The sequence below is a fragment of the Hippoglossus hippoglossus genome, chromosome 7, assembly GCF_009819705.1.
Source record: "Hippoglossus hippoglossus isolate fHipHip1 chromosome 7, fHipHip1.pri, whole genome shotgun sequence".
NCBI lineage: Eukaryota > Metazoa > Chordata > Actinopteri > Pleuronectiformes > Pleuronectidae > Hippoglossus > Hippoglossus hippoglossus.
The window spans coordinates 17,528,484-17,816,841 of record NC_047157.1 but is presented as its reverse complement, the minus strand read 5'-3'; the positions used below and the strand labels follow the sequence as shown (position 1 = coordinate 17,816,841).

At 42.6% G+C, this 288,358-nt stretch overlaps 13 protein-coding genes across 30 annotated transcripts; 5 read left to right on the top strand and 8 right to left on the bottom strand.

Annotated features, from left to right (window-relative positions):
- Positions 1-13,173: 13,173 nt before the first annotated feature.
- LOC117765334 (deoxynucleoside triphosphate triphosphohydrolase SAMHD1-like) lies at positions 13,174-24,983 on the bottom strand. Its single transcript, XM_034591810.1, has 17 exons — positions 24,962-24,983; positions 24,599-24,871; positions 24,434-24,500; positions 24,216-24,288; positions 22,264-22,424; positions 21,744-21,859; positions 21,515-21,585; positions 20,336-20,494; positions 19,679-19,779; positions 19,461-19,569; positions 19,267-19,358; positions 19,065-19,180; positions 17,909-18,048; positions 17,245-17,346; positions 17,011-17,115; positions 16,719-16,856; positions 13,174-14,166 (listed from the first exon to the last, which is right to left on the bottom strand). The coding sequence occupies exons 2-17, from the start codon at positions 24,777-24,779 to the stop codon at positions 14,032-14,034; spliced, it is 1,866 nt and encodes a 621-aa protein (XP_034447701.1). The 5' UTR covers positions 24,780-24,871; positions 24,962-24,983; the 3' UTR covers positions 13,174-14,031.
- Positions 24,984-30,184: 5,201 nt separating this feature from the next.
- Positions 30,185-44,012, bottom strand: LOC117765335 (deoxynucleoside triphosphate triphosphohydrolase SAMHD1-like). 2 transcript variants are annotated; one of them, XM_034591811.1, is made up of 16 exons: positions 43,572-44,012; positions 43,407-43,473; positions 43,182-43,254; positions 40,217-40,377; positions 39,440-39,555; positions 39,221-39,291; positions 38,043-38,201; positions 37,089-37,189; positions 36,871-36,979; positions 36,680-36,771; positions 36,478-36,593; positions 35,326-35,465; positions 34,644-34,763; positions 34,411-34,515; positions 34,119-34,256; positions 30,185-31,176 (listed from the first exon to the last, which is right to left on the bottom strand). In XM_034591811.1, exons 1-16 carry the CDS (start codon positions 43,750-43,752, stop codon positions 31,042-31,044), a joined length of 1,884 nt encoding a protein of 627 aa, XP_034447702.1. In that variant the 5' UTR covers positions 43,753-44,012; the 3' UTR covers positions 30,185-31,041. The 2 variants fall into 2 exon arrangements, with proteins under 2 accessions (XP_034447702.1, XP_034447703.1); XM_034591812.1 differs by lacking the exon at positions 43,407-43,473 and having other exon boundaries at positions 43,182-43,207; positions 43,743-44,012.
- Positions 44,013-50,008: 5,996 nt separating this feature from the next.
- LOC117764784 (NUAK family SNF1-like kinase 1) lies at positions 50,009-64,895 on the bottom strand. Its single transcript, XM_034590857.1, is given in 8 exon segments — positions 50,009-50,812; positions 50,815-51,954; positions 52,105-52,237; positions 52,504-52,623; positions 54,912-54,977; positions 56,459-56,610; positions 57,827-57,947; positions 63,931-64,895. Coding segments are annotated over 8 exon segments (2,133 nt in total). The 5' UTR covers positions 64,261-64,895; the 3' UTR covers positions 50,009-50,741.
- Positions 64,896-66,242: 1,347 nt separating this feature from the next.
- On the bottom strand, positions 66,243-71,655 carry LOC117765344 (kelch repeat and BTB domain-containing protein 12-like). Of its 3 annotated transcripts, none has more exons than XM_034591838.1 (10): positions 71,189-71,655; positions 70,044-70,256; positions 69,759-69,940; positions 69,452-69,584; positions 68,806-69,039; positions 68,331-68,689; positions 67,973-68,246; positions 67,156-67,303; positions 66,880-67,077; positions 66,243-66,555 (listed from the first exon to the last, which is right to left on the bottom strand). In XM_034591838.1, exons 2-10 carry the CDS (start codon positions 70,206-70,208, stop codon positions 66,407-66,409), a joined length of 1,842 nt encoding a protein of 613 aa, XP_034447729.1. In that variant the 5' UTR covers positions 70,209-70,256; positions 71,189-71,655; the 3' UTR covers positions 66,243-66,406. The 3 variants fall into 3 exon arrangements, with proteins under 3 accessions (XP_034447729.1, XP_034447728.1, XP_034447730.1); XM_034591837.1 differs by having other exon boundaries at positions 70,044-70,241; positions 71,189-71,654; XM_034591839.1 differs by lacking the exons at positions 69,452-69,584; positions 69,759-69,940 and having other exon boundaries at positions 70,044-70,241; positions 71,189-71,650.
- Positions 71,656-77,224: 5,569 nt separating this feature from the next.
- LOC117765342 (solute carrier family 26 member 6-like) lies at positions 77,225-88,999 on the top strand. 3 transcript variants are annotated; one of them, XM_034591831.1, is made up of 19 exons: positions 77,225-77,575; positions 79,180-79,319; positions 80,321-80,431; positions 80,557-80,684; positions 80,818-80,982; positions 81,666-81,818; positions 81,988-82,070; positions 82,613-82,760; positions 83,891-84,004; positions 84,114-84,191; positions 84,391-84,486; positions 84,578-84,684; positions 84,812-84,881; positions 86,183-86,275; positions 86,451-86,555; positions 86,670-87,011; positions 87,126-87,180; positions 87,405-87,535; positions 87,667-88,999. In XM_034591831.1, the coding sequence occupies exons 1-19, from the start codon at positions 77,436-77,438 to the stop codon at positions 87,691-87,693; spliced, it is 2,286 nt and encodes a 761-aa protein (XP_034447722.1). In that variant the 5' UTR covers positions 77,225-77,435; the 3' UTR covers positions 87,694-88,999. The 3 variants fall into 3 exon arrangements, with proteins under 3 accessions (XP_034447722.1, XP_034447721.1, XP_034447723.1); XM_034591830.1 differs by having other exon boundaries at positions 80,557-80,723; XM_034591832.1 differs by lacking the exons at positions 77,225-77,575; positions 79,180-79,319 and adding an exon at positions 79,533-79,606 and having other exon boundaries at positions 80,218-80,431; positions 80,557-80,723.
- Positions 89,000-89,004: 5 nt separating this feature from the next.
- On the bottom strand, positions 89,005-103,364 carry si:ch211-117c9.5 (sodium- and chloride-dependent creatine transporter 1). Of its 2 annotated transcripts, XM_034591835.1 has the most exons (14): positions 102,690-103,364; positions 101,264-101,563; positions 98,282-98,413; positions 97,828-98,152; positions 97,335-97,467; positions 95,916-96,050; positions 95,696-95,799; positions 93,792-93,916; positions 92,874-92,986; positions 91,938-92,078; positions 90,626-90,728; positions 90,435-90,535; positions 90,187-90,357; positions 89,005-90,049 (listed from the first exon to the last, which is right to left on the bottom strand). In XM_034591835.1, exons 1-14 carry the CDS (start codon positions 102,718-102,720, stop codon positions 89,921-89,923), a joined length of 2,043 nt encoding a protein of 680 aa, XP_034447726.1. In that variant the 5' UTR covers positions 102,721-103,364; the 3' UTR covers positions 89,005-89,920. The 2 variants fall into 2 exon arrangements, with proteins under 2 accessions (XP_034447726.1, XP_034447727.1); XM_034591836.1 differs by lacking the exons at positions 89,005-90,049; positions 90,187-90,357; positions 90,435-90,535 and having other exon boundaries at positions 90,726-91,549; positions 102,690-103,345.
- A 3,727-nt stretch (positions 103,365-107,091) lies between these two features.
- LOC117765345 (transmembrane prolyl 4-hydroxylase-like) lies at positions 107,092-117,769 on the bottom strand. The gene is made up of 9 exons (XM_034591840.1): positions 116,971-117,769; positions 116,245-116,326; positions 111,292-111,488; positions 111,062-111,152; positions 109,934-110,096; positions 109,647-109,832; positions 109,198-109,288; positions 108,886-109,009; positions 107,092-108,225 (listed from the first exon to the last, which is right to left on the bottom strand). Exons 1-9 carry the CDS (start codon positions 117,352-117,354, stop codon positions 108,011-108,013), a joined length of 1,533 nt encoding a protein of 510 aa, XP_034447731.1. The 5' UTR covers positions 117,355-117,769; the 3' UTR covers positions 107,092-108,010.
- On the top strand, positions 113,845-116,195 carry LOC117765346 (secreted frizzled-related protein 5). Its single transcript, XM_034591841.1, has 4 exons — positions 113,845-114,569; positions 115,059-115,234; positions 115,317-115,403; positions 115,506-116,195. Exons 1-4 carry the CDS (start codon positions 114,007-114,009, stop codon positions 115,823-115,825), a joined length of 1,146 nt encoding a protein of 381 aa, XP_034447732.1. The 5' UTR covers positions 113,845-114,006; the 3' UTR covers positions 115,826-116,195.
- Positions 117,770-119,939: 2,170 nt separating the features above from the next.
- On the top strand, positions 119,940-158,852 carry LOC117765368 (cyclin-dependent kinase 17-like). 8 transcript variants are annotated; one of them, XR_004614563.1, is made up of 19 exons: positions 119,940-120,351; positions 125,345-125,504; positions 128,763-128,927; positions 140,410-140,543; positions 143,589-143,714; positions 149,146-149,202; positions 149,323-149,437; positions 149,557-149,651; positions 149,768-149,830; positions 150,136-150,259; positions 150,982-151,102; positions 151,680-151,777; positions 151,908-152,013; positions 152,251-152,293; positions 152,389-152,479; positions 152,562-152,639; positions 154,391-154,512; positions 154,942-154,989; positions 156,001-158,522. XR_004614563.1 is itself a non-coding variant. In XM_034591902.1 (18 exons), the coding sequence occupies exons 2-17, from the start codon at positions 125,375-125,377 to the stop codon at positions 154,971-154,973; spliced, it is 1,578 nt and encodes a 525-aa protein (XP_034447793.1). In that variant the 5' UTR covers positions 119,940-120,351; positions 125,345-125,374; the 3' UTR covers positions 154,974-154,989; positions 156,001-158,522. The 8 variants fall into 8 exon arrangements, 7 of the variants coding, with proteins under 7 accessions (XP_034447793.1, XP_034447790.1, XP_034447791.1 ...); XM_034591902.1 differs by lacking the exon at positions 154,391-154,512; XM_034591899.1 differs by lacking the exon at positions 154,942-154,989.
- Positions 158,853-161,061: 2,209 nt separating this feature from the next.
- LOC117765369 (parapinopsin-like) lies at positions 161,062-163,548 on the bottom strand. Of its 2 annotated transcripts, none has more exons than XM_034591907.1 (5): positions 163,019-163,548; positions 162,132-162,222; positions 161,795-162,032; positions 161,473-161,715; positions 161,062-161,351 (listed from the first exon to the last, which is right to left on the bottom strand). In XM_034591907.1, the coding sequence occupies exons 1-5, from the start codon at positions 163,347-163,349 to the stop codon at positions 161,211-161,213; spliced, it is 1,044 nt and encodes a 347-aa protein (XP_034447798.1). In that variant the 5' UTR covers positions 163,350-163,548; the 3' UTR covers positions 161,062-161,210. The 2 variants fall into 2 exon arrangements, with proteins under 2 accessions (XP_034447798.1, XP_034447799.1); XM_034591908.1 differs by having other exon boundaries at positions 162,132-162,216.
- Positions 163,549-164,725: 1,177 nt separating this feature from the next.
- Positions 164,726-171,399, top strand: ddx20 (DEAD (Asp-Glu-Ala-Asp) box polypeptide 20). The gene is made up of 11 exons (XM_034591893.1): positions 164,726-164,956; positions 165,941-166,035; positions 166,591-166,759; positions 166,863-166,977; positions 167,090-167,232; positions 167,431-167,569; positions 167,771-167,829; positions 168,449-168,531; positions 168,651-168,756; positions 169,459-169,560; positions 169,706-171,399. The coding sequence occupies exons 1-11, from the start codon at positions 164,761-164,763 to the stop codon at positions 170,908-170,910; spliced, it is 2,412 nt and encodes an 803-aa protein (XP_034447784.1). The 5' UTR covers positions 164,726-164,760; the 3' UTR covers positions 170,911-171,399.
- Positions 171,400-172,065: 666 nt separating this feature from the next.
- LOC117764986 (neuropeptide FF receptor 1-like) lies at positions 172,066-174,075 on the top strand. The gene is made up of 3 exons (XM_034591173.1): positions 172,066-173,112; positions 173,661-173,871; positions 173,904-174,075. The coding sequence occupies exons 1-2, from the start codon at positions 172,066-172,068 to the stop codon at positions 173,814-173,816; spliced, it is 1,203 nt and encodes a 400-aa protein (XP_034447064.1). The 3' UTR covers positions 173,817-173,871; positions 173,904-174,075.
- A 2,654-nt stretch (positions 174,076-176,729) lies between these two features.
- Positions 176,730-274,040, bottom strand: kcnd3 (potassium voltage-gated channel, Shal-related subfamily, member 3). Of its 4 annotated transcripts, XM_034591896.1 has the most exons (9): positions 273,881-274,040; positions 273,631-273,749; positions 271,595-272,771; positions 194,424-194,592; positions 183,240-183,341; positions 180,651-180,683; positions 180,421-180,510; positions 178,712-178,965; positions 176,730-177,194 (listed from the first exon to the last, which is right to left on the bottom strand). In XM_034591896.1, the coding sequence occupies exons 3-9, from the start codon at positions 272,692-272,694 to the stop codon at positions 177,020-177,022; spliced, it is 1,923 nt and encodes a 640-aa protein (XP_034447787.1). In that variant the 5' UTR covers positions 272,695-272,771; positions 273,631-273,749; positions 273,881-274,040; the 3' UTR covers positions 176,730-177,019. The 4 variants fall into 4 exon arrangements, with proteins under 4 accessions (XP_034447787.1, XP_034447786.1, XP_034447785.1 ...); XM_034591895.1 differs by having other exon boundaries at positions 271,595-272,822; positions 273,631-274,007; XM_034591894.1 differs by having other exon boundaries at positions 273,631-274,006.
- Positions 274,041-288,358: the final 14,318 nt, after the last annotated feature.

Here is a 288,358-nt window from a genome sequence, read left to right as displayed (position 1 = left end):
TTAAACTCTGCATTTTGCAAGGATACAACTGCGTAGGAGATGAGCTATGATCCGTTTGTAGCCTGGCTCTTTCTGCAACCAACAACCCAAAAGCTTCCCGTGTACACCTGCATGCGCAAGCCCAGTGTACAGTATGCAAGCGTTTTCAGGCGTGTTAGTATCGAGGGGGGGGTTAAGACTAATACGGAGCCAAAACGCTGGTGTGGACAGAGATTGTAATACATGTGAACTGGGGATGAGAAGATGACAGTGGGAGGAGAAGCAGCGAGGGAGAAGAGATTGAGGAGAAGAGATTGGGCTTTGAGGGTGGGCTGGTAAGTGTCTGGTGGAGAACGAGAGTCTCTATTTGTTTATCAAATCACTGAAGAACAGAGTTTGCAGAGGAATGCTATATGTTGCAAGTTAGACTTGATCAATGACATGTGCTGTGAGGGCTGAGAGATACTCTCCACTGAGGATTTTCTACAGTTCACACACACAAACACACACACACACACACACACACACACACACACACACACACACACACACACACACACACACACACACACACACTAAGAGCTCAGGTCTCTGCACAAATAAAGAAGTTTTCACCAAGGACAGGATATGGCCTGTAGGAGGGGGTACACACCGTTTCCTGCCCACCTCCGCACTCCTGCTGTCCCCTTCTGTATGTGTGTGTGTGTGTGTGTGTGTGTGTGTGTGTGTGTGTGTGTGTGTGTGTGTGTGTGTGTGTGTGTGTGTGTGTGTGTGTTATGTGGCTGGCACTGTGTTTCCTCCTAAACACAGACCCTCTCTGTCCCACAGGGTCAGAGGGTAGAGGATGAGCCATAAAGGGACAGGAGAGTAAACAGATGAGAAACACTGTGTGTAACAGAGGTTTCCAACCTTGTGCCATCCAGAGCAGCGTGCATGCAGCTTTTCAACAAGCCTAAAGAGTTGAGTGTCAGTTGAATGGCACAGTTTGACTCTATTCACTGTAATATACATGCAGAGGCCAAGAGAAACTAGTACAATATTGATGACGTTTTCTATTGTGTCGTGATATAAATTGATGATTTTAAAGAAATTAAGTTTGAAATATACCTTAACTAGAATGAAAACTAGTGGCCAAACCTTAAAAATGTCAACAAAAAAAGCTCTATCCTATTAAACAAAGTAATAAGAAATTCTGGATCAGCACTAAAATGTAATGACTTTTTCCCTGACCCAAACCACATCCTTCCATTAAGTTTTGTGGGGATCCGTGCAGTATTTTTTTTTGTAATCTCGCTAACAGAGAAGCAAACAAACAAACAAACCAACCAACAAACGGACAGAGGGGAAAACACAACCTTCATGGTGATAAAATCAGCAGGTGGGAAAGTCTCTTTTTGGTTAATCCTGTTTGACAAACACTTTGAATTGCATTGACTCACATTGATTCAAAAGTTGTGCAACTTATTTTTTTCCCATGAAGCAAAGTGCCTGCAGGTTTATCCTTATTTGAGACCCAGTGAGACAAAGAAGCAGATCCAGCTTGTAACAGTAACACAGGTCCTTTTATTTCTTTTACTCTTCGGGGTGGATTTGTTTTATTTTTCATATGCGTCAATGCTACTGCTCTCTTATTTTGAAAATCTAGGTTCATGAATTAGGAGGGGAATTCACTTATCCAGCGCTGGAAAGTAACAAAGTACATTTTGTTTTTAAATTTAGTTAAGGTGCTCACAGTTTACTTGACTGTAGTTTAACCTATAACGTCACATTTCTACAACATTTACCTGGCAGCTTCTTTGACAACAACCTTTTTACATACAAAACTTACGATGCATATTTTGAAGTTTGAATAATAATAATAATAATAATAAATAATAATAAAACATTTATACAGCACACAAACAGAGTTTACAAAGTGCTTTAACAGCAAAGCGAGACAAGTAAATATAAGAGAAATAACAATCAGCAGGATGCAATGTGACAAGGAGGCCAGACAACCACCTTAAGGGGGTCGCAAAGAAGGTAGTGTTCAAATTAAATGAATAAATATAGAGCTATGTCCCATGAAAACATATAAAAGCAGGAATATGACCCCAAAAAATGAATAAGTAAAATAAAAGGTGAAAAGAAAACGATAAAAACACAGTAAATACACAACACCACATGAAGGCAAGTCTATAAAAATGGGAATTAACTTAAGTATACACAAGGCTGGGCAATAGAGGGACTACATGTCACAGTGACCTCAGGGTTGATTGTCACACGTGTCCGAGTCCGCTCTTGCCGTCTCTCACCATCTGGTACGATTACACTTTGTCTGAGTAATGTTAGGTAATCTAAATGAAAAGGGAGACACCGTGGTGGGACAGCGAGGGTGACGGTTCACATATGCTCCACAAAGTTGTTGTATTAACATAGGTTAAACATTGTTTTTAACAGGTATAACAGGAAAATACAAACATTCTCCATCTTCGCCCTTTACTCGAGAACATAAGCACCGATGGAATATGTGCAAAGTTGAAGCATCTTTTATTAGAAGTTTTCCAGTGTTTTTGCTCCAGTTGCACGACCTCACAGCCTCACTACGCCCACATGTGTTGCACAGAGCAAAGTGACTGTGGTTGCATCAGAGGTAATGTGACCGTGGCTTAACACACTTCATTTGACTGATTACCACACCTTCACTCAGAGGCAGGGGTTTGTGAATACAGGGGCTGCATGGAAAGAAACATGTCGAGCTTTGATTTACTGAGGCTGGTGGTTGATAAGAAATGAGGGTAATCAGCGTTATCCTGCAAATTCACTTGTTGAACCATCTTTCGCGGCCTCAAAGTTTAAAATGAGTCAAGTATAAGTTCACTGAATTCAGATGAAAGTGTCGCCACCAGAACTACTAAGAAGTATGTGCTAATGGGGATATTGACAATACAAATATTTGAAATATAAAGGGATTGAAAAATTGACTATTGAGGCCAAATATAAATACAGATTTAAAGATAAATAACTGAAGCAATACAAAGTTGTGCATCACACTAACATAGCCTGTAAAATGATGGTACAGCAGATGTAAGTGTATTTTAGAAAAAGTGAAAACAGTGTGAGAAAAAAAGAGAAACTACAAGACTCCATGGTTAATGCGTTCGTCACTCTCATTTCGCCAATACATTGCAGCAACGAGCCAACCAGGGTTTAATGTGATGTTGTTGGGATTAAATGTGCAGAGTGAGCTCAGCCAGCATGTCATTACATGAGCGAATAAGAGAGCGGGCTCACAGGGAGCAGCGGAGAGAACATACTGGGGGGGGGGGGGGGGGGGGGGGGGGGGGTTACCAAGAAAGAAGGTGTAAGACGTGAAAGAATGAGTGACATGCTGAATTACAATAATAAGAGGGGAGAGGGGAACAAACTGAGGAGACCGCGGTGGTGTTTTCCTTGGACCGCTGGACACGTCTGTGTTTCACTTGGCACCTGAAAGCAGAAAATCGCCTGTGCTGACTTATTTCTCTTCTTTTCTTTCATCCCTTGTCTTCTCCCTCACCTCAGGTTGTGTCATTCTGTCTCTCCCTCTTATTTAACACAGGTATTCAGGTATTTGCCCCCAGGGTGCTGCTGGTGGTGCTGAGAGGTGCAAGGTGCACTTTTGTCCTCCTGTCAGGGCCTGTGTGGGCCTGGGGGGCCGCCAGCCGAAGGACCAGGACAGTTCTATTGTCCCGTTGCATTCCAGTCAATGAAGGATATGGAGGGGGACGAGGGAGGAGTGTTGAGTAGGTGGGTGAGGAGGGGGGACCTTTGAATTTGGGGAACTAGAGGTTGTGTGAGTGTGTGTGTGTGGTGTGACTGAAGAAAGCACAGATTGCCTCCCCTCTCCTCCTCCTCCTCCTCCTCCCTCCTTGTCCCGTTCTGTCCTGTCCCTTGAGGAGCCGCGGGGCAGGCAAAAGCACCTGCCTGAAATCCACACCCCAGGGCCAGACGCCCATCTCCCCCATCTCCACGGTTTTATAGAAACACTGCATGTGCCACACACACACTGGTGTCCACTTACACACTTTTAAATGGGGAGTACAGACGGACATCCAGTCATGTCGTACTCTGCGTATTAGAAATTTGAATTTAAAATCAGCAGGAGTTCATGAATCCTCAGTGTCCCTGTGGAGCAGCTTGAATCCCCAAACCTTTTTTATTGAGCTTAAAGAGGAACATCGCCAATTTCACTGGTGAACTTTGGAAAGCTCTGTTCTGATGTCAGCTACAAGTGGATCTGGGTCCAACTCTTTTTGTAACTTTTTGTAAAAGTGTGACTTCACACTCCTGAGCGGAGGTGAGAAGTGAGACAAGGATTGAACTTCTCCCTCTTTAACTTCAAAATATTGGTGGCAATTTTATGTGCGTCTCCTTTTGAAGGAGGAGGAAGAACACTAACATTTGACTAAAAGTACCACATTAACATTTCTACTTGAGTAAAAGTAAGTAAGTACTTGCTTTTAAAGATACTTAAAGTATTAGAAGCAGAATTAATTGCAGAGTTCACCTAATGTAACGGTAGCGTTTTTCTTCAGTGATGCTGATGCTGCAGGAGGCGGGATTTAATGTAACCTTCCCGCTCTGATTGGATCAGTGGACCAATTCCGCTCTGGTTATTGATTACTTTTAATATATATAAAAAATCACGGCAAAAGTGTAATTCAATGCTTTGTAAAAATATAGTGGAGTTGAAAGTATAGATGTCTGCTGATATTTGTTGTGCAGTAAAAGTGAAAACACAAAATTAAATCTACTTATGTAAAGTACAAATGAAAATGCATGTATTTCAGTAACAAAATAAAAGTACTTTTTTTGTCACCTCACCACTGGTCTGGGTTAGGATTAGAGTTAGGACGACATGTCTCCCTAAACTAGAGTTAAACCTTGAACATTTTCGTCTAGACACTTGTCATCCAGTATTTTCAATTGACTTTTCAATAGAACAATGATCCTCAGAAAACATGGAGGCACTTTCTAAGCTACCGTGTGTGGAAAACAATAGTTTATCTCATCCAGAAACACTCTCTGCTCGCTTCCCCTTTCTCCTATCCCCTCATCCAGAGCCTCGTGCTGCATGTTTACAGCCCTGTGTCCTCCTCGTCTCACACATCGTGATCCCGTCACTGTGCGACAGTTCAGTTCGCCATGTTTTGTTTGGCAAAGCAGGAATCGGCCCTGGTTTTATCACGGTGGGCAGATTCACATTGCACGAGAGGATAGCTGGTTCTAATGCTGCATGTCAGAGCACATGTTCAAGCTGATGTGCATGCTTGTGTGTGTGTGTGTAACTAGACCCTCTTTTGCAAGTAGGGACAGGTGTGTCACCACCTGACCCCACCCCCAGGCCACACGGCACCTCCTGTCCTCAACACCTGTCCCCATCGTCTGTGCAGAGACCTGTATACCCCTCCACTCTGTCTCACACACACACACACACACACACACACACACACACACACACACACACACACACACACACACACACACACACACACACACAGTGGCTGAGGCCTGCAGGAAGGCAGGTTGCTGGACTGTGACGGAGCGAGCAGGATCAAATCAGGCGGTGCGGCGGCCAGTTTGTCTTGAGTATCCACACAGCTGTCCCCGTGAAACTAGAACTCCATCGAAGCGTCTGGCTCAAACTCCCTGTCTGTGTGGCAGCACGGTGTCATCTCTGCACACACGGTGACATCGCTGCAAGCTGTTGGAGAGCTGCTCTAGACCTTCACGTCCCTGCGGCAACAGATGGGAACGTACCACTACATATCTCTTCTCCTTGCATGTCCACCTACAACAAAAACATTTCTTTTTGTCTTATTTTCTAAACTGGATTTTACTCCTCAGTTTCATGAAGATGAGAGGGGTCGGTGAGATGACTGCAGTCCAGCAGGGCGAGCAACACCAAGGTTCCGATTTTACAAAATGAATCCATGTGACAATGTGACTGAGAGATTTAAAACAGCTGCAGCTACTATATCAAAGTACGCAGGTAAACATCAACGATATTGTTGCTCCCGATTAGTAAATGACCCTGCAACTGCGAAAAACTTTGTTTTAACGTGGCTCTAATGCTATGTGCTCAGGTAAAGAAGTTTCAAGAGTTTATGTTTGGATAATCTCATAAATTTTGTATCTCCAACAAAGAGGTTATGTTCTTGTCTGTGTCTGTTTCTTGGTGTATTTGTGTTTGTTTATTTGTTAACAGGATTATGCAAAAAAATAATTCCACCGAACTTGGTGGAGGGCAGGTTGCTTGGCCCAGGAAGAACTACATTTGATGACTAATAATACTTCAATAGTATTTCATTTTTTCTTCTGTATTTCTACTATAAGATGAAAACAATCCTGGGTAGGATTTTTCGGCCATGGTGGTTTTAGTTTCCAGTTTTAAAAGAGTAGTTACCAGTTAAAGAAATTATCTGAAACACATGGATCATGCAACTGATTCACATGGAAAGTTGCTTCAATGAAAAGTCACAATATTTGTTGTTAATTTCACTCGTTCAGTTCATAATCTTCAATCTGTGTTCACATCTTATATGAGGGATGATAAAGACGACAGAGTCCTGTGTTTATGACTTTAAAGAGTTCAAGTAAAACAATATAATTGTGTAATAACAGAGTTGATTGTTGGAGTATTTAAATACTGCGCATTGACAATACAAGTGAAAACATAAAAAGTCAATTTACTTTTAATGACAGTGACAGTTTTTGTGCTCGTATTAATTGGATTTTCAGGGACTTTTGTATACATGAAGTTCCCATGTTGGACACATTGGAGCTTTCAGAAAAATCTACAGTCATGAATAAAACTTAAACCAGAATTTAAAACAGTGAAAGTCAAAATCATGATAACATAGATGTAACATGTAAGTAATATCATTCAAGCTGTGATTACTGAATATTGTGTATTTCTTTTGTCTATAACAATAAATTAAATAATTAAACATATGTTCAGATCACACCTGTTGTGAATAATCCTCAGTGGAATCACACTTACTGTATCACAAGAGAAAACACCTGAAAATATTATTACTGTCTATATTACTTTTATTTTGACTATACGTTATAGCTGCTAATTATAACGTTTGATTAATTTCCAAGTAAACTATTAGTTTGTTTACAAATTGTGTGATCATACGACAGACTGAGTTGCTCGGCCTCCTGGACTCTGTTCTAATGATGTCACCATGTCCGCAGATCTGAACTGAAGCGGGTGACTAACATGTTAATATAACAGATAAGAGTGAGGACCCGAACTATGAAATAAGACCCTGCTTATGAAGAAAATCATTTTCCTTTAGGTGTTTCTGTGTGTGTGTGAGAGAAAGAGATAGAGAGAGTGGCAGAGAGAAAGGGAGGGAGAGGTCAAAGCAGCCTGAAGGCCATTGTAAATTCCTCGCTGGCCCAACCAAAGACATTCTTGTCTGTTGTTTTTCTTTCTAATCTCTATGCTCAGATTACCAGCTAGAGGGCCTGACCAGATGAGAGGAGGACAGGGTGGCATGCATGCACGCACATGTGCCCAAACACGCACAAACACACACACACACACACACACACACACACAGACACACACACAGACATACACCAGGTTTGCAGAAATGCACGCTATGTGCACTTCGTCAACGTGTGCTACAGCGGATTAATGGAAGGTATCAGTCCGACCTGCTGAGTCTGCATCGACTGAAGCTGAATTTAGTGTCACACAAATGAAACAAAAACACAGAAACACACTGAAGTCATTACCTGTGAGCTTGTTTTTTTTTCAAAACCTAGAGAAAACAACCCCCCCTGTGGAGAATACTGAGAGGATTCCCACATGACTACACACACACACACACACACACACACACACACACACACACACACACACACACACAAAAACACAACACAGTATTTGAAGCTAAAATCTTACCAGTAAGTCTTTCCAGATGTTCCTAAATCAGCAAAATTTAGGTTTTAATGTGCTAAAAACTGAATATTTTTGGCTCTATCACAACTGTTTTTCCAGATAATTCAAATGCAATTGGGGGAAGAATATTTCCATTCAATAAAGGAACATGTCATCAGTTGCCTGATTCAGAATTCCTGCGATACGTGGATTTCAATGTGCGATGATACCCTTCTGTTGGGCCAGTTAAAGAATAAACTTTCCCTAGAAACACACACAGACTCCAAACAGCTGGGTAAATCTTGATCCCTGTCCCGGTGACAACAGACAGGGGGCTGAGGGCCCAGTGAGGCGCTCCACCAGGGGGCAGAGACCAAACCACCACCCCCGGAGTGATTGGTCTAACCAGAATTGAATCACCGCCAGTCTCTGTTGCCACTTTGAATTTATCCACAGTGATATAAAACACAGTTGTTCCAGGCTGGGCTCCATTTATCTTTTAATCATCTGCACTATTTGTCTTACGAAAAACTAATTAGTAGGTTATTTGCACTCTAAATAAACCTGGCTCTCCGTCCCTTCCCCCTGTGGCCCAACCTGCAGTGATAAAAGACACAACTAATCATCCTAGAGGTGACACCTGATATTGAAAGTGGGGGTGTGGGTGGGGGGGTCAAAGCAGATGAAACATGCTTAAAGTATTTACCCACACCTCACCTCAGACCCCCACCGTCTTGGCATGTAGCTGAGGCTTGGCCGTCTGAACCAGCATGAGTCCTCACACTTCAACAGGTGTGGGGAGAAGAGAGAGGGAAAGGGAGTGAATGATGAAAAGAGAAGGAGGAGAAAAAAAAAATAAAGCAGCCGGAGCACCTGTTTTGAACTCCCAATGCCTTCCTCTGGCGGGCCAGGGCTTGCACTGCGCTACACATTCATGCCTCGCTGCCTGATCAGCTATGTGAAGCGGCGCTGGGGTCAATTTTCAAGGGTTGGAGATGAACTGAAATGGGGGAAAAAGGTCAAGAGGGAGCGGTAATTATGTTTCAGTAATTACTGATGGTTATATGGTGGTGATTTCATAGCGCATGCGTACGTGGGTGAGTGATGCAAACAGGGAGCAGGAAACCTTGACTGCCACAGAGATGTTATTCTGGCTTCAGATAAGGATTTGACAGCTCTGAAGATATTTGACGATCAGCGGTTTGACATTTCAAAGTTACTGTAAAGACTGAAAGATGCCAAATCCTTTGTTTCCATACTTTAATGTTCATTGTCACCATTTTATTTCCCCCTTAAAAGCCAATTTTCCATGTGACTGGATGTTGTGCAAAGTTTGTGGATATTTACCGTATGAAACATTTTTGTGTTAGAAAAAATAAATACTGCATTTTTATTTACTGAAGAAAAACAACAAACTTTACGTTTTTTAATGTCAACTCAATAACATTTTTAATTCACTCAATACTATGCATGCATTGTTTGTCTGCCATATATCCACTGTACACTAATATTACAACACAAATTCAAAGTAAATATCATGATAGATATGAAGAGAATTGACGGTGATATTTACAATCTCAACTATTTTAAACCAATATTTAAAAACTTGTCCGGGTCTAAAAATGTATACAGCGATGCAGAAATCTGATCAAATCTACCTAACTATGTTGATTAAGGAACCAGGTCTGACAAGCAGTTTTACAAAGGGATGATTTTTTAAATCACCCTTGAAAATTAGGCAGGTTTTAAAAAATCCATCATATCAGTCAGGCTACTTTAAGTCCTAAAGCGTGTGTAGGATTTTGTGGCATCTGGCTGTGGAGTTGCATATTGCAACGAGCTAAATAGTCAATGCCTCATTGCTCCCTTTCTAAGCATGAAGAAGAACCTACAGTGGCTGTCAGGTAATAATAACATGAAATTACCTTTTTTCAAAGCTCGGTTTTGGTTTGTCCATTCTGGGCTACTATAGAAACATGGCGGTGCAAAATGATGGACTACATGGAAGAGGACCCGCTGCAGATAAGTACAAACACAATGATTTTCAGTTCCGCGAAGGGAAACATAATTCTGAATATTATATTTAATTTCTGCCAATGTGAATCCTACACGCTGGGCCTTTAAAGGGGAAATCTTTTTCTTATTTAAAGTGCAGGAATGGGAGAAGCCACAGATGCCGCTTTAATTATTTCAGAGTTATTCCAACATTATTCTCCACACCCACAACAAACAGAGCCTGGTCATCTGATCTGACCAGGCTCAGAATATCAGACGTCTGGAGGATCCCTCTGCCTCTTCTCAGCACCCCCACTTCACAAACACACACACACACACACACACACACACACACACACACACACACACACACACACACACACACACACACACCAGTAACAGCATGCCCACAGAGCTCACTGAGGCTCATTAACCTCCTGGTGGTGGGGGTGGGGGTCAGGGGCATCAAAGTGGCAGGATCACTGCAGACTCACCCAGCAATCCTACCATGGGGGTCTGGAGCCGCAGTGTCTTACCCCCTAATGAGAGGCCATGACATGCACACATCCACACACAGTTTGACCCCTCAGGACCAGCTGGAAAAGAGAGTCGGACATGCCTGTAGCAACTCTCCTCCCCCTCCTCCCTCCTCCCTCTCCCAAAACCCCACACATTCCAGCCTGTAAGCAGCGGCTCGCAGTCACCACCGACTCGCTCATGTCTCACCCAGCAAAATTACCTCAATGCAACGGGGAGAACCTGAGGGAGGGAGAGAGAGAGAGATGGAGGGTCAAGAGAGAGTCAGGAGCACAACAAACGATTTTGTGTAGAGCTGGAAATAACAAGTATATTCACTAGCAATCTATCTGCCAATTCTTTTCTCAATCAACTGAAACTGCCTGGTCTAAAATATGAGAGACTAATGAAAAAATGGCCTCCTGCCTTTGACTTCAACTTGCTTGTTTGCTCATCCGACCAACAACCAAAGCAAGAATTCTAAATTTGCCGTCACGTAAGAATAAGAGAAGCTGCAAATCCTCAAAGCTGAGAATCTGGAAGGAGGAAGCGTCTGTTATTTTTGCCTGAAAATGTCCTAAATATTTAAAGGTGCAACCTGTAAGTCCTGATATCGCTACATGGTCAACGTTAATGTTCACGAGCAGAAGCAAAGAGGGTCCAGAACCAAATTTCATTCCTTAAATTTCTCTTTTGCTCCTATTTCCATCACATCTTTTTGTCAACTGAGGCTAGGATGCTAACCATCCAGTCTCGACCCAGATGGGCTCGCTCGCCGCTTTTTGTCGCTGTATTGTCCGGTGTGGCTCGACAAAGTATCGCTGCTCAGAAAGCCATGCAACAATGGCTGAAGCTCAGAGTAACCATCACCATCCTGACAGGCAGTGCATATGATAAAATGGAATCGTTACAGAGAAGATTAGCAAACACTCAACAGGCATGTGGGAGGGGGTGAGTCAGGAGAGAGAGAACGAAGGGAGGGAGGGAGGGAGGGAGCTTTGGAATAGCTTTCTGCCAGGAAGGCAAGTGCAGCAGCGGCCGGGGGGTGAGGGAGGGGTGCAGGGTCGAGGGAAGAGGCACCTTGCAACAGCTGGTCTCAATTATCCGTGGAGGGGCTGCTGAGCGTACAGAAGCCTGCATGCATGTGTGTGTGTGTGTGTGTGTGTCAGGTTGAGGCATCGCAGGGGGAGGGCTGAGACCACTGGCGCCAGGAGGGGAGCAACAGGTCAGGGAGGATGAAGATTATAAAAATACTAGCAGGCAGTTGGCCTTGGTTCTGCTCTTTGTGAGTGTGTGTAGTGGATACTCCTCTCCTGCCACACTGCCACAGGATGTGGATGTGGAAGTGAGTGTGTGTGTGTGTGTGTGTGTGTGTGTGTGTGTGTGTGTGTGTGTGTGTGTGTGTGTGTGTGTGTGTGTGTGTGTGTGCCCACAGTGCATCAGGGCAGTGTGTTTCTGTGAACATCCTGTTGGACAAACCTTCCTGGTTGAATAAGAACGAGGACCCACATTATTAAATATCAAACTTGTCTCATGGGTTCAGATTATTTCCATGTAATATCTTAGTTAAATCCTTATTTTAAACAATAACTAGTGATGAATTAGAGGTTTGACAGTAAAATAATGACACTAATGCAGAAATGTTTATTATCATGTAAAGTAGAAAGTTCATGTTATAACAAACGTATTCTGTATCCTCATTGTAAGGGACATAAGGAGATATTGCCATAAACTGATCAATTCTTATGATTTGTTATATTGGGCTATATCATAGACACATTAGTGCAGTAACATATTACTTTGAAATTAGATTTCAACATGTTAACAGGACAGGGAGCGTCACATACCCGTCACATGAATTAAATCTGCTGATTTTCACAAATCAATGAAACATTTTGAAAATCCCATTTACTCCAATATTCTTCTTAACACATTAAAGATATAGCCTAAAAATAAATCATAAGGCCCAGGGCCCCCGTTGGCTTAAGAGCCCCGGTGCAGTAGTTCATCATTAGGCTTTACCAATAAAATCTGACTTGGTGATGTGACTTGATTGTGAAGACAGCTCAGCAGCTGCCTCAGGACCTGGACCACAGCAACAATGGAACATATGAAGTAGCATATTGGGACAAATGAGTGCACAGCGCCCCCTAGCGCTCAAATGGTCTTGTTACATGAGCACACATCTGTTCTTTCATCCCATTATCAGGCTTTAAATGAAATGTTAAAATTGTAATCAACGGGAGGATGGATGGATAAATTACTTTCCACGACTGACTTTTAAGAGAGAAGCTTTAATTTTGTCCATAACCACTGAGAGTGACACTGCATCATGAAGAGATCTTTTAAAGGCCATTGTGATTCCAGCAAGAAAACTCTGCTTCAGTGTTCATCTTTCATACATTTAAGCCCTTTTTGGACTTCTGTACTTGTAGCTTTAATCTATTTATTTTAATATGATTTGTTATATTCCAATGTATGTTTGTTTGGATTTTTAAGCTATAAGATTTCACAAACATGGAGGGAGGATCCATCATGTACATTCAGACGTTTGGAAGTTTCCTATTCATGTTTTCATATAGTAATAAAGCCCTGAACCTAATGTGCAATATAGATGTTAGAAAACAACTACAACCACCACCTGGTGGTTGTATATGGTCACTAATGTGCAGAAAAGTGTTTTTGCAGAACATAATGATGCATCAGTGAAGTTCATCTTGGTCCTTTGACTACCGGCAAAACAAACAACGTTACACAAGTGAAAGAAAGTGAAAACAGAGTTTTATTTTCAAACTTTTCTTCAACTCTCACAGGATCACCACAAACCGTTTAAAACGTTTTCCCTCACACTCTTTCAAAATATAGGTTTTCAAACAATCCAGCACAAATCCCATTTTAAATGTTGCACATGTTAGTGAGGTGGAGACAACAAGCTGTGCAACTTACTGTAAGAACAATACATAAAAGGATTGCACCACATGCTCGACCCCCCCCCCCCAAAGTATAAATATATTGAAAGTAAGATCAAATCAAATCAGCAAACAATCCCTCAAGTAAAAACAAACACTCAGTGTAAAGCTCAGAAACAGTTTTTCTTTGTATATTGTGACTTTTGAAGCTTGACATTAAAAAAACAAGCGTATGTGAAAGTTGAATAACATAATTCCCCTTAACACACTGGCTGTATATGCTGTAAAAACACACTGACACGAAACACACTGTGTTGTTCATCTCCTGTTTAAGAGTAAAACATTTCCACTGCCCATGATTAATTGCCCATGATTCAAAGACATGATAGGCTGCTGCTTAGCACAGGGTATAAATACAAATCAACTTAAAAACTCGACACTTGTAGCCCGAAGTTAGTCCAAAATAAATCCCTGAATCCGACGAGAAAACAAAAGCTAACTTGTGCATATAATATTGAGGAAGAGTCCATTTAAAAAAAAGAACCCTGAGGATAGTCCCTGAGCTTTTTTTTTCTCCATTTCTTTTGCTTGTAAAAAACTGCTTGGTTTCCAGCTTCAATCAACACACTCACCTCGTAGAGAAATATAATGTTCACTCAACACTGTCTCATCTACTGAAAGTGTAAGAGGGGTATTCGCTCTCCACCTCTTATTTTAAAGTCTTCTTCTGGCTTTTCTCTGCTCACTCTCTCTAACAGCGATATCACTGGAGCCTCCATTGTCATAGCCATTGTTGTTCGACCTGACGGGTCTCATAGGGGTCAGCTCCGGCGCTATGATGTCTGCGTCCTGTGTGTAAATAAAATATCAGACATTGATATTAACATGGACAGTTTAGTGTTTACACTGTCCTGACTGACACAGGGGTCTGTGACAGAACTCTTCTTTACCAGCCAGATAATGTAGGTAGACTAGAGGAAGGTGATCTCTGGACACCGATTTACCAACTACAGCCACAAAAGAGTGTTAGCAGCTCAATGGAGCCATGTTACTGCATTTGTTGTTATGTTTTTTTTTTTTTTTCTTTTTTTAAAATGGAACATAGGATAAACACATTTCTTGCCTTAGTTTTTCTTCTCTCAGTTCCTCCACCAATCATTCCGTTCATTTCAGTTTTCCTATTGGTTGTGTAGAGCCACACTGCCTCATTAGGACATATTTCGGGTCCCCGCTGTCATTTGGTATAAATGCTGTAAAACGGCAGCATTCTTTTTTTAGTGAGATACTTTTGTGTTAAAACTAATTCCGCTCTGTAATCTGAGGAGTGATAATCATGTGGTGATAATCCATACTGATGTTATTTCGATGTAAAATATCTACATAGAACTCGTTATTACCGAACACCAATTGGAATTTAAAAGGTGTCCTGTCTGTGTACAAAGCAGATTTCCATACCTGAGTTGTTTGGCCACTAGGGGGCAGTGGGAACAAGCTGTGAACCCGACACAGACTCATCATCTCTGTTACTTCACCTTCAGGTCTGAGCCCAACTCTGCCCACTGCTGATGTGACGTCCTCAGGCCTCGACAAGAGAGAGACAGAATCGCAGGGCACCTACTGTATGCTACCTCATGAAGAGGAGAACTTTTCCTCTGCAGTGGGCATTACTGTGTATCACTTCGAGTCTTTGGGGCATCACTGGGGCAGGAGGCGGTTAATTTGAAGGCCAATGTTAGCAAACGTTCAAAGAAGTTGTACATTTATGTAAATAGCTTTAATATCTTACGTAAAATAAACTTCAAATCAAAAACGACACACTGCCAGCCCCACTAATAACGTCCTGTCTGTCTTAATAGTTGGTTTGGGCGCTGCAGTTGCGAATGTGCTGGAATGAGACCAGGTCACAGTTTGGCTATAAACACCATTTCTCCCACAATCGGCAGTCGGTAACCTTGGTTTATATACAAGGAGAAGAGGGGGTTGTTGGTGAGGTAAGCTGCTTCCAGATATATCACCTGCCTCCACACCAGCCAACAGCAAAATTCAATTGCAATAGCCAGATTTCAACCAGTAGGGGGCAGTCACTATGCATTTTTACTACACAAAATGTGGAACTCAAATACGAAGCACTAAAATGTCAAGATGTGTACCTGAATCAATCAACAGCACTGCCACAACCCGTCACGCCCTCCAGCCTCTGCCCTCTGCCCGAGTTTCCGTTCCTACCTTCTCACCTACATTCCTTTCCCACATTACTATTTCTGTGCATGTTGCACTCGTTTGTCTAGGGCTTTCTGGGTAATTTTCAGGTATTGTGTTTGTGTCTTTCTAGCAACCGTTCCCCGCTCCTGCCCCGTATCAACTGGCGTGTGATCTGATTAACTGGTTTGACATCTTGCCCATCATCTCCAAGTTACTAACTGCTGCCTGAAGTTGTTGGTGTTTGTTGTCGTGCTTGTGGGTTAAAGCATGTCTCCACACCTTTGTATCCACCTGGCATACAGCTCTAACTTGTGTGAGAGGTGATGAGAATAACACATGTTCTCATCAGAGTGGCATCTGTCATGGGGTGGGTCATGCTGGGCAAGCACGACGATCTGAGCTACTTTGACGAGGCTAGGATCGTGATGGTGAACCAGTGATGGGTACTCAAGGCTGGCCCATGAGGTCCAACCCCATGAATTGCTGAAACAGTTCATGCTGACTATGACAGAAAGCTGTCAGAACACAAACGGGGGTGTGTGGCTGCAGACCAGTGAGAGTTCCCGTGTTCGACCTCTGTCCTGCTGCTTTAACTGCCGACAATGAGCTGGACCATCGAGCAATAGAGGAAGGTGGCCTCAATTTTTGAGTGACATGTTACACTAACAATACAGGGTCCTGCTCACTACACTGCTCCACAGAGCCATTTGTGCTCAACATGTATTACCCCCACCAAGGAGGTTATGTTTTGTCTGCGTTTGTTTGTTATTCAGCGGGATAATGCAAAAGGTGCACAACTCCAGGCTATTTTGTGGAGGGGTGGGGCATCACCCAGGGAAGAGTCTACTAAATTTGAGTGTGGATTCAGATTAAGGGGCGGCTCCAGGAAAAAAGATCCGGCATATTTAAGCGACTGATATTTATGATTGTGTGTAATTTGGTGCAGAACCAAATAGAAATCTGGATCTTGTGAATGTATGTGTTTATTTATGCGGTTTCATTAGAGGACTGTTGGTGCTTGACAGAAGTATCTGCACTTTACTTAGTGCCATTCAAGTTCCCTTTGTTTTCCATTCTCAAAAGTCTCTCCAGTTTGAGGCAAAGGCACTTCAGGGCGTGTACCCATCCAATGTTTACCAACCAACATTGACACTGCAAATAATTACACAATTCTTTACACTGGAGAAGATAAATCTTACCGTAGGCGTTGAGGATTTTTTGTTTATGCACCACTGAACAAAATGCTTCTTGGCGGCCTCCACAATCTTTCCATCCCTCTTCTTGCAGTAAACTCGGATCAGCTGCTCATCAAACTGCGCTGGAAGCAGATTTGACACCTGACAAGAATGACAAGAGTTTATTTTGAGCTGTAAATTAAAAATAGAGGAAGTGAAATAATCAATCTTTGTGTTTATAAATATGTGACATGAGAAACATTCAGCTATGTAAATGCGAAGGCAACTCATGCAAACAAAGATAAAGATGTGTGACCTGGTCCCTGCGTATCTGGAAGGCTTTAGTTGGGTCATCTTTGCAATAGAATCGCACATCGTTGATGGGGTTCTTATCCTTCATCCCATAGTCCAGAAAAATGACCTAAAAGGAGAGGTTTTGTGCAGTAGGCCACGAATCAACAAAACTAAAATTCACAATTAAAAAATTTAATTCTTTCTTTTGGAGCAAATGAAATGTATGAGATAAAAAGTAGTTGGACTGAAAACTCACGCTAACTATAAAGTCGTCTGGCTGCAGGTTGACATCCTGGACATCCTGGACACTCTGAGGGGTGGACTCAGCCAATTCTTTTTCCCAGCCTTTAATCGCATCCTTACAGATGTGAAGTGGATCAAGTAATAATAAGAAAAGAGAACTTACATACAACACTGTAACGCAGAATGCTATACAAGGATACATGAACCGCATATGGTTAGACTTCTTAGTTGAAATCACGAACTACTTTCCAACATGCAATACAAAATGTATTGATTAATAATATCTTAGGAACAAACTGGTTTCATTTAATTTATAAGGAAGCTAATTGGCTACATCAAAGCAGCAGCTTTTTTTGACAATTGCTAAATCGTCCAATATTTGCTAATTAAAGCTCCTCATACACAAGGTTTTGATGTTTTTCTTTGATTTGCACTGTTTAATGTCTTTGGGTTTAGTTTTGTTGATCAACAAATCAAATCATAATTGGATATAAAGATGGATGACATGACTGTTCCCCAAAAGTGAAGCCAAAGTGTCTGGATATCATATCACTGCAGAAGCAGCCAGTTGAACCCTACTTGAACAACATGGATAAAGTTATCAATATTACTTCTAATTTGTAAAAACTCAAATTCAACAGCCAAAATAGTTCCACAAGAAGAACACAAACACACACCGGGGTGACCTCCAGATGTTCTCTTGGCTTGGTTCGGCCCAGACACTTGTAGAGGCGTCGACAGACGATGTTGTGTAGAATCTGCCTCGGTTCAGCCAGCTCCTCGGAGGACGAGTAGAGTATTTGTTCAAACACATGATCTAAGGGACAGAACGGAAATCCGTGAATTTGAATCATTCATGTACACTAATCTGATTGCGTTTAAAACAAGGGTTGAAGTATATTAAGTATGAGTATTTCAAGACTGATACAAACCACTGTCAGGAGAATACATGAAAATAATAATATGTGTTAACCGGTGCTGTTATACTCTATGTTAATGCAGTTTGTGCAGACTGTGAGCATTTGTCTCTTTAATAGTGAACAACACTATGATCTGTCATTGTGCTGTTTGTGCAGCCTGACTGATTTGGATTTTTGGGGTTGGATGGTGAAACTGGGAGTAATAAACCTTCCAATACCGATGTATCAGCCGATATATATACTAGAAAGAAAAGGTGGCAATATTTCCCAAAATATATGTTATCAAACCCTTATGACAAATGAATGTAATTGAGACTTGATATTTTACAGATTAAACATAAACTTTATGACTTTAAATAAAAAAGAAAACAAGTACAACGAAATATATAGAACTTGAAGTTAATTTAAAATGTAAACATTTATTTTTTCTGCACTGGTTATTCTATGAAATCAAAGTTCAATTTTTTTTATTTTAATCTGTCATCTTTTCTGCATCGTAAATATATAAACAAAATGTATTGATCATTGTAAATATCAATAATAATGATGATAAGCATTATAATAATAACAATAACAATTTGCTATGGCAAACTACATATCGCCATCATTTTCAAGAACCAATGGTTTTCAGCATAGTTCCTTCTGTAAAATAAAGGTTTTCGTATCTGCAAACATAAACAAGGATACTCATATGTCTGTTAAAGGCTCATATTGGCTGATTGTTATTGGCCAACTGATAAATCGGTCAGCTTCTAGCTGTTTAACTTCCAGCCTGATGAGGGCCCACAACAGTTGCAGAAAACAAACCATGGTTTCAAACCAGCAAACAGTGGGACGGAGAATAATTACGATGAGATACAGTGATAACAGACACAATGTGTTTTAGAGATGGCACACAGAGGTATCCACGGACCTGTCAGTTTGGTGTAGGCCTCCATGTCGTCTATGGCCGTGGAGAGAGTGAACATCTCACCTCCTGAGCCTTTAATCTGGATGTGTGGATCTGCTCTTAAAAAGGCCTCAGTGATCCTAAAGAAACACCCGACACATTATCACCTTTCAGAACGACCACAGGGCAAAGCTAACAAGCTACGTCCGAGCAATGAGCTACTCACATGATCTCTATGATGTTGCCAACACTGTGCTGGTAGGCTCTTCTGTGGAGACAGTTCCTTGTGTGGAACATGTCATACAGATTGCCCACCTCCTGTTAAAAGAAGCACTTGTGTTTTAGTCACAGTTTAAACGTTTAACTAAGACGTTTTTTCTTTAAAAGCTGTTCAGAAGGAAAACGTAAGGGAGTTGTTACCTTGTCTCTGGTACAGATTTGCTTCCGCCCGTCCACCTCACACACCCTGGCGAACAGAAGGCAGCGCTGATAATCAAAGTTGTTCTTGATGCCCAGGTGGTAGCAGTCCCTAAGAGGAGAAACATGTGAACAGATGGGCCATTACCCTCACAAGGATTTATCAACATGTGATTTAGGAAACCCTTATTAAAACAAACTAACAAGTCAATAATACTCACCTCGCAAAGTAGTCCCACTTATCCACATCAATGCCATTTCTTTTGTTGGCCACAATTTCATAGAGAAAGGACATGGCCTCTGGGCGACCTTTGTAACGCCACTAAGTCAGAAATCAGAGACATGAGATAGTATTTTTAAGGATTAAAAATAATTTTAACTGGTTTCCAGAGGCAAGTCATTACACAGTGCCGAGAACTAATGTGGCATTTATAGCATCTACTGCATTCACACTAATAATCTGAAGCTTGCAATGTTAATCAGCCAATGGATTAGTCCATATGCAGGTCAAATTCAAATTCGACTTCAAACTTGTGAGGCTTCTCTCGGGTGGCTCAAGGAAGTGGAGTCGCAAATTTGGTGCAACATGGACGCATGAACTGTTCAAAATGAAAAAAACTTTGAATGAAATAGTGCTCAGTAGCAGCAGAGGCACGGATTCAGGGCTCTAAATCTGAGCCTACCCTTCAGCTGCTGCCTGGACCCATCTTACAGGAACTCAATTTAATCCATAGTTCCTCTAGTCAAAATGCAGTTTTAGTTCCAGAGTTCCTCAAAAGGTTCTTGGTTCCTTTGGTAAAGTTCCTGCAGTAGAACAGTACGACTATAATACTAATACAACTATCAACTGATCTCATATAGGCAAAACTAGAAGTTACCCCCTTAGCTTTAGCTCCATTAGTGCCCAATGGTCCAGCAATCTGCTCCTTGATAAAGTCCAGGTCCTCAGGCAGCACCAGGCCGTGCTGCTCCATCACCGGCTTCAAGTTGTTGTCCTCAACCAGGTAATCAAACATGTCTAAAGAGGCCTGCTCGTGCTGAAACACACACAGAATCATTTATTAATATTATATAATAATAGTAATTTATGGGAATTACAGTCACAACTTGAAAATGAAAGCAAACAGAAAGAGCTTATCTTAAAATATGACTCCTGCAAACACGAATGCTTATCGTTCATGTTTGCCAGACGGCAGGTCTGTGGTCATAACTTAAGTAATGACTGTGTGTTTATAAGCTCTTAGTGACGCTTATCATTGTGAACATTGCAACCACTATCTAAGACCTCAGCTGTCCTGCTGAGAGGCCAGGTGACACTTGACTGCTTTGTATAGCAGCTTTGTTTTTACAGTTATTTTAACCGCTAATAGAAAAGCTCCTTTTCATCCCAATGTTGTTTATTGCTGTAACGTCATCCCATCTGCTACAGCAGGTTTTATACAAATATCAAACTTTATGTGTTAAAGGTTCAGTGTGTAGAATTTAGTGACATCTAGTGGTGAGGTTGCGTGTTGCAGCTGAATACCCCTCACCTCACCCTCCCCTTCCAGACATGACAGAGAACTTGTAGCAGCCCTCAGTTATCATAAAAACCTAAAAAGTATTTAGTTTGTCCAGTTTGGACTAAAAAATGGCGGCCTCCGTAGAGAGGACCCACTTCAGATGTAAATATTAAGTATTTAAATATAAAAGGGACCATTCTAGGGTAAAGAAGCCATTTGTGTTCACAAAGACCAAATGATGTTTACAGCCGGTTCCAACTACACAGATGTGTCTGTTGTCATTAGCTGCTTTCAGACATTCACTGAACTCTGGAGGAGGTGTACGTGTGAACGCAAATGTCAGAGAGAAAGCTTCCAGAGTTTCTGCGCCTGGCTCCTAAGGATTGGTTGTTGGTGTGAACGTGTCTGAGCAGAGACTCTCCCACTGGGTGGTTCATATGTGAAAGGCAAAGTGAAAATGGCTTATGTGACCTTGTATCTCCTTGAACTAATTGTTTTGTTTGACACTCATATGGCCGAGAAAGGATGAGAACAGGATAAGTCACATTTTCTCACCTTCCAGGTAATATCAGGACGTGCTTTGGGGATGAACCTCCGATCAAACATATGGGAAAATGGCCCATGTCCTGACAGGAATAATAAAAACATGAAAAAGATGATTAGGCTGCATGAGATCTTTGCACTAGGATATGTGGGTTCTACTCCCATCTGGATAATAGAGGATAATAAACATACTTTCACTTCCATTCTTACCCGTGCACACATCCACGATGCGCTTACTCACCCAGGTCATGGCAGAGCCCAGCGATCTGCACGCAGAGGATGTCTCTGCGAGAGATGAGGAGTTCTGGCTGTCGGTCATTCAGAGCCTGGACAAGTTGTCCTGCCAAGTGACCAACCCTGTTCCCACACACAACCAAACATTTCATACAAAACAAGACAAGACAGGGAAAATACCACAAACATGACGCATAAAGAATTACTATTTTACTATTTAATAACACTATGTTTCAAACTATGTTTATGAGACATAAACATAGTTGAGACATGTTGGCCGAAGAGGTTGACTTAACTCTGTTTGTTGTTTGTTGTTCGTTGTTTGTTTTGTTAGATTTTCAGCATTATTTCGCAAAAACTATTGATTGGATTTCTACGAAACTGGAAGGACGATACACGGGGACAAAGGGGCGGATACAGGATTATTTTTTAAATCCGTTTAACATTTTTTGGGAATAATTAATGAATCTTAATGAAAAAAATCGGACACATTGATCATCTGACACTGTCTCTAACTGAGGACACACCCGATGCTGTGTTCAAAGCGGTTGTGGGACGCTCCGGGGAAGACAAAGTAGGCCCCTCCGAGCTGCTTGAGGTTTCGCTGTCTCTGGAATTGAGGTGTGTCAATGATTCTGATGAGAAGTGGGTGAAACTCCACATGCCCGTGGATGGGATCATTAAAGACCTGGCAGGAGACAAGACAACAAAAGAAAGACTTACTCCATCACTCCTACTCGCAGCATTAGTGTGCCAAATTGAAACTATCTGTAATAAGGTTAAGGGCTAAACTGTAAAATGTCTAATCTCAATTATAGTTCTCTTTCACAAGGGTTTGATAACCACATCTTTGGGATCATTGCCATTTAAAAAAATATAATGATAGGCATTACAGTGATAATTGGACCACAATCATATCTGTGATAAATATTCAATGTTATCAATAAGTCAAAACTGTATTCTCACTTATTAGAGTGGAAATTTGTAGATATCAATAATTAAAAATGTATTTCAAGATATCTACAACTTTGATTGTAGCCGTAAAAACTAAATTTAAGAGCCTAAAAACCTTTAAAAAGTACAAGTGGCAGTTTTAACATTTAATAGCTCAAGTGGATACTGCAGATATGTGTCATTCACTTCTTACTAATCCATAAAGAACATTTCACACCTACAATCCATTTCTTACAAAGCCAGTTTGGATTCTTTTATTTTCTCATTGGATGTGCTCACTGGACGAGCCCTCAATTTGTGGACAGAGAGAGAAAACGTCGCTCTATTCTTGAGAGAATCAAAACATTTAGTATCTCCAGACGCAAACAATGATCCCGCAACAACGTCTTGTGATAGCGGCCCGTGAGAATCTGTTCCCATGGGGATTGTGCACGGTTACACGTCAAAACACTGAGTCAAAGGTCCCAGTTACATTCACTCTGCGTCAGGTACAATTTAAATATATAATCCTGCATTCTGGAGAGGAGGAATTACAATTATGGACAATATTTATAACAGATGTCCACATTTGTAAAATTGCAGTGGTACATAAAGAAACTGACATTTGACTAAATGCATTACTGGATATCAAAGATGTAATTATGAATTTTGAAAGGTTTCTCATTTTGTAAATCCAATATTCAATTCATGGCAAGTAAGAGTTGGAATACAGATACAGTCCAGTCCAGCGAATAAATGTAAAAACTGTTTGCCATATGTGACACTGGACAACACTCTTCCCCTCATACTGTAGTAGGTTTTTCCTTTTTCTATTTTCAAACTGCTTTACTTCCTCTTTCTGTGTCAGCATTTGTTACAGAGCAAGTTACTCAAATGGATGAATGTGTTTTTTTCTGATTCGGATTCTAAAGTTTCCACCTTGCAGAGGACACGTCTGCGTGAATAAAATAAAATTGTATTCACTCATTATCTCCTCCCACTATGCCGATGAAGGGGTGGGTGAAGTGTTTTGAGTCCACAAAACACTTTAGGAGTTTCAGGGGTTAACAGCGTTGCAGCCAAATCAAATACAATTAAAGTAAATTGTGACCAATTCTTCAAACGTAAAAAAAACAACAGAAAAACAAGTCGAATTTGAATGTCGGGGCTTGGATGAAAACACCGGAGCAGTATGGAAGCATTTTCTGTTTTTTTTCTGTTGTTTTTTTTCCGTTTGAAGAATTGGTCACAGTTAACTTCAATTGTATTGAAACTCCAAAAGTGTTTTGTGGACTCAAACACTTCATCCACCCCTCCATCGGCATAGTGGAGAGTAGATAATGAGTACATTTTGATTTTGATTTTTGGGTGAACTGTCCCTTTCTTATCTGACTTTAACCAGATTTTGAGCTGTGGGCAAAACAAAAAAAGAAGAGGACACAGAGAGAGAGAGAGAGAGAGAGAGAGAGAGAGAGAGAGAGAGAGAGAGAGAGAGAGGATCCTCCCTTGCTGTTTATCTCTGTGGCCTCGACAGTGCAGCTGTTACCTTGCTTTGCTCTGTCGCTATCTGCCACAGCTTCCTGGTACTGTGCAGGATCCGCAGACGGTCACCGAGGAGCCTGGGAAGGGTCAAACAGAGGAGGAGGAGAGGATGAAGAGGTTGTGAGTGAAACACCCGAGTGACCCACTGAGGAGGTGCAGCCCTACATTGACACTTCAGGGGAAACTTGAACATGTATATTTTTAAATCCAACGCACACTTACTTTACTCCAATCCCCTGCAGACGCGCATCATCGAGGTACCTCAGGCCCACACCAGTTATTTTTTGTTCTGGAAGATGAAGCAGACACACGATGAGCTGTCAGGTCACATGTGATAAACAAGCGGCTCAACAACACGCAACACACATCACCGACACCACCACCGACCTCTGAACGTGTTCTCCCACTCCCGCAGACCCTCTCCCCGCAGGTACCGACACGTTTCCTCCACACCCCATCGCGTGTAGTCCGAGTCCGGCGGCGGGTTCCCGGGCGATCTCTTCTCCGGCGTTTTGAAGCTGTCGTCGGGGAACGACGCTGCCTCCAACGGTCGTTTTCGGTTCTCCATGCAGAAGAACCGGCGCTTGTTCGGGTTGATACAGGAGCGGGAAGCCGGACTTTTACAGCCGGTAATGTTGAACCCCACGCCGCCTGACACAGCTGATCGCGCACAGAAGACTCCGAAAAATACCCGGGTTTTGTTATTTGACCGGCTGCCTCAATGTGAACCGAAACACCACCAGCACTTCCCGTCCGGGATTTCAAAATAAAAGTCCACTGAAACCACGTTCCCGAAACCCTGCGACTGAATGAAACCAGAGTCTGCGTCTGTCCATGAGCTGAAAGTTTGAGATAAAATGAATCACCCTCCATTTATACTCACAAACTTTAGAATAAAACATTTATTAAATCTTATCTTTACTTATAACTGCTCTTTAATTAAAGAGATCTACAGCTTAAATTATATCCAAGATGATTGCAGTAAAGAAACACTACAAAGCTCCAACTAATACGATTATATACAGTATATAAATACATATATATTTTCAAAATGTGCTGTATAGAGACTGGCTGTGTTATAATTGTGTAATTTGTCCAATTCCTTGTTATATACAATGTACTACATGTGCAGCAGTTCTTTCTTGAAATATATAATTTAGTGTTAGGCATTGTGGTGTTGTGCAGTCTGATGATTGGTGCACAAAGGAGACCCCAAGCACTGTAAACAACAGTTATTATAACTTTTGTCTAAGTAAAACACAGGAGAACGCACAGTATTTGTTTAATGATATTAATTTCTAAGTTAAAACACTGACTTCCGGTGAGTTATATAAATCTTAGCTTGACGTTGTTCCCCTTTACGTCAGTTCCTAGAGGGCGGGGCTAGATTCAGTTGAGCGAGGGAAACCGAAGCGGTGACATCATGTCCGTGACGCTGGTGTGAGCTTTATAAAGACGGCTTATCTGAAACTGTTCGTTCCTGTCATTCACTAGTAATCTGTCCAGTTGCCCGGATGTTGATCGGACACATCCTCCCTCCATTTTCACATGGCCAGCAACATATCTGAATACAAAAAAAACAAAAACTGAAATCACAGAAACCCAGATGGGCTCTTGTTGACAATATTTTTGGTTTTATTTGTTTTCCAAAACCATAGACTGTAAATAAAGGTGGACGAAGCATCTCCACTTCCTGCCGCTGTACAAAAGTGAAGCCGAATTACCCCAGATTCAGGCGCTGCCATCTTGCTCCGATGACATCATTTTGAGCCAGTGGAACTTACGATATCAAGATCCCATGAGCAATCATGAGCCAGAATCAGCAACTGGTTTGCAGCAGGTTCCTTTGCAGCAGCACAGAAAGAACAGTCATGTTACAATGATTAAAATCATTGACAGCGACTCAGACACTTCAGAGGAGGAGAGTTAGGTGAAGACAGTAGAATGGTGAATGAGTGAGTCCTTCACATAGTGTTAAAAATACATATTGGTAATGTTTGTGTGAACAATGATAAACTTGTGCATAAAAGTATGATGTGAGCATCACATTTACATACTGCAACCTGTTTGGGGAGGAGGATAGCATCAAGCATCTGAGACACTAGAGCATGATGTGCAATAGCTTTGCCTGATGATGTAAGGAATTCTCTGTGTTTCCAAATCGTGCAAAATGATATACTACACCACATGCATATCTACTGTCAGTGTAGATATTTACCCTTCTCCCTTCAGCCAATTTGCATGCTTCAATAAGAGCAGTGAGCTCTGCTGCTTGTGCAGACAGAGAAGCAGGGAGTGGTCGTGCAATCAATGTATCATGTGCTGTTACCTCAGAGAAACCAACTTGATTTGCTCCCGTATCTGAATTGCGAGATGCTGATCCATCCACAAACAAAATCAGAGGAAACTAAATCAGAGCAAGATAATATTTTTGTGTTTGGTGAATAAAGATGAAATGTCGAGCGACTGACAGGGCTCCATCTTTCCACGCTTATGTGGTTTCTCCCTTCAAAAGCATTGATTTTCAAATACTGATTACCACGCTGTGTTTATGTGCTGAGAGAAAACTTCACCAATTCTTATACACAAGGTATTTTGTAATTGGCTGTCGTAGTTACTAACATTATTATTTTGTATATATTTCTCTACGTTTCTCTGTTACTCCACAGTTATCCTCCTCTGACTATTAAAGCCAAGTCTTTGTTTGTTTTCTTGAGCTCCTCAGTGAAGGAGAGCATTAGTGGGATCAAACATCTTACTGGTCAAGACCGAACACACACACACACACACACACACACACACACACACACACACACACACACACACACACACACACACACACACAAAGGTGTATGAGGGAGAATAAATTTAAACTATTGCATCTTGTGGCGATCGCCGATGCCACCGTGGTTTCCCACACACAGCCTGAGACAAACATGTGTCTTTTCAACATTTTATTATGTCGTTCACAGGTGCAAACATAAATTATAAACTAAACTTGCACTTGCCAGCAGTATTAGCTTTTCAGCTCATCTCAGCTCATCTCAGCTCAGCTCATCTCAGCTCAGCTCAGCTCAGCTCAGCTCAGCTCAGCTCTATGGTGTCTCTTTCAGTCTCTGCCCGTGTTCCTCCCATGTGTGTCTCCTGTGTCTCTGGGTCTGTCTCCGGCAGCTCTCCTGCTGCCTTTTGAATCAGCCTTCCGATGTCAGCTGTGCATCACCTCTCCCTGGTTCACCTGGAGGTGCTCACCCAGTCACCCAGTCACCTCCATGCCCACATACCCCCATCACCAAATTCAGGCTGGGTAGCCATCTGGGGCACCGCACAAGCGCCGTGGATGCAGGACCATGGGACGTGGATCCAGGAATAACACTCGCCCTCATCTGTTACAGTATTCTTGGGCACATGTATTTCGTTATTTTTTTATGTTCTTACCCCAGCATGTGCACGTCTGCAGTGTAAATATGAGCTGAACAGATATAAATGGAAGCTGTTATGTAACTGGCCCATGTGTGACTGACAGGAGGTCATGACTGTTTTGAAATGTCACCGTCGGACCTCCGCTCTGGACTTCATCCACCAAATGAACAAAGTGCTCTTAAAATGGTTAAAACCGTACAAATGTGTGGCATAAAGTAATCCCTGTGTTTATGGAAGCCATAACCGACTCCTCCACATCTAAACAAAACCTGCTGGTGAGCGTTGCTTTGTTTCATCTTGACAAAACTTGTGGAAAACGGCTGCGTCTCAGCCAGCAAGGACCACATGGATTCAACTTTTGACAGGATTTCATGAGTCAAAGAGGCTGGAGACTTTTGCCAATTCACTGAGGAAAATATAATCTTTAAATTTGACATTAAGGCCTCAAAAATCTTTACCGCTGATGCAGGGTTCTCTCCAATACACAGAGGAGAGGCCTGCCAAACATTAAGACTGGGTTAGAGAGGTATTCAGTGAAAGCTGATATGGGAAACAAAAGGAAAAAAAAGCGTCTTAGGAAGGCGTCCTTATATCTGCGTACAACTACATTTCAGTGAGTTAAACACTGGTTATTAAATGCGTTAAAATGCATTAAAAGTGGTGTTATTTAGCAGGATTCACGCTCACAATAGAGGTGTCTACATGTCTACATGTCTTGCCACTATTGACAGACCTACACTTTGACTCACATATTCAAGATGGCACTTGGTTACACTTGTCATTGTTTCCAAAAACCTCGGTGCCACAGCATCGACACTCAGATGTTCAAGGCTCATCTGAACCGAAAACTGCAACAAAATCTAAAAAAGACGATTTGTTGTGCAGGCGAGGTTAGAGTTCATCCAACAGAGCGTCTGTCCATTCTGCCACACTCAGGTGCCATGTCTGTAATCCAGCAGGTGCAGGATCTCTTTTCAATGTCTCGTCACTGTCTGTATTGCAGTTAAACTGTCGCTAATAGCTTTCTGCCAGGAAGGCAAGTGCAGCAGCGGCCGGGGGGTGAGGGAGGGGTGCAGGGTCGAGGGAAGAGGCACCTTGCAACAGCTGGTCTCAATTATCCGTGGAGGGGCTGCTGAGCGTACAGAAGCCTGCATGCATGTGTGCATGTGTGTGTGTGTGTGTGTGTGTGTGTGTGTGTGTGTGTGTGTGTGTGCCCACAGTGCATCAGGGCAGTGTGTTTCTGTGAACATCCTGTTGGACAAACCTTCCTGGTTGAATAAGAACGAGGACCCACATTATTAAATATCAAACTTGTCTCATGGGTTCAGATTATTTCCATGTAATATCTTAGTTAAATCCTTATTTTAAACAATAACTAGTGATGAATTAGAGGTTTGACAGTAAAATAATGACACTAATGCAGAAATGTTTATTATCATGTAAAATAGAAAGTTCATGTTATAACAAACGTATTCTGTATCCTCATTGTAAGGGACATAAGGAGATATTGCCATAAACTGATCAATTCTTATGATTTGTTATATTGGGCTATATCATAGACACATTAGTGCAGTAACATATTACTTTGAAATTAGATTTCAACATGTTAACAGGACAGGAAGCGTCACATGATTTAAATCTGCTGATTTACAAAACAGTTTCACAAATCAATGAAACATTTTGAAAATCCCATTTACTCCAATATTCTTCTTAACACATTAAAGATATAGCCTAAAAATAAATCATAAGGCCCAGGGCCCCCCGTTGGCTTAAGAGCCCCGGTGCAGTAGTTCATCATTAGGCTTTACCAATAAAATCTGACTTGATGATGTGACTTGATTGTGAAGACAGCTCAGCAGCTGCCTCAGGACCTGGACCACAGCAACAATGGAACATATGAAGTAGCATATTGGGACAAAATGAGTGCACAGCGCCCCCTAGCGCTCAAACGGTCTTGTTACATGAACACACATCTGTTTCTTTCATCCCATTATGGGGCTTTAAATTAAATGTTAAAATTGTAATCAACGGGAGGATGGATGGATAAATTACTTTCCACGACTGACTTTTAAGAGAGAAGCTTTAATTTTGTCCATAACCACTGAGAGTGACACTGCATCATGAAGAGATCTTTTAAAGGCCATTGTGATTCCAGCAAGAAAACTCTGCTTCAGTGTTCATCTTTCATACATTTAAGCCCTTTTTGGACTTCTGTACTTGTAGATTTAATCTATTTATTTTAATATGATTTGTTATATTCCAATGTATGTTTGTTTGGATTTTTAAGCTATAAGATTTCACAAACATGGAGGGAGGATCCATCATGTACATTCAGACGTTTGGAAGTTTCCTATTCATGTTTTCATATAGTAATAAAGCCCTGAACCCAATGTGCAATATAGATGTTAGAAAACAACTACAACCACCACCTGGTGGTTGTATATGGTCACTAATGTGCAGAAAAGTGTTTTTGCAGAACATAATGATGCATCAGTGAAGTTCATCTTGGTCCTTTGACTACCGGCAAAACAAACAACGTTACACAAGTGAAAGAAAGTGAAAACAGAGTTTTATTTTCAAACTTTTCTTCAACTCTCACAGGATCACCACAAACCGTTTAAAACGTTTTCCCTCACACTCTTTCAAAATATAGGTTTTCAAACAATCCAGCACAAATCGCATTTTAAATGTTGCACATGTTAGTGAGGTGGAGACAACAAGCTGTGCAACTTACTGTAAGAACAATACATAAAAGGATTGCACCACATGCTCGACCCCCCCCCCCCCCAAAGTATAAATATATTGAAAATAAGATCAAATCAAATCAGCAAACAATCCCTCAAGTAAAAACAAACACTCAGTGTAAAGCTCAGAAACAGTTTTTCTTTGTATATTGTGACTTTTGAAGCTTGACATTAAAAAAACAAGCGTATGTGAAAGTTGAATAACACAATTCCCCTTAACACACTGGCTGTATATGCTGTAAAAACACACTGACACGAAACACACTGTGTTGTTCATCTCCTGTTTAAGAGTAAAACATTTCCACTGCCCATGATTAATTGCCCATGATTCAAAGACATGATAGGCTGCTGCTTAGCACAGGGTATGAAAACAAATCAACTTAAAAACTCGACACTTGTAGCCCGAAGTTAGTCCAAAATAAATCCCTGAATCCGACGAGAAAACAAAAGCTAACTTGTGCATATAATATTGAGGAAGGGTCCATTTTTTAAAAAAACCTGAGGATAGTCCCTGAGCTTTTTTTTCTCCATTTCTTTTGCTTGTAAAAAACTGCTTGGTTTCCAGCTTCAATCAACACACTCACCTCGTAGAGAAATATAATGTTCACTCAACACTGTCTCATCTACTGAAAGTGTAAGAGGGGTATTCGCTCTCCTCCTCTTATTTTAAAGTCTTCTTCTGGCTTTTTTCGGCTCACTCTCTCTAACAGCGATGTCACTGGAGCCTCCATTGTCACAGTCATTGTTGTTCGGCCTGACGGGTCTCATAGGGGTCAGCTCCGGCGCTATGATGTCTGCGTCCTGTGTGTAAATAAAATATCAGACATTGATATTAACATGGACAGTTTAGTGTTTACACTGTCCTAACTGACACAGGGGTCTGTGACAGAACTCTTCTTTACCAGCCAGATAATGTAGGTAGACTAGAGGAAGGTGATCTCTGGACACCGATTTACCAACTACAGCCACAAAAGAGTGTTAGCAGCTCAATGGAGCCATGTTACTGCATTTGTTGTTATGTTTTTTCTTTTTTCTTTTTTTAAAATGGAACATAGGATAAACACATTTCTTGCCTTAGTTTTTCTTCTCTCAGTTCCTCCACCACTCATTCCGTTCATTTCAGTTTTCCTATTGGTTGTGTAGAGCCACACTGCCTCATTAGGACATATTTCGGGTCCCCGCTGTCATTTGGTATAAATGCTGTAAAACGGCAGCATTCTTTTTTTAGTGAGATACTTTTGTGTTAAAAATAATTCCGCTCTGTAATCTGAGGAGTGATAATCATGTGGTGATAATCCATACTGATGTTATTTCGATGTAAAATATCTACATAGAACTCGTTATTACCGAACACCAATTGGAATTTAAAATGTGTCCTGTCTGTGTACAAAGCAGATTTCCATACCTGAGTTGTTTGGCCACTAGGGGGCAGTGGGAACAAGCTGTGAACCCGACACAGACTCATCATCTCTGTTACTTCACCCTCAGGTCTGAGCCCAACTCTGCCCACTGCTGATGTGACATCCTCAGGCCTCGACAAGAGAGAGACAGAATCGCAGGGCACCTACTGTATGCTACCTCTGGAAGAGGAGAACTTTTCCTCTGCAGTGGGCATTACTGTGTATCACTTCGAGTCTTTGTGGCATCACTGGGGCAGGAGGCGGTTAATTTGAAGGCCAATGTTAGCAAACGTTCAAAGAAGTTGTACATTTATGTAAATAGCTTTAATATCTTACGTAAAATAAACTTCAAATAAAAAACGACACACTGCCAGCCCCACTAATAACGTCCTGTCTGTCCTAATAGTTGGTTTGGGCGCTGCAGTTGCGAATGAGCTGGAATGAGACCAGGTCACAGTTCGGCTATAAACACCATTTCTCCCACAATCGGCAGAAGAGGGGGTTGTGGGTGAGGTAAGCTGCCTCCAGATATATCACCTGCCTCCACACCAGCCAACAGCAAAATTAAATTGCAATAGCCAGATTTCAACCAGTAGGGGGCAGTCACTATGCATTTTTACTACACAAAATGTGGAACTCAAATACGAAGCACTAAAATGTCAAGATGTGTACCTGAATCAATCAACAGCACTGCCACAACCCGTCACGCCCTCCAGCCTCTGCCCTCCGCCCGAGTTTCCGTTCCTACCTTCTCACCTACATTCCTTTCCCACATTACTATTTCTGTGCATGTTGCACTCGTTTGTCTAGGGCTTTCTGGGTAATTTTCAGGTATTGTGTTTGTGTCTTTCTAGCAACCGTTCCCCGCTCCTGCCCCGTATCAACTGGCGTGTGATCTGATTAACTGGTTTGACATCTTGCCCATCATCTCCAAGTTACTAACTGCTGCCTGAAGTTGTTGGTGTTTGTTGTCGTGCTTGTGGGTTAAAGCCTGTCTCCACACCTTTGTATCCACCTGGCATACAGCTCTAACTTGTGTGAGAGGTGATGAGAATAACACATGATCTCATCAGAGTGGCATCTGTCATGGGGTGGGTCATGCTGGGCAAGCACGACGATCTGAGCTACTTTGACAAGGCTAGGATCGTGATGGTGAACCAGTGATGGGTACTCAAGGCTGGCCCATGAGGTCCAACCCCATGAAATGCTGAAACAGTTCATGCTGACTATGACAGAAAGCTGTCAGAACACAAACGGGGATGTGTGGCTGCAGACCAGTGAGAGTTCCCGTTTTCGACTGTTAGAAGAATTGTATATAAAATGATCATGTGCTGAATGTACTGCTGATACAAAGTGTGACAGTCTGACTCAGAGGTGCAGTCTAGCACCTCTGTACACACTAACCACAGACAGTCTTGTTGTTGTACTGAATTATGTTTCCTGCAATATAAGGAAATGTACCCAAAAACAGGGAAACACGCCTGGAGAGATGTGACAGTCAAGACGTTCTGCAAATGTAACCCCACCTATACTTTGTAACTGAGCTTTTGAATAAATACACTGTACACGGGAAGTACCGTCGAAGTTGGCTGCGACCTACTCAGAGGTGCGGACTTCCCTTGCAAGTGAAAACTAAGTACTTGTCTATGTGTGGTGTTTGATTCAGTGAATTCTTACAGCATTGTTATATGTCTGGGTGAAATTCCCTCGACATCGACCTCTGTCCTGCTGCTTTAACTGCCGACAATGAGCTGGACCATCGAGCAATAGAGGAAGGTGGCCTCAATTTTTGAGTGACATGTTACACTAACAATACAGGGTCCTGCTCACTACACTGCTCCACAGAGCCATTTGTGCTCAACATGTATTACCCCCACCAAGGAGGTTATGTTTTGTCTGCGTTTGTTTGTTATTCAGCGGGATAATGCAAAAGGTGCACAACTCCAGGCTATTTTGTGGAGGGGTGGGGCATCACCCAGGGAAGAGTCTACTAAATTTGAGTGTGGATTCAGATTAAGGGGCGGCTCCAGGAAAAAAGATCCGGCATATTTAAGCAACTGATATTTATGATTGTGTGTAATTTGGTGCAGAACCAAATAGAAATCTGGATCTCGTGAATGTATGTGTTTATTTATGCGGTTTCATTAGAGGACTGTTGGTGCTTGACAGAAGTATCTGCACTTTTCTTAGTGCCATTCAAGTTCCCTTTGTTTTCCATTCTCAAAAGTCTCTCCAGTTTGAGGCAAAGGCACTTCAGGGCGTGTACCCATCCAATGTTTATCAACCAACATTGACACTGCAAATAATTACACAATTCTTTACACTGGAGAAGATAAATCTTACCGTAGGCGTTGAGGATTTTTTATTGTTGCACCACTGAACAAAATGCTTCTTGGCGGCCTCCACAATCTTTCCATCCCTCTTCTTGCAGTAGACTCGGATCAGCTGCTCATCAAACTGCGCTGGAAGCAGATTTGACACCTGACAAGAATGACAAGAGTTTATTTTGAGCTGTAAATTAAAAATAGAGGAAGTGAAATAATCAATCTTTGTGTTTACAAATATGTGACATGAGAAACATTCAGCTATGTAAATGCAAAGGCAACTCATGCAAACAAAGATAAAGATGTGTGACCTGGTCCTTGCGTATCTGGAAGGCTTTAGTTGGGTCATCTTTGCAATAGAATCGCACATCGTTGATGGGGTTCTTATCCTTCATCCCATAGTCCAGAAAAATGACCTAAAGGAGAGGTTTTGTGCAGTAGGCCACGAATCAACAAAACTAAAATTCACAATTAAAAAATGTAATTCTTTCTTTTGGAGCAAATGAAATGTATGAGATGAAAAGTAGTTGGACTGAAAACTCACGCTAACTATAAAGTCGTCTGGCTGCAGGATGACATCCTGGACATCCTGGACATCCTGGACATCCTGGACACTCTGAGGGGTGGACTCAGCCAATTCTTTTTCCCAGCCTTTAATCGCATCCTTACAGATGTGAAGTGGATCAAGTAATAATAAGAAAAGAGAACTTACATACAACACTGTAACGCAGAATGCTATACAAGGATACATGAACCGCATATGGTTAGACTTCTTAGTTGAAATCACGAACTACTTTCCAACATGCAATACAAAATGTATTGATTAATAATATCTTAGGAACAAACTGGTTTCATTTAATTTATAAGGAAGCTAATTGGCTACATCAAAGCAGCAGCTTTTTTTGACAATTGCTAAATCGTCCAATATTTGCTAATTAAAGCTCCTCATACACAAGGTTTTGATGTTTTTCTTTGATTTGCACTGTTTAATGTCTTTGGGTTTAGTTTTGTTGATCAACAAATCAAATCATAATTGGATATAAAGATGGATGACATGACTGTTCCCCAAAAGTGAAGCCAAAGTGTCTGGATATCATATCACTGCAGAAGCAGCCAGTTGAACCCTACTTGAACAACATGGATAAAGTTATCAATATTACTTCTAATTTGTAAAAACTAAAATTCAACAGCCAAAATAGTTCCACAAGAAGAACACAAACACACACCGGGGTGACCTCCAGACATTCTCTTGGCTTGGTTCGGCCCAGACACTTGTAGAGGCGTCGACAGACGATGTTGCGTAGAATCTGCCTCGGTTCAGCCAGCTCCTCGGAGGACGAGTTGAGTATTTGTTCAAACACATGATCTAAGGGACAGAACGGAAATCCGTGAATTTGAATCATTCATGTACACTAATCTGATTGCGTTTAAAACAAGGGTTGAAGTATATTAAGTATGAGTATTTCAAGACTGATACAAACCACTGTCAGGAGAATACATGATAATAATAATATGTGTTAACCGGTGCTGTTATACTCTATGTTAATGCAGTTTGTGCAGACTGTGAGCATTTGTCTCTTTAATCGTGAACAACACTATGATCCGTCATTGTGCTGTTTGTGCAGCCCGACTGAGTTGGATTTTTGGGGTTGGATGGTGAAACTGGGAGTAATAAACCTTCCAATACCAATGTATCAGCCGATATATATACTAGAAAGAAAAGGTGGCAATATTTCCCAAAATATATGTTATCAAACCCTTACGACAAATGAATGTAATTGAGACTTGATATTTTACAGATCAAACAAACTTTATGACTTTAAATAAAAAGAAAATAAGTACAACGAAATATATAGGACTTGAAGTTAATTTAAAATATAAACATTTATTTTTTCTGCATTTATTTTTTCTATCAAAGTTCAAAATTTGTCATTTTAATCTGTCATCTTTTCTGCATTGTAAATATATAAACAAAATGTATTGATCATTGTAAACATCAATAATAATGATGATGATAAGCATTATAATAATAACAATAACAATTTGCTATGGCAAACTACATATCGCCATCATTTTCAAGAACCAATGGTTTTCAGCATAGTTCCTTCTGTAAAATAAAGGTTTTCGTATCTGCAAACATAAACAAGGATACTCATATGTCTGTTAAAGGCTCATATTGGCTGATTGTTATTGGCCAACTGATAAATCGGTCAGCTTCTAGCTGTTTAACTTCCAGCCTGATGAGGGCCCACAACAGTTGCAGAAAACAAACCATGGTTTCAAACCAGCAAACAGTGGGACGGAGAATAATTACCATGAGATACAGTGATAACAGACACAATGTGTTTTAGAGGTGGCACACAGAGGTATCCACGGACCTGTCAGTTTGGTGTAGGCCTCCATGTCGTCTATGGCCGTGGAGAGAGTGAACATCTCACCTCCTGAGCCTTTAATCTGGATGTGTGGATCTGCTTTTAAAAAGGCCTCAGTGATCCTAAAGAAACACCCGACACATTATCACCTTTCAGAACGACCACAGGGCAAAGCTAACAAGCTACGTCCGAGCAATGAGCTACTCACATGATCTCTATGATGTTGCCAACACTGTGCTGGTAGGCTCTTCTGTGGAGACAGTTCCTTGTGTGGAACATGTCATACAGATTGCCCACCTCCTGTTTAAAGAATCACTTGTGTTTTAGTCACAGTTTAAACGTTTAACTAAGACGTTTTTTAAAAAGCTGATCAGAAGGAAAACGTAAGGGAGTTGTTACCTTGTCTCTGGTACAGATTTGCTTCTGCCCGTCCACCTCACACACCCTGGCGAACAGAAGGCAGCGCTGATAATCAAAGTTGTTCTTGATGCCCAGGTGGTAGCAGTCCCTAAGAGGAGAAACATGTGAACAGATGGGCCATTACCCTCACAAGGATTTATCAACATGTGATTTAGGAAACCCTTATTAAAACAAACTAACAAGTCAATAATACTCACCTCGCAAAGTAGTCCCACTTATCCACATCAATGCCATTTCTTTTGTTGGCCACAATTTCATAGAGAAAGGACTTGGCCTCTGGGCGACCTTTGTAACGCCACTAAGTCAGAAAACAGAGACATGAGATTCTGATTCATGAGGCAAGTATTTTTCAGGATTTAAAAGAATTTTAACTGGTTTCCAGAGGCAAGTCATTACACAGTGCCGAGAGCTAATGTGGCATTTATAGCATCTGCTGCATTCACACTAATAATCTGAAGCTTGCAATGTTAATCAGCCAATGGATTAGTCCATATGCAGGTCAAATTCTTACTGTTAACTGCATGTGCAGGGACACAATAGTGCAAGAGTGTGAGGAACGTTAAGTTGCACACCAGTCACTGTTTTTTTTAGCTTTTAGGAAGTGAAAGTTTATTCTGCACATTTCTGCTTACGCCTCCACCACATTGGAACTGAAATTTAGGGCAAATCAGACCCATAGAATGAATTACAACTGAAGAGACTGAAAAATGTCTTATTATAATGTAAGGAATGTCTGTCTGTGCTTCTGTCCGTATGTACGTAATTCACAGATCTCAAAAACAGTTCAGCGCATCGACTTCAAACTTGTGAGGTTTCTCTCGGGTGGCTCAAGGAAGTGGAGTCGCAAATTTGGTGCAACTTGGACGCATGAACTGTTCAAAATGAAAAAAAATTTGAATGAAATAGTGCTCAGTAGCAGCAGAGGCACGGATTCAGGGCTCTAAATCTGAGCCTACCCTTCAGCTGCTGCCTGGACCCATCTTACAGGAACTCAATTTAATCCATAGTTCCTCTAGTCAAAATGCAGTTTTAGTTCCAGAGTTCCTCAAAAGGTTCTTGGTTCCTTTGGTAAAGTTCCTGCAGTAGAACAGTACGACTATAATACTAATACAACTATCAACTGATCTCATATAGGCAAAACTAGAAGTTACCCCCTTAGCTTTAGCTCCATTAGTGCCCAATGGTCCAGCAATCTGCTCCTTGATAAACTCCAGGTCCTCAGGCAGCACCAGGCCGTGCTGCTCCATCACCGGCTTCAAGTTGTTGTCCTCAACCAGGTAATCAAACATGTCTAAAGAGGCCTGCTCGTGCTGAAACACACACAGAATCATTTATTAATATTATATAATAATAGTTATTTATGGGAACTTACACAGTCACAACTTGAAAATGAAAGCAAACAGAAAGAGCTTATCTTAAAATATGACTTCTGCAAACACGAATGCTTATCACGTTTGCCAGACGGCAGGTCTGTGGTCATAACTTAAATAATGACTGTGTGTTTATAAGCTCTTAGTGACGCTTATCATTGTGAACATTGCAACCACTATCTTAGACCTCAGCTGACCTGCTGAGAGGCCAGGCGACACTTGACTGCTTTGTATAGCAGCTTTGTTTTTACAGTTATTTTAACCGCTAATAGAAAAGCTCCTTTTCATCCCGATGTTGTTTATTGCTGTAACGTCATCCCATCTGCTACAGCAGGTTTTATACAAATATCAAACTTTATGTGTTAAAGGTTCAGTGTGTAGAATTTAGTGACATCTAGTGGTGAGTTTGCATGTTGCAGCTGAATACCCCTCACCTCACCCTCCCCTTCCAGACATGACAGAGAACTTGTAGCAGCCCTCAGTTGTCATAAAAACCTAAAAAGTATTTAGTTTGTCCAGTTTGGACTAAAAAATGGCGGCCTCCGTAGAGAGGACCCACTTCAGATGTAAATATTAAGTATTTAAATATAAAAGGGACCATTCTCGGGTAAAGAAGCCATTTGTGTTCACAAAGACCAAATGATGTTTACAGCCGGTTCCAACTACACAGATGTGTCTGTTGTCATTAGCTGCTTTCAGACATTCACTGAACTCTGGAGGAGGTGTACGTGTGAACGCAAATGTCAGAGAGAAAGCTTCCAGAGTTTCTGCGCCTGGCTCCTAAGGATTGGTTGTTGGTGTGAACGTGTCTGAGCAGAGACTCTCCCACTGGGTGGTTCATATGTGAAAGGCAAAGTGAAAATGGCTTATGTGACCTTGTATCTCCTTGAACTAATTGTTTTGTTTGACACTCATATGGCCGAGAAAGGATGAGAACAGGATAAGTCACATTTTCTCACCTTCCAGGTACTACCAGGACGTGCTTTGGGGATGAACCTCCGATCAAACATATGGGAAAATGGCCCATGTCCTGACAGGAATAATAAAAACATGAAAAAGATGATTAGGCTGCATGGGATCTTTGCACTAAGATACGTGGGTTCTACTCCCATCTGGATAATAAACATACTTTCACTTCCATTCTTACTCGTGCACACATCCACGATGCGCTTACTCACCCAGGTCATGGCAGAGCCCAGCGATCTGCACACAGAGGATGTCTCTGCGAGAGATGAGGAGTTCTGGCTGCCTGTCATTCAGAGCCTGGACAAGTTGTCCTGCCAAGTGACCAACCCTGTTCCCACACACAACCAAACATTTCATACAAAACAAGACAAGACAGGGAAAATACCACAAACATGACGCATAAATAATTACTATTTTACTATTTAATAACACTATGTTTCAAATGCAGCTCTTAAGGAATCTTTGCAGTGAATTTATTTTAACAAAATACTAAAGTATAGGAAAGAAAGTATCTGGAATTTGTCTTACAAACGTATATATGAAATACGTGGGATTTATTCAATATTAAAATATTTTTTATCTTCCTAATCCTGCAAGGACATAACATGGTCGTTTGAAATTCCATAGACTTTCACCTACATTCATCTGCTTCATTTTCAGCAACACCAATCCTTGTAGAAAACATTGCCATGTTTCCCATCATTTTAAAATGCATATAATTGCCAGTCAAATAATGACAAGAGTGAAAAAATTACGTTTAGTGTTAATGAGACATTGGCCGAAGAGGTTGACTTAACTCTGTTTGTTTTGTTAGATTTTCAGCATTATTTCGCAAAAACTATTGATTGGATTTCTACAAAACTCGTAGGAAGGACGATACACGGGGACAAAGGGGCGGATACACACGGTTTTTGGGAATAATTAATGAATCTTAATGAAAAAAATCGGACACATTGATCATTTGACACTGTCTCTAACTGAGGACACACCCGATGCTGTGTTCAAAGCGGTTGTGGGACGCTCCGGGGAAGACAAAGTAGGCCCCTCCGAGCTGCTTGAGGTTTCGCAGTCTCTGGAATTGAGGTGTGTCAATGATTCTGATGAGAAGTGGGTGAAACTCCACATGCCCGTGGATGGGATCATTAAAGACCTGGCAGGAGACAAGACAACAAAAGAAAGACTTACTCCATCAGTCCTACTCGCAGCAATGGTGTGCCAAAGACTGAGCACAGGCTCTCTCTGTTAACCATGTGTTGTGAAACTAGAGCACTAACAATTCCTCGGTTGGCTGATGAAAAATGTATATTTTATAGAATGAACAATGCAGAAAAGATGTGCATTTATGTTTAAGTTCTATATATTTAAGTGTATTTGTGTTTTCTTTTTATTTGAAAATATCTGTAATAAAATTCAGGGCTAAACTGTAAAATGTCTAATCTCACTTACAGTTATCTTTCATAAGGGTTTGATAACCACATTTTTGGGATCATTGCCATTTAAAAAAATATAGAAATATAAATCGGCCGATATATTGGTTATCAGAGGGAGAAGGGACTCCTCTGCAGGTCCTTCATTCCCACTGCTGTCAGACTCCATAACCTTAAATAAATACTGGCTGTTTTTTTATCTTATTAAAATCTACTTTTAACTTGCACTATTTTTTTTACTAAAATTTATTTTTGCCTATCATTATCACTGTATGCTTTTACATTCTTGTGCAATCATCCTGTCTCACTGCACTTTACTGAAATAGTTTTTTCTGTAGTGAAAGGAGTAATATTATGTATATATTCAGTATTTGTTATTTTTCTGTTAAATTCTCTTCTCTACCTCATTCTGACTTGTCTGCTGCTGTAACATGGGAATTTGGTTATTTTATCTTATCTTATCTTTTCATATCAGCATCAACCCCAATAAAAAACTAATCAGTCAGGCTCTATTTGAAATCGTTCGACCATAATACAAGAGTGGAAACGTGTGATAAAGATAATAACAATAATTAACATTACAAACAAAACTCACAGCAGTAAGTTGCACGGTAACGTGCAGAATTTAATGAGGTAGGTGAAAAACAGGATGTGCAGGGCAGGGAGCACAGGGAGTGACCACACCCGATTTTGATTGTTTTCACAACCTCACTAACACCGCAATAACATGTGATGTAACTGAATCCATGAAACTCAAGACTGCGCCTCACCGAGCGTTCTTCATGCTCTCCACTGTGGCAAAGCTGTCTTAACGTCTTATCGCACCACAATCATATCTGTGATCAATATTCAATGTTATCAATAAGTCAAAACTGTATTCTCACTTATTAGAGTGGAAATTTGTAGATATCAATAATTAAAAATGTATTTCAAGATATCTACAACTTTGATTGTAAAAACTAAATTTAAGAGCCTAAAAACCTTTAAAAAGTACAACTGGCAGTTTAAATATTTAATAGCTCAAGTGGATACTGCAGATATGTGTCATTCACTTCTTATTAATCCATAAAGAACATTTCACACCTACAATCCATTTCTTACAAAGCCAGTTTGGATTCTTTTATTTTCTCATTGGATGTGCTCACTGGACGAGCCCTCAATTTGTGAATAGAGGGAGAAAACGTCGCTCTATTCTTGAGAGAATCCAAACATTTAGTATCTCCATCCCGACGGACATGATCCCGCAACATTCACTCTGCGTCAGTTACAATTTAAATATATAATCCTTCATTCTGGAGAGGAGGAATTACAATTATGGACAATATTTATAACAGATGTCCACATTTGTAAAATTGCAGTGGTACATAAAGAAACTGACATTTGACTAAATCCATAACTGGATATCAAAATGTAATGATGAATTTTGAAAGGTTTCTCATTTTGGAAATCCAATATCCAATTCATGACAAGTAAGAGTTGGAATACATATTTTCAAACTGCTTTACCTCCTCTTTCTTCATCAAGTGTCAGCATTTGTTACATAGCAAGTTCCTCAAATGGATGAATGTGTTTTTTTCAGATTCAGATTCTAAAGCTTCCACCTTGCAGAGGACACGTCTGACTTCACATGCAAGGATCTGGAAACTAGATTTCTTTCATTTTAGACCACACAATCTTCCTCTCTGAAGGGATAGTTCATCCAAAAAATTTTAAAATGCACTCATTATCTCCTCCCACTATGCCGATGGAGGGGTGGGTGAGGTGTTTTGAGTGCACAAAACACTTTAGGAGTTTCAGGGGTTAACAGCGTTGCAGCCAAATCAAATACAGTTGAAGTAAATTGTGACCAATTCTTCAAACGTAAAAAAAAACCAACAGAAAAAAAAGCATAAAAAGCATCCGTACTGCTCCTGTGGTGTCATCCACGTGTCAGTAAGCCCCGATATTCAAATTCGACTCAAAACAGCGTCATTTACACCATGTTTGTAGCCTAAATGTCCGCTGTTATCCTCCTAGCCTGGAGCCGTATTCACGATTGCACGTAAGAGAAGTTCCGGTAGCATCGCTAGTTCTGGTAGCAACTCTGCAACATTTGTGCAAAAAACATGGTGTAAATTACCTCGTTTCAATTCAAATTTGAATGTCGGGGCTTGGATGAAAACACAGGAGCAGTATGGAAGCATTTAATGTTTTTTTTCTGTTGTTTTTTTTCCGTTTGAAGAATTGGTCACAGTTAACTTCAATTGTATTGAAACTCCAAAAGTGTTTTGTGGACTCAAACACTTCATCCGCCCCTCCATCGGCATAGTGGAGAGTAGATAATGAGTACATTTTCATTTTCATTTTTGGGTGAACTGTCCCTTTCTTATCTGACTTGAACCAGATTTTGAGCTGTGGGCAAAACAAAAAAAGAAGAGGACACAGAGAGAGAGAGAGAGAGAGAGAGAGAGAGAGAGAGAGAGAGAGAGAGAGAGAGATGATCCTCCCTTGCTGTTTATCTCTGTGGCCTCGACAGTGCAGCTGTTACCTTGCTTTGCTCTGTCGCTATCTGCCACAGCTTCCTGGTACTGTGCAGGATCCGCAGACGGTCACCGAGGAGCCTGGGAAGGGTCAAACAGAGGAGGAGGAGAGGATGAAGAGGTTGTGAGTGAAACACCCGAGTGACCCACTGAGGAGGTGCAGCCCTACATTGACACTTCAGGGGAAACTTGAACATGTATCACATATATTTTTAAATCCAACGCACACTTACTTTACTCCAATCCCCTGCAGACGCGCATCATCGAGGTACCTCAGGCCCACACCATCTATTTTTTGTTCTGGAAGATGAAGCAGACACACGATGAGCTGTCAGGTCACATGTGATAAACAAGCGGCTCAACAACACGCAGCACACATCACCGACACCACCACCGACCTCTGAACGTGTTCTCCCACTCCTGCAGACCCTCTCCCCGCAGGTACCGACACGTTTCCTCGACACCCCATCGCGTGTAGTCCGAGTCCGGCGGCGGGTTCCCGGGCGATCTCTTCTCCGGCGTTTTGAAGCTGTCGTCGGGGAACGACGCTGCCTCCAACGGTCGTTTTCGGTTCTCCATGCAGAAGAACCGGCGCTTGTTCGGGTTGATACAGGAGCGGGAAGCCGGACTTTTACAGCCGGTAATGTTGAACCCCACGCCGCCTGACACAGCTGATCGCGCACAGAAGACTCCGAAAAATACCCGGGTTTTGTTATTTGACCGGCTGCGTCAAGGTGAACCGAAACACCACCAGCACTTCCCGTCCGGGATTTCAAAAATAAAAGTCCACTGAATCCTCGTTCCCGAAACCCTGCGACTGAATGAAACCAGAGTCTGCGTCTGTCCATGAGCTGAAAGTTTGAGATACAATTAACTACCCTCCATTTATACTCACAAACTTTAGAATAAAACATTTATTAGATCTTATCTTTACTTAAAACTGCTCTTTAATTAAAGAGATCTACAGCTTAAATTATATACAAGATGATTGCAGTAAAGAAACACTACAGAGCTCCAAATAATACGATTTTATACAGTATATAAATACATATATATTTTCAAAATATGCTATATAGAGACAGGGGTCATGGTTGTGTTATAATTGTGTAATTTGTCCAATTCCTTGTTATATACAATGTACTACATGTGCAGCAGTTCCCCTTGAAATATATATTTTAGTGTTAGACATTGTGGTGTTGTGCAGTCTGATGATTGGTGCACAAAGGAGACCCCAAGCACTGTAAACAACAACAAAAACAGCAATACTACTGCTACTGCTACCGCTTGTAATAATATTAATAGTAAAAATAATGTTATTGTTGTTGTTATTATAACTTTTGTCTAAGTAAAACACAGGAGAACGCACAGTATTTGTTTAATGATATTAATTTCTAAGTTAAAAACACTGACTTCCGGTGAGTTATTTAAATCTGATCGGCAGCTTGACGAGGGAAACCGGAGCGGTGACATCGAAACCCCGGATCATGTCCGTGACGCTGGTGTGAGCTTTATAAAGGTGGCTTATCTGAAAATGTTCGTTCCTGTCATTTAGTTTTTTTGTTTCCAAAACTATAGACTGTAAATAAAGGTGGACGAAGCGTCTCCACTTCCTGCCGCTGTACAAAAGTGAAGCCGAAATACCCCAGATTCGGGCGCTGCCATCTTGCTCCGATGACATCATTTGGAGCCAGTGGAACTTACGATATCAAGATCCCATGAGCAATTATGAGCCAGAATCAGCAACTGGTTTGCAGCAGGTTCCTTTGCAGCAGCACAGAAAGAACAGTCATGTTACAATGATTAAAATCATTGACAGCAACTCAGACACTTCAGAGGAGGAGAGTTAGGTGAAGACAGTAGAATTGTGAATGAGTGTGTCCTTCACATAGTGTTAAAAATACATATTGGTAATGTTTTAAAGATGTCTTGTGTGCACAATGATGAACTTGTGCATAAAAGTAAATTCAAGTTAATACCAGTTCATTAACTTAGATTAAAAAACACAGGAAGTCCTTTCAAACAACTCTCCATGGTAATCAAGCACCTCCTAAAACAACAATTGGACACAATGACTCAAAAGACTTCTGAGTTCTGAGTGATCAGTGAGGTCAGTCAAGTTTTTCTACATTTCAACTTCACAGAAACAAGGTAAAGACACAGTCATAATGATGGTGTGCTAAAAATCATTCACTGACCCTGACGTCTTTCACACTCCCTTGCTTTGTGCTTTACAATCCTGAAGAGCAGGTTTAAATTGTTCCTTTTTGAGCTCTATGATCATGCTCTTATATCTAACTCCATAACCACCATTATCAATCATTTCTTCTATACACACTGTCTGTACTGTGACGAGTGGAACTTTGTATGAAGAATAAGAGCAGGGTCAGGCATTAGAAAAAGAGTGAAGTGGAAATGTCAACAATAAAGTCAAACTAAACTGGAGCAAGATTGTTTTGTGGTTTCTTTGGGGGAATTAAGTCAAGATGTCAAGAATAAAATGTAGATATTGAGAATAAAATCTAAATGTTGAGAATAAAGTCAAACTAAATCAGAAGAAAATATTTTGGTATTTTGTTAATAAAGTCGAAATCTTAAGAATAAAGGCGAAAAATTGAGGATAAGATCAAAAAGTCAAAAATAAAGTTGAGATATTGAGAATGAAGTCAGAATGTTGAGAGTTAAGTAGAACTAAATCAGAGGAAGATTATTTTTTTTTGTATTTCATGAATCAAGTTAAAATGCCAAGAATACATTTGAAATATTGAGAGTAAAATCACAATGTTGAGAAGGAAGTCAAACTAAATCAGAGGAAGATAATATTTTTGTGTTTGGTGAATAAAGATGAAATGTCGAGCGACTGACAGGGCTCCATCTTTCCACGCTTATGTGGTTTCTCCCTTCAAAAGCATTGATTTTCAAATACTGATTACCACGCTGTGTTTATGTGCTGAGAGAAAACTTCACCAATTCTTATACACAAGGTATTTTGTAATTGGCTGTCGTAGTTACTAACATTATTATTTTGTATATATTCTTAAAGGTTTAAAAAACACTAACTCTTAAAGCTACTTCAGCTACTTAGGGGACTTTGGGCCACCTACATCAAATGGCCACAAGGGGACACTATTTCTCAATTCTTTATGGTTTGGTTGCCTCTGCAGTATGTGCTCAAACAAGTACTGATTTATCTTTTCATGCTAAACCAGGAAGAAATGTCCAAATTCCAAGATCAACAAACACAGAACTGTACAATCATATCAAAAATGTTCTAAGTCATCCACCATATTTAGGATTAGTATCTTGAAGAGGTCCATTTTCCCCTGTAATGTTATCACTGGGAGCTGGAAGCTTTTGGGGCGATGGCAACAAGAGCTTGTGATGTGAGTCGTAGCAAATGTTGTCGTAAGGCTTCAGATAAAAGATAAATCTGTCTTCGAGAAGTTACTGTATGTCTGTTCATTCGTGGTAAATAATGGCAGAGAAATGCTTTCGGTTTTAATCAGTAAAATTAAGACTGAACTAATAACATTTAGATCAGATACAATATACTCTAGCCCTTTTCAAAATGAGGGCCTCGATCAAATGTGAGGAAACAGCTCCAAGTTTGTCGTGTCAGAATTTTCTCTTCATGGTTTTGAGGTCACAGATGAGGGGTTTCAGAGGCTTTCTGTGCAGACACACATCCCCCTGTAGCTCTGTAGTCCCTGTAAGCTCAGAGGCCTCTGCAACTCACATAGTAATCGTTATCATGACCAGGCTGGCAGATTTTCTTAGAATGATGGGAATTTATATACAAGATCTTTGACTGAAAGAATATTTTAATCATTTGATAATGTTTTATTTTTTTAATTTTCTAATTTTTAACATTTTTTATTTCTGTACCTGTGCTCTATTGCTGTGAGGTCTTCAAACTGGTTTTCAACTGTTTCCTATTGTTTGCCTTAAAGTTTTTTACTTGCAAACCGCCTTGTAACTCTGTTTTGAAAGTTGCTATATAAGGTATATAATTATTACTTTTAACTTGCAAGAGCTAAACTAGTGAGTCAATGGATTTGTTAGACAAGTATGGAAATGGTTCAGTAGTTAAAGTTGTAAAATAAATTATTTTTTAACAATCTGTTTTGCAAATATTTTTTTTTACATTGTTTTTCTTATTGTATTTGACCACTTTAAATTCAGTGATTCATAGCCACAGCATGTGGGTAATGAAGGATTTCTCCATTTTAATGCTACTGTTCTCTTACGGCCTGAGCCCCAGTAAGCAGGCTGAAAAACGGGTAAAGTCTGGCTGCTTTTGTTCACTCCACGGTACTTTTATCCACATGTGACAGAACAGAAAGAAAAGCCTCTTGGCATTGCATGGGGCGAAGCATGGGGCAAAGCCCCATGCAATGCATTGCGCCAAGTGGCACCACCACTAGGTGGTGCATTGCAGGGCTTCGCCCTGCAATGCACTACCTATGGGTGCCGGCCACTTGGCACCCATAATTATAAACTAAACTTGCACTTGCCAGCAGTATTGGCTTTTCAGCTCATCTCAGCTCAGCTCAGCTCTATGGTGTCTCTTTCAGTCTCTGCTCGTGTTCCTCCCATGTGTGTCTCCTGTGTCTCTGGGTCTGTCTCCGGCAGCTCTCCTGCTGCCTTTTGAATCAGCCTTCCGATGTCAGCTGTGCATCACCTCTCCCTGGTTCACCTGGAGGTGCTCACCCAGTCACCCAGTCACCTCCATGCCCACATACCCCCATCACCAAATTCAGGCTGGGTAGCCATCTGGGGCACCGCACAGGCGCCGTGGATGCAGGACCATGAGGCGTGGATCCAGGAACAACACTCGCCCTCATCTGTTACAGTATTCTTGGGCACATGTATTTAGTTATTTTTTTATGTTCTTACCCCAGCATGTGCACGTCTGCAGTGTAAATATGAGCTGAACAGATATAAATGGAAGCTGTTATTTAACTGGCCCATGTGTGACTGACAGGAGGTCATGACTGTTTTGAAATGTCACCGTCGGACCTCCGCTCTGGACTTCATCACCACCAAATGAACAAAGTGCTTTCCTGCCATCAATCAACCATTAACACAAGAGTCATTAGACTATTGCAACAGGAAGAACTCTTAAAATGGTTAAAACCGTACAAATGTGTGGCATAAAGTAATCCCTGTGTTTATGGAAGCCATAACCGACTCCTCCACATCTAAACAAAACCTGCTGGTGAGCGTTGCTTTGTTTCATCTCGACAAAACTTGTGGAAAACGGCTGCGTCTCAGCCAGCAAGGACCACATGGATTCAACTTTTGACAGGATTTCATGAGTCAAAGAGGTTGGAGACTTTTGCCAATTCACTGAGGAAAATATAATCTTTAAATTTGGCATTAAGGCCTCAAAAATCTTTACCGCTGATGCAGGGTTCTCTCCAATACACAGAGGAGAGGCCTGCCAAACATTAAGACTGGGTTAGAGAGGTATTTAGTGAAAGCTGATATGGGAAACAAAAGGAAAAGCGTCTTAGGAAGGCGTCACAGTCAATGTTCACTTATGTTGTAACACAGTTTTGCACAGTTGATATATTAATCCCTCTCTCAGTACAAAACGTTCATATAAAATCTAAATGTAACCTGAAGTGAAGTGAGTTCATGAAATATTTCCACATTCTGCTTAGTGCTTTGTTTCTTCAAATTAACTTTTAAGTACATGGCCCATAATGAAAACAAGGCTTTATGGTAAACACAGCTCTGTGTTTATGGACACACGGGACTGTGGGAGATAATTAAATGGATAAATGGCTTTTTGTCTTTCGCAAGAAATGTTCCTTGACTTCTCTGTATTGTGTCATGCTCATGGCCAGAAAAGATAAAAGCAAACATATGGAGAGTATTAAGATTCACATAATTTATTTACTTTTCCAAAAGAGAAAAAGAAAGAGCTAAAAGATGTCATCAAACAAAGTGAACAGAGCCTTGTTCTCATAGGATTACATGTTTAAAATTGCACACATTTACTGCATACATCAGCTGTTTAAACGTCCACAGTAAAAACCAATATGATCCACCTGCTATTCAAACTGTGCCTGTTGGTGCAAAGGAGAAAATTGTGCAGTGTAATACTGTGTGGTACAAATATACTCAATAACATGGTGAAACAGGAAACACTGTACTTCAATTGCTCATTTTAAACATCAGGTGTTATTGAGTGCTATTTGTTGAATCTCTGACGTCTGCACGCTTCAGTTCTGGTCTGTTTCGAAGGATATTCGTCTTTGGCATGTTTACATACATAAGACAACTTGATGGACCACACAATCACATGTTGGACTGACATTATGAATCGTTTCACCAGCAAATATATCGTGACAGTCGGCCTAAAATTAGCCAAGCTATTTTAGGTGATACCACGGGCGGAGGTGAACTATGTGGTGAATGAACACAAGCAGTTTGCAATTTGATTTATTTCCTTTTCTTGTGCTGAGCAAACGAGGAAAAGCTGCAGTGCAGACAGAGGTCAAAGTCGTTTAATAGCTGAGCCAATGAAGAAGCAGCTGCGGCAGCTTCAATTTCAAACAGGCTGTAAATGCAGCACAGGTTGTCCCAGTTGAGAGTGAATGAGGAATAAAAGGGTGTTTTACTGCACCTTCATAGAGTCAACGATAGGTAAAAATGATGTTATTGTGGTTGGCCAACTGCTATCTGCAACTTTCAAGATGAAATGTTATAGAGTCTACTATTCCTTTTCGTTTTATTGTCTCTCTTGCAGGTCATACGCTTTCAACCGGAACATGCAAACTGTAAATATTCTATTTCCTCACTTGGAAGAAGAAAACTGCAGTATATATAACATTTGATGACTGGTTTATTAAAACTCTATAATGTACTTGTGCACAGATATAAGTGTTTGTAAACAGCAACTATAACTCCTCTTGTATCCAGTCATCAGTAGAGCCTGGTGTGTAAACAGAGAATTAAATAATGTAAAATACAGGAGAAGTTATAATTGATGACACGTACTATACATTAAGAAATGTTTAAAATGTCCTTATATCTGCGTACAACTACATTTCAGTGAGTTAAACACTGGTTATTAAATGTGTTAAAATGCATTAAAAGTGGTGTTATTTAGCAGGATTCACGCTCACAATAGAGGTGTCTACATGTCTACATGTCTGGCCACTATTGACAGACCTACACTTTGACTCACATATTCAAGATGGCACTTGGTTACACTTGTCATTGTTTCCAAAAACCTCGGTGCCACAGCATCGACACTCAGATGTTCAAGGCTCATCTGAACCGAAAACTGCAGCAAAATCTAAAAAAGACGATTTGTTGTGCAGGCGAGGTTAGAGTTCATCCAACAGAGCGTCTGTCCGTTCTGCCACACTCAGGTGCCATGTCTGTAATCCAGCAGGTACAGGATCTCTTTTCAATGTCTCGTCACTGTCTGTATTGCAGTTAAACTGTCAAAGAATACTGTTGAATTCATCTTTCAATACAGAGAACTGGTGCTTTACATTGACAATGTTCTCGAGGTGCAAACTTCATTTAAGAGTTTTTGGGGCAGACAATGATTATCACAGGAAAGTGAACTGAGGAACAGGTGTCGCATGTCGAGCGCATGTCAGCATTTCCTTCTGTCCTTCTGTCCTTCTCCGACCCTGTCCGCCTCAGCCCTCAGCTGATCCAGGTCCTCCTCGGAGCTGCGCTGGGTCCCCCGGGAGAAAATCCTGCGACGTGACTGGGCGCTGAGATCCAGCAAGTCAAAGGAATCGGAAGAGAAGACGCTATCCTCGCTCACCACGCTGGAGGGGCGGCTACGCCTGCCCTCAGCGCCTCCTGTGGCGCGGAGCAGCTGCTGCAGAACCTCGGGGAACATCGCGGGGGCCACAGATGGAGATGAGTGGTGGTCATCGGGGAGATCCAGACTGCGGGAAAACTTGCCATTACGTTTCAGAATACCCTTCCTTCTTCTTACTGCCTCTGTGCGCATGGTGGGACTGTCCCCTGATGCCGGGAGACAACTGTGCTGTTCGTAAGAGCACAAATCACCTGCTTCATTCTCTTTAACTCCTGCTCCAGAGCCCCTTCTTCCTGAGGAGGAGCCATAACTTGACTCCCCTCCATACAAGTTCTTCAGTATCCCCTTCTTGGGCATTTTAGATGAGGGCTGGCTGAATGTTGACGGGGACGGCAGGCTGGTGGATAGGACGTCAGCATGTGTTCGATAAGGCTGGGGAGAAGCGTTGTATAGCTGGGAGGGAGAGTTTTCTTTAGGGGGGCTGTGAAAGACTGAGTCAAAACTCCGCTGGGGTTTCAGAATACCTTTGGGTTTCTTTCTTTCAACAGTGGAAGTGGAGGAAACCACAGCAGAGGGGGCAGCTGCTGCACAAACACCACCACATGCTCCCTGTGCCGTCTGGGGAATCGCATTCTCCTTGCGTGACTTCCTGAGGCTGGACATCCCCCCACGTGCCCGCCCTCCGCTACGATCGCTCCTCAGAGGTAAGCTCAGGTAAAACGGGTGGTGAGAGCGCTGGGTTGCACAGGCGGAGTCTGAGGACAGGCACCCGGGGTCGACCGCCATGTTGCTGGCGGCAGCGACCCGATTCTGCCAGTCGATGTAGCGAGCCAGCAGAGGGGAGGGACATTCTTGGTGTGGAGATGAAGGGCAGTCACACACACTCTCTTCATAACCCCAGTTCACCCACCAGTGGTTGGCCACGTCCTCTATCGTGGCCCTCTCATCCACGCGCACCGTCAACAACCAGTCGATAAGAGCGCAGGCGTCTGGAGGAACAGAGTCAACAGCTATTTACAGCAGCCGCACTGACCGACACAATGCAATTAACAGGATACTAGTAGGAACAACACACTATCCCAAAATATTGGACAGAAATGGGAATTTATAATGTTGATGAATATAAGGATAAAGTTTACCTGAGGGGGGGTTGGGTCTGTGATAGCGACCTTGGCTTATCTGCTCAGTGAGCATGGAGTGACTCGCACCATAAAACGGCATGCTGCTGTACACCAGGGCATAGAGCAACACCCCGAGCGCCCAGCAGTCCACCTGGCACCCAAAAACACACAGAATGAAGAATGAGCCATGCACATAACTCACAAAATTCCGGCTTCAGTTTATACAACACAATCGGGTAATACACGATTAACTCCGTCAAGGAAGTTGTGTTTTCACCCCTGTCCATAAGTTAGCTTAAAAGTTTTTTTTGTTGGCTTGAGGGAGATGGAGGGGCAGGAGGAGCAGAGTGGAGCTTTAATGACACACCCGGAATATTTTCTCATAAGCAAAAGCAGCGATGGCAGTGTGTGACCCACCTCTGGCCCCTGGTACGGCAGTCCTTTCACTATCTCTGGGGCGGTGTAGAGCGGACTTCCACAGTACGTCTGCAGCAGAGTGCCCCTCTGGAAGTGATTGGAGAGGCCAAAGTCAGCCAGCTACAGAACAAAGAGAAAGAGAGCAAGAGATGGATGAATTCACACATTGTTATTATATTCATATTATGTCCCATGTTGTTCCTGGCCTTTGTATTAATTATATGTTATTATTCATCTTAATTCCTGGAGTAGAACATAGAGAGGATGTCAAGCCACTGAAATAAAACACAAAATGTTCAATACAAAAGCTGTAGCACCTTGAATCTACCTCTGTGTGTATGGAAGGTGCTTTATAAATAAAATTGCCCTGCCTTGCCTTGACGTGCCACGGTAAGCGTGATGTCTCATTTCCTTTTGGTATTGGTATTTTTGGTAGTTTTTCCTTCCTATTGTTGAGGTCAAGGGCAGGGGATGTGTTATTGTGAAGCCCTATGAGACAGATTGTGATTTGGGAATATGGGTTATGCAAATAAAAGCACGTTAAACCTTGAAAATATGTCGTATCATATTTCATTCAAAGATTTCACAGCACAATAGAGCAACAGTGTCAAGTGAACAGGAGGATTAATGTGACAAGGATCACACACCTAACACTGAGTCCGTCACAAATCTAATTCACTCATTCCCTTCGACACTCAGATTCCTTTTCACTGAGTACGCGCCGCAAACTCTGAGCAAAAACACAACAACTCAATAGCAATTCCTTTTAAAAGAGCCCAAAATAGCTTTGCTGAGCGGTTGCCAAAGTAAGTGTGAGCAAGGGGAAGAGAAGAGCGCCAAAAACATCAGGCTGCACGTAACGGAACAATCACTCACTCGAGGATAAGAGAGCTGTGCACACACACGCCGAGGCTCTTCTCTATCTGAAGAGATTATTAACAACGCGCAGCAGCCGCCTATCAGGCCGGCTGGTGTTAAAAATACTTAGCGTGACAGCTTTCTTTCCGTGGAGCAGAGGTACAGGGAAACAGAGACCTCACAGGTGGAAGATGACACGGTGTATATATAAGTCAGCTCACTCTTTATGTTACACTTGTACATACAGTGGCAACAATGATGTGTAGACTGTGCACGTGAGCTGCACTGCTTTACCTTCAACAAGTGTGTGTGTGTGTGTGTGTGTGTGTGTGTGTGTGTGTGTGTGTGTGTGTGTGTGTGTGTGTGTGTGTGTGTGTGTGTGTGTGTGTGTGTGTTTGTGTGTTTGTTTGTGTGCTCCCTGCAGATATACATCATTTCAGTCCTTGGCAAAGACTTTCCTCAGTGTTGAAAGCTTGCAACACTCTTTCTCATAAACATACAAGATGTTCCCTGTGCACACGCCTGGACACTGCATGGACCAATGTATGAAGCAACTGCCTCAACAGACTATTGTTCCTGTTGTCCGTTACCAGTTGAAATATAAAATGAACACATTAAACAAACACCTTCAAAGCTCTGAAGCAGAGAAAAAACAAGTCATACACTCTGCAGACTTCTGCCACTGCTGGAATGAAAACAGTCAAACTAAACCATCGAAGAAAATGTATATTCATAAGCAATAAGCTGTTCACACGTGACCGAGAGCCATAGTTTTACCTTAAATGTCTGGCTGTGCCGGCAATGAACACATGCCATGAAGCTGCTATTGTGCAGGCATAACATGCACACGCATTACTAACAGCCTCTGTCATTTCCTGCAGCCCAGTGTGGTGAACCTGAGGTCTGAGATGGATGAAGAGCTGCTGAGAGGTCTGCACATTGTGCTTTCTTTTGACGGACAGACAGCATACTTACATCAAAACCCTCCGATTGGCACGATTGCCACTAGATTCCCTGCATTCCCCGTTGGCTGTGCACAACTCCCATATAAGGAGAGGAACATCCAAATAAGGCAAAAAATGACCCCTGGCTTCTTTTATAAGACCTGGCACAGTGATTGTGCTGGTTCAGCGTGCGTGATTTAACAACACATTAACATTACTGTGGGCAGAATGTGTTCCAATGTACGTTCTGAATCTGGACTTGGTTTGCATTTTTATTGCATTTTTAGCTGGCAAAATCCTCCGTCAACAGCTGCACGAGGTGGAGCTTCGTTCTAGCGTGCTAAGAACAAGATTGTTTCCTAAAACATATCAGCCAGTGTGTCAGAAAGATGTATGCCTTCATTTTCAAAAACAAAAGTATAATCTGTGGTCTTTGGACGATTCATAATAACTCGTGATGTATTTTACGCTCAGGCCAAAAAAGGACACATCCATTTTTTACGCAGGGATAAATATTTAGATTTTGGAAGGAAACTAAATCTATTTTCTTCTTTTTGTCAAAGTAACCTGCAGACTCGGTTGGTGCATGCTTTTTATAGATCTTACCTTGACGTTGAAATCCTGATCTAAAAGGATGTTCTCCAGTTTGAGGTCCCGATGCACCACACCATTCTGCAAAGAGAGCAGAGACACGTGAGTTCCTGCGCTGCTCCTCCCTCCCGCACACACTCAGATGTTTTCTCTCTGCGTGCAAACTTGAGACTGAAGTGTCTGAAGTTTACAAAACAACCCCAACTGGTATATAGAGCATTTGTCTTTCATTTACTATTTTATTATCCTTAACATTCCTCTCAAGCCTCAAGTAGCAGGGCCATGAGTCTAAAATACCAGAGAGCCTTGAGACAGCTTCTCAGACCGTGAAATCATCAGGCATGAGGAAGTGCTTTGTTTGGGTTAATTAATCTGTTGAGATGGGATTTTATCCCCTGATGGCATTAAGCACCTGGGAGCCAACGTGACGCCACAGGGGGGGAGACAGCTGTGGACCAGAGTGACAAAGAGCAGCAGTGCACTTCAGATCCAGTGAAAGGGAAACATCTGTTTCATTGATATTGAAATATGTAGGAAATCATAAGAAGAGACAATGCTAGAGATAACTGTGACCACCCAGGAAAACTGTGTGACGCAGAGGAACTTTGGTAAATGAGCCAGAGCCTTTCTTTCATTTATTCCATCATCTTCAGAGTATTTACTGTAAGAGGAGAAATGACCCATGACCTTAGATGGTGTTTTGTGCACTGTATGTGTGTGGCTGTGCATGCAAGGCAGAGATAAAGGTGAAAAGAAATCTGTGTGGCTGACCAGATTTTTTCTTCTTGCAATTTTTCACATCAACCTGAACTTATTTTGAAGGATAGCACAAAAACAAACTGACTCTTGAAGCTATAATAATCCCCCCATGTGTCCTGCATACCTCAGAGGCACATTCAATAATTCATTCATGCCGGAACGTTCACATCTATTTTGGGAAAATATTCAAAGGGGCAGAAAAAAAGGAGCACAAAATCCACCTCCCCGCCGACTACAAAGCTGCAGGAGCTGAAGGATAATCTCTACGTTTAATGTCAGGGATTCATGAAGAAGCCAACCTGCTAAAATAAGAATGATAAGAAAACAAACACCTTTCTGTCACATCCAACTCAGCTGACCGAAAGCCACAGATCCTCACTTCTCCTGCACCATAATGCACTTCTGTATTAATAGGATTTGTGGATTTCCTTGATAATTCCTGTCCGATTTTATGTACACAACAATAAAAACAATGACTTGAGGAACTTGTTCTGTCGCCAGGGTTTGGAAGGCGGAAGGAAGCTCATTTAAGTAACGTGTCGGTTAAATGTGTCAGTGTGTGACTGTAAAAAACAATCAAGGCTTAATGCTCTCTTAACCCGGAGAGATCTGAAAACTCGAGTCAAGTTTTTCTACAGCATTAGGATTAGGATTTAGTGGATTTAGCAGGACCGTATTTGCTTGTGCACACTTGAATACTGCAGCAAGCGAATCAGCATGTGCCGACATGTTATCCCTTAATTTATACTGAATTGGCAGGGTTGCATTTTGCACAAAGTGTGTGTGTGTGTGTGAGTATAAACCTTGTGGCAGTAGTGGACAGCAGATGTGATTTGTCTGAAGATGCTTCTGGCTTCTGTCTCTGCCAGTCTCCTTCTCTCCTGGATGTAATCGTACAGCTCTCCTCTGCTGGCATACTCCATCACTATCACGATCTTATCCCGGCTCTCGAACACTGCACAGGACACATCGACAACATGACATTATACATATGAGTCTCAGAGGATGCCTCAGATTTACACCTTACAACATTGAGAGATGCTATTCTGCGTCTGTGGAAAACCAGACACACAGAAGCTTGTTAACTGACAGAGTTAACAGAATATTACAAACTTTTAATGAGCAAAATTCCTCCAGAATAAAATCCAACAATACATAATATTACACTTTCAGGGGGTTAAAATGCTGAAATATTATGTTATTACATGAAAAGATTAAATGACAATGTGTTAGATCGTCTCTTAATACTCTTAAAGACAAAGATCTTTTAGGAAAATGGTTCACAAATATATTTTTTTCACGGTAATTTCAATTTCCTGGAACAGCTGGGCACTGCAGCCTTTTACTCACACAGGAGTATGTAGAGCACTTATCGAGGACTATTTTCAGCTGTTTACATGGGATCAACCCAAGAATAGACTTCAGTGCCAGTGGTAATGAAGGAGTCATGCTACAATGTTGTGGTTCACTGATGTTGTTTTTGAACAGCAATGTGGGTCTGTGGCACTGAGGAAGAAGCTAAATTAGAATTTGGACACTTGCTTGTTCATTGTTGGTTTTAAACTTTATTGACAATTAAAAATGTCAGCATCATCTCTTTTGAACATTATTATCTCCACCATGGAGGTTCATCTGCATTTGTCCGCCTGTTAGTAAGCAGGATTACACAAAAACTACTGGACAGGTTACCACAAAACTAAGAGGGTTACAGTTAGAAGAAGGATGCTGTATATGTCAGGGACGAATTTGGTGCAGAACCAGATCAGGGGATGATCAAGGAATTTGATTTCACTTTCATTAACAATGTGAGAGGGCGTCTTTCAACATTTTCATTAATTTCTCAGAGAATAGTTCATGGATCTTGCTGACAACATCAGGCATGTTTAGGGGACGGACATTTAGAAAATTTGGTGCAGATCCAAATCCAAATCTGGATCTAGTGAATTTGAATGTGGTTTCATAAGGGGACCGTCGGACCTTGACAGAGGTAAGAACTCTACCGAGCACCATTCAAGTTGCACAAGTGCTGCTGTGTCTGTCAGGGGACTACTGTGATTAAAGGAGTATGACACCCACTTTGTTAAAATAATCCATGTGGGGACAAAACTAAGTAATAAAACACGATTCCATTTAGCTCTTGTGTGCAATGTTGTGTGTGTTTGCAGTCTTACCCTCGTGGAAGCGTATGATGTTGGCGTGTCTTAGCGAGGAGGTGATCTCGATCTCCCTCTGGATGTGGATTTTGTCCAGGTCGTCTGTGATGCGCTCCTTGCGGATCGACTTGATCGCCACCTGTGAAAGGAAACACGCCATTGAGTCCGGACATGTCATATGAAGCATAATGTTCGAAACCAACATAATCTGATCACTGCAGCGACACCGTGAGGATAGTTCACAGCTTAGAAAGAAAGAAACAAAAGTCCTTCTGAAGAGAGCCCCGTCTCCCAGGTTATCAGGGGACAGTCGTTACCATGGTGATACTTTGTGCAAAACTTGTGGATGTTGCCAGCAAACACAGATTCCTCTTTGATGAATTCCTCCGCAAACCCAGCAGTTAACTCATTTTCCTCCTCACCTCCCTCGACTCAAGTCTTTCAAGTGATAAACACAGACAAATGCACAGTTAGTGTGTCACTTGAATAGACATGCATGGAAACAAAGACATACATAGTGTTGATACAGTTACACGCACACACACACACACACACGGAAATAAAATCTCTGGGTATTAGAGGTGATTATGTGGGTTTTAAAGGCTGGATGGTGAGAGCAGGTCTCCTGTGATCTGAGCTCACACAGAGGCAGAAGGTTGACAGCTGCACTGTTTACACTCTGCTTCCTTAATCCCAGGCACTCCCTGTACCCCGATGTCACCCCCCGACCACCAGATACACACATGCACACACACACCACAAAAGCAGGCACCCCCGGCATTATCCCCTGAATCTCTTTGGATCGAGCAACTGTCGCCAAAATGGCAAGGACAAGACAAACCAGGGCGTCCTTTTTTTTAGAAATAGCCCAACTGGACGACAAAAGAGAAGGAGATGTGTTATAATGCGATGGTGAGTCTATAGGACTGCGTTGTGAGGTTGACATCCTAAGATAGCGATGATCGTACAGCCGTATAATTCTGTCAACCTCTTCAGAGTCTCTATGGGCGAGCCGGCTTCTCCCTCGGGTCACAGCTCCAGAATTCTCAGCTGCTGGAAAAAAAAACGTCTACGAGACACTGGAAGACACAATTCACACGCTCCATCAACTGCAGCAGTTATGTAACACAACACAAACACACTCCAGTGAACTGCCGGGACTGGCCTTACCTTCTTTACTGATGTGGTGATATTCAATGAAGGAGACTGTTATTTTCTTCTTTGCTATGATTTTATTTTTCATTTCATCTATATTTGATTGACCCAGAAAGGTCCCAATAAGATATAGTGTATCTTCTGCAAGGGAGTCCTGGTCAAGAGGCCAGTAAAGCACAGAAATCATGTGGGATCAATGCATTATGAAAAGTTTAAAACACATGTTAAAAAAGCAGTAACATTGTTCTAAGAATTTTTTTTTTTAACTTTTAAATGCACCAACAGAAGGGAGCGATTCCAAGTTTAAAATATCTTGCAGCTCATTCCAAGCATGTCGTGCATGAAGGCAAAAGGCAGATTTACCCGGCTCTGTTCGCGCTGCTAATCAAGCACTCGGCATTCTGCAGAGGATATTTATTTCTCACATCACCAGACTGATGTGGCTAAAGTCGTTCAGGCAAGAGGGAGTGCAGGGTGCTGGGTCAGAGATTAGGGGCGCTCGTATTCAGAGGCGGTTTGCTGAAAGGCACAAGTCCAAGCTTGGGGAGATATCATCATGTGGGACATTTGCATGATCGGGAATGTTTTCTGACCCAAATACCTGCTGGCTGGGACGGCAGAGTGAGGACGGGAAGGGGTGGACGTGGAAACAAGACGAAACAATCAAACATCTGCTCTTAGACTGTCAGACGTCACAAGATGCTTCGTGACATCTATTGGTTTTAATATTGATGTAAATTGTAAATCTGTTATGACGTATTTATAGAACAACTGCCCAGTTCACACCTGGAATTGTATTGGACACTGATCAGTACAGTCGTCTCAAAGTTATGGAAAACAACATGTGCTGGAGTTTTGCACCAGACCACAGCTCCCAATAACGTGGTCTTCAGGCAAATAATAACAGAATGGAAAAAACAAAGATCATTCGATATGAACCAGAAGACACTGAAACCTTGTGGAGAATTTAACCAAATGTATTCGTTGATCATGAGGAGATGCTACCATGTGTCCTTGCTGTTTCCATGTTACCCCCATTTTTTATACGGATGTAAAAATGTCTTATTTTATTCTTATCTTTTTATTACAAAAACAAGTAATAAAGTCTATTCAAAAAAGCAATAAAGAGGATTTATGAGGCAGCTACCAGAATAGGTGATAGTAATGACTATGTTCAAAGTAAAAAGACTTGTCTATTACTGTCATTCTAAGCCTTGAGTTCCCCCCTCGGGCCCTCTGACTTGGCATTTAAGTCTGATCAGCCGAGTGCAGAGAAGAGAGACACACTCTGGGCATTGTTCAGCCTTCAGGGCATTAAGAGCATATTTTTATAAGGGGCACGTGTGAGGAGGAAATGTGGGTATGTGTGTGTGTTTGTGATTTCACCACTGTGCATGCAAATATGCAGTGTATGCGTCATGTCTGAGTACGACCTCTAAAGTATCCGTCTCACCAACAAGGTCTCATTGTTCATCCAAATAATGTGCTCCGTGTGAGATATTTGCCTAAAACACCAAACTGTAGCGGGACACGCAGGAAACATAAGGAGCTACGAGAATGAGTCATGCGGATGTCATCAGATGTTCTTTAAACGTTATTAGAACGAGGGTGTAGGAGAACTATCTGTACATGTCGTAATGGTACAGCCAATCTGTACAATGTGTACAATATGATAAAACGTAATTAGAACCAGACAGAGTGCAACCTTTTCTGTGCTCTCTTTCTATCTAATGTTCTCTTCCACGTACTGCTGTTGCTCCCTGCCTTTCCCCCACTGACCAATTCCTGACGCTGCTGACGTTTTGTGGGTGTGTCTTTAGTGTGCGTGATGTCACGATGGGGTTTTGGGCGGCGGACGGCCACCGCTGACTTCCTGTCCCTTTACTCCCACAGAGAAATTCATGCACACACATACGTACACATCCTACGAGCTTGAGCATCACTCAAGATCCCTGCTGCATCGGTGGAAGATTTAACAGCAGGATTATAGGCTTCTTGCCAAAGGGACCCTTGACCTCAACATCCAGCTACACACACACACACACACACACACAGACACACACACACACACAGCCCAAATGTCTCCCTTTCCATAACCAGGAACTAGAGAAATGTGATGCTGACGTCCATGCACAGCAGAAAATGATTTAAAAGCTTTTAATGGCTAGTCTTCAAAACAAACTGTCTAGTTAAAGGAACAGTTTGATATTTTGGGGGATGCACTTTGTAAACGCTTTCTTGCCAAAAGTTAAATGTCTGTATCTATAAGGAACCAGCAGCTGTCAGCTTAGCTCCAAAATACAAACCAAAGGACTGACTACCAGCACCTTTAAAGCTCACTAATAAACACATTAATTATACAGATCTTATTCGCTAAATCCGACCTATGACCGCAAGTTGTGGTTTTACAGGGATTTATGATTTTGGCTGGTTGCAATGATTAGCTGGACTCCAGGAAGTTACTGTTTTCGGCCAAGAAACAGTTCACAGCACATTCTGTATACCCCTGAAAAACAATGTAAAAGTGTTTGTATGAAATTTAACAAATGATAAACAACAATCGGTTAATTGAAAACGTGCGTGTGTATTCAAATGACACCTCATCTCCCCTCCTCAATTACCGCCTGCTTTTTTCCTCGTGTGTGACCGTATAAGGTACAAACACTTTTGATTTCTCACCTGGTCAGATCATTTCAACCACTTCTCCAGAATAACTTGGGCATTAGATCTGCTGGTACCAAGCGTGTACGCAAAGCAAGGAAATGTTCGGGGCCATGAGCTGAGAGGGGGGCTCTCGAGAACATTTGTCAACAGCAACAACAATTTTGTGAGAACCTGCTACAATTGTTTGATCAACTATGGTCAAACGAGGCCCCACGCAACAAGGTTTCTGCCTGAGTTATTTTAAAAACCATGATGCGTCAAGGAAAATAAAAGAAACTGCTACGGCTACATGTGGTGCCTGGAAGTATTTTGATCTTGAATAAAAGAAGTGAAGAAAATGTGTTATTGCAATTTTCTTTCTTTCCAAATGGTGCAACACAAGTTCAGAGCTGCAGATATCTGATGAAATCATGTTAATACTTTTTTTAAGACATCAGAAATGTACAAAATAAGATTGCACAAAATAAGATTTTGTGCAATCTTATTTTTTCTTTCTCTCCTGGTTCAGTTGTAGTGACGAGTCAGGCTCTCAGCCAGTGTGAGTGACCCACAGCACAGATTAGTGACCCAGCATACCCAACACCCATTCCTTCCATTACATTCACCTCCTGCACCTAAAACAAGCACTCCTCCTCCTCCTCTTCTTCTCCCTTCTTTCCCTAAAACTGTCTCCTCCTCTGCCTCTTTCCCGTACACAAACAACAGCCCCCTGGTCCTGTTTCCAAAAATAATGTCCGTTTTGTTTCAAAGAATCCTTGGTATGTGCTGGCTACTGGCTCGAGGAATTCAGTACTTTCCCCTTGTCCCACAGACACACAGACACACAGACACACACACACACACACACACACTATATAACAAATTCTCTCTGCACATTCTTCCTACCTGTTGTCTGTCTTTACTCCCACTCTCTGTCCTTTCTTTCTCACCAGATGGAGGAATTGCAGAAACTGTGAAAGTAGCCAGACGAATTGTGCCAATCGCACTTCCACAATCTGATTGCAAAAAAGATTATCCTTATTACTGTGTGTTTGTTTACTAAAAAAAACAGAGGGGGAATTTGAGGCTGACGGGGTCTCTGTCTGTTTATGCTCAACTCAGAGCAGAGTGGGGGATTACAGCCTGACTGTGGACTTTAAACCCACAATTATTCAAACTAATCTGACCCCGCATCATGTTTTTAACCTGGATATGTCAAATTAAAGAGAAACATGTTATTTTGTGTGTGTGAGAGTGTCTGTGTGTTTCAGTGGGTAGGGGGGGTTCAGACACTCCTCTCCTTGTAGGAGACCTATTGCAGTTATTTTATCCTCTTGTTCAAGTGCTGAGTGAGTCAGGCCAAAGGCATCTCAGCCTGGCAGCACTGGAAGAAGAAGCATGAACTGTGTTCAACACACACAAACATATGCACACGCACATGCACACACACGCAGTTCTGTCTCTATGACTAAAGAGGACAATGCATTGGTTTACATTGATTTCCTTGAGACTAACCCTAACTTTAACTATAGTTACTAAAACCCTAACCCTAACCCTTACCCTAACCTTAACCTGAACCTGAACCTAACCTTAACCTAAACATACCCTTAAAGGTTCAGTGTGTAGAATTTAGTGACATCTAGTGGTGAAGTTGCATGTTGCAGCTGAACACCCCTCACCTCACCCTCCCCTTCCAAACATGAAACAGAACCTGATCCCTTTCACCTAAATCTTTCACACTGGACTCAACATAGACCTAACCTAAACCTAACCTTAACCCTACCATTAACCTTAACCTTAACCTAAATCTAACCTTAAAACATGTCTTCAAATTTAATGATTCACGCTATAGGGAGGCTTTTTAACCCCATAAGGACAACAAGTCCTCATAATGTGACTGTGTAGAGTCTACACTGTAGACAGATGTAGGTCCCCACAACATGAGCAATACTTGGACCACTCATTCAAACACACGCACACACTTTTCTCTCTATAGTTGTGAGGACATTCATTGACATGATGCTTTTACTAGCCCCTTACCCTAACCATCACAACTAAATGCCTAAACCTAACCTAAACCTAATTCTAACCCTAAAACAACCCTTTGCATTTGTGAGGACCAGCCAAAATGTCCTCACAACGTCAAAATGTCCTCACATTGATGGTATTGAACCAAAATTGGCCCTCATAAAAAGACAAGCACACACACAAGCACACACACACAGATACTTTTCCCTCTGCTTGTTAATTATAATACACAATCCTTGTATTATAATGTGGAAATCAACCATCTTTAATATCACATTCACCAGCTCCTAACTCACCGTGTTCAGGCTGCTCCTCTCCACCGCCTTCTTCACTTTGCCGTAGGTGCCTTTGCCCAGAGTCTGCATCACCTCGTAGCGGTGCTTCAAGTTGTGTTTGTGCTGGTGCTTCTTCACTTCCATCGGCGCCGAGGCCGTCGCCGCCCGGGCCACCGCCTCCATCTCCGGGTGCCTCTGCGCCTTGTCCGCGCTGCAGGGACGGCGGCTGCCCAGCCTCGGGGACCCCTCGCCGGCTCGGTGGCCTCTGGATGCCGCGTCCTGCAGACAACCGAGCCCGGAGCGGTCGCTGGTGTTCATCGCGCCTCTGCTGTCCGCCTCCCGTCTGCCCATCCTACCCGCGCTCTGTGCGCACCTGTCAGGGGCTGGGAATAAAGGGGCCCCGAATAAAAAACGTTAAACTCCGAATAGAAGTGTTTGTCAGGGACGGAGAAGTTTCCCATAAAGAGTCTCATCAGAGCCGGTCTCTTCTAAAGTCTTGAATGTGACCGATTCCAGTAAACCGACCCGTCTGAGCGGCGGCACTGTTCTCTGCGCCCTCTCCTCCGAAGCACAGCAACAGGGGCGATGGGAACCACATGGTCCGGGGCGGAGGGTGGAGCCTCCTCATTCCAGACCCAGCTCCCACAGCAGCGTCACCCCCACCCGGGATCACTCTGGGTTTTCTCAGCAGCAGGAGAGAGGATATGAAGGCATGTGAGGAATGCAACGCGGGTCAGACACTGACCCTAAATCCACCACTTCTGTCAGACATGTTTGTTGATGCCTTGCCATGAGGTGAGCTGAGAACAAATAAATCCTGGAGAAGACTTTGAAGACATTGGGACTTTTGGAGTCAGAGAGAAGGAGCTAATGGTGGTTGGAAAGTCGGCAGGATTAAATTACCTCAAGAAAAGTCAAATGTTACTCATTTGTGACATACTGGCATCCATATATCCCACACTCACAAAAAGGTTTTGCCTTAATTAGTAAGTGTGCGTTTCAATTACATTAAAATAATAATATAATAAAATATTATAAGTTTAATGTAAAGGGCTATATATGCTCTATATATAGACTCTATATACAGTCTATGGTAAAGGGCCATATTTAATGAAGAGTTTTCTATCATGTTGAGTTGATGTGAATAAATCAATAACCTGAAAGTGATTTGATCAAATAAAGTTACACTTATGCGATACATTTGACATACATTTTATAGAAATTGTATAAGTGTATAAAACTTTAGAACCTCTACATGCTATTTGGTTGATTGTTTCTTGTGGCGTAAATGTCACATGTCAATGTCCTAAAACACTTAATCAATCATAATGCTAAATTAAAACTCCTTATAATAACCCAATTGATTTTTTAAAAACTTATAAATGAGATTTTTAGCTTTCTATAAAGAAATGGGGCCTTTTTAAAAATGTTAGTAAGTCATGAACTAATGGCCACACTAATGCATCCTTCCTTCAGAGGTCAGGGGTTCAAAAAGTAAACAGCATGAGTCATCAGTGCGCCGCAAAGCTAAAGGTCAAAATAAGTTAATTTGGAGGGTTCTCCACCTACAAATTAATACACTTCAACAAGTTATCACTCATATTTTAAGCATCATACAACCATTAACATTAATGAAAACATTAGTAACCATTTAATAAAGCTTTCCAGCTACCTGGAGGACCACCAAAAAGACCATAAAAAGTACATCATTTGTTTAAAGGGACAGTGTGTATGTTTAAGAGACATCTATTGGTGAGGTTGCAGATTGCAACCGACTGAATCCCCCCTCCCCTAATCCATCTGTTTCTATGTAGCAAAACCTACAGGGGTCCTCAGGTTAAGTAAAAACAGGCAAGACCATTTTTAGAGCTGGTTACCTTAGCTTAGCATAACAGGAAACAGCTAGAAAGGGTTGGCCTGGTTATATTTAAAGGTAACAAAGTCGACTGTTAAAAGCCATGTAAACTCTTCAGTTTGTGGGATTATGTGTGGATTGTTGTGGGAACATTGACTCATCTGATGTATTTTTGTCATGTTGATGCCCTGAGACATAATGTCTGAATAAGTGAACAATAAAGGTCCTTTGCAAACCTGTGGACGGAGCCAAACTTGTTGCATCTAACCTATGATCTCCTGGGTGTAGCATCAAAATGAATGGACAGACATGAGCGCAGTGTCATTCTTCTTATCTAATTCTCTACAAAAATAAGCCTATTTCACTTGAAAATAGATTTATAGCTTGGGAAGGGAAATACTCCTTATGGACATTTACACTAAAGTTTAAAAAATAAGCGAAGTTATAGAATGTCTTCCTTTGTTGATCAAAGCAACAACACTAAACCCAGATTTCATGTTTATCAATCTTGTTGTTGAAACATGTGAAATCCCAGAGTGAAGCTGAGTTTGTATAACACTGTGTGAGATTTAGAAGGCAGAAGTCTATTTCTCACATGTCCTGGCCTCAAACATTGTTCCTCAGAATCAGGAAGGTCATGCATTAGGGCGTGAAGAGGTTTCGAGGATTGAGGTTAGCCACCAGACAGACGTCATAGCTGTCGTGCATGGCTGCTCGTCTTTCCACCACCGTCCACACATTGTCCGCAGGATCCAGTTCCAAAATCTCCTTGGTGATGATCTCATGACGGCCTGCAGTCATGAGACAAAGTATGGGAGTTATGGTTGACCAAAATCTAATTTCCATAGAGATACTGCCTCATCAGTAAGCCGGTATTCCCTGGCACTGAAGTAGACCCAACATCTGCCTTGTGTTTGTGGAACAGGACGGATTTCAGAAAGCAAAGGACATTTGACCACACTGTTAAACTGATGGACATGGTTCTTGTTGACCGTGGGTCGGTTGGGTGGCACGAATCAGATTGCCCCTCTGGTGCCGCCCTAAAGTTAGATGGTGATGCTAGATGCTATATAAAGAAGCTGCTGGAAGTAATTAACATGCTTTCAGTCACTGACCTGCCCCCTTGTAGTATCCACAGAGGTAGAGCTTTCCCTCCACTACTCCTATATTGGTGGCGTTGGTTCGGAGGGAGAGCAGGGTAGTGGGCAGGGTTGGTCCTGCCCTCCAAGTGTCTGTATCTGGGTTATAGATCTCCACGGAGCTCAGACAGCAGCGTGATTGTCCGCGGTCTTCTCCATCGCATCCTATACCACCTGAAGACAACACACACACATTATCTGGCTCCTTTTCTTCTCGAAGAAATGCATTTGCTGCCTTGCTTGTGGTCTGACCTATTACGTAGATTTCTCCATTGAGGACAGCTGTGCCGCAGCGGTACCTGGAGTACTTCATCCTGGAACACTCGGTCCACCTGTCCTTTCTCGGGTCAAACTGAAACACGCGGTTACTCAACTTGTCAGGGTCATCGTCCGGCTGATCCTGGGGGAGAAGAAGGCAGCAGATTTCAGGAATATATGGAACAAGGAAGAAAAAGACAAGAAAATCATGTGAGAAATGAGAACCATGATTTAAGACTACTGTGTGTAGGGTAATTCTGTTGGTTTTGTTGTAGATAACTGAGATGTTGCAACCTGTTGTTCAGCTTATTCGTCTCACTATCCCTTGCTCTGATGTTGTGCAACTGTTGGCTTAAAAAAAAATCTATTCTCATTCTTATAAATTAGATCACTAGAGGGCGCCAAAGTCTGTAAGTGTGATCATTGTGGGAGTCACTGTCATATCCTAATCTTTCACTGTTGATCTCATTATCCAACAACTTGCAGAAAAGACTCACAGCTCATAGTAGATTTTACAGGTGACTCAGAGATTAAATGGCAAGATCTTTGTACACAGCTATGTGTGGACCAAAAAATCTACCAACTATCATCTCATATAACAAATACACTACAGCTGATGATGTAAGGTAATGAGAAAGAATCTTCACATCACATTTTGCAGCTGAGCTCCCCCCATTTAAACCCAGTTAGAAAAGGCACAGAAACAGAAATCTCTCGTTTAAAGCACCTATTCCATACTAACAAAATTGTGTAAAAACACTTTCACCCATAGGGCCTGACTGTAATACTATTGACAGGTCTTTCTCTGTACCTGTGGTGTCCAGCCCCCGAGCACATAGAGGTGCTCCTTCAGGCTCACGGCGCAGTGGCAGGCCAACGGTAGAGGCAGAGGGGCGAAGCTGAGCCAGCTGCCTCCTCTCTTCAGCGACCACCTCTCCACGCTGTCTGTGATGATGTAGTGATTGTGCATTTTCATCTGACCACCTATCATGTAAAGTGCCTCGCCTATGAGCCCCAAAGCGTACATGTCCCTGTGTGCTACTGAGCACAACTCCGCCCAGCTGCTCTCCTCGGAATTATCGTACCTGGAAGACAGACAGACGGTTCAGATCTGGTTCTGAATGCAGTGTCACTCAAACATGTGCGTTTCTTAAAGATTACACACACACCTGTAGATGTCCAACTTCTTCCTCCTGTGTTGGTCGAATGTTTCTATGGCCACCACTATGTTATTGTCCCGTGTCACTGCCCCCGCTGTGATCTGTCCCGTACCTCCACAGGCCCTCAGTGGAGAGGGGATGTAGCAAGTTTTTCTAGCATGGGGGGCAAAGCACAGACTGAGGTCAGCAAGTCCTCCGCGTCGGGCAGGCACTCCTTCCTTATTAACCCCACCCAAACAGAGCAGCAGGTCAGTGGCCTCCATGCCGTAACGAAGAGCCGGACGAGGTGGAACTGATGTCTCACAGTGATCTGAGGTCTGGAGAGCAGCATCAATCATCCCAAAGCACTCAGCATCCCGCAGCAATACCTGGAAGATTCATTTATAGGCATTATATTCTGTCAGTTTACTAATCACTTGGAAAATGTGGGTAAAGAGTCTACAATTTTATCACTTGGCCTTTCCCTCCGAATATCCCTTCTCACTGGGTTTCTCCTCCTGGCTTTGCGGAGGAATCCAGGGTCCACAAGTCCCAGACGGACGAGCCTGAGCAACTCCACAGCCTGGGCTTCGCTCTGCGAGTCCCCTCTTCGCCTCTCCACCCAACGCAGCACTAGCTCCAGCACCATCTCCTCCTGTGATATGTTGAGGTCATCTGAACGCAGGAGATCCCCAAGACTTTGGGCGTCCAGGTCCAGCACTTCGTCTTCTTCACAAACCTAAAGAGAGCACAACAAATAAGGGGAGAAACAATTACAATGTCTGAGTTATAGAAATTAACAGAATTGCAGCAGAATTGTGCCGAAGGAAAACTTCCCAAAGCATCTCATCACCTGTGTGTGACTCTGCATAACAGAGCAGAGAGTTTCTGCCATCTAGTGGCAGCAACAAGTAGCTGAACAACTTAAATATGACTGAATGTTAAGCAGCCTAATTTTGGCAAAGAGCATTTTCAAAGAGTTCATCTATTCTGAGCCTTTTAAATAGGCCGATTTCAAGGAACCAATATAAACATATTGTAATATAACAAATTTCATAAATCATTTTCATATCATGCTTTATTGTGGAGTCACAATTTTGTACGGCTGTAATTGAGAGAATATTTGACACGAGTGCTACTGAATGCCTCACCTGTGCAAAGTGCTGGCAGAGGTATCTTAAGGCGCAGTCAGCCAAACCAGTGGCCCCCAGGTCTCTGGCCCAGTGGTATAGACCAACACAGTTGGAGGGGTCCATACTGGTCTCCATGTGGCTCTGACACAACCTGAAACAGTGACAATGAGGGAATAAAATAGGGTCCATAGTTCAAATGGGCCACTGCCCTCTGCACTTGACAGTTACAAGGAGGATAACAAGTCTCCTATCTAATCCCATATCCTGTCTATTCTGTTTATTTGGTAATAATCAACATCCTACATCCCAGCCTCGTTTTTTCCACCTGAAGGCTCCGTCCACATGGAGCAGGAAGGCAGCAGCAGCCACTGCCTGGATGTTGTCATTGGAGAGGGGGAGTTCAGCTCGGTACATGTAGCCCAGTAGCAGATCCAGGCTGTGAGTGGGAGTGTCTCTGAGTGCTACCTCTCCTCCCCGGGTCTCTTTCAGACCACATGTGAACATAGCCTGGACACAGCAGATAATAATAATGATGATACATGAGAAAAAAGACAAAAATTGCAGACAACCACTCACTCAATTCTATCAAATGTGTGCAAGGCCACTTTACCTGGAAGTAAGGGCTGAATGCAGACAGCACAACCTTGTGGCAAGGAAAGGGAATCCCCTCGGCCAGCAGCACCACGTCCGTGAGCTCCTCAGCGGTTCTCATCCTCTCCAGCTGCCTGAGCAGGACTGAGCCGTGCTCTGCAGAGTCCATCACCGTGGAGTCCATGGGCTCTTGTTCAGGGTGGGAGCAGAGAGAAGGCTTGGGGCAGAGCACCACCAAACACACATAACAGGAAAAGTAAGAGAGAAAATCAAGGGGGGACTTCTAAACCTGAATAAATCAAATGTCAGTAGTGTAAAGTATGTTGCTCCCTCATCATTTGACCATATCAAACAAAATGAAACTCCTGGTAAACCAACAGCTAAACTTTATATTTTCATTCACTTTTTTCATGCCAGTGGATGTTATTTGTAGCCTAATTTGAGCTCAAACTACTGTATTTGAATCACAATTTGAATGGACCATCCATCCATTCATCCATCTACCACTCATCCTTTGAGGGCAGCATGTGGTTGGACCTACTTGACATGCTGCATGTACTATGTTACTTTGTTCAGTGAACTTAATCCATGTACACTCACAAGTCCTTCCTCTTCTTTCCAGCTGAGCTGTAATGAATAACTATAGGGTGTTGTGCTTTGTGCTGCTGATCCCTGTGTGATTGCACAATTTTTTGTATTATTATTATTATTATTATTATTACTTTCCGCAAACATTATTATTTCTATTTAGATTATTTTAATTTATACATTTTCTATGCTATGAATAGTGATTAATAATTTTGGAAGCAGATAATCTGCATGTATGAATTTCAATTAGAAAAATATATACTGTATAAAAACATCAGGACCATATAAAATCAAAGCACAGACAACAGGAGGAATATCAAGTGTCTCCAATAATACTTGATGGTTTCACTCTGCTCGTACAGACGACTTTCTTTTCCATGTCGACCAGGGTCTTAAACTGGATCTGGCCACCAACTCACACACTTTTGCAGACGATGTCGACACCGTCAGTGGGCGTGCCAAACCTACACAGGCCTCTGGACTCAATGCAGACATGCACAGGCAGCTCACAGCATGAGCAGTAGCATGTTAGCATGTGCTTATCTAGCGCTAACACAGAGAAAACAGCCATCATACCAGTGTTGTACCGAGCCTGTCCACAGCCAGGATTTGGATGATGACACTTTTGATGTCTTAAACTGCTGCAAGCTGGTGTGTTTTTATTTATTATTGGACTGGCAGGTCTGTCTTGTGTTCTAGTTGCTGCCTGTGAGTGCGGCTGTGTCATGCTCACTGGTGAAAAGGTTTAAAATAGACCAGCGAGTGCCACTGGTGCTTAGTGGTGTTGTTGGTCAGTTCAGGTTTCCAGAAGTCTCTGAGCAGCAGTGACCATTCAGTGTTTCCCTCTCATTCATTCTGCCCTTTAAAAGTCATGCACATATCTCCAGAACGTGATTAAAATACCAAGGTGTGTATTTCTCCTAAAAGACATGATCTATATTGACATAGATTGTTGCACTTGAGGATGTTTTGTAATGTGAGCTGGGAGGAAGAACCAGCATGCAGGTGTTGACTTTTTTTTTAAATCCCAAGACAATCTCATTAAGTTGAACAGGGTCATGAACAGGAAATAAATCCACATTTTGAACAAAACACTTGGAACCAATCACACTTTCCATTTTAAAACACACAGTATAGTTACGGTGTACTTGAAAGCACACGTCACGGCTATGTTGTTGTTTGCCATCGACTGTGACTCAGCAGTTTCACGCACTTTCACTAAACAAAATAAGAAGTCAAACATTCACAACAAACATTCAGCCGGGGAGGTGTGTCCTGTTATCTTAGGCTAATTGGTTTATAACAATGTTTCCATGCACATTTAAGCACACTGCATTACACAACAGCAGCAGCTAAACAATCCGTACAGTCGTGGACTTCAGATTAATCAGTGACACCAGGTCAGGTCAGGTTGTGTGTGTGTGTGTGTGTGTGGACCTTTGGCCAAACGTGTGCTTCAGGATGGTCTCGGTCGACAGAGCATGAATGTGAAAGCAGATACAAATTTTATCTAAATCTAATACAATACAATACAATACAGAATACACATTTGAAGGTATTTTGCCCAAAATTGACTCACTTGATCTTGAACTCTTATTCAGTTTACCATTTGAGGGGGTGGTATTTTTTCTTGATTTGAAAACTTTTATTTTGGGACTAGTGGCAGTAAATAGCTCTAAGAATAGTAGTGTTGGTCAGTTGGTCTTTCTCCTTTATCACCCCTTTCTTCATAGTCATTTGTATATACGATATGAGTCATCTGCCATTTCTACAGTGCATCTGGAAAGTATTCACAGCGCTTCACTTTTTCCACATTTTGTTATGTTACAGCCTTATTCCACAATGGATTAAATTATTGTTTTTCCTCAAAATTCTACATACAATACCCCATAATGACAAAGTGAAAAAAGTTTGTTTAAAATGTTTGCAAATTTATTAAAAATAAAGAACGAAAATATAACATGTACATAAGTATTTACAGCCTTTGCTCAATACTTTGTTGAAGCACCTTTGGCAGCAATTACAGCCTCAAGTCTTTTTGATTATGATGCTACAAGCTTGGCACACCTATTTTTGGGCAGTTTCTCCCATTCATCTTTGCAGGACCTCTCAAGCTCCATCAGGTTGGATGGGGAGAGTCGGTGCAGAGCCATTTTCAGATCTCTCCAGAGATGTTCAATCGGGTTCAAGTCTGGGCTCTGGCTGGGCCACTCAAGGACATTCACAGAGTTGTCCCGAAGCCACTCCTTTGTTATCTTGGCTGTGTGCTTAGGGTTGTTGTCTTGTTGGAAGATGAACCTTCGCCCCAGTCTGAGGTCCAGAGCGCTCTGGAGCAGGTTTTCATCAAGGATCTCTCTGTACATTGCTGCATTCATCTTTCCCTCGATCCTGACTAGTCTCCCAGTTCCTGCCGCTGAAAAACATCACCACAGCATGATGCTGCCACCACCATGCTTCACTGTAGGGATGGTATTGGCCAGGTGATGAGCGCTGCCTGGTTTCCTCCAGACGTGACGCTTGGCATTTAGGCCAAGAGTTCAATCTTTGTTTCATCAGACAAGAGAATTTAGTTTCTCATGGTCTGAGAGTCCTTCAGGTGCCTTTTGGCAAACACCAGGCGGGCTGTCATGTGCCTTTTACTGAGGAGTGGCTTCCGTCTGGCCACTCTACCATACAGGCCTGATTGGTGGAGTACTGCAGAGATGGTTGTCCTCCTGGAAGGTTCTCCTCTCTTCACAGTGCAACGCTGGAGCTCTGTCAGAGTGACCATCGGGTTCTTGGTCACCTCCCTGACTAAGGCCCTTCTCCCCCGATCGCTCAGTTTGGCCGGGCGGCCAGCTCTAGGAAGAGTCCTGGTGGTTCCAAACTTCTTCCATTTACGGATGATAGAGGCCACTGTGCTCATTGGGACCTTCAATGCTGCAGACATTTTTATGTACCCTTCCCCAGATCTGTGCCTTGATACGATCCTGTCTCGGAGGTCTACAGACAATTCCTTGGACTTCATGGCTTGGTTTGTGCTTTGACATGCACTGTCAGCTGTGGGACCTTATATAGACGGTGTGTGCCTTTCCAAATCCTGTCCAATCAACTGAATTGACCACAGGTGGACTCCAAAAAGTTGTAGAAACATCTCAAGGATGACCAGTGGATACAGGATGCACCTGAGCTCAATTTTGAGTGTCATGGCAAAGGCTGTGAATACTTATGTACATGTGGCTTTTTCGTTTTTTATTTTTAATAAATTTGCAAAAAATTCCCAAAAACTTTTTTCACATTATCATTATGGGTTATTATGTGTAGAATTTTGAGGGAAAAAATGAATTTAATCCATTTTGGAATAAGGCTGTAACATAACGTGGAAAAAGTGAACGAGGGTATAAATGAGGGTAGGTCCCAGAAAAAAAAATCTCTCTGGCCACATGGAAATCTTTATCCCTGAACAGGTTATAAAGTACCTCACCTCCGCATCCAGGCGGTTAAATGATTGAACTTGTTATTTACCTATTGATAAGATGTGAGCAGCAGCATCCTATGCTTGAAAGTCTCACACGGAGTTAATGTCACATCAATCCAAAGATAATGAGTTTATTGTGTTTGTCTTTCTTTGCTCTGCCGTGTTGGTTATCATGTGCAGAACCAACATATATACGTTTCTTTCCTAAGACCTTTGAGAGAATCTCTATTTAGAAATTCCCCTAAATGTCTCTTATGAAACATCATTCAACCACATGAAAAATAAACTGCTGGTTTTATTGTCAGACAGTTTCAATATTGATAAAGCTGTGGTGAGATTTGAATGTTCCACTCACCTCTGGGAGGAAAACAAAGATGAGACATCTGCAAACAGTTTCACAGTTTCACACCGTGCTCGCTCTTAGTTTAATCTCTCCCTGTCTTTATCTCACTCTATCGCTGTTAGAAGATTTTGTTTTTTTCTGTCAAAAAACAAGTGCACACAAAACAAAAATATGCACATATTTGATACAACAAAGATGTGGGATCACAAAAAGTTTAAACACATTTCCAAATGGAACATCTTTCTGTCTGATAGTTGCATTTTTTGTATCCTGTCACTTTCAATGTTTTATAACATATGACCGAAGGACTGCAGTTGAAAATCAACACTGGCACATGTGAGAAAGTGTTTATTAATGCCCATATTTATGATGAAAATGAAATAAAAATGTATAATAAAAGTTTTTGAAAGTTATAATTTGAATAAGAATTTGTTTATTTTTAAACAGGAGTGGGTTCACTAGCCTATACTTCTGTAGGTGCCTGGAAATAATGTGCAGTGTAAAATAATTCTATATTAGTATTTAGTATATTAGTAATTCTATAGTGGTATCATATATTTATTTACACATTAACTATTTAACTTATAGCTATTTCCGCCGCACCAACATGAGTCAGCAGTAACAATTTGAAATAGTTAACTAAAAGTAACAGGGTTTGTGGTTGCAACATGTGGCCTTGGCTACTCCCAATAGAACCACTGCAAACGTGACAAAAGATACCAAGTTTAAACATGGACAATGACAGGAAAAGTCATTTATTAAAAAAAAGAGAACTTTGACAATTTAAATAGATAATGTTGAATAATGTCAGGGGTTAATAAAAACAATTGTCAAAAAGGTTTGACTTAAGTTTGTGTAAAGCCATAGTTACTCTGTTGTGGTGGAATTTTTTTAAATTATTAAATGGGTGTTTACTTCATTTTTGTATAATCTTGTTTTGTATAATCTGTAAATGAGCTGAGATGAGGTGGCGTTGTTGAAGATTCTCTCTGGTTATTCTTTCAGCTGCACTTAGTCATCGAAGTGTTTTAGTTTTAGTCGTATACACATTTACATATGGAGCCAGGGTTAATATGCGCAAGAATGTTTCCTGTTGCATCCAACACTCATCTACCACAGTTAGTCATTTCATTCACAAAACAGAAATCCCCTCCTGTCAACCACTTGCTCCTTAACGTACTTTAAATGCGATGGCTTTGCCATTTTTCAATGACACAACAGAATCTGAAACATAAACATCTTGATACGTCGAATCGTGTCTTTATTCACAGAGGGCAAAACGTTCCGGCTCAGAATCAGACACCACAAACATGGTTTAGTCTCAGGTATGAAACTTAATAAGCTGTTTTTATTTAGTAAGGGACAATGTTTTAATTGAACAGGATAAAAACACTTAACTGGCCACACAGATTTAATATACAAACTAATTTATATCAGTCGGCCTCCTCATAGTAATCAAGGAGGAAGATTAATTACCTCCACCAGGGAGGGTGTGTATTTAACCCCTGTCCGTTTGTTTGTTTATCAGCAGGATTACACAATAAAAGAATCCATAAAAACTGGGTCAAGAATCAACTCATTAAACTTTGGAGCCGATCCAGAAAAGAGGTAGTTCCAGGTACTTTTTTGTCACTATTTTTAACATTGCAAGATAGAGATTTTATTTACATTTTCACCAATTTCCCTGAGAATAGTTTATGAATCTTAATCAATGAAATCAGGCTCATTTAGGGGACGTATAGCAGATTTAATCGTGGTTTCATAGGGGACTGTTGGGCCTTGGTGGAGGCATGTGCTCTACTGAGTGTCAGTCCAGTTTTATACTACTGATCATTCTTCTTTTTATTTAAACTGTCATATAAAACTTATTGGGCAATAACAGTGGCATAATGTGTTTGGTGATTTCCTGCTGACGGTGAAAATATTGTGACTGTAACTCCTGACTGAGGAAGATTGGTCTCCAATAAAGATAAACAGGTGCTTACACACAAACCTAACTTACAAACAGCTCCATCAGTGAGAGGTGTGTGTGCTTAAAGGGATGATTCACAGAATTTATAGTCACTCATTATCTACTCTCCACTGTGCCAATGGAGGGGTGGGTGAAGTGTTTGAGTCCAAAAAACACTTTTGGAGTTTCAGGGGTAAACAGTGTTGCAGCCAAATCCAATGCAATTGAAGTAAATGGCGACCACTACTTCAAACGTAATAAAACAACAGAAAGAAACACAACATGCCTCCATACTGCTCGTGTGGTGTCATCCAAGTCCGCAAGCCCTGACATTCAAATTTGACTCGAAATGATGTCATTTACACTGTGGTTTAATCCTAAAAGTCTGCAACTGCAGTGTGTGCGTGTTTCCAGTGTGTGCGTGCAAATGTGAACGCAGCTCCGAGGAGGATATCAGAGGAAATTTAGGCTTAAAACTTGGTGTAAATGATACCATATTGGATTTGGCTGCAACACTGTTTATCCCTGAAACTCCAAAAGTGTTTTGTGGACTCAAACACTCCATCAGCATAATGGTGAGTAGATAATGAGTGAATTGAAATTTTTCGCTGAGCTATCCCTTTAATACAAGAAAAGAAATAATACAACATTTTATCTTTAACTTAGAGTTATGTGAGTATACAACCAGGTGTGTGTTTGTTAGCGTGTCTCTCAATGTCAGAATCAAGTCTTTTATATACGGATTGGAGTGTCTACCACTTTCTGGCCCTCCAGCTGCAGTCTTCAGCAGGATCATCACTATAAGCAACACTTATAGTGTATGTATAGTTTATGGGTATAGTTAGTATAGTTATAGTACCCATAAAAACATATAACCGCAGGTGTGCCAATGCAGACTAGGGACTAGTGTCAGGACAGGGATAGTCACTCCCACAGGCCAACCAAGGAAACCAGTTCTCTCAATAGGTGAACTGTCCAGTCCATTCAAGATGACCCAGGAGCAGAGAGGAGGAGCTGAGACAGACATCAGCTTGCCGAAGCTGTGCTGAATCCGCTCAAACACACCTGGGACATGGAAGAGAAAGGCTGTTCACACGGGGAGTATTTTGTGCAGAGGGAGGTTCTGGATGAGCTGCGTCTGGATGAAGTGGCGCAAAAACGGACGTGGACCGATTCACCGAACCTGGGGGAACGGGTGAAAGAGTCCCTGAGGTAAAAACAAAAAAAAGGACACGTGGGGAGAGTGGTGTAACAGGCAACACATGAGAAAACTGGAAAAGCCTGAGACAATGACACAAACTGACAACACTGATATGTTTGTATTTGGCTTTGTAATGTTTATTTTTTGTGTGTGTGGCTTTGCTTTGCCTCTGGCTGCTCAAAAATGACTTACAATAATTAAATAGTCATGAATAAGTCTGTGTGTGTTCATGGCAATTGTGTTAGTCAACTGTTTTCCCCTCTCAAAGCAAAACAGTGATGATTAAAAAAAGCTTTAATCATGTAATGAATGACAATGAGTGAGCAAAGTCCATTTATTCAGCTGGAAGCACCAGTCACACATTATATGAGACATACTAACCAGTCACAACGTAGCACATATCGGGGTTAGGGTTCTGTCATTAGAAGTGAAAAGCAGCACACTGACTTTAAAAGGCCTGTTGATAAAAACTGAGTTTTTTCACGATAAACTAATCACTCTGCTTCGAGTAATGATTTACTTTTTTGGGTGGCCGAGTTAAAAATCGACTCTTTCACTGAAAATCCAGAATTCAAAATCATACAAATATCCAGTCCATTCTCATGTGTGTATGTGCACCTGAGGTTTCTGCTCTTCCACATCACACTGACTGCAAGTTATTAGTTATTATTAAACGATTTTATTCATTCATCGAATGCATTTAGAAAATCTGCCTGTAGTGTTGTAGCAATAACAGATTTACAATTAGTGGAGGATTTATATCATTTCACAAAATTTTTTCTTATCCTTGCACATGAACATTTAAGCCGGACATTTCAGAATTCAGTGGATAATTCTCCAAGCAATTTTTGGTTTTAGGTAGTTGGTTCATTTGTGTGTTTGTTTTTAAGCAAGATTACACAAAAACATCTGAACGGATTACCACCAAACTTGGTGGACAGACGTGGTATGGGTCAGGGAAGAACCCATAAAATGTTGGTGCGGATCCGGATCAGGGGGCAGATCCAGGATAAGAAGTTTTCAACGTTTTCTCCATTTTCCCAAAGAATGTTTCATGGATCATAGTAAAATATATCAGGCATATTTAGGGAAAGGGAACTGATATCTATGAGTAGGTGAGATGTGGTGCAGCTTGATTGAATTTAAAGGTTCAGTGTGTAGAATTTAGTGACATCTAGTGGTGAAGTTGCATGTTGCAGCTGAATACCCCTCACCTCACCCTCCCCTTCTAAACACGAAAGAGAACCTGTGGTAGCCTTCAGTTGTCATAAAAAGTCTAAAGGTGTTTAGTTTGTCTAGTTTGGACTACAGTAAAAAACATGGCGGCCTCCGTAGAGAGGACCAACTCCTGATGTAAATATAAAGTATTTAAATATAAAGGGCTCTTTCTAGGGTAAAGAAAAAAACAATTCATACAATTTAGATGATTACACACTAATGAAAACATCACAAGGATTATTTTATATTCAATTTCTGCCAATAGATCCCTTTCACCTAAATCTTACAGTACACACTGAAGCTTGAAGGAGCTTGTTGGGACTTGGTGGATGCAGGTTCTAAATGTGAAATTACTTGTGTGTCTCAGTAAAATGAATGTTATTTATTTCTGTTGCAGATGTTCGGTGCCCAGGCTGAAGCACACAGTGGTGAGCTGGGTGCCTGTTCTTGGCTGGCTGCCTCAATACTCCATCAGAGAAAATGCAATTGGAGACCTGATCGCTGGCTGCAGTGTGGGAATCATGCATCTGCCGCAGGGTTTGTATATATGGATGTGCAGAGTGGAGGGAGCTCAGAGTTCGTCCACATTACACCTCACGAACTTTAAAAGTTCAGTTTGACATTTTGGGATCTACGCTCATGCTGTTTCATAAGTGAGGTAAAAAATAATCTGTGCCACTCTCATATCGATCCAAGCGAGGCTGCTTCCAGTCTTTATGCAAAGTTATACTAAACACCTCCTTGCTGTACCTTCATATTTAATGGACATGAGAGTGGTAATGGTATCAAAACTCTGATCTCAGCAATTAAAGCAAAAAAGCTTTTCCAATAATACCAAAGAACTTGTTGAAAAATTACCAAAACTAAAAATGTGCATGCAGATTATGCATATTCTCCCTAGTCTACAGTATTAGTGCTGTAAAAGACCTATTCTATTGTAATTAAAGATAATCTCTCAATATATTTATTTTATATTTTTTATAGATTCTTGTAGCATCGTAACCCCCAGATAGGAGTGGAGGATGCTATTTGGCACTGAAAACTTGCAAAAAGCATTACTGGAAAAGCAGGAGTAGGTGAAGGGAAAATGTGCATTTTAATAACAAGAAGGTACTACAACACAAAAACCAAATGATCCCTGGTAAATGTAACCAAACTAAATCATACTAGAGAAAGAAAAAGAGCACAAAACTAGAAAAATCCACAGCCTCATCGCAAACTGCCAACTCCTGTTTAATGTAGGGGGACAGTGGGGAGAAATCACCCTTTTCACAATTCTTTAGATAATTTTTTTCTTTCTTTTTACTTATTTTATCTTTAGTAGTTTAATTTTAGTTTTTATTGTCACGTGTCAATTAATTTTATTGCCTGCAAATTAACTTTTGTTATGTGTGTAATGTCCATGTGTGACCATGTGGTTTGTACACAACACAAAAACAGCCACAATATAGCCACCTTAGCTAACATCACATTTGTTTTACATAAGGTAGAGGGCTTTTTCTTCATAATTTTTTTAATAATAATTTTTTTTTTACCAGGTATGGCGTATGCTCTTCTGGCTTCCCTACCCCCTGTGATTGGCCTGTATACTTCTCTATTCCCGGTGCTGGTCTACTTCATCTTTGGCACCTCCAGACACCTCTCCATAGGTGAGAAAGAGTGTGTGTCTGTGGCCTCTTGTCATTAAGACTAAAATAAACATAACAAAGTGAGTTCACTATGGATAATCCTGGTTGATGCGTCCGTGTGAATCTACATGCTTTTGAATTTCCAGGTACGTTTGCTGTGATGAGCATCGTGATCGGGGGTGTGACGGAGAGGCTGGCACCCGACAGTAACTTTATCATAAACGGCACCAACCACAGTGTGAATTTTGAAGCTCGGGATGCCATGAGGGTAAAGGTAGCATGTTCCCTCACAGTCTTGACAGGGATCTTTCAGGTGTGTGTTTCTGTCCTTTTCAACCAAACAGCCCTTTTACATCATATTTCACTGCTCTTGATTAACCCTCTCTCTTTTTGTTCCCTGTCCTAAGATCTTGTTTTTTGTGGTGAGGTTTGGTTTCGTGGTCACGTACCTGTCCGAGCCGCTGATCCGTGGCTACACTACAGGGTCAGCGTGTCATGTGTGTGCCTCACAGCTCAAGTACCTGTTTGGAGTCACACCATCTCGATTCACAGGTCCTCTCTCCCTTATCTATGTGAGTATGTCAGGCACGATGAAACTACAATATGGAAACACACAAGAAAGTAATTGATAGTTTGGTAAATCTTACGTTGTTTTATTTTATTTAGACCATTAGGAGTGTTGATTCAACAACACCTAACTTTATATTTAAGCTAAGACTTTTATAGTTTACCCTTTCATTTCCTTTTTTTTCCTTTTTTTCTATGACACAATAATCACTCAACAAATTCCCATGAATTTTTGTGGAGGGTTGGGAAGAACCTTTTACGTTTTGTTGTGGATCTAGAACAGAGGCAGATCCAGGAAATATTTTTCACTTTCTTTAACATTGCGACCAGTCTGCATGTTTGTTCATTTGTCAGCAGAAATTACACAAGGAACTACGGAACACTTTCATAATCACAGTTTGCATTTTATGCTGGATACTGGCCCAGACAGCACACAGATGTGGGCCAGTTCAGTCACCTCTGACCTTCTTGTGACCCGGACAAAATGCTGCCCACTTGTAAAATATCAAATGTGGCCTTTTTTGGCAAACTTTTGTGCATTAACCTGACCTCAGAGTTGTTGTATTGTCTTGTGTGACCAGAGACAGGCCAGAGGGCAGAGCAAGATTTAAACACCAGGTTCATTGAATTGTTTTCAAACCCTCTCCCTCTCCTCCATCCTTCTCTCCTCCACTCTTTTTGCTCATAGACTCTGGTGGATGTTTGCCGACTGCTGCCTCAGACCCGGGTGCCGGAGCTGGTGGTCAGCCTGGTGTCGCTCACTGTTCTCATTGTGGCCAAAGAAATCAATGACTGTTACAAACAGAAGCTGCCGATTCCCATCCCTGTGGAACTGATAGTTGTGAGTCTGTCTGTTCCTCTAGTCTCTCATACAGCAGGTGCATTCGGCTAATCGTCCAGCAGGGGGCACCCTGACCACAGTTGACCTAGCTCTACACGTGCTGCCTGTGCTCAAACTGAGGATTTACTTCACATGTTGAAGCGGCATTGCCTTTGTCTTTTCTCAACAGATCATAGCAGCAACAATCATCACCCACTTCTGTGGACTTGACAAAAAATACGACCTTGATGTTGTTGGGCAGATTCCCAGTGGGTGAGCTCATGTGTGTGTCTGCAATGAGTTTGTGTGGACAAAACAGAAAGAGAAAGTGAAGGCAGGGGTGAGACTGAGGACAGCTGTTTGAACAAGACTGTTTACAAGACAGAGAAGCACCAGATTTTCTTGTTTGATATGTAGAGTTGTTTATAAGACAAACAGGGTCACAGATTGTGGATTCCTGGGGGAATAGTCCATTAGTGAGATTGCTTTGTCATATTCATGGAAATGTACTTTGAAACAAATATTTAAATGTTTCTAAGTGATTGAAAAGGTTAATGAGTTTGCCAGCTTCAGCTTGTGGATGTAACAATAACAGGTAGCTACCACCTGAAGCTAGTGCTAAACCAATAGTCAGCAAAAGGTCACACGTGAATGTTGCTACAGTTTGAAAAGTGTTACAAGAAAACTCTTAGTTAAATCTTTTTGAATGTCAAGATGTTGGAACAGCCTCAGGGAAAATGTCACATACCCCTAGGATCTGATTGGACACTACACTGATACAAACTTCAACCATTCACCTTCTACTCCTGCTCCAGGCTCAAAGCCCCTCAAGTTCCAGATACCTCTTTTTTCTCCGAGATGATAGGCGATGCCTTCACTGTGGCCATCGTGGGCTACGCTATCAACATTTCCCTCGGCAAAACGTTTGGCCTTAAACATGGCTATAAGGTGGACAGCAACCAGGTGAGGCATAAAACACACTGTAGTTCTCACAAGAAGCTGTGAGAGTCTGTGTCCCTGCTCCCGTCTGACTCTCTGCTAACAGGGGAGAGCCAAACCTCAACTTAATCTTAGACTTAACTCTATGCTGTCACTATGCATTATGTTATCCTGGATCAACAGCACACACACAGTTACTTAAAGACATTATTATGTAACAATTCTTCATGAAAATGTAAAAGAAATAACAACTAGACCTATGTTATATATTTAGTTTACTTGTGTACTTATTTATTATTTACAAATGTATGATCAATGATGGGAATTGTCAATTAAATGGTGGTTATAACTAAAATGCATATAACTTTTGCAACTAATAAAAGTAGAAACACAATATACAATTATCACATGCACCAAGGCTTTTAATTTACAAAGTGTGAGTCATCCAGGACTCACACACCTCACAGTGCCATGGATATACAATTGGAGTTACTTGGCATAAATCTGACATATGTAAACACGTTTGTATGAGACACAGAAGTAGAAATTGGATTGTGGACTCTACAGAAATGTGTTTATCATCCACATCAGTCATGATGATGCAAATACTTTCTCTTCTCTCTTCTCTGACCATTTATTCTTTATGCCACAACCTGCTTCCTATTTGCTTGCACAGCAGGCCATGCCTTCACTTCACTGAATGATTAATGTTCCCCTAAAAATACATACACAGAGCAGCCAAACTTTTTTTCCCATCCCTTTAGCTCTTATTATTGTCTGCAACACATGGACTTACAGTACACACACTTGCAGAGGCATGTGACTGGGATCATTGTGCTCCAAAGAGAGGGATGGGTTGGGAGCACTCACAGTCTCTAAGAGCCCGCCTGCTGAATCATTAATGCCCAACAAGCTTTGTGCAATGAAGTGTCTCTTAAATATGCACAGCATTGCTCTCAGGGTGTCGGTCATGTGTTGAGAATTGCCATAAAACAACAGTAGATTAATGTTATTGGCCCACAGGTCACAGACTCCAGACCCTAAAGGTCTTGATGTTAATACCAGCAAATGTCAGGATTAATATAATCAGCTTAATAAACGTGCGTGTTACTACTTCAAACTGTACCTGTCTGTCTGTTTCTTTTTAATTCCAGGAGCTGGTTGCTCTGGGTCTTAGTAACACTATTGGCAGCTTCTTTCAGTGTTACTCTGTGACCTGCTCGCTGTCTCGCAGCCTCATCCAGGAGAGCACAGGGGGCAAGACACAAGTAAACACGTGTACACAAACATGCACAGAAAGCACAATACACCTATGATCAACCGGAGACCAGTGACTGTACAATAAGAGTGTGTGTGTGTGTGTGTGTGTTTTGTCAGGTTGCGGGAGTGATTTCATCCATCATTGTGCTGATCACAGTTTTGAAAATTGGTGCTCTCTTTGAAGATCTCCCCAAGGTAACACTCTCCTCTCTGCACCATTTCTTGCTAACGATCACCATCTCTCCTGGCATTACAATTTAATAACCAATAAGCCTGTGTGTGTGTGTGTGTGTGTGTGTGTGTGTGTGTGTGTGTGTGTGTGTGTGTGTGTGTGTGTGTGTGTGTGTGTGTGTGTGTGTGTGTGTGTGTGTGTGTGTGTGTGTTTGTTCCTCAGGCTATTTTAGCCACAATAGTGTTTGCGAACTTGAAAGGGATGTTTAAGCAGTTCATGGATGTGCCGATGCTGTGGAGGACGAACAAGGTTGATCTGGTACGACTAAATCCAGCCCAGTTAAAAACTGTGAATGTTACTGCGTCACTGTTTGACCCCATTGACTCTCAGTGTTTATACTGCCCTCTAGCTGGTGTGGGTGGTAACATTAATAAGCACCATCCTGCTCAACCTGGACCTGGGTCTGGCTGTCTCCATTGGCTTTTCCATGCTCACTTTCATCTTCAGAACACAACGGTAACTACGCACCACTGATTATTAATTATTGACGTGCATGCAGCCATAGTGAGACAATCCTCATGTGATTTTTCTTCGAGCTTCAGGGGAGTTGTTTCTCTAATTTTGCCACTTCAATACCTTTCAGACCCCGTTACTCCATCTTGGGCCACGTGCCAGGCACTGACTTGTATCTAGACACAGACGCCTACGGGGGGGTAAGAATCTTTCAGTGCTAAGTACCTTTTGCCTCAATAGAGAGTTAAAGGGCCAGGTCACTAAATTTCAACAGTCACATTTTCTGATTAATCTCTTGTGTTCTGTAGCCATGACATGCAGCTTTGGTTTTATTCATTTATTTATTTTAACCTTTCTCGTCCTGTTCCTTAAAATGATGCATGCATTTCTGGCAGTGCCCTCATTAATATTCTACAGAGTTCTCTGGCAGGTTCAGTTCTCCTCAGTAGAAAGTAATTTAATATATTGACCTTGCTCAAACCATTATTCGGAGAAAGTCAGGTTCGGTCCCCCTCTTTGGTCCGGACTGAAAGATCTCAACAACTGCCAAGAAATGTTGTACAGACATCCACATATGCACAAAGGATAAATACTAATGAATTTTCCATAGTTGTAGTCTTAAAATGAAAGGTCTCCAGTACTAATGGACAGACTGTAATGTGATCCCTTAAGATTTCATTTTATAACATCCAAAATTTACATTTGTCCAACCTGCAAAACTACTGTTCTTCCCATTGGGCTCAGCTGTATTCTGTGTTTAGTGCCAACTAGCAAATGTTACCACCATAGACTGTATAAAGCTGGACAACTCATCTCTTCTTCCACCCTCTATTCTGAAATGCCGACATCTTGCACATTTGGAGCCACAGTTTGCCCAGTAGCAATCAGGGGATGAAGTTAGCGAGGTTAGCATCAAATAACCAAACTTATCAGAAACATGAACACTTGAACATACATAAGTCTGGTAAAAACTACCCAAAAATGACAAAAATAAACATATTTGACATACACTTTTAAGAGACTTTTTAGTTTCACCCATGTCCCTTTCATTAGCATGGAAGAAGTGGGGTTTATGACCTTTACTGCAGCCAGCCACTAGGTGGCGCTCGATACATTTTGTAAACATACAGCTGCTAAACATCATCATGTTATTGGGCATGTTAACCTCCTTATGTTAGCATGCTGTGCACATGCAAAGAGCTGCTACCTTGTCTGTAGACTCTCGTAGTCTGGTTCAGATGTAGTTTTCCGGATGCTTACATTTCAGTTATTAGGTAAACAAAAGAAAAAACATCAGAAATACTGGATACTAACTATAAAAATATTTTTCTGAAATTTGGTTGAACCATCCCTTTTAGATGAGCACTGTTGATGCTTAGATCACCAGTGGTAGTAAAGCTTCATTTAGACAAACAACACCTGGGGGAGGTAGAAATTGCCAATGAGAGCAGAACCAGGTGTGATGTTCTGAACTCTTCTACCTCATGATGTCTCCCCGCAGACTGAAGAGATTCCAGGAATAAAAATCTTCCGCTCATCTACGACTATCTGCTACACAAATGCTGAGATGTACTTGGAGGCCCTGCAAGGGAAGGTTTGTGTGTGAGGCTCCATGAATGTTGGTGTATGTTTGTGTGCTGCTGTGCGTTTGATTACAAGATGTAAATCCTTGTCCCATCTACGGCACCTTTAATTGCTTTCATTATCTCACCCACTCATCTCACCCTCTCTTTTCTCTCTTTAATGTGGTGCTCGGGCTTTTTGTGCAGAGTGGAATTGAAATCAGTAAGCTGCTGGCGGCAAAGAAGAAGCGAGATGCGGAGCTGAAGCCTAAACAGGAGAAAGAGGAAGCGAAAACGGAGGAAAAGAAACAAGTACAATACAAATAACATGTTCAGGGACACCTTCATTCATCTGAAATGAAAGCAATAGCTTATAAAATTCAGCTGATGTTTTCCCTAATTGTTGTTCCCTCTTTTTCAACCTAGTGGAAGCAAAAAGCGGTCAGAGACATGTCCATTCCCGCTCTCTCTTTGACAGAGTTGACTGAGGGCAAAGTCTCTGCAGGACTGAGTCAGGGGAACAGTACAGCCGTAACCTCTACAAATGGCCTTAGTAAAGGACAAGTAAACTCGGCTTACGAACCTGACTCAGTCATGCAGGACTCCGATTTAGACACGGGTTGCCACGGTGATGAAAACATCTACCAGGATCCGCACCATGGTGATGAGGAGAAGGAGGGGACCTGTGGATCAGATGTCCACAGCATCATCTTGGACATATCGACAACCGGCTTTGTGGACACAGTCACTACAAATACATTGAAAAATGTGTGTTTTGTGTTGTTGATGGTGATATGATCTGATATTTTGTGTTGAATGGGCGCACACAGGTTCAACTTTAGACAGAGGACAAACAAAGTAATGTCTATCTTTTTCTCCCAGATTTTCAGGGACTTCGGGCAGATTAATATAAACATTTATCTCACGGGATGCCAAGGTGAGTGGCACACCAGACAAAACAGAGACAAAGTTAATGACCCTAATGCAGAGTCAAATCACTGGAGCTCTAGATACTGAATGCGTCAAGGTCTCAGCCTCAGTGGCGCCACATTGTTCCTCGTCTGACATGTCACTCAAACATAAATATTTATCTCTACAATCATAAAAATGCTTTCCCTCTCATGGTCTCTCACTGTCACGCCTGCTTTCCTCTCTGTGTAGCCTGTGTTGTGGAGCAACTGGACACTGCCGGTTTCTTCTCAGAGTCCATCCCGAAGAGCAGGTTGTTTGTCACAGTGCATGATGCCGTGCTTCACATTCTCAAGAAACTGGGGCTGAGAGACTTTGTACTTGTACGTTCATCGCCGTGAATGTTCATTAACACTTCTTAGATCCTTCAGCTTCACTCAATTATCATCGCTGGCTCATATTCTGAAATGCCCCCTCTTCCTAGCCTTCAATCTTCCCCGTCTTTTTTTCCCAGGACGTTCCCTGCAGCACCCCGATGTAACCAACAGGGGTCAGACTGTTCCAACCCTCGCCATCCTCCCCCTCCTCCACTGTGGTCCACTCCTCACTATTGGTCGTCACTGTCTCCTCCCCCTTCAGTGGGGGAGAATGCACCACCTTGACATGGCGGCCGGTTGCCATGGAAATCCAGGGAGCCGTTACTGTGGCAACGGGCTTTTTATGATATCGCCTAATGAGATAGCCAGCAATACGTCATCGTAGCTCTCTCTCTCTCTCTCTCTCTCTCTCTCTCTCTCTCTCTCTCTCTCTCTCTCTCTCTCTCTCTGTGGTGTGTGCATGAGCCACAGAGGAGGGGCGGGGGATGAGTGGGAGAATGTAACAGACGAATAAGAGTCTGTATTTATAGTCGGTGTGAGAGAGTGAGTGAAAGGTTGACTGTGGGGGGGGGAAACTCATATTTGAGAGGTGTTGTTGTGAACAGACGCACCACGATGTGTGTGCATGTGTCAGTCTGTCAGTCCGCTGTGTGGGTTTTCTGGGATCTATGCAGTTGGCCCTCGTGTTCTGTTTGTAAGGGAAACCCACATGTCTTGTAACACAAATCAATAGAATGTAAATATTTGTCATTTATAGGACAAGACTGTGCCCTCTGGGGATGAGGAGGGGGGGCCTTAATCCTGTTATTACCACCCATTCAATTCCAACCGGCTGCAAGAAGGAGCTGAAGTGCAGATATGGTGTAATAGGTGTCAACAGCGTGGGTGTATTTACAGTCAGTAATCACACATCTGATTCTCTACTTTTGGGGATGCAGTCTTGTCTCATCATCTATCATAACTCTCTTGCGTTTGCTGAACAGTGTATCGTAATAGACGGTACACAGTACATGTTACATGTGTATTTCAATAATTTGGGTTGTCCCTTCCAAGTATATCTGCGTCAGGCCTTAAAAAGTTTTGTAATTATTTTGACCTTCGGGAAATGTATTCAAGTGCTTTCGTGTGCAATTCTGTAGATGTGAAAAATGTGCGTCGTTATCATGTTTGCCCAAAGTTGCACAGTTTCTCACCGGCAGAAATAAATTGTCTTCCTGCAGAAGCTACAGTATGTGTGACAGACATCCTACTCCAATGTAAACAAGGGCTAAAACAGAAACACATTTCCTTGTGCCTGTTGCTCAACACTGTGTCCACAGACTGATAACACTTCCAGTGCAACGCTTTATCAATATTTATCCGTCAAATGTCTCTTGGAATTTATTTTTTATACATGTGTAACATATCTAATGTAAATTCTGCACATATCCACGGGTTTGTTTTGTGTAAATAAAGATTCACAAAAACACAGAGCGTCCATCTTAATCTGGTCATTTATTGCTTCTTTCCTTTCACCAAGTCTCTTCCCACTCCCCACATCCCCGTCTCCTGCTCTTTGCACAATTCGATCTGAACTTTCTCTCCGTCTCTTCTGATGGAAATATTGATCGTCATCCCCCTCCGAATATTGTTAACACTGATTCACAGACCCCACAATACACTGGATAAGTTAGTTCATAACACACAGCTGGAAGTGGTGATGCATTTTCCTCTTTTTGATTGTTTTGTTTTGTTTCTTACAAATGGAAGCTGTTCACGAAGAGAGTACACTTGGCAGGAAACAATGATGGGCAAACACAACGCTACATGTATATGAAGACTACACTGCCACAGTCCAACACGCACTCTTTCTTACTCACACTCACACACACACATTCAGACCATGGCATATCAGCAGCGAATGTGAGGTCTTTCATTTCGAAAGTTTCTCGAGAATTTTTTTTAAGTTTCTGCTCACTCACAGTATAATGACATGACATGTTGGGAGGCTGTTGAACTTAAACACAGAGGCGCAGCGAGGGGAAGATATCGCAACTACACTGGACATATCGCACTCACGGAACAAGACGGGACGGAACAGCACAAAGGCAGGGGACAGAGAGAGAGAGGGGAGAATCAGCGAGGTAGAGTCAGAAAGCAGAGCAGACCGAACATCAGCCTGTGATGACTGTATTCTTGCGGTTGGGTTTCAGTTCTTCTCCCATCTAATCTTTGGTCCAATTGTCCAGGGCTTTTCCATACCTTCAAAACTGTGGGCTGCGTGATTAATCTGCACTTTGCTCTGACTGGGCCAGTGTGGTGTGCATGCGTGTGGGGTCGTCTGTATGTTTGTGTCTGTGTGTGCTGATGTCAAGGGCGACCTTGGATCTGTGTTCTGTAGGGCTCAGCTCATCAGATGACACTCTCAAAGAGAAGCTGATTCTTGGTTCCAGCAGGGGGCAGCAGTTTGGCCTCGCTCTCTGGGGCCAGGTACTCCAGGTGATGTCTGCCCCAAACTGGGGTGGTAAGGTGCTGCCACCTCTGCACAGAAAAAGACAAGGACACGATGAGCTCGCTCCTGGACTGATGCTGGAGCTTTGAGTTTTAAGATACGCATCTTAATTCACGCACAAGATAATGTGCATATTCATCCATGTTTTGCACCCTGGCCTACTGACCTCCCGCAAAGATCCTTTGCAGCGCAGCAGTTTGAAGAGAACAGTGACAGGGATACAGAGCATTGAGGACAGAGCCAATAACCAGCCGATTGCTTCACCCCACAAGGGGTATGTATACGACGTGTTGTAGGTCAGGGGCTTGTAGTTCACCACGTGGAACAGGAACACACCCTGTATGCACACAAAACTGTCAGCAGTTTGCAACGGCCACGTAGAACAAACAGAAAATCACACACGACAACTCTTACCACACAGACGACAGGCGTGATGTAGGACCAGCACCACTTCATGTAAGGTAGGGGCTGGTAGCCGATCATACGAGCCACGTCGTCCATGAAACGGTCTGCGCCTGACAGGGATGACATAAGTATGCTGAGATAATGCATTAGGATTGTGCTGTTTGTGTTGTTTGTATTGCAGTTGTGCAGCATTGTCTCACCATAGACCCATGCAATCACCACACACTCCCAGAAGGCCTGCCACAGCAGAGTGATGCCACTGGCAGAGTAGTAGTCAAACAGCTGGAAGACATACATCCCTCCCTGACAGAAACAGAGAGAGCAGTGAGGATCCAGACTTTCCTGCTAATTCTTTATGTATGACCTGATTGCAGCCCCGTCTCCACTGTTCAGGCTTTCATGCCATTTCATTCCTGGCAATGGTTTCCTAAGCCCATGAAATTTTGGTGCAGATCCAGGAATTCTTTTTTTTCCCACTTTCTTTAACATTGCGACATTTTCACCAATTTCCAATGAGACAACACATAGATGATAAAACAGGGATATTTATAGGTCTCATATCTATGAGTGTGTACACTTTAGTGCAGCTAGATTGAATTTAAAGAGACTGTTGGACCTTGGTGAAAGTGTGCAATCTGATGTGAAATTTTTTTTCCCTGTATTTCTATTGTACAAAACAATAAAAAATAGTTGGAGTTTTTCCTGGCAGTTTGTTTAATGATCAACCAGTGGGTACCAGCGAAAACTGATATAATTCATAGGCTAGACAGGTGTGACTGCAATAAAAAGTGTCTACGTGCGGCAAACAGTATCATTACAATCCAACAATAAAGGCCACCCAACAATGTGAAGTTGGACCATAAGACGAGAGGGAGACGATGCCCAGTGATACCGTGATGAGATCCTTGTGCCCATGTGATCCTGTTTATCCGGCGCCATGGACTGACATTCCAACATGACAATGCACGTCCTCATGTGGCACAGATTTGTAGTGCCCTGTCAGACGCTGAGACGTCCCTGTCCTGCCTTGGCCTGCACACTCGCCAGACAGGTCACCCATTGAGCATCTGTGGGATGCTCTGGATCGGCCACAGCCGGAAAACATCCGACAACTCCGCCAGGCCCTTGTGGAGGAGTGGAACAACATTCCACAGGCTAGTATTGACTCTTCTGTGATGAAGGTGTGTAGCACTATACGCAATGAAAACTGGGGGATATACCCAGTACTGAAAAACTTTAACTAGACTTCAGCTGCGTTGCTTATTTTGCAGTTTAACAGTTCAGCTTTGAATTCACTCGACAAATGTATATTGCCATAATAGAAAAGAATTAGAAATCCAATGTGTACGTCAATGAAGGCTGCATTCCTACTAAGTTTATAATAGAATCATAAAAATAATCTTCCGACCCAATAGTTTCTGAATGGCATTGAATTCGGTCTGGAAGTTATTTTGTGCATCCCACTTAAATCCTGACAAACAACAGAATGAGGTCTAAAACTCCACACTGTACCTCTGTGACCATCGACATGTCGATGAGGAAGCAGATGAAGCAGCAGATGGCCGCCACCACCTCTCGGCGCAGAGAGCCCAGGACAGATTTAGGGGGCAGCATGTCCATGATTCCTGTTATCAAACCTTCTACCCCGACAAACTGAAAAAGAAAGTAAGTGGATAAATAGAGAGAAAGAATGAGGAGAGAAGTGAATGACAGACCCGGAGGTTAAGACTTAAGTCTGTATGCTGGGATGTTGTGCACAGCTGTCTGCATTGTAACCTAGGAATGCAATGTACTTGGAAATAGCATATTGCTGACTCAACCCCATGACTACCTGCTTACATTCTTTTTCAACCAACAAATGTACTGTGTGTCAGATGCACATGACATGCAACTGAGAGGTGAGCATGTCCGCTCACACTCTCTTCCTCAGTCTGCAAACGCAAGGATGTTTATGTGTATCTTTGCAGAGACATAGTTCAACCGTGGAGCTATTTTTACATCATTTACTAGAAATGGCAGCACATGCACGGGCAGAGTGGCTGTGGCAGGAAAAGGAGAAACATGAATGCAGAAGAAATGAGAGAGAGAGGGGAAGAAAAGTGAGAGTAACTGAAAGGATTGGAGAGCAGACAGACGCTCTCTGTGTGAATCAGACAGAAGCTCATTGACAAATCCCTGGGCTGTGAAACAATGGATGTAGGCACTGGCTCAAACAGACACACAACAAACAGGCTGCTAAGAAATGCAATGCTAAAACTGGACACGGTGTGGCTGGACTGTTTGTGTGAGAGGAAGTGATAGAGACACAGAAATGTAGACAATGTTACTACATAAGTGCTGCAGAATCAAAACAGCAAAATACAGAAGCAGGTAATACCTTGCATTAGCATACAGCGTCCTCTAAGACAAAGCTAAGGTGGATATAAACAAACTGAGATGTGTCCATACCTGGCTGTCCAAGCCCAGTATGAGCAACATGAAGAAGAAAAGTGCAGCCCAGAGCGGCGCCAGAGGCATCAGAGTCACAGCCTTGGGGTAGGCAATAAAGGCCAGGCCTGGACCTGCACATTAAGAAGCAGAGTCAGAGGCATAAAGTATCCAGAGCAGGGCTTCTCAGAGTCCAGACCTCGGCCCGCCTCCAAACTGGAGCACAAGTCAATCTGCACCCGGCGTTTATCTACAATACATTATGAGGTGTAATGTTACGATTTTGGAATACATTTCTATCAATACAAAAAATGGAATATGCAGTGTAGCTGGAGATTCTTCACATTGATCGTGTCCCCTGCTGAAGATGGTTTTAGTCTGGCTTATTTCCTTATCGTTGACAGTGTTGTCTTAGTGATGCTAACTGCTGGAGAGTGTTGTGAGTAGATACAAAATGCATCTGGACTATAACTGTCTGAGCCGTGTGTCTGCCTCGGTTTTGTGCTGACCACATCACAAGACAAGTGACTTTTGTGATGTAATCACAAATGGAAGTTCAGGGGTCACATGTGGTGAATATCAGAACATATTAGTGTAATCCTGCATTCTACACAGTTAATGTGGCGAAAAGCTCAAATCGCAGCAGCTTGACCAATGAACATTTGGATCAGTGTCTCCATCTGGCAATCTCACCTCTTGTGTCGGTTCAAAGGTATTTTGCAGTTTCTATTGCCATGAATTTGAATGTATGGTGCCTAAATGGTATAAATTAGTTGATCGAATCATATTCTGTAATCAGCAAATAATTCCAGACCTCTATCCTTAAATAAAAATCCGATGTGGACCTTTGAGTAACCCCTGATTTAGCTCTCACTGTCAGCACTCTGCTCATTACAGTGGGTTTAAGGTGGCTACATTGTGGGGATGCTGTATCCTTACCACTCTCTGCTACCTTACTGATGTCCACGCCTTGCTCCTCAGCCATGAAGCCCAGCACAGAGAACACCACAAAGCCTGCAAAGAAACTGGTTCCACTGTTAATGAAGGCCAGGACGAATGCATCCCTGCAAGAAGAAAGAGGAAGAGAAAGAGAGAGGGGGTAAAAACAGAAGAGCAAGAATGTGACTTTGAGCAAAATATGAATTATAATATCTTGTAACATGAGGCTCAAATGGGATGCTGTGTTGGCAAATCAGGGATCAATAGCAATTTCTCTGAAAGCTTCTGTTGTGTTTGTAGTTGGCAGGAGGAGAGGAAATAAACCAATGGTAAGTCTGTTCCAAGGTCTGAGAGGGGGAGAGTTAAATGATACCCGGACTGACTCGCTGTATATACAGCACGAACTGTATCTAACATTATAATAATTCATGCATTTATAAACGAATTATGTTGGAGATTTCATTCCCATTCAAATACAAAGTCAACATTCCAGTTTTATGGTCAGCACAGTGAGTGACCTTCAGTTTACTCTGATAAGTCAAGTCGAGTTAGCGACACCAGCCAAGAATCCTCTCTGTATAAACAACAGTTGCACCACGGTGGATATTATAACAGCGGCTGCCTTCAGCGGCAAACGCCACTCCGTCAGCCGTCAATAAGCTCCATCCGTCTGAGGCAATACTCATAGGAATGCTTATGGATGTGTATAATTACAACAAGTGAGAGTGGGTGGTTGGGTTAAGAAAGCCGGCCGCATCAAGACCACATTATTTAGTAAGACTGCAGGTCTATAGCTGCACTAGTGGCCCTGTGAGGCCGTGATGCGGTGGAGGAGATTTAACTATGACCAAATAAAAGAGTGTTTATCCAAGACAAGGCTCAGCTTTTATTAGTGTGTACTTTGGACTAATGTGTGGTTTAGCTCACCTGTGCTTTGAGCGGAATGCTAACATTATTATACAAAAATTAGCTGAACCCTCAAGAGTCCTGGGCTATTTGGGCCATTTTGATTGTGTTTGATTTTGCCTTTAAATACCACATAAAAAGATTTTACCTTTTTTTTTTTCACATAGTATATCAACATATCAGATACAAAAACACACAGGACACAAAACCCCAAGACTGGCTTCTGAGTCCCAAATACATTGGCATCACAGCGCAGTTTATATATACTTCTTCCAAGATATTCTGGGCTACTTTAAGTGAGTGTGAGAAAACAGAGCTGAGCGGAAATACCTCAGGATCTGTACACATCTTTTAACTTCCAATTAAGGTCACGGCAGAGAAAATACCAGATGGCAGGATATTCGTGAGGCTCCTCCTATTACGGGCATTCCAAATATCTACACAGCGAGTGATAAGATTATCTTGTTTTTCAATTATCCCTACTACTGCTGAGGTGCTAACGATCACAAACGTGTCTCCATATATTAGAACATCTGTTAAGAGTAAATACTTTTAGGCTCATCGACCTGGCAACAGAAACAAAACTAGTGAGGCCACCTGTAGTTTAAACTCGGTGCTACACTCCCGTCTTCACTACAGGCCGTCTTGACCTTCTATTGTACCAGTTCATATGTATAATAAAATAAAATAGAGCTCCTCCTGGAAACCCATTCGCTTCTATTTTTATCACAGAGGAAATTACTTTACATGTGAAATGTGAGTAGTGGGCCAGGAAGTCCGGGGACCTTCAGACATAACTACTCCTCACACTCGTACAGTGTATCCATCAAGTGTGAGTATAGTGAATAAAAGACCAATTCTAATGGAAATACTATCCTTACTGGTTTGTTTTAGACTAACCGCGTCACACGCAGCAGTACACAGAGTCTGGCTGATGTTTGTGTTAACGTTGGCCTCCTTCCAGTGACAGTGTCGTCTGATGTTGTGTATTGACTCACTGGTAACAGTTGTTATGGAAGCGGTTGTAGCTGCCCAGTGCAGTCAGGGCACCCAGTCCGATGGCATAGGAGAAGAAAATCTGAGTGCCGGCATCAATCCACACCTATCACGTAAGGGAACTGTGTGAGTAATATTTCACACTCTTTCTTTTCACTGCCCTGCTGCAGACAAACAGTATGTGTAAGGATATCCACATGCAAGCGAAGGCAAAGGTTATACCTGTGCTTCTCCGAGTTTGGACCAGTCTGGTTTCAGGTAGTAAATGATGCCATCGTAAGCTCCGGGTAAAGTGATTCCGTGGGCCAGGAGAACAACCAGGACCAGGTATGGGAACAGAGCAGTGAAGTACACAACCTGCAGAAAGATGGAAAAAAGGGAGATGTGAAGTACATTTCTAGACATCCTAGCACCAATTTGTAGAATATACTTGGAGGTGGGGAGGTGAGGTTTGAATGCTATGCATTAACTTGTATTAAATAAAAGTAGAAAACTCCACAGTTAACATTTAAACTCCTCATATTACATGAGGTGAGTACATAAAAAATATGTGGTTATATGATGAATTTAACAAGCTAGGTTCAGTGCTTATTAACATGGTCCATCAGCTATGGTCAAATGTTTCAATGCAACTGCTGTTTTTATCACTTGGATTAAGCATTTACCTGCTTTGCAAATACTCAAGTCTTAAGTAGAAGCCCATTAGGTCCTTCCTGTAGTAGATGTGTAATGGGCCCTGTCATGTTACTTTGAAGAAAAGGTAGCCTGTAAATGGAAAGCCAGACAATTTGTAAACCTCCTGCAATAGCAGGGGTTTTTGGCAGACCTTTTCAGAAAGTAGTCTTTGTCAAGTTATGCCCCCATGCTACCTTGAAGAAGCAAGTCCCCGCTAAATCAGTGTGGTAAGAGCAAAGTAATGAGAAAGCACATATTTGCCTTGATCTAGGGCGAACATGGTCAGCTCTAAAACATCTACATCGTGGAAAGTTACTAATCGGCTTACAGCTGGCTGGCTCAATCTCCTTCATTGTTTTCCGCCTCGCTCTACGAGCTGCAGCTACTCTGGAGACACAAGTATGCAAACACAGACAGCTCCATATGCTACAAAATATGGCTGCATTCGTTTTCGTCAAGGTTTCAGTGCACACACATTAAAACAAAATGAGAAGTGGACATCTTTTTTAAAATGGAACAATGCATATGGAGCATTTAACATAATAGGGGTGTTGGGATCAGAGTAAGATTGTAACCTGACTGAAACTTAAGCTGCATATATATGTATACACACACATGAATATAAACAAGAATATACTATATACATCTATATACAAATATATATTAAACTGTACATATATAACTATGCAAATTAGCAGACATTGAGAGAATACACGTGTTTATGTTTTTCAGTCTAGACACTAAAGCTGATTTGGGGTCAAGGGGCAAAATGCTGCAATTATTTAAATCTTTCACACAAAGCCATGCAAATAACACTCTGCACTCCGTGAACCCTGATGGTGACAAGTAACATTTTATGCACAGTGTAGAATACGAAGCCATCAATATTAATCTACACTCACTAAGCCCAGATCACTGGCATGTGACATTAAGCACCATGAATTGCACAGCCAGAAAGTACTTTACCTTGCCGGTAGATTTGACACCTTTCCACATGCAGAAGTAAACGATGATCCAGGTGGCTATGAGACAGAGCACCATCTCATAGCTGATGTCACCGGGCTCGTGCAGCCCATCAGACAGACGCAGCACTTTACGCCTGGGAGGGAGAACACAGAGACGAGCCCATTAGAAAAGCCGACGGTTTTCAAACACACCAATGGGACGTTTGAAGATCTAGTGTATAACTTCATGCAGGAGTCTGCAAGTTGAAATACAACTTGAATATGGGTTAAATAAGACTTTGATAGGGCTTGCACTGTGAATGGCCTAAAAGTTAATTAAATAATCAAATCTGTAACATTAAAAACATCAGAATGATCAGAATAAAGGTCTGCATCACAAAGTGCGGGGGCTGGATACAAAGTGCACAAACACAGGTCAACTTAGCGGTGTATTCAAATCTTTATGGATTTGGCTCTAGTCCTCCATGACAACTCCCAGTCAAATTACGACATACTCCCAGAACTCGATGACAGGGGAGCGCATGCCCTCGGACTCCGCGCAGCTGCCGTTGAAAAGGAGCAGGGCTGAGGACAGGTTCAGTGGGGACGTAGAGGAGACAACGTTGAAGGGGGTGTCAGCAGATGAAAGCAGTGCGCTGCGGTTGTAGCAGGCACGCCGGAAGTCCTGTGTACAGTTGGGTGTGTTCCAGGGATGTCCACAGGTGGCCCAGGGCAGTGGGTTGGTGAAGGAGTGGAAGAGAAAGTAGAGGCCCCACACCAGAATCATGATGTAGTAGGTGTTACAGAAGAACACGATCACCATCGAGGCCAAGCCCAGACCTGACAGAGAGGAGGAGAGGAAAGCACGGGATGCAGGGTTACAATATGCAAATCAGAGGTGATGAACAATAGTAAAATAACTTGTTATCTCTGTGTGTCTGACACATTAACTTGAACAGAGTAAGGTACCTTTGAAGAGGGGTGCAATGTTCCAGGCAGAGACCCCTCCTTGCTTCATGAACTGTCCCAGTGCGATCTCCAGGAAGAAGACCGGGATGCCCCCGATGAACACGATGATCAAGTAGGGGATCAGGAAAACGCCTGCAACACACAACAAACACATTCATCACAAGGCACCTGAATTAACAGGCAGGTAGATACAGTGCATGGTGTCATTATTAGAAACAGCAAAGAATTCAGTACAACTCAGAACAACCCTCTGTAATAAGTAAAAGCACATGGCACGGTTTGGATATTTAGTAGGAAGCATATTACTACAGTGTTTGTGTGGTTTATAGTCCTTAATAACTCAATCAATAATTATAATGGTATTTTCATGATCATAATTGCATCAAATAAACTAAATCCCAATAACATTCAAAATATTACGTAATATTAAAATCGACCTTAGTTGCTCTGAGACTTGGTTGTCATTTACTATAAAAGGAACATTTACCAAACAAGTGTGTTGACAAACAGAGAACATTGGGATTACATGGTCAAACACTGAATTAAACCCCTGAACACACCATTGTAAAGTTTTTCATTTTGAATTGCAAATATAACAATAAATAACATAATGTCAAATTATATATCTTTATATGATTGATCGCAGTTCTTTGGATTAGTCTACAGATTATATGTGTAATGATGTGAATGAAATGCACTGGTATGCCACAGACAGACGGAGTTAAAAGTGTTCAATTATTGTGTCAATTGTCCCTTATTCATAAAATATAAATTCAGTACAAATTAAAGGAGACAGACAGTGAGTGTCAGCGTTTTCTATAAATAATCTCCCTTCAGCTGCTTGTGCCGTGGCAGCAGCTTGCTGTGATCAGGAATAGACAGCGGGGGGGGGGGGGGGTAAAAACGACATTAAAAAGAAGGCATGGCCCTTTTTAATTCACTAAACGATTTGGTTTGATTAATAATATAAAAGGGTGATGCCACCACAGTGCGCAGATGGGAGGGAGTCACATGACCAGGTGTGACGCAGAGCAGAGAGAGGCCGAGAAGAAGGAGGGAAGGATGGATGGATCACAGGAAAGGGACACAAGAGAAACTGGGACAACGCTGTGGTAGAGGAGCTTCAACGAATGCTAAAAAAAAAGGGCCCACCATGCCATCGTCCTGGCTGTTTCTGCAACCATGTTATTGATTGACAGTTTGTGCCTCATTCAGTCCATCATCTTTATGTCATTCTGTGAGTGCAGAGGGCTGTAGCCTTATAAGGGAACATTGGTGAGCGGGAGTCTAACAGAGAAAAGGGGTGGGAGATCAAGAGAGAGACACAGAGAGGAAAGGAGAGAAAGAGAAAGGGAGAGGGATGCAATAGGAGGCGTGAATGGAATGACCAGAGAAAATGCTCGGGCTGACATACCCCAGCATATTGGGCAAATCAGCGAGGAACTGCGTCCGTAATAGGCTTAAGTAAATCCTCTCTAATCATGACTGGACCAGACACATCAGGCCAAGAAGCTAAGTTACAAATAAATAAATAAATGAGATTTGCAGAGCGTTAATTCCACATGTTTACAGTACCATCTTCTATTACAGTCTCAAGTGGAGTGTGTCCTTGATTTAGTAGCAAGACGGCTCGTCTACAAGCCGCAGACCTTATCTGACACAGTTGTTGTTATGTTACAAGGTGTACTCTGGGCTGGTCAAGGACGCAAAACGAAGTATTGTAGTGGATGTGGCTGTGCGGGGGGGGGGAAAGGACGGAAACGGTCACAGGACAGTTATTGTGTGACATACCCATATGCCTCCTTATCAGGAGCAGAGGGGGAGAGAGCACCTTTGTATTCGACGTGAGGTCCGGGCAGGAGCACAGGGGGTGGACTGTGTGAGGCAGGCCATTGTTATACGATACCAGAAGGTGGGTATCAAAGCCATGGGTCACAAGACCCACACACACAAGAGAGGGAGGGCTGGACTATGAAACACACACACACACACAGAGTTGTACCATTCAGTTTCAACTAAACACCTCATAAAAAAAGAGAAAGGTGGGTGTAGGGCAGAGATAAGACTAGTCAAGGCCAGAAGCTGCAGTCCGGGAAGGTTACTGTAAGACAAGCTGGCACAGATATACTGTAGGAGTGGATACAGACCATAAAACAACTTGTATGCCAGTGAGTGATCAGCGGACTGACCGAAGGGCAACTTGTACTAGGTCTGAATGTGAAGCAACGGTCGGCTGTAACAAACAAAGTGTTGTTCCACCAACTGCCAGGAGTATCTGAGAGAAATAGCTAAGTGAATAGTGAAATACCAGGAAGATTCCTCAATTAGCTGAACCACTTTTTCCCACGAAGAATTTCTAGGATTTGTTTCCATTGTATTCTAACAGCAAGTTAATGAACCTTTGGCCTTTAGGGATGATGACATCTCCCAATACGTAGGAAAATGAATCATTAAGTCTGGACTGTTTCTCTACAGCACTTTTCTAGTTTTATCGACCACTCAAAGCACTTTACATTATGAGTTACATTCATACATGTTGCAATACACTGGGCTTTTTTAAACATACACACACACAGCAGTCGCACAGGTCTTTAAGGTCGAGTGTCTTGCCCAAGCACACTTTGCCTGGACTGCAAACCGGAGGAACCGGTGATCGAACTACAAACCTTCTAGTAAGTGGACGACCCGCTTTACCTTCCTACGTTTAGAGACAGTATCAGTGGCTGGATTTTAAACAATGGTGATGGATGACACTGGGAGGACCATGCACAGTGGTGCATTATATTATAAGATAAACTGTTTATTACTGAAAACCCTTCGCTTTCACACTCATGTTTTATACTCATTAGTATAAGAAACTATAAGCTTTGGATGTCAATCTGAACTATTTTAATGAAATGAATCCTAACACATTTTGAAATGAAACTTCTCATATAGTAACACATAGATTTATTCTAACCACACTTAGGACCTGAAGCTCACCTCCTCCGTTCTTGTAGCAGAGATAAGGGAACCTCCACACGTTGCCCAAGCCAACAGCAAAACCCACGCAGGACATGATGAAGTCCATCTGTCGGGTCCAAGTTTCTCTCTCCACCACCGGCACTGCCACCCCGTTCCCGGTCCCGGCTGCGGCCACGTCCTGGGCCTGCGGTGTGCCAGCCCCTCCGCCCTCACCACACCCTGGCCCCGCTCCAGGCACGGGCACCAGGGGGCGAGCTGACCCCCCACCTTCCTCCTCAGACAGGGTCCCTGCCTCGAGCTGGGGGAGACTGATTTCACCTGGAACGGGGGAAAAGAGGGAGGGTCAGATGAGGAAGAAGAAGAGAGAGGGGCAGATAAGACACAAGGGATAAGTCTGTTTAAATACAGAGGAGGAGACAGTAGTTTAACACTGATGTAAACATACACTCTCATGTAAACATACACATAACTTCACACCACAAGTCAAAACTGGAGACGGATGAACTACAGTCTCCTCGCCCAATGAATGGAAGAGGGAATCTGAAGGTTTTCCATTTATTGCATGAAGCATCAGAGCAACTACAGCTGAAATTCAATTCACTGTGCACATTCAGAGGGTTTGTGTGTAATCTGCCTTTTCACAATCAGTGCTTGAGCTGAAATCCCGTTGCTGTTGTGCTGGCATCACTGAGCCCTCCCCCCCGATGCTCATTCCCTCTGTCTGTCTCACAGACAGGGGGTGATTAGTGATGCTGCGGTGCAACACAGCAGAGAGGAGAGCCGGCTGAAGGCACAGACTCTGACGCTCACGCAGCTGTCTTTTGTGTCCCTTTCCCCACAAACAACAGTGAACACATGCAGGCAGGGGGTCTCGGGCACAAGTAAATGCACCGGTGTGCCGCTCCACTGCTGCCATCCTGCCGTCAGCCTCGCTGTGCTGGATGCAAAAAGCGAGGCAGCTGAATCCAGATCAGAGCAGTTTGAGAGGGTGTGCGAACAGAGGAGGGGAATGAAGAAGAGGAGAGTGAGGAAGGTGAAGGATGGAAGCAACTTGATGAGAGGAAACCTGTAGTTTGAGAGTAAAGCTTGATCCAAATAGACCCCATGTTGGGTTAAGAAAAAAAATCTATTGTCCCTGGGTGTGAATGGGGGGGTCTGTGTGAGGAATAAAACCTGATCTCATAGAAAATGCCTGAACATGAGTCATCTAATTCTGTGAGCATGGGTGATGCTCTGAGATGATGACGCTCTCACATCGCCGGGCTCAAAACCTGACATTTGATTTTGTTGTGGGTGCAAATGTGCATAAAATATCGCACAAATTTCCGCGCGAGGTGCACATTTAGACACCGTCACGTGTATCTGTGATGTGATGAGGGCTGAGGCAGCTCCTGAGGCTCAGTCATGTGATAGGCAAGTGCAGGTCATGCAGCACCATACTCACCTTGGCTGTTCTCTTCCAACTCAGGTGACATGTTGTTGGATGGAAAAACTGTTTCTCTCCTTTTTCAAACGAAGCTGGCGGCTGGTGGTTTGAGCCAGAGGGGCCTGGTTGAAGTTTGTATGAACGTGCCTGGCTGGTGACAGGGCTCAGGCACTCACACAGGAGCAGCTATGCAGAGCTCAGCTTGTCTTTTTTTGTTTGTTTTTGTTTTTTTCTGTTTTTTTTTCTGAGTTTGTTATTTTTTTGTGCCTTCTTGAGATTGAAAAAAAAAACTAAACAATCGCAGTTTGTTTTTGTTGTTGTTTTTTTTTAATCGCACGTTGGATCCCCTCAGCTCGGCCAAGAGACGGAGACAGAAAAAAAACGATGTTCACAAAGCGACGCGGTCAGATGAGCCGATGACAGGAGCAGATTCAGAAGCAGTCGACGAAGCACTTGAAGGTAAGCCTGAAGAATCTCATGGATGACACTTAGATGGAAATGATGCTGCGCCTTAGGGAGAGCAGCTGGTTCCTGTCGTCCTCGTGTCGTTCCAACGGCGCCGGTCAGGAGTCCTTGAAGCTGTGGTTGATGCCTCGGCTCGACAGACGGAGAATGTGATCCGCTCCACCAGGGTCCGCGAGCTGAGACCGACTCTACCCCGCGCCCTCCCTCTCTCTCTCTCTCTCTCTCTCTCTCTCTCTCTCTCCGCCGCCGCCGCCGGCTGACGTGATTGGCTGAGACCGAGCCCAGTGCGGTGGGTGCGCACAGCATCAGCAGCCGCAGCAGCAGCAGCAGCACGCAGTGAAAACGAAAGACAGAGTCACAAGGATGGGGTTATGACACATGCACACTCATGCATATTCACACCTACACACACACACACACACACATGCTTGTAATTCTATCTTAGTGAGGACACTCATTGGCGTAATGCATTCCCTAGCCCCTTACCCTAACCTTAACCATCACAACTAAACGTATAACCCTAAACTAAACCTCATTCTAACCCTAAAACCAAGTCTTAACCCTCAAATAGGCCTTTGAAAGAGTGAGGACCGGTCAAAATGACCTAATTTTCCAAAAAATGTCCTCACCCTGCAGGGTCATGGTCCTCACAAAGGTATAAGTATATACACACACACACACACGCGTTTGTACATCTGTCTTTGGGAGGACACTTACTGACATAATGCATTCCCTAGCCCCTTACCCTAACCTTAACCATCCAAACTAAATGCCTATCCTTACCCTGACCTAAACCTAATTCTAACAATAACCTTAATAACAAGTCTCACTCCATAAGGTCTAGAGTTAGAATAGTCCTCACAAAGAGATCTGTACAAGTATATAACCCTAAACTAAACCTAATTCTAACCCTAACCCTAAAACCAAGTCTTAACCCTCAAACAGTTCATTGAATGTAAGTCAGAAAGTGAGGACCGGCCAAAATGTCCTCACTTTCCCAAAATGTCACTCTCACTCTGTAGGTTGTATGCGCAAAATGGTCCTCACAAAGACATGTATACAAGTACACACACACCCAGACGCAGACATGCACACAGGCACGTACACACAACTTCCATTCATTGTGAACAGCCAAACCCACACACCTTGTACTTCTATCTTAGTGAGGACACTCATTGGCATACTGCATTCTCTAGCTCCTTACCCTAACCTTAACCATCCAAACTACATGCCTAATCCTTACCCTGACCTAAACCTAATTCTAACCCTAACCCTAATAAACAGTCTCACTCCATACGGTTTAGACTTAAAATAGTCCTCACAAAGAGATCTGTACAAGTACACACACACGCACACACACAGACACTCAAGCAAGCATGCACACACAAACACACACACACCTATCCTTACTGGGACTTTGCATTGACTTTAATTCATATATGAAAACCCTATATCTAATCTTAACCAAGATCAATTCATGCATAACCCGAAACTTAACCTACCAGCAATTCACATATTGCCCCTAACCTTAACCAGGACCTCAGAAGTTTAGTGCTCCTAATAACACACACAGTAGATAAACGCCCAAAGCAGCGTCTGATGGTGTTATGTTCTGCTTATTTTGTTTACATTTCTGGGCAGCAGGAACTGTAGGGAGGAGGGTTAACAAGATATATTAACATTGATAGTTTATTACTTGTTAAGTCATTTTTAACCAATGTTCAAATGTGACTTTTTTGTCAATATTTTTTCAACATTGTTATATTTTTCAAGACAAACGGAGGATTTCATAGACTAAATAATCAATTGAGTTTTTTTAATCCATCCTGTAGTTTTTGTGTCATCATTCTAACCAACAGTGTGTCTGCATTGATGTCCTTCAACGAAACTAGTGATCTTGAAGAGCTTGAACTGCTGTATTTGATATTGGGCGACATCTAGTGGACATTGTCTACATTAACAGTTTTGCACAAATGACCCCACTCACACACTACTAATAAAACACTGCTTTATACACTTCATAACATGGAGCAAATTCAGTGCAACATCAAGCTGTGATACATATTTTGGTAAATATCCACCTCTGCAAGGTGAGAATCCACGGAGGAGTACACACACATGCTTTGGTCTCCCTGGATTCAGGTCTTAAGTCTAGTGACACATTTAATCAAATTAATCCCTGGGATAGAAGAACAGAAGTGGACATAATGAACTCACTCACCTCGTGTCGGTGGTACAAGATGCAAGGAGGATGTCTGGCTGTCTCCACTGGTAGCCTCAAAAGAAAAGTCAGTCATTTTGAGGCACTTTGCTGTACCTGCCTTGAGCGACTTCTACCAACTTTAAGTTCCTTGATGTGTTTTTATTCATCCAGGATTTCCCACGTCTCATCAGCATTCAACTTATATTGTGGTGTGAGATTGATTGACAGCAGCGACAGGAAGTGGGTTGGGAAGACCAGGTTGGGCCAAATTTAACTGGCTACGAGGCATGGATATGTAAAACTATTTGGTTTGTATAGTCAATGATAATAAAACAGCCCACCCTGCTTACCTTCGCTAAGGGGGTTGTGTTTTCACCGCTGTCCACTGGTTTGTTTCTTTGTATGTCAGCAGGATTAAGCAAAAAGTAATGAATGGTTTTCCAAGAATTTAAGTGGAGGGATGGGAAACTGATTAAAGAAAGAACCCAGTACATTTTGTGGATTTATGAAAATTCCAGATCTGGTGGATTTAACCGTGGTTTCATTTGGGGGCTGTTGGGTGTTGGTGGAGTTCCATTCTAGTTTGTCAATATTTTCTTAACATTGTTATATTTTTGAATGTTGGCCAGAAAAAACAAGACATTAGAATAAGCTAATTTGGGCTTCAGGCATTTGACCTTATTCTCCGACATTTCATTAACTAAACAATGGATTATTAAAGTAATTTATTGTCAGGCCAATTGATTACAACAATAATTGTTAGTTGCAGGCTTCCTCTTATGATGGAATAACAGGACCTCGATAAGGTTTTCAGTATGTTATTTACCTGACACAAAAACAATAGAGCAATTCGATAACCTTCACCTTTTATTACTTTTAATATAACTTCATATAAAGGAGAACAATTTAGTTCTTAAAACAAGACTCTGACTCACAATCCCACTCTTAAACCAATCTACCAGATGCCAGATGAAGGAGATGTCAGGTGAAATTCTACATCAGTGGGACTTACTTGAGATTAATCAAATTATGTAGAGCCCATTCATATAAAGTCAAGCTGGGGGGGTTGTGGGTCATGTTGCCCAGTTGGTAATCCAGCCTTGCTCACAGGGATGTGCAACTAGGTATTGTGGTATCCACATAATTCACCAAGTAAATATATCCCAGGTAACTTTTTGGACCCAAGCTAAACAGTGTTAATGTCACACATTTACCCCACTGCATTTATTTGGCAGCTCAGTCGTATTACTAGATACTTTACAAACCAACTTTTTACATACAAACTCTACCGTCAACCTCTTCAACTTAAGTTCTACCTCGACCAGATACAACAGTAAAATGATTTTACCATGTACAATTAAGGAACAATGTCTGTACTTTCAGTTTTGATGCTTGATTTTCTTTGAATTGAGTAATAAATTTGATTCAGGACTTCAACTTGTAATTGTGGCACTGTTCTTTCTACTTAACCAAGGGATCTGAATACTTTGTTCCAGCACTGATAAAAACAAGAGGCTACTTGTGTTGTCAGTTACACATGAACACTGACATGTTGGTGTCTTATCATTAAGGGAACTGGTGCTGACATGATGCAGACAGAGCACCAGTAAATTATACTACAGTTAAGACCACATTCTGAACTATCTCATGTTTAACAGCCCATAAAGCTTGAGCTGCTGTATTTGATATTGGGCGACATCTAGTGTCAACATCAGATTTGCACAAATGACGCCACTCACACACACACCGCTATTAAAACACTGCTTTATATATTTCATAACATAGAACAAATACAGTGACAAACTCAGTGCAACATCAAACTGTAATAAATATTCCTCCCTTTAATTAAAAATCCCCAAGAGGTGGTAATAAATAACACTCAAATAAATACTTTAAATTAAATAATAAATATAAATAAACACAAGTTTGTTTGAGTTGTGAGGATAAGAACCACAAGAGTTTAAATATTAAAGACCTTAGTTTGAATTATACCTGAAGGACTGGCCTCCGACAGCCAGTGTGACAACTGATCTGTCTGTCCAGTTTGGAACAGTCCTGCATTTGCACTTGATGTGGCAAAGTCATTAAATAACAATTCATGATAAAAAGCCCAAGAACAGAACAATCAAACATAATCTCACGAATAATATCCCTAAGGAAAACATTCATCGATGACTATACTGATATGGCTTGTGACAACAGCTTATAACTCTATAACAATAAATAATGCTGACTTGCAACGGGGTCAGATGCCTCGTAAAAATAAAATGGAAGGCAGGTAAGAAGGTTCATCTTTTACATAATGACTGATTGCATCTTTTCCAACTCTCCAATCCGTAACCACAGATATCTGTTATACTAAATTGAGGGAGTGATATTATATTTAAGGCTCAATTAAATAGAGAATAGCATTCATACTCATGTATATCTTCTAGTAATGTATTATAAATAAAATGCGAGGAAACCATTGCATCTGACAGACATAAATCTGTATCAAAATTAAAGACAGATTTAAAGAAAATGTCCAGGATGTTATGTTGTGCAATTTCCATTTCAACTACAACTTCCTCTGATGTTGTAGAAAGGTCGTCAGGACTCACCAGCTTCATAGATGCAACAATGACTCAGTTTTGATGATGCGTTGCATTGTGTTATAATTAAAAAGGGCCGGCTATAGATCCTGGTGGAGGTCACTGTGTGAGAGAGGTTGGTAATGCTCCTCCCGGGTGGACTTAGCTGTGTGCCTCTGAGCAACTAGTCTCTGGTAGCGGACCTGCATCTGATGATCTGGGTCCACATTTACCCAGCTGTTGGCCACCCACTTCACCCCACGCCTGACCGGGCAGTCGCCGTGCAGAGAATACTCATCTAAGTCGCCCATCCAACCTAGGGAAGGCATGGGAGAAGAAGAAAGCCATTTAGGAAGGAGGGATGAGAGAAGTAGCTAATGGAGAGAGGTGAACGAATTCAGATATATTTTAACAACAAGACCCAATAAACTTCTGGGGATAACACCAGACTTTTTTCAGATAAAACCACCCTATTGTGATTGTACTATCAAGTGATATACTGGCGCTATTATGATGAAAGTCGCCACAATTTGAAAAGTCACAGAAAACGAACAACCAGGAGAGAAACATGAAAATGAAAATGGAGAGAACAGAAGACAGAAAAGGAGAGAAAAGGGCAGAAGAAATCAGAGTAGTTTAAACACATCCTTTCGAAGATGTATTCCCCTGTAAACTCTCACCTCACCACCTGCCTGCAAACTTCCTTTTCTCCCCAATTTTTGAGACAGATCCTTCCTACGAGTCATTTTCTCACTCCGCTCACATCATTTATGTGGATGACATATTTTGAGATCAAGATGATGAGAGTAGAACTTAAATGTGGTAAGTTTTCACTTCTACAAAGTTAGAATCCACACAGAACTTGTGAGAAAAACGTAAATTGACATGGGATTTGATTTTCATACATTAAAGGACCCCTGATCAACATAATGGAGCGTTCACTAGGTGCGTCTATGCTACAACTTTTTGCTCTTACCTCTCCCATCAGAGAGATGGTTGTACCAGAGGAGCGCTGTCCCAGCAGTTGGTTTTATTCTCAGGTTCCCTCTGCCACATGTCTCCTGGGTGTCTGTCAAATCAACTCCATCCTGGCCCAGTGCCTAGGACACACAAAACTGTAAACGCCTCATGTCCAATCATTTGTTTTGGCACACTTTGCCCACGTAAGTGTCAGATTCCTTGTCATGTCTTTGTCTTATCAGCAACATTCAGGTTATGCACAGTTGTCATCATTTCACAGCAGAAAAAAGAAAAGCAGGGTTGGGACTGTTTATGACTTCACACTCACCTGTTCGTCATAGGTACGATTGTCTGCCACGGGAAAGGAGGTCTCACCACCTTCCTCTAAAGAGCTGAGGTAGAACGACACAGTAAGATACCTACGGGAAAAAAACAAGGAAGAAAGTGACTAATCATAATAATAGTGAAAAAGTGTCTCTCACAAAACCCAAAAGAGAAGTTATATTGTTTAAAAGGAAGGATTTGTTTTGAGAAACAGGTGAGATAAAAATGATGTCCAATACTGATTATAATCTCAGGAATCCTACAATTTTTACACAAAAATCCACAAATACATACAGAGGAATATTGTATTATTTATTATAAACATACGTATGATTAGTAAATAAGATAAAAAAGAAGAGCTAAGATAATTTGGAGATTATTCAAATGATCTGCGGATGACTAAACTGTGAAAACTACTCAAAATGTTCAGTAAAAAAACAGCACATGTCGTACCTGCAGGAGACCTCTGTGAGGGCAGATGTGTTTCCTGCCAGTCGCGTGTGTGCACATGTTGTGTCTGAATGAGAACGGCTGCTGTCATGGTGGGCATTACTGAAGTCTCCGTGCTCATAGCGAATCACCTGCAGTGGCTCAGTCAGTTCAACCAGCGCAGGGGGTAGACGTGTCAGACTGATTAATCTGAATTAAAGACATATGGGGGTAAAATAGTATGTTATCAAACATGAGTGTATGGGCTACTAACAACATGACAGTGTGTGTTTGTGTGTGTTTATATGTACCTGTTCCTGAGTGTTTGCAGCACATGGTGGGATCCCAGACCTTGATAAAGCCACGTATGTTTGTTTCTCTGTTTGAACTGACTCCGGAGCTTTCCATTTTGCTGTTGTCCTGGACGTTGTGACATATCATAAACACGCCTAAAGTCCTCCAATGTCAGCAACCCTGCCAGACACAGTTGCAAACACAAAATCCTTAATTGGACCAAAAAATTTAACTAACTCATAAATACGGATATTAATTGAGCCCTGTGAAATTCTTCCACGATTCCAATTAAATCTCGAATTCTTGGACAATGTAGTGACGAGTAAGTTATGACAGCTCGTTTCTCTCTTTTCCTCCCTTCCTTCCCTCTTTGTCCGACCCTGTGTTGTTACTCTCAGCTGAGTGAACGTTTGGCCCCCGTCACTTCCCCTGGGGGACCGCGCCCCAGCCGCAACAATAGCTCTGGGGTGCCAGAGGAGAGGTGACCGGAGAGGGGGATAGGTTAACGAAAGAGTGTGGAGGTGGGAGCTGGGGGGATACAGGGGATCCGTGGGGGGGAATTAAGAGAAGGGGCTGGAGAATAATCAGCCTTTAATGAGTTAGGATGAGGCACATCCGGACTGCGATGTGTACAAAACTGTGTCACCCCTCTTCCGGCCTTGCCACTCACAAATACTTGCACGCAATCACAGCTACCAATCAGCAGCTTACTGTACTGGAGGGTACACCGCTGCAAGAACTCTCACACATACTGTTTAACAGAAGGAGATTAGTCCAGTATATTTACATACTTGAATCTGACATTATCTTCATTTTGAACAACTGAATTTACTAATTGAAGGAAAAATGAAACTGAAAAAAGTTGTCTTTTGAAAGCACAGAAGTTGGACCAGAACAAACTTCAGCTAACTGTTAAAAATCAATAGTACCCATACAAACCCACAATCAAAAAAAAGGAGAGGGTGAAATCAAAACCTCTGTGGTTTCAAGTTACATTTACTTTCTTTAAATGTGTCATGGATTTATTTCAGACTTGTACTTTCTACCCAAAACTGAGTTTCACTGATGTTAAGTACTTTCTCAAAACTGTACTGCAAAACAGCCTAAAATGTACTGACTCACACACAAACCACATGAGCACAAACCTGCTGGACGAGCTTCCAGGCCAGTGAGTATCTGTCGTAGGTTGTCTGGGCTCAACCATGTTCCATCTCGAGAACGTGAGTGACTCACAATCTGGAGAAGAGACCAGAATGTTTATCTCAAATTAACAGAAATACATAACATTGTTGTGACAGTTCATCTAATTATTCATCACTTGGGATCTTTTCAGGAAATCTATTTCCTCTCAGCTTGTTTGACTGTATCTTCTCACCTCCTGCTTCTGCAGCAGCCTGTCCTGGTTTAGGTCCAACAGACTGAAGACCTCCTCTGTGCTGATAGAAAGTAGTGGCTGGTTGGACTCCTCTTGTCCCTGGCCTGGTGACGGTGTCTGGCTCTCCATCAAACCCTTGAGCTGAGCCAGTTGCACCACCACACGGCATTCCTCCACTGACAGGAAGCCAGGGATCTCTGGTGAGAACAGGAAAAAGACAATAGTGGCAAACGTTAGAAAACACTGCTGCCTTGGATGTGTAATTAGATAATATCAATCCCTCTCAAAGATGCTAATTTGAAAAAGGAACACATTTATTTCACATTACTCATTCATTCAATGCACACAATGTGATTTCCTGTTGCAAATTATATGGAGCCTGTGGAGGTTTTGCTAAGGAGAGACTGAAAAAAGCATATCTTAATTGCAAAATTTTTAAAGCACTGATCAACTATCACACAACAAGACTTTCCTGAATACAGTCATTAAAATGAAAGGTCCATATTTTCAGAATAACCACCAACCGTGAGTCTACCCAGACAAGATGGCTTACAGAGACAAGGCTTAATCAAGATTCTGGGTTTGTTCACAGATTAACTGGATAATGACCCACATATTCAGATGTTACGATTCTTTTCAGGAGACTGGTGTCAGATGGACCCAAGCACCAGACGCTCCGTTTAAACAGCTTTAAGTACAGGTGTGACCCAAGATGCAATGAGACACAATATGGAGAACTTGTCTCTCACATAAAAAACACAGCAGGAGATTGTCAGAGTCAGAAGCATTCACAACCACAGGCAAATCTCCTGAGCGTTCAGGCGAAGGGTGGCGTCGAGGTAGAGCATAAAGGAGGCTGGACATGACGTATAAATTGCACTGTAGAGAGATCATGTTTTTGTTTACAGCACATCGACATCATTGGCATATGGCGTTGGCTCTTAACACCAAAAGCTCTTGAATGTCATTGTCTTTCCAAGTTGACATGTCTTCTACGTGTTTCGCAAATTTTGTTCATCCTGAGACACAAACTTGCTTGCTGATGTATTCTCACATGGGCACACTTGGACATTCTCCAGAGTGTTTACTCAGGGGCTGACAGTAGAAACTCTGAAGAATATTCAGTATAGTTCAGTGCACGTCTGAAAGGAGCGTTTAAGTTTTATTACAACCTCTGGCGACATACAAGTGTAAAGCATTTGCATTATACCTGAAATGGTGAATGAATGAGTGAGTGGCCTTTAAGTGGATTAAAATATGTGGGTTAACAGTGCTGGTTTGATCTGTCAGACTACAAAGCCTTTCAGGGTGATGGGGCAATTTGGAGATGCTTTGATCAGTGTATGCTAATAATCATATGATCTGGATGAGGAGACCCTAAAGGGTGAGAAGAGTTTAATATAAGGACTTAATATCAGTGTGGTAAAAGGAAGCTGAAGCACATGACATGTGGCTTAATATGAATACCTCTCATTCCCACATATTTTAAGCAAAGGAAATTTACTTACGCCATACAGTTCATATAGGCTATAACAAGCCGAAGCTATTCCCTTCCGTCACTCCCCAGTGGGTCATTTGTGTTGTGGCCTATCCCACATCCCACTAGGAGGCATAATGAGTGATGACACTTTACTTCCCAAAGGAAGATAGGAACAGCGCAGGCTTCTGGGACACAGTAATTGGCAATATCAATTACTTTAAAGAAGTAACAGAATCAGAACTTGGTGTACCCTTTTTATTTTAAACCTATTTATTATTAGACGATACTGTTCCAAAATGAACTGTTCCATTTCTCTATTTTGGTCTCCTGAGAATGAGGTTCCTCTTCCTGGATTATTTCTTTTAGGTCTGCATGGGTTTGCTAGAACATAGTGAAGGTCATATTTTATTTGATGTATTCTATCAGAATTACCAAAACCTTGTGTGAAGGCAGTAGTGTTTCATGGCTCCCTTCCATCGACCTTTCTACGTCTGTTAGTCATTAACCCTCTTAATAAAAGGCTTCCGGCCTGTACAGTAGAGGCCTTGTTTATCGCCCGTGTCTTTTACACCGTACCCACTTGGTTAATCCCTATTGTCCAGTTGGCCCTCATTAATCTGGATAACTGATATGAATGAGGGGGGACTGAGCCTCTCTCTCTCCCTCCCCTCCCACCATCGTCTCTCTTTCTCCCCCGGAAAGGAAGTGACCTGCTTGTCTGAACAGGAATCAGGCCATGGCTTCACAGCAAGACAGCACCAATTTTATTTGAAAAACACACACACACACACACACACACACACACACACACACACACACACACACACACACACACACACACACACACACACACACACACACAGTGTTTGGAGGCAGGTCTAACAGGTCCTGTCACTTTGAGAGATTTTTTCTGTTGATTAATTTCTCTAACATGGTCATATTTTTGCTGCGACTTGGGGGCAGATGACTGTGTCCTTACTATTAGGGGCAAACACTCTAAATCTGCTCATAAATACGAGTGGACCTTGATCTCTTATAACCATTTAATGTGTGCCCCGCCCCTTCTCCCGGCTGTTCTCTACACCTCCCCTTAACCCTTCCTATGCAAATGTAATCACTGCCCACTATAAATACACCTATTCTGCCACTCTCTCCTGCACTGCTACACAGGAGTCTGTTTTTTACTCAAGAGACCCATTGCAGGATTTCTCCTACTTTCTAACTGCGCTATCAGGATGACTTCAGTGCTCTGTCCTCATTTTAGCTCCAGAAAGTGCTTCCTTTCAGCCTTGGCACTACTTCTCCTTCTGCTTGCGGGGCCTAGCAGCACATTGGCGCTTGGTCCTGGTGCTGGTAGAGCAAGGGCAGGACTTGAGGGACGAGACAGAGGGAGAACTGAAGGTAGGGTTAGATCTGGGGTAAAAGATAAAGCAAGTATAGAGGGCAACACAGAAACTGGATTTGGAAATACTCGTGTTTCTAGACCAGGAGCTGCAGCAGGAAGAGCTGGTGAGGAGGACTCTGGTGCTAATGCCGGACTCAGATCCATGCTTTCTATAGGAGATGGTGGACTATGGGAGCCCCGCAGTTCCTCTCGATGCGTGCCTATCCCAGCCGGCATGGCCTTGTGCCAAAACATTGGTTATGACACTATGAGGATGCCCAACCTGCTGGGACACGACTCTCCAGCTGAGGCTATACAACAGAGTGCCAGTTGGTTGCCACTACTAGCAAGAGAGTGCCACCCCGATGCCCGCATCTTTCTCTGCTCTCTATTTGCACCCATCTGCCTTGACAGGTAAGTGTAATTATAATAGATTTTTTATTTCCTGTAACCATATATTGTCAACCTCTTCAAGTCACACTGACTTTTTGTCTGTTTAAATGAAAAAGAAATGTTGATATTGCAGAACTGTAGTAGTTGGGGTTCAAGAGTAAAATCCCCATTGCTGTGGGCAGAGAATTACCAGCTTTAATTAGGATATTAGATTAGATTAATTACAAAGTTACATAGCAGCAGCATTTTCTAGGGTGAACACCCCTTTGAAAGCAATGCAAATTTGTGTCAGTCTCTGGGGAGAGGCCCTAGTTTCACACACAAACCAAGCCGTTAAAGCCCTATAATCTCCTTTTAGTCACAGTAGCACCTCTCTGATTGAGAAACAAAAACAAGCAACCAAATGGCATCTAATCAAGTGTTGTTTGTTCTCTAACACTTCACTATTGATTCATACCCTTTCATCCATTCAGCACTTCCCATGCTCCCTCTCCATTTCTACTTTATCAGGTTTATATCACCCTGCAGAAGTTTGTGCGAGTCTGTACGGGACAGCTGTGCACCAATCATGAGTTGCTATGGCTACCCCTGGCCAGAAATTCTACGTTGTGACCAGTATCCTGCAGACCATCTCATGTGTATCTCCTCCATTACCAACACCACTGTCCACACAGGGGGGCGGAGAGGTCAGACATTGACTACACACAGACAAATGGCTGAGCTGACTTCATTTATCAACCGATTTAATTAGTCGTTTAAATATTTCAGTACCTCTGGCGAGCTGTCGTGACTGTGAACTGGAGGAGGCCTCCTCTTCAAGAGATACTCTGGAGACTTTTTGTAAGAGTGATTTTGGTGAGTATCTGTATTCTTCCACCTCTTTACTTGGATCGCTTTTATATGTTTTTCAATAATTCAGTACAACAAATAACATATATTTATCTGTTTACATCCCAGTTGTGAAACTGCGTCTAACGCGGCTCAAGTACAGTCCTGGAAGCCTTTCACAGTTCTCATTGGCTGCCAAACTGGATGTTCTGAAGCACGGACCCCTGTTAGGTGGGCAGATACGCTCGCACATTGAGCTGTGGCTAGAGAGGGACGCCACCTGTGTAAAGAACATGACACGACACCACCCCCAAGGCGGAAACTTCCTAGTGACAGGCACGGTGCAGGGGGGGCGTCTGGTGGTAAATAAGGCTTATGCCTGGCAAAGACGGGACAAGAAACTGATGGGAGCTACGCGCAAATGGAAACAGCACAGATGCAGGAGCTAAGATAATGTGTTCATTTAGAGAATTAACTGAAAGAACTGAATTGTGAAGAAGACCAATTGTGAATAAACAGCTATGGTTAGAGGGAGCATATGGGTAGCATATATAAGATTTAACCAGGAGCAAATGACTGTAAATACTGCTTGTTCTAGTGTTTTCAAACAATTCAGACTTCTGTGGGTGTGGAAGAGGTAATATGCAATATGCTGGTCACAAAGGAGCTCATGAAGTATCAACACTGCCTCTCAGGCAGTGGAGGTCAGAGAAACAAAATGTGTAAAGGTAGAAAATGTACAGTATCTGTGAAGTTAAAGTAAATATTGCTGGTCTATATTTGTATGACTTTGAGATCAATTAAACGTTGTTCTCTGAAGCCTGATGAATCATTCATTCATCTCATCCAAAGACCACACTGTACTTACCAAATAACAGAGGTTTTAAGCTCAGTGTCCTCATCTCATGCGAACTGTGTGGGACAAGGGATACCTGCTGAACATGTCCAACCTGCAGAGGTACAGGAGACATTATCAACACAATGACTACACAGGGATTCAGATCAACGGATGTTTATCATGCATGCACATTATTGTTGCAGTGACAATGGCTTTATAGCATGTATTGGGGGTGGAAGTAAGCAATAAATCCTTAAACTGAGTTCTTTTATTTTCTGTACTGACATAGGGCTCCGCGTATGTCCCAGATTTATATCAAGACAAAGATTTTCATATCGATAATAACTATCATGATAAATGTGAAATCATGATTTTCTTTAAGTTTAAAGACTGGTTTTCGGTCCTGAGAGACGGTGGTGGTTTTAAACTTTTATTCATGGGCAAAGAATGAGAAACAGTTGATGAACAGAAAAACATTTTACAAATCTGAGGGAGTAATTTTAGAATATAGGACAAAATGGTGAACACAACGCATAAGCAATGTATAGATATATAGTGGACCTTTGCTATTAGTAAAACTTGTATTGTAGACAATAGGGCCTATTCTTTCCAAACGCTTACTTGATGTTCACTAGGGTGTTTAATATCAGTACCCCATACTTATACCAGGGTAACACACTGCACTGTAGGACTCTTTCCATCAGTGATGTGCAAGTGGCAAACAGCCTTGCACTGAACCGATGCCACTTTTCTTACCCGTATTCCCTCGATGCGAGGCAGACTGAAACTTTGACTGTGGTCCTGCACATGCAGCTCTGTGGGAGCCGGGGCAGGATGGGGCAGGGAGCTGCCACCCCCGCCTACTGATGCCGAGGGGGTCCCGGCGCCGCTCACGAGATCCCCGGGGCCGTTGTTGTAGTGCACGTAGAGCAGCAGGGCGATGACATTCAGGATGTACACATGGAAGAAGACCATGACCACGACGAAATAAGCCCGAGAGCAGACACTGCTTCTCTCGATGTGCAGTCGAGTGGCGCGTGAGGGGGGTTTGAAGGGGAGCAATGATGGATTCTCGCTGCCGTCGGACTCCCCCTCCTCCTCCTCCTCCTCTTCCAACATATCTTCTTCAATCTCTTGCATTTTCAAACGATTGCTAATAAATCACAATGGAAACCTGGGGGTGTCTATTTACTGGGTCACGTCCCTTTACGCCTAGCTGCGATAACGCTAACAAAGCTAGCTAGCTTACGGGTCCAACCCCACCACACACCTCCGACTGTTTCGATAAACACCGACGCTGTGGATCCTGCTTTTACCCACAGAAACAAACCAGGCCCGGGGGGAGAAACGGGTACGGCATCGGTCCGTTCCTTTTATGAATGAATGTGTCATCATTATCTAAAGTCCCTTAATCTCCTGTTAGCTCACTGGGCAGTAGCGCTGCCCCTGACAACCTGCCTAACAACCATAGCTAACAACACGCCATGCTAACAACAAGAGGGGGAAGCTAACGACTGCAGAGGGGGCGCTGCTCCCGCGTCAGGTAACCGGTAGCGACCTCTAGCGGTCGACGCCACAGGGAAAAAAACCCACCTGGATGAGGAAGTAGGTGTTTATCAGTCACACAAGAAGTGGAAGATGTACTCTGGTTTTCTTTATTTATATAAAACTACGAATTATACCATGCAAAGAAGCTTTAATACAAGTAAAGTCAAGTGTTTTTTGTTTTTCATTAAATGTTTAAAAAGTCAGGAAACATTTATAAATACCAGAGGCTAATAATCCAGGAATATTCAGTTGACCTTCATGTAAGGCAATAATCATTGATGATAATCATCAAAAGATGAACATTATTAATCACTGACTAATGTTCTTCTGATCAACTTTAATCAATAGATCATGTAATGGTTTTATCTTCAAATGGAGAGAATGCTAATTACATAAACTATCAGCTAAATGCTTTCTTATTCCACAGAAATGATGTGTAGAAATATGAATAATTATCTGTGGAGCAAATATCAGTATCTTGAAATAACTCAAATACTATATTACATTTTAAGTTACATAGACTGTGCAATCAGTTGTGTAACTCTGTCCATTTACAACAGTCTTGAAATAAATCCAACCTTCATGGTTATAATGTTGTGTTTCAATTGAGATGTTGATTGAACCTGCTCATCCCATGGTCATTTGGAAGACGTAGTTTAGGCCTCACTGTAATGCAACAAAAAGTACCACAAAGAAAATCCTCCGAAAAAGATCGACATATCACTGAAACATTTTCAATAAAAACTGAACATCATAAACACAAGGACTGTTGTGTGAGACTGCATCGATCCCCTTCGAGCTCGTAATTATATTAACATACATTTAAATTAAGAAAAATATGTTTAGTCTTAAAAATATACCAGAATCCGCTGTAATTCTAAATCAGCTGAATCATACTTATTTACAACTTTACATCCAGAATACATTGCTTTGAGTAGAGATGTGCTCTAACCTAAATTATCTACTAAACCAGCTCAGTTACCATGAAATGTATGTATCATCACATTTCTGATGTAACTGAGTATATTATTCTTTTGTTGATTAATAAAATGTACATGATATTTTGCCATCTTTTATAATTCTCTCCATCTCTAGCTGCAAATTCGGGGAAAAGCTGAAAGTAGCTCTGTGGGATTTTCTCAACCGAATGACTTCAGCTTAATGAATGAAAACATGCTGCTGTTGTTTACATGAACCACAAGGTGGCGCTAAAGACTAGCCCTCCTCCTCATCAACTGTGTTTGCTGTGTCATCTGTGTGACTGTCGACGTAATTGTTGGGGATTCAGGTGATCCCTCTGGAAGGAAAAATAATAATTTGGTTTCACCCACTATTATTTTATGAAACACAAAAAACAAGAACACTTAAAGCATTTTAGGTGGAAATCTTGGCATTATCTCCTCACAGTAGTCACCCAGGTAGCCATTTTACAGGCCATCAAAAGAAAATCATCCTGTGTTTTAATCTCATGTCCTCCTGATTCATTTAAACCGTGTGCTATTGCTACTCATGTTGATGCCACGTAAGCAGTGGTGGGTACTGATATTACTGTCTTATTTCCATAATTTTTTGAAACCATGAATTATTTACCAGGACATTTTCTCTGAGGTGCATATTTAGATGGGAAAGGAGCTGGGGTAATGAGGGTTAATTTCCCCGGTGACACTGAACCCCCCCAAAAATGAATATATTCGACCCCTCCTTTCTTAAATAGACACACACCCACTTGACTTCCATTCATTTTAGACAGCTTAACCAAAACCCTATCCCTAACCAATCAACAATGACTTTTTGCCTCATTGCCTTTGGTGCCCATGAGGTCAACTGGTCCTGATATGGTCATGGTTTGTAGTGGGGAAAAGAAGGCAACAAAAACGAGTACACACACACACACACACACACACACACACACACACACACACACACACACACACACACACACACACACAGGTTTGCACAGCTATTATTATCAGGACTTTGCTTTGCCTTCCATTCATTGTGGACAGTGTAAACAAAACCGTATCCCTCAACTAAACCAGGACCCGAACTTAAACTACCCACAATTCACATCTTATCCCGAAAACCTTAACCAGGACCAATCAGCAATGACGATTTGCCTCATTGGTGACCGGACATTGCCCCCCCCCGCCCCGCCCCTAAAAAAGTAACACGCACACCCCTTGCGGTGTTTTCCGGGATCACGCCACTGCTTCCACTAGGGAGCCACCTCTACCTCCACCACCAGCAGCAGCAGCAGTAGGAGGAGCAGCAGCAGCAGCAGCAGCAGCAGCGGCGGAGACATGGCTGATCGTCGCCGGACGGGACGGTGCCGAGAGTGAGTGAAAGTACGGGCGGATGCCGCACTGTGACGGGCCAACGATGCAGCCACGCAGGCGAGGACTCACTGCGACACACCGCCAGACGCTGGGTTAAGAGTCATCCGGCGGCCGAACACACGATCTGCCGTGTATTTTTTTTTTGCACTGCAAAGTAGTTGAAGGAACTTGTCGCAGTGGATCCATCCCCTTGCTGCCCCGGATTACCACACGCGAGTGGAACAATAGTCTCCTGCAGCACCGACACAAGCAGGTCAGTGGCAGCGGTGTGTGTGTGTGTGTTTGTGTGTTCACATTAATGTCAGTGCCGGGACAACAATGGAGACAAACACGGGTCCCACCACCTGACCCGACACTGCAGGTGGAGTTCAGTCCCCACTCGTTGAAAACAAACGTGTCTATTGGGAATGGATCACGCTGCGTAAAATTGCGCGTCTGTGAGCCTGACGAGTACTTTTCTTTTCAAGATTCTCGCTGCAGGAAATCCCAAATCTCAGAAAATGCAAAGTGAGAAACACCAGGAACGGGATAACCGACTCGCTTTTAATTCCCCAGGGTACTGTACTTGAAACCTATCGTTTTTTGTGCTGCTCCAACACATGTAAACACACGTTTTAAAACTAGTTGATCCCACTCCTGTTTCCCCTTCGAGCTCCAGAGGTGGGCCGCCGGGAGGCTGTGCAACTTTTCCCCTGCCCTGCCTGACTCTCCTCCACCCGGATACGTGTGTCAGGAAAACACGGGGAGTAGAGGAGCCGACCGAAAAAGGCCTGGTTTGGTTGGTGGGAAGGTGGAGGTGGAGGAATCTCTGTGGCGATGAGGCCAAACACGAACCATCACCGCGAGTTTACAACGAGTCCTGTGACATTTGGTGCACACGTATGTGCGCCCGGCCTGCGGCAGAGTTAAACCCGGGACACCGTCAGTCCGGTCCAGAGCTGCGGTCCTGCAGTGTTGTGCACAACCTCGTGGGTGTTCCATCGATTTCCATCTGTATTTTAACCCCAGTACAGGTGAAGCACTTATACCTATAGCTGAAAATCACATGTGTGTTTCTGAGCAGCATGTTTAGGGTATCATTTAGCACTGAATTATTTATGTCCATCTCGGTGTGGGACGTCCAGATTGACAATCATGCGCATCCTTCAGTGCCTTTGCCCTTGTGTTGCTCTCCAATAGCAACATCTCAGTATAAACCCCAGACCAATAACAACCGTGTGTTTTTACTGTGTATATTTCATCCCAGAACTGCCTTATTACAATAATGACACCCTTACTAAAGTGTTGATAAGGGCTCTGGTATATATTTTTCAACCTTTACAAAATATACATAATTTCACCACTTTAGGGATTATACAGTCTTACTTTTTGGCACCGTGACAGTTACTGTGCAGTTTCCCCTGCATCTATGTCCTCTATGTTTGAATGTCAGCAGTTGTCCACCCCTCTGTGGTTTAAATTGTGACATTTATTAACCAGGGAATGTCCCCAGCTCACGGACACCAAAAAGTCAGTTTTTATAATAATGATACTTAGTAAAGAAGTTTTGTCTTGCCAGTTACTCAACATTGTGTTTTACCAACTTGGGGTGGAATCATATCACGATGACAATGATTAGGCTACTATATATTTTCATACAATTTCACTCTGCAAAGCAAATAACATACATATATTGCATCCTTGTCCCACATCCTCATATGGATTTTAGCAACATCATTTAGCCCCAACTGAAGTTTTAGAATTGGGATAGTTAAAGAATATTTCTGCACTTTGAATCAGTTCTCCCTAAAATCCTAGAAAAAGCTTCAGTGACTCTACCTCCATATTTTTGGAAGCATTTCTGATCTTTTTGCAATTTTGTTTTCATGCTTCTTTTGGTAACTTGTTAAATTAATATAAATATTTTCATGTTTTACTCTGGAGTTTCAGGTTAAGTAACAGACAAGATGCTTCTTTTGGGGTTATCTGTTGGTCTATCTGTGTGGACATGTGTAGGATTCTGTAGTTGGGCAGATTTGTGCATTACTCATTCATCCTCAGGCCACTGTGCCAAGCAGCGTACTGAGTGCCACTGAGTGCCTGCTCCCTCTGCCACATTGTATTTGTGGGCATGCATGCGTGTAATTCATGTGCCACTGAATTGCAGAAGAATGCCTGTTTGTTTGTGATGCAAAGCAAAGGGCTAAGACAATATCTGGTTAAAACTAAAATAATCCCTCGTTCACACAAGCTGTCAAAAACCTCTGCTCTTATAAAAAACTGCAGACTCAGGTCCTCTGGTCGATTCTTTCTTAAACCTCGGAGAGTCTAAGAAGAGGCAGAGGAATCCCAGAGCTGAGCTGGCAAGGATCGCATGCTGCAGTGCTGTGTGGCATCCCAAGCACCGGAGGGCTGGAAGTTTCTTACAATTTAAAGTGTGTGTGTGTGTGTGTGTGTGTGTGTGTGTGTGTGTGTGTGTGTGTGTGTGTGTGTGTGTGTGTGTGTGTGTGTGTGTGTGTGTGTGTGTGTGTGTGTGTGTGTGTGTGTGTGTGTGTGTGTGTGTGTGTGTGTGTGTGTGTGTGTGTGTGTGTGTGTGTGTGAAGAGGGGGTGGGATTGGGGATATAGGACAGAGACAGAGAGATGATAATTGTGAATTCTCAGCTTTTCGGCTCTTCTCGGCTCTGTTTCCTTTTTAAAATAAAATCTTTTCCCATCGGAGACAGAAGCTGCGGTTCCAGCCTCGTTCTGTAACCTAGCAACCCAAATGGTGTGTGTCTTGAATAAATTCCGACTGTGGTCATCCTCTGACCTCCTCGGGGGGTGTGTCCGTTGGCCTCACCTCCATGCTACCACATCCATGCAACCACCCAGACATATACATGTGGAAACAGATGTGCGACACAGACAGGCTGCTCACAGACACACTTATAACTGAGTGCAAAGTTGGAGGAAGGTTTTATTTCTTCACTCCTTGGTATCACTTGCCTGTTAACCCTCTATGGTGAACTTATCAAGCGCGCGGTATAGTTTGTTCAAGCACAACTAAAACTAAAAGTGTATTGTGAGTAAGAGCGTCCTACATCCTCTGGAGTGAGTCCCTCTGTCGGGTGGGAGTTATGTATCAGAGGTGTTCACGGTTTTCATGGTGTGTGGTGAGTGTGTCCTGCACATGGAGCCACATGTCCAGTCCCACTCACTGATGTGCCTCCACCAACCTCCTCACGTTGCCACGTCCGTCAGCACCAGGCCACAGTTACTCTTCTAAAACTCTCTGGAAGTGTTTTACATTATTATAAGTCTTGTACTAAATGCAGCCTAGTTTAGTTTATTTGCACTGAGCTACTAGTGAAGCAGTGTAGCAAATATTAAACCGATATCGCAACTTAATTTAGCTTCACAAAGCAACTTTAATGGACTCATCAGGCAGAAATGTTTGTGTTTTTGAATAATTAAATACAATAAAAGATCAAAGAGATTATATAATTAATGCACAATGATTCTAAGCTAATCAAAAATTTAAAAGCTTATTAAAATCAGGAAGAAGTAGAAAGTTATTAGTAAATTTTGAGCTTATTTTTCTGTAGCATACAGGACAGATTCCACCATATTTCACCTTTTGTATAAATAAAATAGGAGATCTCAATTACATATTTAACATACAGTGGCACCCTGAAGTGTTTCTCTCGATGGCCTGCTGGGTAATGAGTTTCCCACTGCATTATGGTGTGGGCTATTGCAACAGAGATAAGACGACTGTGAAATTAGTCACTATTGTGTGTCTGTGTGTGTGCAATGGTGGAGGCAATTGTGTGTTGATAACATTTATCTGGGTTATTAGGTGTGCATTGTATTATCGGCTGTTCCCACATAACATGAGTCATTTGTGATTCTGGAGGACGAGGATGCCTGAGGACAATCCAATCTTCTCGTCCGCACGTTATTATTCTCTAGTGAAGAATGGGAAAACATGCAAATGAGGGGGGAGGTAGAGTCGTTCATAGTGATAATCCAGGGGTGACTGATGATATGAAATGAATGCATGAGATGCTGCCCTTTCACTCTATTGTTTCCTTCTCTAACTTTTTTATGTTTTTTCATTTCGGCTGAGGTTCATACATCCAACTGGGCTCATGTAAACTGGCAGAGGCAACGTTGATAGCAATGGATACTCGCCGAAACGCATCTTCTGGTGAAATAAAGCCAGTCGTCCTGAATGAGGATTTGAATTCCCTCAGAGCACTGCCTGTCTCTAATAGGCCTGAAAGACTGAGAGCCTGAAAGGATGAATGGCTTTTGTTGAAGCCTCCAAGGTTGGACACAAAGAGAATGGCAGGGGGTGCCGTTTGTGTGTGTGTGTGTGTGTGTGTGTGTACGGACTTGTGAACGTCAGCTCCCGAGCCCTTATGAGTTAGATGGAAAGAGCAGGAAGTGGAGAGGAGACAGAAATACTCTACCTCCAGGCCAGTCAACACACAGTTATGCAAACGTACATATAACCGTATTTTAAATGTCTGCTGAAGGGCACTTTTTACAATATGTAACGTTGAAAGCTCACTGACCAAATAACACACATAGTTGGGTCGCCATTGAATATAAAGAGCACTTTGCTGGAAAAATAATGTGTACTTTTCTCAACGTTTATTTTAAGGATGGGACGCTTCTCTCTTCTTTAACCACATTTATGCTGCAGAGTATTTAAAACCAACTTCATATTGTCATTGTCATTTTGTCAAAGGACTGCAAAAGAGTCAGCCACAGATAATGAAGAACTTAATTCTTGTGTCATTGCATTAGAATACATTAGATGTTGGTTTACATCATTATGGATAGCTGATGGAATGAAATGTGCTTCAATCACATCTCAACTGCTCTTGTCTCAACCAGCTGGGGACCGTCACAGTCAGCCATTCACATGTCATTTTTTTTCATCTGTCTCTCTAGGCCTGTCTCTCTCTCTCATTTACTTTCTTTTATTCTGCAATGTTTGCACTTGGGATACATAACAATGAGAACACGCTGTGTGAGCAAACACAATCGTCGGGCGCCCAAAGAACTGCAGAAAATGCGCCGAGGCTGCACTGCGGTAGTTTGACTGTACAATGAAGATTAAACGGGGCAGCGTGGATCCGTTGATGGTTGTAATGAGAACAATGTCTATTACTGTGATGATGGGGATGCAGGTGGTGCCGGTGATGATGATGATGATGATGATGATGATTATAATGATGATGTTGTTTGGTTGTTGTGTCCCCCTCCTCCTCCTCAGCCTGTGGGCCCCGGTGTAGTGGTCGAGAAGATGGACCGGATGAAGATAATCAAGCGGAGGCTTTCCATGTCTCTCCGCAGCGCTCGGCCCGTCGACGAATCACTGTCTGAACTGGCAGAACAGATGTCCTTGGACGAGCCGACCACAGCCAGGGACAATGGTGAGACACGTAAACTCGTACGCTGCCATGCAGGTATACACAAGTATATAATATGTATGCATTAACTCCATAGTAGAGTAACTTAGTTCTTAAAGTTAGGGTTGGTAAGTTGTTTTTTATCTTATTTGTTGAAATTAAAGTCCCAATAGCCATCAATAACTAAAGTCGTCCACGACCGATCATTTCATTGAGGCTGAGTAAAAGTATTTCCTGGTGTACCTGTCTGTTACTGCCTGCCGATGCTCTAACTGCACATGGCAAGAGTCTTTAGCCGATGAGACATGCACAGCAGAAGCAGAGGTGATCACCAGAAGTTAGCGAGGGAGTCACAGAAAAGTCGTCTTCTAGCAGTTGTCAGTGCGCGTTCCTGTGTTTTGGCGCCGCAGCTTTGACGAGAGGGTGTAGCCTGCTCTTGCAAGCTTTTCCAGGATTACCAACCCTAGCTTTAACAGAAGAAAAAGCTTTTATATGGCGGGTGGGGTAGCACGGATTGCCTTTATGATGAAGAGAAGCTCTGTCACCTCCATAACCGTCTTGGGAGTCACACAATGATTAGTGGAACTACAGCATCAGTTATGGTGAGTGCTTCACCACACAGGAGCAGGCAAGCCACGTGATTTAAAGAGCAGTTTCATAGTTCCTCCAACATTTCAAGATGTCATGTCTTCTTTTTCAGCATTTACTGATTGAAAATAATGGTGTACTAGAGGTTGTAACTGGTTATTGCAGGAGATGCATGAAAGTCGTATAAAGTTATGGGAGCTGATGAAATTTATTGAACTGTACTTCACTCTTGTATGTTTTCAGTTTTATATTTTCAGTTTATTTTCAGTTTACATACGTCAGTGGACGTATGTAAGTATATGTCCATAGCTGTGTCTCAATTCAGCTTGTCCCGCCTTTTAAAGCTGTCGCCTAGCAACAGAGCTATGGACGGAAAAGTTATTCTGTTCATTAAAAACGTTTTTTTAAAAAAAACATGTGTACCATTAGGTACACATGTTAGGTACTTTTCTGTCTCACTTGCAGCCGCCATTACCTCTTTGTAAAACAGTTAGCATCTGAAGCGGAATGAATCACGGGATATGTTGGAACGGGTAGCATCCTGCGGGCTCGGGGGTGGAAGGACGTATTTGGGACAGCCTAGTTGTGCCCCTGAGGCGCAATCACTCTTTAAATGCAGCCTCCGAAGGATGCGGCTCCTGAATTGAGACACTGCTCATGTTTCAAAAATGTTTGTGTGTTAACATTTAGGAAAATGTGAAACTCTTATGAGGACACAAAAAGACACACACACACACTCTCAGAATGCTTCACCTGAACTTTCACACTCACTGGAGCCATGTTAACATTCATCATCCTCACCTCATCATCACTTCTGTCACCATCACTTCACTGTTCACCTCACTTCATCAGACTGACAGGAGTAGCACACTGGAAATGTATTTGAACACACAACCTTTCGTTGTCAATTTGATTAGTCAATTTGTGTTTTCATGTGAGTTTAAGAAAATGTTTCATATCGGAGAAGAATGTGCAAAAAGCAGCGTCATTCTCAGAAAGTCTGGGTGCCATCTGGTGGGCAACTTTCAGGACTGCAGGTCCGCAGAGTCCTCACCTGACATACAAACATGATGCGTGTGTGTGATCATCCATCTTGGTGCGTGTTCACGTCTTTATCTTGCTCTCAGGCAGAAACCAGGTCAGAGCATAGAGCATTAAACACACGGATGTGCCGTTCTCTTGTCAAAGAGAAAAGACAAAATCAGGAGCCAGACACGTTTCAGTGTTCAAATATAGCTGTGTCTGTTTTTTGGGCTAGATGTATTGGCTCGGAGTTTGGGTACAAGCAGCGATAATGTTTGTTTGGTGTTGCTGTCATTCCAGCTCCTGGGCTGCAACATCTATATCCACCTGATTAATTTCATTCCCTGCCATCGCTCCTCTCTTCCTCGTATTTTTACTTCCCTCTCTTTCGTATTTAACAGCGCGAGCTGAGTGAGTACATTTCCAGAGAGCGCGAGGAGCAAGGAAGAGGCGAGGGATGGGAGTGGGATGGAGGAAGTGATGTAGGGGATGAGGCGAGGGACATTAAACTTTAACCACGGCTATACATCTTTTACTTATCATCCTCTGTTGACCTTTTCCCTCGCTGTATCACCCTCCTGACCCCCCACATCTCTATACATCTTACTCAGATGGTGCAAAAGGGTGGTGGGAAAAAAAATTCTTACATTTTTCAAAGTGCTAATTAGAAACCATGTTGAGGCTGCTGCTGGCCTCAGATCGGGTTCCTTTTCTTGGAGGACTTAGATGGGTGTTACTGGAGGCGAGAGACTGGGAGGGAATTGTGTGAGGATTTTAGGAGAACATTAAACTCTGATGCTCTGGGATCACAGTGGAATTTACAGTGCAATGTGCAGGAAATTGGGGATTATTATGAAAGATAGGAGATGTGACATGTGGGCTTCCAACCACATTCTGCGAAAAGGAATCATTAATGCTTGAGAGAGGTGAAGGAAACGTTGATGTATGCGTCCTGACAGGGTTTGTGAGGGTATTTAGCTTTGAAAGAGCCTTTTATTTGTCCATAAGCTTAAAATAAGACCCACAGACTTCAATTCAGTTTCCTTAATATATTTTCCAGTCCCCCCGTCAGTGATTTGGATTCTCCCTTATCTCTGTGGTCTGTTTCCTACAGTGTGTCTGCTAGTTTTTCATGTGCATGCCTCTTTTTTTGTTTTAACTCTCTGTTCTCTTGATCACCCTATGACTCAGCATATTTTCCACGACGCACGTCACACACACTTTATATACGTTCCATGGTTACTTGTTTTTCTGTGTGCCACGACTGTTCCCTCCTCTAACATGAGTACCGCAGCTGTATGTGTTCCCACCCTTTTATCTCGCAGCACTACATATTGTACTGTTCCTACATGTTCTGCTGCCTCTCTGTGTCTGCTCTGTGTATGACCTTGTGTCGTCTCTTTTCCTCTTTCTCTTTTCCTCCTGTTCCCTCCTACAATTCCTGCCATCTGCCTGTTTGTATTTTGCCGCCTCTGTCCACCCTTCCCCGCTTTTCTTCCATCTTTTCATTCATTATTTTCCCGTTTTACTTTGCCTCGCCTTTTCTCTCCTCTCACTTTGTCCACCTGCTGTCCTTTGGAGTTTTCTCTTCTCCTTCTCGTCTTCTCTGGTATACTCTCTTTTTTCTGTTTCTTCCTGTCCCTGGCTGTCCGTCTGCATCGTGTGTCTCAGAGCCCATGGTGGTGTGCGCCATGCACCCTCCTGCCTCCCATAGTGCTCCCTCCTTCCTGCGTCAGTACGCTGGTCATCTGGGCCGCACCGCCCTGCGCAGAGAACCAGGTGGGGGGCTGGAAAGAGACAGAGCCTACCTGAGCCTGCACAGGACTGGATCTCTGGGTACACACTCACACTCACACTCACTCACACTCACACTCACACTCACACACACTAACACAGTGATCTATGCATGCAATCATAAGCACACAACAACCATATAGCTGCAAAAACCAGTGGTGGAAAATAACAAATTACATTTACTGAATTACTGTTCTTATATTTCAGGTAATTTTTGTGTGTACTGCCTTTGAGTGTTCCTATTGTATATTTCCTTATATTCAACTACATTTACAAAGCTGATATTGTTAAATGTAAAAATTGTACAGCTACAGTCAGTACATGTACGAGTGCAAAAACATATTTACTGTCACAAACTGGATATCCGCCCAACATTTACCACAGATCTAAAAGGCTAAAAACACTAATGACCTTAATCCAACATTCACAAATGCATGCACGTGTTCACAACACCCCCGCACTCTCGATCACTTTTTCCTTCTGTCTCTCTGCATTATGTAACGGAACGCGTTGTCTGTGGTTCCATGGATCCCAGTAATCTCATTTCCCACTGTGGCAGAACGGCTTACATCAGGAAGGAAGGGGAAAGTCGAGGATGGAGGGAAAGGGAGGAGCTGAAGATGTCCGATGGGTTGAGAATGAAATGAAGCTTGGAAAACAGCGAGAGATGGATTTATAGGGGGGCTGAGCGATAGGGAGGGAGAAATGAAAAAGTACAGATGAAAGGAGGGAGCGGCCGGCTGAGTGGTATCGGAAGTTCCACAATGGCTCCTTCAGGAGTTCTATTAGCTTTGTACTTTGTATCCCCCGAGTCCTTGGCTGCATGAACTGCTGATAGATCACAACAAGACTACTTGATTCATTGAACTCTGGCTGACAAGATAACGAGTCCTGTAACTGGAGTGTGATAAGAGTGTGATTTATGAAACTTAAACGTACTACACAGAGTCTCATTTTAATATTGCTGACATTTTATGACCTACAACAGCAAAGGGAGACAATCAGAGACAACATTTTATTTTTCTATGAACTATTCTCATTGTCTGTGGTTGGGTCCGACCACCTCATGAACAGCACTAAAACTAAATTATAATGTTGTCGTATTACAGCAATCAATCATACAGCAACAAAAGAAACATTACCTCATTGCTCTGCGTCCTGCAAACGCCTGTTTGTCTTTTTTTCACTCCTTTAAAAACAAACACACGCTGGCTAAGACAGGAGACGATAGAAACATTACAGTGTTTGTCCAGAGAGGAGCCAAAATCTAAGAAAATTTTAAGTTCCTTGTCGGGGCTTTATATGATCCTCCTAAAGAAATATGGACAGCAGCATAGGGGTGGGTTTCATTTGAACATCAGTGCTGTTGCTGATATGATATCTGAGTTTCAGTACCAATACAAAACAATACATTTTAGTATAAAACAGTATAAAAATGTTTTCAACAAAACATAATTTTCCTTTTGACAAAAGAAGCCAAAGTCCTTGAATGTTGCCTAAATCCACAAGAAGATCTTACTACTAGATCTAGACTACATACAGTACAATTTAATAGTATTCAGATGCAGCCAATACTATAATGGATGTAGTTAATGACAGATATTAGAACATGAAAAATCTACATGTTTAAAGTAATTTCCAATGCAGAGCATAAGAGATGATAGTTTGAGAATATGGAAAATAGTGCCTGACTGTTACTGATTATAATGATAGTTTAGTTAAGCAGATCTAATTATCATAGTGACAATATTGGCCAATGTTAATTCAAAGACAGTAACGGTTTTCTGACATGTTCCCAGTGGGACATGTTATAATTAAATTGAATGAATGGCACTCAATAGAGCGCTTACCTCCACCAAGGCCCAACAGTCCCCTTAAATTAAATAAAGCTGCATTGCACACTCAGAAATATCAGTTCTGGTTTAAAAAAATCAAAAAAAAATCAAGATCCATGAATTATTCCCTGGGAAATTGGTGAAAGTGTCAAAAAACTCACAATGTTGAAAAAAGTGATAATAAATTCACCTTTTTTCAGATCCTTGCCCATATTTAATGGATTCTTCCTTTACCCACGTCTCATCCTTCTACCAACTTAGATGAAATCTGTTCATCTGTTGACAAACAAACCAACTAACAATCAGACATCGGTGAAAGCTCCTTGGCGGAGGTAATAAATAAGCAGTCATTCTTCTTTCGTTTGGCTTTTGTCTACTGCTGACAGGGAAATGTGTAGAAATATATGAGAGTGACTGTGAAGTCCACAGCTGTCTATGAGCTTAAAAGCCTTTAAAAAGGGCGAAGCTTGACTCAGACCTGAGAATAGATGCTACTCTATTATTAAAACCTTGATAAGGTGTAGTTTGAAATGTTAAGAGGGTGTGTGTGTGTGTGTGTGTGTGTGTGTGTGTGTGTGTGTGTGTGTGTGTGTGTGTGTGTGTGTGTGTGTGTGTGTGTGTGTGTGTGTGTGTGTGTGTGTGTGTGTGTGTGTGTGTGTGTGTGTGTGTGTGTGTGTGTGTGTGTTTCCCACTGGTTGGTCTCGCTGACTCACTGCGTGCCACTCAGCAGTCGGAGCACGTCGCAGCCTTTAATAGAGCAACATGATGATGCAATCTCTCTCTCCTGCTGCAGATTACCCACCCTTTCTCTGCTTTCTCTCCCTCCTTTTCAGACTTGCTCTATCCACCCCCATTCGTTTAACTACGTTTTTTCATCTGAGTAGGGCTGACTGTAGGGTTATCCGTGCGTTTTAGAGGTGTTGGGCCAGTAGCCAGCGCACGGAGCGCTTTTACAGGTTTGTGATTCATCTGTTGCTAGCCGGGCCAACGCTCACTCCCACCACCGTGCACACTGTACTTACAGGCAGGAAAGACGAACACTGCACTTTTCATTCCAGCTTTTTCTGCCACCGACTCACCTCTCCCCCTCTGTGAAGATGTCTGGTTGCACTGTTGAGGATTAGTCGGCACCTCCTGTCTGTTTTGCTGAGAGAGAGGAGTCTGCTGAAAAGCTGCCCGGCTCCTCTCGGAACACGTCGCGGCCGGGCTGCTATTCCTGATACTGTCACAGATGTCTCCTCGTTCTTTTCTCTCCTCTGCCTCTTTCTCACCACATATATCCAAATGCTATATTTAACCCCCCGATAAAATCAGAATGGGGCAAAGATAAAGGATGGAAAGCTTTTCAGACCAGCCTTATCTCTTCCTGTGTATTGTGCACCATGAGAGACCTTGTTTGTGCCAGGGATTTAATGTAATGCATTAACACTGCATTAATCCCTGTGGCCCACTTGCCCTCTTTCTCCCCCCTTCACCCATCCATTTACTCACACTAACCCTCCACGCTCACTCCCAGATTGGGTTTAATAAGAACAATGGAGTGGACTCCTTTTTTATGTAGTTCGTCTTCTAAGCTTTTATGTGTGCTGCTGCGGCTCGCTTAAGGGTAAAGGATGCTCCGCAAGGATTCCGGGGATTTTCAGAGTAGGTAGGAAAGAGAGGAGGGGATAAAGCATTTGGGACCAGCACAAGAGGAGCTGGTAGCTTACAGTAGGCACTCTGGTCCCAGTAATTGAATAATAAGATTCCTTAGATGCAGATAAAAGGTTTAGATGTAATTACTGCAGTCTAAATTCTCCCTCCCCTCCAGCCTCGTGTGCATTTCTCTGTGCGTGCATGTTCCTCTGGGATGTTATATGCACTCTAAGTTTTATCGTCTCACCAGTCTGGAGGCAGACTATCCAATTTATGATTTAAAAAAAAAAAATTATAATAAAAAAAGATGAAAAACAATATATTTTAATTGTAATCTGAAATGTAGGTGAGCAAATATGGAGAATAAAGATGTTTATAACAAGAAACGGTGAGAGTGAATGAGACCTTGAAGGGAGATAAAAGCTGCGTGAAGGAGGCCGTAGAGGGCAAGAGAGAAATCTTTGGCCTACAGCCGCATGTGAATATAAAGAGACAGTGATGGGTGAAGGGATGAGCTTTTGTCCTTGACATTTTACACAGCATGAAAGTCGAGGATGCAGCACTCTACATCAATATATGTCTGTCAATGCACTGTAAATGGCCATTACTCTTTACTTGAATCTAACCTAATGAACCAGTGTCATGTAGGTTTTAGATTTAAAAAAATACAGCATGCTTGTAGGCAAATATTCATTTTAATATGTTCTTCACACCAACTAATTAAATAAAGTAAATATGTTTTCAAGATGTGCTGAGTAAACAGGATGGCGATGAGCTCATGTATGTACTTATCTAAGTTAATTGTACCATCACATTGTGTCTGCTGCCAAGTCTGGTTGTGTATAAGTACATCTTTATTGACATGCAGGGTGTGTGAGCCTCTGTGTTTTGTCAGTGAAGAGACAACCTGGTTATTGACATGAAGGGAGAGGTGAGGTTTTAACCCTAACGGAACACATTTGAAGAACAGTTTTGTTTAATGTTCTAATCCTTGAGATTATGGTGAGGGAAGATGGCATTTAATACTTTTATTTTGCTGACATTTTGGATGTAGTCGCCATTCAATGCATTTATTTAAACACTTATGATGTTAGTTTCTATGGCGGCGAGGTCCGTTTTATGGGGAACCTATGGAAATATGCATGCAATTTACGCACTGGTAGTCATGGAATGTTAATCAAAAATACACATGCGTGTCTCATAAGCTGATACAGTTGAATCGTCCTTTGTCGCCTTATGCCTCCATCTGTTTTTCTCAAAAATACATTCCCACTGCCATAATCTTCTGAATAAAAGATTCACATTTTTCCCATGAAATAAGAAGGGTCCCAGTTCAGATCCCAGCTTGGCAGGGGTCTTCCAGTGTGGAGTTTGTATGTCCTCTCCGTGCTTGTGTGGCTTTCCTCCAGGTACTCCGGCTTCCTCCCACAGTCCAAAGACATGCAGACTTGGGTTAAGTTAATTGGAGACTTTAAATCTCTGTATGTTGGCCTTGCGATACGCAAGCAACCTGTCCAGGGTGTAACCCCCCCTCTCGCCCAATGTCAACCGGGATTGGCTTCAGCTAACGCCTCCGCAACCCTGGAAAGATTAGCAGTACCTCTAGAAATGGATGGATGTGTTAGCTACAGAATTAACTTAACGGTCCAGTGTGTAAGATTTAGGTGAAAGGGATCTATTGACAGACATTTTATATAAAATAATGCTAGTGATGATCCATCTAAATTATACCAATTGTTGTTTTATTTACCCTAGAATGGGCCCTTTATATTGAAATGGGGTGGGGGTGGGGGGGTCCTCTCTATGGAGGCCGCCATGTTTCTTGTAGTAGCCCAGACAGGACAAACTAAACATCCTTTTGAGTTTTTATGAAAACTGAAGGTTACCACAGCTTCTCTTTCATGTTTGGAAGGGGAGGATGAGGTGAGGTATTCAGCTGCAACATGCAACTTCACCACTTTATGTCACTAAATTCTTCACACTGCAACTTTAACTGGAAAAGTAAGTAGTAACTATTACTTTTAAAATGCCTGCAATGGAGTATTAAGTGTAATAGATTGATATGGATATATGGGTTAGTAATAGATAGATAGATAGATAGATAGATAGATAGATAGTTGCCTTCCTTGATTTGTACACAGACTGTAATCATGCATCGTCTGTATGCTCTGTGTGTGGCAGAGCGATGCATGTGTGCGGTCTTGAAGGGCATGTGCAGTAACTATGTGCAGTGGCACGTGCAGGGGAGCACTTGTGTATGTGTGCGCAGGTGGTGGATAAATAATGGCCTGTGCTTCAGGTCCACGGGGAACGACGGAGAAGGAAAACGGAAGGTAGAGGGAAAACGTATGAGAGGGAGAAGATGGGAGCTCAGGATGCCAGAGGCGTCACTCAGGGTTTCAATTTCTGTGCTAGAGTGCGATAAGGACGAGGAGGCGCAGAGGGTGTGGAGGAGGGAAGGAGCGAGAGAGAGCAGGCAAACGAGATGGAGCGATAGAGACGGAGTGAAAAAAAAGAGGCTGATCAGGCAGAAAATGTTGTCATTGGCTCCCGAATAGGGAAAAAAAGAGCAAGACTGTACTGTATATTTAACACCATCTCCTGAACCAGACAGAGATGGGAAGAGCGAGGGTGGGAGCGAGATAGAGCGAGAGATAATGCTATCATATAGGAGGGAGGAGACTAATCGCAAGGTGAAGGGAGGGAGCAGGACGACCAACAACACTGGAAACACTGCTAGGGGCGCCAGAGGCAAGGAGGGAGCAGCCGAGAGACGGGGAGAGCGCTACGACTGCCTGAACAGAGTGGTGGGCTGCATAACAGAAGGAGGAGATCTGAGAGAGGAGGAGAGAAAGAAGACTGGGCGCTGGACTGTAAAGGGGAAAAAAAACAGAGAGAAAGCTTGAAAGGAGGAGCTGGGAGCCGAAGAGGTCAGATAGTTTGAAGAGCAGACAGATGACAGCCTTTTACTTCCTGGAGGGAGAGTTTTGAGTCCCTGTGCTCATGTGTTGTGTTTCAATGGAGACACAACACCTATTATTTTGAGATAGATGATGGGTGTAACAGTTTACAGCTGGCGCGTGTTCGGACAGTGTCTGCAGCGGTTTGCCTGTACCTGCACAGTGTTTGACCTTCCTTAGTCAGCAAGCAAGCGTGAGACTGCGGAGAGAGGAAAAGAAGAGAGGGAGTGTCTACAGGAAGAGAGAGAGAGAGAGTCAGTTAAAGTGGAGTAGCAGCCGAGGGAGTTGTTGTATTGTTCTTCGTGTGCCGGTGCAACCTGCACTGTCCTTCCAATGTAAGACTTGCGCATGTGGTTCACCTGGAAGGAAGGAGGCAGCGTGAAGAATAGATTTGATCCATAATTAGTGACAGCTCCTTGTTTCCCCCCCCTGACAAGTCAACTGAACTGAAATGATCTCAACTGGGGCCTCTATTTCTTGACAAAATCTCTCGGTGAAATGTATTTTTGAGGTTTTTATACGCACCTCTCGGCTGTAGCGCTTTGAATTCTCTGGAACGATGGATACGTCGGGCAACCCCCAAGGTTGCCCCGCACGTGCTCCCATCAGGGTGGGAGACTCCAAGATAGAGGAACCTAAAGTGGGAGATGGGGTGAGAATGGGGGAGAGAGACGCCCCGCTGAGGCTGTCGCCCTTCCGCATGCTTCGAGTGCTAGACTCGCGTCTTGGTCCGGGACTCCGTATCGGTGAGTCTCATCGCTGACAGCATCAAGTTCATCTGCATGCTGATCTTCCATCGGCTCACAGGCAAACAAATATACTGATCACGTAACAGCAGTTTTCATATATATAGTTTAATACATTTGGGTAAAACATTGTTCAATAGATTAGATAGTTTGTGTAATTGTATTCTCATTGTATTAGCACATGTAATATGTCTGTGTATATATGGAAATATGAAGTTAAGATCAATCTCTGAGTCGGAACACTGTGTGTGTGTGTGTGTGTGTGTGTGTGTGTGTGTGTGTGTGTGTGTGTGTGTGTGTGTGTGTGTGTGTGTGTGTGTGTGTGTGTGTGTGTGTGTGTGTGTGTGTGTGTGTGTGTGTGTGTGTGTGTGTGTGTGTGTAACTTCAGGGAACCAATGAACTCCTCAGAGAAGTGAAGAGGCCATCAAGCTCTTCTTCTTTTGAATTTTGAATTCACATGCTTTTTAGCACAATGACTGCAGCATCTGTATTCCCACTACTCACACAAAGATATGCCAGACAGTATGATGTGCTGTGCTTACATTACAAGCAGTTTGAGAAATTGGCCTAAGAAATAAAAAAGAAGAGTTCAAAGCCTGTAAGTATTGCATGTGGTCTATTCATTCTACCACTGCACCAATGAGCCACCCACTGAACTCGAGATCCAGCCTTGCGGAGTGAGGGCTTTGGTTAAAAAAATACACCAAAAAACTGGATTTCATTACTCTTTGAAAAGCTCTTGAAAAGCTCTTGAAAAGCTTCTTTCAACATCCTCTCCATTGGCTTTTCAATCATTTGCTGAGGCACTCCCAACATTCGGCAGAGGTGGATTTCCAGCTCAGACCTTAGCGGTGTAGATGCAGAGTTGAATGAGGTAAGGATGTTTCTAAAAGCAGCACACTCACTCTTCAGGACGTGTTAGTGGAGAGTCAGCAACCTTAACTAGGGCAGCCGGGCTCCACCCAGGGAGCCAGGTGAAACTCATGAAACTTACTGTCTGCCCTTAGTCTGCGATGGAAATGGAGCAGAGAGAACCTGCAGAGGACTGGGAGAGAGAGTCCCGAGAGATTAGTGTGTGTGTGTGTGTGTGTCATTGTGTGTATAGTAGAACCCGCCCAATTTATCGGCTGATAAAAATTCGCCCAATATGAGCCTTTCACAGACATTTTGGTATCACCATGTATGTTTATCACTGATATAAAAACATTTAAAAATACAAACTTACTTGAAAACTTTACAGAATAAAAACGTATTTTCTTAATTCAAGGTCCATAAACAGGTATTTTGTTGTATTTGTATTTTCTTTTTATTTATGATTATATATGATAAAGTTTAAGAGTAAACTGTCAAATATCAAGCCTCAATTACATTTAGTTGTCATAAGATTTTGATAATGACATTTTAGGAATTATTGACAATTTAAAAAAAGTACTCTTGTGTGTCCGTTTCCATTTTGAGTAGTGAAAGTGTTAAAATGTGTTGGGAAAAGCTGGAATATGAGAGACAGAAGCAAACTCTGCAGGTGTTTGCTGAGCATTATCTTATTAAGTTGTTTCCTCCCAGGTCAGTCGTCCTGTGTCATGCACCCGCATCCGCTTCACTGTTTACACAAACAGACAAACTCCAGGTATCTCTGAAAGTGAGAAAGAGCTGTGACATAACAGCAGTACTGGATACCCGCTGCTCGTGAGTGTGTGTGTGTGTGTGTGGTCATATGTGTGCGTCTGTCGGAATGTAGGTATCGTGGATCAGTTTCCCTTCGCTCTGGTGTTGGTTATCTTGAGTTTAGTGTTTCACCATCAGGGCTTTGAGGGTTGATTCCTGATATCACGACTCGCTGCTCGGTTTTCTTACCAAGCTGTTCTTTATACACATCCCCTGTATCACTGTGTCTGGATTCAAGGCCACAGGCGGTTACATCAGACTGGTTGGTTTACTGAGCATTTACACATGGATTGTGTTTGAGATGTGTTTTGCTAATGAGCATATGCTGCTTTTGTCAACAGATAGTTGGACTAATGGACAGATGTAGGTGGAAATTAGTATCGTGGATCTATACAGGTAGTTTGACTGTTTGTGTCGGGAAGAAAACATCTGTTTATGGAAGGTTTTAATTCACAGTAGGTCATGAATTTCATTTAATTCCACATTTTATCAGTGGCAGAAATTTGTAGTTGTAGATATCAAGAATAGATTTTTGACATCTGTAACTTAATTATGAGTCGTGACTTCTATTCAAACTCAATTACAAATATCTGTTATGTAAACATATACTGTAAAATGTCAAGACTGTTTCACGGATATCTTTACATCTCAACTAGTGACAATGAAACCGCTGCTGTCAGCACCAGGGCTGGAGGCAGATGTTGTAAACATTTGGGGCTTATCCCACATCTAAGTGGGTCTGGGGCCGTGCTACCCCAGGGACATTTTCCCCCATTCACGGCAGCTATATGCACTATTTTTCAGGCCAAATGAGAAATTAGTATGCCCCCATTTGTAAAAAAAAACATGACGGTTGCACAAGAAAAAAAAAATCATCCATTTTGTGTCTAGTTATTCTACAACTGAACCTGCAACCTAAACACAGGCAAAAACTTCTTATGTGCAGGGACTTTGAAAACAGTTTTTTGTATGAATTTATTCTGTTTAGAGTTACAAGCAAAAACTTTATTTGAATCCATTTTTGATCCAATTTTGAAGAAGCTTCTGCAAAGCCAAGTACATTTTGTCTTCAACACTTTGACTTGAATGTTTGGCCAACAGAGGAACATTTACTGAAATTATATTATATTTATTTAGAGAACAGCAGAGTCCGATAAACAACCTGGACACATATGACGGTGAGATACTAAATCTACTTCTCCGGGTCACTCTCTTCACCATTTCTCATTTTGATAATAAAAATAACAAATAAAAACATATCAAGATCAACTGAACATGAACTGAAGATTTATGAACAGATGAAATGCAGGTTGTATAATCTTCTATCTGTGCCAGGCACCTCTGCTCTCCTGTCCTCCCCCATTCCTCTTGCGGTATAGGCTTGAAATCAAGGATAATATATGGCGCATTCTTCGCAAATATTTTTTCAGTCCATGCTTTAAGCAGTGCTTATTATTAAAAATAATGATGCTTATAGATCATTAAAATACAAAGACAGGTTGCTTTATTTTGTTCATATTGTATCTTTGATATTTTTTTTATTCAGTAGAAACCAGTCGTCTTTTTTTGAAAACTTGCCAACATAAAGGGGCCACACATGACCTAGAATCAACCTCAGGTGTTAATTCCCTGCTCTGTGTTCTATAATAAATTGCGTTGCCTATCTGGCCCTCCCTTGTTCTGTCCTGCGGCTGAGGTGTCTCAGTCCCTCAAGGGACTTATCTTTTCTTTCCAGTTCATCTCTTCTTCTCGTCAAAGCCATCCTCCCCAATCTTCCCCTCTATCTCCCTTTCCTCAGCTGATGGCGGCTGTTTAACGTGTACACAGTAGATGATGGTAAAGTGAGCTTTGACGTCTGCCAAGCCCCTCTATACAGAATAGAAAACAAACACACAACCAAAAAAAAACTTGTTTAACTATCCCCGTGGGAGACATTTATTGACGTCATGCATTCCTTAGCCCCTTATACCTAACCCACAACTAAAAATCTAACCCTAACTCTTGCCCCTAACCCTAAAAAAAACCTAATCTAACACTAACTCTAGATTGAACCCTTAAAAATCTGTCTCACATCAGGACCCCTTGTGCTGACGGTGACAAAAGTCCCTATGGATGAACTCTATCTGTCGTCAGATTCCCCCACACACCCACTCACACATACTGTATGTGCTGCACATGACCCAGACTTCAGAGCTATCAGGCATCAATGAAACCAAACCCGAAGAGAAACCCTCCCCCCACATTTACTCACTCACCAGTGAAGGAGGCAGTCTTGTCTGCAGCACCGTGACTCATTGATCAGATGGATTCTGGGGTGGACCGGGGTGTGTGTGTGTGTGTGTGTGTGTTTGTGTGTAGGGGTGGGGGGGTTGCACTGGCAGGCAGTGATGGGAAAGCTCCCATTGCATGCAGGGTAATATCGATCTCAGCCCTGCACTCGTTTTACACCCCTGCGTGGTTGGAGAATAGGACGACAATACACAAGAGTGAAAGAGCGTCAGTGTCATTACAACTAAACACTTAAACAAATAATCTGTGTTGAAGTACGTTGTAGGATATTAAAGAGGAACGTAAAATGTTCAGCTCAGGTTTGGTTTTTCCAGCCAGTATAATTTCACAGATCGTAATTCCTGATAATAACACTCTGCCTGTGTGTGTGTTTGTGTCCGTGTGTGTTTTCTAGGTATCGTCCATGAGAATGTGAAGATGGGTTCAGATGGAGAGAGCGACCAGGCGTCTGGGACGTCTTCTGATGAGGTCCAGAGTCCGGTCAGGGTTCGCATGAGGAACAACCACCATCGGCGCATCTCTAATGAAGTACGGAAAGCCAGGACACACCTGACACACACACACACACACACACACACACACACACACACACACACACACACACCAGACATAGTGTGGTCATATATATATATATATATATATATATATATCCAGAGAAAAGCTCACATGGACAAGACATTATTCACTGAGATTCAACAGTGACCTTACAATTTACTCACTCCTTCACTGTTCACAACTCAGTTGATAGGAAATGCTAAGGAGACGACGATCGAGTCTGCCAGATGGTAGCGCTTGACAGATAAATCGCACAGGCCCATTCACCGGCTTCAGCTGACTGCAGATGTGCACTAAAATCAATTGAGTTTAATGATGCGGCAGAATTGTGTACACATTGGGCTCCAAAATCTGAGAGCATCATATTTAACGTACATTAAGTTGCATGTCAGTGGGAGTGCACCTGTGCCGACCAAGCACAGGTAAATTTGTCGCTTTATTTTGCCACATACCTGATGTCTTGGTCAGTCTGCGCACGCGTGTCCGTGTGGGTGCGTGTGTGTTTTGAAGGAGTCGCAGAGTGATGAGCGCAGCAGTGTTACGAGAAATGCCTCTGGACACACAGGCTGCTTCCTCTGACTGCTGTGAACAGTGGAAGGGACTAATTTAGACCATGTTTACCACACAGAGAGGGAAAGACGAGGGGGGGAGGGGAAAGGAAAATGCTGGGGTGAGACAGTAATTATGGACGTAGGACTAATTATTGGTATGACAAAGAAAGAGGAGAAACCGGAGGAACAGAGCTCTGGGGACAATAAGAGAGAGGAGGGAGATGTGGAGGACAAAATGAACGGCGGGAGAGCGCAGTGTTTCCTCTCAGCCATCCCCCTCTGTTCACCCCTTCCCCCCATCTGCCTTTCTCCCCTCAGGAATCTGTCCATTCCTCTCTCCTCTGCTCATGCGTTCCCCTCCTCCTCCTCCTCCTCTTCCTCCTCCTCTTCCTCTTCATCCTCCTCCTTTGAGCATGTGGATGGCACTCTACAACAGTGCCAGCCTCCCTCTTCCTCTCTCTCTCTCTCTCCCTCACTCTCTCGCTCTCTCTCCGTCAGTGTGTGTGTGCAGTCATGTGGCAGGTCAGAGACATGCATCGGTGAAAGCGCATGTGTGTGACTGTACAGAAAGACACGTTTAAGGAGGACAATGAGGGAGCTACTAGAGCTGTTCTGCTTTGTGAGTACGGGGACACGTGTGTTTATATGTGGGTCTTTATTCAGTCCGTGCCCGTGGATAAGAGGGCATGAGTGTCAATGTCTTTGTCAACTTGTGTCCATTGTTGTCCTTTTGAAAAACTAGCATGGAGAGTGCACTTGTGCGAGTGTCTGTTGTTGCACATCAGAGGTCACTAGTTGTATGAGTTGCATGAAATATTTGGTGCATTTGTGAGAGAGTTATTATTTTTGTGGCAGCTATTTGCAGCTTTACTTGTATTTTACTCTTTTATGAATCAGACGCTCAGCTGAGCTTTAAAATGCATAAATTACTCTAAGGTCTGCAGGTCATGTTGTATTTTTCGCAATGTGCTCGTATGTAATGCTGCTTGTTGTTATCGTTGCCAATGAGCTCAGATAAAACCGTCTCAGGCGTGAAATCCTTCAGCCTTTCATCTTTACACAAACACACACTCCTCCATGGTCCCACTAACGTTCAGATGTAAACACACACACATCATCACACACTCGCATCACACACACATCGAGGGTATGTACCGTGGGGCGGTTGGGACTGGGCCAGCCGCCGCTGCCATGGAAACAACATGTGACTCGCACCTTGCCAGCGAACACGTCCTACATGGATAGCATATAGGAGGAATGCATTGTGGGAAAAGTAACAGCCCACTGTTGCATTCCAGCAAGGATGAGGAAGTGAAAGCTATTCCAGCTGATGTGGAGTAGTTTGGTCCCTGGTACTTTACCTTTGCTTTGTGGTAAAAGTATAGGGTTAAAAAAACAAGGTGTAAAAATAAGGTCATCATAAGCAGAAGGCCGACTGAATGTAACTTTTTCAAGAGATACCATAGTTCCTGACTGAAATCACGATCTTGACATCGGTACAGTTCACACACTGAAAGAAAAATCAGCTACTTTAGACTTGAGAACAGGAGAACAAAATATCAACCGTGATTTATAACAAGAAGACTGCCTCCAGATGTGTTCCAGTTTGTGGAGAGGAGTGTGGGACCAGCGGTGTGCCGACCTTCTCACTCTGCCAACACTGTGTTCAGAAAATAAGCCTGAAACTTGCCAGCAACCAATTTGGACCTCGTCCTTTTATGTAGTGGCCTTTCTGTGCTGACACCTTGCAACTGTCGTTCATTCACAAAAGCAGACGGCACCTGACAACCGAAGATTTGACTGAGCTGCTGTCGTGTGTGTGTGTGTGTGTGTGTGTGTGTGTGTGTGTGTGTGTGTGTGTGTGTGTGTGTGTGTGTGTGTGTGTGTGTGTGTGTGTGTGTGTGTGTGTGTGTGTGTGTGTGTGTGTGTGTGTGTGTGTGTGTGTGTGTGTGTGTGTGTGTGTGTTAAAAGTAGGCCAAGTTACCATGGCTTGATTTAAAAAAATTCAAGTCTTTCAACTGGCTCAGAAATACGTATCTCCAGGGTTAATGATGGTTGGTTAATACACAAATCAGGTTGTTAAAGTTGAGATTGTTTCAGACGTCAAGTCATCTTTACCCTTCCTTATTTAACTGTTTACATATGAAATTGTGATTATTTTGGCTTCATTTATAAATATTTATATTTTGTAGCTAATGTTACAGCACATTTAAAAGATTTCACATATCCTGTTTGTTTTGATTATTTTGTATTAAAATATGTCCTCTTCTATCTGCACATTTTATGGAATGAAGCTGAATTACTGTGCAAATGAATGTTTTTCAATGTGGGAACAGGAAACGGAGGAGGAGACTCCTCCCTCAAACATGTGACTACTGTCATATGGTTAGAATTTAGGTAGAAGTTGAAGATGATGTATTACAATACTCATAAACCTTTCTTTCTCTCTTCATATTCTCTGTTGCAGGACATAAACAAGCGTTTGTCTCTCCCAGCTGATATCAGGCTACCGGAGGGCTACTTGGAGAAGTTCGCAATGAACAGCCCGCCCTTCGACAAACCCATGAGCCGCAGGCTACGACGTGCTTCACTGGTCAGTGCTCCGTGTGTGCGCTTGTGTGTATATTTGCATTTGTGTATATGTGTGCAAAGCAGCTGAAACTAGTTTCAGTCGGCCGCTTTGGTGTTGTTGTTTTTCAGTCCCTGGGTATTTTTGGGAGCACTGTTCAGTGTGTGCTGTTCTTTGTTGAGAAACAAAAGTAATATGAACTTTAAGTGCCATTGTGCACCTTTAACATGGTCCTCTAAGGCCATTATATGCACTGACACACACATACAAACATGGACTCATTGTAAACTGAGTTATGCTATAGAGCTTACAATGGCTCAGTAGGGAATGAATGATGGAGTGTATATTATGTATCCAGGCCAAGACTGAGTATGAGTATGAAACTGGGGGTGGGTGAGAGAAGAGGTGACAGAGGGGGGGGGGGATTGATTGGTAAGAAAAGGCAGATATTCATGAATATGCAGCATGTCCCTTTACACCCCTTTGTATTGCTGCTATAGTACTCCTGCTCCGTCTCTCTTTTTCATTTTGGTCACCCTTTATTTCCCATCACTCCTTTGTGTCTCCGATCACACTCATTTCTCAAGTTTCCCCTCATACACGACTGAGTGCACTGATCTGTGTTTCCCCCACTCTCTCCCATGCACGTTCTCTTAAAAATCCAACTCACTCTGCCTTACTGGTGCATTGTACTTACAACACGATTTCCCACAAGTCTGGAAGTTCTATGGGAAAGCATTAAGGGTTCCCCCTCCATCAAGCAGTTTTGCTGTAATTATTGAACGGAGGCCTGTGCCCTGCCTCCGGCTCCCTGCTTGAAGCTATTTAATGACACAGCTTTTCTGCAGGAGTCTCGTGGAGATGAAAGGGAGGAATGTTTGAAGGAAAGTTTGCTGGGAAGAAGAGAGGTTTATGGGTGTGAGGGCGGATCATAAGAAGAGGATGGACTGTAGGGATGTTTGCGTCTTCACAAAATAAACGAGTTTTCTGACGTTGTTTGTCAGCTCGCGTGTTGCCCACGGTTGTTGCATGGACGTGATGCAATAGATGAATCAATAATTCAGCAGCGGTGCCAGACTCATCTGCTGCTGCTCCTCTCCTGACTAGGATTTCACACTGGGACACCTTGAAGTGAGCCAGAGAGCAGGGAGGAGAGAGGGAAAGACGCAGAGAGGCATGATGAGGGGAACTAATGACAAGGAGACATGTTTTAAAAAGTGATAAGATGCTGTAAAGAAGGAGGAACAAATATGCAAAGTGGAGTTACAGAAAAAAAAAAAATGGCAGCTTTGATGAACGATAGAACCAGCCTTCACTGGAATGCAAAGTTTATGTAGAGCTTATCTTTACCTCTGCTAAGGTTTTTACCCCTGACAGTTTTTTGTGGGTTTGTTTGTAAGCAAGATTACACAAAAACTACCAAACTAGATCCATGAAACTTGGTGGAAGGGTGTGGTGTGATGGGGCAGGGTAGCACGAATAAAATGTTTGTGCAGATCCAAGAAAACAATGCAGAATGGGATGTTTTTCACCATTTTCCCAGGGAATAATTCATGGATCTTTATTGAAAAAGACAGGCCCGTTTAGGGAAGTGATATCTATGCATGTGTGAATTGTGATTCACTTTAAGGGGCCTTAACAGAGGTATGGGCTCGACTGAGTGCCGTTGTAGTGTTTACTTTATTTAGCATGGTGCAACCAAGCAGAATTACGCTTTTGACTGTGTGTTAAACTAGTTGCACTGTATGTTTGCGGCCTATTTTGTGCCATGGGACAGTTTAAGCACCTGTAGTAAGAACAAAATCCCCAGTTGGTTACAAATGATAAAAAATTGTTTTCATCCCCCAGCTTCCCCAAATATACGTGTATATAGCCATGTCTCAAAAGAACAAGTGTCCTTAGTCATCCTTTAATTGAATTAATTGAAGATTAAATTGACTGAATGTGAGCACAGTGATGTAACGGCTTTGGGGCTCATTTGTTACCGTAACATAGAACATGTGTCCGGTGTCACATAACAGGTGCATCGTGTCTGAAACTTTGTATTTTGATCTCTGAATGGCTTCCAATGTAATGTAAGTGAAGTTGGTTGGTATCGCTTTTCTCTCATGGCTGCTGCCCACTCCGAATCAATTATTCACAGGGCCGTCCAATGAGATCCAGTGTTCCATGGTGCTGAGGACTGAGATCAAACGCCTTTCTAGTCCTAACGTCCGCTGGAAGCGCTGGACACTACAAGTCACATTCACCCATTTGAACACGCATTCATACAGCGCTTCTATATATAGTGCTTCCCTATCCTGCATCCCATTCACACTGCTGGTGCAGCCGTCAGGGGCAATTTGGAGTTCAGTGTTTTGCTCAAAGACACGGACAGAAGTAGCCGGCGATCAAACCACGACCTCCTGATTAGTGGATGACCCACTCTACCAATGAACGAGTTGTCATTTTTATCTCAAGTCACACTTTTTTCTAACCCATTCAGCCCCACAGCGACACAATATTAATATATTATTAATTTCAAACTCATAGACACCAGTTTATGTGCCCCTCTCGCTAATTACTTACGTATTTTGCTGTTCACTATATATAAAATCTGATAACTGAAAACATCCTGACTCAACTTAATTTTCTGTCCGTTCCCTTTTGGTCAAACTCTGTTGTGATCAGCAGGTTCACATGTAGAAGGTGACGCAGAGCAAGATGTTTACTGGCTGATTGATCGAAGCCCTGACCGGCTACATCATGTTAATTAGCCGGCTCTCCTCCCACATCCCATTTAGTGCCACCTCTCCTCTTAGTGGAGGGCTGTCATTTTCCCTCTCCCACTCAGTGCTCGAGAGGTAATGGACTTTTTTCCCGATACACATTCGATCCACTTTGCAGACATCTTTTTCTTCTCACATTTCCTCCCTTTTGCCGTCGGTCCATTTATCTGCACATCTCCTCGGTTCCTGTACGGGGCTCAGACAGAGCACACATTTTGTTTTGGGGTTTTATGTTGCTTTAATTTGATCACTCAAACTTGGCCTGACCTAGTTCTGCTGAGTAAGCTCACTGGAGCGTTGGAAATGGAATGAACCCGTTGCCATCAAAAGCATACGCAGGGACGAGCTCACACACACACACACACACACACACACACACACACACACACACACACACACACACACATGCGCGCATACAAAAAGCATTGTAAGGTACACAGATAGGGAGCGCAGTTGCACACTGTAAGCAGAGAATGGGCTGGAGGTGAAGAGCTGGGCTTTTCTTTTGTTTTATAGATGCTTCAAAAAGGCGAGAGGCCACACATTTCTTTAGTGGGGTGGTTATGAATGTGTGTTTTGTATGTTTTTGAGTGTGCGCGCGTGCACGTGTGCATGAGACTGACTCCTCTGTCAAAAGAGCTACACAGCTCCTGACAGCCCCTGTCACAAACACGGGGGGGAGAGTGTGTGTGTGTGTGAGCAGGGTGAGTGTGTTTACATTTCAGCATAGGTTGTATGTCTCATCATCAAAAAATTCAGTTTTCTCTTGCCCACAGGGACACACAATCTAATACACACAAAACATCCCTCCACACATACTATGCACACGTAACTCTACAGATTTTATTGATGGGCTTTGTTTTATCAGTTTTCTTTTATCATTTTCAAGCATCATCAAATACAGATATAAAAACAGACACATTGGGTTTAATACATAAATATTATTATGTCTCTTAATTAATTATGCAGAATTAAAACTTGTCCCCATACCCGCAACTGCTCACACACAAATACACTTGTTTCCCCGTGTAAGTGTGTCTTCTTGAGTCCGAAACGTGTCGGGATGCTGGCTGTTGGACATGGCTTTAAAGATATCACATGCTTCATCAGCTAACTTGGTCACTGGAGACCCCCTCCCCCCCCCGCACAGCCAAGCGTTGGCCTGGCACTCGTATCCGCATCATGATGGGACGGGCCAGCACAAGATTGAGGGAGATGGGTACGTTCGGAGAGACGAACACGGATAAACCGCAGTTGAGGCGACCCTGACAGAGAAAGCCAAATAAGTGAGGGAAACTGTCAGCGTGAGGGATAAACACAGGCAGGGCCTGTGGGTATCACAGCTTGACATAGCTACATCCATCTATAATTCATGACCTGAAAACCCAGGGGATACATACATTATGCAGCTAAACCTTTATTAACTAAGAACAGGATTAATTCTGAATTCACGGTGCGTACGCAGATGTGAAGTACGTCTGTTGGATATCCATAGAAATGTTTAGAAGGGGTATTTTATCCCCATTAGGCTGTCTGGAGTGGATGAGCTCAACCCATATTAGATTTTCATTATACTGACTTCCTGTGGCCAAGAAATTTGTGTACACAACAAACAATGTTGTCACACAGACACTTTGGTGAAGTGACATTTTGTTGAGATGTGTGTGTATATGCTACATCCTGAATGTTGTTATTGAGTGACCTAGACATCTAGAGCCTAAAATAAATCTGAATTAATTTCTTGAACGAGGTGTCATGCACCTGCATTTGTGTGCAGTCCATCTGTATGTCCCCACTCCTGTTGAAAATAAAGATACTTATATAATACATAGATAATAAAGCTATACAACCAGAGAGGACCTTTAGGAGAGTTTTCACTGTCCAATTGCACATGGCATTTAAATATGGGTGTTATATAGATGTTGCGTTTTGCAACCTTTTCCCAGGGAATAACTCACACATCTTGATGGAAAAAATCTGGCATATTTAGAGGAACTGATGCCTAGTGAGAGTGTGAAATTTGGTGCTTCTTGATTGACTTTAAGGGGACTGTTGGGCCTTGATGGAGGTATATGCTCTCCTGTGTGCCATTCTGGTTTGTGATTCAGCAGGATTATGCAAAAAAGGACATTTTGTGGAGGGTTGGACCATGATCCAAGGAGTAGCCCGTTCAAATTTGGAATGGATCAAGATACAGGGGTGGATCCAGAAAGTTTTTTTTTTTCTCAACATGGCGAGATAAGGGGGTTGGCCTTGGCGGACTGATGTGGACTTCTAGTGCAGTTTCCGTGGTGCTGAACTGTGTCAGCAGGTGTTCCACACAGATGTTTCTATGGCCATAATTCAGTGGTGATCGAATTGCAGCCTGAGTGCGGTAGAGAATGTTGGAGAAACCAAGCTGTTGTTTTGGCACAAACACAGACACACACACACAGAGAATGACAAGTCCTGGTGACTCAGACCCTGCAGTTATAGGCCAAATGCCAGCCGCACTGGGACTGAAATCTGAACTATCAGCCATGGCCTGGAGGATTTGATTCAAGAGTGGTTATTTTAAATATGGTGAGGTGGCCAAGCCTGGTCGACAATCAGATTACAACCAAATAAATGGGGCACTGGCTTAGTGATCATTTATCATGGTAGCACTCATTATGTCCCTAAACCTTTTTTCTTTCCGTTCTCTCTAGTCTGAAATCGGCTTTGGGAAACTTGAGACCTACATCAAACTGGACAAACTAGGAGAGGTGAGCTCTCGACAGAAAATCTGTGAAAGAAACACAAAGCACACACAAAGTCTTTAAATACTCTGTATGTTGTTTTTTCTTTTTACAAATGCATTAACATGTGTTTTTCTTTCTCTCCAGGGGACCTACGCTACTGTGTTTAAGGGTCGAAGCAAGTTGACAGACAATTTAGTGGCTCTGAAAGAGATCCGACTGGAGCACGAGGAGGGTGCCCCCTGCACGGCTATCCGAGAAGGTGAGGACGCCGTTGTCGGGACGTTGCGGATGCGGCTCCCTGCGCTATGAGATGTTTTAATTCTCCTTGCACGTTGTCTTTGTTTGACTGACAGTGTCTCACGTGTCTCCTTCTTCTAGTGTCTCTTCTGAAAGACTTGAAGCACGCCAACATCGTCACTCTCCATGACATTATCCACACTGACAAGTGCCTGACACTCGTGTTTGAGTACCTGGTGAGTGCCTGTACTGTGCATGGCTATTGTGTGTGTTTTTAAAGGAATTATCCATGTAAATCTACATATGGTACCTTTTTTCCCTTCCTTCCTGACTTCCTTCCTCCATCTGTCAGGAAAAAGACCTGAAGCAGTACATGGATGACTGTGGGAGCATCATGAGTGTTCACAATGTCAAGGTAATTCAGAATAATACAAACGGTCAGTACTGAAGAGATGTTGTTGAATATAACCCTATGTGCAACAACTGAAATAAATAAAAAGTTAAAATCAAGGTTGCAGATTTTGTTATAGGACGGAACACTGACAGCTTTGGTTTTTTAATGATAACAATTCTAGAATAATGAAATAATGCTTATTAAGGTTTGCGCTTAACAGTAAAATGGTTGGTTGTTTATTGAGAGTTTAATTAATGTTTAATGGCTTTGTATAATATTAAGTCTCCTCTCCTCTCCTCTCCTCTCCTCTCCTCTCCTCTCCACAGATCTTTCTGTTCCAGCTGTTAAGAGGTCTGGCGTACTGCCACAGAAGGAAGGTTCTCCACAGAGACCTCAAACCCCAGAACCTGCTCATCAATGAAAAAGGAGAGCTCAAACTGGCAGACTTTGGTAAAGCTTTTACTAGGATCACCATATCAGCCTTATTCAGTTATCTTTCTGTGTTGGTTTGACTTTTCAGAAGTTCACGAGTGGAGGCAGCGCAGGTGTAACTGGTGATTTTGACATGAGCAGCTTTGACATGTGCTTGATTCCATTGATACCTACTGCAGTTTTCAAATAACAATGTTGAAACTAAGACTCAAAGCTACAATTAGTTTGGTTTTACAGATTCATGGTTTTAAACTTTACAGAGTTTCTTTTTTTTTTTATACTGCATGAGGTTTAAAGCCTCACTAGCAGCCCCTAGAGGCCACACTCCTCCTTAAACCAAACAACACTCTTGACTAACCTCCCAACACTGCCCTCTGTAGGTAAAAATTATAATATGTCAACTGGTCATACTCTAGTGTTTGTGTTAATTACAAATTAATTGTAGAGTATAATCAAATTAGAACAGGATTGTGGAATAAACATTAATCCATGAATATAATAATGTTCCATTTACACATTCCAAAAAATGTTACATTAAGTAATAAGAAAGTTAATAAAATACAAATGCAGGTACAACTCAAACTCCTGATCTCATTCAGTATGTGAAGGTTTTTTCTTGTATGTTGAGTTGTGGAAGGGTATTTCATTGACCTGTTCACCTGTGGTGCACCACATCTCATTAGATACAAAAGGTAATATCTGGGTAACTTCATGTCCCCTTTTTTTGTGTTTGAATTCAGGTTTGGCCCGAGCCAAGTCTGTCCCTACGAAGACCTACTCAAATGAAGTTGTGACATTATGGTACCGACCACCAGATGTGCTTCTAGGCTCCACTGAGTACTCTACACCCATTGACATGTGGTGAGCAAACACATTTACAATTACACACAGTTTTAGAAAAAAAAACATTAACACTAGCGTTTTTCTTCTGTTTTTTTTTTTTAAATGTCCTTTTCATACTTTTGTTTGTGCCACTGTTAATTCCCCCCAGTTCCCCAAATTTTTTGTTCACCATTGTCTGTCGACAAACTGCAGTTTGTAGTTTACATGCAAAGGTTTAACAGTGACACCTTTTATACATTTTTTCATGTGCTTTGCAAATTATTTCTGGACTGAGACTGGATTTAGTTCCCTCTTTTAACTTGGCAGTGTGTCTTACATTAGGTAGTTTCTTTGGATGTAAAATCGCAGAAACTTAAATTTTTGGTGTATGTTTCTCAGCATTTGAGCACTTTCTTAATTTGTGATATAAACATTGTGGAACATATCACACGGCACTGTCTTGTCGAAATTCCATTTATAGTTCAAGATGTATTTTCTTGCATTTAAATGGTTATGGACTCATGTATTACAACGGCTCCATCTACACCTCTATACGACTCTATAACACAGTTTCTTAGGTGATGTAACATTCCTCTGTTTCTGTCCGTGTGTCCAGGGGTGTGGGCTGTATCTTTTATGAAATGATCACCGGAAGACCTCTTTTCCCTGGATCGACTGTGGAGGATGAGCTTCACCTCATATTCCGCATCCTTGGTAAGACAACACCAGAGGAATTTGAATTTGCTTGTGCAACATCCATGCTTTTACGTGTGCGTGTGTGTGCGCGTGCGTGTGCGCGTGCGTGCATGTGTGTGTGTGTATACTGATCTGCCCTCTCTTACAGGTACCCCTACTGAAGAGACTTGGCCAGGTATCACAACCAGTGAAGAATTTAAGACGTACAAATTCCCACAGTACCGCCCAGAACCCCTCGTCAACCACGCACCCAGGTGTGTGGATTTAACCAGTCGTGTGCGTGTGTGTGTGTATTGAGTGACTGTGATATGTAAGATGTAATAAGATAAGATGCAGGATTGATTTTCAGGAGAAACTGTAGTCAAGCCTTTCCGCCTCTGTTGAAAGGGCAGGAACATTACACAGCTCTATATGGCCTATGTCAGCATTTGACTAAACTGACACTCCATCCTTCCTTTCCCTCCCACTATCATATTTGCTTTCTATTACAGAATAGACAACGACGGTCACGACTTGCTCTCAATGCTCCTACAGGTAAAAGAACATTGCTGTGTGCGGATAATAATTTGAACGTATGTGTACCTAAAACTTTGGATAAACAGCTAACTATCCTGTCTCTGTTCTTTTAGTTTGAGGCAAAGAAGCGAGTATCGGCTGAGGACGCTCTCAGACACTCATATTTTCGAAGTCTTGGAGATCAGGTTCAGACACTTGCCGACAGTGAGTACACACAGTCCGACTGTTGGACATACGCATGTCATGTACACCCACTGTCTCACTAACTTCTCTGTCGTTACTCTAGCTGCATCCATCTTCTCCTTCAAAGACATCCAGCTCCAGAGAGATCCAGGAAAGAGATCCTCAGTCTACCCAGAGTCAAGTAAGTCCTCCAGGGTAGATGAATAGAGGGGGAGGAAAAAAGTAGATAATGAGGAACTCCCGGTGGGAATAGAGAATAGGTCTTGCTCCCTGTCCACTTACTCTGGGGTTTTCTCTCTGTGTCTTTTTTGTGTCCTCTTTCATGCCACTGTGTGGTCATACATACAGTTTTTTGACATACATTTCTGGCCATTGTCGTATCAAACCAATAATTCTGTTGCATGTCTGTATCAGTTATTGCTGGGCTCTGTGAGGGAGGAAGAGGAGATGGTATTCTTTTTAGACATGTTAGTGACTTTAGTCAGCAGCGTCAGTTCACCACTTTGGTCAAGACTGGAACATGAATTGTTATTAGATTTTGCAGACTTGACTACCCGGACCATCTTCAAATCAATTTTCAGTTTGTCCAGTACTTAGCTTTGTGCTCAAATACAGACGACCTTAATGTATTTAAATCATCCTCGGCTTCATGCTGTGATTACTTCTGATTAGTTCTGATTAGCACATTCATATTATACCTGCTAGACATCAGCATGTTTACATGTCTTGTCTTAATGAGCGTGCCATGCTAGCAGTAGGATTTAGCTTAAAGCAGCACTGTGCTTATGCCGCGTTCCGGTACACATCGGAGCTCAGCCCTCAGAATGATGTCACACCCGAATAACCCAAGTTAATAGCGTGCCAGTTGAACAGGAACAATGTTTACGTTAGCCAGCTAGCCATCGTTAGCAAAACCAGATTATAATAACGCATTATACGGCATTTCACGCATACTGACCCAGCAGCAACACATCCACAAACAGACAAATTGGACATTGCTATATGTACAACAAATTTAATGACAGAAGTGCTAATAAACAGTAAAAACTACAGCTTTCATGATTCATTTTTACATGGATCGGCCATATTTGATTTCATAGTCAGGGGTGTAGAGGTTCCTCCGACCTTCCGAGTCGAAACTCCGATTTCAGTGGGCGTTCCAGTTGCAACTTCCGACTCTGGGTTGTTAATTCTGAGCTCTGAGGTTTAATGGAATGTAGCATTATAAGCACAGCCTCACTGACCTGCGAGATGATAGCATTAGGATTTAGCTTAAAGCACCACTGTGCTTTTAAGTCCTGCCTCACAGAGCTGTTAGCATGGCTATAGACTCTTAGTCTTGTTTTAATAGCAGCAGATTACACTCGGTGCCATTGGTTATGCACTCATAGAACTAATGTAGATTATCAACAAGCAGTGAACAGCAAGCTGCACAAGTGAAGGTTTTACCAAAGGTCAAATCTGATTAATTCACTGTCAGGTTTAAAGTATGCGCTGTATTATAGAGTCATGATTTACATTTTCGTTTAACAATTCGATTTTTAAGGATGCTAATTTAAAGACTTCAAGTTAACCGATTACATTGCCTCGTTTATTTCAGAGCATCCCAGGAGTTTTACTTTAAAACACTGTATTCATTAACTATGCATGCCTAATGTGCTCAGATGAAGTCTTTCTGCGTTTATCACAGTCTCAGTCTGTGTGTGTGTGTGTCTCTTTCTTTCCGCTTCCCGCTGCCGCTCTGTCGTTTCCTGATAAACTGTCCCTCCCCTCCTCTCTCCTGGTGCCCACGCTCTTTCGCAAATGCTCATCTTTTCCCTTAATCCTCTCTGTCTCCCTTGTGTGCCCGACTCCAACTCCTCCGCAACACTTCAATATTCCCGTCCTCCCCAACCCACCTGCTCCCCCCCCCACCCCCAACCCCTAAAAAAGCGATGGCCCATAAGCTAGGCTCAGCACCCTCGCAGTACTTCCAGAGAGAAGCAGCCAATCCCAGGGCTCAGAGTCACAATCTCTCCTCCACTTCCACTGGCTGAGTGGCCCCTACCATTCTGGTAAATACGGTCTCTTTCATTCTGTGAGTTTCACCTCTTTTATTTCCTATGTGGCTGTTACTTGCATCTTTTCTTCTGTCCGTCACATCATCTTTGCTGCTGAGGTTGCATTTCTCTTCCGTCCTTGCTTCCCCTGAAACATAACGATGCAGTATTTCACATGTTTTAGACCTTATGTCTTTTTTTTTTATTGTTTCTTTCATTTTTTTTATTTTTTTAACTCTCCATTCTTGCTCCTGCCGGTCTCCCATCACATTTCACGGCCTGCCCCTGCAGGCGTCATCTCGACTTTCACTTACCTCACTCTCTTTTTCTCAGAGTCAGCCACTCCCAGGGTTCATTTCAGGGATTAGAGGGGCAACGATATATTCATAATGGAAAAGAATGTGATCCAAGAATGGGGAGTCATTTGATTCTTTTCATTTGCAGTTCTGTTTAGGTTTCTGCAGCGAGAGATGTAGGCTTGTTGTTAAGACTGTAAGTGATGGTTTGGCATAGTGTGTGTTTGCTTGGGTGTGTTGTAAATGCACTTTTCTCTCAGCATGGATAAGGGTGTTTGTTTTACTGCAGTGTGTTACCGCTACGGGTAAGTATGGTTTAGCTCCAGCTAGAGTACACACACCCTATTACAGGTTATACAACTGTATTGTGTTGGTGTTTTCCTGACGGTGATAATACTACAGGTATCTTACACTCTATTGTCTAAAAGCCTGAAAGTAAACAGCTACTTTTTTACAATAAAGTTTGTCGTACTTTGTGGCAAAAAATTAAGAAATTACTTTTTCTGTTACAACATGACAGTGCCCCCATGATCTTATTTTAGGGGCAAGAGAGGAAAGTGTAATTTCAAAATCCATAACCACCAGGACCATACACTGTTTATAAAGAGGGACGGCACGACAGCTCCTCAAAAGTGAAGTGAAAGCCTCTCTGTCGTCTCCTAGTGGATGGCTGCTGAATGGATCATAAATCTTGACTCCTCTGTTAGTGGACGGGTCTAATTAATAATGGGACAAATTAAAAAGTCAAAATACATGTTTAATGACATTTTCTCAGATATGGTTTCTGTCCTTGGTGAATCAAAAACTCAAATGTTTGTTAAAATGTTGGTTTTGATTAGTTATTTGATGCAATAAAATCCGGGTAAAACGTCATGATTGACAGCTGAGACTGACTCACGATTGGTCGGGAGTGTGTATCGGCGGGTCCTCGCTACCGCTAAATCCATAACGAAAATATAAATTTAATGATTGATTTAAACTTTATGTAAATCTTGTGCTTAAAGCCTTATAGAGTATATTTTGTGCTGTTGGCATGGAGTGACATTTTATTTAGGAGTGTGGTGGTGTGCGTTTGTGTCCAAATCAAATGTCATTTTTTTTTACATGCCTCTTTCTCTCTCTCTCTTTCTCTGTCTCTCTCTCTTTCTCTGTCTCTCTCTCTCTCTCTCTCTCTCTCTCTCTTTCTCTTTCTCTGTCTCTCTCTCAGCCCAGGGAAAGAGCAGGAGGCAGAGTGTGTTGTTTTAGTGCTGCCGGGGGGGCGCTGAGGCTCAGAGGACAGTGACACCTGGAGCTGTCCTCCCAGACATACATTCACTGACCCTGCCACACACACGCTGGAGGAGCGACACACATCCTGCCGTAGAAACACACACACACACACACACACACACACACACACACACACACACATTGAAAAACAAAACCAACACAGAACTAAGGCTGAAGAATTCATACTTGACAAAAAAAAAAATAGAAACTTAGAATTCAACCCCAAAGATGGAAAAATGAGAGCGTGCGTGGTGCTGGACAGAAAGTGTGAGCGGACATGATTCTCCTTGCTGCTGCTACCGCTGCTGACCAGAGGAGGGCAGCGTTTGTGATGTGTGGTCTGACTCTGGGTCTTTTGAACAGATCTTTCTGCATCAGTGACATGTGGGAGAGAAGGAACGCGAGGAGACACGATTCAAAGACAAAGAACGAGAGAAAGGAACCCTGTTGCTCCCTCTCATTTGTGACTTCTGTTTTCGTCTTGGACTGTTGTTGTACATAAAGAGACTGAGCTGTAGAACGCTTTTTCATAACACGCGTCAGCCTGAATCCAAACTCTGAATATTGCACCTCAGCCCCAGACCCTCGCCTTCTTGGCCCCCCACACACACACAAACATACACAAACATACACCCACACGAACACACACATCTCTCGTTCTCTATCTTCCTGCCTCTCTCTCAAATACACAAACATAAACACACACACACACACACACACACACACACACACACTTGATAGCAAGAGTGTGTAGATCATTGGGGTTTACAGAGTTAAACTTTAGCACCTTATCGTGAGGAGGTCAGGGTGGTTGTTATTAAGTTACCTCATCAGTCACTCGAGTAGAGCAGGGTGTAAAGTACACGCTAGTTATTAGAGTGAAGAAGAATCAATATGAGAAACCAAAAAAAGTGTATTGGACACCACCACACTACAGTTAAAAGCACTGCTACTCACTGACACAGTAGTAGACCATGGCTTCATTTGTCACACACTCATATAGAACACTACGCCACAATGATTGCTCCTGTTTCAGTACGCAAGAAGGACAACACTGAAGGACGGAGGGGTAAAGGAAGTGTACAAATCCTCACCTGCTTATTCTTAGACACCCCCTTCCTCTTTTGCCTTGACTCAGACGTTGTCTTGATTTGTTGTATTGTGTCCACAGGTGTTGATGTTGATGTTCTCTTTGCACCTGATTATTTACCTCTTTAGATCAACCATTCGACAAAACCCCACCTTCTCATGCCCAACTCCATGTGCATTTGTTTTTTTTGTTCCTTTTAAAAAAAAAAAAAAAGAAATCTGTATATATATGAACCTAATTTTTACTTGTCTGAAGCAATGATAATTCCAGGGTGCTGTTCTCAGTCTTTACTGTGTTCTCACTGGAGCAGCAACTGCCTGGGGACGTGTTGCACATTCCTCGAGCTCAGGACTTATTGCTAGTGTCGTTTTATGAATGCTGCGAGGTGCAGCTGGTCTCGTATGTGTCGTCCCCCCCCCCCCAAGTAGAACGGAGTATATGTCGGACATGGCTTGAAATCCTTCAATCCTTTTTTCCGAAGTGTATGTGAAGGAGAAGAAGAATTTCTCAGCATCATCCCGTCGGTCTTCTGTTAGTTTGCCCATAACGTTGCTGTTCAGAGACTTACCCGTGTCTTTACTCGTCATCTCCTGTTTGCACGTTAGCACACTGATGTTTTCAGTTGGTATGTGAAATAGCTGCTGCTGCAAAAGGAAAATACCTGCAGTCGGTTTAAATTCAGGACGGTACTTGATCTTACTACAGGATCTTCTGACACCAAACGCCACATTAACCTGTAATGGAGCGTGGAGACGGTACCTTCAGTTGAAAGGAATCACAGCTACATTGTGATGTGCTGCCGGCATTGGGACCAGATAGTTTGTATGACGAATCTGACTCAACCTGGGGGTATGAAGTACAGTAAATACTCTCAGGTCGCCTGTTTAACTGGGCACCGAAGCCTCTTGAGTATTTCAAGCTCAGACACACTGTTGTTTCATGCTGTTATTGTTGCAGACTGCCAGAAACAACAGGACCACAGTCCATCCTCCAAGCACCACAGGTCTTCAAGCACACAACTGTTTCACACACCAATAGGTTGACGTATCCTGTATCTCGGCTGTAGAGGATGTAGATTAGAGTCTCCTGCTCCCCCCGGGCACCGACCTCGGGTCACTCGTGCAGTGTTTTCTCTCGGTGCGGGTTCGGAAAAGGCAAAGTGATCCCACGTCTGTGCCTGTAAGAAGGACTACTTATTCACCCAGAGTGTGACAGTATGTAGCATGTACATAGAAGATCCCTCACTCTGTATATACAAACGTGTACAGGTTTGATACAGCTATTCACATTCTGGCTTTTTCTTTGCGATTCTTTAATGAAAGTCATAGCAATATTTCTGTAATCAATAAAACGCCAAGGTAATAGGATGATTGGATTTGTGTTTATTTAGAGAGGGGGAAGTGACTGTGAATGATCAAACTGTGAGACTTGACTTTACTGATGACAGGTTGTTGTTTGTTATATTTTTTTCCCCTTTTTTGCTGTATAACATGCTGGATCCAAAAGGCTGGAAGTGAAGTATCACGTTGCAAAGGAGTATAACATACTGATAGTTTTGATTTTTATCAATGAAAGCCATAATGCTCATATACAGGTTACAAAAGGTCTGATTGTGTGTGGTGGGTGTGTATCATGCTTGAACACAGACCTTAAGAAGCAAAGGGGATGTGTACACAGAATAAAGAATTAAAATAAGAATACTGCAACTACTTTTTTTTTTCTCTTGTCATAAATCCTTTGAAAATATACTGCAAGTGTGACAGATTACAACATCAGCCACGTGTGTTGATTCTCATTTTTGGAAAGAATTTGTCTAAACATGGAACAAATGTTTATTTCTGCCAAAAGAACATTTTAAGATCTACCACATTTGATATTTAACTCAAGCAATAATTCAGAAAATGTAATTACAGGTTACATGTAGGCCCTATGAACAAAGTAATGTTTGTATGTTTATATTTGAATTTACAATAGGTTGAATGGGAGCCTCTTAACCTAGTTAAGACTTAAGGAAAGGATGATTTTGCTTACACTTGTTTTAAAGGTATTCATAAACAGAAGAAAACGTGTTAGTTCATATGATTTATTTTAGTGTATAAGTAATTCATCACTAATATCCATCACAGAGAACAAGCCCAGGGGGTTGTCTACATTGTCAGGAAACATGAAAAGTTTTGATGACTTCACACTCTCAAGTTTCAGCACACAGAAAGTCTCATGGTGATGGATTCCTTCATTTTATTCATATATACACTACCGTTCAAAAGTTTGGGGTCACCCAGACAATTTCGTGTTTTCCATGAAAACTCACACTTTTATTTATCAAATGAGTTGCAAAATGAATAGAAAATATAATCAAGACATTGACAAGGTTAGAAATAATGATTTTTATTTGAAATATTAATTTTGTTCTTCAAACTTTGCTTTCGTCAAAGAATGCTCCATTTGCAGCAATTACAGCATTGCAGACCTTTGGCATTCTAGCTGTTAATTTGTTGAGGTAATCTGTAGAAATTTCACCCCACGCTTCCTGAAGCACCTCCCACAAGTTGGATTGGCTTGATGGGCACTTCTTGCGTACCATACGGTCAAGCTGCTCCCACAACAGCTCAATGGGGTTGAGATCTGGTGACTGCGCTGGCCACTCCACTACAGACAGCATACCAGCTGCCTGCTTCTTCCCTAAATAGTTCTTGCATAATTTGGAGGTGTGCTTTGGGTCATTGTCCTGTTGTAGGAGGAAATTGGCTCCAATCAAGCACTGTCCACAGGGTATGGCATGGCGTTGCAAAATGGAGTGATAGCCTTCCTTATTTAAAATCCCTTTTACCTTGTACAAATCTCCCACTTTACCAGCACCAAAGCAGCCCCAGACCATCACATTACCTCCACCACGCTTGACAGATGGCGTCAGGCACTCTTCCAGCATCTTTTCACCTGTTCTGCGTCTCACAAATGTTCTTCTGTGTGATCCAAACACCTCAAACTTTGATTCGTCTGTCCATAACACTTTTTTCCAATCTTCCTCTGTCCAATGTCTGTGTTCTTTTGCCCATATCAATCTTTTCTTTTTATTGGCCAGTCTCAGATATGGCTTTTTCTTTGCCACTCTGCCTAGAAGGCCAGCATCCCGGAGTCGCCTCTTCACTGTAGACGTTGACACTGGCGTTTTGCGGGTACCATTTAAAGAAGCTGCCAGTTGAGGACCTGTGAGGTGTCTATTTCTCAAACTAGAGACTCTAATATACTTGTCTTCTTGCTGAGTTGTGCACCGGGGCCTCCCACTTCTCTTTCTACTCTGGTTAGAGCCCGTTTGTGCTGTTCTCTGAAGGGAGTAGTACACACCGTTGTAGGAAATTTTCAGTTTCTTCGCAATTTCTCGCATTGGAATAGCCTTCATTTCTAAGAGCAAGAATAGACTGGTGAGTTTCACATGAAAGTTCTCTTTTTCTGGCCATTTTGAGAGTATAATCGAACCCACAAATGTGATGCTCCAGATACTCAACTAGCTCAAAGGAAGGCCAGTTTTATAGCTTCTCTCACCAGCAAAACAGTTTTCAGCTGTGCTAACATAATTGCACAAGGGTTTTCAAGGGTTTTCTAATCAACCATTAGTCTTCTAAGGCGATTAGCAAACACAATGTACCATTAGAACACTGGAGTGATAGTTGCTGGAAATGGGCCTCTATACACCTATGTAGATATTTCATTAAAAACCAGACGTTTCCACCTAGAATAGTCATTTACCACATTAACAATGTATAGAGTGTATTTCTGATTAATTTAATGTTATCTTCATTGAAAAAAACAGTGCTTTTCTTTGAAAAATAAGGACATTTCTATGTGACCCCAAACTTTTGAACGGTAGTGTATATTTGTTATATGGGACAGAATTTGGAGCATCCTTCATTCCTGGCATCCACACCAGACTCAGGTTGATATTCTTAAGTTAAATAAGAATACATCTTTGCTTACAGTCCAGTAAAGAGGGAGTTGGTTGAGTTAAGATGATCTGATGTTTCCTCAGGACTGAGCCCCCGGTGCATTCATACATTCTTTTATTCTTTTAAAGATTGTTTAGGTGAGACTCTCTGGCTCTTGTTGATAGTGGCGACAGTCGTCTCCCCCTCAGACGTCTGTGAGTCTGAGGCCCACGGATTCCAGCCACACAGGATTGTAGGTACAGCGTATCCTCGAAACTGAAAACACACATACAGCACACATGGTAAAAATGGAAATGAAAACATATGATTGTATATGCTGAATTTATTGTCTTTCTCTTTTTATTTGTGAGTATACATGTTCATAATGAAGGATTACCTGTCTGTTCATGAAAACATATATGAGGGGGTTGTAGACCGTGCTGCTTTTAGCCAAATAAACAGGTATGGTTGCGATCACCGGGTCAATATAGAGGCTGGAGTCTATGATGACAGCCAAGGCCATGGCAGCATATGGCAGCCAGGTGACGAGGAAGGCCAACACCATCACCACCACCATACGTGCCACCTGCACCTCCACACGATTTGTCCTCCCAGCCTCAGATACCTGCAGCTTGGTCACCTAGGAGACCAGGATACACAAACATTTTATTATGACATCAACAAGAATATGCTGTGTCCATCGTATGTCTGTCTCTCACCCGACGGAGAGTCCACAAGAGACGGGAGTAGGACACGGTGATGATGGAGAAGGGTATGGCAAAACAAAGGAAAAAGTACATGAGGATGTAGGACATGTTCCCAACGTCACGATTGTACCAATTGGGGGCACAGGAAATCTTTATTCCCTCCAGCTCATAACTTCCCCAACCAAACAGAGGTGGAGTGTTCCACACGAACGACCACACCCAGGACAGCACCACTCCTGCCACTGCATGTCTGAGGAGAACAGAGGGCGGGATTCAGTTTGTGCTGGTGGAGCCATCAAGTTTTTTTACGCAGTGTGATGCAGCTCAGTGAGATCTGGATGTTAAATACCTGGTCTGGAACAGGACGGCGCCCATGGGATAACACACCACTATGTAGCGTTCAACAGAAATCACTGCTATTGTACAAAGACTTGCTATACCTGGATGAAAAGAAAGTGGAGGAAAAGACTAAAATAAATGTCAAAACAAATTCAATATAAATACAAACTTGAGTATTTCAATTTTATGCAATTTTATTCTGAATTAAAAAAATCTAAATTTATGTGGGAATATTGTGCTTTTTCACTGCGACACATTAGTCTGACAGCTTTATTTTCAACTCACTTCATGAATTGTGTCAATTTATCAGATGTCAGTGAATTCAACCAAAAAATGATTCCAACTCATAACTTCTCAGATGGTTTGATTAAAATAACTGATTGAATTCTCTTGAAAACAAAGAGGAAAGAAAAAATATGGATTTCTGTGACATAACTTTAATTTTCATATTTCTTGCTCAATTAATTTCTCCTGAAGTCCCTCCGGTTTATCCTGGAGCCAAACCTCTCTACTTGAAACCATTAGATGAAAGCTATACTGAACTGTGTGTAAAGTAGTAAAAAGCTCAATGTTAACTAATGAATGTTATATTCATCATTACAACAGTATTGGAAATCCAATAATGTTGTATATAATAAAACATTCACTATATAACTAACAGGGGCCAAAATATGTTCTTTTATTTGTGATTCTTTAAGAGCACTTTGATGATAACGTCTGTACTAAGGATTCTAAATGGAGCACCTTTAGCTTTACTGATGGAGCATTGTTATATTGCTGCTTCTACCAAAAGATTTGAGTACTGCCTCGACCACCATGCGGGTTCAATTATACCAGGTTGTACAACTCACATGCAAACTTCTCTTTTGCACAAAAATAAAAAAGCTGCCGACTCACCAAAAAAAGCGACAGCAAAGCCCTCCAACACACAGCCCACACGTCCCAGGCTGAAGTATCCCATGGCACTGGTCACTGTGGTGGGCAGACCTCCAAACACAGCACAGCCCAGGTCACATATAGCCAAGTTCACCAGCGCGTAGCTGAGGGGCTGCCTCAGCTGTCTGTGTCTCACTGTCACCACGATCACCAGGACATTGAGGATGATCCCCACTGCAGAAAAAACACCCATGATAACGGCCAGTATGGTGAAGCCAGTCTGAGAGAGGACCTCTGCATCGTCTGAGCTGTGAGACGATGAGGAGTTTGTCTGGAGGGCAACAGTCTCCATTTTGCTCGGTGTAGATGTGTGGATGACACAGTGGTGCTTCTGGCTGATGCCACAAACTGCCTCCTGGAAAAAAAAAATTAAGTGTCAGGGGTCCATTAACAGCTCAAAACAAATCCAATCCAAGTCCAGAAATGTACTCAGATAAAAGCAACTGCTTCACAAAATATAAAACATAGGAAAAGCGATGATAGACAGTTGCATACAGGAGGTGTGTAGGTACAGATGCAGCATGTTTGTTGTCCTGGTGCAGCACGAATGCAGGTGTATAGGAGATGGATCTCACTTAATAAGAGAGCCCAGTAAGAGGCTCAATAACATGACATTTAATTCTTGAAAACCAAATCTGAAGATCCGGATTGTGAAGGCGATAATTCTCTCTAATATCCTGTAAGACTGCACTTTCCATGATTGCTGGGTTTATAGCTGCGCCTGAGTAATGAAGCCGGGACTCGATGACACAATATGGGTCTTGGTTAAATGCATGTGGGTTAATTAAAGGTGCAGAAGCACAATAGCTTTAGTCTAGCATAGCCTGCAAACAAAAGTGGATGCCTGTTTGTTTCTATTTCCCCACTTTAGAGGTCAGAGGTGAAGTGAAGTAATGAGCAGCAATTTAATTAATTAATTTATTAACCAGTGCTTTACTGTCTCGAACCCATGGCGGCAAACTGAGGGTCACTAAATGGACTAAAATCCTCATTAGAATATAAAGCTAAGGGTTAGGGTTAGGGTTAGGGGGTTAGGGTTAACCTTAACCCTAAGTTAAAAATCTGTGCAGTATAATGAAATTATACGAGTATGGTGTAAAGGACGGTGAACAGGATAACAGCTGTGATAACTGATTGTAAGAATGTAGATAAATACTTAATGATTAAAGTGATCAGAGTGCTTTGAGGTAAGTAATGGAGACATAGATTATGTACAGTTAAGGTGAATAAGAATATATGTACAGGACCAGGTAGCAGCAGATGAATAAATACTATAGTATATGAATAAATGTATATATATATATATATATACAACTGATGTGTAATAGATGAATAAATATAGCAGCGGATAAGTAAATCTAAAGCAGATGAGTAAGTATAAGTATATAGTAGCTGTGTGTAAAAAAGTTATGTTACCTTTGCAGGAGGGGTGGGGGGGCTTTTACACGTCTTAGCCCAGGGGCCCGTTTTTTCGTCATCGGTCCTTCGGTTTAAATATTCTTTATTTCTCCTCTTTATTTCTCTTCTTTATTTCTCCTCTTTATTTCTCCTCTTTATTTCTCCTCTTTCTCGCCACCTTACTGGATTCACACAGGGGCCAGCCCCCCTCCCGGTCACTAGAGGGCGGTGGAGGCGCGGCTCTGCTGCAGCACTTTAAACCGGATGTGCGTCTGATCTCCGGCGGTAAAAACAGCGCAGTCAACATGGCGTCCTCCATGAAGAAGGCAGCCCACGACATAGAAACTCGAAAGCGAACCGACGATGTGCTTCTATCGGAGGGCATCGACTTCGGCTCCCTGCTGCTGTCTCCGGCCGTGTTGGAAGGACTGTCGGCGGCCGGCTTCCGGAAACCGTCCCCCATCCAGCTGAAGGCCATCCCGCTGGGCCGCTGCGGACTGGGTGCGTTCAGGAAACTCAACTTTATAACTAGTTGTTTATTCAGCTACACATGTGCTGTATTCATTCTGTCTGTGCAATACAATGGTTCATGTGCAAACCATTCACTCTACATATTGTCATACTGCTCATATGTAGCTTGGTTTTACACTGTATGTTTTAGTTTTTATTCCATTCATATTTTTCGATACTCCTTACTCTTTAAGTGTTACTTCTTATTACTTACTGATGCCTAGTTTTGACTCTTGCTGCTGTAATATTGCAAATTCCCTCATTGTGGCACTAATAAAGGATTTTCTTATTTTATACTGTAATATTACACCACAATTACATACTAATATATATATTCAGATAACATGTATCAGACCTACATGATTGAAAACTTGTGTATTAATCCTCTTATGTGTACTGCATGGATGGCATCAGTACATTAGGTGTAAATTAAATAAATTAACATCAGCCTAATTTACTAGAAACAGTGTCTGTTAATCTGGATAATCCACAGAACAAATCTTTTCATTGGGACTATTTCCAAGTAGTTTAAGTAAAATGTTTGACAGCACAGTTATGTTGTAAATGATAAAAGACCAGACACCATTGAAAGTCACACACACATTATTATTGGTGTTGATGATAATAACACAATAAAGCTTTACACTTCGTATGTCAGCAGAAGTCATTTCCTTTCACACTGTTGTTACATATTTGACTTGTCAGACTTTTTGTGGGGGTTGTATGAGATACAGTGATGATGAAAATGGTGATCACTACAATTGTGAACATTATTGACATCACAAATATTAACCATGTTTCAAAAATGATTATTTCACGAACAGAATGGATGTTACATTTTCAGAAGAACCCCTCATGACATGAAGCATCGCTATTGCCCCCAATCAGCTTTAAGCAATAGTGTCAGTTAAAATTGTGTTTGTGGTTATTCCGACAAATTTGTGTTAATCTCACTCTGTCCAACCGCTTTTGCAGATCTGATTGTACAGGCCAAGTCTGGTACGGGAAAGACGTGCGTGTTCTGCACCATCGCCTTGGACTCGCTGGTCCCGGAGAATCCTGCGACTCAGGTGAGCGATTTCACTTCACTGTGGAGATCAAGATGATTTGTGGAATCCTGAGAAATGTACCTTCTCCCCTTGTACATGTTGGAGTTTATGGATTTGGGAGGTGGAGATGGATAAATGGATGTTGACATGGAGTTCTAGTTGAGGCCCAGAATTTCTTTTTCTGTTCTTTAATTATCAGTCTTTAGGTATCTTCAAAATGATAAGCGTGAGCAAAAATAAGTTTTATTTTGTAGTTTACCACTTTTATTTTATAACTAACAACAGATGGTCATGAGCAGTAATCACTTTATGTTTGATCTTTGGTTTTAATCTGATGAGTTTAAGCTGCTCAGTGTGAAAAGTATAAAATCAGACGGTGATTGATAAAGGAGACGTGCATCTGGCTTTGTTGATCAACTGGCTGCTTTCTAGTGCAACATAATCTTATTAGCTGTTTGGTATTACTGACTGGGAACCTCCCAGCACCTGTCTCTCTTTAATCTGGTCCCAATTACTCTATATGTAAGTGGTTATTGACGTCTAACTTTCTCAAAATAAACCTTTTTTCTTCCACAGGTTCTCGTTTTGGCTCCGACACGTGAGATAGCGGTGCAGATCCACTCAGTGGTGATGGCCGTGGGCTGTGCCATGGAGGGTCTGCAGTGCCACGTTTTTATTGGGGGCCGACCCGTAAGTCAGGACAAACCCCACCTGAAGAAGTGCCATATAGCTGTGGGGTCACCAGGTACGAGAGGCCAGTCGAATATTAACAGATGGCCGTAATCTGTTTATGTAAATGTCATGCTGTTATTTGTGTTTTGTGACTATGTTTGTGGTCACGTGCACAGGTCGTATCAAGCAGCTCATCGAGTTGGGCATGTTGTCCACCTCCAGCATCAGGCTGTTTGTTCTGGATGAGGCAGACAAGCTCCTGGAGGAGGGCAGCTTCCAGGAGCAGATCAAGTAAGATAGACTCAGCCATCTATAATCGGATATACTGTATAATACTGCACATTAACAAACCCACACATGCTGAAACTCTCCACTCTCTACTCTACTTGTCATTTCCCCTCAGCTGGATTTTCTCCTCTCTGCCTGTGAACAAACAGATGCTTGCTCTCTCCGCCACCTACCCAGAATCCCTTGCACAGCACCTCACCCGCTACATGAGAGAGCCCACATTTGTGCGACTCAATCCCGGTGACCTGGGCCTCAAAGGTAAAACCCTCTCTCCTGAGGGAGATTTTAAACAGAGACTCCTTCACTTTGTTAGAAATTAATTGTGGAAAATAGCTCCTTGTGAGATTAAGGAAACAGGCCTTGATATTCATAGACCTCAGAGACTGTATAATCAGTTGACGTTCTACTTGGATTAATGCTCCTCCGTGTATTTTGCCCTTGTGCGGCCCCTGGCAGGTCTGAAGCAGTATTACAAGCTGGTGCAGTCCCATCCGTTACCTCACAAGGTTTTCCAGGAGAAGGTGAAGCACTTAATGGAGCTGTTCAGTAAAATCCCATTCAACCAGGCCCTCGTGTTCTCCAACCTACACACAAGGTAGCACATTATTTATTTATTTATTTGTGTGTGTGTGTGTGTGTGTGTGTGTGTGTGTGTGTGTGTGTGTGTGTGTGTGTGTGTGTGTGTGTGTGTGTGTGTGTGTGTGTGTGTGTGTGTGTGTGTGTGTGTGTGTGTGTGTGTGTGTGTGTGTGTGTGTGTGTTGGAGAAACAGTTACACATGTTGGATTTACTCCTCAGGGCTCAGCACCTGGCAGACATCTTGTCCTCCAAAGGCCTACCTGCTGTTTGTATCTCAGGTGAGATATTTTTGAGCAGTGAAGTAATTACATGTTAATCAGTCAACAGAAAATATATGTATGTAAATTTTGATAAATGATTAATATAAATAGTCTAGCCTTGTATACATTTGGAAATAATTCACTTTTAAATCTTAGTTAGGAACGGTTTGGAGGTCCTGCAGGTTTTTTACATTTCTGACTTTATTGAGCAGACGTATTTATGAGGTGAATCATTAATTTCGTTACTATTATTTTCATTATAGATTGTCTGTCTTTATCATCTTATCTTTTTTGTCTTGATTTTAATGATGGAAACATTTGTTGGATAAAAATGTTCACTACAATTTCCAATGTGATTCTGTGAAATTCCTTTTGTCCGAGTGAAACTAAAAGCCCCCAAACCCCAAGAATAAGACAGTTCTCACAACTGAGAAACTGAAACCAGAGAAAGTTTGACATTTAACCTTTGGGAGAGAAAGATTATTTTATCATTTTATAAGCAAATACTGCTCTAGAATTTGTCTGATTTCTCTTTAGTGAAAGACAGAACAAACATAGTTTCTTTTATTGCTGTCTGTCTCAGCAGAGTAAATTCAGTTGATGTGATTTAATGTGACGTGTGTGATGACCTGTACAGGAGGTCTGAGTCAGGACCAGAGGCTGGAGGCGATGTCCAAACTGAAGCAGTACCAATGCAGGGTGCTCATCTCCACTGACCTGGTGAGATGGACACATCTCATTGCACTGCTTTCCAATATGTCACCCATCACTTGCATTGTCTTTTTGCATGTCCTAAAATTTGTTTCCTTGTTTCCTCTTCCTCCTTCTCTTCCCGTCAGACTTCCAGAGGTATAGACGCAGAGAAGGTCAACTTGGTAATAAACCTGGACATACCTCAGGACTGGGAAACATACATGCACAGAATCGGACGTGCAGGGCGCTTCGGTCAGTCCCCAAAACAGTTTGATTGAGACAGAAACCAGACATCAGAGGCAGCACTACTCAGCATTTTCACCTTTTCACATCATCCTGTCATAGAGACCAGCTAACTGATGACACTGCAGGAGTGTTTGAAGAGTCGTTGCATCATTATTGAGTCTGTCCTCTGTTAAGATAACTTTCTGTTGTTTTCAGTTGGACTAACTTGACTCAATAGCCAAACTAAAACAGCGTCAGGGTGATTCCTACTTACAGTTAAATAGAAAAGGCTTCATTTTGTTGCATTTATTTAGCAGTTTTGTTGGTTTATTTTTTCGTTTTTTAAAAGATCATATAGCAACAAAACAAATCCAGTTCAGTGTTGGAGGAATCGGTTTCTCTCCTTGTGGTATGATACCTGTCTGAAAACCTGCAGCACTTTACGTTGCTCTGAATTAGACTTGATTTGCTTCACCAGTTTCCTCTTCCTCTAAATGCTTTCAATACCGATTTGAAGATTAGCGTCATTCTCTGAAGTATTACCAGGTTTGAACCACCTCACAAGGTCATTAGGTTCTTAATCATGTGCTATTAATGGGAATTATTTTGACGTGTGTGTGTGTGTGTGCGTGCGTGCGTGCGTGCACCTGCTGCCCCTGGATACACACCCTCCTTGATCCCTCACTGTAATGTGAATGGGTGCTCATCAGGATTGCGTTTTGTTTGTAGGCACTCAAGGCCTGGCTGTGACCTACTGTTGCCATGGTGAGGAGGAGAACAAGATGATGGCCATTGCTCAAAAGTGCGGCCTGAGTTTGTCCGTATTACCATGTAAGTCGACGCGTCTACATGTTTCATATGCAGGATGTGCATCTCTGTGCTCTTTGTAGACGTATTCTCCTTTTAAATCCAATTCTTTTCTTTACTATTCATGTGGTAAAGTAGTTCCAGTCTCATTTGTCATCTGTCTCTTTAGCCACCATAGAGCCCGGGTTGATGGATGAGCCGTGTGACTGGGATGTCTGCACTGAAGCTTCCACTCCAGGGTCCTTATCCCAGCACGTCTCCAAGACGGAGAAGAAGAAGCGTGTCAAGGCTGACGTCCCTGCTGCTGCTGCCGCCGCCGTCCCCTCCATCGCAGATCAACCTGTCGAGCGAAGTGCACCAACAAAGCCGGAGAGGAGCCAACCACCACCCAGGAGGGGAGCACATGGTGAAGCGACTACGAGGAAAGTGTCTCCTGTGAGTTCACCTCGGGAGGTGCAGACTCGAAAACAGCAGCAAGACGCCCTCCCCAAAATCCCCCCGCTCAGCTCGTTCAAGAGCTGCAGGTCGAGCTTCATGACCTTCGAGGAAGCTGAGCAGGATTTCTGGAGCTTCATCAATACAGGGCTGGGGAGATCAGTGGAGGTCATCAGGGAGTTCAGAGGTCGAGATGTGGACGGCGGCGAGGATCAGAACGGGCACAGAGAGTCCTTCATGCTCCATGATGACGGAACTCAAAGTTTAACACAAAGAACAGAAAGCTGGAAATCCAACCCTTCACGTCCAAGGTCAGTTTCCAGTTCTTCAAGCTCGGACACGGAGGAGAACCAGAAGGATGACGAGACGGTGGGAAGTTTGAATCACACTGGAGGAGGTGAACACAGAGCAGTGACCCAACCTCACACTGATGCTAGAAACACACCAACTGTGGCCAAACCGAAACCAAGGCCCAACGTTTATACTTCTGCGCCCAAAACATATCAGCAGAGGACCTTCGAGTCAAATGAGAAACCTTTGTGTGACTCTGCACCGAGCGTCAGATCAGACAGGGAAGACAATCAGGCCGCTCGCACACAGACTGACAGACATGCATCAAGAAAAGTGAAAGAAGAGTTTGATAAACAGAGCAAGAAACTCTCCGAAAAGATGAATAGAAAGAGGGAGAGGTATGAAGGAGATCAGGAAGAAGAAGAAGAAGAGGAGGAGGAGGGTGATGAGGAGGAGGAGGAGGAGGAGGAGGAGGAAGGGAGTGCTGAAGTTTACTGGAGAACCTGCTACAGAGCCTGGAATGATTACTACGCCTCCATGTCTCCTTTTCAAGCACAAGGTTACCAAAGCTACTACAGTGCAGCCAACAACTGGATGGCAGCTTATCGCATGAACGCTGCCTACATGGAAGAACTCCTCAAACCGTGACTTGTCCTTAACTGTTAATAAGGATTTCTAATGATGACGTTCTCTTGTGTGAAATAAGCCAGACTCCAATGACATACTGTTTGTGTGTTTGTGTGTGTGTGTGTGTGTGTATGTAAGTTCTGCTGCAGGACTTGTGTTATAATTTTTTTTGCACTTCTGGTGTAACACATTGCACTTAGATTTATTTTGTTCAAACCTCCAGAGTACGTTGTGTTTTCATCAGTTACTGTTGAACCTACTCTGTGGAACGGTGGCCCTGGGACGAAAGCACTAACTTTTGGTGTGAATGAAAGTGGATGACGCATTTCTTTCATTCTCTTCATCATCGCAACATAATGCATTCCTCACTTTTTTTCTTTTTACATTGGAGGATTGTTGGGCCTTGATGCTCTGTTCAGTGTCATTGTAGTTGGTTATCATATTGTTCTTCACATGAATACCATGTACAGCACGCCACAGTTCTGTCACTAATAAATGACCAGCATGGAAGATGTGTCTCAAAGCCCTTTTCTGTGATGGGTCTACACATTCACAAGCGATGACACCATCTTATTTCTAACCTGTGTTATGTTTTCACGTCTGTCAGACAAAAACAACTGGATGGATTTCCATGAAACCCGGTGGGAGGATGTGGTGTGGGTCCAGATAACATAGTGAAATAGGGTGTTTTTGTTTGTTTGTTTTACATTTTCACTTTAAATAATATAATAATAATTCATGGATCTTGATATGTCACGTTTCAGAGGCAGATTTCTGCACGTGTACAACTTGATGCAGCTTGTTTGCGCCGCCATACGACTTTGTTAATATGATAAATCTTCTCAACGTCTTCAGAGTATACATGTCACCTCTGCTTTTTATAGAGGAAGGTGAAGAGGGAGGAGGGCAAACTGCTGTTCACCTTCATCTCTTCAACAAGGTCAGACTACTCCTGCTCCTGATTACAGGCCAATCAACCGCTACCGACCATCCACCCAATCAGTGCCAGAGCCAAACAAGGAAAAACACCCTTGAATAAGTCAATTTAAGCAGAGGTCCTCTTCAACTACTCTGTACCATGTGTTCCCTTAAATCAGAGGCTGTGCTGCACACTGCCTTCCACCATGACACAGGTTATCTGGGATGAATGAAAGAGAGATGTCCCATTCAGGGGAGATGATGGACGTTCAGACTTTGTGGAACCAAACAACCTGGCACCGTGACACTCGCGTGGAAGTGTGGTTCCTCCTGTTCAACTGCACAGTCCTAACTCTAACCCTAGTCTTGGGTTTACCCGGGAACCTGTGGGTGTGCTGGTTGGTTTCCAGGACCAAGAGCCTGCAGACCTGCAACAACGCGCTGCTGGTCAGCCTGGCCACCAGCGACCTGCTCAAATGCTCCGTGGACACGCCGCTGCTGCTCTTCTCGCTGCTGCGCTACGGGGGCGGCCGCCGGGTGTCGGTGCCCGTGTGCACCCTGCAGCAGTTCACCTACGCGCTGTGCAGCTGCGTCCAGCTGCTCACGCTGGTCGGCATCAGCGTGGAGCGGTTCCAGGCCATCGCCTTCCCCTTCCAGACCGAGGGCCGGAAAGTGAGGGTCCGCGTCTGGATCCTGTTCATCTGGGCGTGCGGCCTCGTCCTGGCGCTCGTCTCCCTGACTCTCTCCGAGAAAGCGCTGTGTTACATGCTCTGTCGCCCGCACGGTGCCGGCCACGCCGGGGATGCTCCTCGGTACTCGGACCCCTTCGGACCCTACGTGCTGGTGCCGGTGTGGGGACTGTGTATAACTTTGATCGTCATCCACTACGTGCGGATATTCAAAGTTGTGAGGCAGCACCGGAAACAAGTTTTCCACCGGGGAGTCCAGCTGAGGCCGACGGTGTCTGAGGACGTCTGGGCCTGGCTAAGTGGTCCGGCCTCAGGACCGGCTCCAGGGGGCCTGTTCAGCCCGCTGCCGCCCCGCCGCACGGTGCTCCTGGTAGCGGAGGCCGGTGCGCCCTGTGCGCCGGCCGCCTCTGGCACCGGGGGCGCGCCGGGGAGACATCCGCAGATCGTCGGGGCAGTGTGTCTGATGACCCCCGGGGCCAGGGAGCGGGGGAAGAAACGGATGGAGGGGAAAGTGGCTCAGCGTTTCGGTTACATTATCATTGCGTTCACTCTCTTCTGGATGCCCATGGTGGTTATTCTGCTGGTGAAAGTCATCTCTCGGCTGGAGACGGACAGAGTGAGCTGCTTGTTTGTTTGTTGTTCATTTAACATCATACTATCTGAAAAATAGAAATGCAGCACTGCAACATGTAATTCTAACATTTCTTCTTTCAAAAGTGATGTGAAAAATATTAGAAACACTTTTCAAAAACCACAACATCCAAACTAAGTGATAAGTAACTATTACGCAGCTGTGTCTATAACTCTGGAAGTAATGCATCATAGTAGCAGCTAAAAATTAACAAATCAACAGCAATTTAGATGATCAATTAAATAATTCATCAATAAAATGAAAGAGATTTGCTGTTTGTATCCATTCTTTGCAAAGTAAATCTCTGTTTTCAGACTGTTTTTGCAAATTTGCAGATCTTGCCTCAGTCTCAGAAAACTATGATGGAGTATTTTCCACTTTTTCTGTCATGTTAAACGAAACAAATCAGCAAAAACTGAACATTAATCAATTACAGTCGTACCTCATAAAAAACGCTGCTGTGCATAAAGAGACATATTCTGGTTCCCTGTGTCCTTGCACCATCCTGAGCTCTCTGCTGTGTTTCCCCACAGCTGCTGATGGAGCTGGAGACCTCAGCCGTGGTGCTGACCTGCATGCAGGCTGCAGTGGATCCTCTCATCTACACTTTGGTCACGAGACAGTTTCGGTCTGAACTCAGCAAGATCCTCTCCACCATCCCGGGATGTCCACTGAAACCCAGAGCCTGAGGATTCGACTCTTTGATGATGGATGTCTGAGGACACGTGGACTGAAGTTAAATGTACACGAGCCCCCGTTTTGCACACGCTCAGTGGGATTTAGAGGCAGGTGAAGAAGAGAGCCCACAGATTTTTGTATTTGTGGCAGATATAGATGTTTTTATCAGGCGTTTCACAGTCGGGACACAAGACAAGGTCATACATAATATCCAGCACCTGACAAGATACGCACAGCAGTAGTCTCAACAACGACAGGTGGCGTAGGAGGGCAAAGCAAAGAGGGAGAGGGAAAACGGACTGAGCCCAGAAAAGAGACAATCAAAGAAGAGTACTTAACACAGAGAGAGAGAGAGAAAGAAACACAATTAAAGACAAGACCTTTTGCATTTGCTGTTTGGAAATAAAAATGCAATCCTTTTGACACTTGGAGCGGAAATATGCTTAGATAATAAGTCAAACTGTGTCATTTTCAAAGTGCAGCTGACACAAAACAACCTGTCCAGAAACAGGGAAGCGGGAAATAAATGGTGGTTAATCACGGTCCTATAGCAAATAAATAAAAAATAGAAAATTCAGGGAACCTCACTTGTGCCGTTACCTACGTCACATCCTCATAGTTTTCCATAGACTCCAAATGTTGGACTTGATGTTGTGAATATAAAGTCAATGTCTTTAACCCCCAGTTTTATATTCACACTGGAAAAAACCGCTCTGCCGGCCTGTGCTTGTCTTCTTTTGTTCGCTCCAGGTACAATTGCACACAGTATTTTTTTTTACTTAAACACCAATAATACTGGATCTAGGCAGCTGCTGTGACTGCGTACAGCTCTAAAGTACCAGCAGGAGTACTAAGTCACTACTAGGAATATCAGAAGTAAAACACACCCTGTTCCAACTCAGTGGTATATTTTTGGCTTCTTTCTTTGGGGGGTTATACTAATGTCGGGATCAGAGTGAACACAACGGGGGGTAGTCTAAGTCTTGTGTCGTGATGCACTGATATGCTATATACTTCCACACGTGGGTTGATACGGTGATGATATGCATAATTCTAAGTCTTAGTACAAATGCATGTGTAAAATTGGTTCAGCTTTTCATTTATCTCCACCTGAAGGAAGTTAAATACTTAAGAAAACAAACACCATGGTGCGTTTTGTTTTAAACGCACACTCTATTTCCACAAGAAAAGAAACTTCAGCTACAAATGGGCAGACATGATATTAGACCAATTCCAGTATTGCTTTTGAAATATGCTCTTCACTAATGGACAGTCTGCTGATGCATGGGTGTATCTTTAGCCCTGTCTGTGTGCTCTTAATCAACACCAGCGTCGGAGCGGCGTCGGTTGTTTCGTCTGCTGCGACGGAAGCTGTTCCTCCCAGTTTTTTGGGGGAGAGCCCAGCACAGGTCTCATCCACCTGAACAAAGACCAGACCTGACCGTCTCTGCAGCTGCTGCCCTCGAAATGACATTCAAGATGAAAAAAAAGGCCAACAGAGACTCATCAGCCGGGAGGTTAGCGGAGCCGAAAGGTCAGCGTCCAGAGTTACAAAGGCCAACTTTGATGGGATTCCACGATGGGCGATGCTGAAGTTACAGGGTGGGTCTGTGAGTCGAGAGAACGAGAGTATAGCGCTTGTTTTCGGTGACGAGGGATATGTGGATGGCTCATCCAGTGTCCTCTGTGTCTCCGTTTGTCACCGGGACAACAGACCCTCGCTCCTTTCAGTTGTCCAGAAGATTAACGTAAATAGGATCCTTTGAAAAACACCAAGAAAGACAAAAAGTACAAACACCAAGTTTCCTAACCACATAGAGTACACATACCCAACAGCTTCGAAAAAATGCCCGCTGAGTTTGGGGAAGAAAAAACATTGACAGCTATAAAGACTACTGAAAGCATACTGTTGTTCACACAGGCGGTGGGGACACAACAGGACAACAACGAGAGGAAGAGAGAAAGACAGAGTGAGGGAGAGAGCGAGAGAACGAGAGGACAGCTTCACTGGTTCTGCCAAACAATGGTCAAATATTACAAAATATTCTATTAACAATATTCACAAAGAACCCGGGGTTCAGGACAGATTTGTGTCAGAAACTCTCAGCAGGCGCCTTGTGCTTTTAATTGTGGTGGTTTGAATCAAAAACATTTCATTTTTTTCGTTTTTGGCTGTTTGTTAAGAATTGAGCTGTTTGAGGTCCGTCAGGCTGTAGGAGTCGAATGGTGGAAAGAAAAAAGGGGGCGAGGGGGGGGTGGAATTCAGAAAACTGTAACAGAACTCTCTTTTTTACTGCAGCTAAACAGGCACATGTTGTGTGGAAGGCTTGGAGCTGAGGGTCTCTGACAGAAAAGTGTGCAATGAACCCTTCAGAGTGGCAGCTAGTCAAATATGCCATATACTGAGCCGTAGAGACTTCCAGAAGAATTGAAACACAAGTTTTCAATCGACTGAGACCGACACATTCGCACACAGACGCACACACATCTCCTATCCAAAACGTCACAAATCCTCTATCTAGCAAAAAGTCACATTCATTCATTCACAAATATGAAACTCCTCGGTAACGCCGTCACAGAAACACCGACCATATTTCATCTTGATAGGAATTGTCACACTTGTGGAGTGATATTGGACCAGGAAAGGAACCAGTGGCTTATTTATCTATCGTTGGGTGAGAGGATCAAAACGACACGAAACCAAAGGGCAGGATGAAATCAGAGGGGGGGGGGGAAAGATTCTGATAACGTGTTGCATTTTTCTTTATGTTTGAGTTTTCTTCCCTTTTCCTTATTTCTCCTGCTGGAAAAGTGTCAAACTGAAGTGAAAATCATAAAAAAGGTGCTTTGTGCACAGTGACACATGACGTACTCTGGGAACTCATCTCCGACACCTTTGGAGGCGAACTCTCACCTGCCTCCTCAGCTAGAATGACACCTTAAACATAGTCTTTCACCCACACACACACCCACACTTGCATACGCGCACACATGCATGCCAACCACTAACATGAATATACTGTATCTAAAAGCCATCCTCCGTCAGTACAGGGAGTCCATGTCGTTACAGTACATGACCAGCAGAGGGCAGGCTCCACCCCAGCTAGGATTCTCGGATGCTTTCTCCTGTCATTCCCAGTCCTCCTCTGTCCCTCAGTCTGTCTCAGTGAGTCTTTATCTGTCTTTCTGCACGGCGGGTCTGCAGCTCCAGTCTTCACAGTGCGGACACCTTCACAACGTTCTGGTAGGTGGGGCCCGCTGGCAGGTGAGCGTCGCCATCAGGGGTCGTCACGGGCGGTGTGGGAATGCTGATGATTGCTGTGGTGATCTGGCTGCTCTGGCAGTTCAGGGGTGCTGGTTCGTCCACGCGCATGTTCAGACTGGAGCGACTGCACATCAAAAAAAGAGCACAGAGAATCAAGGATTAGGATATTAGTGACTTATCCAGAAATCCCCATGTCACAATCCTTCAAATCAACTGTCCCAGTGTAACAACAATGGGACTCCGGTGGAGCCAAACCCACAGCTGCCTCACTGCCTGATCCGAATGGTTTGTCTTGTAAGTAGGAAGTAGAAAAAAGGAGAGGAGACAGGTGGAGCTTTACTTGTGTTCATAGCTCAGCGCTGACAACCGACACTGTGACAAAGTGAACATTACTATTCTGAAAGTGTACGAAAAAGCACGCGCATCAAAACTTGGTGGTTAAACCCAGACAAGAAATGTGGAAGCTTCTATAAACTTTTTTAATTACGTCCAGTAATTAAAAGGGGACGGAATTTAAAAGGTTTATAGGAGCTTCAACTGGTGTGCAGACATTTCTTCTGTTCTAACATCAGTGGTCACAATAACCACTGATTGTGAATAATATCATTGGGATGCTGGAGGTGTCAGACCCACTGAGCGTCTCTGCAGCTCTGCTCAGCTTTCAGCTGCTCATGAATTGGTTTGCAGCCTTTCCCAGTAAACAACAAGAGAGTCAGAGTAAACATTGGCTGGTGAAGAAATTTGAGAGGCTCTCTGAATAAACATGTTTTCCTCCGTGTGGAGTTTGTGGACTGAACCAACGGTGGAAGCTGCATAAATATTTGGCGTGCAGTTGTCGGATGGCCGAGAAAACAACTCCATCGGGATTCTCACGTTGCTCGGTGTCGTCTGGGCGGGTAAGAGGGCAGTTGTTTGCAAACTGGTTAATTCAACAGCTGATGATGGACGACTTTGTTCTGTTGCTGATGACTAGTTGTCAAAAATCACTTTATAGACCGATTTAATTTCAGCCTCTAACCAGGTTATGAATAATCCTGGGAAAATAGAGGTTAAAATTCACTGTATTACCTCACTCAGGGCAAAATACCCTTCCTAGCATTCTTAGATAACTAAAATATTATATAAAAACAAGTGAATCATTGAGGTAATGTTGTGGGGACAATCTGACAGTAAATTAGCAGCTAGTTGTCGGTTGTCATGAGTTACACAAAAACTAATTAGGCTAATTGTAGCTGGTGATAGAAAGACTTGATCAGTCGCCCGTAACCATTACTCCTACGTGGTCAGAGGGTGAGATACCAGGATGCTGCACTGCACAGTAGAGATTATGAAATCTCTGAGAAAAACTAATTTTCAGTGGATGTTTTCTCGACTTTTGTCTGAACACGATGCGACAAAGTTTTGAAACAAAGGTGTTAAAAAACTGTTTTGTCAAAAATCGAATTCAGATTCCCCCAAAAAATGGTTGAGGGCAGTAGAAATGGAGACTGCAACTCTTTGGCAAATCTGATTTAATACACAACAGTGTATAAGTAAGCGAGAGTGTATATTTCTTTAAAGTGATTTCAGAAACACCCCAGCACACAAATTGAAGGATATTAGAGTCTTTTTGTTTCCATCTGTGGGGAATCCTGATCTCACCTGGTGCTGAGGGGCTGGATGTGGATGGTGCTGAGCTCCTGCAAACCTTGTTGGTGCGTGTGCGTCAAAGGCTGCATGTGCGCTGGGCCGCTGGCGTTCTGTAAAGGGGTGTGGTGCTTCTTGCTCCGGCGGGTGCAGCAGGTGCCCGTCACGCCTTCTCGGCTGGAGAGGGAGGGGCTTCGAGATGGGTAGTTTTGCATCCCCGCCTCCAGGTAGCTCTGCTGGTAATACTGCTCATCCACAAACTCGTGGTTCTGGAGATGAAGAGAACGGGACCGGCAAAAGGAACAAACACACAGAGAGAGAGAGAGAGAGTCATGAAAAAGAAGTGACATTTACGTATGTATGTTTATGACTATGTACTGTATGTGATTTGATATAGTTTGTCATTTTCTGCTTCATAGCCTGGGTCAATAACTGCTGAGAATGTGATTATTTTTTATATTGGCGTGTGTGTGTGTGTGTACGCTCACATTGTAAACATGATTTTAGTGTTTTGCAGCTTAGCTCAGAATCAATTCTCCAGGGTCTCAGCTCCTCAAAGCAGCTATAACTTGTATATTAACAATTGATCACATGACTACTTGTACGTGAAAAGGGCGATGAGCCCAATTTATCACCCAAATCGGAGCATCGCATCAGCCCGACTGAGCTTTACGGTGTCTTCCAGATTATTGTTCAGGTTTGATGGCCCACGGCTGTGTTGGTTCACTCTCCCCTCTCCCAGTGGAGCTGTTTGTTGGCCACGACAGTGAAAAAGCTCCAAACAAACACTGTATGCACTCTACCTGCTCCAAACAGCAGTCTGACAAAGATAGAGACGTGCTGGAGAATTGAGCAGCAGCTAAACAGAGATGATTTCTAATTGCTGGAGAAGAAATCAGAGCTGAAATGGGAAAATTGGGCAAAAATTCAAAGCAGGTGGATAAACACGACTGTAAATTAATTCATGTGGTTGCGTGTTTAAAATTTGCGAGTATTTGCGAAACAGGTTTTTTATATCAACTTTAAACATAATAGCATGACTGTTTACAGCTCCGCAGCCAATGAGGATTTGTTTTCACCCTCGTCACATTTCTAGCAGGATTAAACAAAAACCACTGAATGTGATTTCCACAAAACTGGGCAGAAGGATGGAAGAAAGAGCTCATTAAAGTTTGCCATGGATCCTTATCATTGGAGTAAGGGAATAACATGTGCAATTTGGTGTAGATCCAAATAAAAATCTGGATCTAGTGGATTTAATTGTGCTCTCTTAGGGGGACTGGCAGATTTATGAGTGGTAGGTTTCAAACTGAACTTCTTGTCGTCCATTTTCTCACATATGCATATATATGTGCATATGACAGCTTGGGTGTGTGCATGTGCAACAGTGCATGCTAGACTCTTCCATTTGTCGTGTGACGAGTTGTGTCAGGCTGAAACAGACGTGTGAGTGCGTCTGTATCGCATTATGACACAGATGAGTGTGTGTCATAAGGGAAAATGCAGTGTTCTGGACATCGCGCCACATTGAGCTGCAATTGCCCATGGACATATAAACACTGTAAATCTATACACATTACGCCCGGCTGTCAGTTACTTCCATCTAATGAGCTACAGCCGGAGAGAAATGCATGGATTTATATGGGGCTTTATGCTGATGTTAAAATAATATTATAAAATTTGCACAACTGAAAACAAATGTGTGTGTGTGTGTGTGTACTCACAGTGGTTTTCTCCAGACAGTGCAGCAGGTGGTGGTGCTGGCTCTCTAATAGAGAAGTCGACTTACTTAACCGCTGCTCCTCCTCAGAGTTCTGTAACACACACACACAGAAACACACACAGACAGACACACACGCACACACACCCACCCAATGAGTACTCCTCCACGTTTTTCTTTTAGGATGACAGTAATCAGATGTGGGAGGTGCGCGGCCGGCAGCTGTCTCAGTACCTGATCTGAAAGGTTCATCTTGTATGGAAGTTGCTTCGGTTGGAGAGGAAGACAAAAGGAGAACAGACAGGTATGATTTTTAATGGTGTTCATAGTTTGAGCGTGGAGAACAGACGGCCTTCAGGGCCGCAGCGATGCCAGTCAGACACAGGGAACATTACCATTCCTACCCTGAGAGGCACGTCCCCTAACATCAACGGAGCCAGTGCATTGATCTGTGCTGGAGGGGGGACTTCTAGCACAACTCACCCCTAATGGATATACAGTATCTACAATTCATACAAGAATTTCCACTGTGGCATTTTGCCTCCGTCTCTGCGATCGCAAAGGCTGTAGCTACAGGCAACTTGTTAATGGCTTGTTTTCCATATTCCTTAATTTCTATGCTATGACCCGTTTATTTGTGTGTGTGTGTGTGTGTGTGTGTGTGTGTGTGTGTGTGTATGTATCTGTGCGTGAACAAGTGGGTGATGTTTCTAGTTCTGTGGTGGTTGGATTACGAAACTCATTTCTGGGCAGTGGTGTGGTGAGTCAGAGAATAGGATTCTTATGGACTGTTGTGGATCCTCTAAGAAAGTGTAGAGATCCTACAACAACATCTAAAACCACATGCGATTGTTTATACTCTGCAGTTTGACGCTTGGATTTTTCAGTCCGTGTGTTTATTTAGTTTTATTAGTCCAATAAATCATTTTACTGCCGGGCCTTAGGGAGGAATTAAAGCTTGTGGAAAATATTTCCTCTGTGCGTATAAGAAGTTTTATATTCAGAAACATAAATCTTGATATAATAATACAACGAGGCTTTTAACACTCTGCTCTTCATTCACTCAGTTTCCCAGGTAAAATTCTAAAGAGATGCCTTTAGATTATTAAAATATTGCTAACACGATTTAAAATTTAATACACTTATACATCTAACATCTCAGCAGGGTTTCCAGGGGAGCTATCATACATGCAGTAGAGATTATTCTGCATTATTGTCATAAATATTGGCCATAAAAGCCTTGAGCTTGCGCTCGGGAAGATCAGTTCAGTATATTGCAGAATGCCGCCGCTGTTGCTTTCAGAAGTACAGCAATGTTTCACATATACAGTCTTTCAATGGGTTGCATCAGTCTTTCCCTTCAGAATCCATAGTTGAGTTGTTTATAAAAAAACAAAGCCCAAAAATATACTGCCCTGATCCTGAATGCACGACAGCACCGCCGGAAGGCAACTACATCGCCACGTTTGAGGGATTTGTGGTTGCAATTTTCTGTTTGTTGGAAGCAGAAACTTCTTTGCAGAGAGGGTACGAGGCCGCTCACCTGTGCTCGCGCTGCACAGAAGTGTTTACGCAGAGTTATTTCTGTCTTTCTCTATACATACGACTGCATTGCCCATACCAGCAGTCTTTCTGGAGGCGGCTATGGCTCACCACCCAGGTGGCCGCCATACTGTGGTGAGTGGAAACAGCTTGATCGGCCGAGCGACAAATCACACTGAGTCGCTCTGCATGGTGCTGAAAATGCTGTTAGTAAATAGCAGCCTAAAAAATTACACTCAATTTGGACAACAATTAACGTTTGGTTGTGCCGGTTCACGTCTTCATGCAAACTGTTTTGGACACAAAGAGTCACCGCTGATGGACAGAGCTCGACTGTGGCAAATCTCTAAAACCCAACTGACAAACAAATGTGATAAAACACAGAAAACACATTAAAGAAAGAAATGAAAGGTGCATTTATCTGAGCAGACAGCGCAGGAGAGCGACTGCTCATGAATTTAAATGACTATCTCTGCAAAGAAGTGAAAAAGTCTTCAGATGCTGATAATGTTGCATTTAATTACTTTTGAGCTTTGGCTGCACAATGTGGAAAAGGGAGGAAACTATTTTCTTATTATGTTTTCAATGGCAGATATTTGTGATTGTGATAACGACTTGGGGCTTTGTGCGTTATACACTAAAGAAAAACCTGCACTGCTCTGCAATGTAATAATGTTCCCTAATCCATACTTAATTATTTCATTTAAATTTAATATTGGCTGTGGTACTCTAAAGTAAACAAAATAAAACCACACCTTCTGGGGAAACATCATCACTGCAGTACGTTGCCTCTTAACGCAATAGAGAGAGAGAGAGAGATGCACATATAGCGAGAAGGATGGGGTGGGGGGGATGAAGCACTTGTTTTTATTTTTGTGCCGTGTCAGCCCCAGGCCACTATAGTGCCTGTGAACCACAACATTTTGGCGATGCATGGAACATCCCTGAGTTGTGTTTACATTTCCTGCTACATCGCCCCAGGCCCGCTCCTCAGATGGGCAGCTGGGCTCGGGATGCTCACATTATAAAAATGTCGCTCCGACGATGAGATCACAGTAAGCTGCTCTGATGGGATGCCGGGCGCATTCTAAGAAGTGATAATTAGAGGATGGACAAGCGCTGGGCCCACATCCAATTACTCAGAAATCCTCAGAACTTTTTTTCCAAGTGGTTGCAGATGTCAGGCTTTCTGTGTCGTCAGTACAGAAGACGTGAGAATGTGAGGGTACCGCGTGTGGCTGACACCAGCGACGCATCGGTGGTCTCGGAGGCTTTTCTTACCGTGAGCTCTAGGACTTCGTTGAACAGGCCGTTGCGCTTGCTGTGGAGGAAGGCGTTGGAGCTTCCCTCCTTAGATATTCGTATCCTGGCCAAGCGGGCTTTCTGCAAAGAGAAAGAGACAACAGAATCCACCTGTTAGTCAGTCAGTGCCTATACCGTACGACCATGTGTCAGAACGACTGAAACATCCCACTCATTTGCCACAGGACTTTCTCGATGCTTCATATTTTAGCTGTGATCTTATAGATCAAATCAAACATGTGCTACTAAAGCATTCACTGTTATCTCCTGTAATATGTTCACTCTAATCCCCTGCGATGCTTATGAATGATTTATGGCGACTAGACGTCAGAACATTCATTGGGTTGAAAACCAGCTAGGGAGGCAGCCAGTGGAGCAGGTAGGAATTAAGCAGCTTAAGTGTCATTCTGTGTTCAAAATAGAGAATTCAAATTATTTGGGCTGTTTTATGTGCTGCTTTGTTCAGTAAATGAAATCACGGCGTCCCGGCCCATAACGCTCTACAGCTTCACACCTGAGCCGCTGTGCAAGCGTCGGCTGAAATGCATCTTTACTTGTACAGCACAGTTAGCGCACAGACCAGTCTCTTTTTCCTCTCCTTTTCTCTCACGCTGTCAAATCTCTCCTGTGAGGCAACAGGGATGAAGAGGAGAAGAGAAGGAATACGAGGAAGGAAGTGAGATCTTTAAGCATCAGTAGCTTTGACACAGTGGAAGGATTCTGCTGCAACATCCTGTAACTGAAACATGCGTGAAAACGTCTGTGTACAAAATCCTGTGATGAAAATGTGTCACTGTACCCAGAGCGGCTGCTCCTACAGGACAGTGTAATCACTTATTTCTCGAAAGTCCTGCCATTTTCTCATCAAAGTCAACATCTGTGTGTCGGGCTCGGTGCAGCTACAGCATGTGTGTGTGTGTGTGTGTGTGTGTGTGTGTGTGTGTGTGTGTGTGTGTGTGTGTGTGTGTGTGTGTTTCTGTTGCATCGCCTTCTGCAATTTAAAAATAGAATGATGGATTCATTGAAGGGAAATTGCTAGCAGGAGAATGTGAGCTGTGTTAAATGATGAGCAGACACACAGCTCGTTTAGTAGGGGGCCCCATGCACCGCTGGGGGGTTAATTGAGTGTGCGGATGTGTGTTTGCACATCTGCATGTGTGCTAAAGCATGCGCGCCACGTCTCCATTGCTAAAATTTCCATACATATACATATGAGCCACATAGAGTGCAGCAGAGGTACCTGGCTCAGTGAGAGTATGGTAATGTATGGTAATTCGAGCTCATCCCCGGACTTGAGTTTCATTTACAACATGGTAATGTTTGTTGACCCGCAGGTAGCTCACGCTGGGATTTCGTAAAGAGGAGCAGGGGAGATAAACAATGCCTGTGAACGCACATGTGAAGAGTGGCCAATCCGCTGCGCTCTGGAGCGTCGACAGCACAAAATCAAGTTTTACTTTCTGCTGTTCTCCTGTTCTCCTCCATCTTTCTGTCTCTGTTGCCCTCTCTCCCCGGCTCCGCTTGGTAAGTTCTCCCCAGCTCTGTGTGCCCTCGCACTCTAACACCTATGTACGTTTGTGCTGGCACAGCAATCCCACAGGCCTTTGGGGTGACCCCTCTTCATGTTCTGACATTGTGTTCAGCCACTGGGATCGTCTCTCTGGGGCCACCACGCAAACAGGAGCGTGTGACTGTGGCGATGGTTGCCAGGCAGCGCAGGGGTAATGGAGGGGATGTTAAGAACATGTCCTGCTAGATTGAATCTACTTCTGCAGTTCTCTGATAGGTTCCCGGGGCCTCTGGGACCCAGGCGCTTGTGTCTGGGGCCCATCTGTGTGTCCTTTCAGGCAGAGCCCCCGCTCGACAGATTGAGCCGGAATTGCTGCTGAAGCATCATTGAGAGGGCAAAGGAAACCATGGACACAGGCCTTTCATTAACACCTACACATGCACAGAGGACCATGTGATAAGTTACAAGGCACTGACACACAAAGCACATCGAGGGAAAAGTGCTCTATCCGTGTTACCATACAGAAGAATTGGAGTTTTTCGCTTACCTGCAGTCAAATATAATCTGAACATATTTTTTAAATGTATTTCTACTCATATCAAAAAAACATGAACAATATGCATGTTCGTGTTTGTAGGATCGATAAGGAGGCTTTGCCAAGGAAGCTGGCATAAGTAAAAAGTAGGCAGCTAATTTGATGTCTATAGCAAGTTGCTGTCTTTAGGCCGATTCATTAATCTGCGTTGAAGCTAGGCTGTAGATACGCACGTAGCCTGCACACGGGGCCGAGCATTCATGTGCGTAGGTGAGTGTGAGTGGCGCTGCAATTACACAGCTGAAACACTAGAGGTGGTAGAGTGTCAATGCGTGTTTTCCGGTTTCTGGTCCGCTTTTATACAAATTCTCTGGCATCTCTGTTTGCTTCGGAACAATGGCCAGCGTTACTAAGCGGATCCTGTTGGAGTTGATAGATGTTGAAGAGCATATCGAAGAAAAGAAAGACGTCGTCCGTGTTCATTTTGTGTCATTTTGGTTTAAATAGGATGGTATCAGCTCCCCCACAAATTGCCCACTGGGTTTGAGAAATTGAGATATTCTTGTGTCTTTAAGGAACAAAGATGGCATTGTTATTAGTTTGTCTGCTTTGCGCAGGGACCTCAGGACCGGATTGTTCAGACGGAAGGTACTAGGATTTCTGAGCTACCTCGTTAATACAGAAACAACAGATCAGAATTTCAGTTTTTCAAGTGAATACAATACGCTTCCAAAGACTTTGACTTAGTAGCTTTTCAAAATTTTTAATAATCCAACACCGGCCAGTGGTGAGTGTGATGCTCAATATCACTGCTTGAAACAGTCCAGATGTTTTCACACTGACATGAGCCAGTAAACTGATCCGAACCCTGTTCTTCCTCTTTGTTTCTGTTCTTCCCGCCACAGAGCCACAGTTTAGGATCAATCACACTTTACGGATTATAGCTATAGGATGCAAGTCTGCACAAATGCTTCATTTTAACATCATGTGCCTCCAGTTGCGGGATCTACACTTGCATATCCTCAAATTATAAAAAAAACTAAAAACGCTACATATCCACTTAGCTCCCATGACTTCACCGAGCATTTCCAGGGAGTTTTGTTAGAAGTAAATTTGTTCCTACTTGAAAGCAAAAGTTAAAAAATTCACAGCACCTTGTGAGCTGCAGCCTTGTCAGTCTGCCTGTATAGAATTTGGATGAGTGAAAAAGTGGAGCATTCGAGCTGCGAGACCAGATTAGGTTCTGCCTCAGGCCTGCCTTTGAACCATACAAGTGAGAGGGGAGAACATCTGATGAGAAAGCACACCCCCCGCACACACACACACCCACACCCACCCACACACACACAAACACACACACAAATGGCCACGGAAGAGTCTCATTTTGTTCTGCACCTGCCGCTCAACTGAAGAGTTGCTTTTATACATGCTGACATTTCTGCCACAAGCAAATAAGTCAGTAAAATCCTCGGAGGTATGTCGCCTTATGATAACACACACTCACAGAAAGAAAGAGAGCTGAGAGAGAGAGAGAGAGCGGAGAGAACTGAGAGAGAGAGCTGAGAGAGAGATGGAGAGAGGGAGAGAGAGAGAGAGAGAGAGAGAGAGAGAGAGAGAGAGAGAGAGAGAGGGATAGAGGAAATCAAATCCTCCGGCACCCCGGACCCGCGGAGACCTGCCTGCCTCTGTAGGAAAGGCGGCTTAACCTCGGACTAACACCACTCAGAGACAAAGACCTTTGATCATAGAGAAAAGTACGGACGAGCTGCAGCCATGTTGGTATTTAGGATGTCATTCTTAAGGACGGCACGACTCTTGACCCTCCTCAGTGAAGTCCCCTGTCAACATTCCTCCATCCTTACGCTTTGTCTACTACTTTTTTTGCAACGTGCAGACTTTATTGATTGTCTAGTTGGGGGGAAAACACTCTCAGCAAGAAGTCATCTCAACCTTTTGACTTCAACCTTCTGAGGGAGGGCGAAAAACAATAGTGAGATGATTTAGAGCAAAGGGAGCAGGAGGAGGGGTGGTGTGTGTGTGTGTGTGCGTGTGTGTGTTGGGGGGGGGTTGTTTTTGTTTTTGTTTTGTTCCTTCCATGTCAGCCTGGAGCCAGTGTAAAGCTCATGAACTGCAACGGACGGAAATTCTGTTATTTACTAATTTTGAGGACAAAATTCAGTCGCTCCATCCGCAGGAAGATTTCATATCAAAGTGGCAAAAAAGGACAATGTAGTAAAATAAAGATGGCAACAGAAATTTTCAATGAGACAAGAACAACAAAGGGAAACAAACAATGCAGAGCTATAGATTCTGCAGCGCGACAACAGAGGCTAGATTCATGATCAAAGACTACAGTATACTCAAGGGTAGTTCACATCATATGTGTTTCACTGAATTATAGAAGACTCCTCCATCAAACAAAAGAGGTTCCACTCCCACGTGAGAACCAACCGGTTTACGTAAATGGGACGGACACATTTCAAGGTACAGATCATGAATGTTGCATCAGGAAGTCACAGCTCTTCGGGAATTAAACATATGTGTGATCTGATGACAATGTCAGAGGGATGACACCGTTTGTCTTTGTCTTTGCCTTTCAAAACAAAAATCCCTGTTGAAAAGACTATTATGTCCCTTAATATGTTACAACGCACTAATTTAGGCTTTGTTCCTACGTTGTAACACACATTAGGCGAAAACATTTCGTAACTTTAGTGTCTCCCGTGTCCCGTATATGAAGTTTAAAAAATTGTAAAGTCGCAAAGTTTGCGAACTTCCCCTGCTCATGTTATAAAGTTTTCAGTGCGGGCAGAAGTTTCTATGGAAAGGACTAATGTTACATTGAAATACGTGTGTCTTTCGCATGTCATCTACATGCCCACGTGATCGCGCTGTATTCTCACATGGGCTCACTCCGACACTCTCCAGAGTTTTCACCTTGGGGCTGGCATTAAAAAACTCCAGAGAATGTCCAGAAAACATACTTGGACATTTGCGTTCTCACATATAGCCTGATCATTTCAGGATATTATCCGGAGTTTAGTGCGTGTCTGAAAGCACCTTAAAAGATGTAAATAAAGCGATAGTTCCATAATGAATGAGAATAAACAGTTTCTTGGAATAGAATTAAAGCGTGACGAACAAAGTTCAACACTGAACTACAAAATCGAAATCTTCTCTGCAGTCGGGAGCTCACGTTGAAATGTTGCATCAAGCACGAATCCAACTTTGCGGATATATTTGCAGAGGCAGGAGAACAGATCCTGCAGCCTACAATGGAAACACTAAGCAGTTCAGTTCATTTTAATACCGCTCTAATCCTTCTCTATCGCTTGCCCTTTGTGATTCTCCATTTAAATTCTGCCCTCTTTAAGGTGCAATAATCTGAATTTGTAATGAGACCTACCTGGGGATATCATTGCCTTTATGCAAATAGGCTCTGCGGAGCAACTAAAGAGTCCCCCCTGCAGACTGGACTCTGTGTTTCAGATCACTTAAAGACACTGAAGACTGTAGAGAAACAGGATGAAGAATACGTCCCAGCTGTAGGTTCAGTCTGGCCACACAGCGACTTGTGGTGTCACCATGTATCTCTCCTTTGTACAGTGAGACACATCAGGTGCTGTCCCTCTTGCACCACCCAGATGGATGGATAATTGTAATGGGAGCCCAGAACAGCAAACAATTAGACCTGAACGAAGATGGATGTGGATGGGGCACAGCGTGTAAGGGGAGTGGGGGGGGGGGGGGGGGGGGGGGGGGGGGGGGGAGTGGGGGGGGGGGGGGAGAGGGAGACGACAGGAGGTGAACAGAGAGGGCCGGAGAACGCAGAGGGAGCAGTGCTGCACTTTCTACCCTTAATAATTCCCCCGCCCTCTCCTCCGTCTGCTCTCCAGTCGTCGCTTAACTACTGTGAAAGGCAATCTTGAACGGCTGTCCGATTTTACTCTCAGTTAAACATAACCTTATTCTAAGAAATGGTCCGAGGAACAATGGATTTTCTGTGAAATACAACCACGTGCAGGTCATAAACGCTGAGCACAGGACGTTTTGCTATGGTAAATGACCAGTGACACTTGCTAAATGGTTGGCTTAATGGCTGAGAAGGTCATGTTTGGTTCAGGTTATGGAGCATTAAAGAACAGTGTACATTATGTATAGGGTAGTAATGGGGTACTGAAGGATATGGCATGTCTGAATAATGCTTGGGTGGGGCATTAAATAGTTGTCATTAGCCGATGAAGAGCAGCCCATACAACAATAATGACTCTATCATCACCAGCCACACCGAGGTTACCGTCCTCGTAGTGTGACATACTGTCGTCTGCCCAGCTAGAGTCCAAGAACATTAAATTAATATGAGCTGGGCTGCACTGAGCTGAACACATGTCAATAGCAGTTGCTGCAAAGGGCAGTAAAATCTATTTCACTGGTTTTATATTCTACAGTAAGCATCTCGAACCATGCAAGCTGCAGCAGTATCAAATCTCAGGGTAATCCACCCAATAGCCGACAACAACTTTTCGGTCAAATCACAAATATCAGCTTCATGGGGGTGAGCAGGAAAAGTCAGGGGATGATTAAAGTTATTAGGATTCATCCTCAGGCAGCCATGAGTACAAGGTTCATGGGAATCCATCTGATAGTTTTTGAGATGTTTCAGAGATGGATGGACTGACGGCTTCGTGTGCTGTGGAATGAAATGAGCCCTTTCCGCTAACAACCTCTCAAGCAAGCACGATATTCAGCCTAATTCAAGACATACTCACAAAAGCTTAAATGCTAAGAAACACTTGAATCTGTGGTATAATTAAAGACAGATTGCATCCTCCTAAATATCCTTAAAATGTCACATTTGCAAACGTACAGCTTCATCATCCTTGGCACCTTGATTTGCCGTGGGTATATCCGTCTCAAGGATCAAGGTATCCAGGTGGAATATCACCATGAAGGCAGTAATAAAGGGTTTGAGTCATGCTGTTGTAAAATGGAGAAAATCTATCCGCTGGATGTATGGGTGCCTGAGCAAACAGCTGACCTCACCGCAGGCAAACCAGGGAGGCATTCAAGTGCCTGAGGGAGTCGTTCAGTGCAGGTTAATGACGACAGCACCGTCATGCTACGCCGGCCAGTTACTCGGCGCTCCTGGAGGTGTGCACGTCTGGTACCGAGCGGCGTGTGGAGAACACACAGGAAGGTGGAACAGACTATGGTCGGGCCGAAACTGCCAGGAAGTGAGGTGGATGCACACGCGTGTCTAACCCCACACACACTCACAGGGATGTAGGTCCATGCAGTCAAACAGATGCACATACATATAAGCAGATGGACGGACACACACAAACACCTTCATTCCAGCCAGCACCTCATCTGGGTGATGGCTATTTCAGGAGAGAACACAGCATTAGAACACACTTTGCCTCCAGCTCTCCTTCCCTTTCTACCCTCCCCTTTGCCTCCCCTGTTCCCTCCTTCCTTGTCACCGCTCCTCTCTCTTTTCTGTGTCAACAGTACATCAGTATATTGGTTCCAACCTGTTTTCAATCCAGATAATTCCCCTAACTTTCCAACGCTTTCCCTCCTGTCCACCGTCCTCCACTAACCCGCCCCCTTCTGCGTCCCTTTTCCTTGCCACACACTTGGTTCCTTTACACGGAGTCTTTCTCGGCAGACAAGGTTACGGTTAGTTAAGTCTGGGCGGCGGTCAGGCCACGGTCAAACTGCAGGGCTTTAAACAGATTTAAACTACAACCAGCGAGCATGTGCAGAGATGGATGGCAGTAATCACAGAGAGGGGGAGATGGGGAGGGGGAGAGGGGGAGAGCGGGTTGGGAAAGGGGGGATGGAGAAAGAGCAGAGGAGAAGAAAATGAGCTCGAGGAGTGAGAAAAAGCTTAGAGGTGCGATGAGAGCAGGCAACAGTCTCCGAAAATATGTGTCAGTGTGTGCATGTCTGCCAGGTCCAAACAAACACACTACAAACTGGCCTGGCCTCAAACCAGCCCAGAGTTGTGTGTGTGCCCGCTGATGCTCGTGGACACACAACAACATTATTCTTTTAAAGGTCTGAAGCAGGGCTCCACAGCGTGAGCGTTTTCCTCGCAGCTGAAAAACTGTAAAATGTATTTAGGAGCATGTGAATAAAAAGGTATTATATATATTTTTTTCCTGCCACAAAAAAGTTGATAACCCAACAACAATGACAATGTGATCACGGCTCTGAACCAATGTTGATAATAAAAATAAAAATAATCTGATCAATCAATCAATCAATCACTCATATTTTATTGGTATAGCCTATATTCATAAATAGACCAAGAAAATGTCAGACAGAGATGAAGGGAGCAGTAATGACAATTGTTATTAAAGGTGTTGCCAATATTGGTTGTATATGTGAGTAGGTATGTTGTATATATATGTAAACCTCTGTTGTGGTTGTTGGTGTTTACAACTAAGCGCTTTTTTTCTAGAGGTCAAAGTTTCCCATAAATCCAGGACTTGTTTGGCCCCGCCCACGTAGATGAAAACTCACCAAAGGGAACACTGATAAATTGTGGCACATACCGACAGCCTATTTGTTTCTGTGAATTGTAGCTGCAGAAAATAAGCTGTGTTAAACTCTCCCCCTCTAAACTGCAGGATTCTTTAAATGCACACCGGTCACACGCTGCGTCACCCACCACCACTAGTAAATTCTACACCTGTGGGAAACTGCAGGGCTGTTTATTTTGTTTATGCAGCAGTTTAAAGTATAATTTATGATATAACTATAATATAAATACAGTTTGAAGCAGAAATAGTTTAAAACTTACATTCATTTTTGTATTCTGATTTAATCCTTAAGAAAAAGACATTATTTTACATATTTTCATTCGGCCTCTTTAGTCCTGTATGCGCTCCCTGATTTAAGCTCTGTGAAAGCTGAACTATTTACCTGAAGGAAGATAAAGATCTTTACTCCTTCCACAGATAAAACACAAGTTTACATAATCCATCTGTGCATTTGAGCCTGTGTGGGTTTTTGTACTTAGAGGAAAATCTCCTCACAAGAACAAACCGACAGAGAAAATCGTGTGAAGAGAGGAAATGCTGCTCATTTTGAATTCTTCTGACGGGCATTTCAGGGTTGAGATTTTAGGATAAGACTGGACTCAGGATAGCAGCTCTGCAGTTGAAGAGATACTGTGGTTTGGAAGAAGTGAAATATTTTATGTAAATATTGAACATTCAAAGATCTGCTAATCGGTTTCTCTGAGACTGTTTCCTGATCATCTTTGATCAAGTTTTGATTTAAATGTGTCATGACTCTAGACTTTAACTCGTTAACTCTGAGATCAAGAGTTTTGGGGATTTTTCGTTATTTTGATGATGGACTTTTTGTTTATTAACTCTTCCTGTGTTTCCTTGTGTTTAGGTTTGTGTTCAGCTGTTTCATTCTGAGTTCTGTGTTTACTGTTTTATTTTGAAGTTTCTACTCCTCGTGTGTCTCTGCCTTAACTTCCTGTCTTTGTCCTGTTTCCCACCCCTATGATTGTCTGCACATGTTCCTCATGTGTTTCACCTGAGTTCAACCAACCCTCCCTTGTGTATATAAGTCTCTGTGCTTCCCTTTGTCAGTTTGTTGTCTTACGTCATTCACTTTCAGATCCTTCGCTCGTGAGTCTTTGTGTTTCCTAGTGTTTTCCATGTTTTTTCACTTCAGCCCTTTCTGCAATCCTTTTGATTTCCTCCCAGGTGTTTTTCTGTTTATTGGACTTTGGGTTTTGTAAGAACCTTGCCTTTTATCAAAGGACACTTTTTGTTACCTTATCTCACTCCTGCATTTTTGGGTCCACCTGCTTCTTAAACCCTGACGAAATGTTGCTGAATCCTGATCCTAGTTCACCTCAGAATTTTTTTCCAGCTGAGTCCCACTCACTTTAAATCAATTACAAAACAACTGCAACTTTAAAAATCATGAGTAAAAATTATAAATAACTATTTATCAGATAATTCATGTTTATGTAAAACCTCTTTACCCATAGTAAGAAGCTGATTGAGAAAATATAGTGTATATTTTAGTGTCTTTTAATAGTTGTCGCCTCACAGTTTGTCTGCCAAAATTTGTTGCTGTGCTATGGAGCTGATAAATAGCCAGAAAATGTTTTACTGAATGTTACAATGTCGCAGTGGATTTGACCTTTGACCTTTTGGATACATCACCACTTCATTCACCCTTTGTGTGAAACTGTGTCATGATTCACAGAGGAATTCTTGAGGTATTCTCAAAAACATGCTTAGTGAGGTCACAGTGACCTTGACCATTTGTTTGGGTCAGTTGCGCTAAATTTCCCTCAAGGCGTTCCTGATGTAGCACATTCCCAAGAATGAGTGTGAGGTCCACAACAACAGAATGAATTCCTATTAAAGTTGGTGGAAGGAGGCAGTATGGGTCAGGGAAGAAGTCTTCCCATCTTGATGGGGATTCCAGTCAGAGGGTGGATCAAGGAATTTCTTTTCACTTTATTTAACTTTGTGAGGAATCTTTCAGCATTTTCATTGATTTGCCAGGGAATAATTCATGGATCTTGATAAAACAAATCAGGCCCATTAAGGAGATTGATATCCATAAGTGTGTGAAATTTGGTGCAGCTTGATTGAATATAAGACGTTCTTAAAGTAGATCAGCCATCAATATCTTGACAATTTTCTTATTTTCTGCCTCTCTATCTTATTGAATCTCAATCATTGAGCTACATAGAATAAAAGTTTAGGTTGCAAACAGCAGCAAATTCAAGCAACACACCATTGTTGTCGGACTCTGAGTAAAGAGCAAGTTTTCCTCTAAAACTCAATGATTAATGCAGCACAAGTGAAAAGGTCAAGGGACGAGGGCCATTAAAATGTGATGATACTCATTGAATATGTATAACACACATCCCGTTAATGGGAATGTACTGGAAGTGAATATGCATTATACACATTATACACACATCATCATTAGTCTCAATGAAGATATGAACCCAGTGTAGTCCCTCCGTCTGGGGGGAAAGAAACGACGTCAGAGCTCCCCTCTGGGCTGGAGGCCTGGAGGTCCGACCCTCTGGGGCCCAGCTGAAGGTAAATATAACTGTGTTCACCTGCATTTTCTGCGCCCGCCGCTTGTCTGCTCTCTGGTTCTGGTGATAGATGCGACTAAAGTTGGACACGATGACGGGGACAGGCAGGGCGATTACCAGCACCCCACTCAGAGAGCAGATCGAGCCAAAGATCTTCCCCGCAATCGTCTTAGGAACCATGTCTCCGTACCTGCAGGAGGTGAAAGGAAGAAAGAGAGAATGAATTTAGTCATTGTCTTTAATTGTAGCTCATCCTCGTAGCCCCACACACACACACACACACACACACACACACACACACACACACACACACACACACACACACACACACACACATACATACATATCACCGGCCCAAGTTCCTGCCCATTCACTCTTCTTGTACAAGGCTTTCATGTTTCTCTTTTTAGGCTTCTCCATGAGTTCATCCCCACCAGAATAAAGCTTGACCTGTGAACCCCATCCCGCCCTGAGAGAGAAAAGAGAGAGCCCCCTAGCAAACCCTCTCTCTGTCTGAATGGAACAGTACACTCATTCACTGAGAGTAGATATACTATTAACCTTTAGCGAGGAGAAAGAGGAAGGTATGGTGAATGCCAGGCACATTTCCCAAAAGCCATTTAGCCCAATTCGATCTGAAATATTTGCAAGTCAAAAGCAATCCCATCTCCAGCTCAAAGACAGACAACGCAATTACAGTAACAATATTAGAAATCCCTTTTCTTCCCAAGGAAGAAGGAGCACTGCAGGAATCAACAGTGGGGGGGGGAGACGGGAGACATATGAGAACAACTTCAAAAGCTAAAAGTGCGTGACTTAAGTTGGAAAAGCAACCTTTATATCTAATGGTGTTCATTTCCTATTCATGAGTAAAAAGAGCAGGTAATTTGTTCTTGTTTTCCAGCTAAATAAGAAGTTCGACTGAATTTATTAGAACCGATTCAAAGTCAGACTGCAAATAAGCCTGAGACAAATAGCCTCTAAGCAATACGGCATTATTCATCCTGCTAGTACATAAACAGACACCTCTGTCTTTCTGTCCTTCCTATACATTCCTGAGGATTTGTGAAAAGTGCAAACAGGAATAAAGACAATTTATGTCTGTTTCATTTGGAATTGATAGCTTGATTTAGCTGACAAAACTGTATGTAAACACAATTATACATATAGGTACCATTCTTATTAAACCAAAAGAAGATTATAACATTTATATAAACTCACAAATGGAAAAAAAACATGTCTGATCTCATATTTATGTGCATTTTTTCCTGAATATTCCACTTTTCCCTCGATCCTTCATAAACGTTGTGACCCAGTGCGTGACAGATGGAACCGCACATTTTCACATGAATACTAACAACACCAGGACGGAGCAGCATTTGGCATTGGCCCCCTGATGCATCTGTAATGTATATTATAGGCCCCTATAGACTTGGCAGAGCACAGATCTAGTCAATCAACATGTTACTGCTGCCAGGCACGTGTGCATATGCAAAAACTGACTCCCATGCATATGCAGGGATACACAACTGGTATGTTGAACATGTGGAGGTGTAAACTCACATTATATTTATGCAAAGTCTTAAAAATATATAAAAACCCAAATCTTCATAAATGTTAGTGCTGCTGTGTTACATTGGGTCCTGTTTAAGCAGCATGTTCCACAGCAGTGAAGTAAGCCTGTTTGAGTGGTAATGACATTAAACAGCAAGAGGAACGCTTTCAATGCCTGAAATGTTTTTCAAGTATGCAGAGTCTTGTATATATCAAGAAACATGTTGCTCATCAAATTCATTCACTTTGACAGATCACAGAGAGACGCACTGATTGTTATTTGAAGACTTGGTGCACAGTCCCTCTGAGGCTCTCCGTAAATGAACAATAATCCGCTTAAGAAGTTGTCACGATAGTGGCTTCATAATCTAATTAAGCACTTCTGTCACAGTCCGTTGGAAATGGTAAAAACGCACAATGGTTTAATGCACATACGCATGAACCACCAACACACACACACACACACACACACACACACACACACACACACACACACACACACACACACACACACACACAAACTCATTCAGTTCATTTTGGAAAAGGAGTTGCAGCAAGAGATGAAACCTCATCCTCATTAGTCACATATTTTGGCAAATACAATCCCAATATGAGGCCATTTAAGTGAAGGGTGGCTTTTGCATCAATAAAACAAAGCACTGCCCACACACAGTGAACCGCTGGTCCATTGCCATAACTGAGAGGATACTCACAGAGAACATTTGTCTCTTCCAAGAACTTTAATGGCCTTTTTACCCAAATTAGGCAATAACAATGCTATCAGTGGTACAAAGGCTCTATCACTACCAAACATTTCATCTCCTCCCCTCTTCAGAAGATGTTTCCATTAGGAGAAATTAAAAGGTAATCATATTCATCTGCAAGCCTTCTTTAATGGGATCCTATCAGATTTCCAGATAGAGGCCCTTCTCTCCGAATACTAAAGTCAATTTGCGGCTCCCATTTAGTCGAGCTGGTCCATCTCTGATGATACCATCTCTGGGCCATTATACGTGGCACCGAGATAAAGCCGGGGCTCGCGTACATTAAAGAAAGAGAAAGCTCTAATAAGTGGTGTGAGGCTGCGCATGTGCGTGTGTGTGTGCATGTGATAAGCGAGGTTAGATGTCATTTCTCTCCCTCCCGCCTGGATTGATGCAGAGGCTGTTTCTGACTTTGCGAGACGACAGCGAAGGTGGCGAAACAAGCTGGAGGTAAATGTCTCAGAAAGGAAGAAGATGGATAAACAGAGGAAGGACGTATACTGGAGGATGAGATATTTACTCAACAGATGTGCACCCATGAGTTTTTTTTTCTCTCCACTTGCTCCCACACTCAAATATGACTATGAGGTTCAAATGCAAGGTGCATGCGCAAACCCTTTACACGCATGCACACACACAACTACACACAAACAGGTCAGGTGGGCAGGTCAGTCCTCGGTCAGTGTTGTCACATCCCATCAAAGGAGGGCCGGGTCTCTGCGGGTTATATTAATAAAGTCTGGGAAGGATAGATGGAAGGTTATTGAGTAGGACTGAGGACTGAGTGCTCTTGTGAGGGTACGTGATGGATGGACTTATCAGAGATGGTCTGAGGGCTGACAGACACACAGATTTGTGATGATGGCCGGTCACGTCAAGTCAGGTCATGGAGTGCAAAGCTCATCCCCTCAGATTCTGTTTGCACTGATCCACCCAACCGTCATTCAGAAGTAACACAAAACAAATTCTGTTCATACACGTTATAAAGAACTTTTTATTTTCCAGTACTACACCCTTGAGTGTTCATCGTGGTCATGTGTGTGTAGTCGAGTTGAGTTTGTGATTAGGTTGCACAATTGTTGGACGAGCTGAATTTCCCCACTGGCCATTTGGTGTTTCAAAGATGCATTGGTCCGAACAGTTTCTATTACATTCAGGGGGGATATACAGGCAGTTTTGCCAACTTAGCACATCTGTCGCTAGATTCACTGACTTTTCAGACCCCTTCAGTACATTTATTTTTTTACCCAAAACGGTACCTTGGGACAAATGTGGGGACTGAACTTTTCCACACATTACCCGGAGGGGCTGTATGTGTGAAAATGTTCCAACCAGTTTATTCAGACATTATACAAACTGCCAGCTTCCTGTAATGTCTGATTGAATTAATGTGGAAACAGATAAAGGGCTGAAACCAATTAGCACGTCATTAATGTGCTAATTGCAATTCCAGAAAGGTCTTCAACTACGTCCTCAATTGACCATTCACAGTGCAGCCGTAGACTAGGTTTAACCTCGTCCCTGTTATTGTATGGGTAAACTAAAAACTGCAAAACAAGATTGAGATTAACTGCTCTGAGCTGAGTAAATATTGATTGCTGGAAATTGTTTTCACTTTGTGGATCATAAACCGCTTTTATGTATGTACGGCAAGATCACATTGCCATATTTATTGATAGACTATGTTCAGGATAGGAAACTTCTATAAAAAGGGAAGGAGGGAGAGAGAGAGCGAGAGAGAGAGAGAGGCTATAAAGTATTGAAGGCTGGGTCTCCATTTACAGACCCAATCCCATGGGATTTCTCTGCAATTTTCCCCTTTTCCCTTAAGAAACAGCCTAAGTGATTCAGTTTGGACCACAATCCCTGGCGGTGAATTGAACCCGAGAGGACTTAATTCACCTACTGCAAGTGGCAGTAAATTCAGTGTTAGTGAGTTGGTTTGTGTGTCTACTTCATGTGTCACGTGTATGTGTAGTCTGTATGTGTGTGTTTATAGCAAGAACTCAAACACAAAATAACAGAAAACAATATGTGCATGTTGAGCGAAGAAGCTCAAAGAGCATCACTTCTTTTAAGGAGGTTCAACATGGAACAAATGTAATCATTTGTAATAATAATAATCTTTTTTTAACAAAAAGTTATGGCGTTATCAATGAAGCTAAAGCAAACAGTGGAGGCTGGATGGGGATCACTTTACCTGATCAATATCCAAAATGGTATTATAGATTTTTATCTACTTTTAAAATTACAAATTCATAAACATTTACAGCTGAAATTACTTGTTGGATGATCGATTAGTTGACCAACAATATATACAATATAAAAAAATGCCAAGTCCCTGGTAAATGAAAGCTTCTCCAATGTGCGTTTTCTGCTTTTCATTGCCATGACAAAATGATTAATCAAGACAATAATGATCACATTAAGTGATAATGGAAATAATAATTATAAAACTTGAATTTGCAGTCATCATCAAGGTCAATATCTAACATTGAGAGAGTGTGAGGTTTGTGGACACTTGTGTTGAAAGTTGTCATGTGAACACAAATAAAAGTATTAAGGGCAGCCAGGGCACACTGGTCGCATATTACACATATCAATCCACAACTATTACATTGCATTACATTTAGCTGACGCTTTTATCCAAAGAGAATTACAATAAGTGCATTCAACCATTAGGGTACAAACCCAGAATAACAAGAATCAAGAAAGTACAATTTTCTTCAAGAAAGCCAAACTACAAAGTGCTATAAGTAAGTGCCACTATTTTTATTTTTATTTTTTATTCAAGGTATAGTCGGAAGAGATGTGTTTTTGGTTTGCGGCGGAAGACACATAGATGATATCATGATGTGTGTGTACGGTGCTCGTCAGTAACACAACTGAGCAATTTGGGATCTAACTTGTGCAATTAATAAAAAACTCCCACAGCTGCCCTTCTGTCCATCAGTCCTTCAGAGGCACCTTTGTTCATTTGAACCATTCTGAATAGGAAGTATTGTTCGGTCTATATTTAATCCCGGAGGAGAACCTTGACCAAGGTCTTCAGTTAACAGCAGGTTTACTGAGAGATTTCAGCACCATGGAGAGCTACTGTAGCAAATGCTCAACTCACGTCACAAAGCTAAAAACGGTCGTCTGTCTGAACCACAGCTTCTTTGTTAGTAGCCTGAATGACTTTAGCTTTGCAGACTACTAGTGAATGACAAACAAATATAGCCACCATCTGCCATACTGTATTTCTTTAATAACAGGCTGTAGTGTCCAGGGCTTGTTGATGCCAACATAAAGATTTCACGTTATTGTGAATACATAGTATTGACATTTTTGTTAAATCTGTATCAGCTTTAATTCACAGTCCTAACAATACAAAGGCACTGCTCTCAAAATGCATTCAATGTTTAATTATTACCTGCTGATCCTCGATGTTGGATATCAATATCAGTTTTGCAGACTGTGCAGAACGCAGGGTGGGGAAGTCTCAGTAATTTATTGTAATTTCTGCAGCGTTATGGAAAGTAAACAACACAATGCACACTGTGAAAAGTCACATTTAACCATCTGCAACACTTGAGCAATATGATTTACTTTGCTAATCTAGCTGGCTCCGGTCTCCTGAAATGACACGACATCTTTGTCAATCATCCCTGCTTGCAAATATTTTATTTTTAGGAGGGTGATGGCAAAGGGAGCAAAACATTTTTAGATGAAAACAAAGCAACCTGCAAGTGAAAGACAATCGTCCTTCTGCAGCGGTGTTGGGACATGATAGAAAGAACGTCAAGTTTGTTCTGTTTCTGAATGAATTCTGATTACATTTTGTTGAAAGATTCTATGATTAGCTTATTAAAAATAAATATTAGATTTATTTGTTAAATGCTTCAATTCCAGACCACATAGAGATATTTCACTATGTACATGTATTTAGAATTAGCTTGATAACTTTAATTATTTGATCAAATAAATTCAGAATATGACATTATCATTATGATAATATTGCTCTAGACTTAAAATGGATGAACTTTGATAAATGGTACCTCAGCGTATTTAAAAATTCATATCCACAGCTGAGGTCGATTGAAAAAATTGTGTTACAACAGTGGCCATAAAAGATGATGCCTCATAAAAATATCCATAAGTAGTAACCGAGTTCCATTTTTATTGGGAACCTGTCACAGGCCAATGAAGTTTAGCTCTTTTGGATTCAGCAGAGTGAAAGATTGTCTCTCCAGGCCTCTAACCCTCAACCATTCACCCATCTGTACTCTCATCTGACATTTCATGGCCACTCACTCAGATGGAAGAAACTCTGATGACACATTGCTCTTCGGGGATGGGACAACTATCTAAAATCACCACCACAAATGTCACCGCAGGAGAGGAGGAAGTAAGTAGGTGGAGAAACAACAGGTAGGGAGACAGAGAGAAGAAGATAAATAAGCGAAAGTACAAGACAAAATAAAATATGAGAACAGCAGAAATGAGATTCTGATAGTGTCAATGCTAATAAGCAAAGGGGAGAATATGTTTGGCTAAATATGCCGGAAAGTATTTCTTAATGAGGATGAAATCAGATACACTGGAGCTACAATAATCTCAACTCTCCCGCAAGACAGCTTAACACAGACATGAACTCTGATTGTGATCCTGTTTTGTGAAGACAAAAAATAAAGGACTGCTTAAAAAGTGTCCTTATTGAGAAAGTAAAAAGGGTTCAAGAATAGTTCTTCCATCTGAGATGATCCTCAGTAGAAAAACAAGGTTAGATAGAGAAAACTTTGTGGTTGTTATGAAAAGCCACATTACAGGAGGATTACAGACACTGAGAGGAGGAGATGACTGCTGAGTTCCTGTCATAGAGCTTTGCGGTTGAATAAAGTGGCTTGTTCCCATTGCAAATCTTTGTTACAACTGATCTTACAACTTTGCACATCTTGTTTATGCTTCTAGTATTTGGTGCAGCAACAGTAATATGTTTCCTCTTATGGAGCAAACAACAATTATCCATCTGTGCTAAATGGTAAAAGAACTATTACACAAAACTCTCCCTATGAGCCGTTGAGCCAATGGAAACGTACACCTGTTGATTGGCTGAATTACATCTACTGATTCCAGAAACCTTTGTCTGTTTGTGTGTGGAGAACTGTGCATATTACCGGTTTCACACTTAGCATGTGTATTGTCAAGGACCCAAGTGTCAGATTTGGTGTGATTTGGACAAGTGATTCATTCAATATTGATAAGCGTTGAATAAACAGGCAACCAGTGCTGTGTAGCAGCAGCAGCAGCAGCAGCTGGGTCTCATCAAAGTAAGTGATGTTGTCACTACCGACAACAGTGCAGTTCCCAACAGGTATGTTCATAATGGGCACTGCTATAGTCAGAATAATAAACAAAAATCACATGTCAGTGTTTTCTTTTTCATCGACACACAAAAGCTATCACACCTGCAGGACTCTGGCTGAATCCAACCCCGTAGTCTTTCAGAATGTGCCATGAGGCAGACATATGGGTTATTTCCTGATTTACATTTGTCAAAGGATGAAAATGGGATGGGAGAAAGAAACACACAGATAAGTTGATAAAGTGAAGGTCATTACTCTCACACTGCACTGCACACAGAGGAAAGGTCATTATCATCACTCACTTCCCAACCAATCGCACAGTGAATCACACTGAGGAATTGCCACCATTTCTCCATAACGCACATCCAGGTTGCAACATTATGACTTGGAATGGACTAGGGAGGCACCAATCTGACATTTCAGTCCACATATCGATACCGAGCTTGAGGTTCCAGCCGATACTAAGAACTGATCTGAAACCAGTGTTGTCTAATGAGCTGTATATGCCTCACAGCATGGGAGAGACTGTGATTATTACTTCGTCGTTGGCCTCGCAAAAGAAAGGTGTTGCTAGTTGTTCTTGACGTGCTGTGCAATAACGAGCCACTATTCATTGGCAAATTGTTGATGAACAAAGTGGAGAATCTGGCAGCTAAAGACTTTAGGACATGGTGGAGACCAAAAAAGGAGCAAAAAGAGAGCGAATACTAGACTCAATTTATCAGACACACAGTAAAGTGACTCCAAATAAATGCTGATGTTGCTCGGTATCTGCTAAATGTTTAAGGCAACTGTCAGCCAACAATGTTGCCATATAAACTGAAACGGTAAAAATAAGTCAGTGTTGCGTTTATAGCTTGTTTCTGATGTGCTGTATTAACGGAGGGTTAGAGTTTGAATAGAAAATATATTTTGGAGTTTTTATCTCAGCAACTGGTGGTTAGCACTGGCTTGCACCAGCAGAGCTCCACCCACTCTTCACCCTATTAAAAAAAATGTAGCTTCTCGTGCTCCAGAAACTTAGAGCAGCGAACGGCAAACTCAATTAACATGTTTTAGGAAAGCTACATGTGCTCTTAGAGATGTCGTTTTTCTAGAAGAGTCCCATTAAGCAGCGTGAGGACATTAACTTGCCAGGATGTCAGTGATTAATAGCCAGAGAAACTGCGTGAACCTTTGCTCATTTGTGTGCGAGCATGTGTGTGTGTGTGTGTGTGTGTGTGTGTGAGCGTCTGTGTGCTTCTGTATGTATGTGCCTGTCTTTGTAATTAGCGATTACCAGACTGCTATCAACAGAACGCCTCACTGACTCCACTTTCAAGAGTAACCAGGAAGTGCAAACACAATTACCAGAAGAGAAGGAGCATAAAAACATTTAAATATGAATTACATCTGAGATACAAAAGTCCCTGAAGCTTGCACTACTGCCTGCCTGCACACTGTCTACTTCACAGAAAAAGTACTACCATTAAGACAGATGTGAATCTGCCCGTGTGCACACATACATGCACATGGTAATTTATAATCTGTAAGAGGGAGGTTATGTACACAGACTTGATAAAACGCATGTCTCTACAAGTGCTGGCTTACTTTCAAGTCCTCGAGGGTTGATGTATGGATAAAACCAGTAATGGCTGTTGGTAATTGAAATAGGAGCCCATCTATCTCTGTGAGCTAGGGTACACTGAGCAGTGTGGCAGAGGAGAGGAGAGAGGTGCTGGGGCATAGTTACCTTGATATGCGGTTCAATTAAGCGGCTGACAGGAATTAACAGCACTTTGTTGAAATAACAATCTCTGGATTAATGATTGAATTTGGGAAATGATCTCAGCAAAATACAAGTTTAGACACATATGGACACAACTTTCACAACAACGACCTGCACAACTCCAGTGCTTTTTGTGTGTCCAGGAGTGTGAGACTGCAGTCAGCAGTTTAAGGAGAGAGATGAAGAGAGAACGAAAAGCAACGAGACAGCATTTACAAAGTCTGCCGCACAATTAGAGCACAAACGATACATCAGAATTTTTTATGACAGATCAATATAGAGATATTACAGGCCATATTTTTTCAGCCATGCTCCTGCCATAGCTCCAAAGACTGAACAGCGTTGTTTATTTGATCAGAAATATCTCGACAACCGTTGGGTATATTGCCATGAATCTTTCTGGTCCCCAGAGGATGAAAGCTATAGAATCTACTATTTCTGTTCAGTCATCATCTTGAACCATTACTGGTTAATATTTGAATCTGTCAAGTACACTGGTGTATGCTAATCTAATGACATTCCCATTAGCCCTTACTGTACTATATGTTAAGTGCTATTTATCAAATGTCAGTTGATGCTAACATACTAGTAAAATACTACAGTAAGACAGTGAGAAAACAGTATATGTTAGCAACTAACATTTTTAGTTCCTACTTCCGTGAGTCCTGTAAACCGTTTTTCAAAATAAAATACTACTTTATCAGCTAATCAACACATTTTGTAATTCAACACATGATCAGTAAAATACCAATCAATTTCTTTCCATCTTAAATCAGTCCAGGGTTTTAATTACTCATCTCAACGACTAGATAAGTATTGCCTTCATATCATAATCAAACAAAAGGTTTGCGCCTTTGAGATCGATCAGGGTCATATATCGTCTGGCCTGGTCCCCACAGAGGTCTTTTTCCTGGGATACGTGATTCATTTGGTGCATGTGAGCTCTGCTTCATTGTTGCAGACATGTCTGACACTTATGTCTCAGATTTACCAACAAACGTTGCTGTTAAAGACCGTGCGAGGCTCTGATGTTCGGCACGAAAGCGGGGATAAATTGATTTGTATCGCTTTCCACATTGTCGCTGTAGTGGAACACTAGCACACAGACAAAAGTAATCAGTTGACACTTTTCTACGGCAGAACACCTGGATAAATGCATGGACAACAGACAAGACAAATCAACATGACAGACACCGTTGCATCCAGGTCAATCCTACAGGGACTGGTTGTAATTCTACCCGCGGCTACTTTGATCCATCTGTAATCTAACCTATCTGTTTCTTTCACATGTTTGTTTAACACATGGTCCCAGTTCACCTCAGCCCAGTCCATCCATGTCCTCATCACGCTTGACCCCTGCTGGAACCAAAGCTCTGAGATGAAAAGAGGAGAGGCTGTGCGGAGAGATAAGGCCGGATCTGAGAGGAGTGAGAATGAGAGAGGTCAGGGCCCATGAGTTTGGGGGGGGGGTCGTCTCTACTCTGCAGCGAGCGCACATTCATAGCAGTAAGGTGACCCGCTGGCTGGTCCCTGTGCAAATATCACACAGGGATCAAAGGGAGGAAGAAAGAGGAAGAGGAAAAAAAGACATAAATTAAAGGAAGGGAGACAGGGAGGGAAACGCAAATGTGGAAACAGAGACTGCAGCGAGAAGTTAACAAAACAGGGGTGGGGGAGGGCTGCTGAGGGAGGCGGGGGTGACCCCTGCAGAGACAAACACCGAATGAGACGGAGGGAGGAGAGATAAATTGATAGAGGAAAAGGGAGGGAGAATAGTGAGGCACATTTCAGGACGTCAGATCTACTCTGCCTCCCACAGTCACAGTGATTGGATTTGTTTGACTTTGCCCGACCATTTCCTATTGGGGTGTGCGGTTTCTAAAACAGAATGAGTGCATTCATTTTGTCCTGCCTCCATGTGACTTTGTTTGTGTTTATATGCAGATGTGTGTTTGTGTGCACTCAGTCCCCCCCCCCCCCCCCCCCCTCTATCGCTCTCTTTCATTTCTCGTACTCGACTGTAATACAATAACATAAAGCCCAGCGATGATACAAATTATTTTTCTACAATTCTTCCTCATCCTCTGGTCCAGCTCTCTGCCGACGAGATGCTGCCAGATTTCCACAGCTCCAATCCAATGTCAGCATGTCAATAAGTGGCCAAATGTGCCAACAAACTCAATTTAAGAAATACATTCTCAGAGGCCCTGGTGCTGCAGAAAGTCTGGAATGATTGACTTCACTGAAATATTGAACTTTTGAACTTTCTCCCAAAAGGAGATGTAAATTCATTAAGCTCTGGACCAGTGTTCGTGCCCGTGCTCCCACGCGAATCCTCAGGTGAAGCCATTTTCCATGTTACATGTCCTGCAGCTCATGGAGTCTGCTGATTAAATTGTTGCCTTATCCAATCAATTAAAAAAGATCCATAAAAAAAACTAGAGTAGTGTGAGAAGAAGGCAAATGAGTAAATTGTGCACTTGGAGGTCTGTGTGAGTCTTCTTCCCAATTTCTATGTTACGATGGAGTATTACGACCATATTGAAGGAAAATATTTCCAGAATAATTCTGTAATAGTGCGAGAATAAAGTAGTAATTTAACAGTCATTTAAAAAGTCATAATATTGCAAGGGAATAAGCAGCAAGGAGAATTTGTACTTCCCTGGAGTTCCACTCCCACTGGATGCAAAATCTTGAACCAGTCACATTGTTTCTTGAGAAACTAAGAAACTCTTTTGAATATCACACAGATGTAACCAACATTATGCAATCGACCACAACCAAACATTTCCTCCTCCAAAGAAGAAGCAATTTCTAGCGCAATCTTTCTAAAGTTCTGATATTTATGGTAATGTGATGCTGATGAGCCAAACGAACTGTGAAACCTATAATAAATTATAACTTAACAAGATTCCTCAGTTTGACAAAGACGACCTGCTGATCTTCTGATATTCCCACTGTAACATGACACAAGGCAGAAAATTATTATTCTTGTAATATTACGACTTTATTCTTGAGATATTTTTCCATTTTAATTGGACCTAATACTAGTGTGTCTCAGCTAAAACATAATTAACATTTTTATTACCAAGAGTTCCTCAATACTTTTCATAGTTTTCCTCCCAAATCCCGGAATCCTCTCATCCATGCTCTATTTCAGCCTCAGTTCTTGCACGCTGCCTGTTGTCACAGGGGCCTTGTGAGTGCAGCATCACTGAGCAGCCTACAGAGTGCCATGTCACAGCAGTTACATTAGAGCGGGGCTACATTACCCATTAGTGGTAGAAAAACACATTTGAGGTAGCGGGGCCAGCCCGGTTAGCATTCAGCGCCGATCTGACTCTTCAGGGGTGAACACTCAGCCCATTTGGTTTGAGTGTAATTCGCACTCATCTGACAGCCACAACTTCAGAGGCACTTTTTTTTGTGATGTACTGGTTTAAAACGAGCAGAGTTAAAACATAGTTTAAAATATATTTGACTTCACACGGCAGACGAACGTCCAATGAGGGTCGATTTCACTCCATCACCGAGAGGGAATTCAGGGGGGAGCCGGAGATGATGCACACAATTTGCTGCTCATCTCTCCTTGAATCAAAGATGTCTCTGTCAGATTGTTTATCTGTGGCCAGGAATATTGGCTTGGCGCAGTCTGAGCTTATCAGACACTGTTTTACGCTGCCTGACTTATTGACTGTGAACACGGCTAACATGGTTCGTCTCATCAGTGGCTGGCACAATGGCAGCATCGACTGTACTGATCTATGACCAAGTCGGATGGAGGGGCGGTCAATACGGCTAACAAGAGCTGGCTGGTGCCTCTAAATCCGCTTTGGTCTGGTCAATGTGCTGTCCAGTCGGAGCGCTGGAGATAACAGCACGTCATCTCAAATTGACATGTCTATCCGTGGAAAGTTAACGGGGTAAAACTGAAAAGAGCGAATGCTGGCTTCAATGGGCAGCACCTCAAACGCTCTTATACATATCAAATGCACTGGTCAATACGCAAAAACATCAATATTCCCCCAAAACCAACAGCAAAATCAAGCAACAGTATTTTTCTGAATTTCCTGACAGTAGATATTTTACACTTCAGTTGGCATTTTAGCACATTTTTCCCACACATACAATTTTAACAGGGGCGTATAGAGAAAATGTTTCTATATGGACTCAGATTGAAAGATCATTATGTCACACAAGCAGGTATTGGGCCTAATGCCCTGACAGATGCATCCTGCGGTAATCTCTGTTGCTCTGGATGTCCACTCTCATAATCTGGATCCAATTCGCTATTAGATGTAGATGGATTTAAGAAGTTGACATTTCCAATCAGTTATGTTCTCTTTTAGTTTTAATGAAAAAAACTAATTACTTATGTAGTTTTACAATTTGCTTTCAGAAACTCCCCATGTGTTGGAGGATGAGACGGTGCTCAAAAGCGTGGGGGGCCCTTCCAGAAATTCGTCCAATCAGAAGAAAGTGTGCTTTTCAGCAAGAGGCTCGATTCCTGCGTCGGAGATAACCAAAGACTTATTTTTCGCACTGTGAATCACACAAATTTACTCTAGGGGTGTCCCAGAATAAAAATGTAGAGCTGGAAATGAACATATTAGGTGTCCTGTAACAACAACAACGGTCAGCCTGTCAGTATGGATCAGTGTTTGTGCATGAAGGTAGCTGCCTGGCTGGATGTGTGCGATAGTGAGGAAAAGTAGGCTGCAGAAACTAGGGCATCATTGAGACTCAAGAGAGGTGTCTCCAGCCCAGCCTCCTGTCCTATTTCACTGCCTGGCGAGACTGGCATGTGTTTGCTGTGTGTGTGCGTGTGTGCGTGCGTGCTATTCAACAGAGGGGGCACCCTGGGCAGTCAAGGGAAAGCTTCAGGCACTGGAGGCAGAGAGATAACAGGTGAGCTCCGGGGAGGCCACCTGTGGGAGAGAGGAGGCCCAGTGACAGGCCTCTTTGCTGGGGTGGAATGGATGTGCACAAGCCCCCGGGGCACAGACCAAATGTCAGACAGTCTGTGCACACATACAGGAAAAGTGCTCTGAGCTTTAATGGAATTTGTCACTTGTGTGTGTATGTGTGTGTGTGTCTGTATGTGTGTGTATGTGTGTGTACGCTCTGACTCACAACAGGAAAGAGAGCCAAACAAGGCAGCACAGACAGGTGGAAAGAGTGTGCATGTAGGTGTTTTTGTTTGGCTGTGTGGGTGCAAGAAATAAGCTGTCGAGTGTCACTGTAAATATGTGCTGCACAGTTTTGCAAGAATGTACTGTACAGCACAGTAGATACACCCACACGCATGCATGACCTCACCCACACCCATGCATTCACACACACAAATATGCACCCACCCACATGCAATGTTTACTGTACTATGACGGACATTATTTATCTACAAGCCCCTGCTCTCCACTCCTCTGGAGCTTTCCAGCACATCACTAATTCATCCCTGGCATTTCTCCCTTGCTAAATAAGGGCAGCCTTTGAACCGACATGCTGGCCCTTTAGTGCTGGGCCAAGTTACATCTCAGCTCCTCCTGTAAGCCTATATCCAGGCAGGGCTCGTCCCACACTGCAACCCTACACCTCAATGACCGGCCCTTGTTATCAAATCAGAATGGAGATGTAGGTTAATGTGCGAATCGTGCGCACCCGTTTGATCTTTGACCGTGCCGCTCTCGCAGCGGCGTCTGACAGCACGTCCTCAGGTGGGTGTCGGTGTAGTGTCGGGTTGCCAGGTTAGGTTTTGATGTGCGAATCAGCTGGTCATGTATCCTGACGTGTAATGAGGGCCGGGTTCGTGTTACAGCACCTGTGTAGCAGCAAACGGTGTGACCAGCACTTAACTTAAACAGTTTCAGATCAGAGACGTCTATAATATATGTTGAGCTTTCTACATAGAAACACACACACAAATACAAAAAAATCATTGGGTAGTTTATATAGTTTGGGTGGAATAAAAACTTACTTGGAAAAAAAAATTACAAAAACACTTCATGAGCTGTTGATTTATTGCCTGTCAAAACGGTGACCAAGCTATTGGGCAAGGTCCTCTGATGTAGTGTGGCACAGAGAGGGTGCTGCAGCTGACCTACTCTTACATTTCATGTATTGATTCTGTCTGATTGAGCCTTGACTGATCTGGCAGTGAGGGAGAAAGAGCAGAGGGTGGGTTGAAGAGCAGAAGAGAGGGCAGGCTACAGGGAGGCACTATTAAATTTTAATTTCAGAGAGGTCAGTTTTTCCTCAAGGTCAAACGTAAAAATAACCCTCAAAGGAAGTGGGGCTGGAGGAGAGAGGGACTGTGTAGGCCTGCTGGGGATCAACCCATAGAGCGGAAAGAAAGCAGCATATTCCATATAGAGAGTATAGGCCAATATGAAAAGGACAGCTTGTTAACATGCATCATAAGCCAATTAGTATCCATGGTGATGAATGAAGGAGGAAGGAAACATGCTGCCTTTAACACAAATAAGCTTTCAGATCAGGGTTTGCAGCGAATTATACCTTCTCACACATTATGGAAATATGAAAGACGTGTGCATGCGCAAGCAGTTGTGAGCATGCAAACATACACATGTGCATTGGGCACACATCTACTCACACAAACGTACGTAACCCAGAGCCTGAGGATGATTTAAAGCCTCCGTGTTGCTATGGGATGGGCTGAGAAGGATGGAAGACTGGGGAATCCAGGCATCACAAATCATTTCCATCACACATCAGTGCTAATGCCACTGATACTAATCCATCAGACAGCCATCTCTAATGCTGCAGATGGCCAATCTATCAGGTTGGTGCTGCGCGCAGCCTCCCTCCCTCCCTCCCTTCACACATGTGCACACATGTGCAAGCCACTTACACAAATGCACCTCAGAACTGGGCGGTGATGAGACGATGATGTTCGTATTCTTCACAGCATCCGAAAGCATCAGTCAACAACATCGTAACATTAAACCGCGAAAAAGAATAAATGCCATAAACACTAACTGTCAAGAGCAGTTTAGAAACTAATAGGGAAGACATATTTGATCATAAAAGAATATTAATGTTGAATATTTGTCAATTATGAAATGAGTTTATCTCCTCACTAAGCTTTGATAGATTATTTATTTAGTCTCTTGCTCTCTTGATTGCCTCTTCATCGGCTCTATGTCCACTTAAAGGGATTGCATTAACTCCAGCCACTCTCTGTGGGCCGATCAGCTGCTCCCTCACCCTTCCTTTAAGACGTAACTCTGGATTAAACTCTTCCTTCTTTGGCTTGGATCCCTGTCTGGCTCCTGTCCAGACGACACACACACACACACACACACACACACACACACACACACACACACACACACACACACACACACACACACACACACACACACACACACACACACACACACACACACACACACACACACACACACACACACACACACACACACGATCTGACACTTCTCTCGGACCAATTTGCAGTTTGATGGATTTCCTTTATAGCACTTTATATATGGATCCATAGGACATGATATAGGAAGGTTTTCAGAGGGTAAAGAGCTTAGAAAAGAAAGAGATGACTAAGTTACACATAGAATGTACATGCTTGTGTCATGTACAGTAAGCAACATGTATGTACAGATCCTGCTCTGTCATTGATTAAATAATCACACTACCCGTGATGCCTGTCAGGATGTTAATCTTCTGGCCCCTGAGTTTTCAGTGCACCCATCTTTAACCTCAAAAGTTTCATCTCCGTATCTTGCACAGTTCTTTTCCGGTCGTGTTGACAAAATCTGTCCACAGACTAGGTGAAGACAACATCAGCCATGCTGTGGCGGCTGATAAAAAGTGCCATTTCTTTGGATGTGCTGCGTAGCTACAGTGCTTGTTTTCTTTCAAAATAGCAGAGCAGGCCGACACACATGCTCCCACACCGGCAGTCATTCTGCAGGAAAAACAGATGCTGACAGAGACATGTCTATAGGCCCAGCTTCTTTCCATTTCCCCATCCACGTCTCTCTCGTGTTCTCTCACGCTCGCTCAAGTCCTCCCAGAAGAATTCACATCTCTTAGCCCACCTGTATCTGAAGCTGGTGCAGATTGCCCGACAGCCGGTGGGCCTGGTCGTCTTTCCCTCCCCGGCTCCGCTCTGCTCTCTGCCCTCTCCAGCTGGCTGTTCCTGCCTTCTGCTCCTCCTGTTGCCATTTCTGCACCCAAGCAGCTTGTGTGCCAGCCAGTCTCTTCCCTCTCCCCAGCCCACTCTCCGCTTGGCCATCTTGGAATGAACACATCTTTCTTACTTCCATCTTCCGTCCATCCGTGTCACCTTTCAAACAAATGTGCCCTCTTCACACGCTCAACTTTAGCAAAAGCAGCTCAAAAGGCTATTATGGGAGAAGGATGAAGGTAATGTGTGCATATATGGATACTGTACGTGGGCCAGGGAGGCTCATGTTTAGGCCCTGGAGGTCGATGCTACTCAGTGAAGACAACAGCATTCACAACAAGACCAAAACAGGCCACGACCTTTGATTCAGACCTCATGTTCCAAATTTTACTTAGAGCTAATTTCCAAGCCAAGAAAAGGGCAGCCTCACCAACAGATTTGAAAAAAATCCCAAAAATGTTTCACACATTTACATGAGCGGGCAGGCACACACAAAGACAAACACACACACACATAGTACAGTTAGACTTGCACAGCTTGACATTCCTTCCACTGAGCCATGTATGTTGAGGCCAATCGTCCTGTCAAAACATTTCAACACTGCTGGGGAAAGAATATACAACAGCAAGACCTGACTAACTGCACACACAGACACACACACACAGACACACACACACACAGACACACACACACACACACACACACACACACACACACACACAAATATACGCTTCCAGCCACATAAAAAAAAACTCTGATTCACATCACTGTTGTCGGCCTCAAGGAACATGTCTGTCTGAGGACAAAAAAACTATAAGAGGCTGAAAAACACACTAAGTCTGCTGCTGCTGTGCGTTTGTGTCTCCACGCTGAGAGGACATGGAGCACCAGGGCTCAACTGAGCTGCTGCAAATAAACTCTATACTGAGTTCTACTCGTTGCTGGCAGCCATTGCTACAGGGCGTCCTTAGGAGATACGTTCCAGGAGATTCTTTTTCCCGGCTAACCCAAGGGGACCCTGATCAAATGAATTATTTCTCACTTTCCACTTACCCAATGTTCTGCTAACTAATTGGTGTCAACGGACAGCAAAATATTCATTTAAAACACAGTTTTTTTTAGAGCACTCTCCCGAGAAAGTAAAATAGTTCAAGAAAGATTTATTTGCAAAGCCCCTTCCTGGAAACTAGTATAATATTTCTATTGCTAAATTACATCGCAGGTTTTCTGCTTAACATTTAGATGAAGATATTCCTGTTAATGTCTCCGAGAAGGAAACTGTCAAAGTCTGGGAAATGCCGAAGGAGCAGCAGCAGCAGCAAACAATTCCCTGCAGTGTTTTTAATGATGTGCAGAACGACGTATAAATGTTGTCACCGGCTTCCAAACAACTAACGAAGCAGGTTATGGAAAAAGTACAGATGGACACTCCACTCTCCTCGGTAAACATTTGGAACTGAGCTGAAAGCTTTTCCGTTTCAGAGTCAGTGAGTGTGCAAGACAACAGACATGTGAGTGTGTAAGAGTGCACAACTAGTTCTCCATACCGACATGATTTGTGTGTGTGTGCATGTAGGCTACTGTATGCACAGCAGGGGCATGTGCAAGGATGCAAGCGTGTGCGCCTGGGGCACAGAAACAGCCTGGGGCCAAATGCTCAAGCTAAGTTAGCCTCTTCGCCACATGGCTGGGGGCTGATCCAGGAAGGTTGCCTGAGAGGTGCAATTAGCATTCTTACAGTACACACAGGGTAAAGACTTGCTTTCTCACATCTGATCTGTGAAGGAGGCTTCATGTTAAAGATGACACCACCAATTTATCGCAACACCCAATTAACTTATATGAAAAATGCCAAAATAAGGATGAGAGGCTCAAGGCAGAGATGGTCAGAAACGTGATGCTCTGTGATCTGACCTTTAGAAATTAGTTGCTACACTTCATGCTATTCAAAACATGAACCTTTGTCTTAACCTTGGCTGCCACCTCTTCTGTTCTTCCACCAATAGATTGCTAACAAGAACGTCTTGCTTCTCCCCTCCTGCTTGTAACCTGATGACCATGTCTGCTCGACAGATTTTTCTGAAAGGTAAACTCCATGTACATAAAATCAAATCTGCCAATCAGACATTAGGACACACACACACAAACAAACAAACACAAAAACCTTATCACTGAGGGCTGCATTGGACTAACCACAGGCTGTCTGTGTGGATGAGGCTCCGCTCTTTAGTTCCACACAATTACATTCACAATAACCCAGAGCCCCTCAGGTCCCTCGCAGCCAAAAAACTGTGTGTTCCATTGCACAACACAAAAGCCCCAGTTCCAAAACACCCGTAATTGGCTAAAATGTAATTAACTTGCTGACACCATTTAAATTTGGTTTAAATTGGCCGCTAAATCAGCAAGTGGTGCAAACTAAGCGGTCTCACAGCGGCGTGTACCCGGAGATTCAGGCCAGCTGTTGAGATGCGTCAGGAAGGGGGGGAGCGAGAGCAGAAGTCTACACGGTGATGACACTAGTGAGACATACCAGACCGCTCTGTCCTCTTTCCTTACTGCTACAGAAGGGACCTTGGACTTTCACACTCTGACAAACACAATTAATTGGGGCAAAATGTGGTGCCCTTGGGGCTCCAATGACTCCTGGCTCATTTAATCTGTTCTGCCTTCAACCTGTATCCCCCTCCAGCATGGCTCCGAGCAAAAACTGACTTAGGGCTGCAGTGGCCATATCCTCCTCAGCAGAGCCGTTTGTAGGCTGAGGAGATACATTAAATAGAGAGTTATTTTTCACCCTCACAGGGCTTTTTAAGAAAGCAGGGGGGTTTTTTTGTATCTCTGTGGAGAAATGACAGAAACTAAAATGACTTGTGAAAAAAGAGAGATGCAATGGGGAGTAAGAAATGGGACAAAAGTCGGCAGCTACACTCCGGCATGAACATTAGAATGAATCCACTTCCCTCTGCAGTTCCATTGTTGTCTTTATTATACACTAATCAAGACAAAAAGGGAGCTGCAGAGGGAAGTGGGCTGAGGACGAAGAGTGCAGAAGGAAAAAAAATAGGCTCGGCAGACGGTAATATATTATATGCAAAAGAAGAAATAGACAAAACAAAGTGACACAGCAAGACTGAATGTAAGCAAGACTGAAAAATGCAACGCAGCAGCTAAGGGAGCAGTTACGCAGCCAGAAGGCCGTAAAAGACAGAGCAGCGGAGCTAAATACAGCACGCAGGGTGAGCTCCAGTGAGCCGGAGAGTGTGTGTTTAAACAAGTGTTGTGACTCCTACACGGCCCACGCTGCATATCGAACCGCATCAGTATACCACGGAGCAGGTCTAGCAGGTCATCAGCGGCAACGGCAGCAGCAGCTGAGAATAGCCTTGTAAGGCTTTGCCGACTGTCAGCCTGCTGCTCGGACTCCAGAGCGGCAGGAGCTGGCTGGGCTGCAGAGTTACAGCGTGCCGTTTCATGTGGAGCTCAAGGGGCTGAGGGGAGATGTGGGTAGGGTGCATGTAGGCTCGCGGCAGAGCGAACACAAACAGGCAAAGACGTTAAGGAGGAGGAAACACAATAACATCAAAAGGAGGCTCAGCTGCGGCAGAGAAATGCAAACACTCTGAACAATGAATGCACAAACTCACAATATTATTTGCCTGTGTGGCGTAAAAGCTACGCTACATCTTCATAACCTAGTAAGTGCTAATACAGTTTTGGTTTACTGGCATTTGAATAGAAAGTGGGGAATAAAGCATGTCATTGTTCCTGGATGAGCTAAGCCTCTAAAAATAGTGCAATCTTCTGTTTTTCAATTTGAACACCATGGTGAGTGGTGACTGTGTGGGAGCGGGAGCATGAATCTTAATGAGGATGACATCACCTGTGAGGATGACATCGAGGAGAAGGAGGCCCGTGGGTACACATTTGCACATGAGCAAACAAACCACATATATAGTATAGTGCGCTATATGATCATTCTTTGGTTTACGGCACCTTAGTGTCACACTTTTACACAGTATAAACATTAATGAACTCCATTTATACAACGCTTTTATAGTCTTAAGAACCCCTCAAAGCGCTTTCTACTACAAGTCCCATTCACCCGTTTACAAACACATTCATACAGCGCTTCTATATATAGTGTTTCTCCATCACTCACACATCCTATTCACACACCGATGGTACAGCCAGCAGGGGATTTTGAATTCGGATGATTTAAAGTCAAGTGTCTTGCTCAAGGACACTTGAACACGCGGACTGAAAGAGCCAGGGTACGAACCACCTAACATAATCTCCATAAACGGATTCCGTGCGTGAATATGCAGACTCTGTTTAGAGAAATGGAGGCTGAAATATCTGTTAAAAGAGATTAGCCAAAATGCCATGTGGACCTGAAACACCTGAAATAATGCTGTTTGTGTGTTGTGTGAAGAATCATTGACTTGTGTGATGAAAGAAACCAATCAGTCTGTCTATTGTACAATGGAAGACAGAATATTGACCCGTATATTCGCTGTCTGAACTGGAAGCCCTAAAGTATTGACTGTTGCCCCAAGAGGCAAACTCCTCATCAGATGCTATCCAATGGGCTCAGAGATTGTACCTGACACGGAAATGCCTGCCAATCATAATACAGTATTAAAATCCATATGAAAACTGTCAGTTATTGTCTAGTACGCAAATCTAACTAGGTTAGCCAAGAAACGGATTATATTAGATTACTTACTTTCATACAAATTGTCATTACAGTATGATAACTTGTAACACTGCATACCGCATACTCTCCCTGTACTTTACTGTCTTTAAGAAACACAACTTGTACTTTCAGCCATTAAATACTAACCAATACTGCCAAATGTACTCATGTTTCTTTAAGCTCTCTGTGATAATGAAACAAACAAAGAAATTATTCATCGTCGTCTTTTGGCTGATCTATCTCCCGCTGTTTGATATGAAAATGTATCTGACATGATGCAAAACTGTTACAGCAGAGTTTTTAGCACTTGCCAGAGAAAATCTTAAATGCAGTGAATAATTCATCCGGGATCAGGATCCAGTCGCGCTTCTCTTTAGAAAACAGAACAATGTCGAGTACAATGTGAGATTGTGAATATGCATGCAGCCACATCCACACTGAAATGTCTTCTTTATCACAGTTTATGTTTTATTACTGGGGACGTGTTGAGGACTCTTCACTGTGAACTACATCAGAATGCAGGGGGATCTCCTTTCTGTTCTCTCTGTTTTCTGTTGTTTATCCTTTCATCTCACTTCTCTGATAAGACTCAAATCATTTTGTTTTCAAAAAAGTTTACCCATTCAAAATCCCGGGGTTTAATGCATTATAAAAATGGAACATATTAGAAGATATATTCAAAGTGCAGGTTTGCATCAGTAGCTCATTTTAAATGTAGGCTCGACGATATGGTTGTTGCAGAGAGCTCCTGCTTTGGTGAACTTGAAGATGACATGTTTTTGTATTTAATGTTGTTGTATGCTCTGGAAACACTTGATTTACTATACAGTTGTTTTCACTTTGTTATGTTGTGTTTATTTGTTAAGTTAATTGTTTTTGTTTATTTTTCATCATCTAATTCTTTAGTAATGTTGTTATGATCATATATTGTACATCCTTCCAGCCTGTACAAGAATGATCTCAGGGCACAGCAGTAAAAGAGCTTAATGCTCCGTCAAACATTCTGTGAATAAACAATAATAAGTGTTTGCATAGAAGAATTAGTGTCTACACATGATGGGATTACTGCATATGCAAATTATGATTTAGTAATACAGCAGAAGCAGAAGGGGAGAGAGAAGAATGAAATCGCAAAAAAAGGGCAATGCAGAAATAAAGCAAGCAAAGAAAAAACTAGGAAGAAAGAATTGTTTTACATTTTGTGAGGAGGCAGAGGAAGAGAGGCTCAGATTCATTTCATCCCACAGAGAAAAAAAGGCTCAGGATTGAAGCTTACAGTCAAAGGGAAGAGATCTGGGGCTGGAGTCTGATAGCTCCTGAAAGCTAAGGCTCACAAAGCCTCTCATTTCTGTGGCCTCCACTTTGCTTTATATATATATACACTCTTCATTGTATGTATGCATAGGTGTATAGGTGTTATCCTTTATGCTCTTAACACCGGTAGAAATACTGGAAAATGTCTCAATGTTTCTGGTCTGCTGGCTGACGTCTTTGTCCGACTACTTGAATCTCTAAGTCCACCAATCCATCCATCCATCCATCCATCCATCCATCCATCCATCCGCCCATCTGCCCATCCATCCATAATCTACTGCTTATCCTTTGTGGCTCGTATGGAAGCTGCACCCAATCCCAGCTGACATTGGGCGAGAGGCTGCATATACCCTGGACAGATCCCCAGTGTATCGCAGGGATCAACATACAGAGAAAAACTAACCATTCACACTCACACCGATGATCAATTTAGGCACCTTCTTGCTTTGGGGCGACAGTGGTACCCGCTGCACCACTCTGTCGCCCTTGCTCAAGTTTCTTAACTCCTACATATGATGCCACATGTAAACCAAACACAAGGTCAGTTTGAATCAGCAGGTTAGACATTGAAAAGACACATTTGTAAGCTACATGAGCTACAAAACCTTAACATGGGGGCTCCTGCATTAACAATCCTCCTTCCTCATAAATACAGTAAACCTCCTGTGTTGCTCTGTATCGTGTGTCACATGCTCAGCATAACATGAGCAGCAGTGTTTGGACACAGTCCAGTCACGTTTAACATACATGTGTGTGAGAGCCAGATTCTGTATCGTAGCTGAGCCAGAAGAACTTAGCTATGATCCAGATTCCATGTCTGTCAGGAACTACACAGAGAGAGAAAACCCATGACTGACACTGTGCCCTGAGAGGTTAGTGGGGGTGGAAGCTCTGGGGCCGTGCAGGGAACGAGATAAGAATGTAAACTTCAGGGATTCTACCTGCTGGGACCTTTTCTTGTGTTTTGAATTCCAGTGCTGCAACCCCTGTGGAGATGGCGCTGTTCCCAGGAGGTCTGCGGCATGGAACAACATTGTGTTTCACTCCCACCTGTGGCCATTTCTTACAGACACACACACACACACACACACACACACACACACACACACACACACACACACACTGCATCTGGCATCTCAAGAACCGCTCCGAAATGAGACGCCTGCAACATCGCTGTCGCGCTGGCGTCATCCACATCTCCAGTTCTCGCTTCCTTAGAATTCATTATCACCTGAACAACTGTGTTGCTTCCTTCTTATCTTCCGTCTCACGACCCAGCTTCTATAGCAGACCCTATATTCACAGAGCAAATTCATGCTTTTTTAGATTCATGCACGGCATTGCAAATGAGCCCTGACTGAAAGGAGCTGAACGCCTATGAGTGGCCTTTGAAGTAGGAACAAAGAGAATTCCCGGCCTTCTCCACGGTGACGCTGCTCTTTCTTTCTCTTTCTCCTGCTCCTTTTCTATCTTTCTTGTTCTCTCGCCTTTCTTTTCTTTCCCAAAATAGAACACCTGTAATCACGTACTTCGCTCTTTACTTCGCTCTTGACTCTGAACAGGGAGGGTTTCAAAACTGAAGCTCAGGAAATCTCACTTTGTCTGTTCTCTCCGACTTTCCTTGACTCTATAGTTGCTCTTATTTCACAGTCATTAGAGGGAGAGATGATTCAGGTAGACAGCAAGGTCAAACATGCTGTCTGTACTACGAATTTGATTTTAAAGATGCATGGCCTGAAAACAACCACAGAAATACAAACAGGTGCATGTATTCGGCCACAGAGCATAAGCACAGTCCTACAGACACATGATGCTCATGCCAGGAGAGGTACAAACACACTGACCTCTTTTCAAGCCTGTGGAGTCGCACCTCTGTGCCATGAGCTATTTTTAGCCTCTCTGTCCTCAGACGGTTAACTCACAATGCCCTCACATCTCACAAAGTGTCTGCCCCTGGTGGGACACTTTTTAAGTGTGGGATTCATCTCAGGATACACACACATTCCTGTATCCACACACACTTACTGCAGATGCTGTGCACAAAAAGTGACGTAAATGTAGTCTGAACATTCTTGCTGTATGAGGGAGCATGTAGTAGTAGTAGTAGTAGTAGTAGTAGTAGTAGTAGTATCTTTTTATCCAGTCATGAAAACATTCATATTATAAACATAGTCAACAGTCTATGTTTAAGGTGACTGAAAAGGCACAGGCAGAAGCTAGATGCTCATATATGCCTGTCCTCTATATCTGTCCATCTTATTAATCCTCCAGATTTGAACAAACAAAGCAAAAACATACAAATTCTTCATGTTTGTAACGCTCAAAAATAGCTTCACAGACAACAGAGTAACAAACATCTCTTAAATCATATTTACTCTCCTGAAATGAAAAATAACTTTGGACACAACTTGGGAGTGATTTTGATTTGAGCGTGTGTGTATATGCATGACATCCTCTTCAGGAATACATTAAATGCCTAAAAGTATGCAGACACCCACACAAAGTATATGCAACCACAAACTGATTGTTAAACATCTCATTCCAAGGACAAGGGCCTAAATAAGCTGCTGGACAGTTTAAATTCTCCTGTTTTCAACAGGATTGAACCTGGATGCATGGATTTGCTCCCAAATAGCCACAATCAGCAGCTAGTGTTGAGCAGGGCTGCAACCAATGGCTGTGTATGAAAATGGACATTGTGTCTACACCTCAGTGAAACCAAAATCTCCCAGCTTCAGGCACCGCATGAAAAACTGTCTCAGCCTGTTTACTAATGTGATAAGCAAAAATCGTGGCAGGTTGCACTCCTGCGGTTCAACATATGGCAATAATATATTCATTCAAATATTCATTTGCTAATAGTCATCTACTAATCTGCATTTGTATGCAATTAGAGAGAGGGAAGTGCATTTAATTGGTGATAGGCCAAGCTGTTTGTTATGCTTCTTAGTCAGGGCCCATACTGCTGTCAAATTTGAGTTTAATAATACATTCAACTCTCCTCCTCCAACGCCGTCTTTATTCTCCACTCATTCTACCCAGTGTGGGGCAAGAGCCTACGGCCACACACTGCTCTCCCCGCTCTGTGTCCCACATTGCTGCCCAACTCTCTTTGTCTGTTTCCCTGAGCCACCGTCAGTCCTTCCCTCTCCTCTCTTTGCATCATTCTCTATTTTAGTCTTCAGACTGCACTAACAAGATGGAGAGAGAGAGCAGTGCTGTTTGACCTTGATTTGTGTGAGGAGTATAAGGAAGTGTGCACGCATGCTTGTACTGTGAGAAAACTGACATGTTATCTTATGGGAATCAGCATATGCTGTCAAATCACATTTTCTCCAAGTCCATCTCCTTTTTTCCCCCCAAGGACGCCAGCAACAGGATAGGGGGAAAAAAAGCGATGATGGTGCTAGAAGTTAAGCTCGGGGATCACCGAAGTTATTACAATTCATCCTGAGGGGGGGGGGGGGCAAACATTTATATACTGAACTTTGTGTCAATCCATCCAATAGTTGTTGAGGCATTTCAGTCAACACCACAAATGTCAACTTGCTGGTGGCAGGGGATCACCGAATCATTACGATTCAATCTCTGGGGACCCTGAATGTTTGCACAGAATTTCATGGCAATCAATACAATTGCTGTTGTGTGTCAGTCGGGTCAGAAAGTAACATCCACAGAGTCATGCTAACAGTATGGCTAAAGGAATTCACTCCAACTTATATAGATTTGAAAATAAAGTTTGGAGATAGAGTGTTGATTTCTGTTGGGGTCAAAATTTTCTGCTGTGTCAGTTGATTGACATATAACATTGCATAATGTACTTCAGAGAGAAAAAACATGCCCAACTGGAATGGCACAGAGCGCGTGCCTCCGACAAGGCCCAACAGTCCCATTAGATTCAGTCAAGCTGCACCTGTGACTCAGGGAAAGTGGTTCCTCCACTAACCAAATGGTTTGCGGTTCGATCCCGGCCTCCAAAATTTTGCATGCCTAAGTGTCCTTGGGCAAGATACTGAACGCCAAATTGCCCCAGACAACCGTGCCAGCAGTGTGTGTGTGTGTGTGTGATGTGGGATAGAAAAAGTGCTGTACATGGATGCTCAGTATGAATGGAAAAACTTCACACTGTAAAGTGCTTTGAGAGGCGATTAGGACTAAAAGCACTTCATAAATACATTTACCTTTCTCTGGGAGATCTGTGAAAATCACAATGCTAAAGAAAGTGACAAAGAATCCTGGATCCGCCCCATGGTCGGGAGCCACTAAAATTGAATGGGTTCTTCTCTTCCATGACCTACACAGCATCTTTCCATTCAGTTGTTTTTGTCTAATATTCCTTACAAATAAAAACAAATAAACAAACCAAACACTATAAGGCTTATTTTTGAAAATTTTCTTGCTACAGCAGCTAAATCAACTACAAATGTTATACATGAGAAAAACAGCTGAGACAACAACGAGAGTGTTCTGTCATTGACAAAATGATCTTCATGTCACTGTGAGTGTCAAATGTTTAATAGTATTTAACCAATCTCAGCTACTGACTTCAGCACCATAAGCTTTATCTGTTGTGAATGTTCAACGGCAACAAATAGAGATTTTATAGACACTGTTATGACAAATGTTATTACCATGATCAATGGTATAATGGAGTCATGGGGAAAAATCAGCCCCTATGAAAAGTACTGGCATGAATTATGCAACAGAAGAGTATGAAAAGTCAGAAACACACACACACACACACACACACACACACACACACACACACACACACAAAATTCCATTCCGAACCCAATTAGGCTCTGTATGTCCGTTTGATCCATGGCACTGCATGGATGCAAAACCAACACAAACAAAAATGTTCCTCTGGAGATTACATAACCCAGTACAATGTGAATACCTCTCTCTACTCTATCTCTCTCTCTCTCCTCGCACCTTCATTTTTCTCTTTCTCTCGCCTCTTCCTCTTGCTCATTCTCTTCTATCAGTTTTATCAGTCAGGGCCAATGCAAGGTAGAGGCGTGATTTTATTTTTTCCCCCCCGTCTTTTATTTCAATGCAGCGCAGGAGGAGATGATTGGACAGATTGGGAGGGAAGAAAAATGTAACTTAATCATGGAGACCGAGCAATAAAACCAAATCTTTGTGAGAGCTAGACGAAAAAAAACTTTGAAGGCAAAAGTGTTTTTTAACTTCCAAAGGTAGAACTAATTTCCCTGAGGTCATTATGAATGAAATGCAATTCAATAAGTCAATACAGTCCTGATCCAGGAAAATAGCTGTGGTGGTGAGGAGAGAAGAAAGAGAATTTATAGGACTAATAGAGTAAAATGAAGCGAAACACACGATGCTGCAGCTCCAGCCTCTGACTACTCCTGGAATTGATGCTCAAAGAACAGGTTGTAGATGATGTTCCATGCATGGATAGCTTACATTCAAGTGTACAAGCAGAGATGTGTATGCTTCTAAACCCATTGTCTGTATTTAACTCATCCTCCAAGAAGAAGGAGAAGAGGAAGACAACTGTTCTCAGACTGTTCTCAGACGCCTACGTCCTTGAAGGTTAAACTCAGAAAAAGGTCAGTCAGGTGTTTACTGAGGAGTGAGCCAGCATACACCTTTTATTTAACATGGATATCATGCCATTAAAGCACAAAACATGGAATCTGCCCATCAAATACTTCTGAATGACACTGGAAAATCTGAAAAGACATTTTCCTTAAGCTGTGAATGTTTAATGCCTGTAATACCTCTTTAAAATAATACATTATTTGCTTTTATTTCTAGAAATTGCTTTTTGCAGTTGCGAACACATGCACCACCTTCATTATAATCAAATGTTCAACTTTATGCAAATATCCTGTGATGTGCTGCTCATTGCCAAACCGCTCATTGTGATTCTCTCTGGTTTTTTTCTAACTCTGCCTAATGAAAGCACTTCAGACACGCTGATCACTGCAGTCCGTAGCTTCCCGATGCTCTTTAATACAACTTAAATGAGCTACTACAGAATTTGAGTAAGACCCCTAATAAATGGAAGCAGGAAATACTTTATCCTGAATAGATTGCGCCATCTGAGCCGCAGTTATTACCCGCAAGACAACACAATGAGTATACACAAGACCTCAGCTGATCTCAGTTGAGGTTTCACCTAAATATTTCATGTCTGACATTGTAGGAAAGCCGTTTTACATACTACATTGACCTCAAATAACATTCTTCATGCTTTGAAAGATAAAATGGTTGCCCATCACCATAAAGAAGATGTAAGTGTCATTAAAGTGTCGTCTGGCGCCCCAACCATACAGTATTCAGAGTCATGTAGGGATTATTAGAGTCACACATGAGTCACCAGTCTATCTCCTCTGGCCTCTGAAAACTAACAGTGCCTTTGAATTCCCATGAATCTCATTTCTTTATCGGGATAGATTGATGGCCAGTCACTGTGTCTCAATTTGTCTCTCCGGAAACATCTTCCTCTGTCATTGTCCCCGCTCCCCTTCTAATTCCAACGTGCCGGCTGATGAATCCTAAGCACCAAAACTCACTATTTCAGTTTTCTTCATTTTTATCACGTGCCTACTTTGTATTCACACATAAGCCAGTCATCAGTCATTACTCGTCAACATGCACATCGTGAAGTAATGTCTTCAAAAGAGGGGGGGCGGAGATGCCAATAAATACCTGGTGATTACTTTATTGCTGGTAGTGTTGTTAGATTACTAATTTTTAAAATCTTGGAACACATTCCCGCATTTTCTGGATGAGACCATTCAGGATAAGCTATTGGCCGTCATTGAAAAAAGGTCATCTCTTTTCACCTTCTCACTTCCATCTCAAGTAGATTCTCTCACCTCCCATCCCTTCCTGAAAGCCACAGCTGGCACAGGCTGACACAGTGTGGCATTGCCAAATAGTGTCCATTAATGTCGCAGACCCGCTCTGCCTACTAATGGATAATACCTGCTAGTGGGCATGAAAGCATCCACATTCATTTATAATTACTGATTTACAGATGCTTTGATCGACTCTGACTCTGAATATGAAACAGCCTCCAGCCACAGCAACTATCAAAACCCAGAGCCGAGGCTTAGATGGCCACGCTGATGTCTGTGATGGTGTGGTGCTTAAATGCATTTCTCTATGACAGAATACGACTCCGGCTGGCTCCAGTAATGAGTCCTGTGTATGATGAGAAGCTGGTTTTGGACAGGAAGCAGGTTGGAGAAAGCATTAACAGCCTGCTTTGTATGCAAAGTTAAGTGAAATGGAGTCAGGCTATTTCCTGTCTCCACCCGGGTGTTACTGGGGAGCGCCGCTGCTCCCTCTGGATTGGGCTAATTGCAGTATTTGTCAGCAGTTCCATTAGAGAACATTTCATTTCCACACAAGTTATTGTAATGTGCTAGCAAGGCACAAAGAAAGCGCGAGCGGAAATCTACTCCACAAATTTCCCTGTAAACAAGGCCGTCGAGCCACTCGGAGATGAGAAGAGAAAAGGAACACGAGCGTCTGATTTGCATTTCTCCTTTCTGATGTTTAGTGTCCCTGCAACAAGGTTTTAATTGGTCTGATGGGGCAAGATCTCACACACTGGACACAGGAGACACAGCGCTGGCATATGAATGCTGAAATCCCATCCCTGCCTCATCGCAGCATGCGCGCACCAAAGCCCACACGCACACACTCACAACAAGCACACACAAGCCCAAATGTTATGATGCGAGACATACCCGCTGCTCTATTTTTATACACCCTGCTTCCGAATTACAGCTCTTCCTGACCATCCCTGTGGAGACCATGAACCATATGAGCACGAGGAGGTTTATAAATAGCAACAGACACATGCACATGCACGGATATACATACAAAGACACCTAGCCCACACACGCACAGAGCAGTATGAATATTTAGCAAGGCAGGACTGTTTCTTTAGGCCCACTATCGACATGTATCCTTGTTTGCCATCTGTATGATGACTCCAATGTGACCACAGACAGCGAACATGGTCTATAGACGGCTGATGAGGTGGATAACATGGCAAAGACGCAGCTTTGCATTCGCCAAACACTGACTCACTAGAATCTGTGGTTGACGCAAACATGTACGTTTTAAAAATAGTTGTAGATGTAATAAGGATTTCTAATGTGTGAGCAAAGTCTCTAAATCAGAAAATCACATTCTGCAAAGTGCTGTATTTGTTGAATCATGCCACGGCACTATGAGTAGGTGTTTTAACTCCAGGTGGAGACCTTTGGGCAAAGAGGCAAATTCTGGTGGATCAAATAACACATTTGAATCGCACTAAGTCAAGTGCTTCAATTTGCTAGTTTCATCGGATTGTCAGAGCTTAGAAGGATTTAATTGCGTAGCTGCAGGCATGTAAAAGATAACTTGATGTGTTGGGGGTTGGTAAAATTTGGTTTGGATCAAGTTGTACATCAGACATTCACGAAAGGGAAAAACTCACTTTATTACAGGTCCAGTTAACCAGGCCATAGGGAGGGTTTTAGGAATCTACACTGAAACTAAACGCCTACATTGTGAGTTTATTGCAGAAATTACAGAGGAGAGTCAGGAACATCTGAACTCAGGAGCAGGCTGGTGTTTGGGTTGTGTAGCATCCGGGGGGGGGTGTTTCAGAAGGTGGGGGGTAAGTAATGTCATGCAGTTTGAAGGTGAGAAATTGACAGGTCAAAGGTGACATGTTTAATACCATAATGGCCACCTCATCATTGGATATGTGCTGCTGAACTAATGTGGCCTGTTACTCTAAGTAGCCACATGCGAGAACAAAACACATAAACAAAACCTGTCAATGATGCACGTCAAGTGCACGTCAACATTTAGAGCTATAGCTTTGAGAAACAAAGAGAGAAGTCTCAAGTCTTGCATATAAACAGTCTTCAATAGAAGCTGTGATGTAAAGGATGCAAACGTTGAGGCGTTATGTAGGTTAAAGCCCCTCTGTGTGATTGTGCCGCGTTCATAGAAGGGCTCGAGTAAAGCGAGGGAAGAAAGCGTGGAGCCGAAAATACAAGGCAACAACACCCTCTGATGCTACATCTGGAGTCGCCATGGCAACCGTTTCCCCAGAGTAAGCCGGCTGACAATCAAATCTTGTTAAAATGATGTGTGCGAGCGCGCGTTTGTGTGTGTTCCTGTCACCAGGCTGATGGGGCAAGACGGAGCTTAATCTCGGCAGATTAAGTGTGTCTGTGTTTATCATAAGGCCCTCATAAAAGACAGCGCGGGATCACAATCAAACAGGATTTATAGGATTTCCACACTAATGACTGGCCTGTTGAGGATAGCGCGGTGGAGACGGGAGACGGGGAAAATGAGAGGGGTGAGAGAAGGAGAGTGTGAGAGAAACATTTGTCGGGAATGAAAGAGAGAAAAGGAGAGAGAGAGAGAGAGAGAGAAAGAGAGAGAGATAGGGGAGGACCAAAGGGCGAAAAAGAGGGTCATGGGAGAAACAGAAAGGGAGGCAGCGGGAGAGAGGCACAGTGCATGGTTTAATTAGATGGGCTATAAATAACCTGAGGCCTGACATTTGAACATGGAGACCTACTGAATGTCTCTCTGTGTTTTCTGCTAGATGTGCCTGATGTTTGAACACATGCCACCAATTTTTTGTGCTCTCCTCCTTCTCCTCATCCTCCTCCTCCTCCTCCTCCTCCTCTTCACTCTGCTCTTCTGTTGCTCCCTCTCTCTCTCTCCATCTTTCTCTCACTCTCTCTTTCTCTCCCACTTGTCAATTCTCTTGTCTCTCTCCCACACATGCAGACACACAGGCCCACATGTACACACACTCACACACACACGCTCGTCAATCATGCCTCCATGTAATACTTGCTATATATGTACCAGGAGGAAGTGAAAGTGACATATCAAAAACAGGTTTTTCATTAGCTGTCAGGAAGAGGAATGAACACACAGACAGACTTGGCACCCAGTATGATGTCAATACCCAGCCACTTATAGCTCACTCTGACACCCAGCACCAATCTCCTACACTGAAAAACACATCTGTCACTTTCAGTTGACACTGGGACACAAACTCTGCGAGAGATTTTGGCGACAGGTCTATTATACACTGTATGGGTCCGTGAGGGTGCAACAGAAAACATTTCCCTCTCTCATTCACGCCGCATTACCCCTTTTTAGCGTCCGTTGATTATAATTTATTTTATGTAATCTTGCTTGTCCTTGTGTCCCCTTAAGAGCCTTCATATATCGCTGGGAAAGTTGCTATGGGAACTCTTGTTGCTGCGACAGGGGGGGGGGGGGTTGGAGAGCAGAGAAACAGTATTAAATGGATGACTAGGGGCTGGGTTTAAAGAAGGGAGGGCAAACAACAAAAGAGGGATAAGTCGTCTGCATCTTCCTGTCGAAAAAAGCCAAGCAGCGGTAAGTCGGAGGAGACGCGTGTTGGACATACAGGAGAATAGTGCCGGAGTGAAGGAGGGGACACAGAGGTTGTTCATCTCTGTCTCAGGAGAGCCTACCTGATTTGCCAGCAATAAGACCCGTCATTACTCACTAAAGCCCAGAGGTAACACTTCTACACCTCCATCCCCCTGACTCCCCTCCCCTCTCCGTGTACCCATCCATCTCCCCCTTCCTTGTATGTGTGCAGAGGGTGCTGAAACCACGCAGGGGTGAGGGAGTGAACTCAGCCCCAGACACGTATGGACAGAAATACAACGGAGCAGAGGACAGCTGATCAATAGAGGAGGACCAGCAGAGAATAGATGAGATCACAGTAAGAAGAAAAGGCAGCGCAGGACGTCGGACATGTGTGAAACCGCAGGTGTCACCGGCTTTAAATAGATTTCACATAACATTGCACCATTTCCAAATAGTTGAAAGGAAAAACACAGCTATGGTTTACTTTGCCCTTAATCGGTAGAGTTGTACCAACAGTATTTGTTTACTTTCGCTCGAGGGAAAGAACAGGCGAGCATTTATTACAGCAGCTCCGAGAGTTAATGAGACAGGACCTGCCTCGCACTTCTCGTCCGCTCCTGCTTGGACCCACAGTCCCACTGTGCCACAGCGTATGTCAGCTTGAAATCGTGTGCTTTTGTTGCATGTTGGCACATGCGGTTTTTTGTGCGTCTTTGTGAAACCAGCTTGCGGGAGCGTGACTATGTGTGCTTGATGAAACCCTTTTTTTTTTTTTTTTCTCATTCAATAGGGTGGTAATAAGGTTTTAGTCTGGCAATATGGTGCAGCCGATAAGCACAAAGGCCAATAATCCATACAAATATTAGCCAGGGTTTTAGAAATGGCTCGGTTGAATGAAAGAATTTGTGCATGTGTGTGTGTTTGTGTTGGCAGAAGCGTGTGCATTGTGCGTGTTTGTTTGCGCATTTGTTAGACCGTTTGGAAAACAAGATTTGTAATCAATTGGATTCACCAAAAATAATACACTTTATTGAGTAGCTGGCAAATTTCTCTGTTTTGTGCACATCCACATACACATACAGACTGAATAAACCCTAAGATGGTGGGGGGGTACAGTGCATGAACATGTTGCTTCCTTTTTTATCGTTGTATTCTCTTTTTCAAAACTGTTTATATAATGTTTTTAAGGACATTTGACTTATCTAGCCTCTGAATGTCATCAATACTGTAAAGTTAAACAATTACATTGCACTGCTTACAACAAATTATAACTCAAGAGTGTTTCAATGTCCTCTGCACTTGATGGACTGATCAAAAACCTGTGATTTTCTACATTTCATCACCTTCTATAACTGGGGATAAAAGGAAGAATTCTCATTATCATGAGAAGCCAAATAACCTTTGATTGATATTTGCACTCATTATTCCTTCAGAGCTGGTCTGAAGGAGCGAGGGGTCTCTGTGGTCAACAGCCTCCGGAACACATCATCTAAATAGCAGATATTTTCTACCATGTGGTATACAGACAGTTCAAACCCACTAATTTCATTATAGATCCCCTGAAGGAAATCAATACTTTAGCAAGGTGAGGTCAATACGTTTGCACCTAAAGGATCAGGAGCAAACAGGCCGCCTCTACCTTCCACCACTCTTTGCAGCGCACATTCCCCCGAAGAGCAGAGTTGACGAATTATGAGTCAACACCAGAGTCCGACAGCAGTGTTGAGATTCGTGCCTGCTTGTGCTCACTGAGAACCTGGTTACAGGGGGATGTGCCGGAGTCGCTCGTCGCCCCTGGAAGACTTCTCTCCGCTGCGCTCTGACAGGAATGACAACTCAGGCGAGAGCAAGGGAGGAGGCGTTTGTGTCTTTGTCAACCCAAAGTGGTGCTCCCAGTTCACAACAAAGGAAGTTAGTTTGTAACCTCAATATTGAGCTGGTATGTCTACGTCTCAGACTCTTACATGTCGCCCGTGGATTCACGAATATTTTGTGTGCGGTCTGTTTATATTCAAGTGAATGGAAACTTTGTAAAGAGCAGAAAAACAGCCACTTTAACTGCAGACTGTGAATACAGGCAATTGCTGTGCACCTCAGAAGCTCCTTGTTTTATTGTTGTCGATTTTAACAACGGCAAGATAGAATCAATATGGACACAACAGAGCTTTATTAACTTTACTTTTCTTTACTTCTTTTACTCAATTATTGATAATAGATGTAAATAGATGTGTTTATCTTTCTCCTTTTCCTTTATATTTTGAGTCTGTTCATGCATGTGAATTGCTTTTTTTGTTGACGCAGCCAGGGAGGAAGCTGGAGCCAAGTTACCTACAATCTGGGAAAATAAAGTGAATCTTGAGAATCTTGTATGAATAAGCCACAAACACAGAAAGCACAAAAGACCACATGGAATCTGTGTTCACCAACTTGGCAGCCAGCATAACCAGCTTCAGCCATTTCATTTCCCAGGCAATGCAGGTGGATAAGACTTGAACAAAACCCCAAAGAAAATAAATCATCTTCAAACCCAGTGTGTTTCAGAGTCTGCTCCAGCTGCGCCTGAGGCAGAAACAGTATTTCAGCATCAAAACAACAGTTTGCTGGATGGACAGTCCACTACAGTGCATGTCTGTCCTGACTGCTTATACCTCGAGTGTTGAAGAAATTATCCAACGGTACAAAACCACAGTAGAACTAAATTATGCCATACTCATATTTAAGATGATGGTGTATACAGTTGGTAAAACTGCCTTTTCCAAGATAATCTACCTAGACAGCCTAACATGGTTAGAGTTCTTGCTCTCGATTCCCCTCTCCCCCTCTCCCCCTCTCCCCCTCTGTATCTCTCAAACCCATAAACACATTCCAGGCCAGACCATAACAAAGCCAGCCCTCGTCTGTAAAAAGACACGAGGAGCCACAGGATGCTGTTGTGCTCATCTGTGGCCTGCAGGTAGCCACTGAGCGACCGTATTAGCCAGACTGGATCGCTCTCTGCTTGCTAATGTAGGCACTCGGGAAGACTGGACTCTAAAGTAAGTCAGTGGAGCATAGAGGGTACTCACAAACACACACACACACACACACACACACACACACACACACACACACACACACACACACACACACACAAAGATATTAATGCATGTTTCTTGGCAATTGTAGAATATTTGGACAGAAAGACTTTCTGGGTCAGTGTGATGCAGTTAGTTTACCAGGAGGGGGTAAAGGCTGTAAGGGAGAGCAGTGCTGCTGGTGAGTAACACTCCCCACTCCCAACAACTTTAGATACACACACAATAGAGAGACACGTCCAAAATGTATCCCTGGTTATGAAACAATGTCCTGGTATGGTACGCTCCCTTCTGTGCCACAGCGGCTTGAAATCTCCATCAGCTCTCTCTCAACATTAATGCACTCGTATCCTGAAGCATAATGTCAAACACACATTAGTACTCAGGTTGAATGCTGTGCACTTGCTTGATGCTGCTGCAATGAGCCATTTGAGCTAATGATTTGTTTCTATACAGAGCTCTTCTAAGAGCTGTTATTGACCTGTCTATGACCACAGGAGATCCCATATGGGTCTGTGTGTCTGGCTAAATATATGAGGGTGGAGCACACATGACTATTATTGTGTCTGCATGCGTGCGTGATAAAAAAGAAAGCAACTCACTGACAGAGCAGAATTTCCAATAATGCATTATGAGGACATTTGTGCCCATTTAAGCCGAAAATCCTCTTTGATCAGAGGAAAAAACATGAGGACACAAGGTGAACCAGGACAACAATCAGAGCTGGATTTTGTATTCTTTAAACATATTTTTGCAGACTGAAAGTCATCTAGTGTTAATTTTAACAATGACGGCCTCAGCCAAAAGCTTTTCTGCTCCCAACTGACCTATGAATAGAAATCTCAAAAACAAAGTAATCCTTAACAAAAACAAAGTATTATGTAACTTCTGTGTGATTGTGAGTCTGAGTTTGTGTGTGTGTATCTGATATCATTGTGTCAGCACGTTGTGCCCAGTGGTCTCAGATGCCTGTTTATAATTAGTGTGTATGCGGAGAGCGCAGGACTGAAGATCCCATGGGCACCTATATGGGATTTGTTGCACTTGCCCAGGGGACCCTCGCATTCAATCGCACACTCTAGACTTACACATGCCAATGCAACAGAAGTATATAGACGGGGGTCTCCTGGGAGGCATTAGACAGTGATGTGATACGGGTAAACATTTGGATGGAGCAGACTAAATTAAACGCACTCCAGAGACAGATCAAGAGGGGACTCGACGTTGTGTCGCAAAGCACGATGCGACAAATGGTCACGTACGGTACATTATAGCTCTTCCGATAAAACAACAGGTTCAATGAATTCCGGATACATGTTACTTCCATATAACAGGCTCACCATTCGTCTGTGACAGGAAGAAAGATGTGGTGCACATTACATCAGGCAGCAGCGGGGCAGCCTGCACGGCGCAGGCCTGCTGCTGTGAGTATCATAGATTACCAAGGTTTGGGCCCTCCTGCCATTGCAACATACCATCTCTGTCATTGTCATTTCCCTGGAAATTGAGGTGAGGGTTCAGTGATTCCTTCATACCCATCACAGAAAGCAGCAACACAGGGCCAGAGCCTGCTGGCTGAGAGAACGCCCAGTGGTTGGGTTAATGCAGGTTAAGTTATCAACATCACAAAGAGGGAAGCCTGACTAATCACTTGGTTGATGTGATTTCCCATTCTCTTGGAAATGAATGGAGGTCAAGCTGCGGCAAATTGGCCTCAGTCTCTCAGCAAACACACAGCATGTAAGCATGTGTGCGAGTGCATGTGTGTAAAGGCTGGTGAGCTGCAGGGTCAGCTTCATAGAGAAACTATTTATTTTTTATTACAGACCATGAGAAAGGACATGATTCTATATTATGGTAATAAATTGCCTTCTCTCTTAAATATCTCACTCAAGGGAGGAGCGATGGAGCTTAGACAGGACACAGGGAACAGCGCCAGGCAGGCCAGATAGTTGGTCGGCCCACACAACCACACACACTTTCACACACGCATGAAGAGTTATTCAAGGTACTTTTGTTTAACAACCTAGGTCGTATTTTCATACTTTACTCCATCGCTTTATAAGGTTACAAGCATTTCCCTCTCCGACATCACTGTTGACAAACGGGCATGTTGTGACATTCAAGGCCCGCAACTAATGATCATGTCATCATCAATTAACCTGTTGATTATCATTTTGATCATTAGATTAATAGCTTGGAGATTTGAACATCAAAACGCCCATCACAATTTCCTTGAGCCCAAGGTGATGTCATTAAATTTACCATTTTTAATTGGTAATCAAAATAGTTGACGATTTAATTTTTTGTGGATCAATGAATCAACTTGTCATTGCAGCTCTAATAATCCTTCAGGAACAGCGGTTATACGACTGGACCAGGTACTCGAGTGGGTGATTCCTTTTTTAGGTGTGCTCACCTCCAAGAGAGTGGCTTTGCAATATCAGTGCAATTAAGGGACTAAAACGTTATCACATCCAATAGAAATGAGGGCCAAATCTATGAAAATAACACATTTTCCTTGAACCCACGGACACGCACACACAGAGCTGTGTGCGCAGATGTGTTACTACAATATCATAAAGTTCTACACTAAAGTCTCATGCTAATGAATCCCATTGCAACCCCAGCACTTGTAGTTAAGCCTCATTGCCTCACACTGACAATGTTGTGAGTGTTGAAGGGCTCCCTTGTGTCTTCCCTCCCATCTCTGCTCCTTCCTTCTTCTCCCTCCCTCTTTCTCTGCATCCTCACTCCATTCTGTCCATCTCCAGCTCTATGAGTTATTGTCAGCGCAGACAGGGAGCCACACCGCATCATTAACCGCCTCTCACAGCACTGTCTGCACCCCAGATGCAGAGAACAAGGCTTTTATGCACCGTGGTGGCTGATGGACAGTCTAATTCTCTATTAATGGAGGCAGCGCAGCCTCATTGCTCATTAAAAATGAATGGAGACAAGCTCTCTGCACTGATAATTACACATACACACACCTGGGTACGGCCAACTCTGCGTAACACTGACAACAGTGGGCCCTGGCAGGCAGGCGGAGAGGAACAGACGCACAGAATAACAAGGAGCATACAGTGGGAGTACAAGAATTATTTTAGAGGAATAAATAAAAGGTCGAGTTTCCTGCAGACGCACAGACGGGAGATTTCTCTCAACCCGTTTGAATAAGGCATAATGGAGACTCTGTATTTTAAAGCAATCACAGATGCAGGATTTGCTTCATTAAAAGTGAATTCAAGCCTGTTGTGTGAATCAGAGGCCTTAACAAACAAGATTCCACACAGTCAACACAAAAAAAACACTCATTTCTAAAAGGATTGAGGCCTGTAAGAGAAGAGAGGAACATCGCGGCATTACAAGAGGTTTTTTATTCCAGCTGCGTCAAGTGGGACATTGACCTTCAACACAAAATATGGAAGAGAGAAAAAAAACCACATAAATATTTAAAAAGTAAAACAAAAACTGACAGGAGAGCAGGCAACCCAGTAGAGGTTAGGAGTTAGTCAGAGAGAGAGACGGTGGGGATGTAATAAAAGAGGCTGGAGGTTAATGATGACTGTCTTGATACCTTCAAACGACTGTATGAGGGTTCTGCCATCATGATAAAAGCAGGTTGGTAAAGTTACACACGGGTGTGAGGCAGATATACGACATAATGACGGTACGAGAGGAAGTGATAGTAAGATTATGAATGATAGAGAATTGTGTCAATCACTGAGTCAGGGCTGGCTCGCGCACAACATCACGCATGCAGCCGTGCAAATCAGACTATTTGTTCAATTACAGCTAATTTATGTTTACACAGGAAGGCGGATAAGGAACCTAAACAGGGCCAAACAGCCTCAAGGGCCAAGGCTATTAAGTAAAGCAGCCTTTTCTATTGATCGACCCGAATATTAAAAATGCAGCCACCATCAAGACCTCCTGTTTAACTATGCTCACATTAGAGGCAGAGACTTGGTGATAAATTGCCTTGGGATGACGGGAGATGCCCGTTCCTGATTCTCTCAGCGCTCTGCCCGCATGTCACGCTTCCACACAAGCAGGACTGCTCCCTTGTTAAAAGTGCTGAGACTGCGACTTCTGCTGAATCACAATTAAACAGGCAATCTGCTCCGAGCCCGTAAATAAATCAGCTCGAAAAAAATACCTTCAACTGAGTCACACTCACTCGCCCTCGCCAGGAGCGATTTATCATTTTCCGTAGGTGGACAATAAAGAATATTTATGATTTTTGTATTCACAAATATGATTTTGACCTTTGGGGAACTATAATTAGTAAATATTTCAGATGAGTGTAAAATGCAGTCAGCAATTCGGCTGAGGCAGAATTGCTATGGAGGCGCTAAAGCATTTTTTATTAACACATGTTTTTATTCATTATTGAAAATCCTGCTAATATCAGTTTAAATGACATGTCACCAAACAATTGTCAAAATGCTCATCACAACTTATCTGAGCCAAAAATGCTGCTTTCAAAAGTCCTGGTTTGTTCCACCAAACATCCAAAGACCCAATTTGTCTTCCAGGTTTTGATTTTGATTTTAAACGACTGAAATTATTCATTAGCTATCAGATAGTTGCCGTTGCTTTTATGTTGATCTGCTAAATAATGAATCGTTCATTCATCTAAACAATAAAAAAGAGAGGCAAAGACTTTTGTAGCAAAATGAATGGAAGGGTGTTGTGGGGGAAGTGGTGGAGACAGTCTGCCTGTACATAGTAAAGTGAATTGAAGTGTGAGCGCATGTGCAAAAAAAGGAAAAGTCAGAGGGTGTGAGATACAGTAGAGAGACGCCGACAGAAGGAAAACTTCAAGCAGCATCGTTCATCAGAGCTTTCGCTGGATGAAACGTGAATGCTTTGCCGATGCGAGCGTCACTGTACTCCACGGTGAGGAGTTTGTCATTTGACATGTGAGACATTAAAGTACCTTCTTTTAGAAATAGGAAGTTGAGAATGTTTTCATGTATGTGAACTTTTAAGGGCAATAAAAGTGATTATTGTTGACAGACCTAAAGAAGCAGAGACAACTGGGTCAGAGCTGTTATGTGGGAAACAAATCCATGTTACACTGTATATTTCAGCATGTAAAACACAAGCAGTTAGTTGGACTGAACTGTTACGTCGCCAGTGTCACACTTCCACCGTGGAAGTGTCAGATCTGTGACCAATTAAATATTGACCAACATCATCCTCTCCCTCTCTCTTTACCCTTTACACGTAGTTAGACCAAGGTCACTGAGAAGCACTGACTGTCAGGCTGTCAGGTGTGGATTCACTTTCAGTTAACGTTATCTGGGAAGAGTTGTGCAAATATCACGCAGTAGGATACAGTGTCATTTTACATTGTTGCTGGTATAGTACTGCGTGAATGTTTCAGGCACGAAAATAAAGTAATGACTCCAGCAAATAACAAATAACAACTGTTGTGTGACTCCCATTCACCAAAGCCCTGGGCCAGAAAGTTAAAATAATAACTTTCATTTCCAGAAGTCTTGCTTAGCTGAATCTGTGTACTCATGCTTATTGTTATTTTGAATCTTTGTTTCTAAAAGATTATTACACATTGCAAAACTCTGTGTTTCTGTAAAAGTTGAGAAAACAAGAACAAGTCAGATTAAACAACTGTGGTGCTTGAATGCTGCATAAAATCTCCAAAGACCTTGATGTTTACTTTACTGCCGCGGTTAGTCCTAGCAGTTTTCTTTATTATCTTTTTTTGGCACACTCCACTTAATGTGTTTTTATTATTACACGTTTATTATTATTATTATTTTCTTTCATTTTACTTTTTACTTTTTTGAATATTTAGTTCCTTTGTCACAACTGTATTGTGTGTAGTTGTTAAGAAGCAATTTCCTAGCAGGGATCAATACAGTTCTTCTCATGCTCATTCTGATTCAGGAAATGAAAGCAAGCTACTGGCAAAAACAGACAAAACCTGAAAGCAAGTTATTACCTCATAACACAGTCGCTATTTTAAGATATGAAAATGTCTTCAGTTGATGATTTCAAGGACACACAATGTATCTCATATTCAGCAAAAACACTCAGTTACAAGAAAATAGTAAATCACCTTATCTGTAACTATAGCATTTTACTTTACATATACCACTGTTTCCATTCAGTCTTTGAAGAACGGTAATGACTTCTCTCTACAGGCCTGAAGCAACTTAAGAGAGGATGTGACTTCCTCGATCACAAAATGACTGGATACAAATTGCAGCGCAGTACAAAAAGAGTTTGAACGCCGAGCAATGACATCCCATTTCAAGTGGAGAGTATTCTGCTGTGCCTCGCATATCTTGGTCCTTTCCTGCCACTCTCGGCTGTGTAGAGGACGTGCCCGAGCCACATAGATTAGTTTAATGTTCATCCATTTTCCTCACTTTATCAAAACATCTTTAACTTATGGCACACAAAACAGGAGGCAGGGGGCTTTATTGTCTGAATCCCAAAGTGGAGGCAATTAAATACGTGAAAGAGGGCATGTGCGCGCAAACACACAAACAGGCACAGACACACAAACGTGCATACATAAAAGCCCTGAATACCGAGTGGACAAGTGATAAAGATAAAAAAAGAAAAAAACATGTCAAAATCTGTTGCTGGGAGCCCCTTTGGCTGCAGGGTTAATTTGTTGGGTTTATGTATGCGGGTGCATCTGAGCGTGTGTGTGTGTGTGTGTATTGCACCCTCAACCATGGACAACACATTCTGTATAATTTGTCATATTCATTACCCCACACATTATGAATACCAAAGAGAGGCAGAGGGATGCAGACTGCCGGCCGGGCACCACAACAAGTCCTATTTACCCTATCGCACAATCTGTTGGCACTGACAGATTGCCCCACATCATCGCGCCCGACATTAGTCTGTGACAGAGCACACTTCACAGCCCCCTCCCTCATCCTCTCTCACTCCGTCGCTCTCTCTCCCTCCCGTTCCAGCTTTTTTGACTCCCTGGGAATCCAAATAGCTTCATATTTCCATTAAAAAAAAAGATCTGGGGGATTCAACATCAGGTTTGACAAGGAACACAAGTAAACAGTTATTAAAGATGAAAAGAGGCATTGTGCAATGAAGGGAAAGGCCTCGACTTACGGAACCTTTCCATCTTTGCTTTAGGTTGTAAATAAGTAAACAGCAAACAACAGGGATGTGAGGGGATGTCAGGTTAACTTATGCACACAGCTTTTTTGAAATGTAAAAAAAAAATGTGGCGATGAGGAAGGACCTGGGGCAGGGAGATATAAACATCGCTGAGTCAAAGTGTTTGTTTTTATGTTTTATAGCCTATGGAAAACGACACAGCCACAACACACACACATTAGAAATAACAGCTCGGGAAAACGGGTAGGTAAAAGCACATTACTCCACCTGTGACATGTTGTCACACATATGCAGCCACACGATGCTGCAGCACAGTGTGCCATCCCCCCCCCCCCCCCCTCGTTTTGATGACTTCTGCTGAAACCATGCTAATTTTCACTGCTGCTTTCCGTCGCTTCTGCCCAACCTCCTCTCCCTTCCTTCACCTTTCCATTTCCCCACCTCCCGTCATCTCTCCTTGCTCCTCCTGCACCTTCCAACCTGAGAAACAGGCACCTCCACCTGGTTTCATTATGTGTCTTAGGGTGAGACCAGCCTCTCCTGTTTTGCTCGGACTCCCTCCTGGGGCGATCCAATCCTCCCCTCTCCTGAACCCCACTGCTAAAAGTCAGTGGTTCAGGCCTCCCAAGACAATACCAGGTCTGCTGTCCATCTGTCATGGTAAACCTCGCCAAAACCCACACAAGAGTATGAAGCTAGAAGGACTCAAAAGACCATTGAACCTGCTGCTTCAACATGAGTCTCTTACACCAACAACACAGCACACGTGAAAGAGACTTGGCTCTACCTTAGCGGCTGAAAGCTAATCTGAAATTAAAAATAACTCGGTGTAAAAATAATGGGATGAGCTTCTCAAAGTGTTCACACTATAATAACTGTTCCAAAGGAGATATGAAATGAAAGTGCCAAATTGTGGCTAAAAGAAGAAATATTTCACTTTAACAACTGTTCATTTGTATTTTGGGCATATTTTAATTAAAGACAGGGAACAGTGTGTGTGTGTGCATGCATGTGTGTGTGTTGCATGGGCTTATAAGCATGTGAAGAATGCTATGTGTGCCAGGGAGCCCACAGCGAGAGCACAGTCATCTAATCTAAGATCAAGCAGCCTTGGACACCTCCTCACTGGTTTCCACTGGGAACAGGATGGAAGGCTGAAAATCCATCCATCCACATCACTCTTTCCTTCCTCCCTCCCTCCCTCCTCACACACATCTCTTCTGTCTACTGTCTTCACCTCTTAGCTCTCAATGTATCAGACGATCCTCATTCTTTCCTTCTCTCTGATCACGGACATGCTGGATATGCATCACAGTGGGCACGTCACTGGATTACAGCCTCATAAGCTTAAATATCTAATACGTCTACTGTCAGCGTAATGATGTTACAATCATGTAACATACTAATACAGCAATAAAAATAACTAAGCAAATCTTATCACTCTTCCCCCGGAGTTGTCGGCTGAATTGCAGATGAGGCAGCCTTCACATAAGGTCTTGTGTGTTTGGTATTCTAGACGATGGCCTGACGGCGCCTTAAAAAACGGGTTTAGATCACGCCCTGAGTCCCGTTGACGGCGCGCAAATCAGATGAGTTGTCATTAATGATTCACAGCGGGTGTGGATTAGCTGGAGGTTCCTGGCAGATGAATGAGGCTATTTTCTCGCATAGCTCCAAGGTTAGCGAGACCTTAGCGAGCCCGCTCCTGGGGCTAACTCGGTTCTATCATTACAGGGCCCAGCTGCTAACTAAGTTTGCGCACTCAACCCAAGGCATACCATTCATCCATCTGAAGACAAGAGAGCAGAGAGGAAATGACATGCTGCATCAGACTTAAGGCTTCTTTGGTCTTCACTGCATCTGAGGCATAATAATTGAATCTTGATAGTCAGGGTTTTCCCTTCTGTTAGAAGAGAAAGTGTCTCAACTTTATGAGAACAGAGAAACACTATGCGGAGAGTTCCCACTGCTCTAATGGAAACCAGATTGGCCCTGATATATGACGATTATTTGGAGGTTGTCTTGAACAGAATGATTGCCACGGTACGGAGTGCATTAGGGGTTTCCTTAATGTTTTAAAGGGGACATATCATGAAAATTCCACTTTGTTAGTGCTTCTACATGTTAATTTGGGTATCTGGCATGTCTACCAACCCAAAAACTCTGGAAAAAAAACACTCACGCGTTTTGTTATGGTTCCTCTAAGTCAAAAACGTCATGCTTGAGTGACTGGAATGAGCTTCCTGTGTATTGTGTCGTCAATATACACTGGAAGTCTCCCTACATGGCCTTGGCCCACCCCCCACCTCATCCCCCCGCACCCCCACACTCGTTACGCCGGAAGCGCCGCGCCGCGCAGCGCCATTCTCAAGCGCGCAGCCGCCTGGCTGTTCACACGGGACGTGCATTTCTCCGTGCTGGTCAGCCCCATAGACTGTATATATAAGGTCAGCCCGCGATTCTGCTTTCTCCGCTTGTTGTTGTACCCGTTGAATGTCGGGGTTCGGGGGTAAATGATGGTCTTCATAGCCCCCCCCCACCCCTCTCTTTCTCTCTCTGTCTATCTGCTTGTGTGCTTGTAGTGGATGGGCAGAGGGGGACATTTAATTATGTGATTGGGAAAATTTAAACTCCAGGACAACAGGAGGGGAATACAAAGTATGCGATGCATATTTGATAATTTATATCATATAAAATATGTAATTTATATTGTTTAAAATCATGGGGGGAGAGGGGGGAGCTGGCTCATTAGCATTTAAAGGAACAGGCACTCAAAACAGGTCACTCTGTGGAGGGCTGTTTTAGACAGGGTAAAAAGGGTGCTGTTTTAAATGATCCTTGTGGTATTTTGACCAAAGTATGTTACAGACATTTCATTAAGACCCCAAGGAACCATATCAACTTGTGGTAAAATGGGCATACAATGTCCCCTTTAAAACAAGCGAGTGTGTCAGTCTTTTAGAGTAGATCAGACATCTAACGGCTGGTGTAATATTTTGCTTCCACAAAGGAAACTAGAATGGCACACAGTAGAGTACATACCTCCACTAAGGCCCAATACTAAATTCACTACTTCCACTTTTATTTGGGTATGCACCAAAATACACACACTCGTAAATATCAGTCCTCTATTTATAAATGGGGAAAAATGCCTTAATCTCTCAATGTCAAAGAAAGTGGGGAAAAGAAATCCAGTGCTTTTGGTTTTTGTGTAATCCTGCTAACAAACAGACAAACAAACACAGACGGAAACATAACCTCCTATGCGGACATAATAAATTCATGATCTTCGAAAACGAGACGATAAGCTCAAGTCTACGAAATACTAACTGTCAGTGAAAATGCTGCAAAAGGAATTAGAGTGAGAGACGAAACAGCTCTTTCAAGTATCTGAGTCAGCTGACTACTCCACAGACAACTGACTGAATACATTTTGAAAAGCAGCCAAATGCTGTTACACAGTTAGATGCTTGCGGGAAGATAAAAGAAAACTCAAGTTCAAATTCATTGACTGTAAGTTTTATTCTACTGTGTTATTTTGTCTGGTTGCACATACAAAGGATCAGGCAAAAATATATCAAATTACCTGATATTCTCTTCATCATTGAGCTTGTTTGTTTCACTTGTTCTACTTGCTGGGTTTCGTATTAATATTGTAATGATGATGATATAAACATATTATATATTATATTATCCCAATGATAATGGTCTAAGATGATGTGCCTGGCATATAACACAAGATAAAACCACAGCTTTTCATTTTTACTCTTCAGATTTTGAATGGTTTACTGAAGTAGCCGTTTCCCTCTGCTCCCCTGTAGCTTCACATTTGTCATTTTTACAATGGATACTAAGAAAGTTTATTCTCAGAGAAACAGGTAAATATTCCGCAACACCAACATGTCAGGAGATGCTCATGGGTAGAACTGTATCTGAAGTTAGTCCTCAGGCAACTATAAGACTTTCAGACCAGGAAGCATTTAATTAAGTCTTCTCATTTTCCCTCCACTGCCTGCTCCATCCACAATCTCTTCATTCATCCATTTCTATCCCTTCTGGGAAATCACAGTTGATCCCCCTCCTTCATCACATCTCCACACCCTAACTCACCGCCCCCCATCTGTCCATTCGCCTAACCCTAGTGAGGGAGATTACAGAACCCACAATCAATCAGTTATCCATCAACTTCTGCGCCTTGATCAATCCCAGCCACCGGATTTCTCCATAATCCTTTATCTTCCTCCATTCCCATGATCACCCACTTGTTTTTCTCCAGTTGTTACATTTGTTCGTTTTCTTCCCCTCTTCCATCCGCTCAATTTTGTCAACTTCCCTATTTCTGCTGCACGATCTTTTAAGGCAGCCTTAGATCAGTCATGAATAAAGTTGGTTTGCCACAAGCATGTAAGCCCTCCTACTAACCCCAACCCCTATCAACACACACACACACACACACACACACACACACACACACAAACCTGTAACTCCCCACTCAGAATCTGACTAAGACTCATGCCCACAAACACACACACACACACACACCTGTAACTCCCCACTCAGAGTCTGACTAAGACTCATGCCCGCAAACACAAACACACACACACACACACACACACAGAATCATCTATTGTGAATATACAGCCCATTTCTTCTTATATAGGCTAATTCCCCACTCAGATCAGATGTCTGTTGTTCGTTGATGTGGGAGGGAAATAAAAGCACCAATTTTAGAGTGTGGAGATTCTATTTCCTATACACTCCATATCTGTGCTCTCAGCAGGGCACAACGCCACAGGGGAGCGATGAATAGAGAGATGGGGAAACAGTCGTGGGAAGTGGCAGTTACGTATGTACCAGTGCCATGCTTCCATGCACCCACCAAGGGCATACAGTGCATTTGTGGGGCCGATGAGGGCTGAGGTTGAGAAAAATCGGACACTGACCCCTTCTTACAGACTGCACGAGAGCCCTGTATATGCACTGATAGAAATATCCTCATATTTATGGCCCTTTTTCAATGATAAGGAAGAAATGATGTGGATAAAAGAGAAAGAATGACAAGTTTACTGTGAATACAATCTTTGATATCTAGCAGAGAAATATGGATCTATAATATGGATATAACAATCTGTACTATGTCATCTGATCAAAAAATCACTGTAAATAAGCACAACAGCTTGGGCCTTGTACTACGGGAAACAGGGTTGTGCCTACAAGGTACAGTCTGTGCCTGGGAAACACATTTACCTTGGAATATTAGCTTGTCACTCCAAAGAGGAAGAAAGTGCTCCTTGTATCAACAGGTTTTGCCTGACTTCAGAAAAGTGTAAAATATGGGACCCGCTCAGTGAGCTGAGGCAAGAGCATGGAATATTGGCAAAGGTAGGTAGCAGGGTTTGTGGGAGGCAGAGCGTGGCTTCCACTAGTTGCACAGCCAATGATTTGATCCTCCTAATATGTCCAAGTATCTTTGAGAAAGACATTGAACTCTGAGTTGTTCCCAGTGGGCAGTGCAGTGCCTTGCATGTCTGCTCAGCTACCATCATTTTCCTGATGGGTGAATGAGAGGCAAACTATAACATTTTCTTTTAAAAGGTCCTTTAGAATAAATTTTATAAAACCAGCATTTTATAAGTTAAAAATTATACCATTTGTATGTTATCAAACACATTATTGCCATTACCTTCTATTGTTGGCTTTGCAATGACTGTGACTAAAAAGCAACCTGTTCAATCCTGGACTCTCCGCAAACAAGGCTGAGTCAATACTATAGAAATGAACTGGAAGTGGAAACTGGTTTGACCACAGTCTCAGTGTTTACAATAGGCTGTGTGGTTTTAGTTCAAATTCATTTGAGCAAACTAAATATCAAGTTTCTGTTCAAACTTTCGTAAAATGTACAGCTCTAATCATCTCTAGATGCAGCGATGGACTGATAAAAACAAGGACTGATAAAAACTGATGAAAGAGTAAACCTGATCGTGTTGAATCTAGATGTCAGATGTTAAACGGAATGATAGAGGGTGATGAAGGGCAGTGTGGGCCCGTATGTGTGTCAGACAGCTTGTCCGTATGTCCATCATGTGGTCCCTGAGGGGTGAACTGCTGTCAGTGCTGCTGTTCAGACAGCCAGCCTGCACCTCGGGGCTCAGCCATCTCATCTTATTCACATAAAGTCATCTAAAAGAGAAACTACATTATGCAACTTGTAAAGGGAGGGGAGCCATAGGAAAAAAAAAACATATCAGGGTGTACGTGAAAAGAGGGAAATGAGATGAAGTTTAAATGAAAAGAAAGATGAAGTTGAGGACTTGAACCCAGGGAGCAGGAGACATAACACATAACATGTCAAAGTTACTTCAGCACATAATGAGTATCCCACTCACTGTGATGTCCCCGTAATCTAATCTCTCCAAAAGTTAAAGCTACATGTGTTTCCAGGCCTCTCTGACTCCTTTTACATAATCAGGGCTACTTGACCTACCATCTATTCTGTGCCTCTTCACTTACACAACTCTCCCACCTACAACACTCTGCATCTTTTATGTCCAAGAATCATGAAGCCGAGAGCGGGAAGAGAGCGAAAACAGCACTGTAATACTCTCACGTCCAATATATTTAGCCGTCTGCTACTTGTGAGTAATAAGTAGCAATGCAGCGTATGAGTAATTCACTCAGTCAAAGACACATGTCAGTTCAGAACAGATTTTGTTTAACTATGACACTACAGATAGATCTATGGTCTATTGTTGACTCTCTTTCACGTGTTAGGTGCCGGTTCTAAACATGCCTGTTTACGAACGGGCTTTCTGTGGTAATGCTGATTGTAGCTTCTTTTCGGAAACTGCCAAAGTGACCAGCAGTAATTGAGCCATAGCGAGTAGAGCTAGTAAAGTGGTAAAGTAAACCAGCTGAAATCCTGAGGCTGCGCCACCGCTGCTGCACAAAGAGCTTTTCACCTGTTAATTCAAAGTTCGGTTAAACTCAGTATGCAGAATCCAGCATGAATCCACCCTTTGTAATGAACGCTAGTTGACATGATGGAGTCCCAGCCGCAGCTGCAACAGAGCACTGGTTGCCTGTTTATTGAAAGTTCATGAATACTGAACCCATCATATGTCAAAATCCCACCAAATAGACAATACACTTCCTTGGGCCCTTACAAATACACATGCCAAGTAGGAATCAGTACGATGGACGGTTCTCGAAATATGTGAGCCTCATTCAGGCAGAGACAGATTTCTAGAATTATCAGTTCGATGTAGCAGGTTGAAAAATTTACCCTCATGACATTCGGTGGAAATTTCGTCACAGCTGTTTTCTAGCATATCCTCCCAATCCCGCTGCCCCCCCACTGGTATCTTCTCCACTTCTTGTGTCTTTTCAACAATGACGACAGCCCTGATACCAAAAATAGCTCTTTCCACCTCCCACCCGCTTCATTGAGACACGAGCTCAAGGAAGGAGGTCGAGTGGTTCAAAGTCAGCCCTAATCAATCTGGAAGATTCTGTCAGTGGGTTGCCGGCAGCCACTCCTCTGCCAGCGTTACCCCTCCAAATGACTCAGCAATGACAACCCTGTACCAATCAAAAACACTTCTCTTGTGACCCCCACAAGCTACCTGGAGCACCAGTTGAGGTAACAGACAGACAGAGGGATTACACAGCCTGTCTCTAGGTCATTATACAGCCTTGTCCAGCCCTGTCTAGCCTGTCATTTTCCCCCTCCTTCTCTTTTCTCACATCTCCCCCTTACTGTCTGAGATGCCTTCCACCCCCTTTACATTTTTGGTGAATAACACAGGAGCCCCTTGAAAAGATGAGTAATTACAGAGTGGGAGGAGGAGGATAAGTTAACAGAGCTTCTCTCAATGGGCTCTAAAACCAGACTGAATGAGCGGGCAGAAAAAGGACAGGTGGACTGGACAGATGAGCCTGGACGAAACATTTGTTAACCTCAGAGGGAAAGAGAGGAAGAGGTGGAGGTGGAGGTGCAGTGCATTGCTGCATGTTTGACAAAATTTGCACTATGGTTGCAGCAGTGTTGGTGGCAGCATTGGGTGGGTGTAGTTTGAGAGCTCTTATCCTCTGTCTCTTTCTCTTACCAGCCACCTACCGCTGTTACAAAACTGTCACCCCTGACCTAGAACGAGACACTGTGAATAATACACTATGGTTACACTTGGAGTTACTCTCAGAGTTAAAAGAAATTATTCTTTCTCTAAATTTTCCAAATGATTCCTTCTCTTTAATAGTCTTTTCTACCCATCAAGCCAGAGGGTAATTGCTTCGCACAGCATGTAAACTGCCGGGATCAGCATGGTTTAAGTTACCAAATCCGCTGGAAAATTAGTAAATATTATTAGTAATCATGTCTCTGGCTCCATGTTGTGAAGCGGATGCTCCCTCTGTGCAAGTCAGTTTTGGCACATTATGCCAGTCTGCGTCAATATCACTGGTGTGACATTAATTACTCCAGCCGCGAGAGTTGTGTGACGAAAAACAACCAAGGATCACATGCACAGCCAACTACACACACACACAAAACACAAGGACACATTCATATGTATTTGTTTGATGGGAAGTCTTGAAGGGGACTGACTTCACTAAATGCCTTGAGTTCAATTATACTCATCTTTAATGGGCCATATTAATCTTAAATGTTCTCCTTACCCTGGTGCTTTATTCTATTAATCGCTGCAGTGCAGTAAACAAAGAATAAATCCAGTGTATTTGAATGAGAAAAATATTGTATCATTAAGGCTCATTTATGCTTAACGTTAGGTATGCATACGGAAAAGGACGGAGATTTCCATCCGTACCATGAGTTTGCTTTATTTGTGCACATCTTCTGAAAGCTTAGGTATAAGGACGAAACCGGTGAAACAAAGCAGTACCACCGAAAATCATGTGGGGGCAGTGTAGCCAATAGTTCAAATGAGACGATTTTAAGACACAAGGAAGGAATTTCCAAAATGGAAGAACTTTTTGAGAAGAGGCTTTGCGAAGTAGTAAGAACTGTTGATGTTACTTTGTCTCTTTTGCCTGTTTCTTAATAGGTGCATTATCACAACCTGCTCCACCGTCATGTTTGTGTTGTCAGAAAATCTCGACTCTGCACTGTCCTCTAGTGGATGTAATGCTTAACAACTTCGCAATCTTAAAGAACGCATGGATGGGGGCATTGATGTTACATCATTTGAAACAGACATCTCTTTTCACATGTAAATACAGTGTAAAAGAGCCTTTATTGTGTATTTTATTTCATATATACGTTACTCATTCTTTAAGGTCATTTGTATGTGTGTGTTTTTTTGTGTGGATCACTGTACATGATTGCCTCCCTTCCTTCACCCATCTACACTCATCATGTCTGTTGCTCGCCATTCTCTAGGCTGATGAATAATAGATGGTGGCAGTACAGTACGAATCAGAGACAGAGCAATGACAGATGAATGTTTCATGCTGCTGTTCGTTCTTTATATTATTGTTGGAGGTGTCTCCGTGGCTGTCTGTAGCTATCAGCAACAATGGCACTCCATCAGCGTCTCGTGCTACCTTCATGTGCATATACCCTTCCCTGCTATGTCATTTCTTCCCGGCGTGCCCTCCATTCTCATTTCCCTCCAGCACCCCACATCTTCATAATAATAACGGAGAGATATAAACTTGTGTGCGTCTGGCAGGTGTTTCATTCAGCTGCGGTAATGTTCACATATTGGACTCTTCTGCCCTGACCTCCTGCTGTAAAGGGTAAGGCTTCTCCACCTCTGACAGCTGAAACTTCGCAGGTGCCAGCGTAGCTATGTATCTTTTGAAACAAGATATATGTTAAATTCATGAGCCCTAAGAAAACATGGCTGCTTAATTCAACACATGGGGGGGGTTCTGCAACTATAGTTTTACTTGGCAGCTTCATGGCAGCTCATGTTAGCAAGGACAATCTCATAAATACAAAATAAGCCTCATAAATAACAAAACAATCTTACTACGCCAGTTACATTTCTGCAATAGAATAAAATAGTAACTAAAATATGCTTCGTGGTTGTCCCATCTGTCTGTATGCCTGTCAGGTCACGGTCTGGGTGAACGAAACACATGTAGCTGTTATGTGTCACTGAAAAATTAAGTAGCTCTATTACAGTCAAGTATAGCTGAGAAAAAAGGATGTGGGATGTCGCGCACAAACTTTGTTCGGAATATGGTGTTGAGTATGTGAAATTTCTGCAGGCATTTGGTGAGAGGTTTCAGAACAAAAGTAAAGCAAGATACTCAATGTTCAATGTGGAACCAGCTGATGTGCAAGAAGCTCACAACATGAAACCACTGAGCCACAAAGCAACTACAAACTTAAAAGTATGTACAGGTACCTCTTTCTGCTGGAGCTCTACAAACCACATGAAAAAATAAGATTTTTCCTCATCCTGAGGGGACTTGCACTGAAGTTTGCTTCTCTGTTTGGGGACAAACCTCCTGTTGTGAGCATCGGATTTTCAAACTCTTGAAAACACTTGGTTTCACTCAAGACTAACTGACCCAAGCCTGGATAGATGCCTCGGCTACGACAAGCAGCTCCAGTCATTGCATTAGAGAAGTTAGTGTGGTATGTGTTCAATGATTTAGTGTGCTCCTTAAAAGATATTATAAAAACTGAATGGCCCTTGATAGGAAAAAGGTTCCACACCCCGATTGAGACTGTTGTAAAACTGCCATTAGAGTCAGTTTGCTGCCTTAATGATATAGTGTCATTGTCACTTGTGGCTGCAGTGGCTGGTGTTCAGCATGTTCAGCATCTGTGTGGCTATCTGCTGGTACCCACAACACTGTGTGTATGCACTGAAAAGAAACCGCAGCACCACCATCCCATATATGCAGAGAAAACTGAGGAGAGACTATTGATTTTGTGGAAAAGAGAAGGCTGATAACGGATGTGTGAATTTGTCATCCGGAGAGAGCCTCACAGGGAAATAGCCGGTGCAATCAGCAGCAGCGAGGAGCCTGTGGGGAGGCATTCACACACATAAACATGCGCATACACTTCTTTATAAAGACACAGGGGAGAGGAGGCACAAGACAAAGAGGAAGCTCCGAAACTAATGAACCAAAGAGGAGACGTCCAATTTTTCTCACAAATGCACCAACCTAAATCTCAACCAAAAGCAGACTAATGGAGCACATGAAAGCAAGTAGCCATGCGAAAAAACAGCCTCTTCTAGCCTGAGTTTCACAAAAAAAAAAAAAGACACCATCACATGAAGCCACACCAATGACAATCTGATCATGAATAACATTCACACTGTTCACTTAGATCCACAACAGGTGAATGATTTAGGTCGGGGGCACCGAAAGTGTGTTAACCAGATGAGCTTTGCAGAATGAAGAAGAGTTCGACTGACTTCTTTATTTTCTTTTGTTTAGAGATGAGAGTGAGGAGGAACAAAGAGACAGAACCACACTGTTTTAGCACTGTTTTATCAGGTCACCTCAGTAATTAAACACATACAGCTGTGGTTACAAGGGAGAGAGAGTGAGAGTCGCTGAAGCGAGACAGACGAGAGCCAAAACGAAACAGATGGTGACGCATTTTTGGGAAGCGTATTTGTTATTAAGATAGCCTGAAAATGGAGGAGAGGTATCTTAACATTTTACCCCTGATCCGCTTAGGTGGGACTCTCTGTTGCTGCTGCTCTGAATGTGTGTGTGTGTGTGTGTGTGTGTGTGTGTGTGTGTGTGTGTGTGTGTGTGTGTGTGTGTGTGTGTGTGTGCGTGCGTTATAATTATTCACTCAATACATAATTCTCATTTACAGCCTAGGGTTACCACGGAAACAGAAACATCCCCACCGCAGATGACATGTTTAAAAATATTTTAAAAAAACAAAAAAACAACACGATCACACTTTGTCGTGCGTGTCGTATGTATGTGCCTGTTAGCATATACGCAAAGTGTGTATTCTGCAAAGCGGAGAGTGTTGCGATGTATGAATGTGGAGGGGGTGAGGAGGAGACAGAGGAAGAGGGATGTGTTGAGAAAGGCGAGATAATGGGAGGGAGGGGAGGTGAAGGAGAGGGAGGGGCTGATGATGGGAGTGTGAATGGTTTCTATTTTTAGCCAGCATGTGTGATATATGCCAATAGGTGTTCAACCCACGGAGACAGAGAGCGGCTTTGGCAGGCGCCCATATGCCGGTTCTGTGCATTTTATTTTAAACATAATTACAATACATTTTTCAGATGAGTGAAACTGTTGCCTACTCAATATCTTCTTTCCCTGACAAGAGGCAAAGATGCCGAAAGCCTCCATAAAACCAAATGAATTGAACGTGCCGAAATAAAATTGAGTCCACGATAAAAAGCAGCAGACGGAGAAGAAATCATATCATGATCAAATCAAATCAGGATTATATCCTTAAGACTGTTCAATCACTCATTAATCCCAAATGATTAGGTTTAGGAGGAAAACGACACACACACACACACACACACACACACACACACACACACACAGAGAGAGAGATGGATTACGTGACACCAATCAATAAATCCCTATCGTGGAGTGATATCAAAACATTAAGCGTGAGAGATCCAGACACTTTTTCAAACACCATGCTCAGCACACTAAATGGGTCTAGAGGTATAACATTATTATGAGTGATGGCCCAGAGTAGGTCAGATCCGCTGTGGCCAAATTACCACACAATTTAAAACGTGGCTTCCCATTCTGCAATATATCTTTGTTTGTAAGGATGCACTTCAGAAACCACTATCACTTATTGGATTATATGGTTATCACATTCATCAGCCCGTTCTGAGACTGATCTCCACTTACTAAAGCATTTATCTGATCATCCTCTCATAAATAGCCTGATGAATTGCACTGTCCTCTGACTTTGGTCTAATCATAATTGCATCTGTCTCCAATGGAGACAGTCTCTTGTCCCTCTTTCTGTCTCCATTTCTCTGAATCATCCTGCATTTGTTTCACAAACAACAAAACTGAACTTGACTGGCAGGGACAGTGTCATTCAGAAAAGACTATCAGTATGTGCACTGCAATGTAGCACTGATATTCAAAGTAGTAAGATAACAGAACAAGAGTAAAAGTGAACAGCACTGATCGGACCCAGACGTTCTTTGAGCTAAATGCCAACACCAGCATTCTGACAAGCTGACAGTGCTAACATGCTCCTTTTAACTGGACAGAAATCTGTCTGTCTGTCTGCTGTCTGTCTGTATGTGGCTGACATATCTTGTGAACTGTTCATCTACCTTCCTTCACACTTGGCATGTGCATTGTTAAGGGCCAAAGGAAGTGCAGGGCTGAATTTGGTGTGATTTGGACATGTGACATGTTCTATTTTGATAAACTTTGTCTAAACATGCAGCCAGTGCTCTGTAACAATGACGACTGGGATTCAATCATGACAACAGCGTGTTCACAACAACGGTAACAACAACTGATTCTCCAGTTCCGGGTTCTGTGTACTGACTCGAGCTTTACTGAACCTTTAATAAACAGGTGAACAGCTCTTTGTGCAGCAGCGGGTGATCATGGTTCTGTGAACCGAGTCCAGCAGCAGGTCTTTACTTCCCACGGCTCAATTACTGCAGCTCACTTTTACAGTTTCAGAAAGAAAGCTGCAACCAGCATCACCACAGACGAAGCAAACAGCCTATTGCAAACAGGCATGTTAAGAATGGACACTGAACTAGTTTTATAACACTTGCAATTTAGCATCAAACACAAACACAGTTGAGGCTGATGGGAAATGCTGTTAGTTTTGCAGGTATTTGATGTTAAACCTGCACAGGGATTTATTAAGGGATCATCAAAGTTATGCAGTTCATCCACCGAATGGGACTTTAATGCCAATGTCCAATTTCATTGCAACCAAATCCATGCAGTAACAAAGTTTCTCTACTAACCACAGACGTGAACTTTAGGGAGCAAGAGGAAAATCCATAGGTTTACTAACAAAAGGATTCATCCTCTGGGACACACAAATGTCTACTTTGTACCAAATTCCATGACAATCCCTCCAGTAAAGGTAAAAGTATTTCACTCCGGGCCGGAGGGGACTCGCCAACTGACTGTTAATGTGACAAGCAAATTCTATTTAATACTTATTTTAGGTACCTCTCGGCATGCATTCGGAGACAAGCCTCAATCCACAACAACTGTGTCAACACCCTCAGGTCTTGTTGGGCTCAGGCTGAGTTGCAGACCTCGAATGTAATAATCACTGCAGTCTTGTTTTGTTCATTTATTTAGCCTCTCGATCAGCGGGGGCGTTACATGAAGATGAGGAGGTAATCGTGACAAGGGAAACTAAAAAGAGCAGAAACCAAACGTTGGAGCACAACGATGACTGCATGTAGTCCAAAAAAACAACAAGCACAGGTGTGGAAGCATCTGGATATGAATAAAGAGAAACATGTACACAAATAGGATAAAATCAAAGGGAAAAAAGGCTTTTTGTAAGGCAACACAAGAAATATCTGATATTTTAGGAAAAACACAGACTGTTTGATAGTCTGTGATAGCATGCAAACTATTTTACTAGTGAGGCCAACACGCCTCTGCACACTGGAGTCTGGAGCTCATTATATGGTTTTTTTTTAGTCTTCAAACAAACCAACATTTCAGCAGAATCACAGAGGAGATATTTAACCACTCCACTTCTCTCAGTTGATCTTCATATGCCTACACACATACAAGGGCCCGCATACATGCACACACAGAGAAAAACAAAGGTAAACACGCGCAGACAAGACACACATTTGGAACGGTGAAGCCCCTCAACAGCAGCCATCTGTGAGTTTCTAAAAGCGTTTGGCCAGGTTCTCGGTATCAGTCTGCTTGTCCATGGGGGCCTGGCTCAAGTCTGTTAGTGTTTCCCAGCATGCCTTCTGTATAGAACACACATCGATGACCTCACGGCTGGAGGCTGGAGCGCAGGCCAAGTTTATGATGGTTTTCTCTACGGGGGAAAGGAAACACACACACACTCACCCATACCCACACGGCACTTTTCTATCTGTATTTCTTCTTAAAAACTTTTGTTTACTCCCTGACCATTTTTCTTCTCTCTGCTTCAGTGTCTTCATTTTATGGCCTGCACACTTCAATCTCATCCGAGACAGAGAAAACTTTCTCATTGCATCTCCTGCCTCTTTCTTTTCTCCTTTAGCGATTGTACAGGTACGCTGGTCAAAACAACAGCCGTGAACAGGTACGTCTTCGAGGACGGTGTAAGCTCCAAAGTAAGAGGAAAGCTGTCATTCACAATCTAACTGCGGCTAATTATTGTAGCACAGGCATAAACCGCATCTGTTTAAAAGTCACAGCTCTCCTATGGAACAGCTGTAGAGCACAACACAGAAATAATGCCTCCACTTCCGGATGCCGTGTGATACATGTCAGCCTCTAAATTGCTCTTCTCAATTTCTTTCTGACTTTATAGCTCACATATACTTTACATGCAGCTCATCAAATACTGTGTGAGCCCGAGAGGGGGAGAGTATCCAGAGGTGCGTCACGTCCCAGTGTAACCGGCCAAGGAGAACTATTGGAAAGCTGTTGCTCAATTTACATCCAACCTGCTGCCAGCCTGGTCCACCTGTCCGGGAAACATTCATTACGGTCCAAAGCACTTGACCACAACATCCATCACTGCAGTCTGATCTATATCCACCAATTAGGCAGCCGCTATCATCACCGTCCAACACTGATTAGCCACATTGGTAATGTGAGTAGATGGTATCCTGGATCGCATAGATAAATCCCCCAGGACGGCATCGGGGTTTTAGTCATGCAGACAACTCACTCAGAATGCCAAGCAGGGTTATGGAACATTGAAGGGGAATGCTGTATAAACTTTGTCTTGTGCAGAGGATTTTTCTTGTTCTTTATTTCCAATGAGTATTTCTTGGAGGTGCAGAAACTGAATAGAACCATGTTTTCCAGTCCACCTGAGTAGGTTGCCAAAAAAAAATGTCAACTGCTGCAATATTGTGGCATTTATTTTTAACCAAATGACAATGAGCTACAACAAGCAAATGTAAAAACTGCTTGAAGAAAATGGTTGTAAATGGAAATACTTCATGTTTATTAGCCTGTTGCCCGGCTAATCATTCACAGACTAATGTTATTAGTTTTATTGTTGTATAATGGATCATGTTACCCAATTATATTATGGTGTACCTTGGGGGAAACTGTGGAGGCAATTCAGATGTATAAGGATACAAAATTAAGTGGGGAACTGTTTAAAAAGCAACGGTTTAGAACTCTATCTACAGAAGTTCAAGTAATTTTTTAATCATAAGTATACGTACCACTTAGATAAAGATTTTTGATTCTTCCTGCACTAACCAACAGAATAATACATCTGCCTGTATTACCACAAACTATGAGGGAGGTTTAAAGTAACCAAACATTTGATGCTGAGTTTCCTGACTGTTTCCCTTTAGAAAGACATACAGTTAATTCTCATTCCATCAGCGCAGCAGAGGGGAACTTCTTTATTGACTTTATTGAAGTGCGGGCTCTGCTGAGTGTTTTACCACTTACCACCAAGAACAATCTCTGAAATGTGACAACAATGAGAAATGCGATGCAGTTGCACATCAGTTGCTCCTATATGTTTGTATTTTTATGCGTTTCATGGAAGCCAAGATCCGAGAGATGGGCTTTAAAAAAGGTCCTTATGCTTCATCCCTCTCCTCCTCGTCCTCCCTCACTTTTATAGTGTTAATAATGAACAGCAGAACAATTTCTCTTTCACCTCACAAACATCCGGGGGAGATGAGAATCCCCTGCTGTGTGTCTACACTTGCCCAGGGCTATTGAGCGTAGAACGCGAACGCTAATAATTAATTGTAATACAGCCTGATTTGAGTGGATGTTGAGCCTATGCACTGCGGCAATGCAGGTTCAAAGTCATCGTGCAAGCGTGTGTGTGAAAGAGAGGGAGAGAGACAGAAAGGAGAGAGAATATATGCAGGCTTCTCATGGACTGTGGAGCATTGCAATGCATGAGCTGGAGAGGAAATGTTCATTTTTTTATAAGTCAAGACTTTACAAGAAATGTACCAAATTTTTTAGAGAAAGGTAGAGAGAAAGAGGTGTTGAGTAAAAGTGACCCGATTTGATATAAAGAGACAAAGATAAAGAAATTAAATAGATAAAAGAGTTGACCAATGATTGTATTAGGTGTAACTTCACAATAAAAAAAAAGATGCGTTTGAATGGTGGTGGTGGTGGGGGGGGGGAGCATCCCCATATGACATCCCCAGGCCAGAGAAAAATTGAGAGTGACACAGTCGCACGGCCCCGATGCTGGAGGGCTCTGCTGAGGTGAAAGTCTCTTCCCCTCCAGAAACCCCTGAAGCGGACCTTAGTGTGCTGGAGGACCACGGTGGTCCCGATCCACATCTATTCAAGCTGCTGGCTCCAGCCCCAGTAAGGCCTGAAGCCTGACCTCTCAGAGCCCAGCCTGCAGTCAGGTCAGAGGATAGAGCGCTTGTGAAAAAATTGCTGGTTGCCAGTGTGCTGTTGAGGGACCATCCTCCCATCTGCAACCATTACTGCAGCCATATGAGGGTCTGATGGGAAACTCTGCAGCCAGGTTGTGCTTCTTCAGCTGACAAAAGCAGAAATATGAACCACTGCATGAAAACCGAAAAACACAAAGAATGTAAACAAAAGCTATAACTCATGTGAATGATGATCAGCATATATTTAAAAACGCTTCACAGACTTCTACTCAAGGACGGGAAGTGGGGGACACGGACTTTAACTTTTTTTATATATATAAATCTCAAGTTGATGATATGTAAATTTTAACTAATGAAACTACTAATGAGATTTTTATGAATTTGGTGAAAAATGCCAACAACAGCTACATTGATGTGTTTCACCGCAGCACAGTCGGATCACATTTTGTTTACAGCTCTACAATCACGTTTAATGTGCCCCTTCAAAACTACAATTAATAATATGAATTGCATTTTTCAGCAAAAATAGCATTTCGGCCCCATTTATCTTTACAAATTCCATCTCAACTAAAATTATCTTTGCTACAAAATTAATGACACTTGAAGATTAGACTGTCAATGAAAAGTGTGATGATTTATTACTCCCTGTAGATATGTTCGCCCTGTAAATACAAATGACTTTTGAGATTAAACAGAATGTTACAACCCCTATGCTCACACTCTGCCAATCTCAAGAGCATATAACAACGTCTCATTTTTCAGGATCGACATCTCCATTACACACTGCATCCGAACGCTGAGGTTATGTCCTATATCCACAGAGCCTCCGCGCAGAAACAATCAATTTGCTCAAACTGCCTATGTGTTCGATTGTTCCCCAATGCGCAAGATTGAAGCGTTGTTTTAATGCCTAAGATACCGAGGTTATGGACCGTCTCCCGTGAACAGCTAATGTGGTCGCCTGATGGTGCATTCGGCGTGATTTGTTACCCACACTCGACTGATATAGCTTTGATGGTTTCCTCGCCTTTAAGAAGTGCTCCTGAATCTGTTTTGCATATCAGCTGAGAACTGGATGAACTCCTAAACCTTTGGTTTTGAGCAGGTCATTGATGTGGTGTTAATTCTATGCTAATAAGATTAAAACATAATGCAGATTGTCTCGTGTGAAATGAGCCTGGTGAAAATCCTTTGAGGAGACTTCTTATGCAGCAGCAGCAGTGGACCATGGCTTTGCTCCTCGCAGGGCAGAGAGGTAGAAGACGGGTTACTCGTGAGAGGGGTGGGGAAATTGAATTAATATTGCCACCAGTCAACCTCTGAAGGGAAAAAAAGGCTTACTGAAATCTATTAATGGTGTTAGTCCATGACTTGACTTTTATGCTCTTCCCGGTGCTTGGTGCTGTGAGATGGCACATGGCAGGATTAATCCCTCAGCATGGGTAATCCCCCAAAGACATCTGGATAAAGTTACAAAAAAAAGTTGATGCCTAGCTTTGTGAAGGACACATCCTATGTGATAGTCCCGACATGAGGATGACAATACACAGTTGAAAAAATCCAATATAACATCAGGACTGGGTACAATGTCAAACCATTAAGGGAGTATACTTTATTCAAAAAAAAAACTGCAGGGGAAACAAATGCAATGATAGTAAATCCAGTGAGATCATTCTCCGTGAAGCCTGTCAGGGTCGAGAGGAAAGAAGACAAGAGAAGACACGCACGCACACACACACACACACACACACACACACACACACACACACACACACACTAAAGCAGAGGGAACAGCTCCAGAGACAAGCATTAATCCCCAAAGATTTAGTGTAGCAGAACAATTGCTTTTGTCACCCTGGATAATCAGCACAGAACACAGTTTATGAATTACAGTACACCGAGAAAGACATAGACACAGAGAAAGACACACAGAGAGAGTGTGTGTGTGTGTGTTTAAGTCTATGTGTGTGTGTGTGTGGGTGTGGGTGTGCGTGCTGGAAAATGCATGTATGTCAGCGCAGGAGCAGGAGAACAAAAAAAAAAATTGGAACAATGACGTCTACCTGTTCAAAGGCCTTGGCCGCAAATCTGGGAAGATTAATCAGAGTCATTCAGACAGCGTTTATCACATTGTCTACAGGGAAATGAGAGGCGATTTATTTCTATAACTTGGCCTATATATGTGGAGAACTATCGCTCACGTTCACTTCAGCTCCCATTATCCGGCCTGTAATGAGCATGTCTGCGCAGTGGACACAATACTGTCTAATCCGGTATTGTTTACATTCTGGTGTTTTCTCGGAGCCACTCCAGTAAAACGACTTGAACAATGCATCGCTAAGTGATGGCATAATCGTCCTATTAAATCAGCCTATATTTATGCAATGTGCTTCAATCAAACCAAAGAGCAGTTAGGAGCGCTTCTATTACATAGACAGGTACGTGCACATTGAGGTTCTTAATTTATCTTTTATGTCAAGAGAAATTACAAACACTATCATGCAAATTAATAATTTTTAACTTTGTCAGAGACATGCGCCTCAGTATAATGTATTTAATCAGGACCTTGTTTGCATTTTCCCTTAACAATTTGCTCTTCATTTTACAAGAAGTGAAATGGGAGCTATGGTCTTTGGAAGATCTCACTGAGCGTCACTACATCTTTTGGGTTTTTGTCCTTTCATTTGACATTTGACAGTGGAGGCACACAGGGAAACCAAGGGGGAGGACATGCAACACAAGTTGTCAAGTGCAATTGAACTGAGGGCACGGTAAATGGACTATAGTGCTTTTCCAGTCTTATCGCCCAAGGGCAGTACAAGTCACGTGCACCCATTCACACACAGCCAAGGGAGCCGGGCGTCAAACCACCAACCTTCTCTACCTCCTGAGCCACAGCTGCCCCTAAACTAACATGGTATAACATGTTGAGGCTAAAAATTGACAAAAAAGCAAAAGTGCAAGCCTTTATATCTTTACACGGACAAATCCACCCCCTCTCGTCACAAATAAAAGTCTTAATGTTGCAGAAAAGGATTAGAAGCGTTTCGGGGGTGGGTCTGATGGGTTTGGCTTCACCGTGTGTCTTTGGTAGATCCACGCAGCCATCAGCCGCTCAGGATTTCTCTCAACGCCCTGGAAACTGATAATCACCAACTCATTTTCAGGCACCTCACTGAGAGCCTGCTGCTAATTGAATTGGAGGAGTGGCCACGAGTGTAGTGGGTTTCCATAAGGCTGTAGCTGAAGGCAATCAGCTGTGACAGACAGTGAGAGACAGGGAGAAGGAGAGCGAGACAGAGAGAGAGAGAGAGAGAGAGAGAGAGAGAGAGAGAGAGAGAGAGCGACAGGTTCTATAATGAAATGTTCCCCTGTTGGCAAAGTGTTGTTGTTTTGTTTTTTTTTGCTTCAACACCTTGGAGCATCACTCCAATCACTTTTGCTCAGTAAGTTGAGATGAAGTTAGTCAGGACGTCGTGTCCTGTGTCAGGGCAGCATTTGCATGCATGGCACGTCAATGATGAAAAAGGTGGGGGGGGTGGGGCAAAACGAAGCACATGCTTGAGACACCTCACTGAAACACCCTCCCTGTCAATTACCCTTCACAATCACATTGGCCACAACAGACCCCCACCTCCCAACCCCCCGCTGGCTGACAGGTGACAAGGTAAATGCATTTGGCAAAGGCTTGAAAGGCTTGGCGCTCGATGTCTTTTTTTTTTTTAAATGGGCAACCATCCAGAGCTTTGCATGAGAGGAGGTTAAAAAACATAGAACTGAGAAAACAGGGGAGCATTTGGCAGAGCTGAAAAGAATCATTACAGTGGCAGACTGTGGAAGGCAGGTAGCTGGTGCAGTATTGACTTGCGTGACCTCAAACACAAAAACAGGAGACATCTTTAATCTGATATTAGTCATTCTTTTATATAGCAGTTACTGATTGTGAAAAAATTGACCATTTTTCAGCTGCTGCTCTAATCAAGGGCAGATGAAGGGGTAAAATGGGCCCATGAGTAGAAAACTATCTTTCATTCAATATTAAAAACTGGCCGTCTACAGGGACAGTGTACGGCAGTCACACACTGGATGGATTGCCATGAAATTCTGTACAAATACAATGGCGTGGCAGCTGAGGTGGTGCAGGAGGTTGAGCGGGTTGTACACTAACCAGAAGGTCAGTGGTTTGATCCCCTGGTGGTTTGTCCTTGGGTAAGACACTGACACCCAAATTTCCACTGAAGGCTGTGCCAGCAGTGTATGAATGGTGTGATACAAAAATCGCTGTGTGTAGAAACACTGTATGAATGTGTGTGTGTGTGTGTGTGTGAATGGGTGAATGGGACTTGTGATTTAAATAGTCAACCGCTATATAAATAAAGTCCATTACATTCATGGTGTCTAGAGGATGAATACATTGACTTTGGTGATCTCCTGACTTTTTATCCAGCACTTTCACCAGGACAAATATGAATTTCAATTTAATTTCCAAATACAAGCAAACATAATAACATTCCCAGCAGCCTTAGCTGTTCTTTGTGTTCAGTGCTAATTAGCAAATGTCAGCGTGCTAAAGTTAGCATTTAGCTCAAAGCACTGCTGTGCCAAAGTATAGTCTCACAGAGCTGCTAGCACTGGCTGTTGACACTTAGTTTACACATCTGGGAAACCACATAGCATGTTATATCACATGTTAAAGCCCTTTACAGAGCAAGGGATCATCATTGTCTCATTGCTTTGTTTATATTTCGCTATAACAAAGTCTACACAGCCTACATTCAAAAATCTAGCGTGGGAGTATATAAAATTATTTCATGATTCAAACAGCTGATACCTATAAAACATGAAGTCTAATTCTGAATTTGACTCCGTCAGGGCTTTGAGCTTGCGTCATTTTAAAGAGCTGCTACACTTACACTTGTCATAATAAATAATGCTTGCGAGAGGAGTCAGTGGTTAACAGGCCCATAAATCTTATGTGCCTATTTCCCATTGTGTTATCAGTTATTTACTGAGATAGAGCTCCTGCATCTAAAACACTAAATTTAAAATGCGTGACAGCGGCCCCAGTGCTCTGATGTGTCTGACCATCCAGCAATGAACACAATGTTCATGTCGGTAATTGAGGTGGTTGTAAGTTAAATTCACTGGTATGAGCAGAAATAAAAAATATCCAGTGGCTTAGCGAAGAGGATGCAGAAACCGCAGACCTAAAAGATTACTTTGGTGACTTTTCTGCCTTAATAATAATCCCAGTATAGACACAATCTAACAGCCACACACATACAACTAAATGTGGGAGCACATAATTGCTTTAGCAAGGTACACTGAGATACAGAACAGAACATCTTGCCTTTACACATGGACACCAACACACAATGCAGCCTCAGGATACACATCACATTTCAGAGGAAAACAAGTAAAAGAAGTTAGGGAGGGTTAGAGGTGGTGGATGAGCGAGAAGTAAAAGAGAAACAAGAATAAAAGTCTACAGCCACGCAGACCTGTGAGGCTGTAACGAATCCGATCATTGCAACGTAGCAGAAAACTGAGATGGATGAAAGAGGAAAACTATAGTATCCTAGCAGGAAAGAGAAATATCCATCAGGTATCAGTCTATGTTGTACTTTGAGCTCGTGATACAAGGTTCAGTAAGGGGTAGTACCTCGACTCTTACCTATATGCCATCTCACTTCTAACAGACGTCGATTCTGCTGCATTTTAATCAGGGACTTTAGCTGCATCAAATCAATCACTCCTACTTTTCCCTTCAACTGACAACAATGCAGTGTAGCCCCACATGATGCAGAGTAGCAGAAAGTGAAAGAAAAGTTTAAACCGAACCCAAATATTATTTCAAGAATTCGCCCAACCATGGCCTGGCTGACGGCTCCTCACGGGTCCCGATGGACTCAAGTCGGATTTCTACACAGATAGTCTATTTACCATTTACCATTTACCATTTACCATTAACCATTAACCATTAACCATTAACCATTACCATTAACACTGCAATCAGTCTTGAATCTTGAATCTTGTGGCTATAGTAGCAGCACCACAAGGTAACACCAAAAATGTAAACGTCACCACAAAGTACAAAAGCGGTCATCGCCAAGAAAACCTCAGGTGTCATCCTGCCGCTGACAATAGACATCAACAACAATCAGGCACAAATATATTTGTTTCTTGCAGGTCATGAGCTGTGTCTGGAAAAAAGGACCCGGTCTACGCAGTCAACTGTTCGGTTGATAACTTACATTTAAGTATAAATTCTCCTGACATTTTTTCGTCGCTTGCTGTCGGGAAGGATCCACCCGGTGGAGCCTCTGTTGCTCGGGGATGGAAGGACACATTTGTCAGCCGCATTTGGAGGAGCCTTCAAATTGGGACAGTCTTGTCACGGCGCTGTGACCCAATCAGTCTATGAATACAGCTGATGAAGGATGCGGCCCCTAAATTGAGACGCAGCAAATGAGTGCCATATTATATTAAAAAAAATTGCTAAAGAGTGTTGTCTTCTAAACTCTTTGTGTTTTCCAGGATCGTACAGCACTAATTAAGATGACATTTCCAGGAAACTAACAAAACATGCATAATGTCACGTACTGTGATAGTATGATAGATAGTAACTGTCTTACCAACATTTATTAGTGCCAATCTCAAAGTTTGGCTTAAGCTGACAGACATTAACTCATTTGTTTTAGATGCTCTGTCTCACATCATCAAACAAAGTCTTGGAAAAGAGGACATCTTGTTAATCTAGTCATTAAGATTCGCCATCTGCAAGCGATCAATATCTCCACAGGATTTAATTTGTCGACTGTCAAATTTTTCTGGCAGGAGCAAACAGCAGAGTGACAGACAGGAGGCGGACATAGAGACGTACACAGAGAGAAACTAAGGTGAGAGGGGTGGAAATGGACTGATGGTTCTTTTTGTGACCGCCTTTCTGTTGCTTTTTTCAGTAGCAGCTCTGGAGAGGGGAGTAGGGGGTCAGAGAGCTGAGTGAGAGGTAGCAGCACGGAGCACATCATCGCCATATGTCTCTTTACTCTGGAGGGCAGACTGAGGCTGAGGAAAAACAAACTGATGCAGAGTAACAGCTGGGAGGTCAAAGTTGAGATTCACATTCTCTTTTTCTGCACGTGTGTGTGTATGATAGTGCATATCCGTCACAGTACATTATTTCCATATGAAAGAGTTCAACCGCAGGTCAGTGTCCTATAGAAACCATCTTTAGGACAAAGGTCAGTGTAAATGTTACTGAAGGTTTTGAATTCAGTCCCATTCCTTCTGATTTCAATACAGGAAGCAAGAGAAGCATAAACATATTATACACAAATGTGTTTTTTGTTCTGCGTAGGGATAAGAAAAAGATGTGAATATTCAGCTCTGTTGAGCTGTGATGTTGGGTTCCACCCACCACTTGTCAGTGTAGGTAAGGAGAAGTAATGAATCCACAATTCATGACAGAGCCCGATATGTTAAAATTAAGTTACAAAGCCGTTTCAGTCTCTGAACCATTATTTCAAGTTAGCAGACTTTGCTGGATTCCTGCCAAATGTCTGCTGTAGCTTTTCTTGATTTCTTGGTTCAAGGATGAATAAAAAAAAAAAAACAAGACGATACAAACCCACAGACCAAAGATAAATCCTCTGGAACACACTGTCAGGAAGTCAAATCCTTGACCCATGTCTTTCTGCCCATTAATGGAACTGTGCTGTATTTTTGACTGCAACTGTCAATAACACATACAGAAACTACAATGGAACTCAGTAGAGCACATACGCTCACCAAGGCCCAACAGTCTCCTTAAATTCAATAAAGCTCATAAATATCAGTCCTCTAAACATGCCTTATGATTTTTAGCACCAAGATCCGTGAATTATTCTCTGGGAAATTGTTGGAAAACAAATGCTGAAAACCGGATTTGTACCAAAATTTAATTGGTTCCTCACTGACCCATACCACATCCTTCCACCAGGTTTCATGATTATAAATCCAGTAGTTTTTTTTGCGTAATCTTGCTATCAAACAAACAGAGAAACGGGCAGAGGTGAAAACATAAAATCCTTGGCACAGATAATAAAAACATTTCTGGGTACTAAAAATGTAAAAAGTGTGTGTGTGTGTGTGTGTGTGTCCAAGGCCTATAGTTTCCACCTGCTAATAACATGTGATCTTTATCTGGATAATAACACATGACTCTAATGACTACAGGCCTCTGCAGTTAAATCTCTGATATTAACTCATGTTATTTAATATCCAGATACATGCTGCATGTTAACGCCACATGTAATTGAGTTCTAGTAGTAATAATTTGCTCAGTGCTTTGTTTTACATACTGTGATAATTGGTACTTTTTGCTGTTATTGGCTGGTTCCCTAATGCACACTATAAAAGCACTTAATGCTTTCTCGTCTTGTATTTTCTACGTAAAGGAAACTATTTCAGTTTAGTTTAACCCAGATTTTCACATTCTTGAATATCTCAAGCACGTACGATCAGCTATAGTCAGATGAATGTTTTGATTCTTCAACCTTAAAACTGAGAAGTACTGTACTGGAAGTAACTTTGGATGAGAGAAGCGTACAAACACTGTGACTGTAAATGTTGCATGTAATAATTCTACATATCAACTCCATGAATAAATCCCTTGAAAACCCCACGGTAATCACTCTTAATAATTTAATGAATAATTAATCTTGATTTAATGAAGAGATTAAGGATATTGACATGAGAAAAATAATTTGATTTTGGATTTAAACATTAGTTCAGTTCATTATTTCTGCTAAACAGAAAGATGCAAGCTCTAATCCCAAATTCCATACATGCTGCAAGTGCAGTAACCACGAAACACAGAGCCATAAATCAGTCACGCACCAACCACCTCATAATCTCTTGACATTATGCAAACTCCAAACAAGTCTTAATTGATAAGAGTAGGTCAACTCAATGCTAATCTTGACCTTAAAAAAAGACAAGGTTACGAACAGACCTAAATCTAAATCACCCTGGACCAATTACTTCCTTAACTGCTCTCATAAATCCAAGACAAAGAGACAGGGACATCACATTTGGGTGCTATCTTTTAGACATAGTCATATCACCCATTCTAATTAGAAGCACTAACAACGAGTGTCACATTTCTCATGACTCCCCAAATCAATATCCGCTCATCTGCATTGATTATTGTTTTTCACAAGCCGTCGGCTCCAAAATAAATGAACTCGTTAACAGTGAGTTATGAAAGACAGTGGAGAGACACATGCATACTTCAAAGATACTGTAACACCCGCCAACGTAATAATAAACCACAAACCTAATACAAATCTGCAGCTTTTAATGTAATAGTCCCACAATCAAGAAGCAGTTGCCTACTACAAACGTGATACGTAATTTGTTACATTTGTGGGAAGGTGAAAATCTACAGCTTTTAAAATTGTAATAACTTCCCACAAATGAAATATGAAAATGAAAAAAAGATCTTTGTGGACATTGTTGTTTGTTTATTTACTTAAACACCTGCCAATTGGTTATAAATAACCCACTTGCACGCCCGACCTCGACACCACAGCCGGCAGCATTGTACGTGAGAGGCCATGCGTGGTTGTCTGGGAGACAGAGCAGTGCATTGATCTTGGAAGAGCAGTCATCAAAAAAAGGAAAAAAAAAGCTGGTCTTTTGATAAGGATATTAATCATACACTGACATGGCTTTGCTAATGAATACAACGTTACCAAACACTCCAGCTCTCATCAATACAATATCAATCGGAAGAGTCTAATGAGTCCGCAACGATGACAAGATGCATAGAGAATGCCAACATCTTCTGTGTAATCGGGTGCGTTTTAAGCGAGCGCTGCAAGTGGTTCTCTTTATTGCACAAACAAATACACACTATTTACTGTATCAAGTATTTTATGGCCTTGTAAACTGACTGCAAGACAAAAGCTAATTATGTCATAAAGCTTCAGATGTATGAGTGTTTCCTAACAAACTGGAAGACAGCCATTTTACAATCATTATATCATGAATATTCCTCAAAACAAACATACAATTACACTGAGGTGGAATTTTGTGGTGGGTGGGCCAAGGACAAACCCCACTAAATTATGGAGCGGATCCAGATTAACAGGTGGACAGGTTTTCTTCATGGTGAGATAGGTCGTTAGCCGTTGTGGAGGTACGTGCTCCCTGTATGCCCTTCTAGTTTTGCTTCCTTCATTCAGCCTGTGCTGTTTTGCTCTAATCAATCAGTAACAGTCGTAAGTGAAGTACCCATCCCCTCAATGTCTTCGGCATGCCAGGGGAAGGTCACTGAAGAACTTCTTTGAATTGAGTAGTTGCGTATCTTCTTTAAATTACATCAACAATCTTTATCCTGCATAAAATGCCTTGATTTGTCAGTTTCTCCAAGTGATAAAAGTCAAAAATGAGCGTGACATCGGAGCTGTACAAAAACACCCAAAACAAATCAGATGTCGGCTGTGATTCCGAGGCCTGGAACCAGGCTACGGTGGTGCTACAAGTGTGATAGCTCCCCGCAGCCAACAGTGGTATACAGTATATGGGAGCTTTAATCACTCACTATGGCAATAACATGTCTTTTTCCATTGGTCAACTTTTGAGTCTCGGGAGCCAACAGATGGCAGAAGACTAGAATGCCAACAAGAACCACAATTTCTGTCGCAACCCGACCAAGCCAGAGAAAAGATAACTGAGGCCAAACCTGATCTTTGTCCGCACCCGGCCTGGTTCATTATTCACACTCTACAGCAGACCATTGGTGATGGGTGGTGGGGTTTTTTTGCAAAAATTTGAAACGTCTCTAAAACCACCAGTGGGCAAATATTTGCATCCTTCTTCATTAGAGTTACAGTTTACTTGAACATTTATCTGAGACCTTTCTCAAGAAGTGAATATACAGAGTTAACAGAACTTAATTAGAGGACAAAATGTGTTTCCTTCTATTAATTAGATAATGCTCAGTCAATTATTTGTTTTTCAAGTGGTGCGGTGAAAAAGTTCTTTAAGACACAGGTGGAGAAGTAACTCACTCCCATGTGACGGAATTAGCATTTTAATGAGTATAATGTTATGATGAAACTCTTAGGTAATTTCAAACGTAATACATTTGACTGACTGTGACTCATTGCTACAGGCGAAATACACAACATGTAAAATATATATTAAATATTTTTTCAGTTTTGTTTACATAGTTTATTGAACATTTTCAACTGCATTGAGATGCTCAACTGAGACATGAGATTCACCATAATATAGGCCATTAGAGGAATAGGTCCCACCACTAAACATTATTCAATGTGAGAAAATTAAATTCAAAAGACAAAAAGTGTTGTTATAAACAATCTTCACTGTCGAACTGGGATCTCGCACAACTGAGTTACCTTTTCTTTCCTTATTTGCTTCCTTGTGGTTCACAATAAAAACTCATGAAGTCTTGATGGAGCATTAATGAAAAGCCGAGGTTTTTTCTCTCTCACACAATCACCACGTCTGCTCGCTCACCAACCATACAACAATTTATAATACAGGTTCAATCCAAATATTACAAATGCCCAAAGTTATTATCACTCAAATGGTCAAAATCAATTTGTCTAACAACCCAGGTAATAAAATCCCTCACAGGTCCAATTGCCTAAATGTCTGTGATTTAGCTAAAGCCTCATCAATGTGTGCCCGCCTGCCCTTCATCTGCAGGATTTCGGCTAAGCTTTTTAGCCCTGCTATGGAGTGAGCACAAGGCTCTGAGGATGACAGTGTTGGTTGGGGGCTTGGTATCTCACTTGGGTGATTAAACCTGTTTTCTAACCTCCCGTCATGTTTATGGATTACGCAAAAGGTACTGAAGAGATTTGCACCAAACTTTGTGAAAGGGCGGGACACAGGGCCAGAGAGGAACTCGTACAATTTGGTGGAGATCCAGGTACAGGTGCAGATCCATGTTCAACGTTATTCCACCGGTTTTAAAACCACAAACTGAAATCGTTTACTGTACCAATATGCCTTTCTAATTTTTAGTTTTTTTCCTCCATTGTGTTCACATCCAGGGTATGTATCGCCAAACAGCTGTATGTCGATGTCGCAAAATGCTGTGAAAACTCCATTAGGACGTTATAACGTGTTTATGATGAATACATGTCATCTTAATGCAACTACTAACACGACATCTTTTCACTTGATTATCGCTTATTCTGGGTATGTCCTTATTCGGGTTAAGGTAATCGGAAAATGCTGTTTACCTGGCAGTGTCTTATCAGGTTTAGATCAGAGTATTGGTGTTAATGTAAACATTGTCCTTGTCTGGGTCTTGTTGTAAAAAAAAAAGACATTTATGTTGTTATAGGTTTGCAAATTTTTTTGCAGATTATCAGACTACTTCCTTTTTCCATTTATTTTTCTATTTTAAGAGCTAGCAAGATATGTGCAGGATTGTTGTACCCACTCTACTAAGTGCCATTCTAGTTAGTCATAAAGAGCAGAACAGCCCTCAGGTCCACTTTTGAGGACTTTACTCTCTTATCTTGTTGTACCAAAGCCACTAAAACATGTGCAAGTCTGTCCTGCTGCAGTCAGCTTTGAAACAACTATATATTCACATCATTGTTTCCTGGACCATTGCCAATAAGACTTTAATTTCCATATATATTTAATTTCTGTTATTTACCTGATTCATGTGCACTTGTTTCATTCCAGCTCAGCATGAGAGTCTCTACTGTGTTATGATGTCATATACGGTCACATTTCTCTCCTCTCCTCCCCCATGTGTGTGTACACACACACACAGGTTGACAACTCGTTACGTTAAGTGCAACAAAAGCTTTCATACAAGTGTCAGAAATCCCTCTAAAACCATAGACGGACAGATGAATTCTGATTCTGATTCTGATTCTGATTCTGAATTCTGATTCTGATTCTGATGTCTGAGACTCAGGCCAAACTACCACCTTTTTTGAAATGCAAACAAAGCAGTCAACTGAGGACAAACACAACACAGCAGGTGCAATAAATAGATTCCCTATTGTGTGTTTTTTCTCTTCCTAATTTTCTCCCCCTCCTCTCAGCCGGGTCTCCATTTCCCTTCTCTACCAACATACTGTTATCACTAATGCAACTGCGATTTACGAGAAGACAGAAGAGAGCTGCGCTTCAAAATACATTCACCTGGTGTTTCATTGCCTATTGCTGAAGGGGATTAGGGATTCTGATTGAGGCCGGATTACTGTGTAGATAAACAAAACAATCAAAAAAGCCACAGCGGACTGGACAGGGCAGCATGTACGTGGCAAAGGTAGGGCAAACCACCAATGATGCGACATACACAGCCACACACAAAGACACACAATCAAATCATAGCACTTCTCCCAGTGCGGCACAAACACTGGGGCTAAAGCTCAGAAGTGAGCAGTAAATTAAACATGAGAGTGCAGATGATATGAGATTCTCCCCGAGCAGAACAAAGCCGAACACATTCTCAACAGCACAAAAATGAATCCCAGAGGCACCTAGACAGCAGGACAAGAAGTCAAGGAAAACATCTTCTGTGGCAACTGGCGCCGATCTCATTGAGTCACATGAGCATAAATTGCTGCACATGTAGCTCTGATTCCAATGCAAGTTTTTGGAGGGCAGAGTGTAAAAAAACATTTAAAACGTGTGTGAATGTGAAATCACGGTCCGTGTCCATGAACTGGATGACCCTCAAAAAATACATCCAAGGTCATATCACAAGCATGCCTGTAAAAATACACTACAATATTCATCTCTTTGTGTTCACACATGCCCAAATGCATGAAGACAATCATGTTTATGGTTGGTCTGCTTGGATGTGATTTGGTGCGTGTTTATGACGTAAAAACCGAGAGCAGAGACCAGAATGTCAGGTAGGTTTATATTAGTCAGCAGATGCAGTGGGCCACATCATTAGTCACTCTGACACCCACTTCTGGTCCCTGCTTTATTGATGAGGCCAAACTCAACAACTACCCCCCCCCCCCCCCCCTCAACACACAAACAGACACATGCACACAAACCCTCCTCTTCCGCAATCCTACTGTAAAAGCAACAGGAGACTGGTTTAGCATCTCAGGTATCACCCCAGTGGGGAGAGACAGTGTAGGGAGTATACGGGGCCGGCATGGAGAGCGACACAAGCCGCTGCACGGATTTAACACACAGCGGAGCAGAGAACGGCACATTATTGTCCACAAGGCAGCGGCTATACAACGGTCCACGGACCAAACAATCAATCCAGAACCAAACAACTGCTCAACACCAGATCTTCTGGGCTGGTTGTAAATGGCAGGGCGGGATGACAGGGTGCCAAGTGTGTCACAGCAATGAGCTCAGAGCCATTTATGGCCTCCATGACTCTGACATTTAGCAGGATGCTGTAATTTGTCAGCCTCTCAGTCTGAGTCACACATCCACAACAGGGGACACTCGTAAAACACATTACCATTAGGCCTAATAGTGCCGCATCACAGAGCGCTGTGTGTGAAATGTGTAAGAATTTATGATGTATGTGTGGTTTCCCTCACCGCCATAAAATGACTGTTGAACCATACGATGATGTAAAATTGAGGGAAAACAGGTCTTGAGACATAAGAAATCAATGCATCCAAAACGCTTGTCATGTTCATCTTGTAAGCATCAATCAAAGCCAATTCATGAAACAATGACAACAACAACAAGAGCCCAGGGCTGCAGGTCTCATACAGAAACATGTATGTCTTTGAAAATTGTGTATTTATAATAATTATTATCTCTACCTGTTCTTCCAAGCCAGCAACCTACCTTTAGAAACTTAGAGCGTTTCAATATTATGCGTCAGAGCCTTTGTACAAAGAAGCACAACATTTTCAAGGCCAGCAACTGGTGTGTCTCACACAGAGTGAGTGAAGGAGGAGGAGGAGGAGGAGGAGGAGGAGGCTTTCAAAATGCTAAATCACTGTTTCAGAAGCATCCCAGCTAACCACAGGGCAAGAGAGAGATGAAAGTAATGCTGGAATCTATGTTTGTGTGTTTTCTATCCATTTCTGTATTTCTACATTCTCTCATGTGCCTTTCTCTCTTCATCCCTCTGACAGGTGATGTACAAAAGGTCAGGCAATGGTGCGGACTTAACCTAAAGAGAAGATCTTAATGGCTCGTCTTGCCCCCAGAAGAATACTCAGCTGTGAAAACACAGTGGACACAGTCTACTGAAATCTGCCATTTCTCTGTAGCCTCTTCTCTGATATGCAAAGTTTGTAAAGTATGTCTTGGAAAGGGTGTCGCCGACTCCTGAAGCAGTTGTAGGTTTTTGGGCCACAGCATCAGACACACATTTCAAGTCGAATCATAATCAAACATTTACTCACCCATAACAGACGTGACTACAAATACACATCCGCACACACAGACACAGCACTCGCAAGCAGATAAAAGAGGTGTGTGCTCTGCTCTTACCCGAGCGTTGTCATAGTAACAATGGTGTACCAGAAGGAGGCTGGGATGCTGGTGAATTTGCTGGAGCTTGAACCCTTCTCTGCGTAGAACATAACTGTAGCAAAGATAATTATGGCCATAGTGAGGGAGAAGAGCAGGAAGCCCAACTCGGAGGCACAGCTCTTCAGCGTGTAGCCCAGGATGCGCAGGCCCTGCGAGTGACGGGAGAACTTAAAGATACGGAACACGCGGAAAACTCGGAGGGTCACAAAAGCGCCACTCACATCCTCATTGTCAGTCATCACCAGGCCAATGTAATAGGGCAAGATTGCCACTACATCAATGATGCTCATGACCGACCTCATGAATCGGTAGCGGCTGGGCGCAGCAAATAAGCGCATCAGGTACTCCACGGTGAAAATCATAACGCAGGCCGTGTCCATGCAGAAAAAGGCCACAGTGTAGCGTACACCACATGGAACTTCCTTCTGGTTGGGAACCGTGCCGCAGGGGACTGTCTCCACAACATTGGTGATGACAGACACAGCGATGAAGAAGCCAGTGACATAGTAGAAGACTAGGGCCATGGTGGAAGTGTGGGGGTTCTCAAAAGCCCGCCACATGGTCTCCCTGCAGGTCATGTTGGGCAGCTTGGCGTCCTTGTTGTCCTCCTGGTCATCCATCAGACGTTCTGCATTCTCCCTCTTCCTGTCCTTGTACTCTTCATAGCAGCAGTCACCAATGATCTCTGGCTGAATGCCAAAGAACGCCAGCTCCTCATCATAAGAGGAGATGCACTCGCAGCGTGGGTAGTGGAGCTTGCCAGTGCGGTAGAAGTTGAGCACACTGCGGAACAAGTCAGCGTCCCGGTCAAAGAAGTACTCTTTGGTCTCCTCGTTGTAGAAGAACTCCTTCTCTGAGCTGCCCAGCAGGGTGTCTGGATAGCGGTCCAACGTGTTCCTCCATGTCTGGAAGCGCCGTCCACTAACATTAAGAATGATAAGCTCATCCCGCCGCTTGCTCTTCTCAGCAGGCGCCACTGGCATGGGCAAATTGGCCACAGGCATCCAGCCGATAGCTGCCGCCCGGGCAAAGGGAAGCCATGCCGCTACTCCCGCCATACTGTGTCCGGCTTGGGGCGTAGGGGGGAACAAATCCAGCACCTTCACTACCAGCTTGACTTCAGCTCATTCACCATCTAGAAAGATAGAGAGGGAGGGAGTTTGTGAGGACATGGAGCACAAAAGTGCTATTATGACCATGACAGGGGAAGAGAGTGAGAGCAGTGGATCAGAAAACAGAAAACAAGGGAAGAGGATTTGAGCTGTTTGAAGGACAGAAAGAAACCGAATGACGTAGTAAGAAAAAAAGGAATTGGCGTGAAGTCAAAATTGAACCGCACGAATCTGATAAGGCTGAGACAGCAAAAAAAGTATCTTTCATCGAAATGAAAATTTAACATCAAATTTAGCCAGAAACCTTTACATTGCACGATAGGAAATTTATTTCTACTCGATACAGTGAGTTTTAATGTGATCAAACTGCGATTTCCAATAAGCATCATCACCCCTACAATTACTTTAAGGCTATATTTCTCAGGTCCTGTCGTCTATTGAGTTCGAGCTAAAAAGCAATTTACAGTTACAAAACTGAAGGCAGGCAAGCAAAGAAACTGCAAAACAATCTGTATACTAGGAGATTTTTGTCAATTTACAAGGATTTAATCTTCTTAAATAAGAGAGAGAGAGAGAGAGAGAGAGAGAGAGAGAGAGAGATTCAACGAGAGATTCAACGAGAGATCCAAAACCTGTTGAGTTCAAACTAGACAAGTGCAGATGCAGCTGTTTTACGCAGGATTACAGAGACTCGTTTGTGGTTATCCGGATGAAACTCGCGATGCCAAATGAGGTTACACGAAACCTCATCCTCAACCAGCTTTATTTGTCCCTCTGGAAGGCAAATCAGCAACTTGAGCCTCAAGATGGACCAATCGAAAGCGACACAAACAACAAACACTGTCATCTGCTTTTTTCTCTCGCTTCACTGTGTCAACTCACCGGTTCCTAATTCTCCATCCAAACAAACAGAAAAACCCCACACGCGCTCCTTCTTCTTCTTCTTTTTCCGGAGCAGTTTAGTTCTCAGGTCGGAGGTCGGGTTATTTCTGACAGCGTGTCTGGAATTATGAAGGAATAAAAAAAAAACGCCAGGACAGAAGTTATGTGACGAGGGGCAGAAGAACATCAGAGGACTGCCGCCGGTGCTGCCGCTGAGGAGGGGACGGCGGAAAAGTACCGGAGTACGTACCACAGCCGCTTTAATTCAGCTCCCATGATGCGAGGGGGGGGGGGGGGCAGTGATGAGAGGACTCCGCCGCGGAGAGACCGTCTTACCCCGCCGTGTTTGGGATGAGTGTTGGGAAGAGACGGAGGAGGAGGAGGAGGAGCTCTCTCTCTCTCTCTCCTCTCTCTCTTTCTCTCCCTCTCTCTCTCCCTCTCTCTCTCTGTGCGCATTAATGGGAAAACCTCAATGAGGACGCACGACGTTTTGCGCACGGTGTCAGTCACTGAAGTAAAAAAAAAAAATAAACCAAAATAAAAAATGCCCTCCCCCCCTGCACATCCTCTCCTCATCCAGCAACAACAAATAAACTACATTCAACCATTCATGGGGTTTTCTGTTCTAGCTCCAAATCAAATCGCCAACATTACCACAGTATATGTTCTACCCCTCCCCACAGAGGCGTAGCCAAAAAATTTCCAGGAGCCCCTCAAACCTCAAACAAGGGCCCCTTGGTCTTCAACTACTAACAAAACTTTATTTTTCAGCCACTTGGAGGCAGCGAAAACAAGTCACACCTGCTCCAAAATTGATTCAGCATATTGTCTTTTAGTCTCCCAAACTGCAGTTATGAAACAACAATATATATAGAGTGTTTTCTGCCCATATGTTCCAATATTTACTCCAGTTTAGCTTTTGTTTTTTAAGTCCCTTGACAGGAATGTCATGGTACTTTAGCTGATAAAGGCTCATCTGTCTTCACCCGATTCAGTCATGTGGTGCTGAGCAAATGAAAAGTCATTTGATGGTATGAAGAGCACACCAGTCGGTCATTGAAAGCCAGTATAACTCTGAGGTTGAAAAGCAAAATGGATCAGTAAAATACCTGTCCAAGTCCAATCTGCGTAAATCAATTTTAAAAGAAGAGAGACCCAATCGGAACAGTCGAAATATTAGTGGATCTGATTCAAAATAAACAGTAAACCAAAACAGACTTAAACATTGGAATCAATGAACCGCCCAGCTGAGGGAAACAGTAGATAGATAGGAGATGGGCTAAACAATTTGCCCAATTATATATCCAAATCAATTCCAAAATGTAATGTAAATCTTTTAAATAGGCTGATGATTTAGAAAAATGTTTGGATCATTTGGATCCACAGGTTATCAATATATTGACACGCAGAACCAAGACTTGTGGCAGAAACCCAATGTCCTGTCTGACCCTATGGACTGAGTATATTTGGGTATAGGTCGGGTCTTGGTAAGAGAGACACACTGGATGCCAGACACAATACTTTATTCAGTATAAAGCATATATATATATATATATATATATATATATATATATATATATATATATATATATATATATATATATATATATATATATGTATATTAACAGAGACCATGAGCTCCAGCAGACATGACAATATTTATCCACCCACACAGTAATCAAGAATAAAAAAAGGTCTAAAATAATATTTTTGCTGTATCTCTTCAGTGGGCAGAGATTGAGCTTGACATTTTTTTGTTTGCATTCTTTTCAGGGGTCTGGGGAGTCTGGTAATCATCTCTACGTGCAAGTTTACTCATGAAAGCAAAGTAAAACAAAAGGGCTTCGGTGGAAAAGATCTCAGAGCAATCGCTGTCTGCTCTGACGAGAAGCAGGTGCAGTATGTACAGTAAGTAAAAGATCCAAGAAGGCTCACTGAGTCCATACAGTCCTATACCACAAAATACTGTAAAGTTACTGTATGCTCTCCTACGGGCGAGTGATATAGACTGTTATTGTATGTGGTTGGTTCCTTTTATACTAATTGATAAACAGGAGTCGATCCAGTTTGACTCTTTCAGTGCATTACTGAAACACGTCAATCAAGTCTGCAGTATGGGAAGCTGCCATTGATGCTTAAGTTCATGCTCTCAGAAGAATAATATATGGTCATTTATATTCACACTCAGCAGTGTCCCCACATTAGCCAATGGTTTAAAGAACAATATACAGCTCTAATTGAGTCAACAGGGATCCTATCCCTCTGATATATATATTCCACCAGAATACCAATGGGTTCACACACAGACTGCAACGCATATGCTTATCTCATAACTGTAAAAGACATAAATGTTCACCCCCCCACAGAACCACCATGTGCCATTCAGCTGTTTACGACACAGATGAGAAAAAGAGAACCTAACCACAACACTTTTCCTGACAGTAGTGTAAATATCTGTTAATTTCATGGTTATTTGGAGCTGAATTTACACTCCTGCATCTTCTCCCTGCACTCTGCATGATAATCTTTACCTTCCTGTGCTCCTTCCTGGCATATAAATGTTAGAATTATTCATTAGAACTCATAGTAAACATATCAAGAGGCAGTATACAGGGAAATATCTAATTATCACTTGTATCTTTAAAGGTTTTCCTATTAACTTACACAATGCAGAATCCTCTACTCCTCCTATTTCCCTGCCTCAATACAATATGTTGTATTCACCGCAACTTACCCTCCCCTTCCAACACAAAAGATAACCTGTGGGAGTCATAAAAACTCAAAAGGTATTTAGTTTGTCCAGTCTGGGCTACTGTAAAAAACATGGTGGCCTCCGTAGAGAGGACCCGCTATTATGTAAATATAAAGCATTTAAATGTAAAAGCCTCACTCGAGGGAAAAGAAAACAGCAATTTGTACAATTTAGATGAAACACTAGTGAAAACATCACTAGGATTATCTTATATTCAATTTCTGCCCAAAGATCCCTTTCACCTAATTCTTACACACTGAACCTTTAATTAAAAGAAAGGTAAAGACATAGGACATAAAAAGCAGATTAGAATAAAAAGCCTTAGATGTTGCATAATTAACATTAAATATGTAAAATTAATGAAGCTTTCCTTGCAAAATAGGTTTTTGCACCTCGACTCCTCGGCGTCACACATGTTAACCGAGATGATTAGTAACACAAGATACTTATTAGAGATGATAAATCACAGTGCTGCTTGTTCACTTGCTACGGCTACCTCTTAACACCCAAGGAGTAGAGACTGCGGTCATTTTCTAATGCACCATCTGCACAGGTGTATAACAGTGTGTGCAATAGGGTTATCAGATCATCCACAATGTGTGATCAAACGTCCAAGTGCTGCTGCTTGTTTTGAAGGAACCTTTAGTGAGTCAGTTAAGGCCCTCTATTCATCCATCCATTATCTGTACCGCTTCTCCTTTGAGGCTGGCAGGGGGGCTGAAATTAGTCCATGTTGACATTGGGTGAGAGGTGGGGTACACCCTGGAAATATAGCAGTATATCGTAGGACCAACATACAGACACACCAAGTCACACACAGGCATGATCTCTCAAACACATAAACACAGAGACACACTCTGCATGCCCACAGACACTGTTCCATTTTCAACCTTGTGAGCGATTCCAATAATGCAAATGTCAGTAATGAATAATGTCACAAGGTGGGTTGCATTTCATGGTCAGTTGCCCTCTGTAATTATCTGGAGACACGACACTGATGAAAAAAAATTCTCAATCCTCTCTGTCCGATGGTGCTTGAAGTTACAGCAGTCAGTTAGCTTAGCATACACTTTGAAGCTTGTGTGTTGGGGGCCTATCTGTAAAAAAAACCTTAAAATAACACTGATTAAACATGTTTGGGAGCAAGTGCTTGTAAGGAGATGTTTTATAACCTTTGAACAAAGCTTGGCCAAGTCTTTCACCTGGTTTTCAGTTTTTAGGCTTAGCTAAGCTAACTGTACGCTGGCTCTCGCTACATATTCCCTTTAAAAATATAAGAGTGGTGTCTATCATCTCATTTATCTATAGGTGAAAATGAGAAATGTGTTTTTTCTGTATAATGCTGGTCCAACCCATCATTAAAGTCCAGCAGATTTGCGAACTAAAAAACTGATAAGAGTAAATTTTTTCCAACAAAAACAATCCAGGCTTTGTACACAAATACAATTTTAACTTCTTTCTGGCTTGGTCAATTTCTCTGTTTTGATTTTTCATGTTACAATACATAAATACAAATCGTCATATGCACACTACAGTGGGGATACCTGACTAGAGCTTGTTGGGCCCGTTGGGACCCACTGTAACCTATTGAGTCCTGACCAGGTGCATGCTGGGTAGGGATTAAAATCTAAAATGGTGTTTGTGTTCAGGTCGGTCTCGTTGGCTGGGCTGATTTTTTTACACTGAACATGTCAATAATCGGGAAAACAAAGCAATAACCATGTGTGTTGGGGACAGGGTAACACAACTTGTATTAACTGTATTGGTCTCGGGTCCAGATCGACACAAAAAACAAAATGCCTGTCGGGTTCGGTTCGGATTCAGTTACTTTTCTCTCGGGGTCAGACAGAAAAATGCGGCCGAACCGCACTCTTGTGCACACACAGCACAAGTATACACACAGTACTCAACAGGTAGATCAGTCATTATGTCATTATTACAGTATTTAATGATCTGCTTTGTATTCTTATGAACATGTTAAACATAATTTATGTGACCTCCAACCCAAATGACAGGTTGTTTATGATGGCAGATTTATCAGATCTTCATCGTCGTGGTTACAGCTATAAACACATGGTTAAGCTTATAACACAGTCATGGTTTGTTAAGGTTTAGGAACAAATGCAACTGGGTTGGGTTTAGGGAAAGATCATGGTATGGGTTAAAATATCGACCTCAAGGTTAGAGGAGACTGCAGAACAGTAATGGTTAAAAGACACAAAAACAGGAAATAAACAGTTTTCTCCTGTGTGAAAGTCCCATTCACCTCCTGACACGGGTATTGTCCATATATATACTACATCACCTGACTTTCATTACTACAGCGGCTAGAGGTTGGCCAAAATCCTTAACTATAGGTTGTAATAAGCTGCTGGCACAGACCACTTTTTGATTGTTTTACAGGACAGTCTCAAGAGTGCCTGTGGCATCTAAACAGATAACGCTGTTCCCGACCTGGTGTGGTTTGTATGCATTGGTGTCTTGGAGCAACTCTTAACCTCGACTGTGAAAGATGTGACTTAAAGTGTCCTCGGTGGCCCCAAAGAGCACAGTTTACTGAGCGAAATGCCGGGCTAAAGGTGACAATTAATTTCCCTCCTATATCGCTCTCGCTGCTGTTGCCTTGATATCGCTGCTGACTCCTGACTGCTGATGGCCAACTCGAAGCTGACAGGCACTCACACACACACACACACACACACACACACACACACACACACACACACACACACACACACACACACACACACACACACACACACACACACACACACACACACAACAATGTATTCAAATTCGCAATCCCTGTTTCCCTCGTATGCACTTTCGGCACATGAGTAAACTCAGAAGCTTTTGTTATGACATTTCCCTCGTCGTGCATTTGTTTGTTTGCTTGAATTCAACTATTGCCCACAAACCTGCATCCCTATTTTGTCTAATCCCCATTAGGTATCTGAAATCTTCCATCGGGGGATTTAGTCTGTGACTGTGGTGGAGTTTATCCTTGGTGTGCCAAGCTCTGACTTGGCAGCCCCTTTGTCTACTGTTCAGGGAGGCAGTCAGGCCCGAGGAAAGAGGGAGGAGGAGGGTGGGGGGGGGGGGGGGGGGGGCGGTCATAGATGTGCTTTTGGCCCCTTTCCAGCGCACGGATAGACTAAGACAGCAGATCCTGCAACCAGTCCAACCCTGTGACTTGTCACACTTTGTCGACTGATGCCCAAACTGCGTTGGCTCTCACCAAGGGAGCACGGGAGCAGTGTTTCCAGACCAGGATCTTTATATACTCTTATACTCCGACTTAAATCAACTTTTCATCTGATTGTATATCATGCTCATTTTAGGAAAGGCACTGCTGAATTTCCCCTTGTCATTCAAGCGCTGTGACTCAGAGCTGAAAATTTGTTGCAGCTCAAACATAAATTTTATGACTGTGCCAATAAAAGGAATTTGTGATACTGCTCATATAGATTTAATTCCGCTGTGCTCATGTCTGCATTATGTAAGAGCTAACGCTGAGTTTGCATTGAGCATACAGGCTGGAGGATAAATTTCACCCGCAGACGGGGACGCTGGGAGAAAAGCCCTGAAACTCGCCTCTGACTGTCTATTCCCAATTTTCTCTTTCATCACTCTGCTCCTCGGGCCGCAGCAGTCAGAAGTGTAAAGAGGTTGTTGATATTCTAGACATATACTGACTCACAGAAAGTCTAGCACCTACACACACTTGGCCTCCCTGTAAACACACAGCAGGCCATGCAGGAGCATGTTGTCAGGATTCTCTGCATTTGTTTCATCACAGAAACCTAAATTCATCAACAAAGTCTAACAGCTTGGTGTTTCATAAATCAAGTATTAAATATTAAAAAACCTCTTTCACACCTGTACCATGTTTTCAACTTCGCACATTTTTGCTTGTGCCTTTTAATCTTTCTCCTGCCAGTTCTGTTGATGAAGTGGTCTGTTGTGAAGGCCACTCATTTGAAACCAGCCAGTTGAATAACCTACAAAAAGGACAGGTTTGTGTATCCTTTATGCCCAAAAATTAATTATCACAAAATGTCCTGTTGATAAACAGAGCATAAAACTGGGCGGTAGCTTCATTTTTCTTACTCTGTCATTGCCTCAGGAGAGTAATGTGTTTTTTTTTAAAAATTGACACCATGCCTTAAACTTCCAGAGACCATAAATGCTGACATGGTGAAAGAAAGCATCTTTAATTGATTTTGAAGTGTTGCTCACACATCATTATGGCCCATCCTATTAGGAGTTTGATGAATGTATTATAATGCAACCAGAACATGATTTAAAATACATTATGGATATGAACACAAGCTTTTTTCTTACTGAATATCTTAAGCAAGATATAAGATTAAGAATTATTCATTAAATCACACACTGGTATCTAAATGAAAAACGAGGAATGGGTTCATTCATCATGTGTCCAATCACTTATGCAGATCTGGGCTGCGTTGACGACGGGCCATGACCACATGCTTGTCCTCCAGTGTCTCCTCAGTTGACTGCAGCTACATCGGAGTTGTAGTCCTTCTGTGCCCTGAGCCTCCTGCCCCATGGCTGTGATTGATGGAGGCACACAGGGGTGTTCTCTCCAGGTATGAGCACCGTGTCAAGAACGTGGGTTTAAAACCTCAACAAAATCACTGCAGCTGTTGCACACGTTGCCTGAAAAGTACTAGAAGCAGTCTCCCCTCCGCTACTCTACTGTTCACCCTTCAGCTGAATGGGACAATCCACCTTCATCTGAAAGAAATATGGAGATGATCTCCACCCCGACTGCATTAAACCCACCTGCACATAACTCTACATAGTGTACCTAATAAAATCCATGAAATCTGGAAACCCTAATGCCACTGAAGCGCATCCCCCAAGGAGGAAAAGGTGCACTTTCTCTGATAAGCAACTTTATGTTTTTGAACTTCTAATGAACCGTAACTCTGCATTGCTATGGGGTGACAAAAATCCACAGCTGAATAGCAGAAGAAGAGTCTCCTAAGCAGGATACGGAACATTACGATTGTATGACATAGCAAAACAGCATGTCACATATATCCACATAAGTCTATGTGCAGTAAACATGCAAAGAATTTGACCGACGTGCTTGTGCTATTAGAGTAAAGGAAATGAAATGTTTTACTATGCATTTTGAATATTTGCCTGTGCACATTATCGCGGCCTGACAGTGGAGGTTGTTCAGGACTGTGTCTTCCACGTATAAATGTCCTCATGGGACTGAGCAGCCATCTACCTGTCACAGCCCTAGCACCACATTTACATTGAACAGACACACATTCCCTTTAATCACTCACAGTCAGTGTTGAACACAGAGCCAGAGGGACACACACTCAGTTCACCTTTTCAGAGCAACACGCACACACGCACGCACGCAGCACACACACACACACACACGCACGCACGCACACACACACACACACACACACACACACACTCACACTCACACTCACATCCATATGACAGGCAGCGCACTTTACTGTACAAGGTCAGGAATTAAATACAAGGGATTTTTATCTACTTTCAATCTTAACACCTTTTCACCGATCATTCATACAAATTCTTTGATGGGTCTAAAAGGGGAGACGGTCGGTATATAATTCAAAACTGTTAAAGGGCAGTTGTGGCTCAGGGGGTAGAGCGGGTCGTCCACTAACCACAAGGATGGTGGTCGATGCCCTGCCCCTCCGGTCTGCATTCAGAAATGTCCATGGGCAAGATACTAAACATCAAGATTTACTCTGATGGCTGTGCTGACGGAGTGTTTAGCATAAAGTAGCGCAGTGTGAATGGCTGAATGTGACTTGTACTGAAAAGCACTTGGTTGTGAAAATGGTCCACTTACCATTTAAAAGGTTTACACCTTCAGGTAGTGCTGGAATAATACAAGGGCTCTGACACTGGCTTCAGTCTTTACTATTTCTTTGTCAATATTTGATGGTAAAACAACAAGTAAGCCTGTGAACTGACTTCTAACTTTATCTTTTAAGCCACTCCAGCTCTAATGGCAAAGGCGTTGGTCACTTTGTTTCCCTATAGCTTAACAACTGTTTGAGAGAAAAAATTCAGCACAGACATTCATAGTATCTAGATCATGAATCATAAGGACTTTTATTCTCCCCTAACTTTTCATGAAGCAAAAACAATATGTGAAAATTTTCACTTCTCTAGCACTGTAGTTATTGATGGCATACCTCTAAAAACACATTCCCATTACCTGTATTAAGCAATTAATTTTGTTTGAGCATGTTATGTAGTATAAGAGAGAGGCGGCAGGAGCACTACTGGTGTCCCTCAAACCACTGGTGCTCATGGAAGGGAATACATGTCAAAAATTTGAGGAAAACTTATGGCAAACTTAAATAATGGAATGAAGAATCCAGGTCCTGGCACTCAAAGTGGTTTGAGAAGTGTGAAAGGGCTTTATTTCAATGGGCTTGAAATATTAAAATACACCAATGCGTATCGGCTTATGCCTTCATCCGGGTGAACTGACACACAGAGACAAAGAGTGATCATTTCTAATAATAATAAACAATCACTCTTTGTCTCATAAACATCACTTCTTGACATGTTATTTAGAATGACAATGCTTTACAGATTTTCCAGTTCAGATTAATGTGGTATTTTTTTTAACATTTGATCAGATATTACTGTGACTACACAAAAGTCAAAATCTGTAAAAATATGACTTCATGGGTAATTTTTTGGGATCAGAAAAATACTGTGGCCGAGACATCTCACACAAGCGAATAAAGGGAAAACATGAATGCAAAAGCCAACTCACCAATAAGTCACGACAAAACCACAACAGCCACACAATGGAAACTCAACCATAACATCAGTGAGTGACATAACAAAAAGGATGTTGACCATGAAAAAAGCAGAGGTACTTACCGCTGTCCAGTGAGCCACTGAAACAGATGATTGTTTACTCAAGGTTTTACGGTACAGATGCTTGGAGTAGCCAATAAGGAAGGGTATACCTGTACCGTAACACCTGAAATAAACAAGCATCTTATTTTAAGTAGCCTCTGACTTGTCAAGGTTTTACAAACGACGACAAACGACGACTCACTTGACGCAAACGACCCACACACCCATGACTTGACCAGTGTAAGTAACTCTGCTTGCTTCATTGTCAACGTCTCATGTTTCTCACTTTGTGGTTGTGCTTCCATTTTGTGGCTTTTGCTTTCCTGTTGTGGCTTTTACAAGTGTGTTAGGGCTTTTGCTTTCAGGTTGTAGTTTTAACTGTTGTGTTGTGACTTTTGCTTTCCTGTTGTGGTTTTTACAGTTGGGTTGTGACTTTTGCTTTTGTGGCTTTTACAGTTGTGTTGTTACTTTTGCTTTTTCGGCTATTGCTTTCCTGTTGTGGCTTTTGTGGCTTTTGCTTTTGTGTTTTCCATGAATCAATTTGTGTAAGACGTCTCAGCCACATCGAAAAACCCCAAAAGAGCCACAATACTGAAGATAAATTTAACATTACCACCCTGCAGGCCACACGTTAACGTCTTACCCCCACTCCTGGTAAAGACCTTAGTTTTTAACGTGTCCACCATGGACTGTGTATAAAGATGGACAACATGAAGCTTAAGCGCCTCGATCGCCACCTGGTGGATGGCTTCTGCGTAGGTCATAAATCCCAAATCCTCCATGTTAATGGATGGGAGACAGACCAAACTAAAAAGTTAAAATACATTTTTATCAAAGATGATTTCGGATATTTTAGGTAGTTCATATTATTCCTATCTGGTAAGTTTGGTTTCAGTTATCAAAACAAGATTAAAAAGTCATGATCATTATATACAGTCTACGGTGTCCTCCAAAGTGGAATATTAAAATAAAAACAAACCAAATCTAGAATCCATACATTAACTGACGAATGTGGTGATGGGCCAATGTAAAGCAGTTTGGAGTGGCACACATGTTCGGCATTTCTGTGATATAGTAATTTTGAAATTCTGAATGCCACCACCACATTCAACAAAGAAGCAAACAAGCATACACACAGGGAATAAATCCTTTCTGTGAGACAAAACTTCCACAAGGTGAAAAGAGCATAATGTTTCTTCACTCTTCTCCTTTTCTTGTCTGCGTGACTCATCTCTTCTAAGTGAGATTAATAGAGCGTTCAATTCTCATTCCAGTGGTTCCTGTGCATCCAATTAACCAACATACGCAATCAAACACAGTAAATATCCAGGACCACACAAATCACTTTGCAGATGTTCGGTCAGGGAAATCTGTCACACGGAGAAAGGGCAGCAGGATGTAACTCTCTGCTTCTGTCTTGAGCATCGCAAAATAACAGCTCACAGTTTTTGTCTAATTAAACCAAGCTCTTTTCAAGGGTGCTGGTTTGTGTTTATTTGTATTTGGGGTTTGGAATCTTCTCGGGTTGATGATGTAGTACCTGGAACTCCACTGCATCCTAATGTTGGTGATGAGAAGTAATCATTGAAGGTTAATACGGGTGAACATCACTAATCAGGGCCGGTCCGTTTGCTGCCTCCTGGCCTTTTATTAACAAAGTCATCAGGGGAAGGAAAATAAAAGTCAAACCTAGCAGGCAAATTACAGAGCAGAATCAAGATAATGCTGACAATCTACATATATTTTCACATGTCTCCTTTTTCATATTTTTCATACGTATATTATTCAATATTTCAGACATTTCCCAGCTGTCTCTTAAACACCATGTTCCTTATCTCTTCAAAACAGGGAAGGGCAAGTTGAATTCTGACAAGTGGAGGATGAAGGACAGATAAAGAAAGTTATTTTCACTATTTAGATTTACAGATGTATGCTTCACTTGGGGGTTTTACAGTATGATTTATACCGTTTCCAGTCAGTGGATGCAAAGATCTGAGGTTTGTCATATGCTGTTTTCAAGTAAGGAGCTTCTTCCTTCCCCTTTCCGTCTGTGTGTCCACCTCTCACTTCGATCTCCAGTACACTGGGCATCAAACAAGGTGGTGGTGGGGGGGGGGGGCTCTTAGCATTCAAGACACAGCAAGAAAACGAAAGAGACAAAAATAGTGTTGCCCTCATACGTGTGAGTGCAATAACACATTTAAGATGATTCACCGGGACAAAGATATACAGCCGCGTAACACATGTTCAAATAGGCTTCTGCCACTTGGGATCTAGCCGCTCACAAAGGCTGGGATTGCTATGAGTGACTTTGACAAGATGGAATGTAACTCAGGGAGAGCTGGCTGTCCTTCTGCAGTAGAGGACAGATACTGATGGCTGTTAAGGATTGCAGCAGACAGAGTAATGGTCTGAGGTGATGGTGAGATGCTCGGTGCTAATCACACCATCACTTCTAGGAGGGGAGATGCTTATGCAGTATCCACGGCAACACCAGCCCACAGTACATCTCTTTTTTTCCGAGTGTACGTAACATATGAGGTCTGTGTAAAGTGTCGGCATGGATATATGTGTGTTTGCAAGCGTGGTTACTTCTACACTTGTAAGTTGATGTGTATGTGCTATATAGAGAACGAATGAAGTATTCAAATGTGTGTGTGTGTGTCCGTGCGCATGTGTTGTGGGTTCTCGTGCGCACAATAGTGTTTAATTTTAATGCTCAAATTGTGCTTTGACATTGTCCCGCTCCCTATGCATATGCATTACTCACTATTTTTCTATACATAGCTAATATTGTGGAACATAACCCTGCCATGAGTGATCTCTGGACTAATGAATACATTACAGTTGAATTCAAGTGGGAATACTGGCCAGGGAAAATTATTCTATTTTAGTTCAAGCTTTCGGAGAATTTTTTTACACTTAAATGGAGAGGACAATGTCAATGTCAGAATCAATCAATCAAACTCCAGCGTGTCCTCTATGAAAATGTCAACTCACTGTACCTCACTGTTGTCTTAACATTGTCCTGCTTTGCCCAGTCACTGTCTTACTCTCAGTGTGTACAGATAGATAGAATACAAATGGAAATATATATGAGCCATAGGACCCTGTTGCTTAACAATGTTGCATGTGACCCATTTTTCCCTGTGTCTTGCCCTCTGTGTGGCCTGTGTCCTGTCTGCTGATTGGCTGAGGGCTTTCTCAGGTGGGTCCAGGTCAGTGTGGTTCAGCGGGGAACGTTTCTATTTGAAGCCCCACTTTGCAGTCGTGATAGTTAGGTTCAAGCCTGAGGAATAAGGGATATTGGTTCCATTTTAATATGGCTGACTGCCCTGCGCATAGTGTATAGCATATGTATAAAGTCACGTATTGCTCCACGTGTGGAAGGTTGCAGTGACCTCCTTTGTGGTGTTAAAGAATTTAAACCCTCAGACCCCGAGAATGTGATTGACCAGAGGTTGGATCCATCGTTGAAGAGTACGAGGGATATTAGAGGACAAGCTAAAGTATATTTTTAATTGGTTTCTACCAATCTGTTATTTAGTGGTTCTGTTTGTGAATTCAGCGTTCAAGCCAGTAAGAACACTTCAGCAATCTCATCAGACACCTGGTTCAATATCCTATTGATGCTGCATTACTTAACTTACCATGTACACTTCATTCTCTGGAGTAACTTGCTCATGCAAGTAAACATTTCCTGACATTCCCGCTGCATATCCCCAAGGTTCAAGATCACTGCATGGAGCGCATCCTAATCCCCTTAGCCTGCAGCAAATATACTTTATCACATCTGTGCATGATAGCAATTAGAGCAGGTTGTCCCAAACTTTGCCGACAGGAGCATCAGGGATTTGGAGGGGTCTAATTAAGAGAACAGAGTAAACTGCCCCTGGCCCAACTATTACATGAGCTCAGCCCTGCCGCCCTCATCTGGCTCATTTTCATTATCTGCATTAAAGAGGTGCTGGATGAACAAAGTGCATCAATCTTGGTTTAGATAGCTGCCAGTAATACTTGCAAAGTAGCTGCAGAGGACAGACTAGACACAAGATATGTAGTTTATAGGGAAGGGAGAGTAAACATGATGGCAACTTTCATTAGTTCATTATATGAACTAATAAATAGAGAATGCTTTTTTAAATGTAACAACTTCCCAAAAGACCACATGGCTGTCATGGAAAGGTTTTTATCACTTTTTCATTATCCGTTTACTGCTCATATATTAATTTACTGGCTCTTTATTTTCTGCTGTTTAAAGCGAAGGTCGACATTTTCTCATGTCTCTTCTAAACTAATAGTTGCGTGCCCTTATGAACATTGAAATATGTTTTAGTTTGCTTTAATTGTTTCTCTTCTTGGCCACAAAGAGATTCTCTTATAGTAATTTGAAAGTAATTTCAACTAGACTGGCACCCCGTAGAGCCCATACCTCTGAAAAGTAATGGCCTCTTAAATTCAACCAAGCTGCACCAAATTTCACACAATCATACATATTAGTCCCCTAAAGAGGACAGATTTTTTTTTTCATCATGATCAATAAATTATTCCCTGGGAAATCAGTGAAAATTATTCTGGATCCACACCCTGATCCAGAATAAAAATTTGATAGGTTCTTCCCTGACTCATACAGCATCATTCCACAAAGTTTTGTGGTAACCTCTCAAGTATTTTTTGGGGTAATATTGCTTACAAACAAGCAAACCAACAAACAAACAGTAAGGGGTTAAAACCTAACCTCCTTAGCAGTGTTAATGAAAGCTTTGTTATGTGCAAAAGTACAATAAAGGTTCAGCAAAAGCTAATATGGGACTTTAGAAAGAGTTATAAACACTAATAACCTCCATACATACCCTGAAATCACTTAAGAATGGGATCTCTTTGTGGCCAGTGCAATATTTCCTGCAGCCTTTAACTCTACATGAGTATTGTATTAAAATGTGAACTTGTCCTGACAGGGGTCATCTTCCTCCCCTCTTTGCAAACTCCTAGTCCTCATCACTGTCTTTCCTCTTATCAGCAATGGTGCTGAATCCATCCTCTTTTTGATGTGTCACTCCTCCATTTTAA

Excerpts from the sequence above, each read along its gene's own strand:
- LOC117765334 (XM_034591810.1), bottom strand. The coding sequence starts at position 24,779 with ATGGAGAACCGAAAACGACCGTTGGAGGCAGCGTCGTTCCCCGACGAC. Across the intron at positions 19,181-19,266 it reads GGCAACATCATAGAGATCAT|GATCACTGAGGCCTTTTTAA; the intron begins GTGAGTAGCTCA and ends GTGTTTCTTTAG. Across the intron at positions 16,857-17,010 it reads TCCAGATACGCAGGGACCAG|GTGTCAAATCTGCTTCCAGC; the intron begins GTCACACATCTT and ends CATTCTTGTCAG.
- LOC117765335 (XM_034591811.1), bottom strand. The coding sequence starts at position 43,752 with ATGGAGAACCGAAAACGACCGTTGGAGGCAGCGTCGTTCCCCGACGAC. Across the intron at positions 34,516-34,643 it reads CAGACGACTTTATAGTTAGC|GTCATTTTTCTGGACTATGG; the intron begins GTGAGTTTTCAG and ends CCTCTCCTTTAG. Across the intron at positions 31,177-34,118 it reads AAAAATCCTCAACGCCTACG|GACGCAGACATCATAGCGCC; the intron begins GTAAGATTTATC and ends ATTTACACACAG.
- LOC117765344 (XM_034591838.1), bottom strand. The coding sequence starts at position 70,208 with ATGGACTCCACGGTGATGGACTCTGCAGAGCACGGCTCAGTCCTGCTC. Across the intron at positions 69,941-70,043 it reads CATTCAGCCCTTACTTCCAG|GCTATGTTCACATGTGGTCT; the intron begins GTAAAGTGGCCT and ends TGCTGTGTCCAG. Across the intron at positions 66,556-66,879 it reads TGGATACTACAAGGGGGCAG|GCCGTCATGAGATCATCACC; the intron begins GTCAGTGACTGA and ends TCATGACTGCAG.
- LOC117765342 (XM_034591830.1), top strand. The coding sequence starts at position 77,436 with ATGGAAGAGAAAGGCTGTTCACACGGGGAGTATTTTGTGCAGAGGGAG. Across the intron at positions 80,724-80,817 it reads TCTTGACAGGGATCTTTCAG|ATCTTGTTTTTTGTGGTGAG; the intron begins GTGTGTGTTTCT and ends CCCTGTCCTAAG. Across the intron at positions 87,536-87,666 it reads GGCTGAGAGACTTTGTACTT|GACGTTCCCTGCAGCACCCC; the intron begins GTACGTTCATCG and ends TTTTTTTCCCAG.
- si:ch211-117c9.5 (XM_034591835.1), bottom strand. The coding sequence starts at position 102,720 with ATGTCACCTGAGTTGGAAGAGAACAGCCAAG. Across the intron at positions 98,414-101,263 it reads CTGCTACAAGAACGGAGGAG|GCGTTTTCCTGATCCCCTAC; the intron begins GTGAGCTTCAGG and ends TGTGTGTTGCAG. Across the intron at positions 92,987-93,791 it reads CAGTAAGGTAGCAGAGAGTG|GTCCAGGCCTGGCCTTTATT; the intron begins GTAAGGATACAG and ends CTTAATGTGCAG.
- LOC117765346 (XM_034591841.1), top strand. The coding sequence starts at position 114,007 with ATGACTTCAGTGCTCTGTCCTCATTTTAGCTCCAGAAAGTGCTTCCTT. Across the intron at positions 115,235-115,316 it reads CCACACAGGGGGGCGGAGAG|TACCTCTGGCGAGCTGTCGT; the intron begins GTCAGACATTGA and ends TAAATATTTCAG. Across the intron at positions 115,404-115,505 it reads TTTTTGTAAGAGTGATTTTG|TTGTGAAACTGCGTCTAACG; the intron begins GTGAGTATCTGT and ends TTTACATCCCAG.
- LOC117765345 (XM_034591840.1), bottom strand. The coding sequence starts at position 117,354 with ATGCAAGAGATTGAAGAAGATATGTTGGAAGAGGAGGAGGAGGAGGAG. Across the intron at positions 116,327-116,970 it reads CTCGCATCGAGGGAATACGG|GTTGGACATGTTCAGCAGGT; the intron begins GTAAGAAAAGTG and ends GTACCTCTGCAG. Across the intron at positions 110,097-111,061 it reads CCTGGAAGCTCGTCCAGCAG|GGTTGCTGACATTGGAGGAC; the intron begins GTTTGTGCTCAT and ends TGTGTCTGGCAG.
- LOC117765368 (XM_034591899.1), top strand. The coding sequence starts at position 125,375 with ATGGACCGGATGAAGATAATCAAGCGGAGGCTTTCCATGTCTCTCCGC. Across the intron at positions 128,928-140,409 it reads GCACAGGACTGGATCTCTGG|GTATCGTCCATGAGAATGTG; the intron begins GTACACACTCAC and ends TGTGTTTTCTAG. Across the intron at positions 152,640-154,390 it reads CTCAGTCTACCCAGAGTCAA|CGATGGCCCATAAGCTAGGC; the intron begins GTAAGTCCTCCA and ends CCCCTAAAAAAG.
- LOC117765369 (XM_034591907.1), bottom strand. The coding sequence starts at position 163,349 with ATGGAGACTGTTGCCCTCCAGACAAACTCCTCATCGTCTCACAGCTCA. Across the intron at positions 162,223-163,018 it reads CTTTGCTGTCGCTTTTTTTG|GTATAGCAAGTCTTTGTACA; the intron begins GTGAGTCGGCAG and ends CTTTTCATCCAG. Across the intron at positions 162,033-162,131 it reads GCCGTCCTGTTCCAGACCAG|ACATGCAGTGGCAGGAGTGG; the intron begins GTATTTAACATC and ends TGTTCTCCTCAG.
- ddx20 (XM_034591893.1), top strand. The coding sequence starts at position 164,761 with ATGGCGTCCTCCATGAAGAAGGCAGCCCACGACATAGAAACTCGAAAG. Across the intron at positions 166,036-166,590 it reads CGGAGAATCCTGCGACTCAG|GTTCTCGTTTTGGCTCCGAC; the intron begins GTGAGCGATTTC and ends TTTCTTCCACAG. Across the intron at positions 167,233-167,430 it reads CGGTGACCTGGGCCTCAAAG|GTCTGAAGCAGTATTACAAG; the intron begins GTAAAACCCTCT and ends GGCCCCTGGCAG.
- LOC117764986 (XM_034591173.1), top strand. The coding sequence starts at position 172,066 with ATGATGGACGTTCAGACTTTGTGGAACCAAACAACCTGGCACCGTGAC. Across the intron at positions 173,113-173,660 it reads CTCGGCTGGAGACGGACAGA|CTGCTGATGGAGCTGGAGAC; the intron begins GTGAGCTGCTTG and ends GTTTCCCCACAG.
- kcnd3 (XM_034591896.1), bottom strand. The coding sequence starts at position 272,694 with ATGGCGGGAGTAGCGGCATGGCTTCCCTTTGCCCGGGCGGCAGCTATC. Across the intron at positions 194,593-271,594 it reads GTTACTATGACAACGCTCGG|GTACGGAGACATGGTTCCTA; the intron begins GTAAGAGCAGAG and ends CACCTCCTGCAG. Across the intron at positions 180,684-183,239 it reads ACGAAGTCCTAGAGCTCACG|CAACTTCCATACAAGATGAA; the intron begins GTAAGAAAAGCC and ends CTCCAACCGAAG.